The following is a 281,787-nucleotide window of genomic DNA, read 5'->3' on the forward strand; positions in this document are numbered from 1 at the left end:
TTTTGATCGAGATGCTAAAAGCATTGATGTCATTCCAGTTCCGGATTTTTAGCCTCCATTTTTGAGCCTCCCTTTTCCTCGGATACGAAACCCCTTCACCTCAAATCATTCTCCAACAGGACGCTTTAGGTCGCCTAACGTTCCCGTTTGACGTCACTTAACACTGAATTGTATGAAAGGGTTTCCCAGTCGGACATGTTTGGAAATATTCCACAAAAAAAACTCATTTATATCTTCACGCCCCACATCGACAGGATTTGATGGATGAAGTATTATTTCACTCAACGTGCTACTTTGGAAACCCCTGATCCAGACCAGACCCCCATCGGTCATGGGTGTATATGTCTGCGCTGTCGGGAGACTGGATTGTTTTGATCGTAACGCTGCGAGACTGATGCCTGCAGAAAACCGTGTTGTCATTTTTGTTATACTTTTTGAGTCATTGCACTCGCCAAAACATAAACATTGGTCAAAAACAGGCAGAACAGAAGGACTCCCCTCTCCTTGTTTTCGTCGGATAAAAGATGCAGAGCGTACGTCAACTTCAGAAAACCAAATGACCCGGCGAGAAAAAATCGGTTTCTGAAAACATCACCGCAATTCGTCAGAACAACTCAAGAAGACTAACGTGTTTTTTTGGCAATAGTTGAACTAACGCGTGCTTTTCTGTTAAGACTCAACACGTGAAAAAGGAACCGATGTGTCATGTTGACACAAAAATACCAGAGAAAGCATTTTATTGGCTAAATTATTCTCTGATTGGAAAGACGGCCCTTGGAAGGACCTTAAGATAGATTTCCTGAACCGCAATCTTGGGATCAGTTGTGGTTAATATCGACCATCGGACGAGATCTGTGATTGACAGGCGGCGCAGCCAATCAGAAGATCATTTTATCGCGTTTGCATCGACGATCCAGCGGGGATGACCGCGCAATGAAAGCACGTCGGGCAAAACCGGCGAGGTTCTGGAAAGGGGATCCTGGGAACGCCGTCTCAAATCTGCTTCTCGCTCTCGAGAACACGCGTGACAGGAAGCAACCCGGCTCTCGGATCATTTGAGAGTTTAATTCGGGTTTACGTGCTGGAATCCCAACGCGACGCGGCCCAATTCTTATCGAAAACCTTCCTGTCTTGGCAACTTGAGTTTCTTCCCTTGAAGACGCTTCACCCCCTCATCCGAACCCAGCTGAAGAAGCCGCAAATCCAAGTCCAGCACACACACACACACACTCTTGTGATGGTGACCCTCGCGGACACCGGAACCTGCAGAAGTGTGTGCAGAAACGCATGTTTTCTTTTTTGCAAGGACGTTGTTTTGCAGAAGTGTGTGCAGAAACACGTGTTGTTTTGCAAGGGCTCGTAGACGCCTCGGCCCATGTTGGGAGTTTGATCTTCACAAAAGTGGAATGTTGTGTCTCGGCCGAGGAGGAAGAAGAAGAGGAGGAAGAAGAAGAGAGAAAAAGAGGAGGTTTGTCTTCATCAACGCATGGCGGCTACAGTAGTCAGCTGTTGGAGGGGAAGAGAGAGAGAGAGAGAGAAAGAGAGAGAGAGAGAAGCAGGGAGGAGCTGGATTTGGTTCTGCTGGATGACTCACTCTGTCAACCCGAGACACACTCATTCACTCGCTTGCAAACACACACACACACACACACACACACATGCTCTCTCTCACACACACATACCGGTCGAGCAGCTGAAGAGGGCTTCCTTATCAAAGAGGCCGTTCATTCTCCACTGGAGGGCGAGAGGAAGGAAGGAGACACCGAAGGAGGCACCGGGACACGCCGGCGGAGGGGAGGCACCGCGGACCGGCGGGGGGAAAGAGACGGGATAGAGCCGCTGCAGCTGGAAGACACACACACACACACTCACACACACACACAGATGAGAAAATCCCGACCAGGACTGCACAGCATCACCCCCTGCCGCCGTCGGATTATACCCGTCCTAGTCTCGAATACGAGAATCACGTAAGAAACAAACCGTAAAGCCTTTTTTTCCTCCCCTCCCTTCATTTGTTTTGCTAATGCATGTATGCATGCATGTGTGTGTGTGTGTGTGTGTGTGTGTGTGTGTGTCCGGTGCTTCTGTCTTGGGCTTTTTTTTTTTAACGCTATCTCGGGGACCCCCCTCATTTCAACTCAAGGGGTGTCCTCACATCCCACACACACACACTCACACACACACACACACACACAGCTGGAGACAGTAGCCATTGCTAGCTAGCTAGCCGGGCTCATTTTTAAAGCACCGTCGTCCGTTCCCTCCCTCCCTCCCCCCCGCCAATTTGATAACGATTTTTTTATTTTGTTTCCTTTACCCCCCTCCTTTCTCCCCCCCGCGGGGATTCTCTTGTGGGTAAATACGATAAAATGAGAGCGCCTCGGCGGGCTTTTAAAAAAACCCGAACGGTACCCGGGGGTTGAAGGGAAATATCGATGTTTCCGAGCAGGGGGGTTAGCCGGTGCAGCAGCTAGCCGGAGCGGGACGGAGCAGCAGGCAGCCGGCCGGTGACAGACAGGCGGTGTGTGGCCACAAAAGTCAACTAGCACACACACACACACACGCACACACATATGTATACACAGTGGCGTGTTTGTTTGTTTTTTGCATTCCCTTTTTTTTATTTTACAGCTGGACCGACCCGCTGAAAGTGTTTGTGCCAGGCGGTCGTTAATCTGCACAACTGGTGCATCCTGTGTGTGTGTGTGTGTGTGTGTGTGTGTGTTGCTGCGGTTTGCATCCGTGTGTGTTAGAGGGATGGATGGAGGGATGGAGGGATGTCATTGTGAAGGAAAAGAAAAGAAAGACAGGTTGTGCTTTCAGTGCATTGCTGGCTTAGTTGCGGTGATATTCTGTCATGTTGCTGAATGACATTGACGTGTGCAACTTCTGCAGAAGATGCACAAATGGTCCTCTGTGACACATTTAAATGGTTTAAAACTTGCTTTTTATCATTAGAGGGTATTGCTGCTGCTACCCGGTCACTAATAATGGCAGTGATTTATCGTTCTCCTCTAGCACAGTCATACAACGCAGCGTTTCTTCCTGTCTTTATATGCAAAGAAAAGAGCTGCCTTGATATTGTGTGCAGCTTCATAAATGCTAACACACAAGCGAGATGTAAAAAGGTGACTTTTTATGATGTGACAGATGACGTGGCGTAGGACAGTAGATTTTAAAACTTTATTTGATCACATACACCCATATAACATCGGTGTTTGTTCAGGAATAACCCGTGGGTGATTCCGCCGGGTTGTTTGCTCCGCAAACAGCCCTTAACGTATTTGGTTTCGGTCGAGTTCGCAGCCTCCGAAAGTAATTGACGAATAGGTGCCGGGCGCCTCATCAAACTTGTTGCATCGGCTATTTGTCTTGTCCAAACCGCTCCTGTAAAAGTGTAGCTTTTACCGCGGTGTGTGTCTTTGCCTGTTTGTTTAAAATGACGCGGCGTCGCCCGCCGTCCCTACCTTCCGAAGCATGTTCTCTACTGACACTGAATAACTGCAACCAATATAGAACAATAAACAATTGCTGCTCTGGCTTATTGACAGCGCAGTGTAAAAGTGTCAGTGGTGATTATAGTGGCAAACATTGCCCTCCCTCCCTTCATGACAATCCCTCACCTGTGGCTTAAACCAGGACTGTGAAGCATTTTGATGAATAGAGGTGGAGTAAGAAGCTTAAAGGCTAACTGGGTTTTTTGCAGGTGTTTTATTATATTCTCTTTGTGTGTGTGTGTGTGTGTGTGTGTGCGCGTCGGGAGACATTTTTAATTGTTTATTTATTTTTTTGCGGTTTGTTAATTTTATTCATCTTTCATTCAAACTAATGAGCTGTTTTTCATGAAACTCAAACAAAATGCAATTAACTTTTGGGGCAGATCCATTATGAGCAAAAACAAACAGAGAGGACTTTGCAGCTACTTAGCAAAGCAAGGCTGGGCCCTTTTCACATGTAGAATGAAAAACACCCACACAAGGGTAACGTCTATAATGTGGAGGGATTCTTGTCTAGTGTATGATGATTTAAAGAAGCAATATTTATTTTGGTCTGGATTTATCTCTCAAGTAATGCTCATTTAACACATCTGAAACAGAAGCAGAGAACTTCTTATTCGACAGTCAGTCAGCTGTGATCATCATACCGTAGTATTATATCACTACTTTAATTCAAAGTTGCTGTATTAGATACTATTAATAACCTGGACAACACCCATCTTTGAGTGATAATTGAGTGCATTGAAATTAGATGCAAATGTTCACAACTGTTCCAAAGATGTTTTGCATTCTGAGGACTTTTTCCTGCAGCGGATGACACGCAGAGTAAACTCCAAGGCCGTGTTTACTTTCAACTCCTAACTTGGTTAAAGGCACACAAGAGGTGGCGGCAACTGTACGTTCGCAGTTTGTGCATCCTTAATACGCTTTGAAATCCATCGTACTCACGGAACTCAAAGTTCTTATCATCTTTTGTTTGCATTTCATTTCATCGCGTATTGCAATACGATCTCAAGTCTGATAGTGACTGCAGAAAAACTCCTTTCAATGTGACGCGAGATAAATCAAACTGCCCTTGACTGTGTGTTACGTTGGGTCTGAGGATGGTTGTATGAAAAGGGTTATTGTGGTAAACCGTTGCCAAGTAGTTTTACTGCATATTGTATAATTTCTAATAATGGCTTTGGTAATGCTGCATGAGGAATTTCTGAAAAATCATCATACACTTTGTTTTTTTGTTGTTTTTCCTGAATTTACTGATTTGATCATTTATATGTATCCGGTATATTTTTGACATTTTTTCCTTTTTTTTTTTTTTTTTTCCCCTCTTAACTTTGCATACATATTGTTAGCATCCCAATCGGCAATGTGAAAAGGAATTCAAGTTTGAGTTGCGTTTGTGACTCGCCGTACCAAATTGTGTGCGTGTTTGTTTATTTACCTCGGCCTTGACTGGCATCCAAAGGAAACGACAGCTGTAGCTGCAGTATTTGTGCTGTTTTTATTTTTTATTTTTTATAGCAAACTATTATTATCATCTTTTTTTCGCCTGCCAATGTTACACATCCCTCCTCAGGGACAACACCTTTCAGAGAGGGGTTTATAGTGTATTGATCCGTTGTTGCAGGAAGGTTTGGATCAGATTCAAACAACCTCTCAAGTACACGCAAAAACTGGAAAAGCTGGCAAAAACCATAACATTTGAAATGATAAAATATGTTTCTTTTATATGTGTGCAAATAGGAACGTGTAAAGTTCATCTTGATCATAATAATCAAAAGAATGTGTACCATCGATATGATTTCAGTCAGATGTCGTATCTGCGCTCTAAAAGTCTGGAGTGATTCTTTTCAAGGTTGCTTGACAGTATTTCCTCTTCCTAATTTAATGAGGAGAAAAATAATCCGGCACAGCATTTGAAGTGTTTGAAGGCTTTCGAAGCCGCCTGTGTGTTGATCGGGTTATGAAACGCTTCCGAGGCGCCGCCTGCTGCTGTCCAACAGCGCACCGGTGTGAAACCTCCTCCAGCCAGAGGTGCATGTAGGGACATCAATGCAAAATAAGAATAAGAATAAGAACAACTTTATTTATCCCGAAGGAAATTGTTGTGCCAGAGTTTCAAGTAGAACATAACAATAATAAATAATAGTAGGAAATGTAGTTGAATTTCCATTAACAGTGAAATGAAACGTTTTTTTTTTTGTTTCGTTTTTTGGCATCGTGTTGTAAAGCATTTCTTTCTATTGCAACACAATACATGTTTTTTTAATCAATCAAAATCCTCTTAATTTGTCACATGTGCAATTAAACATCGTCCGCAAAGTTAAAACACAAATATCTTTTTGCTTTTATTTTGAAATCAACACTCCAGTTGTTGGTCACTGTATTAACAATATAACAAAAGTACATTTTTCATCATTTCAGTGCTGTATTTTAAGTTGACATTCATTCAACTTTTTTTTTTTTTTTTCAATCAATCAAAATCATCTTAATTTGTCACATATGCAATTAAAAATCGTCCGCAAAGGTAAAACAAATATCTTTTTGCTTTTATTTTGAAATCAATGCTCCACTTGTTGGTCACTGTATTAACAATGTAACAAAAGTACATTTTTCATCATTTCAGTGCTGTTTTTAAGTTGACATTCATTCAACTTTTTTTTTTTTTTTCAATCAATCAAAATCATCTTAATTTGTCACATATGCAATTAAAAATCGTCCGCAAAGGTAAAACAAATATCTTTTTGCTTTTATTTTGAAATCAATGCTCCACTTGTTGGTCACTGTATTAACAATATAACAAAAGTACATTTCTCTTCATTTCAGTGCTGTATTTTAAATTGACATTTGTTCAGTTTGAATGACAGCCATCATAAAGGGAGACAGTAGATACAAAAACCTTAACATGAGCAACAAAAACCCTTGAAATGTGTTTGTAACTTAGGAGTCGGTCCCCGTTGAGCTAACAGTCTTGTACGGCGATCCTCCATTTATTTCCTTTTTTTTTTTTTTTTTACACGATAACCGGGCAGTCGGTGTCGTCTCCACGGCTCAGTTCCGTGTCCTGTCGACGTGGACGAGCTGCTTGTCAGTGTCCTTTCAGAGAAATCCCTGGCGTTGGAAGAGCAAACAGACAGCCGGGTGGGTCGATCGCTCGCCGGAAAACCCGGCCGGGTGCGGCGGCCGACAAGCCCTTTGTATCGTCGCCGTATGTTGATAGCGCGTTTCGTCTCTGCCGCCTATTTTTTTTTTGTTTTTTTTCAAAGCGCGATAAGCCCTAGCACTTGAGAGGCGCCGGCGCTGTGACGTATTTGATGTTTTCCTTTGGCAGAGGAGCTGCGTGACGTGCTATGTGGTCGCCCGGTCGTGCGGTTCCATCTCAGCTGCTGCCCTCCTGACTCTATAGCGGCGCTCAGACCTCAGCCAAAGAAGTTCTGAGTCAGGCAACTGTAATTTATGAAATTCTCCCCCCTCTTTCTTACTGTATGTCCTTTTTTGTCTCTGCAGGCGGAGCGAGACATGAGCTTCTCCCACTGATTATTGATGTTGAACTGGTGAGTCCTGCGTTTTATACCTCTGGATTGGTCTATCGGGGATCCGGTAGCGGTTATTGTCAAGCCAGGAATTTTGTTACGATAGCGTCCTCTTCTTTTTATTCACATTTTTGTTGCAGAGCATCTGGTCCTGGGTTACATATTCATCACTTTGCATAATATGCGGGTGAAACATATGGCCGGTGCTGCGTGTAGGTCTACCTGACGACTCTCGGCGGGTATGGTGATTTTCGGAAAAACGAAATCAAAAAGCAACCAACAAGAAGGTTCGGGGGAAACGACGCCGAGGATTAGAAAACCCGTTTACTTGGGATTTTTCTTTTTTTTGCGCGTGCCCGCATTGAGGCCCTGTCAGGTAACACGAAAGCCTTCACTTTCAAAGGCAGAGGCCCGAAAACGAAAGACGTTCTGTCCGTGATGATAAAACCGAGAGGTTTGATGTGTTTTTATCACCTGTCTGGTGTAAGACCACGTTCACCAGTTGGCCGCGGCACATCACTCATCGAGAAGCAACTCCCACACTGCCGGGGAGAAACCGTAAAGGGGGAATGGAGGCTGTTGTAGATGATGTAATGTGATGTAATGCGTAGCACGGCAGCCTGATTAATTGTCACGCGTCTTAATCTGCATTGTAATGAAGCGGCGGCATATATGGAATATTCGTGACGATTACCGTTTTTGCGTGACCGAAGCAATTACAATGGCTCTTGACATGGCTGCCGTTTTAACGTCACGACTCGCCAAAGGGAGCAACATGGCGGCACGTAAACGCTAGATCCGAATTAATGTCTCATCCGGCGAACAAACACGTATGCAGCCCCGTGATGTGTTTCTCTGAAAACGAAACAAAATTGAATTGGAGTTTTGCTATGTTTAATTTCCATTCTCCTGAAGTTCGGCGAAAAACGAAAACATTAATGTGGAAATAAAGAGAAGAAGAAAAAAAACAGTACACCATCGAGAACCTTAACAATGTTACAAGAATAAAAATGTGAGCTTAAACAAAGCAACGCTGCCGTAATCATGGATTGAGGATGTGGAATATTGAAAACAGTCAGTTGACTCTTCACCTACAAAGTGCAAAGCTTCCCAAATTTCAATCGGCATAATCAAACACATACTTCGCATCAACGGTGACGCGCAGACTCACGCGTGTGTGTGTGTGTGTGTGAGTGTGTGTTTAAAGACCGCGTTGAAGCCGACCTGTTTTGTACCGGAAAAGTTGTGCAGGCGCTAAAATCAAACCCAAACACAGCATAGCTAAAAATGTATCGATTGCAGTTGAAGGTAGTTTCTAAAAACACTAATGTCATTTTTATTCCTAAATTATAGAGCGGATCGCAGTGGCTAATACAGCGCAAACTCATGAAGACGCTTCGCAGCCGACATTTACCGAGGATTTTCACGAGCAAGTGATTGTTAAACAACGCGCACACTTTTATTCCCAATCATCGGAGAGGGACTCGGAGCGTTGGATCGGGTCCAGTCGGCTCCGGGCACAGAGTCAAACCTCTTCATGTCGGACCGTCAGTATATAAACTCGAGCCTTACTTACGAACCCGACTTTATTTTGATATCATGCGGGCCACTTGTGCGGGCAGCTTTTTAAAACAAAACATGAAAGTAGATCCGGTATACAGTGCGTCGCGCTTGCTTGCGACGCTGCTGAGCGGCTCGGTAGTTAAATAAAGCATTCCTCTCCGTTCTCAAGGCCGATGAAACACTCAACTCCGCAAAACTTCCCAAACAAAAGCCTCGTTGGCCTTCGGTGGCGCCGACGTCGAGATTAAAAAGTAGCGTAAATGCGTCGGTGATGAGGGAGCGGATCCTCGCTATCGCTATATGATTGTCGGGGTCAAAACTACTGTTTTCACCCGTTTACTTTTTGCGGCGCTCAATGTGACACCCCATGCTGTCCGAGGCGCAGCCGCCGCACCGAAAGATCGCGGTTAATTCAGCTTTAATTGCACGAGGGAGCCTAAAAATAAAAAAAACAAAACAAACAAATAAACAATCCGAGGATGAATTGCGATTCGGCCCGTTCGGTGACTCAGAGCGTGCTAAAGCTAACAGCCGGACAGAACGCAAAAGGGTTAAGCCTGCTTTCCCGTTTCTTTTTGTACTTTCAGGTTTTCCATTCCAGATAAGGCCTCCATTAGTCAGTATGACAGTGTGAAAGCTTCTCTAAGCTCAGGCTGGAGTCTTCAAATTGTAAAAAAAAAAAAAAAAAAGAAAAACAAGCAGCTATGTTGCTATAATAACTAGCTCAGCGACACACGGGTATCTAAAAATACATTACAGTAGAACGGGAAAGCTATTAGCCACCCTGCGCTCCACCAGTTCTTCCCTCCTTCCACCCTCAGATGCACGCGAGCAAAGTGCACATTCACTTCACCCGCGGCTCAGTCCACCGTGGGGATACGCGTGAACGCAATTTGCACTTCCAATTAAACTGTCGACCTTCGCTCCAGAATGCAAAGCTTGATTTTGCACCATCCTCTCCTGGATAGCTATTATTACCCATCCGGCCCAGTAGAAGAGGGGATACACACTGATGAGGAGACTCAGCAAAATAATGAGTGTGTTCATCACGCTGTCAGGAGCTGAGGTGGTAAATTATTAGAAGCCCGAGATAGATTGGTTGATTTTTATGTATTTTTTTGGGGGGGGTTTGGCTCATTTACAGTCATGGGGAGAGAGAGAGGGACAGAAAGATTGATAAATGACATCAATTCTGGTCTGAAATGATGAATCCATTAGTTGAAATTAATCTGCTAATCTTACATTAGTCACTTTTTCTTTTTTTTTTTAATCTTTTCACTTCCGAATGTCATTGTGATTAGAAATAAATAATCCATAAAGATACAGACTCTTTATCCAATGGTGTTTTTTTTTGAGGAAAAACGTTATATCACATGTCATAAAATGCCATTATAGCCTCTATCTTGAAATCTGAAGCATTTCAGATACACATCAAGCAATTATTTCATTATTTCTGACCTTTTTATTCATCATTTCTGTCAGTGAACAACAACAACAACAACAAATCAAGGATAAATGATTACTTTTGGATACTCCTTCTGTCGATTAATAGCAGTGTTTTGGGCTAAATCCAGGCATTTTCAGGCAGAATTTATCATCATCCCGCTAATATTGTAATATTCAGAGCTTTTGCAAATGACCCGAAATACACATCGGCACACGGGGAAGGTGACTGACTGGACCTCTGGAGCGTTTTATCTTTTGGAGTGGAGCGAGCTCGCTGGACGTGGAGGTGAATAGAAGAGCGAGGGAGCGGGGAGTCTTGAAAATGCAGCAGAATTCATTAGGATTAGCCTAAAGCGGGCTGCCAAGCCTCGAACGCAGCACCAACACATGACTCGCTGACCAGATCAGATGACTAGACAAACAGCAGGAATGTTGCCTCCTCAGTTTTGCTACAGCGCTGCTCTTGTCTGTCTGGGTGGGGGTGGGTGGGGGGAGTGTGATACAGAGAAGAAGGCTGTGTGTGTGTGTGTGTTTGTGTGTGTGTGTGTGTGTGTGTGCAAGTGTAAGTCAAGCGTGCGCCATAGCAACACCTTTATCCCGCCCGTCACTGTACAATGTAATAAGGCCGGATAATTATGTAATTTTTCACAGCTGAACCCACAATGTTGAAAAATGCAGAATCTGGAGCGCAGCGCAGTCGTCCCGATTTTTTATTATCGACTTGCGTAATGTAACAGCTGCGAGGGAACGCCGCAGATACCCCCAGAGTGGAACGGCATTAGGTATTTAATAGGGGCCTAATTTATATCTTTATTTGTTTCCCATATTGAAAGACAAAGTGGATTTTAATGGCTGTTTTTTGTCTTGACCGCTCATAAAGAAAAAGGGGGAGCCGGCAGAGTTCGGCCCGAGTATAAACACATATTTTTGACAAAAGAAAGACTCGTCTCGCACGGCTTTCCGACAGGCGTCGCATATTTGTCGAAAGCCCCCTGGACGTTTTTCATCAGCCACCTCTCGCATGTCATTTAAACAAACCTCCGGGCTTAGCGTATAAATCCATTAGATGGCTATCATAACAAACCGTGAAAGTAATGTAAAGTTTGGAGAAGTGTCAAAATCAAAGCACGTAATAAGTGGCGTGTTGTAAATGTTCCTTCGGCAAATGTCAGGAGAAATCTCTCTCGAATCGCACAGCCGCTGGGAAAGAGCCGTGCGTACGTGGGACATTCCCAAACCCAATTTTCTCAGTCTTTAAAATGCTTTCGACAGCTCTTTTGTGCTTAATAAGGCGGGTCATTTATCTAGTTGAAGTAGGCAAACTCTTTCTTTTCTTTTTTTTTTCTTCTCTTTCTAAAAATGCATCCGAGTTGCCAGAGGTTCAATTAACAAAGATGAAATTTGTGGGGGGGGGGGGGGGGGGGGGGAGTATGTCATGTTTTATCATGGAGCCAAACAACAAACTCAAAGAATTGTAGTTATTTGCACCCGCGGCTGAAAATTAGCAGCGCTTCTCAAACACACACACACTTCATTATCTCATTCTGTTGGCGATTGGGAATGCCCCAGGACTGCATGAAGCTAAAGGAAAAGGGAAAAAAAAAGAAAACACTTTTGTGCACAACTGAAATCTGCAGTCTATCTCAAACTAAAAGTCTCTTGGGGTCACACTATTAAAGTTAATTCATCTGTTGCCACACCAGCGGCGACTCTCAGAGGACTGTTGGATTTCCCTTTTGCAGACCGCCTGCGAGTTGGTGACCCTCGGACGCCGCGGTTGATCGCGGGTCGGTCATCCCATTTTTTTTTTTACTAAGCACTGAATGACAATGTCCAACTTGCATTTCTCATAAGAGTCATTATAAACTGAAAAGTCAGCGAAAAATGTACTACGCTTACTACTGCTACTACTACTAATGATCATCCGTTAACGGTGGCGCAGTAGTTAGCGCTTCCGCCTCACGGGAAGAAGATTCCTGGTTGCATTCCAGCACTTTATGGAGTTTCCGGGTTTCTCGAGTTTCCGGTTTCCTCCGAAGAGTCCGAAAACATGCAAAGGGTTTATTCGTCCCCTGAACTTTCCAGATGAATGAAAGAATGAACGGTTCTATGTCTCAATATGAGATTGACTGGTCCAGGGTGATCTTATTAATATTAGTATTTGTATTATCATGAAACTGATAATACATTTTCCCAAAAAGGGAGGAAAATGAGGGAAAGTAAGGCAAACATCGGTAACATTGGACATTAATTAGGTGAAACTAAATCCTCTAAATTTTTAGATTGGATTAGATCAGATTCAACTTTGTTGTCATGACACATGTAAGGATACAGAATAAAGAAATGCAGTTAGCATCTCATCACAAGTAAAAAAGCAAAAGTGTATATATACAGAATATGCCGTTTTTGCAGAGAAATGCAGTATTTACAGAATAAATGCAATTTTTATTTTATTTTTTCTAAACAAAAATAGTTAAAATATTACCCAAGTGACCACAAAGCGTTTGATTTTTCCCATATATTTATGATCCCACACTATAATGACGATTTACCATTTGATCAGTTGGGTCCTGCATTATTTCAATCAGGAGAATATAAGCCGGAGCCCGTTGTTAAATATAATCACGCAAATTGTCGCCTCGAGAGAGTTGCATCGTGAAGAAGAACTGCTTCACGGAGCCAAAATCTTGTTTCCGTCCCACCGGTTTCCATCATCACACCCCGTCAGCATCACTAAGACTAAAACTCACTTGTTTTTAGCGCAATGTAAACATATATTTCCCTACCATACATGCACGTCGGCAGGATAAGTCACACGTTATTTTTCCTCCTCTGAATGAGATCGACTTTGGATTTTGTGCAAAAACGTGATGTTAGGTAGAGAATCGCTTTTTTCCCACAGGTTGAGAGTTTACTTGTGGTATTTGGTGACGTCCCGTGTGACAGAGCGGCATGTGACCTGGTTCTCGCCTCCTCGGGGCTTTCAAGCATGAGGATCTAGTGTCTCCTCCGCAAGACTTTTAACATCGCAAATCGCTCATATTCGTGAAATATAATTTATCCCGCGGCTCAGCTGAATTCTTGCTGGTATGCTCACGCGTCCCGGTACGCCAGGCAATCATTTTCAAAGTAATACTTCATCAACTGGAGGTAATTCTTTATGTCTCGTAGTCCAACCTTGACTGTGTGACCGGAAGAAATGATCATTCGTTCATTATCTGGACTAGTGACCCCGCATGAGGTTGCGTGGCCACCGTCTCAGCCGACGCTTGGTGAGCGGTGGGATAAAAGTCATCGGGTTGCCAGTCACACGCCTGGATTACGAGGCAGAGCGCAGTCACACTCCAATTCACACTTCCAGACAGTCCAGTGAATCTAACTGGCCCAGGATGACAAAGTAACAACAACAAATGGTCATTCGTTGGCTTATAAAAAAAATAACCCCCAACACAAAGTGATACAGACTTTAAGAAAAAAAATCAGCGACCGTATTTTGCGGGCTATAAGCTGCACCGCAGTAAAAGGGGCAATATTAATTTCATACATAAAGCACACCGTGTTATAAAGTGCGGGATAAAACGATCAGTTTGGTCGAACGTCATTCATCTCATTCATCTCGCTTAGTTCCCTTGGAAACTCTTCTTTACTTCATCGACTTGCCTCCTCCACTTCCGTCCCATGGATTCATTAATGTTGAATTATTTGGCAGCTGCTCTATTCCACGGATAGCCTTGAGTTTGAATTCCGCTTTGGAACTTTGTCTTTAACAGGCGCCAATTTTGGTTGTCATCATACACACAAATGTAATAATACACTGAAGCACAGGACGTACCGCTATTACAAAAATTGGGAAAAGTACTATGTACTGTTTTCTGATTGGTTCATCGTCGCCGGCGATCGCTGACACCTGAAGTTAGTGTGAGGTTCGGACAATGACATAATGCGTTATCTAAATTTGTCAGACGTAACAGCCTGTATTCAACTTAGGAACGATTTTCATACAATGTCCCCGTGTCAGGTGGTCCGACAATCTTTGTTGCTTACCAAAGTTACATTTGAGAGCAGTGCGTCACATAAAATTGCATCAGGTGCACCGGATTATACAGCGCGCATCTGATTTTTGAGAAAATTTAAGGATTCTAAAGGCGCCTTATAGTGCGAAAAATACAATATGATGGTTAGACCTCTCCGAATCCAAAGTCCTCTCTGGAGTCCCTTCCAGAATCCCTATTGCATTCTTATAAATGCATGGTCATTATTTTGTATCCTGTAAGTCTTTTTTTTGTTTGGGTTTTTTTTTTTTTTTTTTTTCTTCTGTGCCCCATAAAATGTGAACCGACGCCTTTCTTCTATTATGAGACATGATAAATGGAGGCATTTCTCTCCAATCCAATCAGGCACAGAGTTAGTAAAAACCGCTGCTCCTGAAGTTAAATCTTTAGTTTTTCCCTTTCAAAACCATTGGAGGATCTCACTTTATCATACCTTTTCAAAACACCACTATTAGTTTTGGATAGATGCTTGTGCACAACTCATGTTTATCATATTTGTAATAACGTAAACAAATGCTGATGTTTAAAGTTCACCGGTCTGAACAGTGTGATGTGGAAACAAACTCAAAGATGTAAAACACAATATCTTTACACAACAATGGAATATTTTAATGTGATGCAACAGTAGGACTACTGTTGAATTATGTTTATATATGCATTTCTATGAAAGATATGTGCATATATAGCATGTATATATATGCTATATATGCACTTCTAGGAAAAATAAAGCCATATAGTAAAGAACTAGGCATTTTCAGTTCTGTAAACATTTATTCAGATTAGGAACCTTCTGTTCCTCCAAAAACCTTTTGTAAGTTACGGGATGAATAACTAAATCACATTTTTGAGTCGCTTCGTACGCAATTTCAAATATGGAGACTATTTGTGATGATGATGATGCAAAAAAAAATCAACATTTCTGATTTGAAATAAATAAAATCAAAGATATTGGGTCAATATTAGTAGCCTTAAAACGTACAGCCATATCGTAGATACTCAACGCTTTGCAGTCTACTTTCGATGTCACGAAAGTTCAAATGTTGGATTATTGGTTTTAGCTGAGATTGAATGGCTTCCTGTCATTAGTGGTAAATAACACGTCGCTGTGACAGTGGCTGGATCTGGTTCTCCATCACTCCTAATGTCATTCACTCATTAGCACACACTTCGGGGGGGAAGGGGAGATTCGTCGTCCGCGAGTGTGTGCGCGCTCGGAGACCCAGACCTAATTTTGTCCTCGCTAAAGACTCGTCCATCTTCCTCCGGAGCCTTTCTTCTCACTCACTCACTGAGTAGAAAAAGTCCTTCTCACCATTTATCCATGGCTGGATTTTATTTTATTCCGCAGCCCTCGGGGAGCCGACTTCTGACTGCATCAGACGGAAAGGGAAAATTGAGGAGTGAAAGTGTATGTGAAATGTTTTCCTGTGTGTGTGTGAGTGTGTGTGTGAGCGTGCTTCTCTCTTTTTGGTCTTTCTCACCACCTACATCATTCAGCGTCTCTCTGAGGAAGCCTCTCCTTTTGTATTCGCATTCCCAGTATCTCCGAGGTTCCTCCGTGCAGACGCTCACAAGTCTTTTCATTCATACTTTTCTCACCTGCCGTCTTCACGGACTGGTGAATTATTTGCATTTATCACAACAATTAAACGAAAGATGAAAACTTATTTCCATCCCTTCAAAGCCGGAAGTCAGTTGTCATTTTGTCGAGTTTGATTTCTTTGCAGAGAAGCCAAAAATGTTCATGCTACAACGCTATCGTGTCGTGGCTAAGCGCTTAAAATGTTGAAAACACTCCCACATAAAAATGGATTCATAAAAACAGAGTTTATAGTCCCATTCCTATTTTTGCAGTTGCATTTGAGATGCACGTTTGGAGTGTTTGTGACCAGCAGCATGAAATGATTCAAGTAATGAGAAACCCATAAAAGTATTTTTTTTCTTTTTTTCTTTTTAGCCAAGGGAGATTACAAAAGGCCGATCCCCACTTAATGTGACACCGCTGTTTGTGTTTTCAGATTCAGTCTCTCCTTATTATGGTCTTCGGATATTGGTCCGCAACAGATGCTCCAAATAATATCGCCCGGAATAGAGTGCAAGTCTACAATAACACCAAAGTAATAAAAGTCTGTTAGGGTCATCCTGAGCTATTTAAGGCTATGATAGCCGAGGGCCTAAAACTCCCAAAGCCATTTTCTTTTTATTTTCACAGAATCTGTATCTGCAATCAAAGGAGAGATGGGGGAATCAGGGGTCGTGTACTGTGGTCACTGGTTTCCGATGGATGGGACGGTTGATGAGTGTTGAGCGCAGGGAATCCAGTTAATTTGGAAGCTATGTTTCTGTCGGCGAGGGTCAGCTTGGCGGAATTGGGGTCGCGGTAGAGAAGGGTTCGATTGATGGTCTTGTGATATTTTTCTGGTGTCGGACGTCGTGTCGCAATTCCGTTTACGGTCCGGGGTGATGCCAACCATGACTGTAGATATTAAGATGTATCAAGATATACAGAAACCTCGATGTGACCGTAGATAAGTGAAAGTCATAGTAATGTCGGATTCAACGATGATTGAATTACTTGTTTTTTTTGCAAATATCATGTGCTCATAGTCTTCCAGGCTAATACCTTTCACTTTAGGTTAAACCTGGGATGTCGTTTGGGTTTTCCTCATGAAATAGCGCTTGGAAATGTACGTTGACGGCACTCATTTATCGCGGCAGTTTTAATTATACACAACCGACTCACCGTTCCAGCAATATTAACAAAGTTAAACCAGTCGTGCCGCCGCCTATCAATCTACATTCTATTACGTTACAGTCATTTAGCAGACGCTTTTATCCAAAGCGACTTACAAAATTTGCAATTCAATAACCGAAAATCCAAAGTACCAGTAGTCGTTATTCAGAAGTCAGCACTGCCAAATAACCTTCTCAAAACTATATACCGTAATTTCAGGACTATTGAGCGCACCTCAATATAAGCCGATCGCTATCTCGGGCTTCCTCGTGCGCACTAAAACCGTCAAAGTCGTCTTCTTCGGTGTCGGAGTTGAACAGACTCAGAATTTCCCCGTAATTTCATCGGTCCGATGCGACGAGGATAAATATTGTAGCGGCGTAAGGCTCGTTAGGCCCTCCCCCCCAAAAAAGTCCATATAGTAGCCGCATCGTTGTTTACGTGGAAAAAGTCGCGGCTTATCGTCCGGAAATTACGGTACATACATACATTTATTTCTTTGTTTTTTGGGGGGGGCTGAGTGCGATTAGTGGGGTAGTGCTTGGTGAAGAGATCACGGCGGTAGATGTGCAGCGACCCCGCTGTTCTGACCTTTTCCGGGAGTTCGTTCCACCACCGAGGAGCCGAGACCGACAAGAGCCGAGACCGGTTGGATCGGCAGCCGGGGGCTCGGAGCGATGGGGTGGACGGACGCCGAGAGGTGGCGGATCGGAGGGGACGGGACATGTGGCTCGACCATATCCCCAAGATACGACGGGGCGTCCCATTCGCCGCCCGGTAGGCGACCACCAGGGTCTTGTACTTGATGCGGGCGGCTAACGGGAGCCAGTGAAGGGACATAAGAAGGGGAATCTACCGCGTAGCTTATAATGTCCGTTTGGCGGTATCGTGTTAGGACAACCCTCCCCGGCGGTAGGTCTCACTGATTCAGGTCTCTGGTCACAGAATCAACTCTTTCCAGTCTGGTAACCCTGCGTCAACCCTCCCAGAACCCCTGCTGCCCTATGGGACACAGCTGCACGACAAGCAGAGGGAGGGGTTTTCTCAGAGTGCTTCTCCGGTCAGAGAGCCGGTGCTGTTTGATGTGCTTTCATCGAGACTCTCAGAAGAGCGATACGCCACAGGAACATAGTTGACGTCGGTGACAGAACTCGAGTGTCCTCTCAGAAGCCGGACAGGTGGTGTTCTTGGCACGGAGGCCGTGGCTCCCACGGTTAGCTCCGCGTCAGGCTGAGGTACCGGTCGACGTCCTGAAGTGGGAACATATGCCGCTCCTTCCTGATCCGATGCCTAGTTTTGTTTTTTTGTTTTTTTTCGGTTTCCGCCGAAAGTGTTTGTAAACCGGTCGAGATGACCTTTTCTAATTTCAGCCTGTATCTGAGGTTCTCCCGGGGGACGGTCAAACGGGATAGACAGGGAAAATAGAATCTACTCAAACAGCAGGATAAGGAAATCTAAAAACAAATCCGCATGTCCTGTAAGTCCTGGAGTTTTCCTCATTCGTGAGTCAAATAGCCTCAGGAAAGACCCTCTGATGAACCGCTTTAACAATTCAAAGCCTTTTCTATACTTCCTCCCATGAGAGGATTAACTGGAAAAGACATTATGTAGCTTAAATCTCACAGGGCTCTACACTTGTTTCAAGAAGTGACATTTTAATATTTTACTGCAGAGCGCAGGTAAGAAAAGAAGTAAAACAAGAACGCTGGGCTGAAACTGGAGGTAAAACCGATGACGGTTTCCTTCTTGCTCATGTACTTTCAAATCGATGTGGAAATAAAATAAATGTCAATTATTTCTCTCCGTACTTGCTTTCGGCTATATTTGATAGGCATCACAATTTAAATCATAGGTTCTGATAGTCTCTGCACATCAGTTCCAGAAGCCTGAAATGAAAAGCGTCGGCCGAACACGGACCAAAATAGGGCAACCATTAGATCTAATAAAACGGATTCCCATATGAGATTGTAAAGTTGTAAAACTCTTTGTATCACTCACATATTCCAGAAAAAATTGTGATTTTTGCGTTTCAGAAATGTTGCCTTAAGTGACTCGGGACATATTTCTACAGCTCATTAGACGATTATAAAATGGTGGCTTGAGTCTGACTGTTGATTTCATGCTACATTGTTCCCTCGATGGTGAGACACAATGCTTGGAAGTAATTAAACGTGCCCGTCTTTCATTTTCCATGACAACAAGCTTATCATAACAGCTCATCTAATGAACCGTGAAGCTGCAGCTGAGTAGAAGTCATCATGCTTAAAATTTACCATACTTTCAATCCAAGCTCCGCAAAACGGAAATTGATTTTTTTTTTTTTTTTTTTTGCATTCCTGCTGATAACGGATTTAAATATGTAAATGTAATGTAAACATCAGTCTCCAAAATCCCATATTAATCTGGTCTTGTGAGTAAAAGCCTTTTTTTTTTTTTTAGAGATGGTTATCATGTCAAAAAAAATATGGACCCCACTTCCACCGGTTGTCTTTTCCGCGATCACTTTCTCGAGATTGCGCGCCGGTCATGTTAAATCCGTTCAAATGAAATAATTTAATCAGCAGACTTGAAGATCCCAATGTGAGTCATCGTCCGTGTACAAGGAGTTAAGTTGTTTGGAAGATATCATCGCCGAAAGCCTTTCTGACTTCCTGTCCTTTAACAAGTCAGACATCCACAAACACATGGCTGCTCTGACTCTTTGAAGGAGTTTCCCTAGAGGGCATCCTGCAGACTCCGACCAGGAGGATCGTAATAGCGGATGTCGGGGGCCAGCGGTCAGCAGTTATTTAACCACGTCTCATCGTTTTTTAGGCCCTCGTGCCGCTAGGAGCAGGAACCTCGGATCGTCGGTACAATTTATGAACGGTATTACGACGGCGCACGGAAACCCGATCTGGCCGTCCTGCTTTACGAGGAATTTTATGAAGAACCAGTTCTCTGACCTTTGCTGTGATGAGGAGGCCGAGGGAACGGGATTGCCGGCAGATCAACAGGCGTCGCCGCACGAGCGCAAACCTACAGTAAAACCAATTCCCTTCTTTGGGTTGATGTTTCTCACCTTCAACTCCAGACATTTAATATTCTCTTTACTTACAAAACTATCGGGACACGTGTCGACTTATCGACTTATTATCGACTTATCGATGGCGGATTTATCCATCTGCAGGATTCTGGATCGTGTCTTTGGAAACATTTTTACCAGAATTTTATCCCGAATCCCATGAGTGAGATCGTGCAGTGATGGACAAAAGCGTCTCCTTTGGAATTCATCTCAAGGAGTAGTTGAGATCGGGGTTTCTTGGGGGTCAGTCAAGGTCTTCTACTCAGAACTGCCCCTGTGAATGATCCGAAAAGCATAAACTGTTACCATAAATTTGCAAATAGCCTCGGTGTTCTTTAATATCGAGATTTCCTTTCCCTGGAACCGTGGGGCCGAACCCAACTTCCGAAGTCCAACGGCGAGCCTACAACCCGCCTCCATAAACCTGACCGCTCTTCATGCGTCCGCTAGTCCGTCACACTGCTAAACGCAGAAGCGTGGCTTAGTTTATTGGCTTGCGTGCAGCCGTTCTGCCAATAACACCTAATCCGTAAAGCTATGGGTTGCTATTTCGGTGGTGAGGAAGTTTTAAACGATACAGTCATTGAGACAAAAGAACATTGGCAAATGCGCGGAGAAGAAATATCTCAAACTCCGTGTTTTTGACCTCACTGGTCGTCCGTTTCGACCCTTTTTTTTTTTTTTTTTTCACCGCCGTCGCCGTGTACAGTCTCTATCTGTTCCCAGGAAAACACAGTAACCCGAGTTTGTGTGTGCAGGTGTGTTATTTTTAGACGAGGCTATTTCAGGCAACGTGGATAATGTCACTTCCCCTGCCATATCCCATCTTGTGTCACCTGAGGGAGTGTGAGCGCTCCAGCTCGCGCACGTGTGTTCATAGCGCCGGTCTTTTAATCAGCACCCCTGTGCTATTCCCCTGTAGATCCATCTTTGGTTGAGTGATGTTGTCAGAGCCGCCTCGGCTTACGGAGACGAAATCCACATACGGGCAGGGGTGAGATTACCAGCCTCTCACCTGTTGCCTTAATCAGAATTATTACAGCACTACTGGATGTAGCTTAGAATAGCAACCTCCCAAAATACCCACGCGCACACACTCGACATATGTATGCACGTAACATACACAACCAGGGAGAAAGAGCTTGGATCTTTTGTCCGACATTGTGTATTCAGCACTGGACTATAATAGCGACGATGCTGACTGGTAGATTCCATGTTACTTTAGCGATCAAATCGTTCGTGCGGTTTTCAACAGGCTGTCGAAGAGGTTCGAAAGTAGAGTTTTGTCATACGTGGCTCCTCGGCATGAGAACAAGCGATGAGGCGATTCTTGCATCATGGAAAACCCCATGAGGACGGAGAGAAAAGGCAAAACATCCCAGGAAGGCCTGCGATATTTCAAAAATGATTAACTTGCAGGAAACGACTTGAAAATAAACTTTTAAACTAGGTTAAAATAATATTTAAAAAAACAAAAAGGGACCTGATATCAGTCTAAAAGGACCTCGAAATGGACCTTCTGGAATACGCTATAAAAATGACCTCAAAAATAACAAGAAGTCATCGGAAAATTTGGAATATTTTCGGATTTTTTCATAATTTTTTTATTCATCAACTAAAAATCAACAAGAAATTTCATTCGAATCAGTTTAGTAGCCCACTCTTCTCATGGACCTTATTCAGGATTTATGTTTTCGCTCAATGCTTCATGAAGGGTTTTATAAAAAACTGAATTGGTTATAAAAGTATTTGCGTGTCACGGTGTCTTAGCTTCGACAACATACACAACTTTGCTTTGCTTCTCATTGAAAAAGATTATTTTGTCGTGCGAGTAGCGTTGGCACTATACTTGAAAACATCTTCACATGAACACGGCTGCTTAAAGAATGGTGTCAGATCCTCCTATCAGCATTCGCTTTCTATCCACAGCCGAAAATATCAAAACCAACCGGCTTTTTTTCCAAGCGCTGCACAGGCACGAGAACTGCAATCTTAATTTGTCGCTTAATTTCAAATAACCGTCATGGAAAGACGTCACGTCGGGTAGCCGAGCGCTTTTTTTTTTTTTTTTTATATCACAGAGATCCGACCAGACTCCCATGAAGTTCGTAATCCACCGACAATCTAATCTAACCATCAAATCATATCGGATTTGAACGTGTAGCAGGAGAACACGCCTTCGGGGACTCCTCGACACATGCACGTGCAGATAAAATTAAAGTGGCATTTTCGAGCGATTCTGACGTACAATTTCCACCTCCCCTCTACCCGACAAAATATTTTAGAGGAACATAAATAAATGGTTCCTGCTTGTTTCCTTGCTTCCTTTTTTGGCAGAGCTTTCCTCCGAAGAGGCCCGTTAACAGCTCTTGGTCAGCGAGGCCACTCGACATGTATAACGTTTGATCCGCATAGGCTGCCGCTGTCAGAGGAGACGGGAGGAAGGGCGAGGGGATGGACGGCCACGAGGAAATAGACGCATCTGAGCCGGATGGCCTCCGTTTGAGGATTTTTGGATTTGTCACCATGGAAACACAGTGCCCCGCGATCATGCATCTCCTATTCAGCTAATTTATAATCCTCCAAATTTGTTTCGAATATCCCAAGTATTGACTTTTATTCAAAAGGCATTTTTCTAACCCTAAAAATACGACGAGGCGGACGAATAAAGGTGCTCCAGTCGGTAAAACACACGGTCAGACGTGGATTCGCGGAGTCGTAATTGTCAATTATTCTCAGTCTTGTCCGGTTCACTGGCAAAGACACACCCAGGAAATGTCCACACAGGGAAACACAGTCACCACAGCGCTTGTGTGGCTGACAATGTGACAAACATGTTAAAAATAAACTGTGAAGTAGTTGCATTGCTATACTGTGTTTGGTGGGATATATTTGGAAATAGGTTGCTATTTTTACACGTTTCGCGCTGGTCAAAATGCACCACAAAATTGTTGCAATAACAACGCAAATGTCAGTCATTATGTCAGTGTTAACTTTATCCAATGTCTGTGCCAGTTTATTTTAACATGGTAAACTGCCTTTATTATGATTTGTGTTCGTTTCAGGAAAGGAGTAAAATTATCATCAGTGTTTCAGAAGATGCAGTGTTTCAACATCGCTTCGTTGATTTAGTTGCGACGAGACAGGAAATGAGAAAAAAACCTGATCGTTCATTGTTTAGAGGCTTAAGAATCAGCCTTTTTTAAAAAAGTTTTCCTCAGTCTGGTCTTCATTTCAGATTACCCAGAGGCGTTAACAAAAAACAAAGCACTCGTCCTGAACCTCTGACATTTTCCAAACTTATGACAACCCATCAGCGTAGCAGAAGAAAACCATCAAAATGTGGAATTGTCCAAAAAAAAAAAAAAAAAAAAAGACAGGCTAGATATTACCGAATGTGAGAAACTCAGCACATAGTTTTCCCAGGCAGGACATTAAAATATATATTTGTTCATCATTTAAAGTCAATTAACAGCTTTCACCTTCAAGAAACAGGTAAAAACTGTTCTCTTTCAGGATTTTTTACTGCGCTGATGCCCCAGATCAGGTTAGGCAGCAAGTTAGGCTATGCAGTGTGTGTGTGTACGTTTGTGTATGTCTTTGTCAAAAAAAAAACAAAACTCACTAACCCAAGCTTACTGTTCTGTATATTATTTGCAAGTGTATTTGCAGTCCCTATGTCCTCTATTGTAAGTCGCTTTGGATAAAAGCGTCTGCCAAAATGCAATGTAAAGTAATGCAATGTAAAAACAGCTCAGGTGATTGAATTGACAGCTAAATTATGTTTACAAAAGTACCTCCATGTTGTGTGTCCTCCTGTGACGCCGCGAGCTCATCTTCCCATTAAGCCCTCTCCTCATGGCGGATCTTATTGTGATTGGCGTGGATTTTGCAGCCCAGTGTCCCCGGCCTCCCCTGAATGGGAGGACAGCCAGACGGATTTACAGAGTTAAAAAGAAACTCCAGCTTGCCTGACGTGTCTGGCTGCCCGACTGAAAACCCGTCACTCATTCACATCAGAAAAAAAAAAAAAAACATGTCGGCGGTTTCATGAGGAGAACTGTAATTAGCTCGTCTCCTTTGCGCAAAGTCATTTTGGCGTCATAATTACTGATTTAATTGTCGCACTCTTAAAACATCCCATCAGCAGATACACCAGGCATTGTCATGACTTATGACAATGCAAACAGTATCGGTCGTCAATGCTGACATTTTTAATTTTTCTTTTGTTTGTTTTTTTTTTTTTGTGTGTTTTTTGCCACCTAAATGAAAAGTAAATATTTAATGACCGTTCAAGGGAGGTTTCGCGTCCTAATTCAGCGTAGTTGTTTTGCACTGTGCATTGCATGCGCTCCTCATACCAACGAACCACAGTTTCTGTGCTTGTTTTGTTGCGCATTTGCGTGCAGGAACAAAATAAATAGTCACAAATGACATTTTTTATGACGCTTCCGAAAGTCAACGTTAATTACATCACATTGCATTACATTTGGCAGACGCTTTTATCCAAAGCGACTTACAACAGAGGACATAAGGACTGCAAATAACACTTGCAAATACAAGATGCACAGGAAATATACAGAACAGTAAGCTTGGGTTAGTTGTTTTTTTTTTTTTTTTTTGACAAAGACGTACACAGACACACACACACACACACTGCAAACGCACTGTTAATAAACGGGGATTATCCCGGATATAACTACAATCGATGTGACCTGCAAGCTTACATGCAGAGTTTTTGCAGCCCAAGGTGTGTATAGACAAAGCATTACCGCTGCAGCGTCTGTCCTTATTCTGCTAAAAAGCAAGATGGCGTCATGTTGATGAGCTGCGGAGAGACACGAGCGGAAGTGCAGCCGGAGAATTCATCTACGGCCGGAACCGCGATGCACGAGACGCTCCGTCCCCACCCTCGCCTCGCTTCCCGCCGCTCGTGTCTCTCGCCATATCTCTCGCTATACGTACATTTACATGGAAACCTCGCGGCGGAATCGTTTATCTCCGGTGACACGCCGACAGCTCGGCTGCTACGGCGGAGCAGATGCGGAGGTGGTTCAATTGGTCTTAATTTGCCGTCTCACTTCCACCGCACTTACGCTGATGAAGGCAGCCTTTCTTAAGGGAACCGGGGTTCTATTAAAAGCTTATTTAGCAGAAGCCAGAGGAATGATTAAAATTAGGCACAAGCCGAAATAAGAGGAAGAGCACGGGAGGGGATGTGCTTGTGCGGAGCGTGTTTTTGCCTTTTTTATGTCTTCCCTGAAGCAACAGCCAGCGTCTGTAATATTACTGTACAAGTTAAAGCTGAATAATGAAATCAGCGGCGGGATCGCACTCGGGAATTATTACCATTTTTTTTTTTCTTTTTAACACCCCCGTCAATTTTTGTCTCTTTCTCTTTCACAGAGTGGCCAGGTGCTTCAGTGTTTTCCCTCCCCTCACTTTTCTGTCCCTCTGTTCCTCACCTGGTAAGAACACTCACATTCATTCGCTCACCCACATATACGGCACAGAGGCTCTCGCCGTTTTTCCGATCCGTTACATAACCGCCGGCTCGGTGGCGTTGAATTGCGTCGTTTCAAAAGAACGGAGCGTTGATTTTTTTATTTTTTTTTGTTGTTGTTGTTAGTGTGCAGAGAATGTATGGCACTGTAACACAGGCATGGAGGAAGACAGTGTAGGATGCGATGCGGGGGACGACAACAACATGGCAGGGATGTATGATATCAACGCGACCTTAATTCGAGCGCATTTCAATCCGGTCGTAGAAAATCCGACAGGCGCGGAAAGCAATCTTAGGCAATCAGTCGATACCCGTGCTTTTTCAGACATCAAACGGAGGGATGTAACGGGGAAGGAATTCTGCACGGAAAAAAAAAAATATTCGGACTAATTTCGCAGCCAGAACAAACAAACTGGGTAATGGAGCGGCCGCTTCGTGTACGCGGATGAATTAGAAATGAGACGAGGGAGACATAAAAAGCCAAACAAAAGTAAAGCGTTATCTTACAAAGGTGCTGAACAGTTTGGCTGAGAATTCCCTTTCTCTTTGTCCCCTTGTTCACCTGAAATGTTTTACTTTAATTCAGAACTTGAACCCTTGACTCCCTTTTGGGCTGGAAAACACTTGAAACACTTGACCTGGAAGATTTCAATAAGCATATAAGGAATTTTGTTTACCTTTTGCTGTTTTTTGGTTTTTTTTTTTTTTTTTAATGCCCTTCAAACTAGTCTAAATGAATCGACGTTTGATTTCAAGTGCGATGGACTTGCAGTTACATTATTCAAGTGTTCCCTTTATTTTTTCAAGCAGTATATTTAACACAACTTACTGATAGCAATGTTGTTGTTCCTCTTCAGATTTTGGCCAATCCTCCAAGTACATATCTCCTAAGGAAGAACTGTTTGTTTGGTTTATCGGAGGGGAAGCTTTTGGAAATTAAATTGAATTTGGGAGCGAGCGGGGGGGGTCACTGAGAGAGGCAGACTCTTCAGGTTGCCAGGCTACTGGCCGCCATCAACTTAAAACTGATGTCGGTGCTAAGACGCCCAAATAAGGCAATCTTGAATCTCCGAAGAATCCACTCAACTTGACACTGAATATTCGGCGGTGACGAGGGAGTCAGATTTGGACTCGGAAAACGTCACAAAGTGTCCCGACTCCGGATATAGAGACTCTGCCGTTACGCCGTCAATTTCACAACGAGTCCGTTTGCGCTCCTGCCGTGTCGTTCCGCTAACCTCGTACGACACCACTTAGAAAAAGAAAAGCGCTGGCTGTGCGGTGCCTTCGTTTCAAAAGGTAGAGTTTGGTTTTCGCCACGCGGCGGTTGTTTATTTGCGTCACATTTGGATGTGAAATCGCTCTGACAAGACGATAACAGCCGACACACACCTGTTGACAGCAGACCTTAATGAATACTACGTCGCGGTGAATCTGACTACGGGAGCTCGCTAATATTGGTTACAGGAAGCCGCGTCCAGTATTCATGATGTTCTCATGCAAAATTGAGAGAATAGCTCAAATTTTCCATGTTAAAATGGAAGGACCTGAGGCACAACAGAAGCCAGCTCTCATGTGTAGTTCCCATCTGCCTGTTATTGCCAATTACAGGAATTGTTTACTACCGTCGAGGGACTTGGTAGGTCTGTTCTGTGTGTGTGTGTGTGTGTGTGTGTGTGTGTGTGTGTGCGCGCGTGCACGCCCACACGCATGCACGTGCACATGTGCCAGGTACCGCTCTTGTTGTCGGCGCGGGGACGTCCGCCTTCCCTTTCGGTAAATGCTAAATGCGCCGCGTTGCTAATGGGATTTTCCAGTCTGCAGACACTTCCCAAAACACACTCCTTCTCGGAGGTCGCCTCGCCAGATGGAGTTGATAGAGAGTTTCTCAAGCTGAAATTGGGCTTTCCGAAATAATGTCGCAGCCAAACAAAACAAGTGAGCAAAAGTAATCGGACGATTGTGTTGAATATGTTTAAACATAATTAATGTCAAAGTAGTTGTCGAGTCAGCGAAGCAGCTTCCTTTTTGCGAATGAAACCGTCGTCGCGCCGCTTTCCACGCAGTTAATATCAATTCATGGATGCAGAATTCTTGTTGAGCCGCATTTTGTAACAACGGTGCATTATGTAATAACAATTCTAAAGCATAGTGTATTTGTTTGTTAATTGAACTTATTTTACTTTAAAGTATTTGTAAAAGCTAGTCCTATTATTAGCATCACTGTATTAGCCTAGTCGCAGTACTTAGCAATTACTATCAGTACACTATTCAAAGGGTGCATAAGCAGAGAATATTCTATAAATTCCATGTTATTAGATTTCCTAGAGAATAAAAAAGTTGCAAATGTATTTTGTAATAATCTTCTCAAAATGTAATCACTTATTACATAATGCGTCAAAATGTGTTACAAAATGCGTTGGGCAGTTTATTACAAAATGCGGCCTTATTACAAAATGAAATGAAAAAGTTATTACATTTTGGACGTTTATTACAAAATGCACTGTTATTACAAAATAAGGCTCTTGAGGAGCGTTTTTTTCTTTCATGGGGTTTTATTTTAGAGCAACTATAAGAAGTCTGTAGAAAAGTTTGCCTCTGCCAGGGTGCAGGAGCATGACAAGAGCAGTGATGCACCAGAGCCTTCTGAATGAGAGGGAGAAAATGCATTTTTCTCCAAAGCTTCTTGCCTGATGTACATCATTTCCTCAGACTTGCAATAAGGCAGAGGTGTGTCAAGTTATAATGATGATCTAAAGTGGTCAGGGTAAAAGTGCTACTGGTAAAATGCATGAAAATACCCGGAAGACTGTCGGTCGTCCTCGAAAGCTTTCCAGGACGAGTAAATGATCTCAACTTGTAGAGCCCTGGAGAGCGGACTGCGTTCGGCCATTCGCGACCGATGGCGCCGGCCTGCAAAGCGCTCACCGGGCCATCGGGAGCAACCCGGGGTTCGGCGTCTTGCCGGAGGACGCGCTTTAATTAAAAGGCGAACGAGTAATTGATTAAACGTTACGCATCCGTTATATTAACTGGGAGGATTTCAGAGCGGAGACGACGCACGGTCGATAAAGACGGCTGTATTTACCGCCGTGTGTTTGCAGGGCTTTTCGCAGGGAGGTTCTCCTTTGAGATATGAGCTGTTTGGAAAGGCCCGAGGGGACGTTCGGCCCGGCTCGGCCAGCGAGTCCCTCTGTTAGTCTAAATACGCGCTGGGATTACATTCTGAGGCTGAAATGTTCCTGTTTGCGTGTGTGTGTGCATCTGTGTGACGCCGCCGCAGCCAGGCGAGCTAAAGGCTATTACTGGCCAACGGGGTTGCTATGGCGACCAGCGGTGTCTGCGAGGAGCAACATCTGCGGAGTGTTTGCTCTGTCCCTCGCTCTGCAAAGGAGGAACTCGAACTTTTTTTTTTTTTTTTTTTCCCGGGGGGGGGAAGCCGGCGCGAAATGTCTTTCCTCACCGGTGCTTTCAAACAGCACGGCCTCCGAGCGTGTCATTTATTGGCTAATAATTCAGTCGTATTTCCTCGGTTATGCTTTTCGGCGGGCCTTCAGTCAGCAGGCGTCCAGGGAGTCTGCTCGCTACTGGAAACTTGACATTCTGGGGAGGCATTTAACCCTTGACCCCTTGATACTCCATCCCTCCATAGTTCTCCTCTCTATATGGACATGTTCTATTTCAACAGCTCCTTTCTCCTGGCTGCCTTATCTGACGCTCAGCAAGGCACACATTTTCTTTTTAAAGGTACTTATTTGGTCAGTGGAAGAATTCTCTCATTTATGAACAACCCCTGCTTCACCGCCACCCCCTCACACACACACACACACACACTATCATCCCCGAGCACTATTCTCAAGCATGTGTTTATTGTGCTCCTTTCATTCAGGATTTTTCCCTCATTTACCATTTTAGTCCGGCGTCTTCGACGCAAAGGATTTCACATAATTTAGCAGACAGGGGATGGACAGTCTGTGTTCAGTGGAGATTGCGCCGTGCCGTTTCCATTTTTGAAGCGGTATTTTTTTCGTGAGACGTCATCACTTCTAGCGTGCAAGACGACATGATTCGGGCGGAAAGGAGAGTGAAAACACACCGCACGAGTTTAGCGGTGAAAAAACGGAATCCCTCGCAAATAAAATTTTATACCAGGCGGTGCACATCCATCAAACTTTGTGGTTCCGTGCGTGCATGTGTGTGCTTTGTATTTTTGACCATTTTTGGGCAAAGGCCCAGAAGATCCATCCAAAGGGTATGTGTAGTCGGGCAAACTCAACCTCCGACCCCCTAATCTGGTCTAAATGAGACTGTTTCTCTCCCTCGATTTATATCTCTCTCTCTGCTTCTGTCTCCTCCTCTGACACACACACACACACACACACACTCAATGCAATGCTGCCCAGAGTTGGTGATGTAACGTAGTAATTTTGGGATAATTTGGTATTTTCGCTCTGCAGGCATCTCTTTGCAAAGGCCAGTTACCTAACTTCTTTGTCACCTCCAAGTGAAACATCAATCCATTTGTGCCAAGATTAGACTAAGCTTGGAGTTAGATTACAGTTATGTTGTCGTTCATGCCGTGTCCTCATATGCCTGCAGAGAGATTATAACGTGGTAGTCAAAAAGCCATCTGGGCATCGTCATTGTTCACTCAATTCTGGTCCAACAAATCATTGAATAGAATGCAAACATGGCTATAATGAATAGACAGACATTAGCCTTATATCTGTGTGCTAACAGACGTGCCTTTAGCGCTCGCTCCTGAGCAACGGGCCTGACCAAAGTTGACATGAAATAAAAATAGCTCAATTTCCTTCAGAGAATATAATATGTTTTTTTTTTTAAATCCATCGATTCCATTTTGACATCTTTCTGAACGCCACGGGAGGACTTTCCTACCTGAGGCTATCAGACTTTTTAATTCCTCTCCCTTCAGCCGTAGGGAATCTTAAAATCATAAAACCTTAAAAAAAAAAAAAAAAAAAAAAAACCTCTCCCACTTACTGTAAATAGTAATAATTAAATTGTAATAACTTATCATAACTGTGAAATATTTCATTACAGCTACATGTACGATATTTTTTCATACTCTTGTGCACTCCTTATCTTTCACTTGTTACTTAATGACACTTTATAGTTTATTTTTATTTCTTATTCTCCCTTTTTCTCTCATTTTTTACTGTTTATACAATTTTTCTATTATTATTATATATTATCAATATTATTTATTATTGTTATATTTTTCTTGTAACTCTGGCACAACAATTTTCTTCAGGATAAATAAAGTTTATTCTTATTCTTATTCTAAAAGAATAAATATATGACACGGGTCATATATTACGCCAAATCATTTCGTAATATGTTATTGAAAGTTTAAATCTGTTCTCATCACAAATCTAATAACCACTCTGGACTTAAATTACCTCAACTAATTGATTTTTTTTTTTAAACATTGGGATACGGCCGCGACGAAATATAAGACTTGTATCTGCTTGAAATCCAATTATACCGTCTCCTCCCGGCTTATTGATAAGCGGAAATGAAGTTTCACATTCAAGTTTAAGTCACGATGAATATTTTTTTCAAATAATAGCGGCAAGAATGGAGGGTTTATGTCGTTTCGTGACGCTCCCTTAACACCGCATTGAATCCTTTTAAGTGATCCATGTTCTTTGTGAAATGCATGGCTGTCCAGATCCGCCAAGGTATAACAATATAGAAAAAATAGGTTATGTGCATATTGTTAAATCTCCCAGAGGATGTTCTATTTATCATCATTTTTGTGATTCGGCGAAATCGAGTCGCTCGATCGCCGCCGACCTTCCATTTTCCATCTAAGTAGGAAATACATGCTTAGCTAAACCGCGTCCAGCCCCCGAATGTGAACACAACATTAAGTAGTTGATTTGTGATAATGCACGGGCCTGACCCTTCTCCCTCATTACATTCTGGGAGCTCCCAAACTAAATGCCTTTTTAAACAGACGGACATGCCAGCCCATTACACATGCACACACACATTTTAAACCGCTGATTGTCGGTAACCCCTTACCCAGCCTTCACCTCTCCCCTCCCCTCTCTCTCCCAGTGACAGGACTCAGTGTTCTCATCACCCCCGGGTCAACGGGCTCCCTAAAACACACACATCCGCGCAAGTTAATATCCCCCATTTGGCAAAGGCTCACAGCCATCATTTATTGGGTGGACGCTCCATCCATTAGACCATGTGTTAAATTCTTTGTGTAACTCAATTTGGCAGGAGGCAGGATATGGACGGCTATATATAGAGCTCGTTTGAGCGTGTCTTTGCACGTGCACGTCCCAGAAACAGATACTAAAAGTTAGGGAGACTCTACTTTGCTTCAGTATGTTTCATGGGGTTTTTTTTTTCCTGTTGTTGCATCTGATAACTTTTTTTTTTTTTTTTTTTTTTTGGAGGGGAGTTCGTATTTGCACACGTGTCCTGCTGAGCTACTGTTTGGCATCATAGTAAGTGTCTGTGACTGAGAGACGGGATGTTTCCATCGTGTTCTCGAGGTAATTATGTAACCTGGTACCAATGAGTTAGCGAGCAGGATGATCCTCAACTATAAAAGGCAAAGAAGAGGGAAGGAGAGGGTCATTTGGCTTGGAAAAAGACATTCTTCCCTTAAATAGCATATTATGTCCCCAGTCATCGTCACAGGGACTCAGATTTATTAATATTATTATTATTTCTGTACGAACGGCATGAGATAAGCACGCCTATTATTTGTTTTCTTTTCCCCGACAGCCATTGTTCTCATTTCTATGTCACTGCTTTTATTGTTTAGAGTCGATGATCGATGAAGACCGCACAGCTTTTCCATGTGTAGAACCGCCGCTGTCGAAAATGAATCATCAGTGTGTAAAGCGCGGCAGCCGATCTGTTTTCCGCGGGACGTAACTGTGGCCTTAGACTTGCAGACGCCTGCAGGAGGTCACGAGGCGATGAGGCCTTTAGGACAACGGCACACGTAATATGCTCTCCTCCCTCCGACGGCTCCTGGAAAGCTCGTCCCTGGAAACCAGGAAGAGAATCTGTGACACGAGAGTAGCCCAGGCGGCGCCGAGCACCCGGAGTCCAGCGCCGAGGCCCAGCCGGTCCCCGGCGTCCGTGTGATTCGTCGGCCTTCGGAACACCTGACGCTTCGGTGCCGATTTTAGTCTCGGACTCTTGAGTTCTGCCCAACAGTGTACCGAGCCAAGTCGACGGGTCTCCTCCATTAATGTAAACTTCCTGCTTCCTTTTCCCCAATCGCTTGACGGTCGCCACCCAAAAGTCATTTTCTAGGACTCTCCAAACTCATGTACTGATGTTTTGCTTCTTGGTCCACCATTCTAGCCACCCAGCACTTGTCAGTGTTTCCAGAAGACCTCTGGACCGCATGTGCTTCAAAGGCCTCCGACACTGCGAGCGTTCACTGCAGTTGGTGGCCAGAACGAGCACTAATGACCTTCCAACCACAGCTGCAGGAAGTTGTTTCCACAATCCAGCCCCTTAACGTGGATAATTCAGTTTCCCCGGCCTTGGCCTCCCCCAGAATGCAGGACAAATTCCTTTCCAGATATGAACTGAAGACCTTGCGGATCCTCCACAAAACATTTCCAGCTCACCTGGATCGATGATTTGGGTTCTCCAGATCTTCCCCGCCACTTGATCCAATCTTTTCACCCGAGTGAAGTACTCCGTTACCGTGTACGGTGCACTTGTCAACAACCTTGTGCTCCAACGTGCAAATCCATGCTTAGCACAGACATGCCCGAGCAGCTCAACACTCGGGTTTACTTTAGGGAGTCGCTCCCATCCAAACTTTCTCGATCATCACCGACATGATCATTCAAGTTTGAGTCGTACCGCTCCTCCCGACGCGCCGACTCCGGCTCCATCCCCAAAAGAGAGTTATTTTTCATGCACCCACCCACGGCTGGTTGCCGTGACCTCTGACCTCCGTCTGCCATTCAGAATGAATCATTCCCGGTCGGCGAATCCACAGGATTTCGGTAGAAAACACAAACACGGGTAAGCTTATGAACTTTAATATTTCTATCTTAACAAAGAACCGTGACATTGGCGGTTGTTACAGAAAGTGACCTTTCCGCGTCTTCATCACAAGGTTTTTTTAAATCTGTGAAAACAGTTTTTTTTCCCCCCGCACACTCCCCTCGCAGGCACGCTGTCTTTGATAAAAAATTTGATGTATTTCCTGTCAGATATTCTTTGGGCTAAGAGGGCTAAGTGGCTTGGAGAAAACACACACTGAAAGAAACGAGAAACATAGCCAAGACAAATACACATACTTGAAAAAAAAATATATATCCACACGCACACTGCTTTTGGGAGGGCCACATAATCACTCACCGGCCCGATAGCCGACTCGGGAGTCCAATCGTGGATAAACCGAAAACCCCGCACGATAAATTCCAGAGACTTTCGTGATGCGATAGGATTCGCCGTCGCACTTTCAGACGACTCAATGTTTACTCAGCCCCGCGGCGCTCTGCGCTCATGATACACCGGGAGAAAATGTTTTTTTCAAGCCGGCGTTGTTGCGAAATCGAGGCCTTCTGATCGCCCACCACGCATTTTTACGTCACCGCGCTGCGTAACGGCTAAATCATATAAAAAGAGAAGCCGCTGCTAGAAATATTGATCTGCATGTTTATCACCCAGAGAATTTCTCCTATGGGGATCAATAAAGTATTATCTTATCTTATCTAACAGTGGCATAATCGGTGCTATAAACCACTATAGCCTGTGCCGAGACCTCCTATTTAATTACAGATTACCGGTTTCTTGTGTAAACAGCCACGCTCTTTATGGTGTGACTTCTAGGTGTGTGTTTGCAAAATATGGACGAAGACAAATCCCGTTGTAGCTGCTCCCGATCCCGCTTTATTAGTTTACGACCTTGTCTGAACATCACCTCCGGGCAAAATCGGGTCGCACTTTTCTTTCAGGACGGTGGAGTTCGTAGATTCCTTTTTACCGTCCGGGTTGAGTAAAATTTCCCGAATTATCATCGTCCGCTGGATCTGCCCCACCGGTTCTTCATTTAAATCCGGTATTTAATCTCCCGCGGGGCGGTTGATACCTCGAGAGTGGTGTCGGGGCAACCGTATGGGTGAAAAGACTCATTAACACCTTGATGAGCCATATGGGTCACTCTCCCAGCCGGGCATCAATGAAGCGTTGGGTCGAGCAGGGGCGTGAACGGATGTCGTCTCGGGTCGCCACGCCTTCGTGCGAATCTGTTGGGTCACACGAGTCCAAACCTAGATGGGCGTTTTACTGCCTGGAGTGTGACCTCAGAGCACAACGCTACGGGGCGTCAAAGAGTGACGGTGCTCTGGTATTAATAACGATACCGCCTGTGGACGCCTTCTTTTCCTAACATTGCACTAATTTCGCTTTTTTTCGTCTGTCGTTTTTTCGAATGTTATCGGTGATCTGACATATTTTCGTGTGCGTGTTCCAGACATTTTCATGCGGCGTTCTAGTCGTGGCAAAATGTGACGCGCTGTATTTCCAGGACTTGAATTGAGTGCATATTAAAAAAAAACAAAATAGAAATATGTGTTTCTCTTGCAAACCTTGTGGCCTTCCTTCCAGAGCTTACTTTCACCTGAGGTTCTCCATTTTAGGCACAGAAATGACAAGTCTGTCGACTAGTATTTTTGCAGTGGAGTTGATCTGCGTCAACATCCACCCGTCACCGAGCGAGCAGCACCAGATTACCGTACGAATTAAATGAAATGGTACGCATCAGGCCTTTTACGGTTAATGCAAGGCATCCGTTACTTTTTACTTTCATTTTCACAAGCGTTTCCTCTTTGTATGTCTTGCGTTCCTATCTTACGCTCACTCTCACTAGCAGCCATGTCTGCTTGTTTGGTAGCTCTTAATTTTAATTGTAATGTAAAACTAGCCGGTGTTTGATTCTAAGGGATCAGGGGATCAATGATTGTCGGCAAAACATATTTATTATGTATTTATATTGAACGGTTTGTTATGGAGAATCCCAATTGCAGGCCAAATCAGTTCTGGTGTGCGAGCCTCACCTCCATCCCGGTGTCACCTCACATGAACTACGATACCTTAAACTACTTAAACTACAGTTATGGTTGCAGGTTGGAGATTGGGATTGGGATTATTGTCTGAGCCCTTTTTTATCCAATTGATCTCCAGGACCTCAGACTGGTTTGTCTTGGCGTAATCGTATCTCCTCTTGATTTATTTACCAAATGAGTGAGGATACAAGATTTGGTTCAAAATAGAGCACTTAAAGTTTTGTTTCATTTAGGTTTAATTTCATTCTGACAATGCCGGAGTTGTCTGATGGACAAAAACAAAATCTTTTTTATCCCTCGGTGGCAGTGGATTTTGTTTTTTTGTTTTTTTTTTTCTGATTAGACGATGGCAAAAGTCAATACAAGTGAGTTTATAGAGTGTGTGTCCTAAGATGGCTTCAGCCTTGAGGACCGCTCTGACCTTAAAAGTACCAGAGGATGATGGATGGAATTGTTGTTGGAAGGGCAAATTAAGGAATATAGGGGGTCCGGTCAGGCAACTTTTGTTCCTCCTCATTCTTTTCGGAAGCTCCGAAGAGAAATGATGTCGATGTTGACGAAAAGCCATACGCTTTCAGTATCTTGCTTTGCAGCCGCACTCACAAGAGTGCATCTCGTGCGCTGGTTTCGCTTGTTCGTAGCTTTGTGGGTGACGAGTGACGAGAGCCATGAAGCCACAAAAGCCCTGAAACGAGGCAAAAATAAAATGCCAGATTTAAATGGTGTTAATTATGTTATTTCATGAAGATTTTCACTGATTTCTTTCAAATTCGTAGGTCATTTTTTGCATATTTTTGGTTAACTTTTTACCAGTTTACACAGGGACGTTTTCAAAATAAACGTAGAAACCGATGAACAATTGGTCACTGTGAATGAAATGAATTTATGGATATTTATTTTTGTAGCAGCTAGTTTTTGCCCAGCCATTTTGTCAAGTGACAGTAGAAGAATCAGGTGGTTTGCGCACGTGTTATTGTGTAGAATATCATGGTTCATCACCGTAATCTGAAAATGAAGCCACATGACCACCAAGCTAATCAAGATGCCATACTATATTTTTTTCTCCATTATTTTCTTGGACACGCTGCTTTTTTCACGGACACAGTCGCCGTTTTGCAGAAGCATCACAGCCACAGTTAATTTCATTTACAATATGCGGATTCCCTTTTAGTCTTGTAAACATTTTTTTTTTTTTTTTTTTATCGGCAAAGCTTCTTTTGCCCTGGGAAACTTGAACCTGACCGTGCCGAAGGTCTAGTTTGTTAAGTCGGGCGGTGTCAAATGCCATTTAGCACAGATTTGGGATAAATGCAAACATGCATCCTCTGGCTTAGAAGGTATTTTGAGAGTTTACCCTTTTACAGCAGTCAAATCCTAATGGGTTTTTAGTTTTGAACAGACAGTTCCCGCTTCATGCGCGTTGAGTCCCCAATTATCCATGTTATTTTGTACACAGATAAATCTTGACTGACAAGTGGGTTTAACGACTCCAATGATCTTTTCGGTAGCACACATTGGCTTTCCCTCAAATTTCAAGAGATTTAATGAACTTTATCGTAAGTGAAAATGATTGCAAATGGGCAAAGCTCTTAAAACCATCTGTTAACCTAAATCACCTCTTTATAAGTGAATAAGATTTAACATCTGCTCACAATTACACTTGATACTTTTCACCTTCCCATTAATTCCTTGGAAACAGCTGGCGGCGGCATATTTTTGCCGAAAACGAAAACTTCTTTTCCCGAATTTCAGGCGATAATGGAAAAGCAGATTAATGAAACTTGCGTCGGAATAACAATTGATATGAATGTGGTATGAGCAAGTCAGTGTTGGGGAAAAAAAAAAAGGCTTTTGTTATGTTTTTATTGCCTGACAGTCAATAACGGAAGAGGGTTCTGAGAATAAAAATTGTCAAAGGAACAGCGCTAATGGTGGCGGCGCTGTATTCTCTGCATGGTCGTGCAATTTAATTTACCGCGGCGACGGTAGCCTGTTTTGCGGAGTTCAAGATGGCAAATTTGTATAATACCTCACATGCAATCAAAGCACTTTTAAGGAAAGTGGAAATGCTTTTTCCTTCATCAGAATCAGAAAAGGGGGGCAACTGGGGGACAACACAGGGTAGCGGTTTCAAATTCTGAACGCCGAGAAATTTATGGGTGGAAGATGTGGGACTGATCCTGAGGAATCATACCTATCCCAGGATTGGAACCGGAGTGTGGTAAATCTAATCTCAAAGAATCTAATGCTCGGAGGTCCGTTGTTACGCTCAGCGACTGACCTCGTGACGTGCAGGATGTACAATATTGTTCATAAACACCAGGTTCAGAGATTATTTTGTACTTACCGTGGAATGCAAACCGCATCGCTCCATCCCATATCCAAGATTTACATCTTAGATATTGTCAAGTGATGACATGATCTTTACATAACATTGTCTTTCTCTCTGACACTAACCAGCTATTTGAAGTTGAGTTTGACACAGAGAATTTTTTTTTTTTTCATTTTATAAAGCTATAAACAGGTGAATGATATTAAAAAGCCTGACAGATTCAATCCATTCATGCGGTAGATATGATTTTTTTTTTTTCAGCAAAGGTTAGCACAGTGTTGTCTGAGGGTTGCAGGTCTCCAACCAATCTGGAATTAAAAAAAATGCTAAAAATATACGTTTATCATTCATAAAGTGGAGTTAAAACTGCAAACCTTAGTTTCGTAGTTCTTACTTCCTATCCGTGGATGTGGTATCAGCCACCTCGGCTTGGCCTCCATGCGTTCGCTCGTGTCCGCTGGACTGCGTCCCCAGCCGACCCTTACGCTGCCGGATGACTGATGTAACTGTAGCCTAATTTTAGTTTATGAGGTGCGGGACCGCTGGGTGTTGCCCTCGGTGCCAGTGCAGATGAGAAGGCTGGGAACAGCGTTCCTCACGAGGCCCTTATCTATCGTAATTATCTCATTGTCAGGGGTTGGACAGGGAACTCGGACCTTCCTCGCCTTTTTTTTTTTTTTTTTTTTTCACTCTTCCCTCAGTTCCTCATGTGCACAACACACACCTATATGTCCGCGAGCTCGGAGACCTGACGTGACACGCTGGCGTGGCCTCACAGAACCTTAGAGTGACGATCTGCAATTGGACAGATTTCATCCCGTGGAGGACAATGTTATCTAACGCATTCTGTTGAGAGTGGCGAGATCTAGGCTAACATCAGACAGGCACAACCCAATTAGTCCAAATTAGATATGTGATTTTTTTTTTTTCCTCTATTTAAATCATTTTAAGTCACATTAGTGAATCTGTACCCTGCCTATCATATATGTTTTAGCATAATTGTCCAAACATATATGACTTAATACCACAATTAAGAATGGAGACAAAGTGTGATGGTGCCCAATTTTAAGAATAAGGGGGATATGCAGATTTGAGGCAACTATAGAGGGATAAAGTTGATGTGCCATACAATGAAGTTATGGGAAAGAGTAGTAGAAACTAGCCTGAGAGCAGAAGTCCGCATTTGTGAACAGCAGAATGGCTTCATGCCTACAAAGAGCACTATAGATACATTATTTGCTTTGAGAATGATAACAGAAAAGTACAGAGAAGGCCAGAGGGAGCTGCATTGTGTTTTTGTAGACCTAGAAAAAGTATATGACAGGGTGCCAAGAGAGGAGCTCTGGTATTGTATGAGGAAATCTGGAGTGGCAGAGAAGTATGTTGAACTGGTGCAGGACATGTATGCTAGCTGTAAGACACTGGTAAGGTGTGCTGCAAGGGTAACCGAGAGGTTCAAGGTGGAGATGGGACTTCATCAGGGATCAGTTTTGAGCCCCTTCTTGTCTGCAATGGTGATGGACAGGCTGACAGATGAGGTTAGACAGGAATATCCATGGACCATGATGTTTGCGAATGACATTGTGATCTATAGTGAGAGCAGAGAACTGGTTGAGGAAAATCTAGAGAGGTGGAGGTATGCTCTGGAAAGGAGAGGAATGAAAGGTAGTGGCAGCAAGACATAGTATATGTGTGTGAATGAGAGGAACTTGGGTGGAACGGTGAGGCTCCTGGGAGTGGAGATCAAGAAGCTGGAGGATTTCAGGTACTTGGGGTCAACAGTCCAGAGCAACGGAGAGGATGGACAAGAGGTGAAAGGACGGGTTCAAGCAGGTTGGAATGGTTGGAGAAAAGTGTCAGGGGTACTATGTGACCCAAGACTATCGGCCAGAATAAAAGGAAAGGTGTACAAGACAGTGGTGAGACCAGCAATGATGTATGGACTAGAAACTGTCACAATGACCAAAAGACAGAGCTAGAGGTTGCAGAGATGGAGATGTTGAGGTTCTCTTTGGGAGTGACCAGGATGGATAGGATCAGGAATGAGTCCATCAGAGGAACAGCACATGCTAGATGTTTTGGAGAGAAGGTCAGAGAAGCCAGACTGAGATGGTTGGGTCATGTACAGAGGAGGGATAGTGGAGATATTGGTAGACCAACGCTGGAATTGGAGCTGCCAGGCAAGAGGTCTCGAGGAAGAGCGAAGAGAAGTTTTATGGACGTAGTGAGAGAAGATATAAAGGTAGTTGGTGTGAGAGAGGAGGATACAGAGACTGGGGTTAGATGGAAAAGGTTGATTTGCTGAGGCGACCCCTGAGGGGAAAGGCCCAAAGGAAGAGAAGAATGTGTCACTGGGGTGCAGGACATGTATGACCGAGACAAAGTGATGACTGAGAATGTTTGGACTTGAAAGTTGACTCGCTGTGGTGACCCCTGAAGGCAAAAACCAAAAGAAGAAGAAGTGCATATCTATACAAACCAAACCAAAACTGCCAGAGTTGGTTGTGATGCCTTGTGAAAAATTAGCTTTGCTCTTCCGGAGGTCAAATTATGGTGAGGAGTCCCACCAGTAGGAACCCTGATCTTGATATCTCCTTCCCTTCCTCCACATGCACCCAAATCTTTTTCAGCTATCACTTTGGTTTTGTGAGATCTGCCATAGATATGTATAATTTACAATAATGAATAAGATATTGCCAATTGTTTTCCAGTCAACGCATTTTTACCGTCACACAAAATATATTATTCCAGCCAGCCGAAGGTTCAGTCCAAGCTATCGACAGCAGCTTGGCATGTAGGTTACCATTGTCCCTCCGTCTCATTGGATATTTATGTCTCCATATGATTCCATGGTTGGACACTACAGTTGGTTCAAGACTGAGCACAATTATATTGGCTGTTTTTGGATCCATCCATCCATCCATCCATCCATCCATCCATCCATCCATCCATCCATCCATCCATCCATCCATCCATCCATCCATCCATCCATCCATCCATCCATCCATCCATCCATCCAAGTAGCATGTCCATTCATAATTCTTTTTTGAATTTTCCTATTTTTGAAGCTTCTGAGATGGTTCACTCAGACCGGAACGAAATGTAACAAGATGAACCCAAGGATCCGATGTTTATTTAGAGCAAAAACGTTTAAGAGTTGGCAAAGAGAAAAAAATGTTGGTCCAAAACACATCCGCTTTTCCTTCCATTTATATTCAAGAGTCAACAGGAAATAGACACAAAAAAAAATAAAATGATAGTGTCTTTATATTTGATAAACATTTCGCATCAGTTTCACCACAGCCCTGCAGACATGTCTCGAAAACTGCATTTGTCATGCCAAAGGGGGGCTGCAGGCAGGAGTGTCTCCGGTCTCTGTTGATGTTGTTGCCGATCCGTATTCTGTGCATCAAAAGCAGAGATCCCCCACCTCCAGCACCTCACCCCCTTCCCCTCTCCAGCCAGCCTCTGTCACACACAGCTGTTTCACTCATCCATCTCTCCCCTGCCCACCACAGCTCTGTTTTATGTCTTTGCCTCTCCTGTCACTTTCTCTTCATCTCTCATCTCTTTCCCCGTCCTCTTGCCCAAAACCTCCCACCTCTCACCCACTTCATATATAGTTCCTCTCCGCCTTCATTCACTCTCTCGGCCCATTCGCGTTCCCAGCGCCTCTCTCTCGTCCCTTGCAAACATTTTATCCCCATTTCTTTCCATTTGGGGTTTTCGGACGTCCTCCGGGCTTCGCCTCCTCGCCGTCGGCATCCAGTTTCCCGTTGTTTATCCCCGGTGGAAAACGAGTGGTTTGTGCATGAAATGCGGGACTTCATTGTCTCCGCTATATGCAGGGTGTGTGTGTGCACTCAAAGACAAATGAACAAGATTCAAAGCGTTTATTTTCACATGTACGGTGGAGAAACATGTTTCCCTGCACGGTCCGCAGTGCATTGGGAAGAGTGTAAACATTATTCTAAATATTATTGTAGATATGAATATGTACAGTGCACAGTAAGACGGTGTGCAACTCACAAAGTGCAGGTGTAAGGATGAGTGCACTATAAGTGGGCAGTTGACTTTACGTATGCAAGAAGATACTGCAGATGAATAGCCACTCCGATTTAAGTGACTGACATCCCTATGCAATTTTTCTGCAGTCTTTTTGTGTCCAGACAGTATGAGTTATCTTAGAATTTTTTTTTCCATAAAACTTGGTAGTTTCAATTCTCTTAAATGGTCAAAAAGTACTGGGTAAACAGTTTACAATGTCAAAGTAAGTTAAAAAAAAAAAAAAAAAAAAATGATAAAATTTGAAGCAGTCATACGTAAAAATGGAAGGTCAATATTTTTCCATAAAACTAAATTGTTCAAATTCGCTTAATAACTTTAAATGGTAGAAAAATACAGAGTAAACCGTTTACAATGTCAAAACAAGTAAAAAAAAAAAAAAAAGGATAAAATTTGAAGCAATCATACTCGAAATCGATCATTTTAGAAAGTCAATATTTTTTCAATAAACTAAATAGTTCTGATTCGCTTAATAACTTTAAATGGTAGAAAAATACAGAGTAAACAGTTTACAATGTCAAAAAAAGTTAAAAAAAAAATAAAAAAGGATAAAATTTGAAGCAATCATACGTAAAAATGGAAGGTCAATGTTTTTCCATAAAACTAAATTGTTCAAATTCGCTTAATAACCTTAAATGGTAGAAAAATACAGAGTTAACAGTTTACAATGTCAAAACAAGTAAAAAAAAAAAAAAATTGATAAAATTTGAAGCAATCATACGTAAAAATGGAAGGTCAATATTTTTCCATAAAACTAAATAGTTCAAATTCGCTTAATAACCTTAAATGGTAGAAAAATACAGAGTAAACAGTTTAAAATGTCAAAAAAAGTAAAAAAAAAAAAAAAAAGGATAAAATTTGAAGCAATCATACTCGAAATCAACAATTTTAGAAGGTCAATATTTTTCCATAAATTAAATAGTTCTAATTCGCTTAATAACCTTAAATGGTAGAAAAATATGGAGTAAACAGCTTACAATGTCTAATCAAGTAAAATAAAAAAGGACTCCAATATGTTGGAGTGTATTTGTATATTATTAGTGCAATGACAAGAAAAAGGCTATTAACAATGGAGACCAGACAAGCTTAAGGTTTGTTTTTGAAGGAAAGCCATGCCGTAACTTCCTCAAGTGGCTTTTGGAAAAGAAATGAAGCCGGACAGAAAGAGGTCTGACAAAACACGGGACGACTGTCTGGACGTCCACGGCTGCGAGCTCAGTGTGGCAGGACAGAAGCTTCGCACAGCAGAACGCTGTCCGAGAAAGCAGATCAGCCAGAAAGATCAGAACGGGATGAGTTGTCGGTCTTTACAGATTGGGCCTTAATGAAATGACATAAATAAAAAGGGTCTCGGACGTCGGGGGAAAGAGAAAAGTTCCCCGCCGTATTACGTTAGATTATTATCGTGATCGAAGGCGAGATGTTTATGAAAGTTTCCTTCATCAAAATTAAATCACATTTCGGTGTTGCAGCGATGACATCAGTGGCTACGGTCCTCAAAATCACTGCATGGACGCCCATTTTGGTGCAGAAGCAGAGAAAAAGCGCCATAAGTCGATCATAAACTTGAACGCTTGCCGCGGGCGTAGGCTTCTGCTTTGATTTTGCGAGTCGTAAAAGTGCAAGTTTCAGTAGATTTCCATGAAGTCGAATCAAATAACTGCTTCTATTTTGAAGGCACAATCTCCGATTAACCATTTCCAGGGTCACCTTTTGCGCCTCAATAGGTCACATCAGTAAAATCCATACTCTTTAAACAATAAACAAACAGTATAAAGAGTCGCGGTCAACATGGAAGTGAAAGAGCCTGTTGGATGCGTTTTTTTTTGACTAAATTCACCCTTTTCTCCGAAATACAAACATCTCGCTTCTCCAGCCGTGATCGGTCCTGACTGAACTTCGCGACCGCTGATTAGCAGCGGTTGTGTTCTGCGTCTGATGCTGTGCGAAGCGATCAACTCTCCACACACACACACATCGTGTTCAAACAAACACACCTAGCAACACACAGACAGGCGGAGGTGGGTTTAGCAGTTTTTGCAACAGCGCGGCAAAAGGAAATAACCTTTCGGGTCGAAAATTGCAGGCATCGCTTCCCGCTGGTGTTTTTGCCGCCGCGGCCGTTAGCGAGGATGGCTCTCCACCAGGAGTAGCCGCTTCATTCACGGCATTTTTAAAGTCCGGTTAGTGTCGTACATTTTTCGATCCAAGTCAAAGTCAGCTTTACTGTCAATTTCTCGGCACGTGCTGGACAATCCCAGGGTGACGTGAAATAAACAAAACACGCTGTTGGAAAAAAAAACAGTAAAATAACACATCCTAGATCTGAATGAATGAAATATTCTTATGAAATGCTTTGTTCTTTACATCGTTGAATGTGCCGACGACAAAATCACACCGAAATAATCAATGGAAATCAAATGTATGAACCCACGGAGGTCTGGATTTGAATTGGGAAAACTCACCACTGGCTGATCCAACTTTGATTTAATGTCCTTAAAACAAGTTTTGATAAAACACCACTTAAAGCCAGAAGCTCCATTTTAGAACAAGCCGGAAGAAGTGAGGTCCACTAGCCTGTTTGTTAGCATGCACGGCATAAAAGTAATTCATCCGGTTCTAGCTAGCCTATATAGCTTAAAGTGGAGTGCCATTGATGTTATTATTACTATTATATAATGATCTGAACTGAAGCCCCTTGGTTTTTGACTAATACTGGACCGATGGAATACGATTTATGTTACGTTCTGTTTTGCTGATGGTGTCGTGCAGCGTTGTGTGCGCTCTAACATACAAACTATCACATCACATTTTTAGAAATGGCTTCTTTGAGTTATTTCTGTTAACCCTGCTTCGTTGATTATTCGTGCATATTCTTTTTTTGTCTTCTGCCTTTCTATTTAGACTTATATTCATTTTTTTTTTTTTTTTTTTGACATTATAACTGTTACGGTGCTGTGACAAAGGAATTTGTTGCTTCCTAAGTGGACACTTTGATTTCACACAGGTGTGATTCACTTGGACTTACACTGTGTTTAATGTTCCCTTTATTTTTTTGTGCAGTATAAGATAAGAAGAGATAAGATCAACTTTATCAATCCCCATAGGGGAAATTCCTTTGTCACAGCAGCGTAACAGTTATCATGTGAAAACATAAAAAGAATATAAATATAAATAGAGAGACAGGAGAGAGCAAGACATCCAGGATTAAATAGACAGCAGGGAGAACAACAACAACATCGGGAATAATATTGACCCCGCCAGTCCCAGCGCCGTCACATAATAGCATTAATAAATTAACAGTAAAATGCAGTTACATTAAACTATGAGGTATGCAAACAAAAAAACAGTTTCTCCCCATCCGCAGCCTGTCTCATAAATAATAATGCCCCGGTACCCCAGACACCCAAATAATGCACCACCTTGCACCGCTTTGCACAATTTGCCTTTTTGCACAACCAACCGCCGAAGCAACTTCCTCGTACTTGCAAAATTGTATGGCGAATAAATCTGATTCTGATGAAGTATAACGTGCATGCAGATACAAACTAAAGACAGCATGAGAGAGTAGCAGGAAAGATTGTTTTTTTTTTTTTTTTTTTTTGTAGTTTAATGCAAAGGTGAGTAAGCGCTACCATAATGGTGCAATAGCAGCATGATGGTGTTCTTTGTGACAGAGCAAAAGAATAAGTGGTAATGTTTTGATATATTATCAGAGTCCAGTAGAGAGTAGGGGAGATTTCTCCAATCTCAGCGATTAAAAGTCTCATAAATGCACCGAGTTGGATAAAAGACAGCAGGAAAGCTATTCTTCCCTTTCAAAATCGTCGGCAGATGATTGCATTTCGGCATTGTCGAGTGTTTGTTTGTCCCTCGCCCTTGCTGTGGACCGTATTTTCCGCCGAACGACGCGATGATGGAATACTTCCGACTATCCCCCCCCCTCGCTTGAATGGATGTTTCCGCGTGCGGGGCGAAGTGAACGAGATCCTCAACGTCGAAACCCTGAAACGGATAAAATTCGATTTCATTGTCGGGCATCTTACAGCCCATTGAGTCACTCGGCCCGGCTCTGGCTCTCCGTCTCTCTCGCCGAGTAGCTGCACATTTCAAACCAAAGCACATCGAATCAGATGAGAAGGAGCGCCGCCGCTTTGCACAAATGCACCATGCAAATATTGCCACAATTACCGGATGGTGGGTTGATGTTTGCCGGCGTTTTAAACGTCAGCTAAGCCAAACACTCTTAGCTTGCCTGAAGGTGAAGCCGTTTTTTTTTTTTTTTTTTTTTTTGTTTGTTTGTTTGTTTTTTTCCCCCCCCGTGAGCAGTTGGAGTGCGTGATAAGATTTTTCAGACCTCATTTAAAATGTTTGAATGCTAAAAGACATTCAGTGGAAATTTATTTCTTTTGGACGTGTTTTATAATCCCCCACCCCAATCCAGCCCGGTAGCGTAAAAAGAATATTTTTCTTTTTTTTTTTTTCCTCTGGATGCCTGGTTGCGGTTTCTATCCTGCTGAATTTATCATCTATTTCTTACAGCGTTCTTATTTACTCTCTGCGGAAGTGTTGCGTCATCCTCTTAACGTTGTCTTTTCTCTCTATTTCATGCGTCTCAGGTCCGTGAGCAGCCATGACGAAGTCCTACGAATTCAACTGGCAGAAGCACCTTCCCGAGTTCATGCAGGAAGGCACCTCCTTCGACAGGTTTGATGAGGTAAAGCGTCTTTTTTTTTTTTTCTTCTGTTACGCCTTAACATCTAACCATCATTAGTCGCATCAAAAATTATGCCATAATCGATCCCACGATCAGAAAACATTTTAAATTATACGACTGTTGATAATCTAGTTGGCACTGGCAGACTATTTGCCTCGCCCTATTATCATCCTTCACCTTAATGGCCTTCCCCTAGTCAGTCATTAGCCTGGAAACACACACACACACACACACAGTGGAGAAGAGATGTCTCCTTTATAACCTGATACGTCATTGTTGAAGTCAGAATGTTAGCTGTGGACAGGCCACATTGATCTGGCTCATTAAGAAGCTTCAGAGCGGAGCCTGCTTGTCTGCAGCGCGACCCCCGAGGAGCCCAAGCAGCCCGAGATCGCGTTCTTCATTTTCCCCCGTCGTTGAATTACAGGCCCGATGTAGGGCTGACAGCTATAATAGAAATCAGTAGATGATGTGGGGGCCGTTCTGCAGAGACGGATACGCACGGATTTTAGCGAAACCAGGGACGGATGCGGGGACTGCGCTTTATCGAACGGCTGCGAATTAAATCATTTTAACCGTTCATCAGGCGGGGGAAAGCAAAGACGGCTAAAACATTCAAGCTCATCACCTGGTGTGCAAATTGCAGTTTCACTTATCCTATGCAGGTCAAATTCATTTCTACCGTCATAAAATTCATTAATTAATGGATGTACGTAACTAAATTGTCACTAAGCTCCGTGTGTGTGCGTGCGTGCGCGCGCGTGTGTGTGACCTTGTAGATATGCTACTCGCTCTTTGCCCATGTTTTCTCTGACTTTCTTAATCAGGACACTAAGCTGGGGCACTTGCACAGAAAAAGTGTGTCACAAACTCACCAACACACACACACATAAACATGCACAGCACTCATACAGTGCATACATTCACTCAGATGTGCATCAGGAAATCCCCTCCGTCCTCGCCGCATACATTGGCCCGGCGCTGGGGGATTCCTCTCGGGTTTAGACCGAACCTTGAAAAAGCATGGGGAAAAAGCGTCATTAAATCTCAGCCATGTCGAAGCGAGCGGTGTAAAGTGGGCCGGCCGGCCGGCTCATTTCCAATGTCCTCAGTGTGTTGCTGCTGTGAATATGAGCCAGACATATGGAGGACACTTCAACATCTTACCAGAATGGTAAATGTGCAGACACTCTGGGAAAGTAGCTCAAGCGCCGGCTGGAAATACACCAGTGCCGCTCTTTCGCATTAACAATTTTTTTTTTTTTTTTGGAATCTAGCGTCATATCTCCGTGTTTTCTTTTTCGTGCTCTCAAGGGATTTCACTGGCAATCTGCCGGATCACCATCGTCACCTGGCGAGTCTTTGCGGTGCGAAGATAAGAGCTGTCTCAGATTTCAGTACTGTCCTTGGTAAAAAAAACAAACAAAATCGACCATTCTTTTTAGATATTCAGTCAATTAGTTTGTGTCATAAATGTCTAAAACAGGGTTGATGAAACTGAAACTCAACATTGCACTATCAAGACGGTCTTCTGTTTAGCCTTTATTTTTGACCGTTGGCTTCAAAATGATAGAACTCTATACACTACTGCTGCAAAGTATTATATATAAGAACCTTTATTTGTCCAGAAGTCAAGTATAGCACCTGGAATTGTGAGAAAAACTGTTTTTTTCCATCAAGTCTCTCCCCCTGAGGATGTGTGTTAGAATATTTTAAGTCAGCAAGAAAAATTAATAACGCATAAAACAAGTGTGACACATAATTGTACATCCCCAGACTGTGATTATTCCGTGAAACACATGTCGAGTATTTTATGCCATGAGTTCCACGATGGCAATGAAAATGCATTAAAAGATTAATATCCTGCACACGATCCTCGCTTGTGAGGAGAGAAGGCCAATTTTATAAAATCTGCAAAAATCAGAAACAATTCTGTAAAATTCTACAAAAAAAGGGACCATTTAACCCCATCTTTTCTCCGGGTTGTTTTGCAAATTTGTAATAGTTTTTTTTTTACCTTAAATCACATAATATTTGTACATATTTTGGGTTCATCTCAGATGCTTTTTTTATCACGTTTTTGTCATTTATTTTTGATGTTTTGCTCATTTTTTTTTTCTTATCGTTTGTGTCCAGTTCTTCAGTTCTTTTTGATCACGTGCAGTGATTCTTGACACCGATTCAAGGTGAAAAAAAAAAACGTCTTCCCAGAATACTAGCAGACAGACCAGTTACCACCCAGAGTACTCAGATAAAATACTCAGATGTGTATTTTGTATTCTTTTTGACCTTGCACCATTATTTCGTCTCTTTTCCTTGCATGAGGTTTTCTTTGTAACACTTTATAGGTCAATAATAACATCACACCTTTGCCGATCTTCCATACTCACGGTGTGTGTCTATGTGTGTGTGTGTGTGTGTGTGTGTAAGTGTGGACAAGAGTGAATAACTAGCTCTGTTTTCTGGGAAATAGAGAGCCTGCAGGGGACATCTGCGTCGATTAAAATGGCGTATGCCAATTCCACCCACAGACATACACATGCTCTTTGTTAGTCTCACACACACACACACACACATGCACACAAACACATACCCACACGCAACAAACACGGGCGAAAACACAAAAACAGCAGGGATTTTTCTCCACAATGCGTTCTCTTCTGATTGAACCCCCGTGGGGTGACAGATGGCGGAGACAGGTAGTGCGAGTTCAAGTGCGCTTTCGGGGATGTGCTCGGGTTTTCAGCGCAGTTTCCCCTTTTCTTCACCGTCATGATATTGTTTTTCTACACGTAGCATGCTATTAGCATTGTCCTTTCTCCTAAATCTGACCCCGAGACAGAATTTATTTTACATCCTCCTCTAGACAACAGAATCAAGATTAGCGCCTTTTTTTTAGCACGATGCCGCATCGTTGGCTTTTCTTTACTTTTCCTTTTTTTAGAAAAAAATCCCCAGCGATCCGGTAACGTCCGAGCGATGCCTTTTATTGGAGGGAAAACGAGTTTCCTCTCTTTAAGAAGACCAGAGGCAGGAAGGTCAGAGGTCAAACAGATTATCAGCGGTCGGTTTTGCGTTTAGCCAAAGGGCTTCCCCTGTGTCTGTGTGAGTGTTTCAGTCATTGTCTCGCTGATCAGAAATCAATCACGCTGATGTTTGGTTTCCATCTGCCCCAAACGGCCTCATATCGACAGGAACTTGATGGAAGCAGAGAAATAACAGGCCAGAGGACAGGAAACGCATTTTCTGTGAGGCTGTTTCTCCCTGACTTAACTGAGTCAGAGGTTTTGGACATTTTCTCCCGCTTGTTAAATTTACTGCCTGAGAAATCGCCTTCCCCTTGTCTCGATTTTTGTCGTTTTGAAATACTCCTTTTTGTCCCGCTCTTCTGATCTTTATCGACTCGAGCAGCTCGAATAGAGATCAGCAAGAACCCAAGAAGTCATTTATGGAAATGTGAAATGCATCCCAGTTGTGAACTATATTATAATTGAACTGAACTGAACTGTATGAAGCAAATAACAAAAAAAAAAAAATTGTGTTTTCCGTAAAAGAAAAAAAAATTTAAAACATTCACGCATTGCTCTCCTGTAAACCGCTTCTTAAAGAAATATTAAATATATAACGGATCAATATAACTGTGACGTATAATTCACTCTGCTGGATTCATTAATACATTTACAAATTTAACAACAACTACTGGAAGCAAAATTTTCATTTATTGTGCATTGTCCTGGAGAGCTTTTATTCCAGTCCAATCTGGACATGAAATGAATTTGCTGTCCCAAAATAAGGATTTTTCCCAAATTAAATTTGTTAAATTTCATTTTTTCCATGAAACAATTTCAAGCTATTTATTTCGTAATTCAGGAAAAGATTCAAGCGATCCGAAGAGCCGGAGGGACGTGCTCTGCAGCACTGTTTGCGTTCTTCTGTGTGCGTGTGTGTGCGTGTGTGTGTGTGTGTGTGTGTGAGTGTGCGTGCATGCTGCTCAGAAGATCACTTAACTACATGTAAACAAAGGAGTGCTCAGAGCGTGTTGGTTAAAATTGCCTTAAATGAGCTCTAATTAAAATTGGTTTCTGCAGACGGGCACAGAAACCAGTCATTTATTAGTGAGAACGCAATCAAACGCTCGTCCCTCTGAGGTCGCACAAGAAAGTCTCTCAAAAAAAAAAAAAATAGCTTGAAATGATTAGAATTAGAATGAACTCATCCAGTGAGAGTGTGTCTAATATTAATACAGTTAGAATTAAATTCGATATAGATATTTGTTTGCATTGTGCGCGAGACACGAGGAAAACACGTGAATATTTCCAGGATTAGCGATAGAGTAACGACCGGCAAAGAATGTTTTAAATCACATTTCGTGGACGAGCCGTTAAACGCCAGGCCCTACCTGTCATTCCGAGGCGAGGAAAGGCTCGCTACACACTCGCTACACACTCGCTACACACTCGCCGGCTGACTCACAGCAACAGAAATGTAAGAAATGTGCCTCTCATTAAAATATGTCAGTGTTGATTTTAGTGGCAAGGAGTTGTGCTACCATTCCGACAACAGTTATGTTGTCGCTTTGGTATTTAGACTCAAATTGGTCAACACAAAGATAGCTGTAAACACACACAGACACACACCGAGGGACAGTAACCCAGACGCTGGAGGAACAATGTACCCATGTTGAGCCGCTGCTTGGCCGCAAACGGTTTTCTTTTGCGCGGAAAAACATTTGGAGCTCCGGGTGATTCGTCTCGGAGCGAGGACACGCCGAAGAACAAGCCGTTTCACGGCGTAATGCTTGTCCGACGTACGTTTTTCAACATTCGGCGCTGTTTCTTTTCTCGGATTTGGCTTTACCACCTGAGCCGGAGCCGATGTCAGACCTGCCTTCTCTTTCAAACTTAGCCTTCGACAGCATTATCACCCCATTCTGAAAAGATATGATTGTCCCTTCGGCCTTTATGGTGGCTTTTAGATGACAAAAATAGCAAGCCAGCTTATTCCTATTTGCAACTGTGCATTTCTGGCAGCATAATCCTGATAAATATGAAAGAAAAGTATATGTGTGTGTGTCTGTGTGTGTGTGTGTGTGTGTCACTGTTCGCTGTTACTAATATTAGAGTTAAAGTGACCGGGCAGCTATCTTCAATTCCATTCTTTCCATTAATTTTTCCAAGATGTGTATTAAAATGATAAATAAAACACACACACACACACACACACACACTTTACCAAAGTGAATTGTCAGTTAGTCAGTGAAGTCAAAACCTGTTTGGATATCCTCAGATGACTAATGTTTGTAGATCTGCTGTTACGACACCCCTGTTGAACCGAAGACACGGTTTGCACACACACTCGGGAACAAAGTCACGCATACACACCTGCACGCACGCGCACACACACACACACACACACACACAAATCTGTGTTTGCATTCGAACACTTCACCGCCGTCACATTCATCTCACTTCCTGTTTGCTGCAGTCATAGGTGTCATAGGTATATATTTTTTAAATGAATGAGTGCAGCATCTGTTAACATGGTCCTGTAAACACCCGCTGCATTGAGCCGCCTCCATGTCAAATACAATGTGATGCGTGAACCTCGGTCATTTATACAAAATGTTTCTCCCTTTCCCACCAGGATCCTTATATCTTTGAACCAAACTGTCAGATGAAGGTGGATGAGTATGGCTTCTTCATCACCTGGAAAACCGAGGGAAAGGTACGATCTTTTGCACCTCATTATGAGGAAAACCAACCGGTGGCTCATGGCTTTGGGAGGAAGGAAGCTTATCCAAAGTCGTTTGGAGACATTTTATTCTTTTTTATAGTTTTTTTGTTTGATAAAACACCACTTAAAGCTGGAAATGAAGTCACTAGCCTGTTTGTTAGCATGCACGGTATAAAAATGTCATTGATCCGTTTCTAGCTAAACTATATAGCTTAAAGTGGAGTGCTATTGATATTATTATTATATTATATAATAATCTGAAGTGAAGCCCCTTGGTTTTGGACTAATACTGGAATACGGTTTACGTTACGTTCTCTGTTTTGGCTGATGGTGTGGTGCAGCGTTGTGTGCGCACTAACATACAAACTATCTTATCACATTTTTAAAAATGGCTTCTTCGGGTTAATTCTATTAATCCTGCTTCGTGGATTATTCATGCATTTCTTTTTGTCGTCTTCCTTTCTATTCTAAATTAATAATTCACTTTTTTTTTTTCTTTTTTTTTTTTGACATTATAACTGTTACAATGCTGTAACAAAGGAATTTCCCTCATGGGGATCAATATTATTTATCTTAATTATGCCTCCAGAAGCTGGTGACTGACTTGACGTCATTGTCGGTGAAAAAACGTGTAAAGTTGATCTTCCTCACAAACAAACGTGCAATCTGATCTCCAAACAGCAAACAATGAGGACTATGTCTTTCCAAACATCCAAGAAAACACATCTCGCCCAATTGTTTTGTTTACCTTAGTCGGCGTGCAACGCGGAACGTTTCGACCGTGAAATGCAATCCACCAGGAAGAGAAAAATATTAATAATACAAGTGGTTCTGGCAGTTTTGACTGCATCTGTAAAATAATTCATTTCAAGGGAACATGCAAATGGGCCGCGTGCAGCTTGTGGTGGAAACGCGGCGCCCGGCATCCTGAAAAGTCCACTCTGCTTATTGGTTCCTACTTGACGAACGCTTAATTGAGAGCCCAGAGAAATGGCCCAGATTGCTGGAAATACTTTTAATTCGCCTAAAACGTTGCCATTGTCCTTCGAGATATTTGCTCTCTGTCTTTCCTGTGAGATCATTTTCCTGCCACCTCATGGAACGAAAGGAGCTCCCATCCGAGACGCGACAACTTCCTCGTCATTTTATCCATCACGGATACCGTTAAAACGCGCAAACCCTTATTTAAATATCGCCTTCTCTCCCATGTTTGCACTTTTTCTCCTCGGTTTATCGACTGGAAAACACTCGCTGACCAAACATGCAATCTGTGGAGCCGCACACAAAATAGTCGCCTTCGTAAATGCACTCATTAGCGCTTTGTTGAATCAAAATCTAAGATAAGATAGATTTATTATTCCCACAATGGACACGTCCTTAATGAATATCCTTGTATTTTCTTGCAACTATGGGCGTTGAATTGTGTTCCCAGTGGAGTGCAAAGGCTTTTTAACAGTCAGACTTTGTTTGCAAAGAGTAAAACTATGCATTCACCTAAGCACCTAAAGCGATCAGCCGGATGTAAGATCGATTAGATTGTTTGACCGCGAGGCTAAAAGTGCTACGCTTGAAGCGGCGCCAAGTTTATGCTCACATTTAGGTGGTAATGACCAACAGTTGATAAGCGTTTGTAACAGCAGAATCAAAATGATGACACACCGTATTCACACGTCTTCCCATCTATTTCTTTTCTATTCATCCCCCCTCTCCTCCCTTTCCTTTTTCTTTTCTTTCTTTCGTTACGTCTCTCTTGCAGGAAGGCCAAGTTCTCGAGTGTTCGCTCATCAACAGTATTCGGGTCGGTTCCGTCCCAAAGGTGAGACAATTTCCTCACTTCCGCTGTCGTGCGCGTCATTCTAGCTTTATAAACAAAGGACACACAGCACACGCATAGTTTTACTGTCTATATCACGTGTTAAACTAACGGCCCGCGGGCCAAATGCGGCCGCCACGTCATTTTCTCTGGCCTTAAAAGGTCCGATTGTGTTAAAAATACAGAAGTCAAACGCGTGCATTGACCAGATGCACTATTAGATCGCAGTGAATCCACATTAATGCCGTTGTCAACAAGTGGAATTGAATGAATAAATGATCTCCAAATGTCCAGAGAGAGAAAGGCTGACGCAGATGGGAAGGCAAATACATGTTTGTGCTTCTAGGAGAAAAAATGGTATCTCTTTTGTGTTATGAGGCAGTGTTGGTTGTCAAAGAGTAGCGGAGCTCAGTACGCTAAAGTTAGCCTTCCAGAAAAATAATAAATTGTCCAAGAATTAAAAGCCAAACTCCGATGGCAGCAGAATGTGTTGACGAAAGCCGCATCCAAGCGACTAACAAAAATATATATATATTTTTTTACATCTATGCAAATGCATATTTAACATTTTAGGTTTGAATGAGTGATTTAACATTAAGGAGTAGTTCCATGTATTTGACATTACATTTAGTTACATTTATACTGTCCCTCACTGAAAATGAGTTTGACACCCCTTGTCTATATAAGGTTCTTTTTGTTAACCTTGGTAAATTCATTTCCAAAGTCTTTTTAGAAAATCTAGAATAAATGCACGCAGGATAAAATCAATGCATGAAAGAAAAACAATAATTATATCCGGTAAATATTAAAAGAATACATATAAGTAGTTTAAAATCTACGGCACAATAAAGCACATTTCGAATTTTAAATATTTCCCACATTTCTTACTCGTCTGGAAACACACACCTTGTTCAGTGGTCACACTAGATTTCCCACCCTTAGGTGAGCATTGTGATACATTTTGATATCAAGGGGGAAAAAAGAAGAACCAGCGTCTGAATATTATGATTTTTGAGCACAGAAGATTAACCTGGGGCTCTTTAACAACACACCATGAAATATTGAGCTCATCCATATTAGTAGAACCCTGGCGAGGCCTCACCGAAGGCTGAATGTGAAACAAATTTGTTTTCTTTAACCAGTTTGTGCTATTTTACGGGAGATAACGCCGCAATAAGAAGTGCAAGGGTTCAGTGACATGCCTTTTTCTGTACAATTACTATATAAAAACAGCAGTGCGTGCATATCATTCAGTTTTGTTTTGTTTGTTTTTTTTTAAGCCTACCAACTCATTTATTTTCTGAATTTTGAGCCATGCACACATCTACGCATACACACACACACACATACACACACTCACGTAGAGTTTCTGTATATTAAATATTGATTTGTGCAGTTAAGCCTTGACAGTGATATATTATATTGTAGTTCCGGGCATCACACGGACCAGTTGAATTCTAAAAGCTGTTATAGGAAAATCCGTATGGATTCATGACTCTAATTAGGATGCAGAGCTGTCAAGACACTAAAAGTCCAAAAACCCTGACGGAAAACACTGGTGTGTAACCGTGTAACCGGTGTGTAACCGCACACGGCCGTCACCCGGTCGCATTAGCGTCGCCGACAGCAGCGAGCCGTGTTTTCGTTTGATCCTCCGCGTGCGCACGTGTACATGCGCGGGGGCACGTACGCAGATGCAGCCTCCCGATAGCAGCGCCGTGTGTTTGTTGAAACGCCGTTCGCTCTTCTGCAAGCGGCAGCCTCGGAACAGCCGACGGGAGGGCTTTTCCTCAGAGGCTAACGCGGTTACACAAGCCCCCGGAGCCGCTTCCCGTAATGCAATGAGCGAGGAAAGATGAACGGCGCCGGCCCGCTGCCGGCCGCCGCTTTAAAACAACACGGGCCGGTTGCCGTTAATCCAATCCCACCACGAAAATACATTACCGTCTTCCATGGCGACGGTACGAGCGCAGCGAAACCTGATTGAAAGGGGCGAAGGGGGAGGAGTCGCGCTGACAGTGAGAGAATGTTACCGTAGATCATCTGTTTTTCCAGAGGTGAGGTTGGAAAAAGTAAGAAATTAGCACAAGTACGTTCGAGTGGATCAGAAACGGGAAAACTTGATTTGTCCCCGAGGGGCAATAGAAGCACAGGGGGGAGCAGCAGCAAAGTTGTGAACATGTCAAGAGTAAAGTTTAAAAAGAAAAAAGAGAGTAATATATGAATATATATATGTAGACAGAGAGAGAGAGAGAGAAAAATTACTTTTGCACTATTGTGCAATATTGTGCAAATTCTCCGTACCAAATCGCTCTGCATTTATACAATAAATAAGCATTGGAGTGCATTTTAAAAAAAACATACTTTTTCATTTTTTGTTTTCAAAGTAGTCACATTTAATCCAGGTTGCTTTAAGAATGAATTTTCCTCAATTACCACGAACCGAACCAAACCTCAAACCTTGTGCTCATAAGCAGATTTCTCCCTAAATAAAAAATAAGATATTTTCCACATAATACACCGCAAAAAATGATAATAATTGCATGATTGTTGTCTGTGCACAGTCAAGGATCAAATTGAGATGAGATGAGATGAGAACAACTTTATTTATCCCAAAGGAAATTGTTGTGCCAGAGTTTCAAGTTGTGTCTGTGTTTTCTTTTCATTAATAATCCAGTTGTTACTGGAGTTTAGTCATGCGTAGAACAGTCCTTGTCAACACCTGAAGTAGTTGAGGGAGCGTAAATATTACACGTTGCATATAATGCTTAAAAAATGGCTCAACTTGTGTCTTTAAAAGGATATTTACCTCTAATTATTAGCACTTTGCAAGAAATGTAGGTTTCCGGAGCACCTTGAACACTTTCTCTGCACGTCCTGTATTTGTCTTTGTCTCGGTCACCTTTCTAAAGCCCCCTCGCTGCCTCGCTGTCTCTCTTCCATCCCCAGGACCCCAAGATCTTATCGTCGTTCGAGGCGATCGGAAAGACAGAGTCAGACTTGGACGGCTGCGTCATTTGCATCTGCAGCGGCACAGACCTGGTCAACCTCAACTTCATGTTCATGGTGGCGGAGAGCCCGGACGTAGCCAGGGTAAACCATGCCCGTTTGGATTTCTGACCGCCTTTCACCATGACTCGCCGCGGATTTTAAGGCGCCAACATCCGAGACGACGGGGGGTTTATTCCAAATAGCGCCGCCGTGGATCCCGTCTCCGTCCTCGCCGCTCACTTGACTCTGCATTTGTGTTCTCCCACAGCGATGCGACCAAATATGTCTCTTAAAAGACAATAATACAACCACCTCAGCCCCGACAGGAGGTCGGGGTATTTAGAGGCGTGCCTGTGGTGATAAGGCCCGAGAGCAAAGCCGGGGGTAAAATGCATCCGTTATCTAACATTTCCAGCGTTTATCGGCGCTTCGGCTACGCGGCCACGGCAAATAGTCCGTCCAGATGCGGCGAACACTGGCAGGCGAACAGCTCGGCCGCCATCCAAAGGCAGATTCGGCTTCGGTTAACTCGAATAGATAGAACATTGTTCCATCTCATCTCTGTCTTCCCTCCTGTTACTGCTGTTTGTTTGTTTGTTTGTTTGTTTTTTTTATTCCGACTTTTAAGCTTCATTTCCTCTGTCTGCCTTCATATTTCTGGCGTCTTATTCTTCTCCCCCTTTTGGCCGCTCCCTTAGGGTGTTGCCACAGCGACACCAAGCATCTTCATGTCAGGAACCATGAGAAGATAAGTCAGTCCAGGCACATTTTAACAGGATGCATGAAGATGTTTTTTTTTCCCAGCCCTGTTTTGTTTGTTTTTTTAAATCATGCAGATTCATTGTCCTGGAAAATACTGACAGTTGCAGAAAGGTTTCATTGTTTTTGGCAAAGGGTTGAATCGTGAGCGACTTTGTGCACGTACAGTGATTTATTTTGGTCGCCGTTATGATCGGGAAAATAATAATAATACATTTTATTTAATGGCACCTTACTCGAATCTCAAAGACATAATACAGACTTATAAAAAAATACAAATAATGATAAAAATAAAAATACATTTACTTTAAACAAGAAACCAGAAGGAGAATTTTGATTAAATGCCCAGTTGATCCGTCTGTGTGTGTGTGTGTGTGTGTGTTTATGACTCACAAGTACAGATTAAACTGTAGGCATCTATCATTTAAAATATGCAATACTTATGAATTTTCATGAATTATTTACATTTGTGAATTTTGTTCAAGAAGCACATGATGCTATTGAGAATAACCCAGCGTCAATCCTGGCTTAACATTAAAACCTAGATTTATTTATGTTGATACAACCCGAACTCCCTCCTTGAGTTTGAGGTTATAGGAAACTTTTTTGCAAAGAAGTGAAGGTCAAAGTGATTGGCGGGCCAGACAACCCAAGGGCTTTGATAAGAAAAATAAATGTTATCTTCTAACGTACAACATCGAGACGAAAATACCTGCAAAAATAGTTTTGACCCAACCAAATAAGAGCTCCATGCCCGGCAGCTGGGCGGAGAATTCGTCTTGCGCAACAGTTTTTCGGCAAACCGAGCCGACGAGACCCGCACAGAGGATTGCGGCACATTTTAAATAGAAGATAAGATAAACTGCATTGATCCCCATAGGGGGGGAATCCTTTGTCACAGCAGAGTAGCAGTTAGAATGTCAAAAAATGAAATAAATATGAATACAAATAGAGATACAGAAGACAGCAAGACACACAGGAATAAATAGACTGCAGCAATAACAACATAAAGGAACAATATATAACGACAACAGCGATGACAAGGATAAAATAAACAAAAATCGTCGGGATGCGGATAAGAAAGACAGCAGTGAGATGTTCCAATATGTCCGTTTTGACACCGACATCCCAGAAAGTCAGTGTCAAACCAACACGAAGCCGACGTGTTTGGTGCCGGGACAGATTTGTTAGCCGGCGCTGATCTTTCCCACCAGCAGGTGTTTTAGCCGCGCGGGAGACGTGACGGTCGGAACGCAAAACACACCAGACACACACACACAGATCCAGGTTCACATCCCCCGCCATCGGGGTAAAACACACCCATGTTTGCTATTCCTGGTCTCCTACTTCACTTCTCGCTCTCTCTTGCTCAAACGCACACACACACACACACACACACACACACCATGCCAACCATCACCACCTCCCAGCATGCAGATGGCCCAGAGTAGCAGACCTCAGGACATGACAGAGTTATTTACATCACCACACACACACACTCAGAGGTCCCTCTTGTCGAAACATGTAATCCCTGCTGCTTTGGTTCGTATGGAGCTTAATGTTCTAATCGTAAAGATGTGATTATGTCGTGGAATTGGAAGAGAAACGACATGATTGGAGGACGGGGGCTCCAAAATATTTGGATTATTGACTCCTCCCGCTCTTTGTTTACTGTTATTGCTTGTGGCCTTGCAGTCGTGTTGTGTTCTGTGTGTGTGTGTGTGTGTGTGTGTGTGTTCCTGATCTTTTTGTCAAGGCCCATGTGTGAGAATTAAGAGGCAATTAATTTACCCAATGTTTATTTCCCCAAAGGCACGGGCTTCTAAACACAGCGCGCACATCAGATACCATCCCTGCCGCGTACATGTTGAGTTTCTGCTGGCCGGCGTTTCCGAGGCTGGAAATCCTCCCTAAATATTTGTGCTTGTTTGTTTGCAGAAATGGATCGAGGGTCTGCGGTCAGTGATTCACAATTTTAAAGCCAACAACGTCTGTCCAATGACTTGCCTGAAGAAGCAGTGAGTGCTAAGCCACGCGGCTAAATTCAGTTTACTTTTTTTTTTTTCTATAAAAATCCATACCGTGACCGTTATCCGCCGGTCACATCTGTGTATTTGCATTTCCGTGTCTCATTTAGTTGGATGAGAATGTGCTTCCTGACCAACGTTAATGGGAAGATTCCTGTGAGAGGGTGAGAGTCGGCCGACGGGATGTTCCGCCGGAAAGCGTATGAAGCTTCACGTTACGATTCACCTTTCTCTCATTCTGTGCCTCTCCTTCTCCGATCCGCAGTATCACGCGAACATTCGCATCAGGGAAGACCGAGAAGGGAATTTTTCAGGCTCTGAAGGATCTGGGCCTTCCGAGCGGAAAGGTCAGCTATCACTTTATACGGTGGTGCTCAGGTGCATCTTCGCAATGACTTCCCTTTTTAGATTTGGATTTCCAGCCCCCGCGCTGAACCTTTGCCGGGCTGTCTCCACAGAACGATGAAATCGAACCTTCCGATTTCACTTTTGACATTTTCTACGCGCTCACGCAGAAGATCTGCCCTCGCACAGACATAGAGGAGCTTTTCAAGAACATGTGAGTCTCCCGCCGTCGCGCTTTTTCGCTAATCGTCGCGACGGTCGCTGATCCAGTGGCGTCCGACGTAACGATATAGCACTTTTAAACCTCCCAACGATAACAGCTCACCAATTATGTACCTGACTCGTACTCCCTGCCTGAATGGCTCACCGTTAGCGGGATCCTCCTAGTTTCTGCATCTTGTTGGGGAAAGAAAAAAAAAGAAAACATAATCAGGAGCGCCGCTCCTGTGCTTGCTGCACTAACTCTGTCTGGACAGCCTAACCTGCTTCTACAGTTCAACTTTAATTATCCCCTGCCTAACGGCAGAATTAAAAAGGAAGGGAGAAAAAAAAAAAAAAAAAAGTGTTAACCAGAGCGATGATCACCATGTTGTTACTTAAAGTGTTACATTTAAGTATGATCCCTTTCTAGACAGCTGTTCTGCTTTCTAATTTTAACTGACTGCCTGTGTGGATGACTGTGAGGGTGTCTATTTTAAGACGCATAACAACTTGTTTTTTTTTTGTTTTTTTTTTTCTAATTAATTCCTTTGCAGCAATGGGAGCAAAACTGATTATTTAACTGTAGACCAGTTAGTCAGCTTTCTGAATGAAGTAAGCTCTTTATCATTCATTAACTTCTCTGTGTATTTGGCTTGCTCGTGTCTCCCTCCGCAGCTCCTCACCCCAATACCCGCCCTCCCCTTTTCCCCCTTTTCCCCGCTCCGGGTAGAAGTTGCCCTCCAGCCCGGCCCGAGCACGAGCGAAACCCTCGTTAAAACTCCATTAAGGAGACACGCTCAAAATATTTAACTTCCAGTCGACCCCGCAAGGGCAACTTCATCCGAGTCCCCCGGTCTGCATGGCGCCCTCATCCTGCACACCCTCCCTACTACGGCTTGCCTTTCCGTGTCTAATTGTTGTTGCCATGGCTACAGGAGGGTAGAAGTTTCCATCCTGTCGCTTCTCGCCCGGCTCGTCTCGTTGCCCGCCGTGTGTGTGTGTGTGTGTGTGTGTGTGTGTGTTTTGTCGCCACGCCCTCCCCGTGTGGCTGAACACCCGCTCGGTTTCCCCTTCGCTTTGCGCGTTCGCATACGTGTTGGGCTTTTGGCCGCGTCGATCGACACCGGGAGCGGGGCGGTGGAGGTGCCGGCGTCTCGAAACAGTTATAAGTAGAATGTCCTCCAACGCCTTCAACACCTGTGGCTTCTGTTCTCGCTATTAGGCAAATGTCTGTAGTGTAACTCACCCCGGACGGTGTAATTTTCCATTTCACACAGTCTCCGATGTAGGGAAAGCACCCATATTCCAGACACTTCCACAGTTTTGCAGCACTTCGCTCATTAAATCCCCGTATCGAACCTTTTTGTCCTGCGTCGCATTACATTGGCCTGCGTGTTGAGTGTCACGGCTTGACTTGTTTTGTTGGTTTTTTTTTTCCCGTCCACCGGTGATCCTTGTCGTTCAAACAGTAAGTGTGTGGATGACGTCCTTGCCTGTGTGTGCGTTGCTCCTCAGAACCAGCGCGACCCCAGGTTAAACGAGATCCTCTTCCCGTTCTACGACCCCAAGAGAGCCACGCAGATCATCGACAAGTACGAGCGGGACGACGAGCTGAAAAAGAAAGGTAAAGACGGCGGCGGCATTTTTGAGGATGTGCTGCCACCTTCCTGAGGGACTCTGAAGCTGCAGAGCGTAACGACATTGCTGGAAATCCCTCGGGATAATTCATCTTAAACATCCAGCGCCAGAAGTTTCGGTGTCGCAGCGACGCCATGCTTTCATTCAGTAATTATTTAAGCTTAAACCGCATATGAAGACGATCGATCGGATGTTTGAAAATGCAATTTGTGACTCGCTCCCAGTAATAGGTCATAAAAACCCGTGCATATACCTCTAATGGGCTCTTTAATGTCATTACACGAGTCTATAAACAAGGCGGCACTTAAATGATCCGATAAACGTACCGTCCGACGAGTGAATTTATGATTCTCACCCTTCTGAAAAATGAAGGAACTTTATGGGTCGGTTTTAATGAAAATGTTTTATTAAAACTGCTTTAATGGTCAGGGCGCAGGGCGGCAGAGGGCCTCAAACTTTATTTCCCCTCCGTTTTTTCTCGGGGAATCCCGCGTCATGGCCCCTCCAGCGTCGGTCGTCCTCCCAGCGCCGGGAACTCGTTTCCATAGCTCGTATCCGTCGACCTGTTCTTTCGGTGGAAGCGGGGGAGGCCGGGGAGCGTCGAGCGACCGGTAAATTCAACCGAGAGGCGAAGCGCCTTCTTTACCGTGACGGAGCGATGAGCTCGAAGAGCCCGAGACGGCCTCGGATTCGATAGGCGGCGGGTCTCAATTGCTTGGGAGAGGCGGAGAGCCGATCCTGAGGTCGCACTTTCAACTTGCAAAATACATATTTTATTGCCTATCTGTATATTTTATATATATTGTCTATTTTATACAGTTTTATATTTGTATTGTCCAGGACTACAGATGGAAATTAGCTATGAGCTATAATCTGGTCCAAACATCTCTGCCTCTGTGCTTAATGTATTTGTACACTGTCCTAATAAACTTTTAAACAAACAAATGACGACCAAGATCTGGCACCGATGGTGCAGGAACAGAACAGCCCGTATCGGGGGGGGATCTGGTACCCCGAGATCCCAAAACCTCCCTCCACAGCGGGGGGACCCAGTCCCTCCCCGAAACTACAACAACTCCCACAAACTCCCGGTTTCATGTCATTTTTTTTTTTTTGTTTTAAACCAAGTGATAAATGATTCGGTCGGGACTTTAACTTCCGACTTTTCTCGTCTTCTCTCCAAGGCCGGATGTCCAGCGATGGCTTCTGCAGGTACCTGATGTCTGACGAAAACGCTCCCGTGTTCCTGGACCGGCTGGAGCTGTACCAGGACATGGACCAGCCGCTGGCCCACTACTTCATCAGCTCCTCCCATAACACGTACCTGACGGGGAGACAGTTTGGAGGAAAGTCCTCCGTGGAGATGTACCGGCAGGTCCTGCTCTCCGGCTGCAGGTAAATCCGACTTTTGCGAGGACGGACGGACGCGTTGAAGCGAGGGCGCGCATGATGTGGAAACGTAAACGCCGTGACGTTTCAGATGCGTGGAGCTGGACTGCTGGGACGGGAAAGGAGAAGACCAGGAACCCATTATCACTCACGGCAAGGCCATGTGCACCGACATCCTGTTCAAGGTGGTCACTCGCGCTAGTTCTCGTTTTGGGCGTCGCGATACATGACTGCCCCCCTGTGTTGAAACACCGGTATTATCTCTTTCCTTCCTCTTGCATCTTATTTTTCTGCTCTCAACAGGACGTCATCCAAGCGATCAAGGAGACGGCGTTCGTTACGTCAGACTACCCCGTTATTTTGTCCTTTGAAAACCATTGCAGGTACGGCGGGTCTGCAGGCAGACACTGAAGGCTTTCATTGAGAAATAAATAGTCGTATTCAACACGATAGCATTCAATATTCAAACCTGCATTCCAGGGTAGAAAGGTGTGCTAATAGAATTGATAGATAGGATGTGCATATGAAGGATGTAGATACAAATAAACAAAGACTTTGCAAGATATATGCGAAAGAATCCAAAGATATCGAAAAAAAAATGAAAGAAATGCTAACTAACTAAGATGTGTGGGAATGTGTGTTTGTGTGTGTGTGTGTGTGTGTGTGTGTGTGTGTCTATATTCACACGCACATATATATACATAAATATATATATATATATATTTTTATATATAATATATATATACATGTAATATATAAATATAATGTGTACATATATATGAATATATATATATACATATATATATTGTATGTATACGTGTTATATGTATATACATGTATATGTTTATGAAAAATATGTATTCATATATATATATATGAATATTGCACAGATGAGAGTAGTAAATAGACAAGAGTTAATAAAGTGCGTGCCCCTCCCCCCAGAAAGAACACACAATCTTGCATAATTTCCATTCTAAGATAAAAATTAAATCTTAGATTTTAATTATCACTATTAATTTAAGTCATGATAATGGTTTTATTTTATTTAACCGTGTGGAAGTTCTTTCTTTTTAGACAAATGACATGATGTGATGGTGCTCGAACCTGAGAAGCCTAAAGCTCTCCTGCGTTCTCGATTAGACCAACTCATTCGGTCCAATGTTGCAATACATTTTTGCGATAGAATCAGCATATTTGTATACTTACATGTACACGGGTTTGTATTATCACGCTCTTGGTTGAGTAACTTGTATTTGTCTGTTGTGAACATGATAATGTTATAGTTCTGCAGCTGGCGACCTGACCGTGTGTGTGTTTCTGCCTGTATTTACCAGTAAACCGCAACAGTACAAGATGGCCAAATATTGTGAGGAGATCTTTGGTGATTTCCTCCTCAAACAGCCCCTGGAGAATTTTCCGGTGAATACTCCCATTCAGTCTTTTCCGTAGTTTGATTAAATCTGTGATTTTATTTAAAAAAAAAAAAAAAAATGACATTATTTTCCGACAGATTGAATCCGGGCGGGCGTTGCCGTCGCCGAACGACCTCAAACGCAAAATCCTCATCAAAAATAAACGCTTGAAACCGGAAGTGGAACAGAGTATGATGGCAACTTAGTTCATTGTTTTTTAATTCTCTCAGCGCGTTCCTGCTTCTGTCGCGTACGAAATGTTTTACTCTCTGACGTCGGTGTGTCAAACAGAGCAGCTGGAGGCCTTCAAGAAACACATGGAGGCAGGAGAGACCAACACGCCCGCCATCATCATGGGGGAGGAGAACGAAGACGAAGCGGAGAATGGTCAGTGTGAACCCTAGAGCCGCGTCCTTTTACCTCTTTCACACTTTCATTCACATCAAAATAACAGCAAAGGAAAGCAAGTGAGATGCTTTTAGGGCTCTGCAGTCAGAAATGTTGCTTTTCCTGGAATAATATTCTTGAAATTCTGCAGCCGTCGCACCGTCCAAAATGAGATCTGCACTGTGTTGGTTCGGGGACAGACTGCACCGAGTCACCGGGACGGCTGTTGAAAATGAATTTCTGTGTGTGTGTGTGTGTGTGTGTGTGTGTGTGTGTGACAATAGGAGAGAAGGAGCCCGAAGACAAGGATGTGAATTCGGAGGCCCCCAGCAGCGTTTCAGAGCCGACCAGCGAGAAGGAGGCCAACAGCGTGTCCGAGAACAACGCCGTCAGCTCCAGGAAAGACTACAATCGGAGCAGCAGCATCAAGAAGGTGCGCTCGCTGGACATTTTAAGAAATTCTGGAATTTTTTTTTTTTTTTTCCCCTTATAACTTCTCTCAATTTAAAGTTGGGGTTTATGCAGAACTGTGAACTCTAGAATCAACAACCAGACCATCATGCGTGTTGAATATATACACGCTTTCTAACTGAAGCAGAAGCTATGCAACCACCAGGCAAAGGAAAAACATGATATTATGTCATTCTGATTTATTTCATTTGATGTAAAAGAAAGAAAAGCAACATTGTACACAATTTGAGAAAGACTTAGTTATTTATTTTAGTTTATTTCCCCCAGATATCAAAAAAAAATCACATTTACACAGGTCAAGGGAAATTAGTATTTCCATTTTAATACTAATATATCAAAAATGTAAATATTGTTTTGTAATATTTGAGTTTCTGGGAGAGAAAGTTTAATCGCTCTGCTGGTTTCTGCTTCCAGCCGACCGAAGACGAAGCGACAGAGATCTCTGAAGCCACCGAGGCGACGGACGCCACGGATATCTCCGAGGCTTCTGACCAAGACAATAACAAAAAGGCAAGAACACACACCCTTTTTCCTCCCTGCCATTTCCCTCACACACACACACACACACACATGAAGGCCCACACATACATGCACACAAAACCATCATTGAAATATCGTTGTGAATAGAAAACACACATCAGATATTAAACATAAATAAAGCGTGTCTCCAGTGCAATTATCGGAAGAATACCTTTATTTTCCGATGATTTTAAACCTAAAAGAATTCATTTATCGAATGAATCAGCGCCGCATTGATTTGTCTGGATGATGTTGATGTACTCGATCGCTAATTCCTGCCACTCGGGTTTCCGCGCGTCGAGCCCCAAGCGCCCAAATTTGAGTTTGTGTTTTCGCCGTCCTGTTCAGGGTGCGGAGGAGGCGGAAGACTTGGAAGAAGCTCTCATAGCGCAGTACACCTACGTCGGAGCCACCACCAACATCCACCCGTACCTGTCGGCCATGGTCAACTACGCGCAGCCCGTCAAATTCCAGAGTTTCGATTTGGCCGAAGGTGAGAGTTTCCGCTCACGCCGGCGTGTTAAATTTGGATGGTGGAAGGTGAAATGCGTGCTTTCCTCTCATTTTCTGCACGGCTTGTCTTCCAGAAAGGAACATCCACCACAACATGTCTTCTTTCAACGAGTCGGTCGGCCTGGGCTACCTGAAGACCAACGCCATAGAGTTCGTCAAGTATCCTTCCTGGTGTTCTCTGAAAGCGACGTGCGGACTTATTAGAGAGAGGAAATGTCAACGAAAAGCAAGCATCTTGTTGACATTCGTTTTGCAAACTGACATTATAAAGCAGGAGTTCATATTTTGTCTTTGCGAGCGTCTAAAACGTTTGGCACACATATTTTTCACTCAGGAGAATAAGTTGGACGCGATCGAGGTCACCTAAATAAGAGCCGAACGGGTCAGAGCTGATGTTTTGCAGCCATATCTGTTTCCGCCCGGCTGTCGGAAAAGAACGGCGGGCCTCGAGAGGTTAGCGCGGGTTCTATCACTTGGCCTGACACGCACATACTTTTTGCCTCTCCATCCAACGGGGACGGCTTGACCCGAGCTGTTCACGCTAAAAATAGTCCTGCAGCGCACGTCCAGGCGCGTGCGGCGGGACACACGTGCTCTCCGTCTTCGTTTTGCATTTTCCTGAGTATCGACGCAGCTACAACAAGCGTCAGATGAGCCGAATCTACCCCAAAGGGGGACGAGTGGATTCCAGTAATTACATGCCTCAGATCTTCTGGAACGCCGGCTGCCAGATGGTCTCGCTCAACTTCCAGACCCCAGGTACCGCAGCGGTTCACGCCCCGACCTTTGACCCCATGCCCCGCCATACAAGCGCCGCATATTTAGTATGCGTTTTAGGAGGGTAAACTATAATCTGCAGCCAAATCCCTGTCGGTTTGTTCGAACCGTTCGAGATCCGACAGATAGACGTGGAAAGAACCGCCGTTGCCGTGGCGATAACGCCGTCGAGGTACTTCGATTCACGGCTTCAGTAGATCTGTCCGCCTTCCGTCACGCTCATCAATACTCGTATCGTCGCCCAGTTATTTTTTTCAGGTTTTTCAGAATTGGCAGAGTTGATTTAGGCAACAAAAAAAAAAAGAAAATCTTTTGTCACAATTATTTTAAGAGGGTGGCGATATTGATATTTCATATTTTCATCTCAGTCTGAACACGAAAAAACATGAAGTTAAAAACATTTTCAAACTGTTCAAAATAATACAGCCTCTACCCTCAAACAATGAATTTTATATCTTTATTAACATGTGGGATGTGACAATCCTGGGGGATTAATGTTTTTTTTTTTTTTTTTTCTTTTGATTTCTTATCAGAAACTGTGCACTTTCATAAGTACGTGCACTGTTGTTACCCGCACTGGCAGCATATCACTAGTGATAAGATAGAAATCAAAACTGATATTACAAAAGTAAAGCCGGGCGACCCGAAAGCAAACAAAGCAAGCGGAGTTTGCAAAAACACCGACATAAAAAATTGCACACATTTGTTCAGGTGTGCACAACAACACACACACATGCATGTAGCCACACACACACACATACTTGGAGAGCAACGCCTGTTGGAAAGCAGCTGTTGCCCCATGGCCGGAGGCGACGGGGCGCGAGCATATGGCCTGTGCAGAGATGGACATGTGCAGGGCCGGAGGGGGGGGTTCCCACAAGAGCTCCTGCTCCCGGCCTCCGTGATGGAGAGATGTGATGAAGGAGAACGAGAGACGGATAAAAAATAATAAAAGAGGTTGTTTTGGAAAAGGTTTAAAGCCTCGTCGTTGTTTTTGTCTGGCTCTTTCAGATCTGGCCATGCAGCTGAACCAGGGAAAGTTTGAGTACAACGGCTCCTGCGGGTGAGAAGGAACACCTCCTCGCTCACGTTCTTAACTTATTCCGTCCGTCCCCTCTCTGGCCCTCTCAGAAGCTCATCAATTAAAGCTTGTCACATCTCATTAGTGGTTGCCAGCGGCGACCGTCGCCGCCGTCTGCCCGGAGAGCCCGTAAGTGCTTTGGAAAAGCCGGCTCGTCTTTGCGGGGCTCGGAGGCCGGCTGCAGTCATCCGTCTCGTCCTCCCTCAGGACAGAGGCTTTACCGCTAATGCTGGAAATCTCATTCGTGGGGGAGATCAGGGCTTTTGCCAGATATCCGTTATTACGAATATCACTGTGATAACCCACCTCCCTGACACGCACGCCAACACACAGCGTCTCTTCGAATCCTCCCGGGCTGGATCTTTGACAGATCCTGAGCAAGCGCTAACTGAAATGTATTATTGCAAATGGAACGCCGGTCACCTGATCTTATAGGCACGTTGCTGTTACAACATGTGCATTTTCTACATATTCATATACACTGCTCAAAAAAATAAAGGGAACACTTAAAAAACACATCCGAGATCTAAATGAATGAAATATTCTTATGTAATACTTTGCTCTTTACACAGTTGAATGTGCTGACGACAAAATCACACAAAAATGATCAATGGAAATGTATCAACCCATGGAGGTCTGGATTAGGAATCACACTGAAAATTAAAGTGTAAAAACAAACTCCAGGCTGATCCAACTTTGATGTAATGTCCTTAAAACAAGTCAAAATGAATCTGTGTTGCTTCCTGAGTGGACACTATGATTTCACAGAAGTGTGATTGACTTGGAGTTACATTGTGTTGCTCAAGTGTTCCCTCTATTTTTTTGAGCAGCATATATACATGTGTGTGTGTGTGTGTGTGTGTTAGGTATCTGCAAAAGCCCGATTTCATGCGACGGTCAGACCGGATGTTTGACCCGTTTTCAGAAACCCCAGTGGACGGCGTCATCGCTGCGACGTGCAGCGTGCAGGTCAGAAAGCGTATCCGTCTCAAAACACGGACAAGTATTAAGAATTAATTCCTGTTTGTAGGAATTCGCTTTTCACAGAATTGATTGTCTGAAGTCCCTTCACTTTTTAAGGACCCCAAATGAATTTTAGTAAGCAGTAATAGTTAATGTTCTCCATTTTAGCCTCTGTGACAGTCTCAGTATTTGCTCATTTAGAAACCGTTTATTCCGCAATATTCGCAAATTTTATTTACCGCGCCTTGTTAAATGCGGCGCTGTAGACGCACAGGAAGAAGCAGAGGAAAAAAATGCAATAAAAGTCGGTCAAGAATCTAAATATTGTAATGCCAGCAGCTTATTTTTCCAGATCCTTTCCAGAATTTTAGTGGTTAAAAGGAGAAACAAATGCTTGACGTTGCCTCTTACCTCCTATGTAAAGAGCTCATTTTCTAGGTTCATCTCATGTCTTCGCAGAATTTTCCCCAAAACCGCATTCATCCCAAAATACAACGGCACTCTGGTTAAAAAAAAAAAAATCAGTAATGAGATGTGTTTTTCTGAATAATCCCCCTTCCCGCGTCCCTCCAGGTGTTCTCGGGTCAGTTCCTGTCCGACAAGAAGATCGGCACGTACGTTGAAGTGGACATGTACGGCCTCCCCACGGACACCATCCGCAAGGAGTTCCGCACACGCATGGTGATGAACAACGGGCTGAACCCCGCTTACAACGAGGAACCCTTCGTCTTCAGGAAGGTAATGACACGGGTGTGTGTGTGTGTGTGTGTGTGTGTGTGGAGGGAAGGAAAAGAAGTGCTAAAGGAAACAAGAAGTGTAACAAGAAACAAGGCTCTGGAAAATAAATACGACATCATTTGATGGAAAATACTGGAAAATATGAGAAACATGTTGGTAAATGTTGTAAAAATGATGGCGTTTCCTGAAAGAGTAACTCTTGATGAGGATCCTGTTCGCCTAAAGACGTTACTGATAGTTTCTGGACATCTCTTATTTTACTGTTTTATTTGAAATATTTATCTCTTTAAAATGGAAACATATAAGCAATTGTATTTTTAAAAACACTTCCATAACCAATCATGCAATATTATTCCTTGGGATTTGAGCAAGAAATGACCTGTAATTTCTTAGAAATAACAATAGAGGTTTTTTTAAATGTTTGCAAAAAAAAAAAAATAGAAATATGCTGGATCAGCAAGAAATAACTCCACAAGTAAATCGGCATGAAATTCAATGTCTTTGCAAATCTGCAAGACATTATCTTAAAATAATCAGCTGGAAAATAAAAATAAATTAGAAAATGTTTTTAAAATGATCAGAAAATTTCAATTTCAAGAACCACTGACACAAAAAAAAAAAAAAAAAAATACACGAAAAATAAGCGAGTGAACGATGAGCGGCTCTTTTGTGCAACCAGATGGCGGTCAGTAGCGGAATCAGCACTGAACCCCGTAAGAGACATAAACAATCGCTACGGTCAGACTTGCCGGACTGTTCCGGAAGGGAAGATCCGGCAAAGCGAGAGGAAGAATGGCTGAACAGACGGGGTCTAGAGGGCGGAGAGGGAGGGAGGTGTGTAATAGTGCTGCTCTCAGCAGAATGAGAAGTCTCTCAGCCATGACTGTGACTCCGACTCCCGAACACACACCATCAATCACAGCTTCCCGCAGTGGTGCTCACACACACACACACACACACACACACACACACACACACACAGTCCTATCAAAGAGGGGCATCACAAGTAAAGCTGCTGGCGAGATTCCTTTATCACATCAACACACACACACACCTCGGCATACACAGACATGTATGCCCCCAAATAACACACCTTTCGTATCTACGCCAATGTCAAAATGACTCAGTGTGAACTACCACTTTCACACACACACACACACACACGATGTGCGCCTCCACCTATTCATCTCCAGTGAGTATTCTGCCTCCTTATCTCTTTACCTTCCTCTTCGTCGAGGCATAAATCATCCTCCTCTCTTGGTTCACTTATCTCCAACCGCAAGGCCAGTTAAGGCTCTTGCTCCCTCTCTTGCTTTTTTTTTTTTTTTTTGCCTCTCCAAGGGGACGTACACATAAATTCATTCAAGGGGCATTAACACACACACACACACACACACACACACACTGATATTCCGCAGTCCCTAGTTGCATACTCACTGTGGAGATGGCCTTGTCAGTAGTTAGATATGCGGTATGTTGCTCCGCTATCGTGCCGCTTCCCCTCCCCGTTCCGTCCCCAGATAGCGTCCCCTGCAGTTTAATTTTTGACCTTCCTCTTTATTGACGCTGCGTTCGGTTCGGCTTTAACAAGGCCGCAGCCACACTTTGGAACAATTTGTCATTTTCACCCCTTTTTTTTTTTTTGTCTTTCTCCACATCTTCCACGGGAGTGACGCTCTCCTTCTAATTGTGGCTTTTTTGCTTCGCCGTTCGTCCTCACACTGAGTGCGCGTCCTTCGGTCCTGCCGCTTTTTCAGACATTTTCAGACATCTCGTGTTTCTAATCACCCCTCCCTCCCAGGTGATCCTCCCGGACCTGGCGGTTCTGCGCATCGCCGTCTATGACGACAACAACAAGCTGATTGGCCAGCGGATCCTGCCTCTGGACGGCCTGCAGGCCGGCTACCGTCACATTTCGCTGAGGAACGAGGGCAACAAGCCCCTCTCGCTGCCCACCATCTTCTGCCAAATCATCCTCAAGACTTACGTACCCGACGGTTTCGGAGGTGAGGGGAAAACAGAAGCGTACGCTCTCAAAAAAAAGAAAATTTTACGGCGCTCCATTTGTTCCCAGCTGGTATAAAAAGTGATGTGTTCAGCCTTTAGGGAGAGGAGGGAAGAAAATCACGCCGACTCCTTCTCCTTCTCGCCCTTCGCCTCGGGTCGGTTTGAACATCCAAAGTAATGATTTGGTGCAAATGGTGATGACAGTGAGTCTGCTGTCACAGAGCGCTTTAAACAGGCAGTGGAATATAAATGAGGACGTTCGGCGGCGTTATTAAATAAAGCCAAGGGGCTCCTGACGAAAAGCCGTGATTGCGGCCGTTAGCCGCCTTGGCGATGATGGCCTCATCTCTGCCGCACCAACACGGTCTGATGTCGCGACTCGAGTCGAAAAACACAAGCTCTCAGTCACAAAAAAGGTTATTTTAATTCATTTTTTTAGAAGTTTTATTCTTTTTTAAAAAAAAAAAAAAAAAGACTCGCACAGTCGGTTTGTTATTTGTTGTGTTTGGTAAGGGAGGATGATTTTATTCAAGCCACAGACGTCATTCTTCTCTCAGAGGAAACGGTTTTACAGAGCGACCGTCCGAAAGACCCGTCTAATAATAATTTATCCTTTATTAATACCTCGTGGGGGGAATTAATTCTCTGCGATGAACCCATCACGGATGAACCGCGAGCGGTCCGTCGGCGCCGGGGGAGCACTTGCTGCTCAACAACACTTAGAGGAACGTTCGCCCTAAAAACCAACCGCATATCAATGAAACCTTCACAAAAACGCACTCAGTGAATCCAATTGCGTGTCGCAGCGATTGTGGACGCCTTATCGGATCCGAAGAAATTCCTGACCATCGCGGAGAAGAGAGCTGACCAGATGAAGGCCCTCGGGATCGATACGGTAGGGCGCCGCCCGCTGTGCGCCGAGGCCAGGCTCTCGGCGAGCGCTACATCCTTCTGTTTGTGTCGGTAGAACGACATCGCCGACGTTCCCAGCGGAAGCTCCAAGAACGACAAGAAGGGAAAGGGCAAAGGAGACACGGTGAAGGCCAGCGTGACGCCCCAGTCCAGCTCCGACATGGGCCAGACCTCCAACTCCGCCCAGAATAACACGGCAGAAACAAAGAAAGGTGCGTGCTGACCCGCTTTCGGCGGCGTCAAATATGAAAAAAAAAGGCGGATTTTGACTTGTCGCGTCTGCCCTTTCAGATTCTGCGTTGGTGCCCAACGTCAGCATCGATGACTTAAAACAAATGAAGGTGGGTAACCGATGTCTTTTTTTTTTTTTTTTTTTTTCTCCTAGGAAGTGTGGAAATATTATTAACGCAGCATTTATGCAGCAAAAATTGTGCTTGTGTCACAAATCACAGAAAAATGACATTGTATTATAACAACTAAAGGCTTACAGGGAACAAAAGTGACCTGCAAACCAGCGAGAAATCTGAGAAAAAATTACATTTAATCATTTATGATCGAGGGGCACATTCCTGTAAATATTTCAGACAAAAGGCTTTTGTTATTTTCAAACAATTTACCAAGTTTTATGTTTTTATGATCCCTTTTCTCTATAGCTCAAACTATGCATTAGTTATTTTACAGATTATTTCAACATGTGATTAGTGAAAAAGTAATATATATTATTGACACTTTAAATAGCAGTAATTAAATAAGTGACGATGACACAACATTTGACCCAGGCTCATTTGAAAATCACAGTTACTATAGCAACTGATAACTTTTATTTTCCTCCGAAACCACAAAGTTCAGAAGCTATATTTCATCCTCATCCGATCAGAAAACTCCCCGCTGTTTCACGGCCATTCGAAAGTGGCCTCTCAGCCATGAACGGTGCAAAATAATCCCCCGTGTCTCTCTTTCCCTCTGCAGACGTACCTTAAATTGATAAAAAAGCAACAGAAGGAGGTCAACGCTTTAAAGAAGAAACACTCCAAGGTGGGTGATTGTGTTTGTCGGTTAGTCCTTGAAGCTCAGAGCGACAGAAATAGACCTTTCATCTTCCACTCGTCCCTTTTTGTCGCTGTTTTTTCCCTGCGCACAAACACAAAACAGCCATCAATGCGCTGTAAGACATTAGACTCGCTAAGATCGACCGCAGCTCTGCAAAGAGAAAGCGGTGTTTCCACTAAACAAGGCGACCCCGGAAGAGAGAATATGTTTTTTATTTAGCAAACGCATCATTTAGACCAGACTTGAGGTGGTCCCGGCCCGGCCCGGCCCGCGTGAGGTCAAACACAACATAAACCAAAAATAACATTTATTCTCTTAATGTTATTCAAGTGTGTTGCTTCAATTTTGAAATGAGTCATTTTTTTGTTTTTGTTTTTTTTCCGTTATGACGCACGCATGTACATCAATGATTGATGCAAGCCAGTTAAACCCCTTGAAATATTAGCTATTCTAAAAAATAGTTGATGCCGAACGCTGCGTCTTCATCGAGACATGGACGGCTAAATGTTTATTTACAGAAGCCAAAGGTAAAGCGGTGGGGAAGGATTTTAATTTGAATCGTCTCTACGTCACCAAACATGATGGAGGATGCAAATACTTGTCTGATGAAGATAGTCCGATATTTTGCTCTTAAAACCAACAAGGGTATTTTTATAAAGCGTTGCAAACCAAGAAATGCAGCTTTCAAGGCAACTTCCGCCGTATTCCACAAAATCGTCAGAAAAAGTAAGCCGTTTTCGGACAGACAGTTTAGTCAATAGCGTTTGTTGAACTCTGCGGCAGTAATATGCTATCCGAGAACACTAACAGAAAGCGCTTTTTGCATAAAATTGATCAATTTCATATCTTTAGCATACTGATAAACACCTTTTTAGTGTTTGTAAAGGTCAACACGTTGGACCATTTTTTATAATGATGGAAAACAAGAAGAATAAATTTTCATTTCTCTTCTTGTTCCCTGTCAGTTAAGCAGTTCAGATTCCCCTCTGAAAGGTGTCGGTCACGTTGCCGAATGTAGAAATAAGATGATAAAATGATAAAATGTTTGTTGTCCTATAAAGAAAAACAACTTCATTGAACATTTTGTAGAAATTCCTATAATTACAATTCAATTAAGTTACACAATTACACTTGCAGTCACTCAAATCAAATTCACTCAAAGCAAATTCATTGTAGTTGTAAAATTACTTGGCGAATAAAGCAATTCTGATTCTGATAAAAAAAGAAAAAAATTACAAAATACATTTGGGATTATAAAAAAAAGTCCCAGAGAGGGACAAAAAGGCTCAAGATTTAAAGATTTAAAGCTGTTAATTAAACTGTCACATTTATCATGTTTTTTTTCCACAAACAAACACACACATACAGGACTGTCTCAGAAAATTAGAATATTGTAAAAAAGTTCTTTATCTGTAATGCAATTAAAAAACCAAAAGTTACTTTTTTCGTAATATTCTGATATTTTGAGATAGGATTTTTGAGTTTTCTTAAGATGTAAGCCATAATCAGCAATATAAAAAATAATTAAAGGCTTGCAATATTTCAGTTAATTTGGATTAATCCAGAATGTATAACATTTTTGTTTTTGCAATTGCATTACAGAAGATAAAGAACTTTATCACAATATTCTAATTTTCTGAGACAGTCCTGCATATATACATATATATATATATATATATATGTATGTGTGTGTATGTATATATTTATAAATATATATCAATGGATATATACGTATGTATTTATATGTGCATGTGTGTGTATATACATGTATGTATGCATATATATATACATGTATGCATGTGTATATATTTGTTGTTGCTGCCGCGAGTGTCTGTTTATTCGTGGCTGTCTTGCTGTCTTCTGTCTCTATATTTATATTTATTTTACTTTATTTTTTGATATATATATATATATATGTATATATATATATATGTCGTCTGTCACACCAACTACCTTCATATCCTATATGTATGTTTACATATATATATATATGTATATATACGTATATATATAATTTCATTGTGCTGCTTGTGTGTCCCCTCCTGCAGGTGGGTTATAAGCTTTTATTCATCACTATTCAGTTTTATATTCAACTGAGTTATTTATTTTCCTTCGCTTTCTGTGTTGGAGTGTGTGTGTGTGTGTGTCTGGGAGAAAGATGCCAATCCCTCAGCAGATCAGAAACTATTGGCAGGACGACGATCACATTTCAAATTTAATTTTTAAGAGGATCTGTCCGACGTTCCTGTAAAGAATAATCTCTGGACTGAGAGTTGAAAGAATTCTGTGGCGCGGCGGCGCATCAGCCGCCGAACATCGTCGATCAGCACGTGCCACATGAGTTTTAAATCCTTAAATCCAAACCTATCTGTCATTTCCCCTTTCCTGGATGTGACGCGCCGTGAGTTTTACCCGCTCGCCACCAACGCCGCTCCGAGATTAGCTGACGTGGAAATGATGGGGATTTGGACCCGACGTGATGCGCAAACACGCCGGTGAAAAAGGAGCCGGTGTCAGACAAAGAGTAGGAATGTACATGTGAGGGTTTTTATTGGACACCGAAAACTTCACATCAAGTGTTTTCTTATTTTCCACAAATACAGATACCGCTGAATAATGACATGAAATGAGAACAACTTTATTTATCCCGAAGGAAATTGTTGTGCCAGAGTTTCAAGCGAAAACATAACAGTAATAGATAATAGTAGGAAGGAGGGAGAATAAGAAATACAATGAAATATAAATTGTCAAGATTAAGGCTATCAAGTGTTTTAAGGTGCTAAGTACAAAGATTTGAAGATTCCCTGCGGCTGAGGGAAGAGGAATTAAAAAATAGCACCCCATTTTATTTTTCTTGACGTGGAAATGCAAGAACAATCCCCAATAAATACATCATATCTGTTGGAATTATTTTATATTTTATTTATATTTATTCATTTATATTTATTCCCTTTTTAATTCACGACACATCATATCCTTCCTTATATCATGTCTGTTTTCCACGCTTACGTCAATTGCATTGTAATTGCCATTAATAATTAATTCGAGCTGCAGCCTCATCCAAGTTGTCCGATGTTTCCCTTTTTTGTTATCATTTGAAAAACAGTTAAAAATCACATGGATTAGCACTTTCTATCTCAAAGCGTTGTTATTATTATTTTTTTTTTTTTTTTATGTTTGATTTTCAGCTTTAAATCCTCCACGGTTCACATGCCCGTCTGACCTCTCGTGCTCCTCCTTTGTGTTTTGAAAAGGATCAGAACGTGATGCAGAAAGCCCACTGCACTCAGGTGGACAAGATGGTGTCTCTTCACGACAAGGAGAAGACCACCGTGGAGAAGCTGCTCGAGAAGGCCATCAAGAAACGAGGGTAAATATGGATGAAAGTTTTTATTCCTGTATTAAAAATTTCAATGTCAAGGTCACAAACTGGTCATAAAAGTAGCATTAGGATGGTGATGATTTTTACTTTTACATTTTACAAAAATCCTTAAACATGTATTCCTCCTTTCTGGATTTGAAAGATAAGTATCAAACAAATGAATAAAAAAACTTTTTGAATTTTGCCGTTTCATTCAAGTTTGCTCATAAACGTGCTATTATTCAAAATTTTATGTATTTATAGAACTCTATAACCAAATAGTAAATTGACCGAATGCACAAAGTTCTTTTTAGGACTTTTTCAACTGTAATATGTAAATAAATGCCTACAGCAGAGGTCTCAATTGCAGCCCTAGGATGAATATTTTGTGGCCCCGTGCATGAAATCAAATCTTTGTTGTAATCCGGACCGCGCGTTTTTCTCACATGCATCTGGGGGTTTTATACCGTGGGTTTAAAAAAAAAAAACATTCAAGGAAAAAATTAAAAAGTAACCTTGCGATGTATTTTTTGTGTTCAACATTTGAAAACAAAATGATTTTTTTGATGAAAAAAACGCCTAGTGACATTGTTAAAATGATCTTATTTCTATAAAAAACACAAAAACGGTAGCAAAAAAAGGGGCAACATTAAAAAGATTGTAAACGTTATACTAACGTTATGCTAACAAGCAAATTTCTTATAAATTCTAGTGGCAAATTTTCCCTCAGTGATAAGATTTTCTCTTTTAACTCAACACATCTTATAGGGTGTAATTTCATCCATTCTTTTTCAGTATCCATTTTTAATATTAATTCGTGCTGTATTTTTTTAGAGGAACAGTTCATTACATATAAAGATCTTTATAATTTACCTGTTTACTTCCTTCACACTGAAATAAAGGAAAAATTTGGACTTAGTTTTACTTCGAGGTAATGATTTTATTGGTCAGGACCCCTTGGCATCAAATTAGGGTGTATGTGGCCCCTGGACCAAAATGAGTTTGACATCCCTGACCTGCAGGATAATAATGATATATTTTATTATACAGACTTTATTTGCTGTTAACGTATGTTTTGTTTTGTTTTTTTTTTTCAAACAGGGAAAACAACTGCCAGGAGCTGAAGAAGGAAACGGAGGACAAGATCCAAACACTCATCGCCGATCACAAAGCCAGAGTAAGATTCCTCCGGCGTCCTCATCTCCTCCACAGGCACACAATTTCCTCATTTGTGGACTGATTGTGGCGTGTGTGTGTGTGTGTGTGTGTGTGTGTGTGTGTGTGTGTGTGTGTGTGTGTGTATAGGTAAAGGACATCACGGCGCAGCACACTAAAGAGTGGTCGGAGCTGATCAGCAGTCACAGCAGCGAGGAGCAGGAGATGAAGGACAGCCACGTCACACAGCAGTGCGAACACCTGAAGAAACTTCTGGCTACCGTTCAGGAGCAGCAGACTCTGCAGCTCAAACTCATACATGAACGGTAGGAGACACACACACACACACACACACACACACACACACACACACACACATACATACATACACTCGCATTAGATGCATGTGCACCTTTTTTTTTTTCAAATATCATAGAATCCACTTTCTTTGTTTATAATCACATGTTAGCATAGCAATGCTAATGCTTTCAGATGCATCTGGATCATTTGACTTTGTGACCCTAATCTAGCCTCCAAATATGTGATATTGTATATATTGTGATATGGAAATGAACGGCCTCCGGTTTCAAGAAATTTGTTGTACATGAGTAAAAGTGCTCGGGCCTGAGGTGCATCCACTCCGATTTGACGGCGCTTGTCTCGCACAAACATGTCATTGTTTCCAGACAAAGCAAAGAGATGCGAGCGAATCAGGCCAAGATGTCCATGGAAAACAGCAAAGCCATCAGCCAGGACAAATCCATCAAGAACAAGGCAGAGAGAGAGAGGTGGGTCACACACACACACACACACATGTATTTGCCTACATGCTGTCAGCAGCTTGTATCATCGTACTTTCAACCTGGAGAGTCTTAAACGGAGTTATTGGTGACACGAGTTGTACTTTTTTTGAAGTAGCCTATCCTCTTCAATGGCAGTAAGCTAGATGTTTGCTGCTAAATAATACACAAACGGTATAGAAACAGTGAGGTGCAGTCAGGGGAGGCAGCAGAGGCCGTGCCTCACTTGCTAATCTTGGAAAGAAAAAATGTAATATGAAAAAGAAATGTAATGGTTATATTTATCTGTGATTTGCACCTTAAGATATTTTTCATTTAACTTCACCAGCTTTAGATTGTTTTTGAATGAAAATCGCTGGATTTTCACATTTCCTGTTCAAATACTGGGGGGAGACGTGAGGTGAGGTGAGGCTGAGACTGTTGAGCCTCAACGTAGATTGAGTAAGGACGGCTGACTGCTAGCATCCTTAGCACTAACACCGTATTGCTGTCTCTCTGTAAATGTTTATACACTTTTGCTATATGAACTACATTTCCATTGTACGGTGTTTTTTGTCAAAAACTGTATGTGTGTTACTTGTTTCTTGTGCTGAGTGAACATAAAGTGGCTGCGAAGAGCCGCAAAGTGAGGCACGCAGTCCTCCTGCCTCATGGTAGGGGGCGCTTGTGATTCCAGGGATTCTCGATATGAGATTGTAAACATCACCTGTTAAGTGCTGCCAATCAAATGGTGAAGAAGCTACTCTGTGGGGTTCGTATGATTGTAAATCTGATTGTGATGAAGTCACATGAACCTCGCCGTACGTCATCGTATAGAAACGTGCTATAGTGCTACAGCTAACGTGCTAAGCTCCGTTCAGGGATACGATGCCGAAGCGAATATTGCAAAGAAGGTAAATGATTTGAGGATGTGCCTCGTTACCTAGCAACAGTGAGAGCCTGACGGACGTTTGCTGAAAATTAGGCTCTTAGTTCATTCCGTCTAAAAATCACACGCGGCGCTAATCGTTAAGTAGCCTGTCGTCGTCGTCCCGCTGTGACGCCGGGATGGAGACACTGACACACCCCTACGCTTGTGTTCTGCCAGGAGAGTGCGAGAGTTAAACAGCAGCAACACCAAGAAGTTCCTGGACGAGAGGAAGAGGGTGGGTTGGTCGACAAAATATTGCTTCCAATGTATTGATCAGATCCTCCATATGGACGGAATGATACAGTGTTTATGCAGTGTGAGACAAATACTTGATGGATCAGGATTGTACATGAAATGCATATCTGGGATTGAGATTAATAATCATGGTTATTGCAAGATTTTTTTATAATAATAATAATTGTTTTATAATAAGTTAAATTCATATTTATTAAATTCGTATTTAATGTATAATAATGAATGCACAGATCCCCTCCCCTTTTTTACTAATACAACTGAGCCATTTTGCAGAAAAATGTAATCAGAGGAGCTTAAATAGAAAATTACTAATCAACTGTCAGTGTGGTTTTATAATGTATCAGTAAAGCAGGACAGCAGATCGAATCAATCGATCGATATTTGTCGGATACATTTGTCAAATGATAATGATGTGCGGCGCGGCCCCTGCAGCTGGCCATGAAGCACCAGAAGGAGATGGAGCAGCTGGAGAAGAACCAAAGAGAGCAGCTGGAGAAACTGGAGAAGTTCAACGAGCAGGTAGGATTCGGGCTGAGGCTTCGCCGCCGGAGAAGCAGGGTTTCTGTCGGGGCGGTGAAATGTGGAGGGTCGTATTAATGCTCAGATTGGACGGCTGTTTCTTTATTTTTTCTTTGGAGGAATTATTTGATAATTTCTAGATATATTTTGGCTGAAATTTGGCAATATCTGGCCAATTTTCTTTTTTTTTCTTCTTGTAATTGATCACAGATTGTGATGTGAATGTAATTCTGGTTATCTGGTCATTTATTTTTATTTTTTTTAATTAGAATATTGATTTTTAAATTCCCCCACCAACAACTGACTTTGCTGATGGACCCCAATAAAAAACAAAAAACGCCAAGATAATTCACCGGACACTGATGCGTGTCTGGTGCAAAATAAATGGATTAAAATGTTCCATGATGAAGAACATCCACTGCGATTATCGGTATATTATAATAAAATAAAATAAATGTTTTTGCCTCCCTAGTTGGAGACGACAGTTTAAATTTTAAATTACTTTTTATTTTAGTTTTGAATAAAAGCGGCAGATAAATTGTGTCCAATATGAGTTTTCCCTCACATTTTAATGTTTTTTTTTTTTTCAAATCCCAGAGTGCTATTTTTCTTGATTATTGGACTCGGAGTTGTCACGCCTCCATCTCTGTGTTTTACTTTGACATCTGTCTGAGTCTGTGCATGTCTAACATGTATATGCACATTATTCATTTTGTTTTGTTTTTTTTTATATGATTTGCTTCTCCTGGCGCAGCTTTTGAAATCACACCATGCAAACAAACAGGTTCCAGGTAGGAAACTCCATCTCACTGTGTTTCTGCTGCCTCACTCTCCTCCCTCCATCTCTTTGTTCTCCTCCACCTCGGTTTCCTCCCGAGCCTCTTCGTATCCTCCACGTGGGTCCGACGTCGCAAACGCCGGCTGCGTCGAACGCTCTCCGATTAGATCACTTCGGAAAGCGTGAGAATCCGAAATAGGAACGCGATTCGTTTTCCGTTGTTCCGTCGCCGTGAGTCACGTATAGTTTGTTGTGACTCACCGGCTATTACCGAAAGGAGAAAATCATCCTGCGCCGCCTCCACTGGCGCCCCTGGAGGCGGCCTGTGGGTTTCGGGGTCCCCCCCCCCCCCGAACCCCCTCCTCGTCCGCACGTCGTCGCGAACCTTCTGAAAGCAGAAGAGCGCCGGCGCTGTCGCTCTCCCAACGTGCTCGGCTGGAATCCTCCACCCTCGCCGCTTTGCATAAACCCTCGCCGACGACGGGCGTCTCCGTCTGAACGAGCGACTTTTCGCTAACGTTTCAGGTTACCATGGCAACTGAGATCACCACACGTTCCGTCTCTCTCTCTCTCTCTCACACACACACACACACACAAAATCCCCCAGGAATGACTAAGCAGTGGATTTACTAAAACTGCATTTTCATCAGGTTGAGTATTTAGAGGGCGTGCACGCCGTGCACCGCCACGTACATACAAACTGTGGTGATTTGATGCAGAAGTGAGGGCCTTTAGCGTGTCGCTACCATGACGACCTGTTTGTGTCTCACGTCCGTCCGTCCGTCCGTCCGTCCGTCCGTCCCTCCCGTGTCTCGTCATCGAACTAAACCAGCTGCTTGTTTTGCACAGCCTGCTTTCAGCCGCCTCACCGGCGTCTGTGTTTGTGTGTGTGTGTGTGTGTCGAAAAAGGCCAAGGACATGCAGCAGATGGCGAAACTGGAGGAGGAGATGGACCGCAGACCTGCAACGCTGGTGTGAGCGACTGAGAGCCGCGGCGCCGACACACACACGGAAACACACATATGCAGGTGCAGAAACACCAACATCCACCCACCCCAACCCCAAACCCCGCGACTAAACCCTGAGTGATGAACACTCGTGCAAACACACAAAGTAGCCCCGCCCACTTTTGAGTTTCGCATTAGTCTGCACACACACACACACACACACACGCTCGCCACTTGTATCCGACTGAGCCTCCGGTGCTTATTACTGTTTGACAGGGTTTAACCACTCTTCCCGGGGAAAACGCTCCTGCGATACAAAGAGGGCAGAGTTTGATGTATCCCCACATCCTGCTGAGTCCACACACACACACACACACACACACACACACACACATGCACGCACACATAGTAGATATCAGTTCCTTCTTACGCGCGTTTGGTTATTCAAAACAATACGACACAAAGGGTACCTGATGCGCAGGACGGCCGGGCGTCGGCGTGGCTGCGGGGAGAAGATTTTCTGTCAAACCTGAAGTCCTTTCAGCACAAAGGAGTAAAGTTTGTGAACACACTGAACACGCCGCACATTCCCGTCTCGAGCACTTTGTATGTGACTGGCCTTCAGTACTTTGTGGAACATGTAGCAGTGCACTACTGTAGGTTTTTTTTTTTTTCTGTATTTCAGTAAGAATGTATTTCTCGAGGAATATTCACTGTACGGAGGAGCGGCCCACCCGCCGTCACGTGACCCCGCTCGCCACGCAAAGATGCGCTTCTGACGTTTTCGCCATCGGAAAGTGTTTCGTGTCTTTTCCGGAGACGCGAGGATGCCGGGAAGAGACGGACGCTCGTGTCCGTGGGTCGACGGGAGTTTTGGAGATGAGATCCTTTTCCGCTGTTTCCATTCGAGTCGGAGCTGCAAACCAGCGCCATGTTCAGAAATTATAACTCAAATAAATGTGTATTAAATTAGAATACTAAATAAATTAAATAAATAAAAAATAAATTAAAATCTACTTTTAGTCAAAGAAAGGTCTTAAAGTTTAGTCTTTTTTTTTTTCCTGCAGATTTTTTTAAAGAATTTTTCCATGATTTTTGGAAAAAAAAATGATCAAAAGCAGCAGGAAAACAATATTCGAAATTGGTAAACAGTGAAAAAAAAATGCTAAATAAGGAATGCAAGAAGAATTTTCCCGTTTATTTTGGAAAAAAAGAAATCAAAAGCGACAGGAAAAAATATCCAAAATTAGTAAACAATAAAAAAAATTGCTAAATAAGGAATGTAACAAGAATTTTTCCATTAATTTTGGAAATAAGGGATCAAACACAGCACGATATAAATCTTCAAAATTAGAAAACAAACATAAAAAATGCTAAATAAGAAATGTAAGAAGAATGTTTCCATGATTTTGGAAAAAAAGTGATCAAAAGCAGCGGGAAAAAAATCTTCAATATTAGAAAACAAGAAAAAAAATGCTAAATAAGAAATTTAAGAAGAATGTTTAGATGATTTGGGGAAAAAAAATGATCAAAAGCAGCAAGAAAAATTTGAAAAAAAAGATAACCAAGAAAAACATTTATCTTTTTTTATCGATCCATGTCTGGGTATGAATCAATAAAATTATGAAGTATCTATCATAGATTTCACAGCCCTACTTGAGGTTTGGAAAGTTTTTAAATTGTCTTTTGCTTGATGTTTAAAACAGCAAAACTCCTTCAAGCCCCTTTTAAAGCTGAATATTGTTGCACAGCGAGAAAACACAATAAAAGTCTGCGGTGACTTCCAATATCCTGACGCACAGACGAGACATTGGCAGCTTATTCAGGACAAATACAGATAAATAAGTAACAGTGAATAAATAATATCAAATATTTTGATGGAATATATATAATATTGTAAATCTTCTGCTTCACGCACATCCTAGAAAGGCTCGTATTTTCCCAGATATTCTTCGACAGTTCCGTCATAAATACATTTACACAATGGATGACGTTTATGTTTTTGCCTTGAAAATGTCAAAACTTGACTAAAAAGTTTATATCAATAGAAACTTCATGAGGAAAAGTTGTGAACAAATAAGGCTTATTTTAGTGTCAGATCCACTCTTGGATCGATCAATTTATGATGATGTCATCACAGGCTTCGTCCAATCAGATTTACGTTTTTTTTTGTTTTTTTATTTGTGCATCAATTTACCCTTTTGTTTTCTCAAAATTCACAAATACATTCAAACGTTCAAAGTAGGAATGTAAAGTTTCATCAAATCAGGTTTAATTTTTCTTTGAATTTATGAATCAATTTATCCTTGTGTTTTCTCAAAATTCACAAATACATTCAAAAAGTTGAAAAAAGGAATTTAAAGTATCATCCAATCAGGTTTATTTATTTTATTTTATTTTTTTATTTATGCATGAATTTTCCCTTGTGTTTTCTCAAAATTCACAAATACATTCAAACGTTCAAAGTAGGAATGTAAAGTTTCATCAAGTCAGGTTTAATTTTTTTTTTTTATAATTTATGAATCAATTTGTCCCTGTGTTTTCTCAAAATGCACAAATACATTCAAACGTTCAAAGTAGGAATGTAAAGTTTCATCAAGTCAGGTTTAATTTTTTTTTTTTATAATTTATGAATAAATTTGTCCCTGTGTTTTCTCAAAATGCACAAATACATTCAAAAAGTTGAAAGTAGGAATGTAAAGTTCCACCCAATCAGGTTTAGTTGTTTTTTTTTGTTTGTTTGTTTTAATTCATGCATCAGTTTATCCTTTTGTCTTCTCAAAATTCCCAAATGCATTTAAAAATATTTAAAATTGTTAAGGTAAAGTACAGCGCAGTGATCTAAGAGGCGAAATCAGTAAAGGCACCTCCCTACAAATTGCGATCCACTGCAAAGTGCTTAGAAAGTGCACGGTGTGAAAGCGCTCGATAAGTAAAGATCATTTAAACATAAATAAAACCCAAAATCCCAATTAGGGTCAGAAATGGGTCTCGACCGAAGGGGTTTTGCGGTGAAACCGAGCCAAAGACTGGAAAAACGCCGCCTCTTTGCGCAGAATGTCTAATTTTTCACCAGAACTTTGGTTCCGACGGCAGCGGAAGCCTCGTCGCCGCGGTTCCTCGCTCCTGTCAGACTTCACCGTTGGGCTTTCCTCTCTCGGCATCTTCACCACCGCGTCCTAGCGACCTCGCTTATTTCTAGTCGTCGCCGCGTCAGAACGGCGTAGAAACGAGGCCGCCGATCGGACGGTGGAAAAACCCCGTGGCTCTTGCAGGACTTGTACTACTAAAGTTTGACCCCAAAAAAAAACAAAAAAACACTATTAATGAAATTTCTAAAAAGTAATCCGGGGGCGAAAGCGGCTCGGGCCCTCTTCCAGACGTTTTGTCCTGCTGTAACACTTGGAGGGTCGGACGGGAAGTTCTTGTAAATACTGGAATGTATTCAGTTGAATTTACTTTTTTGACCGGTCGTGTTCAAATGGTTGTGGTTCAAGGGCTCTGTGACGAAGCGGGTTTCGATGGACGTTCGGGGTGGAAGGATGAGGGGACGGGGGGGCCACATTTAATCCACCTTTTGGGTTTTTCCACTATTTTTTTTTTTTTTTTTTTTAATCCTGTTCGACCTCCCCCTTCACCCCCCCACCACCACCACATATCTAGTGCAGAGATAAACAAGTAAAAGTGCTTTTGAATTTTAATTCCATCGCTTTCAAAATGTGCCACACAGTGTCTGTTAGGATGTTTGAATTATTTTATGAACGATAAATGCCAAATTAAGGGGTTATTTATATGAAGATATATAAATAAATGAATATATATATATATATATATATTATATATATTAGATATAACGTGTAGTTTAAGATTATTATGTTTGTTAGAGGCTTTTTTGCACTAGTTGAATGTTTCTGTTGTGTGACTTCATGTAACCTCCGCCTCTCTAGTTTGTCAGAGATCAGATTATTTTTGCAGAGCAGCGTCGCGGACAGGAGTTCCTCCGTTTCTACTGTGTTTCCTCTTTGTTTTCTATTTTGAGTCGTAGCTCGTCGACGAAAAACCATTCTGTGCGTGTTTCTTTTTTTTTTTTTTTTTTTTGTATTTATATTGTATTGTTGAACTTAAATAGCAATGAAAATACTGTTGTTATTCAGCTCCTTTAATACTGTTTTATAGTCCGTGTACCAATAAATCCAGGTGTAAAATGGGAAACGAAGCTCGTCTTGTGTTTTTTTTTTTTGTTTGTTTGTTTTTTTGAATTATTACAGTTATTACTTCAGAAACGTAAAGCTTCAAAATCAGAAAAAAATATGGATCACTTGATGAGATTCAGGTTGTTTCCCAAAAGGCGGGTAGAGTCGGCTGAAGATTCCAGCGTGTCCTGGACGAGTTTCCAGTTGTGAAAATGTGGATCTGAAGAATTAATCACATCCCCACTCATTTTTCCTGTTCTCGTAAAATAGATAAAAACGTCACAACCCGCAGCCCGTAGTCCATTAGCTCCTAACAACTATATACCTCTTTTTTTTCTCTTGTTTCACTCATGTAATATCTGTTAAAAAAAATACAACTACAAAAAAAGAACATTGAAAACAAAGAACATTGTCAGAAAAATAAATTTCCTCTGAAAGGTTTTTAGATAGCTGAAAATATTATTAAAATGAATAAAGTTTAACGCGTTCAAAAAAATAAAAAAAAGTCTTGTCATTAATTTTGCCAATAATGGCAAAAAGTTTAAATATATATTCTTACTTTAAAATACTCATCCAGGTCTTTGGGTCAGGATGAAATGAGAAGTCGTAACCCTAACATTCAAACATAAAAAATTATTTTTAAAAAATTAATGTTGTACGGCTGTGATTCAGCGTGTGTGTCTGTCAGTGTCAGGGTGTGTGTGTTTTGGGAGGGGGCAGCGGGGTCCACAGCCCAGTGACCCGCTGCGGGGTAGGCGGGAAAAAACAAGTGCAAATGAAGAGATGATCCGGAGAGAAAAGGCGCCCGCTGCTCTTCATTGTCATTTAAAGTGAAATATTTCCATTAGAAAGAGGATGGAGGAGAGGTAGTGATGCTGCGGTTGCCTGGCAACCGTTTGCCCAGTCTATAAAACAAGTGATGGGAGTTTGCTCGTGTCAGAGGCGGGAGCCCCGAGAACCCCCGCAGCGCACGAACACGACTTTTTGTTTAAATTTCCTTTTAAAAGTATAACTTGTGGTTTGAAAGATGCTCAAAGTGAGAGCCGAGGAGGGTTCGGGCGCCCGCTTCCTCCTGCAGGCCATGTCCCAGGACAAGGCGCACCTGGCGCGCTTCGTGCTGGACGCGCTGGACGGCCAGATCGTGGACGCGCAGGCGGACGGTTCGCGGACCCCGCTCATCTGTTCCGTGCGGCTTCCGGATGCGGGGAGCCGCCGCAAGTTCACGGAGATGCTGCTGCGGCGCGGAGCAAACGTCAACCTGCGGGACGCCGAGGGCCGCACGGCGCTCAGCCACGCCTGTGAGCGCGGATATCTGGACGCCGTGGAGGTCCTGGTGCGCAATAACGCGGATCCGGAGGTGGCGGACGCGTGGGGGAACAGCGCGTTGATGTACGCGGCCGTGGCGGGACACTCGCCCGTCGTGGAGTTCCTGGTGCGAGCGTTCAAGCGGCTGGGGCTCCGCGTGGACCGGCAGAACGACGCGGGTAACTCCGCCGTGGAAGTGGCCAGGTTCCTGGGGCACGCCGAGTGTTTCTGCGCGCTGACCGGAGGCCCCCGGAGGAGGGGCTCCGCCGCGGGGAGGGGGGCCTCCCCAGAGAGGGGCGCCGGGGAGTCGGGGGACGTCGAGCAGCGAGTCGGGCGACTGGCGGACCACCTGGAGCGGGTCACAACGCGGGAGCCCCGGGAGCCCCGGGGGCCCCGGGGGCCCCGGTGGCCCCTCCGGCTCCCCTCCATGGACTCCATCGAGGAGTTCGACCGGGAGCCGGAGCCGCTCCCCTGCAAGGTGAAACCCCCGCTGCGAGCCGGCCGCCTCCCCCCTCTGGGCCCCGGTTCCGAGCCCCCGAAGCCGGCCTTGTTCTCCCCGCGGCCCCGCAGGAGCCCCCCCGCACCCTCCGCCCTCCGCGTCCTCCTCACCCCGCACCTCGGCGGGAGGCGAGACGCCGATCGCACGTCGGAGAGCTCCCGGTTGTCCGCCCTGGTGGCGGGCAGGTGCCCCGGGAACTTGTACCGGAAGCGGTGCAGTTTACCGTGCGGCGTCCCCGGAGCTCCAGCCGGAGCCCCGAGGCGCCGCGGGGCTTCCCCCTCTGCCGCGGAGCCGCCGCCGCTCGCCTCCACCGCCGCCCTGTCGGCGTTCGGCAACCGGCTCCTGCGCCGGTTCACGTCCCCGGAGATCAAGAAGGGGGCGGAGCGGGACGAGGCGACCCCGCGGCGGATCCCGCGCTCCGAGACTTTCCCGCAGAGCCCGCAGCACCCGGCGGTGGGCGGCAAGCCGAGCGTGGAAAGCATCAGCTCCGTCCGCTGCGAATTCGACCTCCACCAGCGGCGGCCCCGCTCCTGAGCCCCGCACCGCCGGACCTCCCCTCCGCGGGAGCTCTGGGGGAACCCCGCGCCGCAGCTCCGTCCCAGTCCGACGGCTTCACATCGTCTCGCCGTCACGGAAGTGACGTCGTGCATCCGGATGACCGGACTCCTAAAAACTACATCTCGTACCTGCGTCACTTCCGTGCGTAATTACCAGCGCCTGCAGGGGCCACCGAAGCCACTGCAGCTCCGAAGACGGGCGGGTGTGTGTGTGTGTGTGTGTGTGTGTGTGTGTGTGTGTGTGTGTGTGTGTGTGTGAGTGACCCCACCCCCGCCCCCACCCACATATTTGCACACACACACACATCGCTGATTTTACGCATGACTTCATCGTACACATATCATTTGACACCCATGGAGTTTTAGTGCGGTGTGTGATTTTATGGCCACAAACACACTCATACACACACACACACACACACACACACACACACACACACACATACACAAACACACACAACTTGTTCGAGCATTTTATGACCAGGTTATGAGTAAATTGAGGGTTTCATACTGAAATCGTATTTTTGCATCTCCACCCTGCGAGCCTGCAAGTGCGGAGTTGTGTGTGTGAGTGTGTGTAAAGGGTGGAGAGGAGAGGAGTGTGTGTGTGTGGAGGGGGGGGGGGGAGTCGGTGTTTTGCTCTCAGACATTCATCGTTTCATTGTGAGCCGCGGGCGCCGCCGGAGGGACACCGGGAGATGTAGCGTCTGTGCTGGGGAGGAATGTGAGGAAGAGGAGGAGGCGAAGGAGGCTTGCAGTGAGAAGGAAGAAGAAGAAGGAGAAGAAGAAGAGGAGAAAAACAGAACCGGAGCGGAGGGCGGGTCGCCTCAGTGCCTCAGACCGACTGAACTCCGCCGAACTGTGGTCCGCGGTGCGGCGCCGCTCCGGTTCTCACGGATTCACGTCTTTGCTGCATTCACGGCGCTCAGGAGCGTGACTCCTGGACGCGCACCTCCCTCCCTCCCTCCCTCCCTCCCTCTCTCTCTCTCTCTCTCTCTCTCTCTCTCTCTCTTTCTCTCTTCCTCCCTCCCTCCTTTCTCCGTGGGTTCGGCACAAGCTGCCGCTCGGTTCGTGCACGGCGGCGGGACGCGGACCATCATGAAGGGACGAAGCGGTTTCAGCACCGCGGAGAGCGCCTGGCTCCTGCTGCTCGGTAAGCGTGTGTGCTCGCATAGGTGCGTGTACGTGCATGTGTGTGTGTGTGTGTGTGTGTACGTGCACGGGACGACGACGACGACGTGTGACTACTTGAATGAGTGTGCGTGCACGCGCGCGCACGTGTGTCCAGTTGTCGTGACTCTCCGCTGCGGCGTGTTTTACGCGCCCTCCTCCCTACCTGGAGCCGTTCGAACAGTTGCGAGTTATCGGTGGATTATCGACTGATTATCGGCTGATTATCGACGGATTATCGCTGTTCTGAATCTGCTGGATTCACCCCCTCCCCCCTTCCTTCCCTCCCAGCATCCAATCGATCGATCATACCGGTTGGATGGAGCCGGTCCACGCGCGGGTCCGAGCATCACGCCGCAATTTCTGCTGAATCTGCATAATGTGTGTGTGTGTGTGTGTGTGTGTGTGTGTGTGTGTGCGTGCGTGCGTGTGCGCGCCCACTAACCCCCACCCCCCACACACACCTCTTACCCCTCCCACGGCAGGTGTGCTGGCGCTCCCCGTGGCCGCGGCGGAGCAGGAAGGGGAGAACCTGTCCGGCCTCTCCGGCAGCCCGGATAGAGCCATCTTCGCCGTGCGCGAAAACGGCACGACGTGCCTCATGGTGGAGTTTGCGGTGAAGTTCCTCGTGCCCTACGACGTGCTCGCACTCAACGGGATAGACGTAAGGGATCTCCACACGTCCACACCTCCACCCACTTCCACCGACTTCCACCCACTTCCACACGGCATCCTCACAGAGACGCTGCTTGGAGCTAGAACTTTGCAGCTCCTTCGTGCGTAAAAAACGTGTTGACGCATGTTGTCGTTCATCCATTCATCCTTTTATTCGTTCATGGATTCATCCTTTCATTCATTCTTCACGCGGGGTTGCCAATCTTTTAGAAATAAAATAAATATTCACAATTTAAACCGCAATTGGAACTGCTGGAGCTGAAAGAACGCATGGGATTTTTTGGCACCGTTTGTGCGTAAAAGTGAACGCGACGGTTCCTCTCTCTCTCTGTATGTGTGTGTGTGTGTGTGTGTGTGTGTGTGTGTGTGTGCATGTGTGTGTGTGTGTGTTGCAGCTGATCACCGAGCAAGCCTCCTTCACGCTACCACGCGGCGCGGAGATCGAGGGCAAATGCGGAAATGCCGAGTCTGAGATCCACATCTCGTGGAAGAATCACGCGTACACGCTGCGCATCTTCTTCTCCAAGGTGAGGAAACCGGAAGTCACAGTTTTTTAGTTGTTGTTTGTTTGATTTTAATCAAAGACGCGCCCCGTTTTTTTTTTTTGGTTTAAACACTCGGATTCATGTTCAGCAATACTCGATTACTCCGGTAGTTTAGTTACTAACCCCCTTAACGTGTTCAGGAGCTCCGCGAGAAAGGCGCAGAGGTTTGGAAGATCAGCAGGGTGCAGTTCGTCTACGACACCGCGGAAACCTCGCACTTCATCAACGCCTACAACCGTGAGTCCGTTACCGGAAACGGGACGTTACATTGAGCCCGGGGTCCTTTTCGCTTCCGGGGATTCGCTTTGTTTTTGGACCTTTTTTTGCGACCGCTGGATTTGAAAATTCAAAAAAAAAGGTTTTCTTTTTCATGACTCATTTTTTTCTATCAGAATATAACAGTGTGCATGTTGCGTAGATTCACAAGGGTCTAAATGTATTTCATCAGTTATAATATCATCAAGTATTTTTGATTTTTTTTCATATTTCCCTGGTTAAAGCACTTGCACCAAAGAAGCACCGTGCAGATATAGTAAAAATTTATTTTATTATAAATGATTTCTTATGTATGTATATACGTACCTAATAACTATAATAACATATATTTTAAATGTTTTTTACATCATTCATCTTTTTTATTATTTAAGGAATTTATTTTTATTCTGTAAAACTTCAGCTATCATGTACATTAGAAGCTAAAGAGTACAAAGAAGTCACACACTGTGCGCGTTGTCAAGGTTTTTTTTACTAAATATCCTCATTTATTTGATATATTTTATGAGATACATTTTTCAAATCCCAAAGGAAATTGTTGTGTTCCAAAATTGAAAGGCGAAGACTGATATTGCACTTAATAGCGAATAAAAAAAAATCAAATAAAAAATGCATAATATAAATATTATATATATGTGTATATAAAAGATATATTACATTGCTATTAAACTATCTTTTTTTTTTGTGAAAATTCAATTTCAAAAAATATATTTTCACATCTTCACAGTACATAGAATCTGTAAAAAAATGTATTTTCAAGTCTTCACAATACAGAGAATCTGTATAAAAATGGTTCCCCTATGAACTGGCGGCCCCCCCCTTCCCTCCCCAGCTGGAAAGCACACAGCCAGCACCCACCGCCTCTCGGCCCTGGTCACCCCGGCCGGGCGCTCCTTCGTGTGCAGCGCCCAGCAGACCCTCACCCTCATCTCCAGCGACCACCAGAAGGGCGTCACCGTCTCCATGTACGACATCCAGATCCAGCCCTTCGACATGACCTCCGACTTCGTGTTCAGCGAACGTAAGACACCTCCTTTCTTCACGTGTGTTGTCTGTGTGTGTGTGTGTGTGAGGGTTGACGTCTCGGCCCCTGAAGGGTGAGAGGATGAGGATATCCTCAGGGCTTGTGTTTGTGTGTGTGTGTGTGTGTGGGAGGGGGTGACGTTTCCCTTCTCTGACTCACACCAAGTTGCAGCCCTCTGGGGCTCTTGCTGCAGTGTGAGGACGAAGGGCTGCAGGGAGGTTAAAAGAAGGAAAAGAAAAGGGGGGTGCAAAAGGGGGATGGAGGGACGGAGGGACGGAGGGATGGAGAGATGGAGGGATGGAGGGACGGAGGGATGGAGGGATGGAGGGACGGAAGGATGGAGAGATGGGGGGTCATTAGGACTTTACGAGGGAACTGTATATTCCTGCCTTGGTGCAGCTTTTATAGACACACTCATTGTACCTGCTGTCCTCTGGAGTCGATCACCTTGGAAGAATCATTTGCTCTGAGCTGCTGTAAACTAGGCTGCGTTCTGCTTCACTGGCTGCCTCCTGCTGTGTGTGTGTGTGTGTGTGTGTGTGTGTGTTGTGTGTGTGTGTGTGTGTGTTGCTGTTGTTGTGTTATTACTGATGTTACTGCTGCCCACGGGGAGAATCACCAAACATAAACACAATGTGGACCCGGTGGTCACTTTTCCCTTAAAGGGACTTCAAAAGTTACCTGAAAAGACGTGTGTGTGTGTTTGTGTGTGTGTGAGTGTGTGAATACAAGGACAAAAGGAAGAATCTCTTTATGGAAAAAAAAAAGATTGAATGAATCAATCACTATTTCCATAATGGTCTTTTATACAAATGACTTGTGACACAAAGTGTTTTGTACAGGAAAGAAAAGATACTGCAGTAAAACAAAACATTCTCCTGCGCACGCACACATGCACACACGCACACACATACACACACAGACACACACACACACTCACACACACATGCACCCACGCATGTTCACCTGCAGCTATGAAAGTGAATAAAACGCAGTTACAAGTAAAGAAACACCAGAGGTGGTAAAGTCGATGATTTGGTGAATAAATTAAAATTAGACAATAAATGAAACTGAAAATATATAGCACTTAAAACAACAACGCTCGGCTGACGGTTTTATACATTAACATTTGCAGTACAAAAACAACCAAAGACCAATTATTGTAAAATATTTTTACCTTGTTTTACGTTTATTCAGTCATTTACATTTTGTGTTTGCACTCCGACTTGTCTTCCTATTTGTGGTCTTTACATGTTGACAAGACTCCTCTCGTTATATTAACAAATAAAAATCAAGATCAAATATCAATTAAAATGTATTTAACTACAAAAAATAGGTAGATAAAAGATAAATCAGTATGTTTAAATTTCACCATTTGTCTTATTTATAGTTAACAGTTAACAATTGTTTAGCTTTGTGAAAATGGAGAAATTGTCCATTACTGTGTAAATTAATCTTGGACTATTATTCATCCCCCTGACATAAAATATCATTCTTCGTTTTAAAAAATGTAATTATTTTCATCATTCTCTACTTCTTTATTCATCCGCTCGCGGCATTCTTGGCTGCTATGCAGTCTATCACATTGAGTTCCCTTTAATGACTAACATCCAAAAATGCCAGCAAACATAATTAAAATCTAAAATAAGTTGTGCGCCTGCATGTTTGTGTTTGCGTACCTCACTAATTTGAAAATCAAAATATCTCATTTCAAAATGACTTTTTAAGACATGCAGTTGTTGATGTGAAGTCACAGACAAATGAATAAAATCTATTGGTAAAACTAACGCTGCTGAAAGCCTCTGTAAACGGACGTGTTGTTGTTTTTCTCCTTGCCTGCGTCTCCGCCGGTCGCAGCCTACAAGTGCATCATGGACCAGCGGGAGCGCCTGGAGGAAACCCTCCCCCTGGTCCTGGGCCTCATCTTGGGCCTCATCATCATCATCACGGTCACCGTCTACCACTTCCACCTGAAGCTGTCGACCCCTCAGCCCCAGCTTCCCAGAGACCGCTCCATGTACAAGAACATGTAGTCGGCGCCGCGGCGGCTCCCTCCGTTCTCTCCAAAGCCAACCGGACGTCCCGGGTTCAACACCGCCGAGGGACCCGCCGACCCCTGACCCCAGACGGAGCCCCAAAACGGAAGCGCGTGGGACTTTTAAACAGCAAAAACAAAAGTGGGACTGACAAGGAGGGGCCTCCGCCTGGATGTAGTTGAAGGGTAAACCCGCCAAAACCCCGCCGTTCAAACAACGTAAATCCACGATTCAATGAAAAGAGCGTAAACGGTCACCTTTGACGTGCGATTCTGATTTTATAACTGTTCGTCGTGTAACATTAACGTGATTCGGTTTATCCCGTCGATCATCCAAACATCTCGGAAACTGCCTGAGCTTCTGCTGTCCTTTTTGTCCTTTTCTCTTAAAAAAGAAAAAAAAAAACAATCAAAAGGAAAAAAAAAAAAAAAAAAAAACTGCTGCTAAATAAGTTCAACTGTCAATTCGGTATTTCCCAAACGTCATCCCTCGGTCATGTTTGTATGCAGCCATTGTGACAGTGTTTTGTGTGTGCGTGTGTGGGGGTTGTGTGTGTGTGTGTGTGTGCGTGTGCGTGTGTGTGTGTGTGTGCACGCGTGTGGTGCCGTTGCATTCAGTGTCATGATTTGCTTTAACTCCACCTTTTCTCCACACCAATGAACGGAACATATCAGAGAAGAAATAAAACAAAAGAGGAAGAAACAGAAAACCTGACAACAAGCTGGTACCACATTGTGCGTGATTTGTCAGAATGCCATATGAGAGTGTTTGTGGAAGAGTTTATGAAACTGAAGAATACGTGTAAAATATTTTCAAAAACAAAAGTCTATGCATAAACTTCTCCTGAAACAACAGTTTTCCTCTGTTTTTTCAAAATCATTTTCTGGAGTCTCTTCAATCTTACATAATTAGTTCCGTTGTAATCTATTACTTGACGTAGTAAAGGTTGGGACTGCTGGGCAGGAGGTTTAGAGGAAGAGCAGAGAGAGAGGGATGGATGGATGGATGGATGGATGGATGGATGGATGGATGGAAAGAGGAAATGAAATCGAGAGAAGAGGAAGCAGATAAGAGGGTTTGAGGGAGGCAACTGATTGGCTGTCATGACCACTGACGGGAGCATTTGAATTTGCAAAAACAAAATCACAAAAATATTTGACATATTCAATGACAAAAAAATTCATAATATATATATATATCATTTTTTCATCATAATTATTCGAAAATCACTGTGAGATGCAGAACTATCTTCACAAAAATGTGAGGATTAGAAGATTAGAATGAAAAGAAAGGTGAGAAAAAAAATTCCAATAGAATTAAAATTGAAAAAAAAAGACAACAAACAAATGGATTTGCATTTAAAAAAAAATTCAACAACAAAAAAAAAATTGAACATTATGAAATTTAGGATTTGAATTTGGGCAAAAAAAATTATTTCAAATTAGCAAACAAATTATTAATCCATTAATTAATTTTAATTATTTAGCAGATTTTTTTTAGATAAAAAAAAAAAATCTTCAAACTGAATTTAATCAAATCAATTGCGTCCATATGTGCAAAGAGTAATCGGAAATAATCTAGCATGATGTGGCGTCCGTCCTCACCTGAGTCAGGAAAACCCTTTGCTGAGCTGTTTGGCTGCTGGAGCTCATCTGCACCTTTGACAGTCTGGAAGAGAAAAGTTATAATGTGTATTTAACCTTGAGAATATCAGTGGGTTTTCATATGATTTTAATTTTTTGGATTTTCCAAAGATTTTTTAAAAATTTCAATTTCATTCTATTTTAACCTTGAGACTATTAGAAGGTTTTCCCATGATTTTCATACATTGCCTAATCCCATTTTCTTTTTTTTTCAAAATTCAAGATTTTCTAACAGAAGATTTCCATCCAAAGCAAATAGCTTTTTTTTTACTGATTTAAAATAAACTGAGCCAATTAATAATTATTGAATTAATTGCAATATTTCGCTCTTGTATCTTAAAAATACAGTGTTACAAATATTTCTAATATAAAAGATAAACTTGAGACATTTGTTGTGATTTGGTGCTGTATAAATAAAATTATATTTAATTAAACAGATTAATTTTTAACAGCTCTTAAAAACACTTCTAGAAATCAGCTCATTGATTTTGCACATGTCCTTGTGATTTGATACAAATTTTAAACATTTGATACAGCTCACATACAAATGTACATAAGTGCTAAATTCAATACAATATGATAAATTTCAATCAGATTTCAACAATGACAAAGTCGCTAAATGACAGAACATAAAAGGGACCCACTATCAATTATTTCCAATGAACTGATATACTATACAAAAAAAAATAACAATGATAATGAAAAATAATATTTTTGAAAAATAACAAATGATAAATACATATGTATGAAGTTATGATATAGAAAAGGCCTTCAATCGGGCGGCGCCATTTTGACAACTTGCTGACGTCAGACATTGTAACCAATCAGCAAAGTGAAACGTATTTCAGGTATTTACCTTACAAACTTTATAAGATTACAAATAATTGGCGAAACTAACGTACGAAATCTTACCGTTAAAAAACTAAAAATAAAAATAACTCACAGGAGAGAAAACGCAAAACCTGATACTTAATCCCCGGGGCCCGGAAATGTCGTCACGTCACAACAGTTCCACTTCCGGTATCGAAGTCAGAAGACACTTCCGCCTCTACGGTGGCCCGGAAGGTCAAAAATCAATAGCAGATATCATTACTGTACATCCAAATGCAGACTTTCAGGACTGAATTATAAAACAAAAACGGCATAATTTTTTTTTCTTTGGTTTTTGTGTGTGTATCTTCAGTGTATGAAAACACTGCATAGCCCTCATATTAATTTAAGAAGTCAAGTTGGTCTGAGAAAGTTTTTCTAATAGAGGTTCTGACATGCTTTTGCCTCCAACCTTTACGCAGATAAACATGAATTAAATGTAACCTCTTGCCAGTCCAACAAATACACAAGTGAAATTGTTCAGGTGGCATTTATTCACATAAACTAATTTTTTTTATTTTTTTTTTACTTCAATTGAAGCAGCACTGACGGATTCCATGGCCCTTACGTCGGAAACAAGTTGTGTCATTTGTCAAACTTGTTAGCAAAAGACGCCTTCTACGCGCGTGTTTCCGCATCCGGATGCGTATCATTCATTCGGAGTTATGTTTCTGTCCACCTGCTGGCTGTAAGTCCATTTTTCACCCTCCATCAACCGGCCTTTTTGCTATCGATCGAGTCTTGAGCGGCTAAAGAGCCCGAGATCTCAGGCTCACATTTACTTCATCTCTCTCACCAGGAGCTGTCATTTGTCTAAAGTAAATAAGCAAAAAATAAATTAATTAAATTAAAAAATAATAATAATAAATAAAAATAAATTGAACAAAAAAATTCAATAATATAAAGGTATATGGGAATACAAAGAAAATTTTCAAATCTGGATAAAGATATGAATAAAAAAAAAAAAACTGAAATTGAAATCACAGAAAATCTCCATCTTATTTGGTTTTCTTTAACACCCACAGTGCAGAAGCTTATTAAGTTCACACGAATCACCTGGATATTTTCGCTGTAAAGGTGTAACTAATGTGACAAAGGTGTGAGTTTTAATAGATTGAGATTTCCTGTGCTTTAAGAAGCCTCTCGTGCAGTGATTGTTTGTATATTAGAGATCGAATGCAGAGCTATACAGTGCCGTTGTCACCTTGCGGCCCCGACGTCCCACTGGTGCTTGAACTTTTATTTACCGGGATTGTCGGCGGAGGTGTCTCTCCCCTCAGATAGAAGCTCCATCGTCTGCCCGAGTGAAATCAATATCCCATTATGGTGTTTCAGAGGCAAATGGCTCAGAGGGAAGAAAGAGAAATAACCTCATATATTATGGCGGCAGCGATCCATGGATGTGTCGCGGCACTCGTCTGCTCGGAGGTGAGGGTAGGATGAGGAAATGGGAACAGTTGATTTCAGAGAGTATGGAAGACCAAAACACAAAACTGTTGATGACTCCTCCAGTAATCGGACAATGTGCTGTTATTAAAATAAATCTCGACTTAATATGAAGGAGAAGAGCCCGACTGACTGATCAGCTGGCCAATCAGGTGGCCTGACATTCATCTTTCGGGTATATCAGCACCGGCGTGTTGTTTATATAGTTATATTGTCCCAGCTGGGTGCCAGCGCTGTTTACTGTTCAGATTTGGTTGAATTTAGGCCGTAACGGCAATTCTATCAAATGCAACAAATTCGACATTAAATTGTTTTTAATTGGCATGTCAAGTCTTCCAGATATTTAAAACATTTAACACATCCAAATTTTGTGGAGGGTCGGGTTAACGTGTCGTGTTTCAGTGGCTATTTTCTGTCTTTCCGCTGCTGTATCCAATTCTTTCTATGGTTAACCCGACCTTTGTGAAGCTGGTTGTTTCAGGGTATCGTGTGTTGAAATGAATCCTGCGATGAAATATCCGTGTCACTTGAGAAACACTGGATGAATACGTTTTTTTTTTTTTTTAATGATGTCGTCTTATTTATCGATATTGGAGTTTAAGCATCGATACCGGCTCCTCTTGTCTACTATCAGTCGGGCTCTAAATCAGAAACTGCCGAGGGGCAGTGAAGGAAAAATCCATGCAACACATCTCAATGTTTTTATGGGTGTTTTCTTTTTTAATTGAAACCAGCTTCACTGATAACAAACATGCAATATCACTGTACAAGCCAACACCACAGATAAGTGTTACTCATTCAAGTCCCGACACATTGTCAAGGATTAGCCAACACTTACACACTCGCACACACACACACACACACACACACACACACACTTTCAGATGTTGTACAGAGATAAACACACGCTACCCCTTTTTTGCACGCTAACAAACGCAGCCACACACACACACACACACGCGCACACACACACACACACACACACACACACACACGCGCGCGCACACACACACACACGGTCGTATTTACATATCACAGTGAATGATGGGTAGAAAGGGTGCGGGGAGGAGGATTACACTGTTCTCCCGAGCAGAGATGAGAATGGCAGCACAGTTCCAGTGATGTGTAAGTGTGATGTGGGAAAAAGGAGTGAGATGATTGTGAGGATGTGAGTAGAAAAAAAAAAAAAAAAAATTCTCAGCGGCCTAAAATCCGCGTAATGGGTCCTGGATGGATCCCCATAGGACTTGTAATATAAAAGAAAAGAAAGAAAAAGAAAAAAAATCATACTCCACGCAAATCTGTGCTACATATAAATGCATGGTGTAATTACAGTATCATAAATACAGGGTTTCGTCGTTTCATAAATAGGTTTCGGGGTATTGCTTGGATGATAGAAACAAACTAATAACACTGTCTGCCAATTCACTCCTCAATTTCAAAAAAGAAAACAAAAAAAAAAACAAATGAAAACAAAATAAAAAGGCCACACTACCAAAGAATAAAGTCCAATAAATAAATAAATACTTTAAAACGTCATACAAAATTCCAGCATTACCCTTTTTTTCCAACAATTAATGGAAGTTCTGCCTACAAATGTAAGATAATAAATATATTTAGGATTTTGTTAAGTAACAGTTCGATTTAGGTTGGGGGTTATTTGGGATATCTCGTATCTTTTTAAGCAAAAAACTGGATTATAAACAGTAGGAAAGATCTCTGCAGAAACTCTATTTAATACTGCTCATATCACAATGGTTACGACACAATAAAATACTGCAAATTATCAAAACTGTACAGAAAAACTTACAGGTTTCTCCAAAATACATTTTCACTGTTAGCGTGTGAAAAGAGAGCTAGAAGAGAGCTTTTGTCCGTTTGTCCGGACCGGAGCGCCAGCTCCTTCCCCCCCACACCGCCGCCGCCGCCGCCGCCGCCGCCGCCACCTCTCCACCTCCATGGCTACTACGACTCTACATCCGCTGCTGGATATCTACTGGCGGTTACTGTTTCTTCCTCGGGCTGAGTCCTTGTACTCCTCTTCATCGTTTTCAAAACAGCGGAAGATTTTTTTTTTCCTTCTTTTGTCTGTTGCTTGTGTTTAAAAAAAAATGTAGTATTTGCTAATCTACGTCACGGTAACAGGTGTGAGAATTAGTGTCGGGTGGTCTTGGGGGGGGTTCGGGGTTTGGCTAGATGACGGCAGCGCCACCGCAGAAATGTGTGTATGCGGTTTTTTTTGTTTTTTTTTTTTGGTGTAGAAAGGGTCAGCGGTGGCGATAGTGTCTCATGAGAGGGACGATGCAGGAAGGGGGTCCCGAAAGCTTGAGGAAGGGGTGCTGGAGGAGCTCCTGGGCCGTGGCTCTCTGAGACGGTTCCCTCACCAGCATCATGTCCAGGAAGGAGCGCAGCACCGACGACACCTGGGGGACACAACACTCACTTTGACCATGTCGTTACTGAGGTGCAGGAAAATGTATCGTTGACAAGGTTAGCCATTAAAATGGTTGTTCCTGTGTTTGCTTCAGCTTCAGCTTTAGGCTGGATAACATTCACGCACACATTCACATTCCAATGGCGGCGGAGTAACCGTGCAAGGCGCTAATGCGACCATCTGGAGCAACCGTTGGCGTCCAGTGTCTTGCCCGAGGAGACGGGATTGAACCGATAACCACTCGATTGGAAGAGCACCAGCAAAGCCATCAATGACTTTGCACGTATTGAGGGATTTAAAAGTCTTCAAACTTTGCACACATCATGACTTACAGATGTTGCTAATGATAATGGGTGTATATATATATATATATATATATATACACACACACACACACACACACACACATATACATATGTATATACATATACATACATATATTTTTTTTTTATTTATTTATTTATATATTTCATGACAAAATGTTTAAAGACTAAATATTAAATATTTTGTCACAAATACATATATATTTTGTTATTCATATATATATATATATATATATATATACACACACACATATATATATACATATGTACATACATACACATATTTTTTGGACATATATATATGTATATTTTTTTTACTTATATGTACATTTAGATATCTTTTTAATATATATATATATATATATATATATTTGTGACAAAATATTTATATACTTCAAAAAATAAAAGGACACATTTGGGTCTTTTGATACCCATCTTTAATTTCTGTAACTTCCTTGTTTTGCTGTGAATTTCATATAATATTCAATCAGCCACAAGAAAAAATAGTTGTATGAAAAAGATTTCTGCATACAATTAATGTCTATCTATAGTTGCAATGACTTTTCAAAATAAATTAAAAAAAAACATGTCTTTTAATTCCAAAATATTTCAAAAACATTTTTCTGTTCAATTTTGTTTATGACCCTTTTTTTTAATTTTTTTACATATTTTGTTAATTTAAATAATTCATATATTTCTCTTGTTTTTTTCCAAGGCATATGGACTTTTCTGCTGCAAAGGCGACTGGAATATTAACCTCAACTGGAACACTGCTAAATTATGTGAGATATTGACAGAAACAGAGAATGACATCATTTTTTTGCCATATAAAAGTGTTTAAAGCAGAGATACAAATTTGCCTCCTCATGCATCTTTGTTGAATTCCCCAAACGGTCTGCGGATGACCGTCCCCTTAAACGGCGGCATCCTTACCTTGTGCGACTCTTTTAGCCGCGGGGGAAGGTTGTCTCGTATCCTCCTCATGGCCTGCAGAGGAGGCTCATTAAAGTAAGGGGGCTCGCCGTCCACCATCTCAATCACCATGATGCCTAGAGACCAGATGTCCACCTGGACACACGGCGAGCATTCAGCCAGGGTCAGCACAGCAAATTCCTGCAGGCTATTTTGTACTTGTGTGTCTGTGTGTGTGTGTGTGTGTGTGTGTGTTTCTTACCTCCGTCCCATAAGGTAGTCTAGAGATGACCTCTGGAGCCATCCAATACGGCGTGCCCACAAGTGACTTCCTCTTGGGCACCTCTTTGGAAACTTGTGCGCAAAAGCCAAAGTCGGACAGTTTGATCTGCAAAAGCACACATGTTGACTTCAGCGCCGCCACGCAGATTGTGCGCTTGTGTCGGAGGAGCCCTGACCCGTCACAACGAAGAGCTTTCATAGGAGGCTCCAATCTGTATTAGCGCTTCATTATCCTTCAATTAATCACATCTTATTGGCTCGTCAGGAGGCAGCGGGTTGATATAATTACAGGGGTGCGGCAGGTAATTGATAATAAGTTACTGGCTGTTGACAAGTGGCAAGGCTGGCTTCAGCGGAGAAGGTCAGTCGGTGTGTGTGTGTGTGTGTGTGTGTGTGTGTGTGGTGAGAGAGGCGGAGAGGAAAATATACACAATCAAAGTGATTGATAGAAGTTGTTTGATTAGGTTAAATATGCATTTCCCAGATATGGTGGTGCACTGCGCTTCCAAATTTCTAGCCACTTACAGCCGAGTTAGGGATCTCTTGGATCAAGGACAGCAGGTTTTAGCAAAACATACTATTATTTGATCAACCAGATTTTTATTTTTAAATGAATCCATCAATTGTTGGATTGGTGGCATAACAAAAATTCAAATAAATGGCCTCCTGTTTCCTAAGGAAATAACATACTTAAAATACCATGTTCTGTCTTGGCTCGAGGCAGTTCAGTGTCAGTGAACAGGGAGTCCCAAAACTTGTATGACTTTTCTGGTCCAATTTTTGGTCTTTTTTTTTTTTTTTTTTTTTTTTTTTTTTAAATCGGTTGATTTTTCCAGATGTGTGAAAAAACGTGGGTATTTTTAATGACATTTCAAAGGATGTTGTAAGTCCTTAAAATTTGGAGATAACATAAAAATTCTCCTATGTAGCATTTTTTTAGGGGCTTGTTTCTCTGGTAGAGGAATCCTGCCAAAAAATGGCATCCAAAGAAAAAACAAAACACGAATCCAAACATGAGCGATTGACTGATGCATTATTAACTGCTGCAGCTCTAATTTTGGAAAATAAAGTCCGGCAGAAGACGGTCTCTTACCCTGCCGTCACTGGTCAGCAGAATGGAGTCGCTCTTGATGTCACGGTGGATGACGCCCTGAGTGTGTAGGTACGACAGAGCCCTCAGCACCGACAGGCACACCGTGGCGATCTGCTCCTCGTTCATCCTGCCGGAGACACGTGGCCGTCGACCATGAATGCGGACGTTTGTCTGACACGAAAAAACGCGCTTTTTCGAAAAACTCCCCTTCTTGTTAAATGAAGTACAAAGAGTGCAAAACTAAAAACAAAAACTCCACATTCTCTCCCGTTTCTGCAAGGAGAGTCTCTGCAATTAGCTTAACAATGAAAAGACAATCATTCCTGTTTCAGATCATTAACTTGGAAAATAATAATGCTTGCCTCCCACATGACTGGATAAACTCATCAATCCAGTACAGATGCTCCCCTAAATTTCATTCCACAAAGTTGCATAATCACTTTGCTTCTCTTATCGTAGAAAATAAATTCCAGAGATTATAAGTGTTTTCTCATTTCAGTAAAAGAGTCACCGCGCTGAACTAGAACTAATCAGGTCGGGGAAAATGTTTTACATCTCAAATCCCTGCTTTCAAGTTTCCAGTTGCCTGGCAACAGATGCGTGATAGATAGTCAACAGATTGCAGCTTTTAGGGGGGTTTCCCCCCAAAGCCCTGAAAACTGCAGTAATCAAACCAAAATGTTCATCTAGATGCTTTAGTGCTAAACAACTGCAGGCCCCATTCAAACCTATTCCCGTTTTGGGGGGAGAACGGCGCCTTTCACGTCGCTGCGGCAATTTTTTTTTTCAATTTTTTCAAATATTTGAATGCAAATAAAGCACTCAGAAATAGCCAGCTATGAGTGCGGGTTTGGCCGCCGACGTGGTCCGGAGTTGGTCTCGGTTCCTCCCTTCCCTTCCTTTAGCATCACTCAGTAGTGACAGATCAAGACATCTCTTGGAATCCTGAAATATTTCCTAGCTGAATATCACATATGCAGACGACACACTAATATACATTACCAAACTACTCCAGGGTTATTTCACACTTTATTATTCCTGAATTCTTCCGCAGAGGTCACATCATGTCAAAAAGATACCATTCTTGTTCCCTTTAATCATGAAAAGTGTCAGAGACAAGATACCGTAGCACGATGGAGAGGAAACCTCTGCAAACGCATATCTGAAGCGGGACGGTAACTTCAGCTAAACTCACGCGGACGAGGTTGTAACACGATTTGAAAAAAGGCTGGGCGGAAAACTCCGTGTCTCGCAGGACTGCAGTATCTCATTAAATCTAAATTCAATTGCTTATCCACAAATCACTGGACAGTTCAGAATCCAAAAGACATTAGAGATGTGTTGACCCTGTATTAACCTTGTAGACCGCACCTGACGTGTTCCAGACTCCTAAAATTATACCTGCGCACGCTGAAGCTTCAACGCTGCAATAAGGTGACGAGAGAAGCGAAGACCTGAACGGACGAAGCGACCTTCAGCCTGGGCGAACTGACATTTTTAACCATTTGTTTACTTTTAAGGAATTAAAAAGAGCCATTCCATGTTGGCTGACCATTTCTGGAATGAGCAAATAAATGACAATAAATAAAACAAAAAGCATTCAATGTATAGAGGTCAATGGGCTAGTCGCGGTTGTTTTTTTTTTTTTTTTGTTGTTTTTTTTTAAGGCAGTAGCTGTAATGACTCTAGTAATAACCTATCTATTTATTGGATAGAAACAAGGTTAAAGTGCCGTCATACAAAAAGAACGGACGGTCTGACACAACTGAGACGGAGCAGAATTCAGTTTGAAAATATCTCCTGCAGATCAGGTGGGGTCCCATATGGAGATACTGGGCAATGCAGTGCGTCTCACTGAGCTCACACACAAACTTAAAGCTCCACTGAGCATTAACATCTAGACCCAGCTGGCCATGTTGCGATGTATGTGTGTGTGTGTGTGTGTGTGTGTGTGTTAGCTGCAGTCACATTTGACACATGGTCAGAAATAGTCATGCTTATTTGCGAATTAAAACCCATATTTTTGAGGCAAATGTGCGCTTTTTAAATACATCCTGTTCGGGCAGAACGGAACACACAGATGCATGAATCGCGCACATCACCTCGCACACACATCGGGTCACTCAAACGCATTTCGGCAGATTTTACAGTCGCACATGCATGCGTCTACAATGACAAGAGACAAATGAGCATTCTGCTGGGAGGGGGAGAGAAAAAAAAAGAAAAAGAGACAATCTCAAAGTGGACAGGATGGATGTGTGTGCATGAAACAACTCAGCTCCTGCTGCCCCTTCTTGTCCACAAATCTGTTTCTTGCACACACACACACACACACACACACACACACACGGAGAAAAACATTTCGCTTACATTTGTGGATTCAACACAATTTAATGAAATTTCAAATCATTGCGTAGCTCAGATAATAGCATCTTGTTCATCTCATTCTGTATACGTGTGTCATATCCATGTCATTCAGTATATACATATATTATAAAGTTTATTCTATATAAACTCTATAAGTATATAATGATGAGGAACGCTCTTGGCTGCGGTTTTATAGTTTACAGTGGTTTTATAGTTGTAAATGATAAAATCACAGTGAAACGCGGCTCATTAACACACTCTCACCTGTAATTAAAATGTAAGCATGATTGAAACACTTCAGAAGTGGGAACGCCCATACGACCACAACTGCTCATTTGGGATGGGCGTGTGTGTGCATGCGTGCGAAAATGTGTGTGTGTGTGCTCGTACGTATGTGTGTGTGTGTGTTGCCTGCAAGCCAGTGAGTTGATGAGGCTTTCACAACCCAAGGCAGGCAGAAGCTATTTCTACAACAAAAGGTTTAGCAGAAATAGCACACAGCTATTACCTGAACAAATACAGCTGAAACCGGCCAGGAAAATTGTCGTATTGTTATTATCTTCGTGGATTCACGCATGTGCGCGCGCACACACACACACACACAGATTAAGGCAGGATCCCCTGCCTTAATTTTTCGAGGAGGGGATCGGAGTATGAACGGACAGGAAATAACTTGAAAATTAAAAAAACAAAAAACAAAAACAATGAATAAAAAACTGACCGAAAACAATTCTTGGAATGACAAAAAAGCAGTCGTCTAAATGATTGAAAGCCTCGTCAGATTCTTTGAGTTTCACGACGCTTTTACAGTTAAATCGGGTGTTCAATATCTGAAATAATGATATAATACACTGTTTAGACACGAGATTGGATTTTATTCAAGAAAGCCGAGGCAGGTGTGTGTTGGGATGAAATGGAGGAAAATAATGAGTGCTAAAGCGAGAACGTGTGCCCTCGGTGTCCTGAGATTTCCATTTGTACTTCCAAATGCACTCATGCACAAACTGAAATACTAACACACACACACACACACACACATGCAGGAAAACATCTGTGTGGGAGACAGTTGAAAATACTTCACGGCAGCAGCGGTGCTCAGCCTCACCGAAGCATGTTATTAGTATCCGACACCGCGTAGCGCTAATGCTGACACTCTATGGAAATGACTGTAATTAAACACCAAGCACAAAGTAAGCTTAAAACAATGAGGCGGCAGCCTTGAAACGCAACTCGGCGACAGAGAGGCAATTAGGAAAAGTTGCGAGAAAGCCGTCTGAGTCGGGATTGGACAACAGCCCGACCATCTGATCGTCTCGCGAAACAATCCCTCTTTAATTTTCAAAGGGGGGAGTTTTTGAATTTTTGAGGAAAACCCATTATGTGATTATTATTTTTTCTCCTCTTTTAATAGTATATCAATTTTTTTCCTTCTTGAATTTGACTGAACTTCAGTTTGTTCATATGTGTTTAGCAGCATTTAGGGTAATTTTTTTTTTTTTTTTTTTTACTGGACTTTTTATGGGTTTTTTTTTTTTTTTTTTGTTTGCTTTTGCGCTTCATTGTAAGTTCACCAGCACAAGGTTAGGTTCCAGCACGGGTCGTGTGACGGAGCTGCAGACTGCACTACTGCTGCATTACAAAAGAAACTATGATGCTCTGCATGCAAAGCTCAGTGTGAGCTTCAACTATAAAATTAACTTGGCTATGCAGAACTATATAGTAGGGGAAATGTCAAATAAAAAATACCAGCTCTTATACACATGAAAGCACACGGATCAAAACAAAGCATATCAAATAGAAATATACAAATATATATACATTTGTCACTCGCCATATCGCGGTTCACATTTCGCAGCCTCACTGTCGGATTCAAAATCCGCGACATAAAATCCAACGGTATAGAGAAAAATCTGAAATATAAAACTATAAAAATCGTCAAAACCCAGATTTTGAATCCGCAATAAAATTTTATATTGCGTTTTTTTTTTTTTTTTTTGCTATATCACAGGTTTTCGGGGAATACTCATATTTTTTTTATGGTAAAATATACATTGCAAATATGTATATATAATGTATGTATGTATATATAATGTATGTATAATAAATGCAGCGACCATGTGGTTCAGTATTCCGGACTCTGATTGGCTCAGCGACCGGAACGTCATTCTCTGCATCTCCTGCGTACAGCATGCATTCAACATCTCTCCTCGCCCGTTTGACATCGATGTGCGCTCAGAAAGCTTTAAAATATATATAAATACAATAATATAAAAATATGGCAGCTACTTCACAGATTTTAATTTTTCGCATCAGGTTCTGCAATAAATGAGGGACTAAAATATTCCCAGAAATTAATCTTTCCTATTCTAATAATCTGTTTGATGCATCAGCTGTGATTATTCCTCCAAAAATAATCATAAACAGATTTTTTTAAATGATTATTTACGCATACGTACATACATACATAAACACACACACGTATAATACAATCATTATTGTATTAAAGGTGTTTTCCTTTCCTCAAGGGAGGCGATGGGTTACCTGGTGTGTGTCACGATGTCCGTCAGAGCTCCGCCCTCCAGGAACTCCATCACCACCCACAGCTCGTCGCCCACCAGGTAGCTGTTGTACATGTCGACCACGTTCTCGTGATGATAGTCCCTCATGATCACCACCTGCGGCGAAGAAGCACCGGGAAAGGACGAGAGGGGGATCCGGCAAAGATAATGAATGAATGAACGCGTGAAAAGTTTCCACATGCTTCTGTATCTGTGAAGACGTTGTCCGTATGTTACAAAGGCAATTTAATATTCTCAACCATTTATTTACTGTGCTCTTGTCTTGTATGGAAATGTTCTGGATTCTTAACTGTAAAGGGATTATGTTCAGAAATTAATAGGATTACATGTAACAAATTAGCTGGAAAATGAACGAACACCCACCGCCTCATATCTGAATTCCCTCTACACGTGTGAGAACATATGTGCAGTAACACACACACACACACATGCACAAACACACACACGAACTGAGAATTGAAGAAGCCTCTCGGCCGGGAGGTGAAACGTCGTTGCCACCATGAGGTTTGATAACTGACGGTGAGAACGGGAGGGAAGAACCTTCACGCCTTCAGCCTGGGTTTCGGCACATTTATCAATCAATTTTTCCAAAATAAATACAACTATGTACAAGTTGCAAACATGTAGCGGCGCAAGAAGTGAAGGAAACTGCTTGGATGCTTTCAGACCCCGGTATATATAATAAATAATATATAATATATTATATATTATATATTATATATTATATATTATATATTATATATTATATATTATATATTATATATAATATATTATATATCTTTTGGCAGATGGATTTTTTGGGCTTTTCAATCAATCCGACGTCTGCACGTGGAAAAAAAATCAGACTTTTTAATTCCTCCTCCTTCAGCCGCAAGGAATCATCAAATCTTTGTACTTAAAGACCTTGAACACTTTATAGCCTTGACTTTGACACTTTATAGTTTTATTTGTATTTCTTATTCCCCCACCTTTTTTTTTTTACTGTTTATACAATTTCCTACTGTTATTTGTGATTGTTATGTTTTACTTGAAACTCTGGCACAACAAAGTCCTTCGGGATAAATAAAGTTATTCTTATTCCTATGAGATAAAGTTTTGCAACATCAGCAAGGCGCTTCATGGTTCAATCTTTAATGATATTACTGCTTAAATTGAGGAAAAAATTCAGTTTTATTTTACAATAATTATTTATAATTAATAGGATTTTTAAAGATCAGATAAAGGTTTTTTTCTGGAGTACAGACGGATTCGGCTGCATTGTTTTTGACCTAAAAATCACAACATTCACTTCCAATGTTTCCATATTCTGTGTACCTGCATCATGTTATTTCTGTGAAGCGGCCTTACAGTTTGCTTTTTTTTTTTTGCTCTCTCACTCTGATAACAGCTCCAGTTTGTGCAGTCTGCAGCTGCACAGCGTTTCACACCTCATTAAAAAGCAGCTCCCTCCTCTGCTGTTTCCTGAGGTCCATTTTCTTCACCGCCACCTGCTTTCCGCTGTGTTTCTCGCTGGCGATGCACACGATTCCCGTGGAGCCCTCGCCTATCTTGATAAAGCTGTCCAGGTATTCCCGCGGGTCGCCTGATGGAATACACAGATTACGATCGATGGCGCACGCGACGGCGGAAAATTGAAACGAATCTGAAATGTAAGATATTCCGCTGTAATTTCATTTCTGCATTTTTTTTTTACCTGGATTGACCACCAGTTGAAGGGCAGCCCTGAACTGCTCATGGGAAACCCTGGAGGGCTGCGTGTCTGAGCTGGAGCCCCAGGAAGGAGGAGGGTAAGCCCCCGGGGGGATGTACGGCGACGAAGGCTGGGAGTACGCCCCCTACAGGGAGAGCACAAACACGCTCCGGGTGACTACATATCAACAAATGCTATTTCATTTAAAATTGGGGTCGTGTTGGTTTCACATCCAAAAGATATTCCTCTGATAAATAAGTGTCGCTACATCTGATTTAAAGAAAATAAAACAAACCATTTAAGTTCATCATAAAAATAATTAAATATGACTTTAAATTAAATAAAATCAAATTTAATAAAAGCAAATCAATGAAAGTAAAATGAAAAAATAAAAATAGAATGAAATTGTAAAAAATAAAAATGAAAAAATGAAAATAAGATAAATTAAATAAAATGATACTTCATAAAATAAAATTTAAATGAAATGAGACAATATTGCAAAAAATGAAATTGGACAAAATGAAATAAAATAAGTTAAATTGAATAAAATTGAACTTAATAAAATAAAAATGAATTGAATTTAAATAAAATGAAATGAAATAAAATTGTGAAAAATGAAATTGTAAGAATTAAAAATAAAATGATGGAATGAGTTAAATCAAATAAAATTAAACTTCATAAAACAAAATTGAATTTAAATAAAATGAAATATAAAATAGTGAAAAAAAAAGAAAAATAAAGATAAAATATAATTGTAAAAAACGAAATAAAAAAAATAAATAAAATACACACATCAAATAACATTGAAATTAATAAAATAAAATGAAATTCAATTTAAATAAAATTGATAAAATAAATTGTAAAAATGAAATTGGAAAAAAGAAAAAAGAAATATAAGTGGAGAAAAGGAAATTGAAAAAAATAAAATAAACAAAAAATAAAAAGAAATGAAATAAAATAAAATAAAATGAAATGAACGAGGGTGTACCTGCGGGGTATAAGGTGGGCTGGGCTGGGAGGGGGGATGGTGGTAGGGCGAAGGTTTGTAGTGATGAAATACAGGCGGGTAGGGCAGGTGCATCGGGGGGTAGCCAGGCGGCTTGGCGTGGTTCTGAGGTAGCTTAAGAGGTCCTCGGGGGTAGGTGTCGCCGCTCGTGACCTGGGGGCTGCCATCCCGTGATGGACGCTCATAGTCAGCCGGCTGGAAGACAAGAGGGAAAAGAACGGTTGTAAGATAGCGCTACATCAACATGTGATTAAGTGGGTTTCTTTAAAAAAAAAAAAAAAAAAACGAGAAAAAAAAAAAACATTTACATGTTTTACCACACATTCTGTTCCTGCTTGTCACCTGCAATACGGCTGCTCTAATTCCAGGTATGTCTGCCGGTACATTAGCCCCCGACAGGTCTAATGGAGGACATTTAGTCCAAAGGACAGGAGCCATATTTTTTCATTACATCCTCACACTGCTCCTCAACCACTCCATTCATCAACAATATGCGCGAGGAGCCTCCAAATCTGGGACGCACCTCTTCCTTAAGATCGCACAAAATCTCCTTAAAAGGAGTAATGGTGCTGGCACACGTAGTAAGTAGGGTGTGTAGACACACACACACACACACACACACACAAAGCTTCAAGATGTATAAATACCTTGCTCCTATGACTCAGCTCTGACTCATAAAATGCCACCTGCGCACACACACACACACACACACTCACACACACGGACCTTGAGGAGCCTCAGAGCTTTAGAATCATCCACTGCATTGGATATATTCTCTCCTGACGTGATTTTCATTTTTCAGTTTCCCTTCATCGTATCATTTCAGTCGCTGGATCTGGATTTACGTTGGTATGCAAAGCAACAAAAGCTAATTCATTCAACAGGAAACGGGTGAAAATGCCTTGACGTTGATTCATAACTGACGTGAGCAGTAGCCTCTGGTCAGCATTAAAAATACATTATTTTCAGACGCCAGTTTTCCAGTTTTAATTGTATTAAAATACTTGTATGGAGATATTAAATGTGCAGAACAAATAAAGGTCATCCTGAGAAGGGTGAGCTGTAATTACCTTTAATTTGACATCAATGTTTGACAAGACCTCTGAATTTAGGTGAACACTCACTTAAAATCCTGTCATATTTTAAGTGAATACATTTCTGACACAGCAACATTTAGCTAAAAATTGATGCTACACACTATTGTTAATATTTAGGTAATCCTTGAATGACTCAATATAAAGTCTTGAATTTTATTTCATATAATCTAACTACACCAAGACATGCATTATTGCATTTTTTTTTTTCAAATTTGACAACTCTTTTTTTCTTTGCTTTTACATTTCAAAATGTTACTTTAGAAATTGCCTGTTAGTTTGAAATGAACTTAGCAATTACCAAAAAACTTGACCTAAAAACTAAGAAATTGTGTAAAAATGAACGCGGGCAAGAAAGTGTCACAAAATGAGGAAATAAACGAGTTAAAAATGTGCACGTACGTTCATGAAACACATAAAAAAATCCTAGATTACGTACCAAACGTGAGATTTATTGCCAGATATTTATCTTACTGTTGCAGCCCTATAGGACAATGTTGCTGGATGGACTGTGGTGTCAGTGGATCAAGCTGCTTCCGCTCTGCAGAAGCTGAATTAAATTGACTTTGCCACACGTCCTGACAATGCTCTTCCAACATAAATCCACCGTCTCTCTCTTTTTTTATTTGTTTCTTCGTTCCCCGACACACACACACACACACACATGCACACACACACTCCAGGCAGGAGGAACCCTGATGTTGGGATGGTGTATAATTATATGATGTGAACTCTTTTAATCAATCACTCTCCAGCAGGTAGGTGTGTGAGTGTGTGTGTGTGTGTGTGTACATGTGTGTGTGTTAACTGCTGCACGGGACAGCCCAGTCCTGCGCCCCCCTATCATTGGCCGGTGCCGTTGGCTGGCTGTCAGCCAAGGGTCTCCTGATCCATGTTGGTTAAACGCACATTAATCTGAGTTTGGCAGGGTAATCAACAACCTAACTCAACTGTGAAATTGAATTCCGCGGTGGAACATCGTTCGGCCAGTTTTATGCTAAGGCTGCAGAAAGGGAAAGTGCCGCAACATCAATTTGTCACCGAGAGCTGCGGTACTGAGCTCGCACAAAACAGAGGGAAGGGAAGAGACGGAGGGAGGGTTGGAGGGGGTTGTGTCGTGTCGATCCATGCATGTGTGTGTGTGTGTGTGTGTGGCCAAGTCTCCATACTGTCTACTATTCCCCCCAGCTTCCCAAAACAGCAAGGAAATCCAGAGATTTCAGTGGTGTGTGTGGGCTGAACGGAGGGAGGGTGAAGAAAAGGCAGAGAATGAGCGAGGAGAGGGGCGGGTGGCGTTTGTTACAAGGTCCATGAGCTGAGAAGAATAGTGATTCTTAAGCTGCCGGATGACTCCTTGTTCGTTTTTCTTTCCATCGCTGCAAATCAGAGAGAAAATTAGGTTGCGTTGACTCCCCCCCCGCCCCCCCCCCCGGCCTGCACTCCACTACGATCTATATTCATTTTAAAATCTGACTTCATAACAAAGAGGAGCGATCAAAGATTACTCTGACAAGTTATATTTTCGGAGGGGGGTGATGTACCTCATTAAGCACAACTACTAAGAGAGCGGGAATAATAAATATAAATAAGAAAACGACCTTCTCCCGCATCGCTTCCAATCCTGCCTCTCATGCGTTCTGTTTTTTTTTTTTTTTTTTTGTATAAGCAGCTATTTACCGAAGCATGCAGGTTAAATGGTTTTTCATCAAGGCACCCTGGGATCTACATCAGCAAACCGGCGTTTTTCTCTCGGCCGTGCGTGGAGGGTGGACGTGCACGGGGAGGGGGGGTCGTGATGGCGCCGCACAACGGACCCAATGAGCCGCGCGGAGCTTTGCGGAACGATGTAAAGAAACGAAGAAAGCCTTCCAGATGGACCGAGCGCTCTCTGCGAAACCCCCGTTCCTCCCGTGTCTTTTTTTAAATAAATGCAAAAGCTATTAATTTACAATATTTTATAAATGACTTTAAATGAAATAAAATCAAACTTAATAAAATAAAATCAGTGAAAATAAAATGAAATACAATAAAATTGAAAAAAAATAAAAATATAATGAAATTTTAAAAAATTAAATTGAAAAAATAAAAATGAAATGAGATAAATTAAATAAAATTAAATTTCAAACCCCCGTTCCTCCGGTGTCTCCCCGCTATTCCACGGCCAAATCCAATATGTTCTTTCGCAGGGAATGTTAATTTATTTGACCAAAAAATAACAGTGACGTGCAGGGAAAGAGGATGCGCAGAAAGCGAAGGAATCCCAGACTTTAGCATTCAGTGGTAATGATCCAAATACATCAAAAAAATGATCGTAACTTTTAAATGATCAATGTTCATTGGATGAATGAAGTATTCGCGCCATAGCAAATTTTTTTTTCAACTAAATGCAAAAGCTATTAATTTACAATATTTTATAAATGACTTTAAATGAAATCAAATCAAACTTAATAAAATCAAATCAGTGAAAATAAATTGAAATACAATAAAATTGAAAAAAAAAAAAAAAAATATTATGAAATTTTAAAAAATAAAAATGGAAAAATAAAAATAAAATGAGATAAATTAAATAAAATAAAATTTCAAACCCCCGTTCCTCCCGTGTCTCCCCGCTATTCCACGGCCAAATCCAATATGTTCTTTCGCAGGGAATGTTAATTTATTTGAGCAAAAAAATAACAGTGACGTGCAGGGAAAGAGGATGCGCAGAAAGTGAATGAGTCCCAGACTTTAGCGTTCAGTGGTAATGATCCAAATACATTGAAAAAATGATCATAACTTTTAAATGATCAACGTTTCATCGGATGAATTAAGTATTCGCGTCATTGCATATTTTTTCAAATAAATGCAAAAGCTATTAATTTACAGTATTTTATAAATGGCTAACCCGAGATCAAATTGTATTTCCCGTTACAGGCCCTCTCCTCACCCTCGCCCGCCGATTATTCGCTGATTTTCGCTCAACGTCTTCTTAACCCGGGTGTCATTTCTTATGTATTTCTGTTTTTTTTCGCCCCCTTTTTCTCTGCGTTTTGCACGACGGCCTCCGGTTCGATTGAGTTTTGGGACTTTCGTCTTCTACCCGTCTACCCGAGGCTGCCTCTCAGCTCTTTCTCTATTCCGAGCCTTCCTCTCGGTCTCTGCAGCTCTGTATTTCAGGACTGTCTGGCCGAATTAATTGATCCATGTGCCGGGGCTACCGAGGAGAGCTAATTCTGTATGTGCAGCACCTGCCTTCCTCGGAGAGTAGATTAATAGCTGACACTTCAATTTGGCAGGGAGACGAAACAAAACAAAAATACAAATTGAAAATGAAAGAGAACTTGAATTAAAAACGACGCAAGATATAAACATGAGAAAAAGCTCGCAGGTGGATGAGAGGCACGGCCGGAATAAAAATGGCGTGATTTTCTCTGGGATATTTCCACGGGATTGTCGATGGCGGATACGTTTCTCCACGGCAACACTGGAAATCTGACTGGTCAAAATAGACGATAAAAGATCGTATCTCTGTTTTTGACGTGTGAATGGTCGTATGTCTGGATGTGAATATAAAATGAATGAATGAGTGAATATTTAAAAAAAATTATATTTAAAAAATATTTAAAAAAAAGTAACTAATCAGGGTTTTTTCATATTCTTCTTCAGGTATTTAACATTTCTTATATGGTGAAATAAAAACACTGTGGTGCTACATGGCGTTTTATGCTAGTAATAATAGTCAATTTCAACACATCATTTTGTGTTGTTTGCAATCAACCGTTGGAAGAAAGCAATATTTTTTGTGGTGGTTTTTAAATGCTGACATTTTTATAATATATCTATTCTGTCACTTCCGATCACAGAAGCTCCATTGAAACTGGTTTCACCACCTCTTTACTGCTCAATGCTAGTCGTTATGAGGATTTAATCGTGTTTTTTCATGTTCTCCAAGCCAGTAAAAATTTAAAATATTTTCAAATTTCACAAAGACATGGAAAACTTCAGTCTTAAAACATTTAACATTTTTTCTTTTTCTTTTCTTTTACAAAAATACTTTTGTGCTATATAGCATTTATTGCTCTCTATAAGTGGGTCAATTTCTAAATCACTGTAAATTCCTGCATATAAGCCGCAACTTTTTTCAAACGCTTTGAGAACTGCGGCTTTTACAACGACGCGGCTAACTTACGGATTTTTATCCGTTAATAAGGCAGCTTCCTTCCGTCAACGCCGTCACAGTGGACAAATGAAACTTTCGGCAAACCCACTCGCATTCACGGTAATTCTTAAAGATCGGCCATTTTGTGCTTTTTGCACAAACACCATCATGGAAAAGACACACGGAATTACATTTAATGTGGCTTTTCAAGTCTAAAGCGATCAGTCTGGCTGTCGAAGACGGAAATAGAGCTGCCGCACATTGGTTTAGCATCTGTTCTGAAAGTCAGCATTTCTGTTATGTACCTGTAGTTGCAGATGTTAGCGCCATTTCTTCAATTAGAAGTTTTCCAAAAAATCTTTCCTGGAACATCTTGCTGCGTTAATATTTCATGTTTCAACTGGGACACCTGCGGCCTTTTAGACAAGGGTGGCTTATATATGTACATATATTTTCTTTTCAAAATTAGTAGGTGCGGCCTATATACTGGTGCGCTCTATAATCCGGAATTTGTATCGTTTGATGTTTTCTTTGCAATCAGCCATAGGAGGAAATCAATATTTATCCCGCTAGGTTTTAAATGCTAACATGTAAATAAAATACCCATTTTGTCACTTCCAAGCACAAGGGCTCTGTTGAAACTCTACCATCTCTTTACCGCTCAATGCTAATTTGTATAAGGATGCAACATTTTTATGTTTGCAAAGTGACTAATTGTGTTTTTTCATATTCTTCTTCAGCCCCAGTGTGTGCTCATTTAGCCGTGGGGTTCCGACATGCGCGGGATCATGTTTGAGCGAACTGCGATCGCTCATCGTTGTATCAAGGTGTGGAAAAATAAAAACATCTTTAAATGTCACGAGGACATGGAAATCTTCAGTCGTAAGGCATTTAACATATTTTCTCTTTCTTTTCTTTTGGCCAAAACACCTAAATGCCATACAGCATTTATTGCTCTCTATAAGTCAATTTCAATATATATCGTTTTTTATTGCTGTTAGCTATCTACCATTGGAGGAAAGCGATATTTATTCCGGTACGTTTAAAATGCTATCATGTCAATATAATACCGATTCTGTCACTTCCGAGCACAAGGGCTCCATTGAAACTAGTTTCACCTTCTCTTTACCGCTCAATGCTAATCCGTATAAGGATGCAACACTTGTATACTTTGTGATGCAGTTACCTTGCCTAGGGTCTGTGAGTTGGCGAGGCTCTCCGAGAGGCGAGGGTAGGTGTAGGAGCTGTACGGGTGGCCTTGCGTGGGATTCTTGAAGGCCCCGCTGGCAGCATAGGGGATATTCGGCTCTTGCAGCCCGGAGCCGGAGCGTGACCTCTGCCTTATGGCCGGCGTGGGGCTGGTCTGCGTCACGTACGAACTTTTGGGTCGCTTTTCGTAGTCGTCCCGCAGGCCGCCGTAGCTCCACTCGCTGTCCGGGTAGGTGATCTGCTCGCTGTGCAACGAGGCGCGAGACGGCGTGCCCACCGAAGTGTCCCGGTAGTCCTGGCTCGATGAGCCGCCCACAGACGCCCGGTAGTAGCCGCTGGAGCCGACCCCGCTGCCCACCGTGGAGGCCACCTCGTCGGCCGAACGCCCCTTGCTCTCCAGGAAGGTGTGGTAGTCGGGGGGAAGCTTGCCGTAGTCTGATTTCTGAGGCATGGCGTCGGGGTAGAAGTGGCTGCGTATGGGGTGCGAGTGGCCGTTCTGCTTGGTGAATCGATAGTGCCTCCCGACGGCCCAGTCCCCGTCGATGGAGAAGCTGGGCTTGCCAGGCTCCAGAGAGAAGTCCCTGCCGGAGGTGTCTAGGTCACAGGAGTAGCGGGAGTAGTAGTGGCTGAATCCGTTCTCCTCGGGGGCGTTGGGGTGACCGCCGCCCAGAGGTTTGGAGCCGCTTCCGGCCTGGTGGGGTCCCGGCGGACTCTCTTTACGCAGGGAATTAGAGCGAGTCACCGAGATGTTGTCGAACTCCTCCAGCAAGCCGTTGATGGATGCATCTTTGGGCGGCCGGTTCCCTCGAACGATGGTCTACAAGAGGAACGAAGCACATTTACTCTCATCACATTGCAAAATTAATCGGACCAAAAAAAAAAAAAAAAAACAGGAAGGAAAATTCATTTTCAGATCCACCATTCTGATTGAAAATGAATGACCGGATCGAGGAAGAAGTATGCATCGGGGGGAAACTTTAATTCATGAGTACCAGAGCCACGTAGCGAGTATGCAATCAATCATCACTTGCAACCACTGAATACAGGAAGTTGTCACTCGGGAGGGACGGCAAGCATGAGTCCTCACAACCGTTACTTGTTGTGAGTCGGGATGCAGGGACTAATTGCTCGGGGATAAATGAAGGGATAGCTCGGATGCTAAAAGGAAACCAGTGGTGGATTGAAGAAGCTAATTTCTGCCCCATTTCCCTCGCAAAGGATTAGCTTCATTTTCAGTGGGCTGATCAGGATACATTAATAGTCATGACGTTCGCTTTTTTTTTTTTTTTTAAAACACACGAGTTGCAACCGCTTGCACACACAAACGTGGAAAGAAGGGGGGGGGGGGGGTTGCAAACACACATGCTCACATCTGCTTCAAAGGAAGGGAAGCTTAAACATCAGGGGTGCTGCTTATCCCCTCCTACCTCGTGTTAAGCCCTTTACACGCCTGTGTCGTGAGTCACAGGGAATTGGTGCTACAGCTGTACTCATTGAACTACACTTGCATTTGAACGGATGAACGTCCACATTTTTTTTTTTTTTTGCCCTTGTTGCTTCCGTACAGTTAAAATCACGAGGTAAACAGTTCTTATCTACCTGTGTCGCCACAGACTGGACGTTACGTGGGAAACGGCTTTGGAGCGCAGAGAATCTGCTGCATGATTGCAGAGCGCTGAGAGGAGGGTGAACATTTGAATTTCAAACTCTTGCATAATCTATCCACGAGTGTTTTGCGATTATCCAACAAAACCGCTGAAATGTGCACTGGGGTCCCGCTGTCTTGCAATAAGCATCTTATTCAAGACCATTTGAACGTTTATAGGGAATATATTGTCATTCGCGGTTTCGTCCAGTTCCGACAATAAAACCCTGTGTTTCATTCCATGTCCCCTTCCTTCACCATCCTAGGTTCAAATCATGATATTATATACCTAATGATCTTGTGTATTTTCCTCTGGCTGCGCTCTTAAGAGTTACAAAAAATAACCACCGACCGCGTCGGTAATCACCCTAGTAGGTTTTACAAGCCTAAGGCACCCCATTCTCTAGACATATTAAAAATCGTATCCCAAAGAATATCACCACACGAAGGATTTACTAACGAAAGTGCCGTCGTAGAGCAGATACACGCTGCCCTGAATAAAACTAGCTAAATTAGCCGTCGCTGTGCGTGCCTGTTCTGCAGCGGGGGGGATTTTGATTCCCACTGGGGAAGCCATTTCTAGAAAAGTGCTGCGTGCACGCATTGTGGTGTGAGAACATGTGGGGCTCACTTTCTATGGGGCAATTTACAGTGAAAACACTTGACACAACACTTAGCATGCTTTACCTTCAATGTGTGTGTGTGTGTGTGTGTGTGTGTGTGTGTGCGCACTGCAGTGTTGTAAATTCCAAAAAATGTGCATTGCCAAGCTTAAATATGGATTACCATACATCCTAAGTCGATTGAGTTATGACCGCCAGAATCCTCTAGTTGACCCAAAAAAGATTTATTGAGTTTTTGTCTGACAACTGGCACAAAATCTAAATAATAAAATTCATCTTGAGAAAAAAAAAAAGAAAAAAGACCTGTTTTTGATTACATTGGTTGATTTAATAATGAAAATTTCTTTGTAGTCATCAGAAAAAAAAAGAAGTTAAAATTTAGAATTTTGCTTTGCGACTTATTTTAATAGGATAAATGAAAAATAAAGGAAATTCCTGCCATCTCTCTGTGACTACATCTAATGAATGAACAGGTGAACTAGCAGAGGGTTAAATAACAAAATTCCCGTCGTGAAAATGAGCAAGACTCGACTTAAAGCTTGCTTTTTCCTCCCTCGGGCTTCTGATTTAATGTTCCCACTCAATTGTCTTCTCGCTTGTGAAGGTGTGTGCCGAACCTTAGCCGGGGTTGACAGCGCCGCATCAGCCGGTCGCCAGACGCGCTTTGACAGGCTGTCACGAAACTGTCATTCTTGTCTCCGATGTCGTTTTGCTCGTGTCACATGTGCTGAAGCCCACTGAGAAAAGCCGCGATGTGCTGACATGGAGCTACATCTATATTTATTTACTTTTCTACCTGCTACGCTGTCGCAGCACCCTCCCCCACCCGCTCATCTCAAGTCATCCGATAGGGCGATGCAGAAGAGCTGCATTTAAATCCCACTTTTGATGCTCATCCCGGTTTTGATGGCAAGCATTTGGGTAAGCGCTCTGTCACGACCACGCCAGAGGCTCGATTGTTCGCCGAAAACACGTGTTTCTGGAAAGAGTCCAGCTTTGTGATCTGTCTTGTGGATTTTTGAAACCGGCATTTGTCTGCCCCTCCTGTCACCAGCGACAGGGCAGAGCAAATATATATATACACACATATATATATATATATATGTGTGTATGATAATAGTTCAGGCTGGAAGTGCAAAGCAAAAAAAAAAAATCAAAAATTATTAGAAAATACTTTTAAATGTATTTAGTAAAATGAATCAAGAAGTAAAGATGAGTATATATTTAAATTTTGTTTTTAATTAAATTATATATTATATTTATATAAATTATATATATATATATTTTTTTTTTTTTAATTATTAAATAGATATATTAATTACAAAAGGTCAAAAAGATAGCGTAGTAGCCCAGAAGACCCTTATGAGAGGACCATTTCTTGTTGGTCTCTTTAGGGAATAAAACACATTTTCATCTATCTATGTCTCAGGCCAAAATACTTTTTAATGCCGGATTTATGAGTCAGCGTTAATACTCCGACTGGATTTGAAAGTGTCGTAAATGTAAACAAGTGTAATATTTTCAATAGCTAGCTGCATAGCATCATATAAGCCAAGACCATTTACATTTGATACTTTCTTTTGTTAATCATGGCTATTATATATGTATACAAATACATAGTGTTGAAAGTTAGTGATTAAAAAGCATGTTGTGTTTTGGACTTTCCATGACGACCTGGAAGCGTGACTATAATTCTTATTTTCCGCTCGCATATAATCATTTGTGATTGCACTCTACAGCTGAAGAAAACAAAAAAAAAAGAAATCACTTTGCACGAGCGTCCGCTCTTTGGACGCCGTGTCTTTCTTCTAGTTTGTGATTTTCGTGTGCCTGCCCTCTCCTTCTTTAGATCCCAGCCGCTCCCCGCAGTTTGGAGCGCTATAGACTGTGCGGTGCCGTGAACTGGAACCCAAGGTGAAATGGCCTATAAAAGCAGTGAGTTAAGTCTCGCCGAGCGGCTGCGGCTGCACGACGGATGGCCTTTCAAACGGGGCGGCGAGTGGAAATCTATCACGCCTTGGACAGATGTTGTAGTACGTACACCAGGCGTGGCCTGACAAAAAGAAATTCACAGCTCACGCGGCCGAGTCTTAAGGATGAAGCCGTATTTCCACGCGTTCGACGCAAACGCCCCGACTCTCGTTGCCGAGTCGGATGGCGTCGGGTGCTAATTCGATTGCGGCGCGGAGAGTCGCAAATCTATTACAGCATCGTCATCTCCGGCTGTTTCGTAATCGGCGCGACCGCGTTGAGGAGCGTGACAGGTATCGGAGGCGAGGTGGTGGTGGTGGTGGTGGTGGTGGGGGGAGTCCGAGAAAACGACAAGGTTAATCGCGTGCCGAATCGCTGTCAAAAGGCATCACGCTTGAAAATCTTTCCATTAATTTGAATAATGGGGCTAATGCCGCGGGGGGTCCGTAGCCCGCTCCTCCCTCCGTCCTTTACAGCGCCGCGAGCCGATGCACGGGTCGTGTTTGGCGGCGGCCCTGACAGCGGCCATATTTCATTGGCGTGCAGCACTGGCCTGTCCTTAAGTGATAAGCTGTAATAGATCTACTGTCTCTACTCGCTACGGCCTGTTCAAGGTAAGTGCGGGAGGGGAGAGGGAAAGAAAAGTTGGGAAGAGAGAAAAAGAAATGTGTGGAGGAAAACTAGCTACTGGAAAAAAAAAAAAAAAAAGGGAAATTTAACTGCAGCTGTGAAGGAAGAGGGGAAAGAAGGATTGACAAGGGGTAAGAAGGGGGGGAGGCGGCGCTGTAGAAAGGGAGCCATGAAAAATGAGGCTCATTGAGAGATAAGGGGGGATTAACCTTGCTGGTAATGAAGGAAAGGAAGGATGGAGGGAGAAGGAGAGGGAAGTATAATTAATGAGCTTGCCCTTCCCGTGACTCCTCGCTAGAACCCCGGTTTGGAGGCTGCGCTTCGCCGGTTGGAAGCGTCCCGGGACACGGAGAGGGAGGCGCTGCTCGCCGGCCGCCTTCCGTGTCGCATTTGAAAAACGGCGTTTCCGACGAGCGGTTCTCCGGAAGACGCGACGGCGAGCGTTCGGTATTGACCCGATGAAAGCTTAATGGCGGCCTACACTTGTAAAAGACTTACAGGACGGCGGCGTATCAGTCGAGGGCCGGCTCTCGTATCATCGCCGCAGGTTCCGCGACCGTCTCACATTATGTTTATAGCCCGGTGATTAATTCCCTAGTAATGCCCTCGTGACTCTGAGAGGACCCGGACAGCGCCGAGCGGAAAGTGCTGCTACGTGCTCGCAGAACCTCGACATAAAAACACAAGGGTGCAGATTATGCGCTCCTCTTCCAGGCGGCGAAGCGTTGCCTAAGAGAGTCTTGCTCCGACAGCATGTAATCAATATTAATACGTCGATAGCCGCTCGCGTCTTTGTCTCCCGGCCGGGTTTGACGGTCCGACGTTTTTGTTTCGTCTCATCTTTCAAAACGCACGTTCCAATGTAGGGTTCGTCCGCCATTTCTGAATTTCACGCAGGTACCGAGCTGAGCTTCCCGGTCGTTCTGGATCCCGCCTCAATTCTGGGAAACCTCGTGCATGGATTGAAGACGCCAAAATGTCCGTGGGTGCAAAAAATGTTAACAGCCTTCAGCAACCCTACGAGAAGTGCACAATAATACCTATAAATTCATATAAAAGCATTTACGTAAACATACGGTGCCTATAGAAATTGGTTACATAAGTTCTATAAGATGGAAATTTTGATTTTACTTTGAAGAAAATTTTCATTTTGACCATTTGTGGCTAATGGGGAAAAGTGTTGCCAGTTTATTATATTTTTCACCGCCATAATGATGGGGCGTTGCAGCAGGGACCCCCAGATATATATTTATAGAGATATTAATATACAGGACCGTCTCTGAAAATTAGAATATTGTGATCAAGTTCTTTATCTTCTGTAATGCAATTACAAAAACAAAAAATGTCAAACATTCTGGATTCATTACAAATCAACTGAAATATTGCAAACCTTTTCTTATTTTAATATTGCTGATTATTGCTTACATCTTAAGAAAACTCAAAAATCCTATTTCAAAATATTAGAATATCATGAAAAAGTAATTTTTGTTTTTTCAATGGCATTAGAGAAGATGAAGATAAAGAACTTTATCACAATATTCTTATTTCCTGAGGTTAAAAAAAAAAAAAAAATATATATATAGATGTATGAATTTGTATTTCATAATCTGGGTGCTAAGTAGAGATTTACCTTTTTATTTTGTGTTCAGTACTGAGCTACTCAAATAATACGCAGGTTATTTCAGGCACAGTGACTCTGGCGGCCGTGAAACTGGCGTTTATAAAAATACCTTGCCGACTGAGACCAACGGCAATATCGACACCGTCTGTCAACTGCTTGGTAGCAGAATTTGTCCGTTTATCCATTTGAGACAACGTGTTGGGATTCATATGAATGATGATTTAAAGACATTTGAATTTAGGGAGAGGTCTGAATATAAACTGTATGAAAAATACAAGTATGAAAAAATGTAAAATCAACCAAAAATTGCGCAACACCCTGCAGGAGTGTAAAACTCATTTTCAACGAGAGCCGCATCATCATAAAGGTTGATGTCATGTAACGGTAACAGTAGAAATGAAACCAAATGTAATGTCAAATAAATCTAACTACTCCTAAATGTTAAATAACTGGATGTCTTACTTGTTCGTTCGGCTTTTGTCAACAGATTCTGCTGCCAATGTGTTGTTTTTCTGTAAGGCTAACATTAGCATACTTAGCTCGTCTACTCTATAACACATACCGCCTTTTCTCCTTGAAGCACAAACATGTATCTGCCTTCCCACCTTTCATGAAACAGCCTTCCATCTGCGTCAACTTTTTTCTCCTTGGACATTTCGGGATCATTTATATTTCTCGATTCCACTTGTTGAAAATGGCATTGATACGGATACACTGCAAGCTAACGGCGGGATGCCATCACTTGGGTAACATGATCGGAAATGTGGTTTAAGGCCAACGCACGTGTTTGACTTCTTTATTTTAAGACAATCAGACCTTTTAAGATGTTATCGCGGGCCACAGAAAATGATGTGGCGGGCCACATTTGGCCCGCGGGCCTTGCGTTTCACACGTGATCACCGGGTTGCGAACATCTTAAAGAGCATATCCACTCATCTGCAAAATCTTAAATCTAAAATTTACACTTCCCTGAATATAAAGAAAGAAAATAATAAGACATTAAAAAAAAAAATTAAAAAAAAAAGAAAAAATGTCTAAAATCATCTGGAAAAAAGATGACCCAAAGAAAGCCAGAAATGTTTCCAACAATTAATTACTTACAGAGAAATAAATTCCCTATTAATGACCCTGAAATTAATAATTGATGTAGTACCACTGAGTCACTGCACTGATGGTGACATGAATCCAAACCAGTTTCAGTTTTTTTCGGGTCATTTACCGTGATGCTGTAACGACGCATGCTTTTTGATTTAACCGACAAAGTTCAAGTGCCTGTTTCGTACAGAGGAGTGCGCGCACGACAATTGTGCACAACATGCACTGCAACAGAAGCAGATGTGGAACTCCCCCCCTCCGTGGGTCATTAGTCACACATGGGAACTAATCACCTACTGAAACCCCACTCTCCGCACTTCTCTCCGTAGCCCGCACACACACACACACACACACACACACACACATACACACACACACACACACACACACACACACAGAGCAGAGAACATCGCCTACTCAACACACCCACTCCGAACTCTCAGTCCTGCCAGTACAAAACCCGCACAAATGGGATTTTTGACAGGGGAATGCGAGCGTGCTGTGCTTGTTCTCCCGAAGTACACAAAGAGACGGCGTGTCTAATTACGACAACAATATTTATCATCTCTCATCCGCAACCCCATCCCCCCCCACCCCTGTTTTCTCTCTTCTTATTTTTCCATATTGTTTTCCCCGCGCACCATCTCCGCCCCGACTAGCTATCACGACTCGTGCTGCAGAAAACACGCCGGACGGCGCACACTTGTGGTACCGCTGCTCCTGGAGCGCCGTATCCTCCCGCACCAGTCAACCATTTCTGAACAGGAGCTTATTTGAGATAATATCGGTGCTCTTGCATCAACAGATAAAGCCCAAACCTGAGCCGCAGCGCTGATTAATGAATAATTAAATAGAGCAACCACTCCAGATGCTACGCGAACAAACAGTCGGGATTATTGATCGCTGGCAAGATTAATAAAGGCAATCGTATCATTACTGATCGGTACTGATGCGATGCTGTACGACAAGAAGTCGGGGGGGAAAAAAACATCGTGCATCACCGGTAACAGCGAGGATTTGCAGAGATAATCCCGGCGGAGTCGGGTAAATGCGGAGATGCGAGTGCTTATCGTCTGGCTCTCTCTGCTGGAGGATGGGGTGCCAGCGACGAAACCAAGAGGAGCTCTAGAGTAAAAAGGTGCACGGCTAATTCATTTACAAAAGGACTATGACCAACATAATATAGCTGTAATTATTATGAAATAGAGAAAAAGTTCAACAAAACAGCAAGAAAAAAAAAAAAAATCAACAAGCAAAGTAATTACAATTAAAAAAAAAAAAAAAAAGAAATTTGCTAAAAATGAACTGCAAATTGCTTAAAATGGGCAGCAGACTGAAAATGAAGTCGGAGAGCTTTATGAAAATGTGATTTACGATTAAAAGGTGGTGAAGCACATTAAATGTTGATAAAGTTTCCCCTCTGACTGCTGTATGTTGCTCGGAGTCGGGGTTTCAGCAAGATGTTGCCATTTTCCCCGTCAATATCCTTTTTTTTACAAATGTTTGTTGAGCGTCGCTGTTGGCTGAGACTCATCCCTCAGCGCCCCTTCCACCACTCCGTGTTACACCGATCGTGTTTGAACGCCTTTATGATTTGTTGACTTGTTTACCTCGGCTTCTTGTCAGCGTCACGAAGAGCGCGGTGGCAGCGCCCTCTACAGGACGGACACGCAACACAGAAATGACTGAAAATGCCGATAATATTACAATGCTGGAGCATCTGGGGGGAATCATCAAAAGAATAATATAATCAATAAATCATAAACAATCAAAAATAATATTTAGATCAGCTTGGTAACTTAGTCTAAATTTATATCATATAGTTTAATGTTTACTGTTCAGAAATTGTCAATAAAGCTGACAGACTTTGGCTTTGACTCATTTCAAGTGAATGGCCTATTATATAATTCACTACCAGCCGCTTTAAAAAAAAAAAAAAAAAAAGCTCCAGTCTGATTTGATATTTTTTCGTGTCTATTCGAGTCACAGATGTCAAACCAGGTTTTTTTTTCTTTACGTGGAATTTAGTGACTCGAGCAGAGCGCGGGCGTTTTCAGCGGATTTACGAACAGACATGAAGATGAGCGTTACCCATCACTGCCCTCACATGAAAACAAAAAAAAATATTAAAATAAGGACATAATCGATTGTTTTTATGCTGTTGTTGACTGAAGACAAGCTGATTACCGATTCAACTGTGTTTTTTTTTGTACAATCAACCATGTTGAGTAACAAGAAGCCAGTAACTCTGTTAGATAATCCCTAATCATTTGAGTGAACGTCAACATGAGAAGACATGAAACTTAATGGAACAGGTAGATGAATGAAACTTTGATTATGTGACAAAAAACTAAACATTTTTATAAATATTAAATATCAATTTTAAATATTAATACTGTTCTCCTTTTTAGTGATTATGGCATTACAAATCTCACAACTTCAGAATTTGCTCCAGTGTTAAATATGACATAAAAAGTGTACTTCTCTGTTTAGTTTTAGACTTATTTCTGGTTACGGTTGTAACAAGGCATAAATGTGATTTATTACTCTTGTTACAATCGGGACACTTATCTATGTTGCCCTGTCTTCACTATATTCTGTTCTGTCAGGGATCTAAATGAGAAATAGTGAGCAATATAATTCCAACTCCTTTGTTTGTCCAATGCATGTGAAAGGAATTGACAATAAAAGCCGCTTTGACTCGAAATAGGGTTCAAATGGTAAAATTGGCATATTTTTAGTGTATAACTTCCTAACAGTTTTGAATACTTCCAAACATAAACTCTAAACATCACGATGTCAGTAATTTTACTCATAAAACAATAGTATGTATCAGAGTTTTTATGCGTATAAAAAGTTCATCGTTTCTTTTCTTACGCTCTGCTGGCCTCTGCTGGACAAACTCGGAATTTCACTTCTAAACCAGCACATTTCCAAATGATGCAAATGTTCATTTGACAGAGGGGACAAACTACAGTCAGGCCTCCGATAATGAGCCTCGCCGAGACTCATCCGAGATTCCTGCGAATAATTAGAGTGACTAATCCACGACCTCCCGTCGCCGTCCGCCGTGACCCGGGATCTGAGCGGGCTGACGGGTTGACCCACCTGTGTTACTTAGATGAGGATTTCACACAACGGTCTCGCCGCGTTCTTGACACATTATTAGCAGAACCGTAGTTGAGGTCTTATCAAACACGACCAGGATTAGCGAAGGAGTTTTTTTTTTTTTTTTTTAATATATCCATGATTAATAGGCTGTGAGCTGACCCGTTTCCTTGGGCCATCCAGAAGCCTGTTAGTTGCGCTGGCTATTACTCCGGGTTTAATAGAATAGGTGGATAATTATAATAATATACTGACTGGAAATCATTCTGATAAAGCTGGACAACTCTCCTCCGGGGCAGCCGACAAATATTCAAAATTAAAAGCAATTTTAAAAAATGACGCATGCAGATATTGCAACTTGTGGGTAAACTTTTGGTTTCATGAGTAAGATCAACTATTTAATAAAAACTGTTTCCAAAAATATCCCGAAAGCACAAACAATAAACCAGCCAGAATATTTCAGCTCTTTCACTTCACCTGTTCTTTCAAAAAGTTTCTATGTACATCAGTTACCGTTCAGGAAAAACAAAAAATAGTAATAACGAGTGTCGAACTGAGCTGAATGCACTGCATGACCGACGAAATGAAATGTAGGTCAAACAGAACCAGCAAAAATCACATGTGCAATCACGTTTATCCACTTCCTCCACAATGACAACGTCTGACCAAGACAACAACGGCAGAGACGCGTCTTGGCAAAGGATATTTTTCACAATTAATTTGGACGTTATGGTTGAAAGACCATTTGTCCCGCTTTGCAGTCATTAATTTAAATTAAAATACAATGACAACGTCTCTGGATTATGAGCCCATCACGGCTTGGCGGCGCGACTCAAGGACGGTATATTTCGGAAAGCGCGTTTCAGGGATCAGAATAAGTACATTTTAGCTTGAAAGATGTCTTTCGAAGAAAACTGGTCATGACTGACGAGGACGGCTTTGTGTTTTGCAGAAGACAAACATCTGTCCGTCCACCAGTCGGTCGACCTCGCACTTCTGCTGCAGATGCAGTTGGATTCCGTTTTTGGCCGAATGTGAAAAGTACAATCAAGTTCATTTCTGTTTATAAAATACTGTTTTTTTTAAGAGTTTTAAATGTTGCGTAGGCAGAGCAAGAAGATGATTTTCAGGGCACCGACTCCTCGATGCCTCGCAATCCTGCAAATCACCGAGCCAGCCGCACCCCCCTCCACACACACCTTACTGAGTGTAATTAATATTTATTATATAAATTCAGAGCGATTTGGTAATAGCAATCTGCACAAGTTTGTGAAGCAATTTATTTTTATTTATATATATATGATTCTCTTTTTTTCCTCATCTTTTTTTTTTTTAATTTTCATTTATTCCATTTATTCAATTTTTTTTTAAATTTACTCTTAATGTTCATTGCCCCTCAGGGACAAATAAATCAGCGGTGCGGCCTCAGACCCAAACACCTCAACGTGCTCTTTTGCCTCAGTTGGGAAGGGAGTCTGAGCTCCGAGCTCTAGGATACACGAGTCACACAGGACGGATCCAGATTAGTGGTGAAATACAGATACACAACTGGATCAAATCCGCTATGGATGCCCGAAGCCTGGACAACCTGTATCGGGAAAGAGCATCGAAAAACAACCCTCATCTTCTAAAACACGGGTCTCAGAATCGCGGCCCGAGGGCCATTTGCGGCCCTCAGAGCAATATTTTGTGGCCCCCTGCATGAAATCAAATCTTTTCTCACATGCATCTGGGGGTTTTATACGGTGGACTTAAAAAATTAAAAAATAGGCAAGGAAAAAATGGAAAAAGTAACCTTGCAATGTATTTTTTGCTTCAAAATTTGAAAACAAAATTATTTTTTGATGAAAAAAACATCTAGTGACATTATTTAAACGATCTTTTCTTATTTCTATAAAAAAAAACACAAAAATGAAACCAAAAAAAAAAAAAACGAAAAAAAAACGGGCGTCATTAAAAAGATTGATTTAAGAATATTTTCTCTTTTATTCAACAATATTTTTAGGGTGTAATTTCATCCATTCTTTTTTTAATATTAATTTGTCATGTTTTTGTTTTAGAGGAACAGTTCAGCACATATAAAGATTTTTTTAATTTACCTGTTTACCCCCTTTACACTGAAACAAAGGAAAAATTTGGACTTCGAGTTACTTCTAGGTAATGATTTTACTGGTCCGACCCCCGTGATATCAAATTAGGCCGTATGTGGTCCCCGGACCAAAATGAGTTTGACCCCCCTGTTCTAAACAGATCTCAAGAAACATTTGCACGCCTGCTCCACGCAACCGGCGCCTCCTCTTTCCAGTAAACTGAGCGAGCGGCCGCCGTCTCAGAAACTTTCAGCTCCCAGGGCGGAGAGGAGCGAGACGGGGGGGTCAATTGGACGTCCCTCAATTGCATTCATGTCCGCTCTGAGACGGACAAACAGGCAGCTGCCAGCTCCAGATAAACGGCACGGCGGCGCTCATTAATCTCAGCCTCATCGGCCGGTTATAGATCCTCCAACAAACTGCTGGCCCAGATCCTCATTCAACCATCACACTTTGCTCTTTTTCCCACTCATTAGACCTTCTCCCTCTGCTGTTCCTCCCCTAATTATCATTCATCACAACTTGGTTTTATCCCCGGGCGTGTCTCACACACACACACACACATACGCGCATGAACATGATGCTATGATGCTGTATCTCACAAGGTCACATCAAAAAGTACACAGCAGGGGTTAAATGTGAACAGTAGGCGGGTGATGGGGAGGGAACACGGGCGAACACACAATTGTTGTTGGAATTGATTAACAGTGGATAAAGATTCTGCCGAAAATGTTTTGCTTTTTATTGATTAAAACCAGATTTGCTTTGTGCGATTTTAGCGGGCGAACGATCTGTCGATCGGGGTCCGAACTGCACGAAGCACAAATAAAAATAAAATGGCTGATGGAGGTATGGTTGCCATGGCCACTGCATGGGTTTGATGTGAAACCGAAGCGGGGCTGAAGGGAAAATCAGACACGTGAGGCATTTTAGTCACGAAGCCGCAAAAGCCTTTTCTCTCACTTTGAATGCAGCTCCCTTCGCAGATGACAGAGTAAGACGTGAGCGCACAAGTAAACACAACTCGCAGCTGAACTCGTGACAAAAATGCGCTCGTGCTGTTTTATACTGCCTTTGTACGATATGTAAATGAAATGATCATGTTATTATTATTATTATGGTTCTGTGCTGCCGCCACAGAGGATGCAGGAGATGGATGGAGGTGGACGAGGGGAGTTGTAGTTTCCTCTCTGACCACATGAGGACTCTGCAGGTCCGGGCATCAAACACGACCACTCCAGAATTAAAATTAAAAAAGCGCAAATCAAACTGAAGACTTTTTGTCTTTTTGTTTTTTCTTTAGGGGCGGCTCGCTAAAAGTGACATTAACAAAACGGCAAAAAGAGACTTGCTCGTACTCGCCGGGCAAGACGCGAAGAATTAATGTGTTCAAGACGATTAGGATTTTGGAGTCACCCTGCAGTTTCTCATCAAGAAACTGGAAGCCCCGTCCAATCCTTTTAAAAATCTGCACTTTTCTTTAAAGCACTAGACATCTCCACCAACAACTTCCCCGCAGCAGCCGTCTCCCTATTTAAAATTCATAGCATAAATGTCCTTCCAACAAAAATCCCACACTCAAGACACTGAAGGATGTTTGTTAGCCAGGACGTTCTGAGCTGCCCTGGCAGCGTGGCGTGTGTGTTGCTGAAAGCCAAAATCCCCCCCCAAACCCACCCGCTGACTGACTGCAGCTCCGAAGCCTCAGCGAGAGGTGATTTGCGGAATGTGACTGTGAATGGCAGCAATGAGAGAAGACAAAGTGAGGAAGCAGGGGAGGAGGAGGAGGAAGGAATGAGAGAGGTCTAAATCAATGCCATCCACTTCAGCTCTGTGCCAGGAAAGACAGATGCTCTCTCTATCTGTGTGTGTGTGTGTGTGTGTGTGTGTGTGTGTGTGTGTGTGTGTGTGTGTGTGTGTGTGTGTGAGGGGCATGCATGGTCATGTAAGCCCATGCCTGCATGCACGCACATCAATCAAGTTGTTTTCTTTCAAATCTATTTCCGCTTTGACCAATTCTGCATCGATGAAAGATAGAAACGTCTTTTTGCGGCCGTTTCTGCTCGAAATCTTAAGCCGAAGCGAACCGAGGGGTGAAGTCAAACTTGTCGGGCGGATCCGTTTTTGAAGACGATTCTGTTCTCCGTTGAGTCTCGAGGGTCGTGTTACAGTTTTCCAAAATGAAAGACGGGTAGGAGCATCTCCGTGCATCGATCGCATCGCGCGAACGATGATGAATCAAAACAGAGATCTCCCTTACAGCTGCCTGTAGGGGTTTGTTTTGTCCGCACAAAGAACACGGTCAACTGGAGACAATGTCGGAGGTATTTAGCGTCCAACACCTTGAAGACAGCTGTTGGGAAAAATCCAGACCGGCTCCGGCGGAGTTCAACGGGTTCGACCAAACATGGGCGATGTTCGGTCGACGCTTCCCGAGATTAGCCGTGAAACGTCGCATCGGCGCTCGGGAAACACGCGGGTTTCCATTTCTGAATGACCGGGTGACCCCGTTTCATCCGAAAAACTATCCCCCTTAACTCCGTCTCCATATGTTACATGCGGCGCGGCAACCAAAATAACCGCCACGCAGCTTTTACGAGCGCCGACCTGCTCTCGCTCGGGAAACATGAGAGAACAACCTTGGCTCTGCACGGCTATAATTAATGGAATGTCAGAGCCCAATCCTAGAAATGCAATAAAAATAGAAACGTGCTTTAAACATAGCCCAATGCGTGACCCTCCGAACACCTGGCGAGCAGAGAGACGCCGGATAAACGCTACCTCAGAACCACCTGCAACGGTTGAAGCGTAGCGCGTGTGCGTTCGTGCTGGCAGAGAGAAGCGACAAATGTTGCACGGACAAATCTGCAAAGCCAGCATACCAGCATGCAGCCCTGGCGCACCCAAACAAAAAAAAAAAAAAAAAAGCCCACCTGAAAGTGTTTAGGACTCGTCTGCGCCCGGGGTTTGAGCGCCTCCTGCTCGGTCCTCAGCATCCGCCTCCCGAGCTCCCTAGGCCCTTCGCTAGCGCAGCTCTCGGGGTCGGTCCGGACCCCTGTCGCGCTTTGACCCCCGGCCATCGGTCCGCCCCGCCTGCATCCGGGCCGAACCGACGATCGGGTTTCCTCCCTCGTCACCTTCCGGAGCGCCGCGTGACACTTTTCAGTAACGCCGAACCGGCCGACGCTCCTCCGGAGCCGTTATTGTTGCCCTTACAGGAAGTGCAATCTCCTCGGCTTCACTGGATCCGACGCGCGACACAAACAAACCTAATGCGAGTGTACAGGTTTTACGAGGAGCAGAACACTTACAAACGGTCGAACCAGAAAAAGAATTCTTTCAACTGATAAGTCATTTCAACCGAGCTAAGGGCAGATTATTTATTGTCGATTTTTAGCGGCGCATTTCAGTGGCAATTAATAGATGCTCATTTAAAGGGTATTCAAGGGATTTGTACTTTTTTTTTTTTTTTTTTTTCCTTCGCTGGAGTTCACAAACATTCTCACAGATGTTTTCCGCAGTGTTTTCTGCAGGGGTTAGCACGTCTGCCTCATAACAATGAGGGTTCCCTGGTCGATTCTGACTGTTCTCCGCGAGTCTGCTCGGGTTTTCTCCGCTTTTCTTTCCCCGCTATAAAATCATGCATTCTTGAAAGACCCGCCGGGACCCTGAGTGCAGGATAAGCGGTGGAAAAGATGGTCATTTGAGTTCGATTCATTTTGCAGCATCACTCAGCATTTTCCTAATCCTGGTGTGATCAACTGATAAATTAGCATTTATTTGCAAGATTTCCAGTGAATATTAATTCAAAGAAAAAGTTGCCGCCTTCCCCCGCTCTAAACTCTTCTAAATCCTCTTTATGGCTGCAACCTTGCTTAGAACTCGGCCAATGTTCAGATATGTTGAGAATGAACACATTTAAAATGTAACTGCAATGCTGCCATTTCTAAAAATGAATGTTCCCACCGATGGCCAAAAACACTTAAAAGTTGTTGCGTAACATTCACTGGCATTTTTCCTTATTTCTCCCTCCAGTGTGATGTAAGGTCGAGCTATTTGGAGTGCAGCTATAATGGCTTTGACAAGCACAGAAAATGTTTAGCTACCTAAAATATCAGCTGAGCTCCGTCCACCTACACCGCCAACAGCATGCAGAGCGAGGAGTTCACCCACTGACTCGGGAGGCATTTTGGGAAATGCAAGAATAAAAAAAGAAACAAACTTGAGGGAAAGGATGTATATAAGAACACGGATTATAACACCGTCCTTATTTACCTTTTAAACTCTGCAATTTTTATGTGTGTTATCTAACTATGTTGTTTTTTAATCTAGCAACAAAGACATGAATGTTGACTAAACTAAGAGAAAATTCATACAACTGATAAGAAGTAAATATATAAGAACATTGAATTGAATAGTTTGCAATGACGAATAAGTTCAAGGACTGAGTAAACTTTGATTAATCCGGGAAACTTTACTAGGAATAACAGACTCCGTCACAATCCTGCAGGTAAGTGCAGACAACTTACCTAAGCGGTGCTAAAAAAGACTGATTTTCATTTATTGGTGGCATCTTACCGTGAATGATCTCAGAGGTAAAGTCTTAGGTAGAAGTTTCATAAACCTCAGCAGCATTCGCGCTATCTTTAACCCGTCTGGCGTCGGCGACCACCAGTTGCTCTCTGTCTGCGTGAAGCTCCTCACCCGGCAGCCTCCTCCTGCAGGCTCTGCCCCGCCGGTCAATGCACACAAATGTAATCAAACTTTGTTTTAGAAGTTTGATTCCATTTCTGTCATATCCCAGAGTAACCGCTAACAGGGAAACACGTTTCACACATTAAATATCTGTTTTAACGGTCTTTCTAGTACAGGGTGGGCAATTATTTTGGCTGGCGGGCCACATTTTTTAATTTAATCTTTATGCACAGGCCAACTAGGTATTAAGTAAATTGAAGAAAATGAAAATTGCAATTTAAATATTATGGCATTTTATTTCAACTTTAAAATCATTCGTGATCATATAAATGTGCCGACATTATTTCGTATGTAATCATCCGCACAAAATTAAACGAAAGGAAAAAAAATCAGGAGTTTCTAAATTCAATATTGATTGAAAATACCGCATAAAAAAGTGAAACGGGACGTAAAATGCCCGGGTCTGTTCTCGTAGAACCCAAAGTCTAATCTGACAACAACAGCCACTTAAAACCTGATTTATTGCTCTAACATATTATCTTGGTATTCACATTTCACCCCCCGCCCCAATTCAGCCATATCGCCTCTTTGAATATACTTATATTGCTTTATTTACAAAACAAAGCCAACAATCCAGGCAATTGCAAATCCTCAAAATACTGACCGCACTAATCAATATTCATTCATAATCTATACTCGCCAGTTGCCGGTCGATCAAAAACAACCAGAAACGTCTGGGCATTTTAGGGTCTCCAATGATCCTCCTCGTGTTCCTGGACTGAGGGGGGAAATACAGGAGAACGAGGGGAGAACACGGAGAAACCGAGACAGAAAATTCAATTCAATTCAATCACCTTATTTATCCCCAAGGGCTCATTAAATTCACTGAGAGAAGCAGGATAAAAACATAAGCTAAAACACTTAGCATAAATATAGCTATACACACCCACACATGTATACGACACCCTATTCATTGGATTTTTTTTTTTCTTTTTTTAGAACTGCCAGTAAACAGCTCTTTAAATCATTACCTTCGCATTATTCTCAACATCAACCCCGAACCGTTGGTTTGTCCTCATTTGCAAGATGGAACGCACAAAGTGCGAGGATGAAACGAAGCGCCACGGTGGTGCGAGCACTTAAAATAGACAACGCCAGGTTGAATTAAAAGGCGCTCTTGTGATTTCATTTGAATAAACAGACGGCGTTCTGCCGAATTTGACGCCGAAACTAAAAGACATTAACATATCGGGAGATTCCATTCGGATTCTCCGCGGGGTCTGGTTTTTATTTGAAGGACAAAGGGGTATTAGAAGGACATATGACCCATATAAGAGTCAGTTCTAATCTATGTGTAATCATTTGATTCAGGAATCATGACGGTATTTTATAAAAAACCTTGCCAGGAACTTCATTTCAAGCAATCATTTCTTCGGACGGAGCATTTTTAATTGCATTCACAGAAAACATGCATTGCTCAGTTCTCATGAACTAAATTTTTGATTTCTGTCTCTCTTAGCAGTCCAGTGACACCGGGATCGGTGAATTTAAGCGTCATCCAATATATACAATAAGCGTTATCTCAACTGCTTGAGCAGTTCAGAGTCGGAAGAAAAAAGGGCCCCTGACAAAATGTCAAAAGACGCTAGAATCTGTGAATGCGCCCTTTAAAAATCTGGCAGATTCAGGAAGGGTTAAACGACAAAAAACAAAAAATGCTCATAGATGTATCGACATTTTTCACCGAAAAATATCGTTATTGATATCAGTACACTGGGAAGATGATTCTATTATCATTGCTATCGGCCGCTATCAGCGCGACGACACCTTGCACCGTTAAATATTGCCGCTTTGATTCAATGCATTGCAGCGCCGTTGGGCAGCGGGGATCCGGCAGCGAGAAGAATGCGCCGTCACGAGAAATCTTCGCTCGTTTACAAGAAACCGGACATCTAATATCGGCCTCCGCCTCGGAAACATGAGCAAATTGAAACGGGAAGATCGAATTAGCGGGCCCATATGCATCCACGGGCACGTGGGACGGAGAGGAGCCTTGAACGTAAACAGGCACGCACACACACACCAACCGTCGCGGTAAATTACTTCCATACGAGTCGCAATTTGGGGGTGTGAGAGTCAAGGTGCAACATGAGCCGGCCGTTAATAACGGCGGCGGCCGCGCCCCTCCGAGCGCTGATGAACGCACCGCGTTAACACGCGTAATCTGGGATCACGTAAAAAAAAAAAAAACACAATGTCAACATGAGAACATGTCCGAGGACGCATTTTCAAATAAGACATGTTTAGTGCTGCTTGGGCACGGCGTTAGCTTGCGCTTCTGGATTAGCATGCGTGCTGCAGGCTGGTACAGGAGAAAGAAGGAAGGGAGAACGGAGATGAGAACCAAAGCTTAAAGCAATACTAATGCTCGGCTGAGATGAGCAGTTTGACAACAAGGCTACCAGGCTTGTGAATAAACGATGAGCGCAGGAGCCAGAGGGCATAGATAGCAGCTATTTCAGCACGATGACCGGGCCGACCCCTTTTACCGCGGACACTCACACACACTCACACACACACATTCCAGCTTGCACAAATCGGACAGGCACGCAAGCAAATGTTAACCTTACTCTGTCCCTGCTTCTGTTTGTTTGGTTGGACAGCGGTGGAAGTTTGCCAGACTGGGGACAGCTTTGCCCATACCCACCTGGTAAACACACACACACACACACACACACATACACACACTAAGTAGAGAGAGCTGTGGGAGTCTGCCATGAAGAAGAACCCTGATGTCAATCAAACGTCATACCAACCAGAGGACAGGGATATCAGGCCACAAGTGAGACCCTATAAATAAAGTATGTCCACCTTGGAAATGAGGGTGACACACACACACACACACACTGGTGAGGAATCCCTAGACAATCCATGATACAATATTACACACGTTTTCAAAGCATGTTAGAATTTCATTGCATCAGATTTTTAATTGCCTTTTTTAGGTGGGCAGCAAATGACATCCCTAAAGACAACACCGTTCCCAACTTTGTCTGATCAGATGAAAAGTCATCGGTTTCATTTCCTCCCTGCAGTATTTCTCGATTAGAATTAACATTTAAATAAGATATTAAAATGTATATGGATATATCTAATGTAGTTTTAAGCAGATATTTCCACTTGGACTCTTGTTTCTTGTGCCACTATGGTCATTTTAATAACATGGTTTTGTGATTCTTCCTTGCCCTCTAACAGGCCTGGGACACCATCAAACACACCAGTGTGTCTCAGACACAAACACTCCTGAGGGGAAAGGCTTCATATCCACTGTCACAATAACAAATATCGTGACTTTCCTAAAACGGAAGACCAACAAACTGTCACAGCTTTGGCAAAGTGTGTGTTTAGCGGCACGAAGGCACCGCTTCGGACTGAGGAGACCCAGACTCTCAATATCAGCAGCTCGCGCTGGATTTATTCAGTGTTTGAAAGACCTTAGACTTCAGGTGCTTTATCCCCCCAAGAGGGAGGATAACGACTGATCAACGACCGGGCGTGAATTAACACCGAGGAGTTGCACAAATGTCCTCCAACCATCTTAGCTACTGCAAAATACTATCTGACAAGCAGGAGCTTTGAATGCACCTGGTACCTGATGAGGATGTTGGATAATCAGCATCGTCCATTGGCCTCTTCTAAACATGCGGGTTAAAATGGGCTTTTTTTAAGTTTATTAGCATTTTTTGGGGCAACTTTTATTGCCACCCTTACTGGAAACCTTTCCAAATGGCATTCTACAGCATCACGAACAAAGGAAAGTTCAGATAGGCTAAAGCAGGGGTGTTCATTACGTCAAGGTCGCAAAGGTTATACTGGTAGATCACATAAAAAAAAAAAAAATCGTCAACCTATCGTCCATCCCGTCACATGACTGATATACAGGGCAGCCAGTCAGATGACATCTGATTTTTTTCGGACACTGAGGTCACTGCAGGTGCACAAACAACGGCGCGAGGTGCATCAAAACTAACAAGCTAGTCAGCAAGTTACCTCCAATTTTTAGCCCTCTGTTTTTTCTCTTAAACTTAAGAAGGTTATAAAATGAGTGGGGGACCTGGAACAATTAAGAAGACAAAAACGTATAACTTTCATACGGAACGGGAGGAGGACTTTTTTTTCATGATGACATTTTCAAAGTGCGTACGCCTCATCTGCCCGTCAACCATCGCAATACCAAAGAAGATAATGTGCAGCGGCATTTTCGGACCGTTTGAGGAAAAACACGACACGGACGTCCCGCCGAAAAGCGAGCTGAGAAAGAGAAAGGTGAAAGAACTAAAATCCCAGTCGTCCGGACAGCAGTCACTTTTCACACAACAAACTTCAAAAGCGGAAGGCGCGACCGAAACATCGTTCCGGGTGAGTCACGAAATCGTTATCAATAAGGCCGGCCGTCAGCGGCTACTGTCCGGACTACGATTCAATTCACTGCAAGTCATTAGAGTGAACGTGGGTAATGACCAAAAAATGTTCATCATTATTTTGTGTTGTACAATATTAGCTCATGTGGTTATGCAAGGTACGTCAACATACATTGTACGCATAAAGAATGGTTTGTATTTTTCTTGTGGGGGGGATCATTTTGACTTGGTCATTTTATAAGTAGCTTGCATGCTGTAAAAGTGTGAGCACCCCTGGGCTAAAGGGTTAGCGCTCTACATGGTAGCGGCAACGATCGTCATGGAAACATGCACCTCATCATCACCACCGTTATTATCATTATCAACCCCGCTCGGGTTCGAGGGGAACACGGGAACATGCCGATACAGCTCATCTAGCCTTTTTTTTTTTTTTTTCCTCTCCAGGGAAGCTCATGCGAATGAAACGAAAGGCGAGCGGAAATGAGGTCTAAGAAAAGGCTCGGCGGAGCGATGGAGTTATGTCATGTGCTTCGTCGTGTTCCCGCCGATACGCCACCTCCGCCCGAATGCGCGGCGGCATGGCGGCTGAGGAGAGATGTAGTTACAATACGGCGGGCTGGGATCGTGTGAGTGTAGCCACAAAAAGAAAATAAGGGAGGGTTAGAAGAGGGGGTTAACAGAAGGGAAGAGGAAGTCATACTTTGGACAACGGCGTTTCAGATGACCGGGCTTTCTTGGGAGATATCTGTGAAGAGAGCAAGAGAATTATTTTTCTTGTTCCCCCCTCTTCAGAGATATCTCCTGTGGCATATTGCTGTTCTTTGTTGGGAGGAATTTGGGGGACGTCTCGCCAGCAGTGACCGTGTCGGTTCAACGTTTAGCATGTGCAACTGTGATTTGGCCCGTTAGCTTATGAAGATATGATCAAACCGTGTGTGTCCATCCTAATAAATAAATTTAATTTCACGTTTTATTCAAATGCTTGTGGACCCTTAGCCCGTGGAGTTTTTCTCGTAGTTCCCCCAGAAACACTCGTTTTGTTTTTTGAAAGTCAACATTTGCGAAAAATTCAGATTGAATTTTCAAGCGTTCTGTTGCTAACTTTGGAAATCTTATGCTAATTCGAAAAAGAAAAACAATTGCTGGAGGTTTTTTTTTTTTTTTTTTTTTTAATCGGATGACAGATGATATCAGATAGATATCAGATAGATATATGTTTACCGCTCAGTCCGCAGCAGTACCCGAACACACACCTCGTTTGTCAGCCGACACACCCGTGGGTGCAGAGGTACGGTATTTAAACATCTTGCGAGCTGGGTGTGAAAACGACAACTGCGACGATCTGGGAATGAGGAAGTAAGAATTTACTGCTCGGATAGGAGTTTTGGTCACACAAGCTGCACGGTGAAGCGCATGCGCACTGGGAGAAAAGTAAAGATGCCGTCTTCCAAGCCGGGGACCTGCGAAGAGGCCTGATACAAAGTACAGTATGCAAGAACAGGCCCAACTACAACCCAAAGAAACTTGCACACGGTATCGCAGCGCTTATTTATCAAATATTAGGGTCTGCAGTCCAAGTACGGCTGCTTGATCTTTGTTTTGTTTTTTTTCCTGATTTGAAAAGAAAACTGTCAGCGGGATACGTAACAAAGAACCAATGAACAACAACACATCAGAGGAGACACTCAGAAGGTTCAGAAAGGGGGGGGGACACATTTACAGTCACAGGGGAGGAAGGGAAGAAGAATTAGCACAGTGGAGAAAAAAAAAAAAGAAAGATCCCTCTGCAATATGAATGGGAAATTGAGTGAAATTAAAATGGAAAATCTCGAACCAGCAGGAAAAAAACACATACTCCTGATCTACTATGCACTTACCGTCTTTGCCTCTTTGAATACTGCGGCTTAAACAACGATGCGGTTAATTTACAGATTATTTTTGGAGTTGACGCGCTTCATGCCGCCAAAACATTTAGCCTCGTCACTCGTGACCCACGAAATGATCGGGAAATTCTGAGGCCGTTCGATTCCGACGCCGCGGAAGACGATTTTAATGGTTTTAGCGATCAGCTGGAGTAGGACAAAGCGGGGATAGAATGGATGGATGGACTTTTTCATTATGTAACTTATTATCAATCTTTTTCATCTGCCTGTGTTAAAAAAAGGATTTTCTAGCACATATTTGTGGATGTTACGGTTATGTATTTTATTCAAACTTTAACAATGAGGACACCTGCGGCTTATAGACAAGTGTGGCCTATTTATGTAAAAAATATATGTATTTGTTTACTTTTAGCCGATGCCGCTTCTATTCAGGCGCGCTCAATAGTCCGGAAAACACACTAGTGTTGGATTTGAATTCCATGCGCTCAGGTAGATCTGAGACCGATCTGTTTCTTTTGTTTTTTTTGAATAAATATCTCAATTGTATGGTGTATTTTTGATTTGTTAACACACCAGGGTAGTCCTCTGTATGGATTTTCCCGCTGGGGCTCATGAAGGCAAGGATTCACAACCCATTCAAACAATACACTCAATGCGCCCTTAAAGCAACATATTATTAGATTTTAATGGAACGGACGAGTTCATGTTATCGAACATACGTCAGACAAAAATGTTGAACCGCAAAAGAGGAAACGGTTTAAAAAACGAGAAAGTGGCGAACTTTTTATTTTTAATGCGGGGCAGGAATCCCTCTATAAACGGGATAGAACTGGTTGCAGATGGAGAAAGTGAGGACCGCAGAGAATTCCACATCAGAATGAGAAAAAAAAAAAAAAAACGACTTGAAGTGAGTGACAGGCGGGGAAAACAGCCCAGGGTTACTGTTTTCATACTACCTTCATCGGCGCCAGCTGAATGGGGGTGATGTACGAGGGGTCCACCATGGGCTTGGGGCGGTTTGCCGTGTCGGCCAGGAGGCTCTGCCATTGCTGCGGCAGGCCGGTGAACTTTTGCTCCCGCGGGTCGAAACCCGTGTGGACCCGGTGCTCAAAGTTTGAGGGAGCTGAGATCTCTAGCCGTTTCTTCTTCTTCCCAAACATGCTGGATAACCCTGACAAACCTGGAGAAAAAAAAAAAAACAAAAAAACAAAACTGAGATTTATACTGGGCTTACAAAGATCATGCAAAATCCGTTAAGCGACTTTTCGGTCTATGTAATAAATGTTAACATTCCTCTGATTACGGTTGGTATTGGCGAGGACCTCAGAATATGTGTCACCATCAGTAGATGACCATTAGATTTTTAATTTAAAATGAGTTCATGACGTAAGAATTTAATTGCGTGAAAAAAAGAGCAATGAGTTCGCGAATATCACCGATAAATGATCTAAAATAAATAAATACATCAGCAAAACAATCATGTGTGCGTCAAGCAGATGGAAACCCTGCGATTCTCTGTTAAAATTATTTTTTGACAGTGGGACCCTTAAAAATACGAGAGCCTCCGGTCATTCAATTTTGCAATTTTAGCGCAAACTAAGAGGTTTTTCAAAAATGCAAAAAGCTCCAAATGTCTGCCTGGATGCTGGTATGACAAATAAAGCTGTACGCGACGACACAGATGGAAATAGCTCAGGTTTTCGGGGAAAAGCCTTAAAAGACCCCTGAAAACAGCCCTTCGGTCAACCGATGAGCAGCCAATTATGAGAAAAACAACGAAGCACAAACAATGTATCTTTCTGGTCTGCCAAACAAACCTCATGTGACTGCTGAATTGAGCGATCACTTGGCTGTAACGGGCAGTTTTAAAGGAATGTTTACTGTGGCGTTCAGCCGCGTGACCTAATGCTGCGGGATAAACACAAGGCAAGAACAACCACAAATGTCCAGGCAAGCTGAAGAAAAAAAAAAAAAAAACAAACAACAAAAAAAAAAAAAAAAAAAGAAGTGTCTACATCGATTATGTAAGACAAACGGCGGAAAAGACTGCACGCAGATGCACTGGAGCAAGTAAAAAAGGAAGAAAAATGATGTCAAGTTGAGATAGAAGGGGTTTATTCAGGCTAGTTTGATAGAGATTTACATGAAGTGTGTGTGTGTGTGTGAGGAGCATCGCACAACTGCGCCGGCTCGGGTGGATTTATGGCGTCCGGTCATCAGAACAAAATGTCATGGCGGTCGGCGCGGCGGTGAAAGGGATCTACTGTGTCGCTCCTTTCCTAGGAGGCATTGTTCTCGGCGGAAAACAAAGACGTGCTTTTTCCTCCCGATTCCATTAGTCATTTTTCGCTTTCCAATTCTGTTATGGCTTTTGCACAGATAATGTTTGCAGACGGCGGCGCTCGTCGCGCATGCGCAAGAGCGGGAACCCCCTCGCCCCCCACCAAAGGTGCATCAGTAACAGGCCCACGCGCCGCTCCATGATCTGGATTTGAATATGTATTCATTCTACGGTTTGCTGAAGCTTGAAATTCTCACTTGGGTTGGACAGGAGTGACTGATAGTTTACAGTTCGGAGACAAAGCAAAGACGAGAATGGCTTTGCGAAAGCTGGGTTTGGGATATCTGGAGAGAAATGATGACGTTCCGGCTGAAAGGACAAGCCTCCTTTTCTTACACTGAATACTGACGCTAGCGGTAGAGACGTTTTTTTAGAAAATACCCGACATGAGCTAGCAAGCCTAGATCGGGTGAACTTACTGAAATACCCCTCGAATCTAACAAAAAAAAAAAAAATCAAGTTTAACTGTAATGCATAGCTGTCTTTTAAATTTAAGGCAGAAAATCTTATAAGTACGACTTCTTAGGTGTTTGGTAGTAATGATGCAGACGCCGGTGAGATTTGCAGTTTTTGAATTGTGAAGTTCAGTCCACTGAAAGACATAGTGACCTTACAAAGATCATGTAAAATCCACTTTTTTGGTCCATGTAACAAATGTAAACCTTCCTCTGATTACAGTTGATATTTGCAAAGATCTCAAAATATGTATTATGACCGCAGATGACAATTAGATTTTTTATTCAATGAACAATCCGTCCCTGAAAATGAGTTCATGACATAAAATTGGCACGACATTGCCAGAAAAAAAAAAAAAATTAGCATTGATTTACACATAATTCAAAAGGTCTTGAAATCAGCAATAAATGATCTATCTTTTTTTTTTTAATTGTTTTTAAATCTGCAAAATAATTCCCTTAAAAATCGGTCTCTCCAGGAATAGAGGATTTGTTCAATCGAAGTGCCACAGTTAGCTCTCATTTATCTGACATAATTTAGGGTGTCCAACAAACCTCCGACATGTCTCTGGACAGTAATTATTATTTTATAAATGGAGACATGGGCGCATTGGAAAAGCTAGTAATTTAAATGATATTACAAGGGTTGCTCGCTAAAAGGGGTCACTTTACTTTGCATTTCCTCAACTAACGCAGTGACAGATGTTGGTATTTGACCGTTTGTGGAGGTGAATTCAAACAGAAAGATAAAAAAGATAAAAATGTGACCAAAGGAGGATAGAAACCGTTTCCTTCGCTCCGTCTCTAGAGAACCAGACAAACACAATTAGAGGTCACGAACAGGAAAGACGGCGAGCTGGGCGCGGAGACGAGAGGCCACCGGAGGGGACGCTCGGTCAGGAGGTTACGTGGCGGCGGAGAAATAAGCGAACGGGGCAAACAAGGCGACGGGTGTGAAAAGAAAAGTGGCGGAGGAAGACGGAAGCCGGGGAGGCTTAAGGCTTTTGTGATGCATATATTATCACACAATGGCAACACAACAGATTACCATGCAGCTTGTTGCTGCCTTGGGTAAGCGCAGCGCTGGATCAAGGAGGTGTTAAGTCAGAGACAGAACTGCGTCTCATAGGCTTACAATACTCTGTATTGCAGCCAGCGTACGCCTCGGTTTATTCCGTAACTGTTAGCATTGTGGGTAAAAAGAAGGGTTTGTTTTTTAAAACTCCTGCCTGAGGGGCCATAAAAGGTGCAGGTTAAAAAGATGCCAACTTTTCTGCTACTCTGAAAAATCGACTAGAGGAAATGATGTGTGAAAGCAGCGGAAGCTATGAATGTGAAACATTCATGATACACCTGTGGATGTGCATATTATTCCCTTGAATACGTTAGCTTGTCATCTGCCGAACTGCGAACACACACACTTACACATGCAAACTCTGAGACAATTTATCAAGATGGTCTAGGATCAAATATTCTGTCTCGGTGATATTTCCAAAGCCCGACTCGCCGATTTCGGGGTGATATGTGTGAGCTGGTGTGTGTATACAGACAAAACATGAGGGAGAGAGCCACGTAAACAAAAAGGAGATAGTAGTGCTTAACTATACAGCTTTGCATGTTTTTGGTTAGTTGGAAAGCAGAATGACTGCGCGAGCATGTAGAACGAGAGGCGTAATTTTTTTGATTAAATTAAAAATTAAAAAAAAACTTTGTAGAACAATAAATAGTCCTTTCTGGAAAGGTATTTTCCTTGAATACCAGAAACAAACAAAACAAGTAATTCCACATCGTGCTCGCTCTGCACCTTTCATTTTTTCGCTGAGCTGCAGATCATGTGTTACGCAACACGGCGAGCACGTGAGCTAAACCCTTTCCATTTTTGGCCCGCGTCCACTTCAACCTCTACGCACACACTGAAAGTTTTTGACCCTAATTCTATTCTTGGAGCTTGTGAACAAAGTAAACGGCCTCACACCGTTTATACCGCTGAGTAATTTCATCCTCGGGATGCGGCGATTGAAGACAAAGGCAGAGGTTGAAGCCGACGACGACGGCGTCTGCGGAACAAACGAGGAGGCGTCCGGAGGCTCCGGGGTGAAGAACGGTGACTGAACGGGGTCTCGGCTTTTCACTGAATCAGCTTTTTGAATCATCGGCTGACACTAATGCGGCGGCAGAGCCCGGGGTTGCCATAGAGCGGTAAACAAACAAAAACAATGTCAGAATGTTGTAAACAAGGAAGAAGACATTCAAAGTGATCACTGGAGTCTCTGCGTTACGAAACACGCTCTATATGAGAGCGGCATAATATAGATATTATGATATTAATACAACACGGCCTTACTGTCACATTTAAAATAAAGAGATAGATTAATATTCTATGTGAATCATGATACCGTTTCTTCTATGACAAAAGAAAATATTTGAAAGGACAAGTTCAAATGACCAGTTTTTTGTTGAAACGCTAACACGGATTCATGAAAGTTATCCCCGGATGAATTTATTTATGTTGAATTTTTCAGTATTAATCTCATTTTTCACACTGTAAATCAGGGGTGTCAAACTCATTTTGGTCCGGGTCCCACAATTATTAATTTAATTAGTAATTTAATGTCGACCAGTAAAATCATTACCAAGTCCAAATTTTTCCTTTATCTTAGTGTAAAGGGGGTAAACAGGTAAATTATAAAAATCTTCATATGAACTGTTCCTCTAAAAAATACATGATGAATTGATATTAAAAATGAATGTTAAAAAAGAATTGATGAAATTTCACTCGAAAAATCATGTAGAGTTAAAAGAGAAAATCTTGTCACCGTGGGAAAATTTGTCACTAGAATTTATTAGAAAATTGATTGTTAGCGTGTATAAGAGGAGGTATTATGTTTACAAGGTTACTCTGGTTATTAAATCAATCTTTTTAATTTTCCCCCTTTTTTTTTGTTATTGTTTTTGTAATTTCTATAGAAATAAGAAATAGAAATATGTTTTTTCATCAAAAAATAATTTTGTTTGTCAAATTTGGAGCCAACATGCATTGCAAAGTTACTTTTTCATTTTTTCCTTGCCCTTTTTTTTTTTTTTTTTTTTGAAACCCACTGTATAAAACCCCCGGATGCATGTGAGAAAAAAGGTGACTTGATTTCATCTAGAGAGCCACAAAATATTCCTCCGAGGGCCGCAATTGGCCCGCGGGCTGCGAGTCTGAGACCCTTGATGTCGAAGAATACATGGTAACATATGGATATGCATATTGTTCCATATCTCGATATTTGTGAATCTGCAGATGTGAGAATGTGTCAGCTCTGCAGAGGTGCCACAAACCAGCCTTCTTTCAAACGGCCAGCAGGAGGCGTCTACAGCATCTTTAAAAACACCAAAGGTTGCACAGAAACCCCGTGACCTTCCTTTTGGTCGTTCCGGGTCTGTCATCGCCGTTGCGCGATTTTGATTTTGTCGATCAGGGTCTCATTTAAAATTCAAATGAAATAACCTTCAAATACAGCACCCTCCGTTCGAGAGACGCCGGTCAGAATCCTCCCCGCGTGTCGCGTTCTCCCCGGAAACGGTCGGAGGAGCCGGACGAGCACTGACTCCGCGGCCTGCGAAGCCACGAGAGAAGACGGAAGACCCCTGACCTAGATGTCACGTCTTGGGAATGAGATTATTAACGGCTAGTGGGGGCTTAAATTGTCTAGGCCAAGCTCAACCGCTGAGAGGCACAACAACACGCGCACGTCGATGCCACCGAGTGCGCGTCGAACAGCAGATGGACGAAGCGTATTCATGCACTTTTGCGGCTGAAACGCAGTCCGGACGGACCGCCGGCGCTCGCCTCTGCCCTCCCGCTAACGCTACAACCGACTCGGACCGGGACGCTCTGAGTGGAAGCCCGTGGAGATCGTCTCCATGGAGAGGGACTACTTACTGCACGGCTCCTCCCGGACGCCACATAAGCACCTCTCGGGAGGTAATTTATGGGCAGACTGTAAAACACTTTATGAAGCTTCACGCTTAATGCCCGGAAGGTTATTCCGGAAAAGAGTAACAATGTCACCGTCGTGAGAAATTGCGGCGGATAATAAACGGTGGAGATTATAAAACATGTAGCGGCGCGGGAGCGAAGTGAGCGGCGTGTGTGTGTGGAACAGCAGGGCTATCGACTCATTAACTGCGACTCTACAACTGTATTGTTGTAAAACTTGAATTTAAAGTTCCCGTCCTGATGTTGGCGATGGAGGGAAATTAACTCTTACAAATACACGCGTCGCAATTAACATTTTGCTATGTCGCTAACTTGAAAAAGAGAGGTTTAATGACGTTTTTAACAAAAAAAAAAAACAAATAAAGGATTTAAGATAAATCTTTTTTTCGAGTCATATTTATATTTTTCTGATACGCTCCCTGTCATTTCGGTCCAGGAATGTGCTCTTTCGGGTTGCATTTAGCGTAATTTCTTACAGTCGTGTAATTGTGCGAGCTCATGTTGTTTTGTATACAATGTCGTACATATGTTTTTTATGAAAATATTTGTTATACCGTGCATTCATTCAATTAATATTTAATTTATAGTCCAAAGCTGCAGCGTCGCGGCGGAGGTACGAGCGGTGGCACACAGTGGACTCGGCCCCTGACTTACGGCCAGTCAGAGCATTTATAATTGATTTATTTACCCATTCGTGCACGTGCATGCATGCATGCATGCACACACAAACACACACTCTGACACGCATGCAAAACCAGCTCATCAGGAACTATTAAGGGTTCAGGAGATTTTCCACATCGGCTGGCTCTAAATATCAATTTAAAAGACGCACTGTGATGATACAAATGGGGGCCAAAGGGTTTGTCGGTACAGATACTGAAATAAAATAAACACAGCATCCGTGTCAATATTCAAAAACACAATTTACTCAATTTTATAATGAAAAGATCATTTCTGATCTCTCATTTCCGGGAGCTTTACTCTCCGCGACAAGTAGACGCTGTAGTTTTTATCGGGGTACTTACGTGCTCCTTAATGCATGTATGGAGGGGATCTTTTAGACGCATGGGAATTATATATTTGGATATTCCTGTCACATGCTTTGTATTTTCACAATACGGGTTACATAAGCCAGTGCGCACAAACCATGGGCTTTACATCCTCACACAGACGCTCAACCAGACACACATCGGTATGCGAGAACACCCTGGGTCTTTGTGCATTTTCAATATTAGCTATCCGTCATGCTATATGCCGATCAAAGATTGTGATCACAGTTCGGCACAAATGTTAAGAATGCAGTTTATATAATAGTCAATTTTTCCTTTTGTAAAATCACTTAATTTGTTTAAAAGAATGATGTGGGAAAAGAGAGAAACAAATCCATGACCTAGAAGCGAGCAAAAAAAAAAAGAGAAAAAAAAATGAAATATATATTGTTTGATCATCAAGAAATGATTTGAAATAGTAGCAAAAAGAAAAGTAAAACACAGAATTAAATGATCTGAAAATACCTGCTGGAAATCATCTTAACATAATAAAGGTAAAGGTGAACTGACACGAGGTTCTCATGCTGCTGGAGAGACACAATTGTGTTTAGCTCCTGACATTGTGATCTTTCGACACGTCGTGATACGACTCGGAAAAAAAATACTCAACTGAAGACCGCACAGTCAATCGTCTTTCCATATCATCCAGCTCCGTCACTAATATATGTATATAAATCAACAGTTTATATATATATATATATATGTGTATATTCTGAAAGCTAACCTGGACAGTCGCTGCTCATTCAAGTAAACACTTTCACACAAACCACATTCAAAGGGACGAGTTGTCCTGAGGCTGAGATCCTGATTCCCAGGCTGACTTGTCTCCAAACCATATGTCACCATCTGAGTCTCCACAGGCATTTCCTCTTTTGTACGAAAACACCTCGACACACGCACTTTCACTGGATCTTCTCCCAGCTTACAGCAAAATAGGGACTGGGTGTGTGTGTGTGTGTGTGTGTGTCGCCTCCCCCATGCTAATGTTTTGCTCCCCAAGTGCATAGTAATGCTGTGAAGTTGCACTGATTGCAGCATGAATTCTGCAACCCTTAAGATTGTGATTTACAAGCGCGAGTTTGTATTGAGATGCAGAGCGTTCACTCGTGCGCAAATAAGCCAATACGTTTCATACATAATTTAATAAGCGACGGGGAAAAGGACACAAGTACCCTCCGATAAACAAGTGAGAGGATGGGCCGTGCTCTCTCCTCTATTTGCTGCTGCAGGAAAGAGGAGGAATTTGTAATTTCATAAGAAAAAAAAAAAAAAAAAAAAAGGTCAAATGAGTCAAAGACGAAAACACGCGGCACAATATTTGGCTCATTGCGCTCCTTGGTTCTTTAAATTCTCCCACGTGTTTGTTTCGGGACACGGGGTGACATTCGTTTCCTACATCCTTATCAAAAGGCTATCGGCGTTCTCGTAATTCCGTCATGTCGTGCCTTCCGGTATTTCTCGCATTTTGTTTTTCCTCTCAAGACCTCGCTGCTTCAGATGATTTAATAGGACTTTAAGAGCGTGTTTACACAGACCTACATTTCACTCTCTATTCCCTTTAGATGTGTTTGTAGAGAAATAAACAGCTTCGGCTGATGATCTGGAAAAAGGCCTCCGCGCACTGTTTACTGCACGCGGGGAGGTTTGCATCATCATCACCGCTCACTCAAAACAAAATTAAAGGATGATGAGCGAGGGATTTAACGGCTCGCAAAACGAAAGTGTCTCGTCTTGGACTCCTGGGACGGCAGCTCTTACCTGGCAGAGGATGAGCGGTGTCTTTTAACCGATCAAAGTTCCCCGGTTGAGCCATGGCCAAGCATCGGATCCGGCTGAACGACAGCACGTGTGATGTATCCGTTATTCGCCTGATTTTTTTTTTTTTTTTCCCCTCCGATGAAACAGATAGCAGTTAGTCCCCCGTGTCAGATCATCACAGCGGGACTACGCGGCTCGGATTCCCCCCGAGGAGCGACGCGTCAATGAAGAAAGCGAGTCGACGATTCGGGTCAGATCTGGAACCCTCTGCAGCCCCCCAGCAGGCTTCTATTGAAGCCGGCTCGCTACCGCGGTGACTCTCGCCGCTCTCATTACTCCCAATGCGAGATGCACGGGGCGCCGAATACTGCCTACGCCAGCAGCTACGACCAAGGCACGGCCAGACAGCTTAAGCCCGGACCCGTCCCATTTCACTCTCATTGTTTGTCTAACTCGGTTTGACCGGCCTCGTCCCACACCGAGCACCCTCTGACCTTCGCTGTCCTCCTCCCGCTCGTGCGCGACCGCGAGTGTCCTCTGTGCTCCGACGGCCCGGAGGATGGCGTTCGCGTCTCCTAGCAAGCCAGCGCAAACACAAACGTTGGCGCCGGCGTGTGTAGATATCAACTCTGGTGTCAAGTGCTACGCCACCAGGCGCCCTATCACTGCCTCTTTCACAGAGAAGAAGACAGATAGCTTGATGGAGGAGATAAGATAGAGGAAAAAAAAAAAAAAAAAAGAGGGGAGAGAAAGAAACAGCTGGAGCGGTCGGCGCCTGCGACGGGGCCTGGCTATTTGCCGACTGCCACGGGGACATCCGACGATGGCGGCCGCGGACCGGGCCGGCGCTCGCATCTGCAGCGCTGGGCTGTCAGGTTGACATTGCACAGTGTTTTCTTTTCACAGCGCGCATGAGAGAGACTCATGGGTGCACGAGGAATCGTACAGTACACCTCTGCAGCGGCCGCCGGCCAAAGTGAAATAGACTTCTTTTGAAGGAAAGGAAAGTACAGTTCTTGCAGGGAGTTTGTGTGTGTCGGTGTGACGCATGTTAGGCATCCAAGGTCAGGAAATATTTGCTCTACATACAGAGTTGGGAATATATGAGTGAAGAAACGAGGTCCTCACTTAACGACGGAGTTACGCTCCGAGGTGTCCGGCGTTTTTGCCGTTAAGCGAAACACCGTTTCTACCGTTTGCATACGAATCGGTCATTTGTACTGTTCTATTTTACCTTTCCTTTTCCTACAATATTTATATTTGCATGAATATAGCCAGCTCTGTGTTCAATACTTACTCACTCACAACACTGCTGCCAGGGCATCCCGCGCGTATTTTAATCGTATCGCTAGGCCATCGACGTTATCCGGAAACATCGCACCTGTATTTACAAAACTACATCCGACAAACATAATGATGCACATTATTTAAAATCCACTGGGTAATAAGAGGTAAGCTTTGAAAAAGAATGGAAAAAAAAAATCTAGGTTTAATTCATGAGAGAGACGCTAGACGCTTCGAAACCGAAATGTTAATGCAGTAACTGCGGCCTCCGTTTAATTGCAACCATTTGCGGGATGTGTGACATTCTTGACTGAGGTCACGACTGGGAGGCCCGCGTTCCGATAAAACTACTCGACGGAGGGAGGAGAAAACAATCTTTGATGGTTAAAAAAGCTGCACGACGGACACGCCCCTCAGCATGTACGGCGGATATAAATAAACACGCCACCTTCAAGGGTCTCACCGGGCTCTCTGCCGAGTTTTCCCTTTCCCCGCTGTAAAAGCAAACTTGTGCAGAGGAGTAATGGAAGCGCTCTGGAGGTGGGGAGCTGCCGTAGCAGCTGCCGCGTAAACAGAGCCGGTTCGGCTACGTCGAGGGCCCCGTTCTTTAAAAGCGACAAAACGGCGACATCGACTCGAGGGGCGGCGAGATCATCCGATGCCAACGAGATGAATGATTACTCGCGAGATGAACGATAACTCCCTTTCTGTGTGTGTTTTCGGGCGAAAAATCACGGGCCGCGGCGGCAATGATTAGCAACAACGCAGTCCCTCTGAAGATGGGGAATTTGTGAAAGAGAGATATCTACTCTCTCACTGATCTTTCACTGCTGAGGCGGGGAAACAGCTGAGGCTGGTGCTATCTCCACATGTGGGAAGAAAACGGATGAGTACAGCTGGGAAGGGTGACTCTGGGAGGTACTAAGAGATCAGGAGAGCTATCTAAATGAGATCTCTGCAGTCCTGACGACACTGTATGTGAAAAACGCGCTCTGTGTGTGTGTGTGTGTGTGTGTGTGTGTGTGTGTGCAGAGCTGTGTTTTTCCAGGTCCGAAATGTCAATAGGTGATATAAAAGCTAAAGTGTTTTTCTTATTCTCTTTTGCGATTTGGATTTTGCAGGAAATCTCCTTAGGTGCGAGCGCCCCATCGAAAACAATTGCTAATGCAAAAAAAATGAAATCTTCAAAAGAGTCGGTGACGGGGTTTCATCTACTTTTCACCGCTATTAGAATCAGAGCTCCACACCGCCGAGCCAAGAGTATCCCATCAACCCCCGAAGGCAGCGAGCCCGAGCGCCAACAGATTAGGAAAGCCCAAAGATCCCGTGCCTACCATGATTTGGCCTTTGCCAATTCCGAAACCACCAGACGCAAGAGCACAGGACAAGAGGAAGACAACACACTGTTAAACCCTAAGTTGCCGGTTTTCAGCAAACAGGAAACCCTACAACAACCTGAGGCAAAGACTGGTGTACCCCAAGGACAAAACATAAGATTGAAAATGTCACTTGCACTGAGAATTGTGATGAATTCTACATTGGGGACTCAACAACTTTGGCACAAATTTATGGTCCGACACAGGAGAGGCACCACTTCAGGACAGAGCAGGTCCACCTACACCTGGAGGACGAGGGTCGTTCCTTTGACGACAGCAATGTCCAAATTCTGGCCAGAAGAGCCAAAGAAGCCATCTTTGTCAAACGGAAAAAACGAACCTTACAGCAGTTTACAACGTCGTACTGGGATCAATACCAAGGCGGGTGAGCACATGGATCGGGACCTTCTGCACCCTCCAAACAACCCGGAAAGAACCGTCATCGGTACCTTCCACATGAGCCTCGGTCCATGTGGTCAAACAGGTTTCACTGCTTTGTTTCACTTTCTGAGAAGTTTGGCTTCACCTTTACCGATTCCAATCCAGGTTAATCCCCAAAAGTTGTACCTTTGTCCCTACCGAAGTTTCTGCTGATCAACTGCTGATCAACTGTACCATTAGCATTAAACGCTACCATAACCGAGATTCCGAAACTCAGCGCAGGCCGATAGAACTGAAAACGGCTCGAGGAGGACGGGTGAAACGTCTTCCGGTGGAGAAATTCAAGTCCAGAAGATTTTGACAAACATCAGAGGTGTGCCGAGGTTCCCGTTTGTCTCTGCCGTGCCCCATAAATCCCGCACCCCAAGATGGCTCTTGCTCACATGGTCCCTTCCTGTACAGGATGAGCACTGGAGGGTGTGAATAAAAAAGAAGAAATATGGAGATCTTCCGTAGGGCATGATGTCACGAAATCGAAAAGCAGATACACACAAATAGTCATTTTATTCAGTTTTTTTTCCGGAGAAGCTTCACTTATCTGATCTTTGACACATAATTTCAGTATTTAGACTGGACCAATAATGACCTAATATATTTATGTATTTGTTTTACTTCTTGTTGGAAATCAGGTAATGGGTTTTCTTGTGAACTGCTTTTTATTTTACAGGTTATTTCTCCCTAATCCAAGTGGAAGTTTTTTTTAATGAATTTATTGATTATAATTGAAAAATAAAATTCCTTGATTGTTTTCTTTTAATATTGTGACTTTGAAAAGAATGCTTTATTTTCAAATGAAATGTAAAAAGTGAAAACAAATTTGTAAATAAATAAAACTGTGATATAACAATAATAACAATAATAATAATAATAAATTCCCATTAAATTTTCAGAAAATGAATAGGATTCAAAAAACATATGAAAGAGGTCCAATAAATACTTTATTTACTATTACCAAAAATGAAGCTTCACATGTTTTAAGCTTTAAGCTTTGAGCTTTTTTTCTTTTAAAATGCATTATGCACGAAATGCACTCTCCTGAAAGTATTTGACAGAACCATAGCAAGCAGACAAAGTTTAGGAGACATTAAAAAAAGTAAAATAAATGAAAGCAAATTGCACAACTCATAGAAAGAAATATACTGAAATGTACCTGTTAATATATTACATGATTCTCAACTAAATAAGAGCATAAAGCACCACATCCCTGTCACCTGTTGTGATGCTGATGATCTGCAGTTTTAAGACCAAAATAATGTGCAGCATTCACATGCACATTAGCACAAAAAAAAGTTACAATTGGGAAAAAAAAAGAAAAATTGTTTGCGGTATCAACACTGTCAAGCCTGCGAGAAGACGGCAACCGCCATGTGGGATTAGCTTTAATGCTGCAGGACAAACATCTGTTCAAACAGCCATTCGCGCAGCATCGACACCCGTTGCCAAACAGGCGCCTCTTCCTTTTCAAAACTCTTTCCATAGACTTGCCGTTACAATGAGCAGCAGTCAAGGCTTTAAAAAGAGTGACTGGCAAACCCTGCTTGGCACTCCGTGACAGATTTCTTTTTTGAACCCTGGAGTCACGGTCTGATCTGTGTATCTGTGCGCCTTTTGGCCTCATCGTGAGCTATCGGTGCCAAATAAGCCACAGAGTTAATGGAACAACTTCTATGATATGAATCGTGTGATTTATAACAATGATGCATTGATACGCCGAGGGCCACATCTACGTCTGTTAGGGGGCGCCGGACGAAACCAGGCACGCGACCGGACGAATGAACCGAACCCGCAGCTGGTGGCGTCGACCGCAGGTCACCACCTCCTAACCAGAAGATTTAATGCTCGCAGCGGAACAGAATCAATTATTCACAGACCCAATTAAAGGTAAAAATGAAACGAAAAGCTGACATCTAAAGGAAAATGAAGTGCCCGGCTATCATGAAATACAGTATATATACACTGCTCAAAAAAATAAAGGGAACACTTAAAAAACACATCCTAGATCTAAATGAATGAAATATTCTTATGAAATACTTTGCTCTTTACACCGTTGAATGTGCTGACAACAAAATCACACAAAAATGATCAATGGAAATCAATTGTATCAACCCATGGAGGTCTGGATTAGGAATCACACTCAAAATGAAAGTGTAAAAACAAACTCCAATCTGTGTTGCTTCCTGAGTGGACACTATGATTTCACAGAAGTGTGATTGACTTGGAGTTACATTGTGTTGTTCAAGTGTTCCCTTTATTTTTTTGAGCAGTATATATATATATATATATATATATTCATCTATGTCACGCTACATCACGTGAAATAAAATCCACAGCAGTAGAACTTGACTATTACGGTTTTGTTTTTCTTGAACTGATAGTGAAAGGAATAGTTGTAAGTTGAGCCACATGTAAGAGCTCCAATGATGTCCACGACAGCGCATCCCGTCTGGACTCCTATCCCTTCATCAATGCATGATAACAACCTCACGTCTTCTTGATCCATTTCAGCGGTCTTGCAAGACGCCCATTTTTCACAATAAATATTAACGCTATTATTGTATCATGTCATCTAGAGCCATGAAACCGTTAGCGCTACTGTTGCTGTTTGTTATGAGGTCATTTGCGCCGGTCCGCCCGCCCATCTCTATCCTACTCTTGCTTTCTATCTCTTTCTCCTTCCCTCTCTCTTTCTAGCCCGAGCGATCGAGGCAGAAGGGCGCCCACGTTGAGCCGGGATCAGTCCGAAGTTCCGGCCCGGTAGAAGCCAGCGTTCCTTCCTTCTCCACTTTTGCCAAGTGCTTGTTCACGGTGGTAAATGTCAGGTTCATAAATCATTTTAAAGGCTCCGGACCTGCTCTCCGTGTAAAGCGTCATCAGACGACGGTGTTCTGATTTGGTGCCATATAAATAAAATCTGACTTGACTAATGCGAACGTCAGCTGTTGCCATCACATAAATCAAAGAGGCGGCTCTCGGACGTCCTCACGCTGACGTCACAACACGGCATTCGACACTCACACAAGGTTCCTTTCCAGCCCGCTGGGAAGATACATACAACAAATTGATGGGGTATTTAAAATGTAAAATACTCATCTACGTGCACCGTGACGCGGGGTTATCTGTCAGGCCGAAAACAATTTATTCACTCATTCAACAGGCTCCGGAATATTTTTTTTAAAGCTGAAAAATTCAAGAAGGGGCGCACCACACGACCGAAAGCATCTTTACCGTTGAAAACCAAGTACTTCCTGTGGTGGGTTTTTCTGGCCTAAAAGCACTCTGCTCTCTGCGAGCCTCCTTCTTTCCAACCCATTATCCACACAATCATGTTAAACCTCCGACTTAATCGTTTATTATTGATAGCTCTGCGAGGGGCCTCCGCTCGCGCTGCTGTCCAATGAAAAACGGTTACAACTGAGATGTAAAAAAGGATGCAGGTTAAAGTTTCTTTGGAGCAGCAGCGAAGAACCGCCGCCGTATTTATGTGTGTGACGTACGGCGTTTTAGCGGAGAAACCGCCGGGTTTGCGCTTCGAGGCAAACCGATGGAGGATGACCCGGCAGGTTTCCTGCACGTTAGCGCGAGCGTGCTGTTTAAACTAGCCGCGGCGAAGGGGAGGAGACGATATCAAAAAGAAGATCGACATTATTTCCCCGAGAACAAATTAGGCTTTGAAAATTGATTAGCATAAATTCTCCTCATTCATCCGCAAGTTGACAGCTTTCCTGTATAATCGGGACGGCGTCGGACTCGCGGGCGGCGCGACGGGTGAAGCAGGGGTCGTGCGTCCGTAAACGCCGTGGCGAGGCCTGCTGTTTATGAGCCAGATAACACGGCTCTGACAGAGTATCAATCCCCTGCGTTTCAGTCAAGGACGCTGAGCAAAATGTCAGCTTTGACAGATGATGCGCGCCGGGATTTTCGCCGTGACGCTGCGGAGCCCTATCCAGTTTACGCCGCGGCTTTTGAGCCGCGTCTAGTACGGCCATTAATCCTAAGGAAGCCACACATGCAGCGCCGGGGTGACCTCCTTTTAGAGAGTAAAAGGTCATGTGATCATGCACTTATGGACAGAAAGGCAAAGACAAAGAACGTGAGCAAACAGGGGGGAACGATAAGGAGCCGCTTGGCTGACAAGGAGGTCAATCAGAAGATCTTTCTATTGAACTGCTGCAGTGACATATTAAACGAAAAATACCCATCACTTAAAGTATAATCAAATCTGTCATTTTAACCTTACAATAGAAGAAGAAAACCAGAAGGTACCACCTAGTAATTCTTAGGAGTTCCATTAGAACTCAAAGAAAAGGAGTTCTGCAGTTTTAAGCGCTCTTGTTTTACCCTTTTATCCTCAACTAATGCAGAATGCAGTTTTGGTTGCTGTCAGCGAGTGTGAAATAAACTGAATGAAATCCACATGCCAACTATATAATTTGTGATCAATCGCATTCTATACAAATTTAAGATGTTGTAATATTACAACAAATCCCCATATCAATTTCATGTCCCCACATCGAAATGAAAAAAAAAGCATCTTTTCTATGATTTGATCATTATTGTTTATCAATTACACATGAATTAAGGAAATCTTAATTTGGGTTGATTTTTGTGAGCCGATATAAATATACAGATCCTTTATAGTGGCTATTTGTAACCTCATATCGAATGCATACTTTGTAATGTCTGCATTGATTTACAAATAATCATTGTGAAACCTGTGAGTTACCGTACCGGCTGCCGGTAATAAAAAGGAAAACAACAATTCCAACAAACAATAGCCTCCGTGTAAGGTGATTTTTGTAAAACACGATCAGGGTCTAAAGAAAAAAATCAAAACCATAATGGTAAAATGAGTGAAGGTGACAGACAGTTCATGTGTCTCTTTGGCTTTTCAGTCCAGGTTATTTATGTCAGAGAAACAACACACTGCACAATGGGGGCAGTTATCTTAACAGCGCAGGCCGGCGTGACTCACAACGCCACCATTAGCCCGCGCGTTGTAGAGGAAAGATAAGTCCGAGCAACACACGCGGAAGCGATACTTAATAAAACATTGATCAGACCACAAGAGCATCCATCTCTCAGCCTTCCATTCACTCTGCATGCCGGTTAAATCCCCACACTGCCAGCGCTTCCACCCCACTTCTCTTAGCAGCGAATGGTAAATGGAGGCTTATACCTGCTGACCTACATTAGCAGTGTCTTGAGCAGCGGAGGTTGTGGTAATCCTGTTGAGTCTATCAGTAATGCCGGCTAGACAACCGGAGATCAGGCGCAAATACGTGCGATAGCAGGTAGAAAGTCCTGGACGGGAGGAGGCACGATAGCCGAGAAGTGTGATTTTCTCAGGGACGCAAATTCAGGTGCAAACAGCGAGCGCCTACCGACACCGACTGACTTCATTAGATTCGTTTCTGTGTTGTTTTCAAATTCACTGGTTTTTATTTTTGATATATTTGCATTGTAAAAGCCACTTCCAGGCGGCGTGAATTTTGCTGCTGTGGTAACAAAACACTGTCGCTGTTGTTTACCCTGTGATGTCAGAGTCACCCCACTGGCTTGGGTTCACGGCGAGATAAAGCCGGTTTGATTTCGGAGCGCAGAGGAGCCGCTCCGACACTCCTGACGGATAAAAGCACAATGAATCCTTCACACGGCGGCTTTGCCGGAGTGAGGAAGTCCAACGCTGACAAAGTTCCCTTTAAAAAGAAAATAAAATCAGACGCATAGGTTCTAGAATGTGTGCACGTTGGAGAATATTTTCATTTTACGCGACGTCATATTTGTACTGCATTATACTTAAAATAGGGATGCGGATTTTACACAGTGAGACATTTTTTTTCTCAAGGATTTGAATATTTGGTCAATCTGATACTGATTACTGATACCACCGAGGAGCTCCACTGAACGCCACAGGAGGTCTTTCCTACCTGAGGCTATCACACTTTTTAATTCCTCTCCCTTCAGCCGAAGGAAATCTAAAAATCTTAAACCATAAAAGAAAAAAAAAAAAAATCTCACCCACTTACTGTAAATCGTAATACTTTATCTGTATATATATTCATAACTGTGCAATATTTCATTTCACAACAGCTACATGTGCTAATTTTTTCATACTCTTGTTCACTCCTTATCTTTTTCCTGGTACTTTAGACCTTAAGACACTTTATAGCCTTGACTTGTTACTTAGACACTTTATAGTTTTATTTGTATTTCTTATTCTCCCCCCCCCCCTTTTTTTTTTTTACTGTTTATACAATTTTCTACTATTATTTATTATTTTTATGTTTTACTTGAAACTGGCACAACACTTTCGTTCGGGATAAATAAAATTGTTCTTATTCTTATTCTTATTCTTATTCTTAATCCCTGCAGCCACACGTGTTGAATTAAGCTTCGCTATATTTACCCTTTGCAATTTTGAAGATAAGATATGTCTTTCAGAGAGATCAGAGGCCTCAGTTTGTGGAGGACAATATTCCCCGTAGACCTTATCTGCAGTCCAAACAATTTCATAGTTGCGCTGACCGATAATAAGCCGTTGAGCGAAGACGAACATAAAAGAGGACGTTTTGGTCGAGAAAAAAAAAAAAAAAAAAAAGGAGAAGCCAGGTACAAAAGCCCTCAGTACGATGTGTGGCTTCTTTCATCGGCGGGAGGAAAACCCACTGCTCACTTAACTGACGTCTTTGAAATATTCCTTTTCATTTTGACCGCCTTCCTTGTCTCGACAAGGCTCTTTTTGTCCTCGAATTTCTAGGAAGGTGGTTTCTGCTGGTGTGGGCGCTCCGATGTGAGCGGACAGGCCGACACATTATAGCGTGACACAAAGTCGCGTCATGGGACGGGGGTACGAAAAAAGAGGGGTGTATTTATAAGGCGTTACCGATCGAGAAGGATGTCATTTTAAGTGAGCGAACTCGCGGGACATTGTTGACCTGAAAAAAAGACGGGGATCATGCTAGAAAAGAAAATCATGCAAGCTGTCTGGGTTGGCATATCCTGAATCTATACACTTTAAATGTAAATAGCGAAGCACAAAGTCAATCAAGCGTCTCTTGAAGGATCTCTCTTTGTTTCAGCGGAAGTCTTAATTAGGTTTTTCCTCCTCCGCACAATGTACAGCAGCACGGCGCCGTCATAGCCAACTGTTTTCACCACATAGGATTTTTCACCGGTCCTCTGATTGCAGTGTCTCTTGGGCAACGCTAAATATAGCCAGTTTTCCCTCTTCGGCCGAACGTCTTTTGAGCTAATGTGGCCTGCTAGGCAATGGTTTCGGGTGTGGAGGGATGAGATGCATCAAGTGGAGATGTTCTCATCAGCGGATGTCAGCTGAGCTGCGTTTCAGGCTCAGCCGCAGACTCATACCAGTCCACATGACTTCACACACTGATGCTCAATGATAACGTGTCGGGATTAGGGTCACAGTGTGTCGATACGTGAAAATGAGTGTGTGTGTGTGTGTGTCTCAGTCTCCGGGGCCGAGGATCTGTGGAAAAACCACAGCTATGCACACACACACACACACACTCATGCACACACACACAGTATATATAGCTACAGATTCTAGGCAGCGAGAGCTACGTGACCAGACTCAGGTTCTCTGCATGGGGTGAAACCGAGCCCATTACTTTATCTACTTTTCTCGATGATATGTATTGTCCCAGAAATAATTGCTGTATCATTATCATTTTGCTGTCCTTTCATGACCGCTTTTCATCAATTTGGAGCAGTTAACATGGCAACACATAAGATGTCGGGACTATGACGCATTACACCTGCACCATTTGCACGACATTTTTCCCTAGCATAACAAGGGCTACGGCAAACTGCGGCCCGCGGGCCAGATCCGGCCCGCTGGTCTTTTTAATCCGGCCCTCCAAAGATCGGTACAGAATTCATACTTGATGTGAATGATTGAATGATCGGATCAATGAATGTTGGACCTCAAACGGGAGATTATTCCATTTTTTGGAGCTACTTGAGAATTTTCCTGAGCTGAATGAAACAGATTGGCTTTGTGATTTAGCCAGATGATTTTCAACCAGTGTGGCGCGGCTCACTGGTGTGCCCTGAGAAATCGTTGAGTGTCACGTCACGTAGAGGACGTAGAGGTCAATGTTAGCGTTAGTGCTGCGTGACACGCGACAGTGGCAGTTTGGGATCACAGCAAGATGAGCAAGTGACAATACAGTGATCCCTCGCTATAACACAGTTTACTTTTCACGGTTTCGCTACCTCACGGATTTGCATCGTGCAATGTGGTCTGCATTATGATTGGCTAAAAAGTCACTCCGCTTCTTCTCTACCTGTGCGTGCAGTTTGATATGTACACGTACGTAAAACAGCTCGCCAAATTAACATTACGTACGTGCAAATTCTCTCGCAATTTGGAGTTTCTCTAAAAATCCATAATGTTGACAAAACGCTCTGGAGCGACAAAAGCACCTGCGGCAGGAAGATGCTATCTATCGCAGATAAAGTTAAACTTCTGGACATGCTAAGGGAAGGTAAAAGCTATGTGGCTGTAGGTCGGCATTATGGAATCAATTAATCTTCTGTTCGTTCCATAAGGAAGGAAGAATAAAACATAAGGAAGACAGCAGCAATAAGTTTTGCAGCAGCGATAAGGTCGCGGTGGGCGGTGCTTATCTATAAAATTATTATTTGACAGTACAGTGCAGAACTTATTTGTTGAAAAAAACGTTTCTAAAGTACAGTACTTTTGTTTGAGAAACAAATGATTGAGCCTGTAAAATGGTTTGTTCTTTCTTTTCAATGTATAATAGAGTATTTAATTGTGTAATAATTGTAAAAAAAACAAAAGGTTTCTACTTCCCTGATTTTGCCTATCACGGGTTCTTTTTGGAACGTAACCCCCGCGACAAGGGTAAAACAAGGGTAAACTGTACAGCTAAAGCTATCTCTTATTCGGATTCACTTTCACCTGGGCTGCGACGGCACCTATTCCGCTGTGCTTGGTGTGTGGCGAGAAGCTATCCAATAGCGCCACGGTGCCAAGCAAGCTTAAACGCCTCTGTTCAAAACAAGCCAATGGACTATTTTGTACGCGTTTGTACAAACAATGAGAAACAGGCGTTTTTTTGGAGAAAAACCACAGAGGTAAACAAGAGAGCCCTCAAAGCTAGCTACCTTGTTGCTGAACTCATCGCTAAATCCAAAAAGTCCCACACTGTGGCAGAAACATGAATACTGCCAGCTTGTAAAGCTTGAGCAAGAGCTTTGCGTGTGTTTTTCTACCACCACTGCCAGGATATCCATTGTGTGTTCATCGAAACAGCCCCAGCTTGCACACTAAGTGCGCATAAATACATTAAAAACTATATTATTAACTATATGTATTAAATGAACTGTGTTAAGAGTGCCATTTTGTGTCATTTTGGTTGGTGGTGTGCCCCAGGATTTTGTAAATGTAAAAAATGTGCCGGGGCTCAAAAAACGTTGAAAATAGCCTTTACTGTGAACACACTGACAAACATGAATGAGCTAGACATGAAGCTACAAGGGAAAAACTAGTTCGTCCATGAAATGTGAGCAAACGCCAGAGCCTCAAAACCAAGCTAGTTTTATTTTCAAAGCAAATGTCAGACGGGTCTGATATGTACCATTTACAAATGCGTTTTTTTTTTTTTTTTTGTATATGTATCGTATCTTGTGGTGACTCGGCCCGTATGTCAAATTTTAAATAGCCCACCCCTGGGCTATGCTCAAATACTAGGATTATCAGTGATATTATTACTGGTCTTTTTTATCAATGACATGTTTTTGTTTAGAATTTAAATTGTGATTTTTGTGACAGGCATTGTTCAGACAGACGTCATCTCAAACAATTCTTTAACATCAAATCAATGCCAAGAAGCTCAGAGGCTTTATTATTGTATTACGAGAGCACACAGTGCATTAGGTGCTGGAGATGGAGATACTGGGGAAGAAATACCGGCGCCCGACAGTCTGCCTTCCGAAAAAAATTGAAATATTTAAAGAGATGTTGATATCAAGCCATCAAAATCTCCCACAAATGATCAGCGATTCACAGATTGATTAACTTGGGATTGGTTGGGCTTTTGAGGCCCCGCAGCCAGGACTCGCGTCCAGCAAAAGAGCGTCATGCTAAGATATCTTAACCGCGGGCGAGCTTTCATAACTTGAAATAATCCACCAAGAATGTGGACTGACTAACTTCATCAAGCTCCAAGATCCTGCTGAACACACCGAAGCGGTCTAGGTTGGTGGTCTCCGACCCCCTGTCCCGGGACCGGTAGCGGTCCGCGGATCATTTGGTACCGGTCCAGAAAGGAAATCTTTCTTGGTACTAATTAAATTTTTTTCATTAGACCTTTCAGATCTTATTTTGAAAAACAACTGCTTCCACCTTCACCTTACTGCTATACTTAACATTGTAATAAAGTGTAACGTCTTCAGATGAACATTGTCAACTGACAAAAGTTTTTATTATTTGAACCTCCGTGCCTCTGAGAAACTTTTCATGCATAAATCGGTCCCTGGTACAAAAAAGGTTGGGAACCGCTGGTCTAGATCTTCTATATGTTCTTCTAATCCATTTATATTACAGAAATTGACAGTTCTGCACGTAAATAACTGGCGCTGGGGCATTGTTTCATCCACGCGTTTCATTTGGTCCGAGTTAAAGCGGTGCCGCACAGAAACAAGGTCTCTGGTTCGATTCCAACTGGGGCTTTTCCCGTGCTGAGTTTGCATGTTCTCTGTGTGCACGAGGTGGGTGCATTCACATTCACACCAACTCTCCGTTGGTGTAAACCGGGGAGTACGTCTTTCTGTGTCCCCTTTCAAAATCTGTTCACAGAAAAAATGATCGCGCCGTCGCCACTGAGTTTTATGACGGTTTAAACGACGAAGGTTTCGGTCACGGGGTGCGGACGGTTTATTTTTCTTTTAGAAACCCGGCACAACACTAGCAGAAAAAGGGACGGATGAAAAAATGCATTCTTATCTGTAATAATCACTGTATTGTTGATCCGCTACCAGAGAAGGGAAGATATTAGCTAAGCCAGCCTAATGACCATGTGGACGATCTAGAAATAAAAAGCTCTTGTCATCTAAGAGCGTGAAAGAAAAATAAAAACGAAAGAAAAACAATCAGAGCTTTCCGATAAAGATTCATCCGATTCCCCCTGCAACTGTTTATGAACTCGTGACGGCTCTTAGGTCCATTTCCTCCTACTCAACAGGCACACACACACACACACACACACACACACACACACACACACACACACACACACACACACACACACACACACACACACACACACACACACACACACACACACGTATACACGAGGATCAACTGGAGTGAGCAGAGAAAGCAGCAGCCATCATTACCTTGTCTGCTTGTAAAACCACGAGGGTTGGAGCAATCATCACCCTTAGACATGGCGTTTCCTATTACTCAGTGTGCACACACTCACACACACACACTCGTGCATGGTCCATTTCTGCAGATGGATAAATTACAGGGCGGAAATGCAGAGTGGCACCGCTGTCCTAAAGAGAAGTAAGGAAGAAACTCAGCTCGAGGGGCAGCGGGGTGACGGGAGAAAACAAAGGCAAATAATTCATAATGCATGCTCGCAGGCTGCAGAACTGCACAATCAGGAGAGGTGCCTTTTTCCTGGAGCTTTGCAAAAACGACGAGGCAGCCGCTTACAGGGCCGAGAGATGCGAAGGACCCAGTTTTTGGGAGGTCGTGCTATTTTTAAGCTACACCATGTAAACGCCATGTAAATAACGGGTACATTTACGATTATAATTTGTCCAATTTGACCAAACGACGGCAGAGGAAACGCAAGACTGTCTGTAACTTGTACTTGTAACTCAAAAATCTAGTAAGACAGTATCCTTCTTTGTGCTGCCTGTTTTTTTTACAGAGCATTTTAATATCTGTTACATCATTTTACTGAAGTCAATGCCTGTATTGAAGTCCAAGGAGAACACTGAAACTTAAGACCGACGGACGAGTGCGTTTTTACGCATCTGAAAATATAATAAGCATTACAGTCAGTCAGCCGAAGAACTTGGAAATCACCAGGGTGCAAACAGCAGTGACGGAGGCGGAGCTTGGTATTGGAAAAAATCGTCAACCACTTACACCGTTTCCATCTTCGGTCGATAATTGACTCCACGGTGACTGATTTCTACGGGAAGCGGGATCCAATTTTCCCAGAGCGATCACTGGAGATTCATTTACATCCGTGAATGTCATGTCAATTTAAGACGACGGTGATGCGGTGAAGTGACAAAAAGAAGAGGGGAAAAAAAAAATTCTCATTTTTAAGAATGTCATTCAAACCAATGTTCAGATTTAAAAGTAATATTCACACGTTTAATCGGTTTAAAAGCCACGGTGGCTGTGTTGGTAACCACTGATAGCTCTCCTCTTCAGTTCTACCACACAATTTCCTGAGAGCTTTTGACCTCCTGCGTGGAAAAAATCAAATAAAACTTTGCACCGACTGGGAGTTCCTATTCAGAAACCGAGGTTTGGCTATCAGACCTCCGCTTCGTCGGTCGACGCCAGCTAACCACCGCTGTGGCCTTGTCAAAAACAGAAAGAGCAAAGCTCTGGCCGGCGATGCATCTTGGCAAATCTTTAGCCCACCTTCCAAGCACTTTGGAAGGTGCCGTAGCGGATTATCACTCCACCCCAAAATAAGCAGATGTTATGGGAAGGGTTTGAGGTACAAAGTGTAGATATCTGAAAAAAATCTTTTCCAAAAGTTTTCAAATGTCTTGGAAAAGACATATACAGTACAGGTCATCCCGTACCGTAAATGGTGACTGCGTCATGAATACAATATATCATCCGGCCCAGGTCTCTGTTACTTGTATGCTCCACCTTTGGGGAGTTAAATCCAAACCCAAAAAATATGTGAAGCCCATTTATATTTCAGCAGCATGTGACTTCCTCCCCCTTCTCCTCTTCTTCCTGTTAGTCATCACTGACTTAAAGAGTTGTCTCACTTTTTTTTTTTCCCCTTCAATTTTTTTAAATACACAGGGGTTTTTTTATGAGACTTGTGACTGGCTTAATTAGAGAGCTATATGCTGGCAGCGCTGTGAGCGCTGCACAACCAGAACCCTGCAAGGCTTCTGAGAGGGAGGAAAAAAAAAAAAAACAAAACAGTCAGGCGCACAACAAACCCCCATGGAGTACATACAGCTAACAAGTCTATAAAGTGCACATTTAGTCTCTTCTTACGCTAAATAGATGGCTACATTTAACCCTTGCGCGAACTAGCAAGTCAATTGAACATTGAGGGTGAATGATTCTTGGAGTACGTACAATATAGCTGTCCCATTACAAATGAAACTGCAAACATGTTGTTCATTTTTACCAGAAATAAGCGTATAAAGGACGGTTTGAGGTGGATATTCGATGAATAACTTCGTAAGCATTGTGCAGACAGAGCCATATAGCATACAGTTTTAGGACACTAGGGCCAGCATTAGATGCAGCTGCTCCTGTGACAAGTTAAACAGCATTAACATGCCATCCACATCGGTGTGCATCTTTTTTTTCTTTTCTTTTTTTTTTTTTATATCAAGCTAAGTCGTCGCATCCCTCCTTTGTTGCAATTTCCTGCAGTTTCATGCCCGGGCATCAAAGAGAGCACAGCTGTGTCAGCTGGATGAATGCTTTAATCTATTCAGCCGGTACATCTGCGTGCTCTGTCTTACGCTACGTCATTACCCCCCCCCATGATTGTGTGTGTGTGTGTGTGTGTGTGTGTGTGTGTGTGTGTGTGTGTGTGTGTGTGTGCACGGCTGGTGAGGCTATGCGAGTATTCATGTGAGCGCATACGCATTCAGTCACGTTCGCAGCTCGTGCACAGTATGTTTGAGTCGGTGCGCACATGTGTCATGCAAGAAACAATTTCAAAAAATGAAAACACACACACACAAACACACACATAAAAAGTGACATGGAAGCATAATGAGACTTTTTTTATGCCTGAAGTCGTCTTGCTTCTTGGCTGAAGGCCATGTTAAGACATCACATCAAAGATGCTAATCTATGTGATGGTCAAGTTTCCGAGCGGTGCTAAATTTAGGCCAAATCACTGCCTTTGACTGCTGAGGAATGAGACACAACAGTCTTCATACAGGCAGAAAGAAGAGGATCCTTTAAAAGAACAACAGCCACTGGTGTTTCCACTATTTAAACACTGTTTTTTCTATCAATCCGGGCCGTTCGTGTGGCTGCGAGGCTTCGTCGGCTAACATGTGAGCGTATTTACCAGCTAAAAAACACCGCAGGTGACACAGGCGGCAACACGAAATGAAAGAAATTAATAAAACCCATTTTCATCGGGCCACGAACCCAGCCTGAACACGGGACGGATACTCTCGGCTCATACGTTTTGTATTATTAGCTGAACAACAGGCTGCCTTGAGTCCTCTCGTTGCAATTAAATTGATTTTACTCATCTGGCCACAACAACCGGTGGTCAATGGCGAAACGCCGCTGTCCAAGCTGAGCTCGATGGCCGCGATTGACTACGAGCCTAAACAGAAGGGCTTGATCGAACGATGAATGCTTATTTTCATAGCAAGCCTCATTAACCGGCCAATTACTTTTAACCAAAGAGATTAAGGTGACCTCTTTGTGGGATTTTTTTAAGATGTGCACTATGTGCATTGGAATTACAGGTAACCCTAGTTTATACAAGCAATCAATTGAATTGTTCTCTTGCTAGTAAAGAAATGACGTTTGTTATGATAATGCATAGTGTACTTAATAAAAAATAGAGGTGTTCTGTGCAACACGTACAATGAAACTGCCAAAACGACTCTATTTTTACAAATCTACTTGAAACGGCAAGTTTTTGCTTCCAGCAACGCTTGACAGGGTGATATATAATCCCTGACCTCCATGAATGAGCCATTCATAGCAATAAAATCATATTATCCTTGCATACAAACCAATATTGATAGTGATCTTTATAATACACTGAAAAAGCTGACATCATTTGGGGGGAAGTCCTCCTTTTTTATTTTCTTCCTAATTTTCAGTTGTGTTGAAATGATAAGTAAAAATATAACTAAATATATAAATATAAAATTAATTAATATATACCTATATATATACACATGAATAAATAGAATAAAAATAAATAAATTAAATAAATAAATTATATTAAATAATCGTTATATATCCGAATACTAATGGAAACGATTCATTCGGTGGCGAACCTCACGGGTCGTTTGCTACGACACAGCGGCGGTCGAGTCTCAAAAGAAGCGCCGAGCATTTAGCAGGAGTTGAGCTGCATTCCCAAGATTGGTTCAGAGACAAGCTTTGACTGACAGGTCCACTGAGGCAGCACTAAGCTCTGACTGACAGACTCTCTACATTATAGTTTTCTACAAAGACCTCTGCTTTGAGTTCAAGGCGTCAGCAAACCTGATGCAGGCAGCGGTCTTATAACTCTGTGCAGGAGGAATCTTTACTTAGAATTTGGACGGTAGAGTGTGTCAACCGTTGCGAAAGTCATTTTACAAAAAGGTTTGGGTTCCCCCCTCCCCCCCAAAAGGGGAAAATCCCAAATATCCCTATGCACAGAGGCCTGAATTACTGCTGCAAACAGAGAAGAACAGATGGGATAAAATAAAACAACAGGTCTTAAACAGAATTGTTTAAATGTATCAAAAGAAGAAGAAGAAAACGCCACACATTTCTTAATTCAAAGTGTGCAGGATGTCGGCGTCAACGCCTCCCATTGAGGATATGCTTTAGAAATACAAGTAATTAAGGATCTTCTTCTATTCATGAAGGCCTGCTCTCAATATATAGGGCTATTCTTTGCACCGTGGGCTTTTTAAAGACATTATCACCCTCTCACTTTTAATCACACTTTATCACTGGGAATCAAAAAATAAGTCTAACAGAGCCGCCATGAAGTTACTTACTTTACAGCTTCGGCTGTCATTTCAGTCTGCAAACCAAAAGGCGGCCTGCTATGGCTTTCTGAAACCACTAATCGGGTATTTCGAGAAATGAAAAATAACATCGAGGCACAAATGTAGAGACATATTGTATCGGTAATATGTGATGAACGGAAGCTTGACGGATACAGCGGCGGTAACCAAGGAGGGCTGAACTTGTACATGAAGGTCTAAAGGTCAGACGGAGGGTTGCAGAAAGCTGGAGTACATGAATATAAGGTCTGAGCGACTGTTGCATGATTGCCCGCATTTAGTTCCCAGATGGCGTGTACCACGTGGATGGTGCAGAGGCTACAATGATGTAAACCACAGTGTGATACAAGTCTGCATCTCCAGCCTCTACGTTTCCTTTGAAGCCTCCCCAGGTGGCTGTGGGTGCTGGGGGTTGATAATGAATCAAGCTGAGCCATAATGAATGTCCTTATTCAAGTCTGCTTTGATGAAATTCCACCTGACTGATATAAAATCACAGAACAAAGCAGCCGGAGCTTTCTTGCAACTGTTACGAAAGATACGGTGGCTGGCATCGGGATGAGGAGCGACTTTAGGGATTCAGTCGGGATGTTTTACACTTGTGAAGCCGCTCCTTGCATCCTTTTTCCTTTGTATACATCCACTATAAATGCACAAATGTTTAAGGTCAACACTGGATTGTTTGTTGTCTCGCCCGTAAAGCTCTGCGTTCATCTGTATATCTATATGCATGATAGCTTTTGTGGCTGACGCAATGACAATGTCTCCACTACAGTCGATTCAAATGTTTCAGCCAAAGAATCCAAATCAGCTATCTGTACTTGCGGCAACAGCTTGGGCCTAATGTCAGCATCTTCACATGTTCATTTTTGCACAGGTATTGAATTGACCAGCGGTGCTTCACCGTGTCTCAGTGAAGCATGCTAAGTTACCCAAGCTACGTAGCTCCAATAGCTATGCTGCACAACCAGATTTTTCTCCAGAGCGCTTATTATAAATTAGCTGTGAGGTTAATTATCATCTAAGTTACAGTTTTCGGAGGCAGGTGATTACATAAACAAAACAGGATTACACCCACCAGATCATAAAACCATCTGCTGTAGACCAGCTGAACCTCAACGGACCTTCTAATGTTTACCTGGTCTATTGTTGTCAGATAAATCATAACTACCATAATTACCGGACTATAAGCTGCTACTTTTTCCCCACATGCTTTGACCTCTGCGGCTTAAACAACAATACGGCTAATTTATGGATCTTTTTTGGCTTCATGACGCAAAAACATTTAGCCACATCGTCACATCGGACCGATGAATTGACCGTGAAATTCTGAGGCTGTTCATTTCCGACACTGAAGAAGACAACTTTAAAGGTTTTAGTGCGCAGGACTTTATTTTTTGTCATCATAACTGTTACGTTGCTGTGACAAAGCAATTTCCCTTATGGGGATCGATAAATTTTATCTTATCATGGGAGGAAGATGTTTCCTTGTGTTATTTATTGATCTTTTACATCATCTGTGCTACAAGCACTATTTGGAAAAAAGTATTTCCAGAATGTATTTGTGGATGCTACCAGTATGTATTTAATTAAAAGTATAACAAGTGTTTCTGTGTAAGTATCTCATGTACTAAGTGGACACCTGCGGCTTATAGACAAGTGTGGCCTTTTTATGTACACATATACCGTAATTTCCGTACTACTGAGCGCACCTCAATATAAGCCGCACCGGCTAGCCGATCGCTATCTTGGGCTTCCTTCTCGCTATAAACCGTCAAAGTCGTCTTCGTCGGAGTCGCGGTTGAACAGTCTCAGAATTTCCCCGTCATTTCATCGGTCTGCTGTGACGAGGATAAATGTTTTAGCGGCGTGACGTTGGTTAACCCCCCTCCAAAAAAACCCCATAAATTAGCCACATTGTTGTTTAAGCCGTAGTGTTCAAAGCGTGTGAAAAAAGTGGCGTCTTCCCAGAATTTGATTATTTTTAGCCGCTGCAGCTTATATTCAGATGCGTTCAATAGTCTGGAAATTATAATACAACCCCCATGACATCTGTGAAAACTAACAAACAAATCTAACTATCAATCAGGTGCAACAATGTGACGCTTGTTTGTCCCCTTGACCTTGGACTTCTTTTCAAGGAAGCACAAGATGCCATGGCAGAAATAATATTCTATTCTAGATAAAAAAAACAATACAAAATTGAAAAATTTAAAGGCTGATTCTGTCATTTTTTTTACCACTGCATCGTGTGGTCTTAGAGAAACCTCTAGGAAAGGTGACCCTAAATGCAGGAAAAAGTAGTAGATAATGGATGGATTGTTTGGATCAAGTAATCCATCAGCAACTTAAATTAGAAAAAAAAAAAAAAGACTCATAAGGACAGCAGCAATAATGGTGATGAGACTAAGAACAATTTGCTATTATAGAAGGCTATCAGAAATCCACGGTTTTAAAGCAAACAATTTTGTAGGTTGCTCAATTCACCTGAGTTCTAGCAACCATCTTTTGTTTACGACAATGGTTGTGCCGGGGCCCGTCTTCGCGAGCCAGCGGGTTACGGAATAAATGTGTGGAGGGTCCGGACAGCTCTGCGCGGGGAAATGAAATTTCAGTCGGCGGATCGGTCTGGATGCCAGGTTTTTGGTGAGCAGCACGATTTGGTGCTGCAGGAGAGACGATTTACACACTTTGGGAAAATCTGGAGCCCATTTAGAAGCCTTTGATATTCGGGACAGGTAAGTAAAACCGCCAGCTGAAACAAAAGATGCAAGTAATTATAGAAAAGAGCTCTCACAGACAAAGCATGCAGCACACTGTGCAGAGGAGCGGCCTCGGTTGTGAGGCGTGTTTGCGATAACTTACTTTTAACCTGACATCTAACACACCGGTAAAAGTTTTAAGCCGCTGTGACAATCATGCGCATCTGAGGATTACATTTAAAGAGTTTAACTACAAGAAAAGTCAATTGGGTCAGAATTGAGTTGCGCATTAGGGATGAAATGAGTCAGGTCCTAGACTGAAGCTTTTGGGAGGTGTCAGACTACTTGACAAGATATTCCAGCAACACTGACTGGAGCGGCTTTAATTCCGATTCATATTTCTCTCCCGTGAAGCTGTTTAATGCAAGATCGGGTTTTTTTTTAACCGGATGACTGTAAATTCATTGCGCCGTTTCAGATAATTTAAACTCAAATGAGTGCTAAAACCACAGTTCAGCAGGCGTGGGAGGGTGCAGACACAGCAATAGGCTTTCAACGACAGTCCTTTCCAAACAGGTGTCGCTTTAATGGCGATTAAACCGGAATTAGGCTCCCACTGGTTGCTGTACGTGTTTACTCGTCTTTCGTGCCGTGGGTTTGTCTCGCTCTCACATGCGTAAACACCTGCAACACGCCGAATACGATGGAAGGTTACGTTAGATCTGGCCGGGCTTCTGCCGATGAGCGACTGGAACTCTATTTTGGTATAGTGGCCGTCAGGGTGAAAGTGAAGCCGGTGAGCAAAGGTTTAATTTAGCCGTATGGCTGCGAACGTGCCTGTCGAGAGGTAGTCAGTACATGCTCTTACTGTGCATTCACACATCACTCTTGCTGTCCGCCCACCGAGCGCCGTTAATAAAGCGCAAGTGAAGAGAATTTTAAATCCTGCGCTATGCAACTCTCGGCTCCGTACGCCTGCACATCACACTTTTATCCGGGCTCCATCGGCGTGCTACATTTTTATCACGGTCCAAATAATAAGATGATCCTGTGATTTCGCCGCATCAGCGAGAGACTTCAAAAGGAGCTGTTGTAACGTTTTCTGGTAAATTGATTTTTTTGAACTTAAAAGGAACGTTGACACTCAATGAAAATGCTCGACTCTGACCATTTCTACAGTTGTACCTCACAGACACACACATCTACTGACACACATCCAGACACAAACACACTGACAGAAAAATAGTGCAACTTCCTCAGCCTGGAGGGTCATTGACAGAGCTGCAAGGGGCAGTGCAGGGTTGGGCAGCAGCATAGGCAGATGTAACACTCAGTAGCTCGGGGCCAACGCCGGGTATTCAAGCTTCACTGGGTCTCTTCAGCAGCGCTCTCTGATGCCCCAGACACACACACACACACACACACACACACACACACACACACAGAGCATCGCAAAACCCGTCAGGCCTTTACAACCCTTTCGGACAACGGAAAGATCTGGGAAAGAAGTAGATCAGACCCATCGCGTGCAGATATACGCAAGTTGGAATTGAGAAAAAGGATCAGGAAAGGGACGATTCCAAGCAGGGATCTGGCCGACAGAATTATACCAAGATTGGTTACCTGGATAAAATGCTTGGAAAAATATTGATATTCATTCAGGTTAAGATATCATACTTCTGTAAAGAGTCCTTCATGCCTAATTTACTGATTCAGGAAATTCAGCAGCAATGTGTATAAAACACAGCGGGATATAGTTCAGTCCAGTCAGTGTTTTCTTCGCCACCAGCCATCTGAGATTCCCCTGGACTTATAGTTCCGAGGGGGATTAGCTTAGCTTTAAGAATTACAAATGGCTGTTGGACCAACAACGGTTGTTGATTTAGATTTACACGGTCCAGCGGTGACGTCACCACCTCTGCACACAGCAGATACACTGATGCCATTACAAAGGCCGGATGCAATATCTGTATCGATGTGTTACTCTGGATAAGGTCAAGAAAAAAAAAAAAGAAAAAAAAAAGATATGTGGAATCGAGCGCTGATACATTTTAGTAGTATTGTAAGTTATTTGGTAGCGGAGTAAGCGCAAGCCACGGGCACTATTAGTCCCATTGCAAATAAACACCATACCTCAATTATTTTTGCTGGCGGGCCATATTTCTTATTTCATTTTTTATCATGTAAATTTAAGAAAATTAAAATTGCAATTTTAAACATTTAAATTTTTTGGCATTTTATTTCAACTTTAAAATCATTAATGGTCATATAAATGTACCAAAATTATTTCATATGTAATCATCCCTACAAAATTAAACAAAATGAAAAAAATAAGGAGTTTTTGAATTCAATTTGAATTGAAAAAAGTAATTGAAATATTCAAAGAAAAGAGTTTGGCGACAAATTTACAGAATCCTCTCGACCCACTCCAGTGCTTAACTGAAGGAGCCATCTGAATTTAACTAAAATCAGTATCTTACAAATATGGATGCCATACTATTCCATTCCAGAGTGAATTCCAAATAAATCAATGGATAAATAAACCAAAACACATTGCTCTTGAATGGCCAAACAGTCCCGATAGGACCATGTATTGTTTGACAAACAGGATAACTGAGGTAAAATTGACTTTTAGCTGTTCAAGCACCAGACTAGACTAATATAGCGAGCCTAAGGATGCCTCCACCCTTACGATTTCAAATTCGGTTCGTACAAGGTCAAGTGACGCACGCGGCGGACAACAACGCTCCAGAATGCCGCGGGGCAAAACGACTCTCAACTTATTTAAATGTCACTCGACAAGCCTTGGATGCAGAGGTAGGCCGGCAAAAGATATGTTAAAAGCTGCCGAAGCGAAGCACATTGTAAGCACGAGTATCTGCAAAGTGTGGTTTTAATGCAGACTCCATTAACATTAAGGTATTTTAGATAAATGTCACTCACGAGACAAATTATTGTAAACTGTGATGTTTTTCAAGAAAAATATCTCCTTAATAAAGTGCCATGTTTTGATTGTAGTTCTTGAGGTTTGGGAACACTCCATTTTTTCCACACATTTTGGCCGGTTGACTGCAAAAAGTCTCCAAATGAATTGACAGTATTTCTATTTAGTCTTTGAGAGACATGTCGTCACATCTTCGTGGCTTATTGCCGTCAACTCTGTCATTTTCTCTGTTTCATGCATCCCCTTTTCTCTCAAGCTCAGGCACGCTCGTTTTGCTAGTGACATGCCGAGTCATGCAGAAAACTCAAGGGAAGCTTTTTATTTTTTCTGAAATAAGGGGGGAAAAAAAAAAAAGAAAAAAGCAAAAGGCAATAACCTTGGACAAAAGTGCTGACATCTTAAGATGACTATGGCATTCAGAGTGCCCGCTAAGTTACAGCGGAATTAAATCAAATGGACACTCTGGGGACGGACAGGTTATCGCCTCCTGTATAATTTACGACAGTAAGATCATACTTTTGTTTGATGGTTCATTTTTCATCCAAGGTCCAGGAACGCGACCGGAGATCGGACCATCGCTATACGTATCGCCTTATAATGTTTCTGTGAAACGCTTTACAAACCGTGAGCCTTGCAAACGACCCACCGAGGAAAAGGGACCGAGAAAGTTACGATGACAATTCGGGCCCGATGAAGGCGACGTATGTTTTTTATTGCGATAATGCAAAATACTTAATGTAAATGAATGGCATCTGGTGCTTTGCTTATAGTGATCTGTTGCACCTGTTTCGTTTTAGGGAAGTCAACCATGTAAAAGTAGGTTATATTGCTATTTATTTCCTGTTGGATTTTATTGGTACAAGCTATGGCTCAGCGAGTATGGAGGGGGGAAAAAAAAAATCCATTCCATCCAGAAGCCCCCTAGGTAGGTATGGATCACATATCGTTTAATCCATGTATGTTTGTCATATGGGTCGTTCAATGTGATGCACAACGTGATAAAGCAATTCCATTTTCACACTTTACATGAAACAACACAACTGTCATAAACAGCTGGGGCATCCTTCAAATTAATGTTAAATTTCATTTTTTATTAAATACCATATATTTTTTAAAATATATGGTATTTCTGGCTGACTGAGATGGCCAATCAGTAAACTGACAGTTAGGTTAAATATCTAAACTATGACGAGCTTCCCAAATATTTGCATGAAATAGCAAGAAATTATTTGGGAAAATTAGCTCAAAAACAGATTCAAAATAGGCAACATTTAAAACATCTTAACATCAGTAGAAGTAGAGGCGTGTGTTTTCAAGGAAATACTCATCAGTCATTCATTAATTTTCTACGGCTCAGTCGGGGGGCTGAGCGCGTCAGCTGTGATCGGGCGGGAGGCGGGTTTCCCCCCAGACCAGGTCACCAGTCCATCACAACCATTCACTCTGTCATTAACACCTCATTTAGAGACATATAATCATTCGCTGCCCTCATTCGCACGCCTGGACAATTGAGGGTCTCCAATAAACCTCCTGTAAGGGCACCCTGACGGAATCCAACCGGGGACTTTTTTTGCGGTGAAACAAAAGCGCAAACGGTGACACGAATAAGGCCACGCAAGAACCAAAGCCGGAGAGAAAAATCTAAGAATGGACCGAAAAAACAGACGATTGTGAGCCGACTCTTTGCTATTCTGTGCACTTTAGATCTGCCTACCGTTCCCTTTCTTTTTCATCCTTCAGCCTTACCCTACAATTCAACTCTGTTTGACCCAATACTTCGCTCATCTGTATTTTCCCTCCATCCTCGCCTGGTGTCAAAGCAACCCCAACCCGAATCCTGCAGCTTATCTCCAACCCCCTCTCCTCTCCCCAGGTCACCTGTCTTGCTACAACCGTCTCCATGTCACCGCTTGTATTGTTTCTTTTCTCGTCTTTCCTGCCTCCGCCCCCCACCCCAATCGACCTCCCCCTCTTTCCATCTCATCTGTTATTTTTCCCTTTGTCTATCATCTTAATTCTGGTGCTTTTTTCCGCAAGTTCCCTCACTCTGCTGCTCTGTGATTAGTGGCATCGAGCGGCACAAGTCTGTCAGACACTCAATTAAAAATGTCCAGTGTCTTTGGAAACGCTTCCATAAATAGACGGATGAATCAGAAACATGAATTTAAGATTAATTCTTTTTTTTTATTTCTACCCTTGGATGTGAAATAATAATTCACCGCAAAGACCAAGATGGAGCTCGCATTAAGTACAACTGCTTCTTAACATACCCGAGTGCAACACCTCCACCCACTTCACTCCTCCACCAGTCTGCCTTCCCATTGTGTTCTTAATACCTCCAAAATCAGAGCTGGGATACATATCGATATATTAGTGTGTATATATAAATTAACTGTCATATCGCTGTCTGTTTTGGTTTTAATATCTGAAATTATTGAAAAATCCCCCTGGTAACATCCTGACCCGGATAATTATGTATAAAATCTTGCAAATTATCCACCCCTCCAAGCGTATCTACTTCATTATTTAAAAAAGTAATAATAAAAAGTAGTGGTAAAATGTCTTACAAATAAACATGTTGGCAGGAAATTAAAGTTGAGGAAAATAATTAACACGAAATTACCTGACAAAAATAAGCAGCAAAAAAATAGTGGGAAATAGCCATAAATAAACGCTGAAAGAAGATACTTTAAACAAAAATTCATCATGAATTTCAAATGAATTATTTGAAATTGAAACAATTGAGAATTTGATTATTCACACTTTAATTTGGGGGGAAATATGTGAGATTTAAGATTCCAAATATCAATGTTTCATAATTAAAATGAAACTGAATTTTTACCAGCATTTAAATAAGAGTGGTCTTAAAGTACTGGGGATGAGCTCGCGAAATGAATTCGGTTTCTGGGCTGATCAATATTACAAGCAATTATCAGCTTGAGCCTTCATATATCATAATATACAGTATATATTCACATTTGAGGGCTTTTAAAATGTAACGCATAATGTTAGAAATACCCAAAGTCAGTACAGTCGCATGTTACATCGAGGTTTAAAAGCCAACTCGGAGGTTGAGGAGGTGGATGACATAATATCAGTGTGCAAAGCAGACAACTACTGGATTACTTCCTCCCGTCTGTGACTCTCTTACGTAATTTGCGTCAGAAAAGACGGCCTCCTTCGTGCGGACGAACGATCGGATCTGTAGGGACCGAAATAGTTTGTCGTGTGTTCATTATCGTTTTTTTTCATCGCGTATCAAGAAACATCGGCGTGTGTTTGCGCAAGGTTGAGAGCGAGGAGGAAAAATTTGAAGCGAACGTGCTTGTTGGATTGTGATAACTTCAAAGGTTATTATTATTATTCTTATTATTATTATTACTGCAGGCAGAAAGCCCTGCTCCGGCATCTCCCAAGCTTTGATCATTATGTAAAGCTGTTGTGCTCGGTGCTACTGATGAATACGTTGCCAAGTGGATAACCAGGGAGTGTGCGGGCAAGAGTTGACTCAGGTTCTCCTGATTCAAAAAATAACACGCGTGCGATCAATCTGTGAAGGACGTGGAGGGGTGGGAAAAAAAAAAAAAAAAAAAAAGAAGTTGGATCTGACCTTCACATCATTTGGAAGGGAGAGGGTCGGGTCGGAGAGATTGGCTGCCGGGTGCGAGGAGATTTCATTTGCGATTGACCGCCAAGGGGCTTTACTTTGACCTACAAGGTACATATAAAGATCATGCCGCAGCCATTATCATGTGATTCCGGGACAAAGCGTGGAGCCGTCGCTCGTGGAGGTTTGGCATTTGGGGAAACACACAACGATGTGGAGTCATGCGCGGCGGTGTGCGGAGTGACGTTTGTTGGTAAACAGTATGTGGGCCTTTTGTCCTATTTTGAAGTCTTTACGAATCTCAAGCGAGAAGTAGTAACCGGAGGCTCAACGGTCCTCAGCTAACCTCTCGCAGGAAATTGGTGTTGTCCAAAACCGGTGTTTTTGCGCTGGCGGGGAATAAACGCACACTTTCAAACTTTATGTCACACATATTAATCGAACAGAAACACGAGTAGCGGGAGCTAATGATACTATTGGCCGCTACGACCCTTTGACACAGATACGTCTGTTCAGCGTATCGGCTTGCCGATATGTGAATAGGCTCTTTGTTTTTCTTTCTTTTTTTTTACCTTTATTTATCATCGCTCACGGCTTGTTTATCGATCACTCTGTAGTCTATTCTATAAATAACACTTTTGGTTATTTATTGTTTTGTAGCTGTCACATGTTCTCATCGTGGATTCATCCATATCATAGTATATGACTTGATTATTCATCGGCTTGTTCTAAATGTAAAACCGATATCATAAACGTCTCTGATAATTGCAATCAAACGTGGCATCGGCATCAGAGAGAACGCAAGTCCTCGCGCCGATCAAATACCACGTAATTTATTATTCCTAAAACAGAACGCTGCAGCTCCCCACTTAGCCCTTTCGTGTCTGACTAATGTTACATACGAGAAATCAATTCTGTTTCAACTGCGCAGGAAAGCATGCCCCGCTGCCGTTAGCGACGACAGTTTTAGAGCAGCGGCAACAGCGACCTTAACCAAGATCCTCCAGGACACAACTCCAGACGGGCAGATCGGGGAAAACGACGGCAATGTCACAATATTTACCACCAATAAACGGCTATGTGTGCGGTGAATGAGGCTGTTACTTTACGCTGTGAATGAAGCGAAACAAAATTCAGTGACCCGATCCTCTGTCTGTATTTTTTTTTTCATGTTTTACAAAGGGCAACCTGGACAAGGTCATGCAGCACAGGAAAAAAAAAAAAATCATTATCATTTATAGGGGGAAAATATCAGCGCGTGTTTTATTGGAGGGACTGAAAAACATGCAGAAACTAATAAATTCAAGTCAATTTTGGCTTTAATTGTTAGGATACGATAAATTGGTGATAAATATTCTTAAAATCACTAAATGATTGTTGTTTTTCTCTGAGGGCCGCAACAAAAAAAGGAAAAAAATCTTTTATATCTAGGGGACATGATTAGATGTCAGGGAGCACATTTTACCTTTCACAAATAAACCAATATCGGTCATATTATTCACCATTGTGCACCTTTGACTGACTTGCACCATGTTTGGAAAGCATGTTTCTATCCGGTGGCACCGTTAACTGCCAAGGTCCGGGTCCAAATATAGCCCCGATGACAGCTCTGCATGTTTTCCTGCAAGGTGTTTATATCTCCCATTAACTGAACGTTGCTCTTGGGTCGATTGCGAGCTCGGGAAGGGGGAACCCCGGCGCAGGAGGCCCAGCCACCACTTTTAATTTTCGTCTACACATTCCTAATCCGAAAGCCACGTTGAACTTGAAAACAAGCCATCTGTTCCTCACCCTTACCTGGCCTACATTACAGCGGGCTCACTAAGACCCGAGCACGGCCGGTGCAAAAGAAATGTCAACATGGCTGTCGCGATAAAAAGGATAAATTTAAAAAAGGTACAAGCCGGGGGGTGAACGCTGACAAACAGACATAAAACAAGAGCCTGTTAAAGCTATGCGGGTCAATACAGACATGATGCTAGATCATCCACTGTGGATGCAACGCAGATTCTGCCACCCACCATCCACAGTGAGTCCCTTGCAATGACAGCATTGAATGGAGGGGTGTGAAACACACACAGTCCCCACAATCTGTATTTGCAACATGCAAAGGTGTGATGCCCACCCGGTTCAATACCAAGGACAGCGGCCGACGCACGAAGCGCCTGACAGCCATGACAACACATGCTCTGCAAAAAAAAAAAAAAAAATGACAGATGTATTCTCTGCACGGATGCACCGCGAAGCAACCCTGCAAATAAAAAAAAAAAACGTCCGGAATGACAAAGCTGTTTCACAGCCCCTCGGACGAAGAGGCTGAGACGCCAAACTACCACCTTTTTGGGAAGCATTTCGCCTTTAAAGAGCGGTAGATCCCCCCCTCCTTCCAACCCAACCCCCTGCTTCCCTCTTGCAAGGAGCAGCAGCAGCAGCAACCAAATGTCAGCAAAAAACATAAATGGAAAAAAAAACGCATCGTCAAAACGCATTCGTCGACTGACAGCCTCGACGCTTACCTGCGTGTTTCGGGGTCGACGAGCTCACATGTCCCGGCGTTTATTTTTATTTTTTTTTTCGCCTGTTTCCGCGCTGTTTGCTTCATCCGCGGTGGGCACCGTTACGTGCCTGCCAGCGCCATGTTATCATCGGTGAGTGGAGGAGTGCGCGGTCCTTGCGCGCTACATCCGGGCTGTTGCAGGGGAAGAGCGAATGAGCGCGGCGGAGAGGGCGGAGAGCCGCCGGACGCGCAGATCCACAGCACCTGAGTGGCGGCACACTGCCATAGAAGGGGGAAAAAAAAAAAAGAAATAAATACAAATGTTTTAAAGGAAACTCATTTTCACCCATATATGTATGTATGCACTGCTCAAAAATACAAAGGGAACACTAAAATAACACATCCTAGATGTGGGTGGATGAAATATTCTTGGTAATATTTTGTTCTTTACATCTTTACAGTAAAGTCACAACAAAATGATCAGTGGAAAATAAAATGTATGAAACTATAGAGGTTTGGATTTGGAGTTACACTCAAAATGAAAGTGCAGATCCATTTTCAATTTAATGTCCTTAAAACAAGTCAGAATGAATCAGTGCTGCTTTCTAAGTGGACGCTTTGATTTCAAACAAGTGTGATTGACTTGGAGGTACATTGTGTTGTTTCAGTGTTCCCTTTACTTTTTTGAGCAGTACATATCTTCTGCTCAAAAAAAAAAAATTTTAAAAAAATATATGTGTGTATGTGTGTTTGTATCAGCGCCTTCTTAAAATACTAGCTTAAGTCATTTTTTATTCGCTCAGAAAACAGCCATATGTTGGATCAGGGGTAGATGGTAGATGTAGGTGAAAAAAACCTTTTTTTTGTCAAAATTGACAAAAAGGAAAGTGAATATATATATACATACACGATAACATAATATACATATGAATGCAATTTTTTGTCGTCTTTAATTGTTGTTTTTCCAGTCCAGAGTGATTTATGGCAAAGATTGTGACGCTATTTCAACCTTAGCACACATTATGGTGCAGGATGTATTCGTAATGATGCCATAGATATTGTTTTAAAATGTAAAATCTGTAATTCGACAGTACAGTGACCGACGGTTTCAGAATCTACATGCATCATCATGCTACAATTAGCATGATATGCTTGCCAATGATGGCACGTAAAATGCTAACATGTCGCAGGTTTTAATCGGGGCAATCGTTGGTGTTCTGGCTGAAAGTCACTCAGACATTATTGTTACCGTTCAAGCGGTGGTGCGAACAGTTTCTGGGATTCGAAAGGGGGGAAGCTAAACTGTGCACAGTTTTTAACAGCCAGCAGAGGGCTACTTCACATGCTTTGAAGATAAGCTAGCTAATGTTAGCTGCTAATTAATTGCAATTCCATGCAATAAAGCCTCTGCATGGGTGTGTCGTTGCAAAGGAGCCGAAACTCTGGGTTTACCAGTTGATCTATGTTCCTCCCTCGCGAGCTGTGGTAGGCGACCGAAAGGACGAGATCACGGATGCAAGCGTCCGAAACCAGATTCCTCCGCAGGGTTTCCGGCCTCTCCTTTGACATCGGGGGAGACGGCTCCGCATCCAGCGGAGCCAGAAGTAGTTGCCTTGGGCTATCGGACAACTCCCTGGGCACATCCAGAAGCCCCCTGGGAAGACCCGGGACACACTGGAGGGACTATGTCTCTTGGCCGGCCTGGGATTTGGGGGATTCCCCCAGTAGAGCTGCACAATGGGGCCGGGGATAGAAATATCTGGGCCGCCGCTCCTGCAACCCCCAGCCCTGGATAGGCGGCAGAAGATGGATGGAGGATATAAAAATACAATAAACTTGCATTTTTCTCAAAGGGAAAGACCTTTCCAGACATTTAACAGTTCGAAAAGGACGAACCGCCGTCGCCTCGCTCCGGCTGCAGCCTCGTCCAGACAGGTCAAGCCCAAACTTCTGAACTATGGCGAGTGTTTCCCGTGGAGTTGGAGGCGACCCAAGGCAGTGACGTCATGTGGCTCCTCTCTGTCACACGGAAGAGCTGCTGAGCTAAAGGGAATGTCAGATGTTTTGCGGTTACTTAACCATAAACCACATTACATGGTGCAGTAGAAAATGCCACGGGCCCACCGAAGTCATTAGGGATTCATGGACTTCGCAATTCAATTTGACAAATAGCCGCTTAGATATTTTTGCAAAAAACGCACAGAAGCGCCACACAAAAAGAGTCAATTTCAAAATCGTGAGGATTAGCTTTTCAGTAACAGTCATTAAAAACTCCTCGAAGAAACGTCACAAAAATTTTGTTGTCTTTCATCATCGAAGTGAGGAATGACATTAAAAAGGCAAAAACAAACATTTCGATGCTACAAAAGTAAATCACTCGTGCATCGTTGTGCATCTCCCATTGCAGCCACGTGCGATTTGTAACACAGGGTTCTTCCTGAGACCGAAAGGTAAACGGATACGTGACGACACAAGTCCTGCAGAACAATCAGACAGCAGCTTCCTCGTGTTCCTCACCCTTGCCGAACGTCACCGCCGGCTTGCAAAGATACATCACCGGGTAAATGTGTACAAAATAGTGAAACATGAGCATTTTCCGGGAAAAATAAATATATTAAATAATATGAAATGGGATAATAAATGAATGTTAAATTCAAACAGCCATAGGATAACATTACTTCATTTTCTTATTTTGTCATTACATTTTCAAAAGTTGCTATTACATCCAAAACACTTGGAAATGTGACGCTATATTAGTCATTGCAAAATTATTGTTGCATTTTTGTTCATTTTCTCACAGCTTAATCTTTTTAAGTAGTTCTTCGACTAAAAATCTCGAAATAAATGTTACCTGAAAGCTTTGCGATTTTAATCTTTGCGAAGCTGCTTTTGAATTAATGATCCCTGTGAAGTACATCCTTTCAACCTCATCACTCCTCGTGATCTCCAAACTAACCTGAAACTGTTTCATGGAAATTGATGACATTTTTGAGTGATAATGTAAAGCAATAAAAGGTTGATTGGGAAAATACACACTTCGCACAAGGACACACACTCGCACCTGGGTCTTCCGTCCAAGCAAAATACCACCGTTTGATATTTTCCATGCTCAGATGATTTGCCCTTTCGGGACGATACCATCCCAACCTGCGCCGTCTCTCACCGCCCGTAAATCCCTCTGGGAAATGTGAGCCTAGATTCTAAGAAGTGGGAAGACCCTTTAAGTCGAAACAATTCTGAGCTGTGCTGCACTTACTGTGGGTTTTATGTTCAGCCGCATCTATCCCTTTCATTTCACCACATTAGAGGGGTTGACTTTTTTTTTTTTTTTTTGTGAGTGGACACTCAAATGTAGTGCAAGCAGGTGCACTGTTAGGCTTTTTACCTCTAGGTGAAATGAAGCAGGCCGATATGCACATAAAAGCTCTGAAGTGACGCTCGAGAGAAAATGTATCCCGATAAGCATCACATGGTCACCTTCTTTAAAGCTGGCTGTAAAATGTTAGAGATATGCAATAGCTTGATGTGGCATCAGTTAAGATATTTAGGCGCAAAAGTAATCGCTGGCCAATTGCAGCTGACCCACATAGGCGAGGAGTGCGAATCCAAATTAAGGATCATGTAGCTCTGAGTGAGAACACAAACAGGAGCATCAAATGGACCTTAAAGCAGTTGGCTTTTTTACTTTCACATAAATTATTTAGCTCAATCTGAAAATCGGCTTTGAATATAAAAAAAAAAAAGGTTCTGAATGTCACAAAAACATGGGTCAATGAAAAAAAATTAAATGTTTTTAATTAAAAAAAATAAAATTATAAAAAAAAAAAAAAAAAAAGGAAAAAAAAAATCAGGAAAATAACAAGAAATCTCAAAATATAATTGAACACTCATTCATTTATTCATCCAACGTTATTCAACACACTCAGAGTCACCTGGAGCCTATACCTGCTGTCATCGGCCGAGTGGCGAGGGTTCCCAGTCGATCACAAGGACACATATAGAGACAATAACCACTCATTATGGCGGCTGGGAAATCCGGGGTCTCCAATGAATGCACGTTTTTGGACTGCGGGGAGAAACCGGAGAACCCGGAAGAATCCTACGCAGACACTGGGGAGAACATGCGGACTTCACAAAGTGACTTGAACCAGGGACAATGCGCCATCATTCCTGACTGAAGTGAGAATGTTAGGGGAAAGAAATACAAATGCTTGTGAGAATTACTTGAGCGTCAAATCGCTGATGCTACGACTGTCAACTTCTGATGAAGACCATCTTCAGAAACCGCTTCTCACCTCAGGTAGGGAGGACAACCTGCCATATGACTTCTTTGACACCCCCATCTAGTGGCAGAAGGGGGGAGCACAGAGGTTACTAGAGTGCACTTTGGTGTGACAGCTGGTTATTATCTGATTAAATAATATCATTATGTAATATTCGATCTCATTGAGGGCCGGCAGGACATTTATTTTAAACATACACATGCATACATACATTTAAACATTTACCAATATAAAGACATTTCAGTGCCTGCAAAATTGTAGTGCTGTACCCATGGCAACTGCAGCAAATATATATATATCTTTTTTTTTTTTTAATCATTTCCTTCGCTCTTACTCCTACTTACACTCTATCAGTAGCAGTATCTTTCTTTGTTATTTAAAAGGCACAACAGCCCCTTTTCCCCACATCCAAACAAGTTAGGAGGGACAACATTTCACCTCGAGTTGTATTTTTCACTCTTCGGTTTACCTTATAGTTGTTTTGGCCTTCTAGGTATTTTACCTTCAGCGCTGAAGAGGAGGGAATGGAGCTAAGGAGGTTACAGCTTATGAGTGTTGAAACAAGGCCTAAAGCTTATCAGAGGCTAATGCCATCGCCGTCACATTGGAAAACCCTGCGCCTGCCAGAACGCTCTCTTCTGCCTAACAGCAGCATGCCTCACAGTTGCCTCCTTTTTTTCTCCCCCCCACAGCTCCCTCATTGGCTGAAATTACAAAATGAGATCTTCTAGAAGTGACATCACCGCTCCTGCTCCCATAGACAGCATATGTCATGACCACATGGTAATCATCTACTCAAATGAAGTACTCTGAAATCCTCTCTTATTCAAATTGAGCTATCTTTGTAGCTCACTCATTCAGTTTTGTTTTTTTTCTATGCCTCACTAACAGGTTGGGGTTGAGTGCAGGAAACCAAACGCTGTTGGTTTCAGCACATGACAGAACAACCAGGAGACAAAACCAAATGTTCGGGAGTGTTCACCGGGGAGAAATCGCATTTGACAATATGCAGCCCAAGCAAAACAAACCCCCCCAGAGAACAAACGGGAAGCTTCGTGTCCCAATGCAGCTCACTTCACTTGAAACGCTGCTTTGTTCATTTGCCTCTCTGTAAATGTTTAAAGTTTCCTACCCTTATTACTAAAATTTGCAAAACCAAGAGTGTTTGATTCTCTGACGATGGGATTCTTGAGTATTTTAAGTTATAATGGAGAAATTGACTTGGGAGGTTGAAAGGTGTTTGTATGAGTGGACAATAATTGCAAATGTATGTAAGTGTGCAGAGATAAGCTGCCATAACACTGACTACATATATTTCAGTATTTTGAAACCTTTCGCCATTACGTTTGTTTGTTTGTTTGTTTGTTTGTTTTTTCCTGTAATTTGCATCGCATTAAATCTATTTGTTTTGTATTTAAATTACATGTCATTATTTTGTTTCCTGATATTGTTTGTTTTGTTTTTGACCCTTCGACAAGGTAAAAAAAAAACCCTATCTGTGTTTCCCTAGACCAGCGGCCCTCCGAACAATATTTTGTGTCCCCCTGCCTGAAATCAAATCTTTGTGTTAGTGCAGCCCGTGTGTTTTTTCTCACATGCATCTGGGGGTTTTATACATTGAGTTTAAAAAATAAAAAAAAAAACAGGCAAGGCAAAAATGAAAAAGTAACTTTGCAATGTATTTTTTCCTCTAAATTGGAAAACATAATGACTTTGTGATGAAAAAACTTTTCTTTTCTTATTTCTATAAAAAAAAACCCAAACAATGGCAAAAAAAAAGGCAAAATCAAAAAGATTGATTTAATAACCAGAATAGCCTTGTAAACATTATACTTCCTCTTATACATGCTACCAATTAATTTTCTAATAAACTCTAGTGGCAAATTTTCCCAGTGACAAGATTTTCTCTTTCAACTCTTCAATATTTTCAGAGAGTAATTTCATCAATTCTTTTTTAATATTCATTTTTAATATTGATTCATCATGTATTTTTTTAGAGGAACAGTTCATTACATATAAAGATTTTTATAATATATCTCTTTACCTCCTTTACACTAAAACAACAGAAAAACTTGGACTTAGTGTTACTTCTAGGTGATTATTTTACTGGTCCGGCCCCATTGACATCAAATTAGGCCGTATGTGGCCCCCGGACCAAAATGAATTGACACCCCTGACCTAGACCTTTTCAGGAGGTTGTAAAATGTGACCGGTTGCCTTCTATGGGGATACAAACATCTCCTGCGCTCTCAAGTAGATGGTGCAGGAACTGCTTTTCCCCAGGGGAGACCTTTTCAGTCCAACACGTTGCTTGTTTTAGCCGCTGGGAGGCAGCAGTGGGAGCTAAAGGCTAGTTGGCTGATAATTACCTCTGCAGAAGGGGTGATGTTTGCTGTGCCTCTGTCAACAGGATCTGCTCGGCCTATTTTCACCAAACCTAGACAGGAAAAACAAAATAAAGAAGCCTTTAATATAATAAAACAGCATACTTTCGACTGGCATCTTGTTGTGTCCTGTTCAAGCTTATTTGACTTTGTCACCTCAAGCCTTGCAGTTTTATTCACGTGTACGTTTGTATCTTCATTAGTGCAGCTTTACTTTCTACAAAGAAAATGTGATGTTGAAAATAAATGTAAAATCACAGTAAACAAATGAAATTCAACACAGATCAGTGTGACCACACACACACACACACACACACACACACACACACACATAAGCTCTCCAAAGTGACCACACCCTTCTGAGGCTGCAGGATTCTCTCATACACTCATGAACTATTCATGACGTGTGTTTGCACGCGTGTCTCCGTCTTGATTTTTCTCGGCCCATATCAAAAGTGATACACCCACTGTACGTTTTTTAATGTTATAGATAATTATAGCCCTGCAGACGTCTGCGGAACGTAATCCCATTACAGGAAACAGCCACATCTCGAGAGATTAGCGCAGCTTTTCTTTTCTGTCTTTTATGACACAGCGTTTATAACATTCACCACATACTTCATGGGTTTTCAAAACTGGTCTGCAAGGGTGAAGAGCTGAACTCTTTTTTGGCGGGAGGGTGATTTATAAAATAGTAAGTTTTATGTACGACGATGGACACACACTTGTGTGACTGTAGGCAGAGGACAGATTTTGTTACCATCAGATTATACTCAAGTTGCGTTTTAGAAAAAAAAAACCCTGACGTAGACTAGAACAGAACATTAATAATATATATATATGTGTGTGTGTGTGTGTGTGTGTGTGTGTGTGTGTGTATGTACAGTATATGTTAACCTCATATGAATGTTTGACTGAGACACAAAGGGTGCGGATGTAACTAGTTTTAGGATTTACAACCACTAGAATGTGTCCAAAATAACAAAACATGAATGTTTATAAAGTCTGTTTCATTAGAAAGTTACTCACATGCAACTGAGTAATGTCCAAGATGCCACCACTGTGTGAGTGTGTGTGTGTGTGAGTGTTAAGCCAGGCTAAGATATACAACAACAACACACAATGAACAAACCCACCCGTAGCTGCGTGAACTGTGCATAACTGCTAATAACAGCATTAACACGGCCAGACGGAATGACAATCCCGAGCGACTGGGCACCGAAACACAGTCTGAAAATTTTGTCTTTTTTATTTTAAGTCGTGAAAAATGCCATCCCTCTCTCTCTCTCTCTCTCTCTCTCTCTCTCTCGGCAAGGGTCTAAACCCAGAAGACCAACCGTAAGGTCTACACATCATTTGTTTAGAGCAGTAATGTGGTTCAGTTTTGGAGCGGCGCTAAGGACCCTTATCTCCCTTCTCCTGCTTCTGCTCGGATGGTGCTCAGCTCAGGCCGAGCAGCAGTAAGTCTTATCTGCAGGAGCACAGGCATTAGTATTTGACAGTTAACTTCGTATAAAACTAAACCCTGTATAAACCGTAAAAAAAGAGGCACCTTGGCTGCACAGAACACTGCAATAATCTTGCATATCTAATCTGTGCAGCTCAGGACCGGAGGACCTTCGGGTCTGGGTGTCACCCAGCAAAAGTGGTCCTAATGATCCAACGTCTGATGGTGCCTGTTTCTGGTCAAAGGTGAGATGATTGCAGGTTTGTGGAGGATAAAAAAAACAAAAAACAAAAAATAGGGTCTAAACCCCGCAGTCCACAATGAGCTAAATCACAACTTCCTGTTTTACCAGCCCCGTGATTGGTTCACTCGAAAGAAATCAAAAAAAATATTACAAACCGCCTGCATCCCCTGATTTTCCACTTTTGGAGCCAGAGGTTACACGTGTATTGTTTCTTTTCAAATAAAGAATGGCCACTGGTTTCAATCACGTCTGCTAAACGATGTTTTGCAGACAATGCTTTGCAGGAAAGTCAGGAAAAAGAAAGTAAAAATGAAGAATATGGTATGAAACTTTGCTAAATTATCATTTTTGCCAAATGATCGTTGTGTAAAGAATATTATAATTGTCAATACGTACAGAATTAATCAGGTTCTATTTCCTCACAGTGTGAGCTGCGTTTGTGTGGGAGAATGACAACAGGTTCAGCTTGACAGACGTGGGCCTGTATTTTGACGGCCGCTGTCTTCGTCATGGCAACCAGCACACAGCGGACAATGCGTAAACGATGCTCTTCGAACGCTAATAGAGTTGAACAGAGGCGACCCAGTCAGACAAACATCGGGAACGGAATTCCCGGAGGATTACTCTTCCGCATTCTGAGAGGTTCTGCAGTTTCTGGCATTTCTGAGCTGAGATTACGCTCTAATCTAATAGCGGCGAGAGAACAGCCAGTGTAATTGTGCAAATGCACATCGGAGTGTTATTTGTTATGAAGTCGCCTCTGAGATTTATTGGATGATTTTATGGAGATTTATTCTACTGAACTTCCCCCTGACATTTTCTCATACTCGATTGTAATTTATGACATATTTGTGCCTCGTTTGAGACTGATGTTGCCATAAATATTACCTATGAAAGCAACAGCTATATCATCATGGACATCAATCTTTATATAAGTACAGGGGCGTGTGTGTGTGTGTGTGTGTGTATGGATGGATAGATATGTATTTTATAAAACATAACGTATCAATATAAATGTTAAGACACTGCTCTGAACCGGCTTCATAGTTTCATCTGGAGCTGGTGGTCCAAAGTTTTACGGAAACAGAAGAAAGAAATATAGAAGTTACGGATGTGAGACGCAGCTCACTCGTAAAATAATGTAAAATAAAATAAAATAAAATAAAATAAAATGCAATAAACTCAAAACTCTTTCAATTGGTCTGTTGATGAATTTCCAGACCCGGGCTCAAAGTCTTTGTTTTGCATTTCTGCCTGTTACAGTTCTTTCAAGGTGGCTTTTTTTTTTATTATTATTTTTAATCTTATTTTTACACTTTCACTGTTTAACGCCTTACCTTGCTTCATTTATTGAGTAACAGTAAGTAGGTATTTTTTTATTAACTTCAACCATTATATATTTCTTATTTTCCATTTCAGTGTATTTTTAGTCCTGTTAGCATCTATTTGTATATTTTTTCATATATATATATATATATATGTATGGAGACTTGGAAGTTGGATATCTGACACACTTAGGATTTATAAAACTGCTGGAATGGGAAGTAAATTATGTGGCTTTCAGTATGATCTGAATTTTTGAAAATCCTGACAGGTTTTGGGGTTTAGTCTAGGAGAATATAACAAAAAAAGAAGACATCTTGTTCTCTTCTCTCTCTCATTAAACATGAATGTCAATCACAAAACCCACTATAAGGGAGGATTTAAAAGGAAAAAAAGAAATAGTGGATTTTTTTCAGCGACTGGAAAAAAAATACATATTCCAAGTTCAAGCATGAATACTTTTGAGGACTACTTACTCAAAATATGCTGATTTTTAGGTTTGGAATCTAATAAAATAGAAGTAAAATGTTCTTAAATAGTTATTCTAAATTCCCTCAGGAGTCGTCCAAAGAAAAACGCCCGACTCAAGATGCATGAAAATGTCCACAATCCCAGAATCGGGTAAATAAACCTGAGTCAGAACGTGTGACTTGTGAATATCTGGACAGACAAGAGACCCCTGGATCTCATTGTGGAGATTCCCGCGGTAAACACGGCGCCGTGAAGTAACCATGTCAACACAAAAAGGGAAACCTCCAAGAACGGTCACGTACAGTTGACGGGTAAAAAATGCCACTTTGGAGTCTCCATCAATCACCACCTTGACGTCCTTTAATTTGAACCAAAACATAAATCACATACTGTCTTAATATGAGCAAAAAGATGGAAAATTATCCGTGTTTGTGTTGCGTTTCCACCGTAAACATGCTACTCGTGAATGCGTTATAACAAGTGAAGATGTTCCATTGTCTCCGAGCGAGGAGTGGCCTCGTGCTGAGGGGTTCTGCACTATAAAAGCCTGCTTCTCCGGGTCCGAGAAATTCACCTAAATATCCCACACAAGCCTGTTCCTGTTTGCTACGCCGGACCAAAGACAAGAGAGGAGGTAACTTTCATATTTTGATTCTATTCCAGGGGGCCGATACGAAAGAATGTGTATTTCCCTCTAGCGGTGTGAGATGGTCGCAGTGCAGAGACGAAACAATTTCACATTAAATATCAGAACGTCATCAGGGGTTTTTCGACTGGGAGGGCCATAAAAGCCAAATATTTCTAAATATATTTCAATGAGAGCCATATAGTATTTTTAATGTATAATAAATTAAATTCATTTTACTTTCAATGCGACCTCTGGTGCCGCATGGATTTGTTCAAAGTGCCGCTTTATATTTGACTGTTTCATCGATGCAATTTTATCATTGCATATTAGACATACTGCAGATCCAAATGCAAATTCCTTTGTCCGCGCAGCCTGGAATGCACGGTAATCATTTTCTTTTTTTTCTTTTCACCATATTTTCCGTTCCAAGGATAAACTAGTCGGCTATCTGATAAAATTGATTTCTTCACCTTTACAATGACCCGGACGAGCTTGGAAGCCATCGGTTCCCGACCCGACCGACGGGTGACCCGTGAAATTTATCTTCAAATCTAATGTCTGTTTACTTTAAAATGACACCGTATTATGAAGAAATATCACAAGTATTTTAAAATCAGTTCCAAACTGTTTTTTTTTTTTCAACTCAAAATTGTCTGGGAGCCATATGCCGTCACCGGAAAAGCCATAGGTTCCCAACCGCTGGGCTAGGGTCTCAAAAGCATCAAAATATTGTTATACTTATTTTGTTACTTATATTGTTATACTTTATTGCAAGTAGTAAAGGTAGCATGTATATATATATATCCAAAAATTTAGAAAAAAAATATATATTTTATATATATATATTTATATTTTTTTTTATAAAAAAGTATTTCTTTTTTCGATTAAAATGAATTAAATTTAGAAAAAAAAATGTATGCATATATATATACACACACACACAAATTTAGAAGAAAAAAAAATATATATATACAAATTTAGAAGAAAAAAATAAAAACTGTATATATATATATATATATATATATATATATATATATACACACACATATATATTTTTTTTTTCTAAATTTAATTCATTTTCCTTATCATTGCAGACATGCAAGAGGTTCATTGGAAACCCTGAGCTGTCATGTGAATCTCTATGGAGGTTCTCAGTCATCTTAAGTTAATTCTTGTCAAACTCCTCTTCTCATAGCAACCGGACTTGATATCCTTCCCTGGGAGACGCTTCACCTCTCATCTGAGAGGCTTTCCAACTGAAGAATGAGAGGTGCAACGTCTTCATAGGGAGGAAAACCAAGTCCACTTGCTACGAGAAGAAGATTTTGACAAGAGAGTGAATGCTTGTGTGTCTCTATTGAACTTATAAGTGAACGAGTGAGAAGGACGAGTAAACATCAAGACGGGTTCACCTGAATGATTATCCAAATGATCTGTGGTCACAACGTTCGTGTTTTATTTCGAGCCAAAGACCGAGTCGATGAAGTGACTCGGAGGCCGCGTCAATGAGCCATTGTGTTCCTGATTGACTCCGGATGATTTTTTGGCCCATCACTCAATTCAATTACCTCGTCCCACGCCGTCCAATCAGCGCTTGCTGACTTGGACAGTCCTCCAAGCGTTTGCTTACGTCTGGAAGTCTTCACAATCTACGGGGCCCTCTGGTGGTCACTGAGGGCAACTGTTTGTTTTTTTTTTCAAACCAAAGTTTGACAGCAGCGCTGCTCGACATAAATAATCTCTATAAGTCAGCTTTTTTCATACAAACATGGATAGAATATATTATTCTTATATAATTAAACAGGAGGCGTCTTGAAAAACGCAGAGAAAACAGCTGCAAAAAAAGAAATGTTACAGCTAATCACTGAAATATGTAAGCCCTTTAAAGTTCCTACAGCAACATGTATGGATCAATTTACCAAAAAGTAAACTGATGTATTGTGAAATAAAGTGGTATTTAAAGAGTTAAAGGATAAAAACAGGTTTTCGGGAGGCGTGTATTTGTCTCTCAGAGTGGACATGCATTGTTGGCAGGAGGAATACAAATGCATTTTTCATCTGTTTTGAGGTGAATCTCTGAGATGATCAAAATACATTTCATTAATGTGTGTTAAATTGTATAGAAGTGTACTTAAACACTTTAATGTTATTAGCTGATTTGAGGAAAATAAAGTATGCTCCTTGTTACTAATGCATTTTTTTTTTTTTTTAATTATACAGCAAGATAAAGAGAATAGCGACACGGAAACAATGCTGAGGGGGAACTACTTATTTATTTGAAGTTCAACTGTTAAAAATTAAAATAAATGAAACATCACTGAGGAAAACAGCCATGTCACGCTTGGGGATTTGAATAAAAATGTGAAAACCTATAAGCTTTGTTCCAGCGGCCATCACAGTGCATTAGATGCTTCGCATCAATATTTATATATTTGGTTTATAACAAAAATACCTACTTACTGTTGCTCATACATGAAGCAAAGTAAGAAGTGTTTCTTCAGTTTGTCCCGGACTGTCTTATGATAAATTCCGCTTGTGTGTTGTGACAGGCAGCATGGATGTAAGTACCTCATCACACTCTCAGATCGCCGCACTGGTAAGAAACTCAACTCGTTACAATTTTCAATCTGAATAAAAAAAAAACATGTGAATGTTTTGTTTGGTGCTTGGTGAAGTTGGTGTCCTCCATCCTGTCAACCCTCTCTCTCCCTCGCATCTCCATTCTCGCTCCTGACCCTAATCTCTCTCTCCCCGCCCCCTCCCCTGCTCCCCCCCAGCATTCTGACCCTTTGTGTGGTGGCTGCCCCCCCCCAGGTTCTGCCCCACAGACTAACGCTGTTTGGCCCGCCCTGCCGTCCGGAACCGGGTTCCCCGCGTGGCCGGGACAACCCGCCCAGCCGGCGCCGTGCTGGACCGGTCAGCCGAACACCCCCTGCTGGCCCGGGACTCAACCCGCCCCGGTGTCATTCCCACCCCCGATGACAGTTCCGGCGCCGACCCAAGCCATACCGGTATCCCCCGTCCCGACCACGAGCGTGGCCCCGGCTCCGGCTCCCGCCCCGGCCGTGGCCCCGGCTCCGATTCCAACTCAGGGCCAGGGCTGTCAGCCCTGCTGGCCGGGCCCCCAGTACCAGCCCCCTCAGCAACCCACCCCGGTTCAAACTCAGGTACCTGTTCAGGTGCCGGCCGCGTCGCCTCTCCCGGCTCCCGCTCCGGTTCCAGCTCCCGCCACCAGCCTCCACCCCCATCTGCCGGGCTGGCCCGCTCACCCCGGCTGGCCGTACAACCCCGGACAGTCGGGGTGGCCCGGACAGCATCCGGCTTATGCGCCTCCTCACTGGCTCCCGCCAACATCTGGACCGCTGGTGAGTAAAACAAAAGAAATTTGGAGTTTTATAATGCACAATCTCCACACGCAGTCAAAGCTCGATGGATGGCTGTGGAAAAAAAAAATATATATATATAGAAAGTCATCTGCTCTTCTCTTAGAGTGTCCCTTACAACTTGAATCTGGCCCGAGGGGTGTACGACAAGATGATGATGACCATTGTGGGTCAAATCAAACCCGATGCTAAAATGTAAGCTCATTCAGACTTCTAGATTATTTCTCAGAAGGTAAGAGATTATTTAGATTTTAACCAGAAGGTGAAAGAGAAACACGGCATCCAGAACACAGAAAATACTCTCCAAAGACAAAAACGCCTTGGTTTCCCGCAGGTTCACGGTGAACTTTCTAAGAGGCAACGACATCGCCTTTCACATCAACCCTCGCTTCAACGAAGCAGGCAAACAGGCGCTGGTCCGGAACCACAAAGTGGGTGAACGCTGGGGCCCCGAGGAGAGGGACATCAAGGGGCCCTTCCCCTTCGCCCTTGGGAGCCCTTTCGAGGTGAGAAACGGAGACGGGAATCTGAATATGCCGCAGAAAAAAAAATGCAGATTGCTTAAAGATGCTCTGAGCAGCATGTTTTGGCATCGCTTTTCTTTGCTAGCGCGTCGTTCAAAAGCACTAAAAAGTGCAAAGCGCGGCTCCGCGGATTTTAACCCAAACTAACGCTTTGTACAAAGCATGAGATAAAGGAATATTTAAATATCATGATGTGTAAAATTCAACGCACACAGTGCCCTTAACTGACCTTTCCATGGTGAATGTCAGGCTAACGTTTGGCTGAAAAGATGGAAAGGGTTGGAAAGACGTTTTGGCAAGAAGGTCCTAGAAATTGGAAGTGCTGTCCTGCAGGGAGACTCCTGGAGGTCAGTAGGATCTCCTGTTGCTCATTTACCTCACTAACAAGCTACAAAAGTCATTACAAGGCTTATCATCCAAAATGAATGCTCTAAAATAACACGCTTTTCATGCCCGACTCTTTCCCCGCCTGCGTTTTTCAAATTTAAAGACTATATGTCCTGTTTAAAAGATTTTTTGAGGGCAATGTCAAAAGACAAAATATAATTATAGACAGTAAAATGTTGTTGATGCTAGCTTTTTAAGCTAGCATTTCCTTAAAACTTGGCTTTTTGTCCTTTTCACATCAAGGATATTGTCTTATTTGGTCAACCAGTTGTCTGAGGATTTGTAAAAACCGGCTTCACAACAAAAAAATATATATATTTCTTCGTAAAAAATGCCCTCATTTTATAAAAGATCTTGTTGGGGAAAGTGTTGATAAGTCCAGGGTGTTCACTCATTAACCACGTTGCTGTGGCTTTTTTGATAAAAATGGACAAATTACATAAATGTCATAGGTGAACACAATCGTCACTTGAATTTTTTTTGAATATTTAAGCCAATAGAATTGTGTTTGGCTTTTTTTTTTGTTTTGAAATTATATTCTTTTTTTACAGTTTTAAATACTGAAACTGCGCTCGGGACCGCATCTGGCCTCCGTATTATCTTTTTCCAGAATGTTCTGATTTGCAAGGACGTACTTATCTTGGAATCACAGAACTTTAGCGTCACGGCCAGAAGTTGTTGATGTTCCGCAGTATTTTGTTTTTAAATCCAATAAAAATACCGGTGTGTCACACCTTTCCTCGGCTGACTAATTCCGGGTAAACCTGACCCACAGAGCCCCCCTTCTTAATACAACGGGACTGCAGTGGCAAGATTTAAATCATCCACCAACAACCTTAAAACGTTAAAACCTGCACGATCTAGAACAAATCTTTAAAAACACGTTTGCATTTTTTTTTGCAAGATCCACAGTTACAGCGTGGATTTCAATCCAGAGACCACGTACACGCCATATTTTCCACATGAGGGGTAGAAGTTTTACGATAAACGATTTTTCTCGCCGGTCCGTGAACGCCTCTTCACGGAGGGGAGGGGGAGGGGCTGCAAGTGTGAGCTGCAGAGGGCCGGATATGACGTCACCCCGCACCCGCATTCTGAGGGGCTCCGGGGCCAACCCGCTGAAACGGACGGTGCACGATAAACCGTTTAAATATGCGGTTGTGGTGTTTTCCCCCTTCCAGATGAAGATCCTGTGCACTCACGAAACGTTCAGGGTGGCGGTGAATAACATCCCCATGTTTGAGTTCCGGCACCGCGTCCGAGAACTCAACCGGATTGACAGAATCAACATCCTGCACGACGTCGTCCTCTCCTACGTCAACGTGGAGACGCTTCCGTGAGAGGTGCAAACATTTGCAAGTGCACGAATCAATAAGAAGGAAACCGCTTGCGAGATATGCACAAATGCACATAAACACGCGGGCTGACATCCACACACACACACACTTCAAATTATGACCCTCCACTGTGCAGGAATATCACCTCACAACATTTAAGTCAGTGTGTGTGATCTATTAATAATAAGAGCTGAGCTCAATCTAATTCCTCTGCCATTTTGCTTGAAAAAATATATATATACACACTAACTTATAGACATGAAGCTTGGTTTCAATTTTTTTTATTAAACTGCTAATGCAAAATAATGGTGTCGACAATTTATGGCTCTGCAACACGTGGTTTGGTTGGTTGTGACATGAATTAAAATGAAGAGGAATGAATATAATGTTTGAGTTTTATTCTTTTATTTGGTTAGAGGGTCAGCGGCAGCAACGCATGCACACACACACACACACACACACACACACACACACACACACACACACACACACACACACACACACACACACACACACACACACACACACATCTCTTTGGGGCAGATAGAAAAGTCACAGTTGAAAATTAACTGAATGAAAACATTGATTCATTGATTAATTTATTCATTGTGTGCAGCATCAGGCCTGCACACAGGGGGCCCCAAGCTAAGTCTGGCTGTCAGTGGGTAAGAGGGGGTGTCACTGGACCGCCTGCCAGACCATTAAAATATGAGCAAACCACATTTTGCACATAAAACAATGAAATTCAACATTTTAAGAGGTTTTAACCGTCCGGAATTTGGGGGATTGGCACAAAATAAACCTGGCTTTGTTTCATTGTCTGATACTCTCGCTCTTAAACGCAGTTGCCAACCTAAATTTCGCCGTCAGGTGTCTCTGGCTGGAGTTTGCCGTGACGCAAAGTGGCCGAAATGAAAAGTTGCAAAGATATTTATAGTCCATCCATGGATTATTCATCAGGGTCTCTCCCTGAGCTCCCCTCCGGCGTTGCCGTTAATGTCCAATTTACACAAGAAACATTCCACAATCACTTATATTTTCTCCTCACCCGTTGGACTTCTGGTCAAAGTGGCCGCAATTTCTTGACGTCGTTATGCCCCGAAAGACATTCACATTTGAAGGACACTTTTCCATTCGATGCTGGCCAGGAGGGGAGTTGTAATATGAACCCCAGAAATAATACTGTGAAAATAATCTTACTGATTATTGGTATAAGCAGGGGGTATGATAAATGAATCCTGTGACCCGGAGCCTGCCGGTAACATATCCTGTTCGCAGACAAAGATTGTTGATCATTTTTTACGGGAACCAGTGTATTTATGCAATATCTGTGTCGTATTTGTTCTTCAGTGGATGCATATAGGCTGCGGTTCAAAGATGGATCCGGTTAACATCTCCCAACGTGCATTCTGTAGCCTTTCATATGCAGTTAAATAAGAAAAAAAAATAAAAAGAAGACATCTAAAACTCGAATAAATATTTTTTACAAGAAAAAAAATGATTAGGTACATTCTTCTTCATAAGTGGGACTTTCACAATCCAAGTTCATCGTTATTTGTTTTTAAATAACTGTCATTATGCGTCAGCCCGCTTCTCTGATTCCAACCACTAGGGGGCTCCAGTGAGCGGACTCAGCCAACTACATCATTATTTCACGCATTCTGATTTATTCTGCATAGAAAAACTACTCCAGAGTAGAAAAAATAAGGCAATCTGATTCGCTCTTCACTCTTCACTACATACTCCTCCCCTTTCCTTCACGTATAAATCACTTTCTCGTAATCATTTCCTATTTTTGCAAACGTACGAATGTGTGATTCGCGGCGCTCGTACGTCCTACAGGATGTGCAAAGATGCAAACGCCACACATCAGTCCATCTCCTCGGGCCTTGTCCAGTTGGTGTCCAGTTTCCTCTCAACCGACTTCACCAGGAGTTCGGCGTACTGCTCCAGCAGAGCCAGGGCTTTATCTCCCTCACCTTTGACCTCTCGGTCCCCTCGGGGCTCCTCACCCTGTAAAGCGGAATGAGGCAAGGAGTCCAGGTCTGCCTTGGCGGCGTGCAGCGCCTCAGACAAGATGTTCTTCATCTCCTTTCCGTCCTCAGTGGACTCCGGGCCGCAGTGCAACATCTGCTTTAAAAAAAAAAAAAAAAAAAAAAAAAAAAAACAGTTATAGCTGCTAGCACTCTTTGCGCTACCTGCTCATGTTTTTATCTTTTTTAATTTGTTTTTTTTTTCTCTTTTAATTAAACTTTTTTCTATGTTTGTCCACCGAGCATTGCTACAACACGGTACATTCCTCATGTATGAAAACTCCTCGGGAACTAAAGAATTTCAGATTTTTAAGAAGAAAAAGGTCATCGGATCCGATTGTCATTGAAATCTAATTCATTTATTTATCATTTTTAGCATCTATCCTGCACTCGGGGCGAGAAGCAGGGTTCATCCTGGACTCAATCACATATAGAGAATTACGACCACTCACACGTCAAAATACCACTCGCTCCCTCATTCATGTCTGAGCAATTTAGTGAACATCGATAACGCACGCCGCCTCAGGCGAGCCCACAACATCCTAAATTCATCCCACCCCGGCCAACACTTACTCCAAGTGCCATCAAGAAGGTGGTTTAGGACAAAAAAACAGATTGAAAAACAGTTTTTACCCCAGAGCGGTCTTCACGATAAATGCGGTACAACCCTGGCAATAAACCCTCGCAATAAACCCTTTTTTTTTTTTACTTTTTTCTCTCTACATAATTATCTATTTATTCTTGTATTTGTTATTTATATTTTTTATATATTTTTTTTTATATTGTTGGTTTTTTTTTTCTGTTTATATCTCCAACCCAGAGATGCTGCTACTGTCGTATTGTTGTGTTGTGTCCTGCTTTTTAACGCTGTTTTATTTTTTGTCTGTTTTGATTCCACTGAACCTTGGAGCAGCAATTTCTAAATTTTATTACACTCTGTGTATTGAAAATTAAAGTCTCGAATCCTTGAACCCCCTGCATGTTTTTGGACTGCGGGAGGAAACTGAGAAGCCGGAGGGATCCATTCAGGCACGAGGAGAACACGATGACGCCGCGCAGAATCGAATCGGGAACCTTCTCGCTGTGAGGCAGAAGCGCTAACCGCTGCGCGATGCTAAATCTGCTTTATTCAAAGTCAAATTCAGCTTTATTGTGAGGACGTGGCATGAGATTGACAAAATAATAAGAGTGCGTATGAACAGTGACGTGCAAAATAAACGAACAATAAACACCAAACCTTAAAGTGCATGCAGATACTTTTTAGAAGCACTTTAAGTGGGGAAAACTCTGCAAGACTGCATCGGGTCATTCGACTACAGGCCCCTCCTGTTCATCACCAACCTTCTTCCCCTCGAAATCCAACATTCAATTCCACCTCTCTCACTGACCGCAACGCCGAAAAAAAAAAACTAAATTTACTCAAATTAAACGATAACAAAAACTCAGGAACACCCGATTATTTCCCCATTTCAAATCATGACCAAAAACGTCAAAGATGCCTATTCCACCTGGTGCCAGCTGCTGTCACTTTTAGTTATTTATGTACACGTGTGTGTGTGTGTGTGTGTGTGTGTGTATATAAAGTATATATACATATACCGGTCCCTTAAGATACAAATTTAATTTGTTCAGCAAGTGGGTATGTTGATTTTTTTTTTGTATCTTTAATAGATTTTCCCCATTTAAAATAACAGAAAATGAATCAATTCCATCCAACCAACCTACCCCCCCCGACCCTAAAAACTCAAGAAATAAATATAGAAAAATCTTGAAAAAGAAGGATATTAATAATGGAAGGGACATCAAAAAGAAAAATCATGAAGATGTAGCAGCGTATACAAGTAGTAGGAGGTGGTTTGGCGCACCACGCACACGCTTTTGTATTTCAAGGATAAGTTGCTGGAATCGCTTTGTATCTTAAAAAAAATCACATTTAAAGTAGAAGGTAACTTAAGGGGCCACTGTGTATATATACATATACAGGACTGTCTCAAAAAATTAGAATATTGTGATAAAGTTCTTTATCTTCTGTAATGCAATTAAAAAAACAAAAATTACTTTTTCATGATATTCTAATATTTTGAGATAAAATTTTTGAGTCTTCTTAAGATGTAAGCCATAATCAGCAATATTAAAATAATAAAAGGCTTGCATTATTTCAGTTGATTTGTAATAAATCCAGAATGGATGACATTTTTGCTTTTGTAATTGCATTACAGAAGAACTTTATCACAATATTCTAATTTTCTGAGACAGTCCTGTATATATATATATATATATATATATATGTATGTATGTATGCATGTATGTATAGATAGATAGATAGATAGATAGATATTTTTATTTATATTCATATATATATATATTTATATATACACATATATGTATATATACTCTCTATATACTCTCTCTCTCTATATATATATATATATATATTATAGTATTTTTGTTATATATATTATGTTTTCATACATGATCATATTTATATATATGTATATATATATTCATATTTTGATATTATATTTTATATTTTTATATTTTATTATATATATAATAAATATATTTATATATATATGTATGTATGTATTCATGCATGTGTGTATGGATGAGTATAAATGTATGTACATATGTTTTTTTATTGTTTTATTTTTACTTGTCTCTGGCTCTTTATTGTGTGTCTATGTTTTTGTCCGTACAGTATCCTTGAGTCTTTAATAAGGCACCTCAAATAAAATATATCATTATTATGTAAATGTAAAATGTATCATTATTATTCAAACTAAAGAAGACCACACACACACACACACACACACACACAAACACTGACCGTAGAATAGAGCATGATAGTCCTCCGCAAACTGTGCTGGAGTTCAGTAACAGTCTGCCTGCAAGTTTCCACGGTGACGGAGTGATCTGCACAGAGGGGAATGGAGAGAATGAACCCTCTGAGGTTTGCGTTGTAAAAGGATGTGCGTGCACAGGAGGGCAGAGGCCCACAAACCCAGATGTTTATCGTGAAAAGTGTGCGAGCGAGCAGTTGAGAAACAGAGACAAAAAAAAGAGAAAAGTAGCGTGAAGGAAGAAGAAACTATAAAACGGGCGCGAGGAGGCGGCCGAACGCAGCCGAGGAGAGGCATCCTCGCAGGGCTGTGAAAAATGATTTCACAGTTCACAACCTGCAGCAAAACACAGCCGGAGCCATAAAACACGGACAGGATATCACTTAATGGCGCCCGTGTTTTCAAATGAAAATAAATCTGTTGCCTTTGTGAGGCGCTTAGCATCCGCACGGCAGCGGGCGAAGAAGCGTGGAAAACAGGATGAAGGAGATATTTCAGGAGGCACCTCGGCGTCTCGACTCTTCGCTTCATTTTTCCGAGCGACGTGAGGGGAGCGACCTGCGGCGCGACTCACTTAACTGGGAACTCTCGGGCGTCTTTGGCTTCCGACTACGGGAGGTTTCATTACAGATTATCATCCTCGTTCTGCTCGGATGTGATGCGCCCGGGCACAAGCGGAACACTCGCTGCGATGATGGGGAAGCATCATCGCAGCGAGTGATGATAAATGAAAAGCAGGTGCAGATTTGCAATTTATGAGGCCCCAGGGCACGCAAAGCCCCCCCCTCTTGTCCCCCAACCAATTTTTTTGCTTTCTGAAATATAGTCGGTTTCCTTTATGCTAACTTATGCTAAGATCATTCCCTTGAGAGCTTTGATTGGTGCAAAACTTCAATTAGGAAAATTTCAGGAGCAGAAAACAAAAAGGATATTTTTAAAAGACTTGCATCCAACACGGCGTGTTCATAGTGTCCAAGTCGTATGAAGTTTCAGTTCCACGACTACACGGTATTAAACACTGTTAAATTTGCAGGAAATGATGAGAAAAAAAAAAAAAAAAGCAAAGCATTTCTTATGTGCTGGATTAAAAGCAGATCTGGGCATTTTTTGGCCCACTTTGCCCATTTTGCCCGCCAAACTATTTTCTTTGAATATTTTAATTCATAAAATTATATATTTTTAAACTATTTAAAGTATTTTCAATCATTATTGAATTTAGAAACTGCTTATTTTTTCCTTTTGTTTAATTTTGTATGGATGATTACATACAAAATACATTTATATGATCATGAATGATTTTAAAGATTAAATAAAATGCCAAAAAAAATAGAATTTTTCATTTTGTTCAATTTACATGATACCTAGTCGGCCCGCGCATAAAAAATTAAATAAGAAATGTGGCCCGCCGGTCAAAATAATCAAAGGTCAAAGGTTAGACATTTTGCAATGTCCACTGTTTTCACCGTGATGCTCCAGAGATTCGTTTCAAAAAAAAAAAAAAAAAACGGGGCCCTGAGGATAATCCCCGGCTGTATGGAATTAAAATGCTTCCAGGAACTCACCAGGGTGATCCTGGCACAGGCAGCAGGAGATCCGCCACAGAGGCGGAGGGGCAGGAGACGGACAGGCCGGCTGACAGACGGGGTGGACGTCGAAAGGCGAGAAGTGCGACGAGACAGAATGATGGCGAAGAGGAGGAGGAGGAGGAGGAGGAGGAGGAGGCGTGACCAACAGGTTAGTAAAGGGAATCGGGGAGGTGAGACCTGGCTGGGTGCGGGTGTCGCTCGCCGCCTGAGCCTGCTCAGACGCCGCCGGCCGCTCCTCCGTCACGGCCACCTGTCCTGCATCCTTGGAGCTGCAGGGAAAGACACACCCTGCGCTCAGCGACAGTGCAAATACTGTCACACTGGATTGAATTGAACTATTTTTTCCATGTGCAAACTAGTCATGTTACAGTTATAACCTTATAGGTCGTACAACAATATATACATATAAGTCGGTGGATTCTTTTTTCTGTATAATGTTGTTTCTATTTCCTGACTTTCTTTTTCTCCATGCTTCAATAAAAAGAGTGGAGGGTAAAAACAAAAATGCACTTCTTAACTGTGTGTGAAATACAGCTAAAAATCCATCTATCTACATATCAATAAATAGTCATATGTACATGTGATATGTGTGTGTGTGTGTTTGTATAGTTATACACACAAGTGCAGATAGATCGATAGATGGATAGATAGATAGATAGATAGATAGATAGATAGATAGATAGATAGATAGATAGATAGATAGATAGATAGATAGATAGATAGATAGATAGATGTTTTTTTCACATACAAATCTCCTTTTTTTTGTGTTTATATTATTGTGTTTTTTGTGTATATACAAATATATACATACACACACAGTCACGATTGATGAATTTCCCTTTGGTGGGATCAAAAAATCAGTCTATATATATAAATATATACAGTATGCGCGTGTGTGTGTGTGTGTGTGTGTGTGTGTGCGTGCATACATGTATATATGCATATGTGTATACACATAAACACACATACACACACAGACACATACATATATATATACATATATATATATATATATATATATATACATATACATATAAAAAAATAGACAGAACGCTCTGTTATGGTCTGTCATATATGTGGTTCTTTACAGTGTTATTTCTGGTCGAGCCCGGGGGTTGGCAACCTTTACCACTCAAAGAGCCATTTGGAGCCGTTTCCCCACTGTAAAGAAAACACCGGGAGCCACAAAACCCTTCTGAAATTTAAAATGAATGAACACGGCATATAACATTATTTTTTTCCTTTATGCAATGCATAAACAAAATATGTGTTGCAACAACTGCAGAGAAAATGAAATGACATTTCTGCGTGCAACCAAACATTTTGACGTGGGGTTGAAGGTTACTTTTAAGCAAAATATTTCATATCTTTTTGAGTCCTTCTTGCGTTTATGAAAAAAAACAAACTTAAATGATCCACCGGTAGCAAAACAATAATGGCGTCCTCTCTCTGTGTGCTGTCCCTTCACTGGCGAGTGCAGAAATAGCGACATATTTTTCAACACGTTTTATAAGATCACCATCATTTTAAAATCAAAATGAAATTCATAGAATTGAAATAAATTTGAAATTGCATTTTAAAAATGAAGAAACTAAAATAAAAATACATTTTAATTACATATTTGTTCATTATTTTCAAAAGCCACAGGGAGCTGCATCAGATGAATCAAAGAGCGGCGGGATGCGAATATGTATCATCCATCCATAAGCACAAATAATATCTATCTATACATATACGTGTGTGTGTGTGTGTGTGTGTGTGTTTGTGTGTGTGTGTACAGGACTATCTCAGAAAATTTGAATATTGTGATAAAGTTCTTTATCTTCTTTAATGCAATTAAAAAAACAAAAATTACTTTTTCATTATATTCTAATATTTTGAGATTGTATTTTTGAGTTTTCTCAAGATGTAAGCCATAATCAGCTACATTAAAATAATAAAAGGCTTGCAATATTTCAGTTAATTTGTAATGAATCCAAAATGTATGACGTTTTTGTTTTTGTAATTGCATTACAGAAGATAAAGAACTTTATCACAATATTCAAATTTTCTGAGACAGTCCTGTATATATACCCATCCTAACACTTATGCTGTGTTTTTTTTAATTTTTTTTATATATATTCTGACCAGAGAAAACCATCCCTCTCCTTGATTTAATAAAAGATCATTAAAATTAAAATCATTGCGAGGAGTTGACGGATAGATGCTGTCAAAACGTACCTCTCGGAAAACGACAACCTCTTCCTGGCCGGGAACGAGGCCGTCGGTGGGAATGGATCCAGATTAAGTGAGAGATGTCTCCCCAGATCTGAGGACGTAAACACAAAGTGACACACATGTTAGCTCCGTACAGTAGCCGTAGCGTCCCTAGCCGCGGCGCGGGGCGAGGCGCGCTGTCTGACCTTGTTTGCTCCTCGCCGCGGACGAGACGTCGCACGCGGGGTCGAGGGCGGGAGTCGAGGCCCTCCAGGCGCTCGGCGAGGAATTGGGTTTTACCTCCAGGCAGAGGCTGCGGCGCGGGCTGAGAGGCTGCTTGGGGAGGGGGATGCGAGAGGGAGGGGGGACGGCGTGGACGAAGGAGGAGGTCGGCGAAAGCGCGGCGCCGGGGGGGTGAGCGGGGGAGGGAGGCGATAGCGGGAACGTCGGGGGGGAGGGGAGAGACGCCATCGGAGAGGAGGAGCGCAAAGGCGGCTCCGTCTCCGCGTCCACCGACGCTTCCCTGCCTTTGGGGAAGGAAGGCGACGAGCCCGTTTGGATGTCTTCGCCCAGCGAGGAGGAGCGGCTACTTTTGGCCATGGAGCTGGCGGTCGGGTTCATGTAGGAATGCTGCGGCTTGAGTTTGGGGCTTTCCCAGGACAGGGGGGACGCGGGGGACGGCGGGGAGCCTGAGGACGGAGAGGAGACGTGGAATGAAAGTTTGGGAGCGACACCATGCAGGGAAAGTTGCTGAGGCCTCTCGCGCGGCTCGGGACGATCGGCGCCGGGAACAGCTGTAGAGCGGGAATTATGAAAATGAAGCAATTAATGACTTGATAAATTCAACACAGTGCGACAAATTGTTATTAAAATAAAAATCATTTCTCTCCATAAAAGAAAATATGACACGTAGTCTCAAAGATAAAATGCATTAATCTCTCATGTAATAGAATCTGGTAATTGAGGACGGGAATATTTAAATTTTTCAAGGCTAAATTTACATCTGGTTTTCACAGACAGAAATGGCCTCTTGCAGAAATGTGTTTTTTTGGCATAATTGCTAAAATTAGATGACTAGAATATGCAGTTTTTCTATTCCGTGAAAGCAGTTTAAGCCTGATAGGTGCGTGAAATGTAAATGAAGCGCTGACAAGGAAATATCGGAAAATCCGCGGAGAAGGTCGGGACGGAGCGGGACGTACGGTCCGAGGCCAGGTTCTGGTCCGAGTGGGACTTCTGCAAACATCTGCTTCTGTCCAGCGCCAGCGTGGATTTGGCCGGAGGGTTGGACATCCTCCAAAGGCTGGATGCAGAGATCTTCTTCTTCTGGGGTCTCAGGGTCGGCGTGCAGTCTCTGTCTGCGACACCTGCTTCCGCCCTGCTGAGAAGCAACATCGCAGCTTTGAGTCGCCTCATACCGATCTTCACGAGTCGCCACACCTTCTCCATCTGACCCTGTTCTCTGTATGCTCTTCTCTCACACCGACTAACTTCAAATCCTCTCTCACTACGTCCATAAATCTTCTCCTTGGTCTTCCTCTAGAACTCCAACCCGAGCATCCGTCTACCAATATATTCACTATCCCGACCCAACCATCTCAGTCCGGCTTCTCTGACCTTCTCTCCAAAACATCTAACATGTGCCGTCCTCCTGATGGATTCCCGATCCTATCCATCCTTGTCACTCCCAAAGAGAACCTCAACATCTTCACCTCTGCTACCGGCAGCTCTGCAACCTCTCTTTTCCTCCTCCCGCTGTCTCTAAACTTTACAAAATCTAAATCCTCAACCTTCTCTATCTCCACTCCCTGTAGCCCTCCTGTTCCACATGGGTTCCTCTCATTCACATACATTTATTCTGATGTATTCTGTCTTGCTGCAACTAACCATCATTCCTCTCCTTTCCAAAGCATACCTCCACCTCTTTAGATTTCCCTCTACCAGCTCCCTGCTTGCGCTACTTATCACAATGTCATCTGCAAACATCACGGTCCAAAGAGATTCCCGTCTAACCTCATATTTCAGCCTGTCCATCACCACTGCGAATAAGAAGGTGCTCAGAGCTGATCCCTGATGCCGTCCCATCTCCACATTGAACTTCTCTGTCACACACACAGCAAGCCTCACAATTATCCCACAGATGGCATACATGTCCTGCACCAGTTTGACATACTTTTCTGTCACTTCAGACTTGCTCATACAGTATCATAGTTCCTCTCTTGGCACCCTCTTGTATGCTTTTCCTAGGCCTACAGTGGCATAATCCAGCTTCCTCTGACCTTCTCTATACGTCTCTATCAGCCACCTAGCACTGACATGTAGTTATGTAAAGGCGCAAAACTCCGACATTCATTTCCTAACACTGAAATATGAAACTTATTTTAAAACTGGTATCGTGTAGAATACGAATATGCAACCCCTGTGATTATTCACTTCCTTGAAAATGTAAATGGTGTATTAACCATCAACACCTCTTTTTTTCATTTTATTAATATGTAGACCAGCATGGCTTAGCGTGTACATGTTCTCCGTAAAGCAGCGGTTGAGGGGATTCTTCTTCTTCGGCTGACCTCCTTTTTCCGCACAATCTTTAATACTGACCTCCAGAGATTAAAAACAAAGATGGGAAATAAATCCCATCAGTGGTGCAAAACTACTGTGTCATAGACGTCTTTTAAAGGCAGGGGAAGGGTTATCCTGGGCATCATTCAACACAGAGCTGGAGGATGGAGGAGGAAGAGGTGATGAAAAGTCTATTAGTTGTGACATCGTTTACGGTTTAAAGATTTTGGATACACAGGACTCATTCACTGTCATTCACTGACTGTCTATACCACTGTGATGATTGAATATTATTATTATTAATAATAATCTTCTTCTTCTTCTTCTCCTTTACCCTTCAGGGGTCGCCACAGCTGATCAACCTTCTCCAGTTAACCCTATTCTCTATAGCCTCCGCTCTCACACCAACAACCTTCATATCCTCTCTCACTATGTCCATAAATCTTCTCTTTGGTCTTCCTGGTGACCTCCAATTCCAGCATCCGTCTACCAATATATTCACAATCCCTCCTCTGCACATGACCCAACCATCTCAGTCTGGCTTCTCTGACCTTCTCTCCAAAACATCTAACATGTGCCGTCCCTCTGATAGACTCATTCCTGATCCTGTCCATCCTGGTCACTCCCGAAGAGAATCTCAACATCCTCATCTCTGCAACCTCCAGCCCTGCCTCCTGTCTTTTGGTCATTGAAACAGTTCCTAGTCCATAAAGCATCTCTGGTCTCACCACTGTTTTGTCCACCTTTCCTGACACTTATCGCCACCCATTCCACCCAGGTTCCTCTCATTCACACACATATACCCTGTCTTGCTGCGACTAATTTTCATTCCTCTCCTTTCCAGCGCATACCTCCCCCTTCCAGATTTTCCTCAACCTGTACTCTGCTCTGGCTACAGATCACAATGTCATCTGCAAACATCATGGTCCATGGAGATTCCTGTCTAACCTCATCTGTCAGCCTGTCCATCACCACTGTAAACAAGAAGGGACTCAGATCTGATCCCTGATGGAGTTCCACCTCCACCTTGAACTTCTCTGTTACCTCTACAGCACACTGCACCATTGTCTCACAGCTAGCATACATGTCCTGCACCAGTCTAACATACTTCTCTGCTAATAATAATAATAATAATAATAATGTTGGTCTCTCTACATGGCCCTGGGATTGACTGGTGACCTCTTGCACCTCTGAGTGCAGGATAAGCGGTATAGATAATAGATTTATTGATTAATCAATCAATTAATTAGTTATTATTACTAATAACAATCATACTAATTGTGAGAGAAGAGGATTCAGAGAATAGGATTGGTTGTATTAATAATAGTAATTATTGCTGCAAAGAACATTCAAGATGGACTTTGTTTTGTTTTGAACTCAATAACAAAAAATGTGGAAAGTTATGAAGATATGATTCATCCAGTCCCACACCTACATCAGGATGCTTTGTGGACTTCAGCTCGGCCTTCAACACCGTCCTCCTGGACAGGTTGGCCCTGTAGCCCCGCAACCTGGGTCTGCCTGCCTCCCTGTGTTTATGGATCTACAACTTCCTCACCAACCGGCCTCAGGCGGTGAGTTTAGGGAACTAATATCAGACAACGATGAGACCCACGACAGAGAAGAGATCCCGCATCTCACTCAGTGGTGCTCTAACAATAACCTCATCCTCAACACAAGCAAGACCAATCTCAGAGACCCAACACCTCCTTGCACTAAACTGCACTTTAAACTCAGTCATATTCACATCACCCTTCATGCCATCCTGCTGCTAGATGTATGTACCATGCCCTTCTGGACTGCACTGTGCACTTTGTGCATAACTTGTGTATTTATTATCCTGTACGTACTCCAAGCCGGGAGCTCTCGCTGCCAAATTTCACATTTAAAAATCTTGAAAAGGCATCCAGTTTCTGCCAAATTATATCCGAATGCCTTATCATACATCCAACACATTTCCTGTTTGAAATTATCATTTTTATCACTCGACTCGTAGCTTCCTCCTAAACGTCATCCTCCTCTTTCCTTTCCCGTCCAGATGCCGTTTCGGCGTAAAGATTTTCGGACCCGGCTTCCGGGAGCCTGAAGGCGTCACGACGGAGAGCGCGGGGGCTTGATGCGGATCCGGCTCAGGTTACACAGACGCTGGGGGAGGAAGGGAGGAAGCGCCGCTCTGCCGCTTAGACGCCGCTGACCTTCAGACCCGTGCGTTTGGGCTGAAAACACTGCATCACGCTCCCGTGAAGAAGCCAAGCATCAGTTGATGGATGCCATCGTTTTCTCCCGCGTCCTTGGGACTTTCCAGCTTCCGCTGCAGTAAATGAGTCTAATCTATTTGCACCAGGACAATTATTCTAGGTGATATTTTTAATTCAATTAAGAGTCAAGGTCCCCTCCGCCTTTTGTTTACCCCTATGAATTATTAATCTCTGCTAAAACGCTAACCCCGAAAAATGCGCACACGTGTATAATCAACTGCGCGTTCTTTGTATTTGTCGTCCGGGTAACCATAAACCTCCCAGGTCTCTCTCTTACTTTGCCCCCGGCTCGGACGCAGGGTTCGCGTCCTCCATTTTGACCCCGCCGCCGTCTTTCATCAGGGGCCGGACTTTTGACACCGGGGGTTTGGGAGAGCAGCTGCCTTGCTCCTTCACCACCGCTTTGTTAAACAGAGGCACTGACCTACACGGGGGAGAAAGATATTACAGGAGTTACATGAGGGAATAAACCCCGACTATTCGCTGCAGTTTTTGGTATTTTATTTTCTCCCCTCTGTGGGCAGTTTTTACTCCCAAACCGACGTTACCCTATCAGTTAGTTATGGAACGCTCGGTTAGCACGCAGGTATCCTGGCTTGCTTGTTGTGAAACTGAGCTCCGCCCGAGCACGCAATCTGACACCGATGAAACACTCGCTACGGTAACTACGAGCCATCGCTTACTCTCATCAGCGCTGAAATTTGAAAACGGCGAGACGTCACCGGATGTAAACCGCGATTCAACCACGTACAGCACGTCGGATAATGAAAACATTTAATAAGACTCAATTTTCAGTCGATAAATAGGGGGGTTTATCAGTCGGCGCGTTATCTTCCCAGCGGCGCATCCAGGAATGCAAATAGAAATAGCATAGCGAACGTGCACGAGGGAGGCCGATCTTGTTCAGCCGACCGAACCCCCCCCCCCGAGCTGACTATGTCATTTATACCGACGCCTTGGCTGGATCGGTAGGGCGCGCAGATGGTTTAGCAGAGTAGTGATTTCGTGCCCACACGGGTTGGTAATTACAGCCGGGAGTACACACTGGCCTGGAATGGTCAACAGTACCTGTTATTATGTCCTCTGGCCAGGAAGCGTGAAGACATACTGAGCCTCGGGACTCTGCTCTGCTCGGCTGCGAACGGACGCAGAGTGTTAGGAAGATGGGAAAATAGCAGGAAAACACCGATTCTACTCGATTCTCCTCTCGCAGGTGTACGCATTTGTGGGTGACGTGGGTCCGACATGGTTTCGCGGCATCAACGTACAGAAATCTTTGAAACCCGCCTTTGCCTCGCCTTCTCTTTCCCTAGAAACATAAATTATTCACTCATTCATTCATTATCTATACCGCCTACCCTCCACTCAGGGCTGTGGGTCGGAGTCGCCGGGGATGAGGTGGGGTTCCCCCTGGACTGACTGCCAGTCCATCACAGGGCCACATATGGAGACCAGCACCATAAAAAGACATTATTTATTATTATAGTGTATCATTGTGATTCTCATGATGCGTATTAACATTATTATTATTATTATGTTTGTTTTTGCAGTGATTATTATTTTGTGATTATATTTATCATTATTGTATTATTATGATTGCTATGTTTATTATTATAATTAAATATATGATTATTACTATTATCCATCCATCCATTGTCATATAGACATTTTTGTTATTATTATTATTATTATCATTATTGAAATTAATATTATTGTTATTATTATCCATCCATCCATCCATTGTCATATAGACATTTTTTGTTCTTCTTATTATCATTATTATTTTCCATCCATTGTCATGTAGACATTTTTTGTTCTTCTTATTATCATTATTATTTTCCATCCATTGTCATGTAGACATTTTTGTTATCATTATTATAATTATTATTATTATTATTGTTGTTGTTTTTGTATTTGTTATGATGATGATGATTATTATTATTATTGTTATCATCCATCCATTGTCATATAGACATTTTTGTTGTTATTATTATTATTATTTTTATTATTTTTGATATTATTGTTATTATTATCCATCCATCCATTGTCATATAGACATTTTTGTTCTTCTACTTCTTCTTATTATTACCATCCATCCATTGTCATATAAACATTTTTGTTATTGTTATTATTATTTTTGTTGTTGTTGTTGTTGTAGTTGTTATGATGATGATGATTATTATTATTACTAATATCCATCCATCCATTGTCATATAGACATGTTTTTTTGTTATTATTATTATTATATTGTCATCCATCCATTGTCATACAGACATTTTTGTTGATATTATTATTATTATTATTATTATCATTATTATTATTATTATTATCACTGTTGTTGTTGTAGTTGTTATGATGATGATGATTATTATTATTATGACTGTCATCCTGCATCTTGACTGCACGACGAGCGGTGCAGATTGTCGGTGAATGAAGGAATCACAGGGTCACATGAAGAGACATACAAGCATTCAATCTCATCCACACGTCAAGGCAATTTATGGTCTGAACCTCCTGCGTGGCTTTTGGTCTGTGGGAGGAAACAGGAGGAAACCCACGCAGACACAGGGAGAATGTGAAATATTTTCATTTGCAAGATTTTAATGGCCTGAAGCTGTAATAAGATATGGCATCAGTTTATTGATGGACTAAAATGAAATAACTTCATAGCATAACCCATTGGAGGGTCTTTTAACATTTATCTCACTGGTACTGTCTGGTACTGTCCTCCCAAAATCCCCCGGTTTGTTGCATGAAGCTGAATTATTATTTGATGTATGAATGCCGGTTGTGCACGTCAGCGGGAAGGTCTGCATCCCACCCTGCTCTGAAGGCCGCACTGAGTTCTTCAACATCTCGACCCGTCAAACGACGGCTTTTAGTCATTCTGACGTTTTTATAATCGACACCGACAACGGAAGTTGAATGCAAAAACATTCATTTATAGATTCACATGTGTGTGTGTGTGTGTGTGAGTTAATGCTCTCCTACCAGCGCCGCTGCAGCTGTATGCCAGCGCCTCAAAGTTCTGCTTGAGGAAATCTTCTCTGCTGCAGTCATGGGCGGCGGCGGCGGCGTCCGACACCGTCTTGAGAGCCTCAGCCACGCTCATCACCTCTGCCCTCTGCTCCTCGCCTTCCCCGCCCTCGTTCTCCTCGGCCGAGCTGTCCTGACCTACGGACTCGGCGTCTGCAAAATCTGCAAAGCGGGAAAAATAAAAAACTCACCGAGGCGCCACATGGTCACGGCTCTGAACACTGACACTGAGGCTAACGTGAGCTTATCATTGGGCGCGTTTGCAGCCAGACTGAAATCCTAGAAAGTGTTGAGGGGATGTTTTTTTTTAAAATTGACACACCCAAGGAGGACATTAATCATTTGAAACACCCAAAAAAAAAAAAAAACAGGACAAAAGAGAAATACTGAATTATGGCAAGCGGGCACTTTGATATCTGTTTAATATTCCGCTGTCGCTCCGCCGTTTCATTCAAGCCTTTTCTACGGCGCCAACTGAAAAACACAGCATTTGGGAGGAGGAGGAGGTGGAAGTGGAGGAGGGTACGTGAGATTTCAGACGATGCGTGCAGCCCAGACCGGAGAGAGAGGTGTTCGCTCCCGCTATTTTTCCTCTGATCCTCTTACCGACGGCGGTTAAGTGAGAAATACGTGCGCCGTTTGCAGATTTCACGAGGATTCAGCGTCGCCTCCCCGTTTGAGACCTCACCGTCCAGGACGCGATCGGGGCTGGATCCCCTGCTGTCGTAGCCCAGGGAGCAGGCGCTGTCCGGGCTGTGGCTGTCCTGGCCGGCCAACCCGTGCCCTCGGTTGCCGTAGTGCAGCTCCTTCACCATGTAATCACTGACACATAGAAAGTCGGGGACAATGACCGATGAAGTGCAAAGAATGTTTTTATTTTTTTATTTTTGGTCCCATTTGTGCAGGATTGCAACCCCGTGCAGCGGGCAGTGACCCACCTGCCTTCGCCGCCCTCCTTTGTCTCGAGGTAAAGCGCCGCCGCCTCGTTTGTCTTGGTGCCCTTGGATATGTGAGAGGACAGCCAGTCGGAGTGCTGCCAGGGCCGACGCCGTTTGGTTTTCTCCTCGAACTGCTGCTGCAAAAAAGGACGGCGGGTTCAGCGGCGAAAGAGAGAGAGAGAGAGAGAGACGGAGCAGGTGGAAGGCAGATCTCTGAGCTTTGGTTTTTAATCGCCATGCGAACATTTTTTGCGTGTTGCAAATCACAGAAAAAAAGGCAGCAAATGGAGGGAAAACACCAATGGAAAAATGAACGGTAAAATTCTTTAAAAAAAAGATACGATAAAATGGAAATTTCAAATTCACGAAGCAATCAAAATTCAGAAAAAAAAAAAAAAAAAAACAGTAGCCACCCACCTGATTAAAGAAAGACATGACCAACAAAAAAAACATGATATATCAAAATCCCGACCAAAAATACTTAATTGATCCCAGAGGAAATTGTATAATAATAAAATAGCATCATAATCTAATGTAATGTTATGTAATATAACATAAGATAATCTAGGATATAAAGTTAATTGGTGTAAGAAAGGAAGGTTAGATCCCCTGAAGGGAAAACTGAAAGAAAAAGAAGAATAATAAAATAAAATAAAATAAAATATTATATAATAAAATAAAATAAAATGAAATAAAATAAAATAAAATAAAAATGATCTCATATCATATAATATCATATAATATAATATATACAATTTAAAAAAAAAAATCTGAAAAAGGAGAAAAAAAAACAAAAACCCTGTTTATAATCAGCAGAAATTGAAAAAAAATTACTTTTGGAGGAGCCCACAGATCCAACAGGAGCAAATCAGTACGCACCACAGGCTCGTGCAGGCTGGACGCGCTCCCTCTCTCTCCGTCCTGAGGAGGGCAGCCGGGAGGCTTTTTGTGCGTGAGGGTCTCAAGCTGCCTCAGATCCAGCATGGATTTCACCATCATCTCCAGGGAGCCCATGCGACGCGACCAGCGTCTCCGCGGACGCCTGCCGGGGTCGGGCGTAGCGACGGCGGGCTGGAGGGAAAAGAGCGGGAAGACGACAAGGAGGTGGAATGACCCTTGACCTCGGTTCAAAAGGATGTTACAATGAAAAATACCAGGCAACACTTCTGGGAATTACGTCTGGCGAGCGGAGACAATGTCCGCTTTATCCCCCCCCCGGCTTCAGAGCGGATTTCACATCGCTTTTTTATCACTTTCGAGGCTCAGCGGGGAAAATCGCCCGACGCGTCCCGCCGTTTCATCTTTAGGCGGAATCAAACCTGCGATCCTCAAGCCGCTTGAGTGAAAGCGGACGGGGAACGATTTAATATTTCAAGGGCGACCTTGAACCGATGCAACCTTTTTAAGGGGAATTTATTGGTACGGAATTTGCACAGATGTCCTTTTGCCAATCTTTTCAGAACGGAGTGCGCGTTAACAACAGGAGGTCCTTGGAGAGGTCACTTTATTTCCTTTCATTTTTTGAAATATCATTATACATCCCAGATGACGGTATTTTCTCATTAAATATACTGCTCAAAAAAATAAAGGGAACACTTGAACAACACAATGTAACTCCAAGTCAATCACACTTGTGTGAAATCATAGTGTCCACTCAGGAAGCAACACAGATTCATTTTGACTTGTTTTAGGGACATTACATCAAAGTTGGATCAGCCTGGAGTTTGTTTTTACACTTTCATTTTGAGTGTGATTCCTAATCCAGACCTCCATGGGTTGATACAATAGATTTCCATTGATCATTTTTGTGTGATTTTGTTGTCAGCACATTCAACGGTGTAAAGAGCAAAGTATTTCATAAGAATATTTCATTCATTTAGATCTAGGATGTGTTTTTTAAGTGTTCCCTTTATTTTTTTGAGCAGTGTAGAATCACTTACTTTTGGCGGTTCCCACTGTCCTTCATCTGAGCCTCCTGTTTGACAGACAGGAAAAATTAGCGGCGTGAAAATCGGCGTTTGTTTATTCATATATTTCCTGGATCGCGGTCAAAATCGTTTCGTAAAAATCCCGTGAAAAGCGAGCGTACCGGTGTCTTCTTCCCCTTGGCTGCTGTCCGAGGAAGCATTGGTTGAGTTGTCTTCTGGGTCATTGGAGTCTTCATTTTCCGCTCCGTCTTCCTCGTCTTCCTCCTCCTCCTCCTCCTCCTCACGCTCGCGATCGCTGTCGGACGACAGGCCGGTGGTCAGAGCGGGGGCGCTGCACACCTCTCGCCTGCGGACGGGAAAGCCACGCTTTTACGGTCGCCGAAATCGTGGCGGGGGGGACGAACGAGGGCGACGGAGACGCCGCGCCGCGTCACCTGAGAGCGGAGGTCTTGCGAGGCGGCGTGTTCGGGTTCTGTCTGAGCTGGCAGAGCCTCTCTCTCATGCTGATCGTCAGTTCCGGCGCCAGCCGCCACACGAAGATACAGCTAGGAGATAAAAGCGTTCGGGCATTAAAAATGCAGCGTTTCATCTCGGCTTGACCGTGGAGGAATCTGTCGGTAAACACTTTTTTTCCTCAGCCGCGCGAAGAGGCTGGAAACGGTTTTCATTCTGGTGGCGGTCCCTTCCGTTTTCGTCTTTCTCTGCATATCGGAGTTGTAGACGCCTGCTCACGTCGGGCTGTTTGTGGTATTAGTGGATTTTAAAAAGACAGATGTCAACAAGGAGATCCCTGATTGGCTTCCCACAGGGAGGGGACTTTCTCCATGTTCTCCCCCAGATCTGCATTGGGTTCCTTCGGATTCTCCATGTTCACCAAATAGTCCAAAAACATGCAAGCGGTTCATCTTAGACACTAAATTTTCCACTAAATTGAGAGGGTGAACGGTTGCAAGTCGCTATATGATGTGTGAATGAACGGGAAACTGGTCGTATGTCTCTTGTCTGTTTTCTACAAACGTGTCCAAGAACCAAAATGCAGGTTCAGCGGTTCAGATTCAACACGATCTCGAAAGATGAGGTTAAGTTTCGATATAAATAGGGATGTTGGGCCACACACGACGTTCAAGGCTCGTCAAATAAATACGCAAATGAAGGAGAAGCTTCTATTTTCAGCCGCAGCTTCAGTCCAGGAATACAATTTCTCATTTAAAATGGAAAGACATGGAAAATACAAACTCTGCTTTTCTTTAAGTTAGCTTTAGATGTACACTGTGTGCACGATTATCATTAGGCAAGTGATTATTTTGCGATGATCATCATTTTAGCCATACTATCCAACTCCAAACTGTAGAAACTTGAGTGCTTATTGCTTTACAAAAATTATAAAAACTCTCGTCAGAGGGATAGTCAACAGGGTCGCACGAAACATGTCAAGAAGAATGACGAAAGTTACCCGCCAAAGATTTGAGAGGAATCAAACGTGAAGCGAGCAGGAAGCCATTATCCTCCAGTTCCACATTGCAACCTTCCTGGAGTGTCAAGAAGTACGAGGCGTTCGGTCGTCAGAGACGCGGCTGAGGTAGGAAAGGCCGAAACCCGACCGCCGATGAACAAGACGGGAGTTGAAACGTCAAGAATGAGCCAAGAAATGGCGATCAGACACCAGCAAGGTGCAGGTGTGGTACTGTTACGGGCAGGTAGTATTAAAAACGAGCTAGTTGGACCTTTTCGGGTTGAAAATGGACTCACTTCCGATTTTCAGAAGAAGCTTTCTTCAAGCAGTAGTTCAGGAAAAAGTCTGCATCTTTCAAGACGACTTTTTATGGAAGACAACGCTTCATTACGTGCATCAAAGTATTCCACCGGCGTGGCTTCAAGACCAGTAAAGGTCTTAAAGATGAAAAACTAATGACATGGTCCCCCTCTTTTTTTTTTTTTTTTTTTTTTTTCAGAAATGTTTATGTGTAAAAGTTGAGTGTGTTTATTATTCTCACTTTAACGGGTGAAAATAAACAAGAGGACAAGGGAAAATCTTTGTTTTTCATTAAGTTGAATAATAAGTCTGCACACGAATACTTGAGTAAAAATGTTGCACCTATAGATATTCAACTTAAACGTTCAGGTTTTACGGGTTTGTTAACATTTTGGATTGACAACAAAAGGATTCCTCAAAAATACAACTTGCCGAATAATTGGTAATTTGCCGAATAATTTGGTACGTTACGCTAAGGGAACCTTCAGCGTTGGTCAGGCCGTCGACGCATTGGGAGTGAGAACGGCTTCTCAGATTATGAATGACTGATGGAACAAAGGAACATAACTGAATTATAAATTTTCCAAACCGTGGACAAAGATTCAAACTTAACCCGCATCGTTTCGGTAGTTTTCTTGCGCCGAAGTCCAATGACAACAGTAACCTCCAGCAGCATTCCTCATCGCTCAGTTATTCTTTGCTGCACTCAAAGTCTGATCAAACTGCATTGAAATACTTGGCCTCCTCCTCAACCTTAATTCTAACTCGCCTCTCGGTTGTTTTTCATGGCTGACGTAAGTCTGCCTCAACTTCGTAAAAACCGCAGTGACCTCTTCGGCGCACATTTGCCTTTTTCCGAGACCGCGGGTTTTTGAAGAAAAAAAACTGTGTACCAAACTCAAAAGGCCTCGGCCGTCGTAGAACCGGAGCAGCTTTAAGAACCAACCTGTCGCCAGACGCAGAAATCAGATGCTTGCAGTCGTTGGTGAATTTCATCCCCGTCACTATTTCTGTGAATGAAATTCGGCGAGGCGGTTAAACCGTGTTTCTTAATACTCGATGAGTCGAACACATGAAATACGAATTCGTGCTACCAGAGTGTCCAAACATGGTGGCGACACACTCCCCGGTGTAGAAGTCAACGACGCTGATGCTTTTATCCGAGCAGCTAGTTGCCACGTAGCGACCAGAGGGGTCTATTTGTATCTGACCGAGGAAAAAACACACAGCGGCTCTTTAGTTTATAAATTGCATTACGGAATACGTAGCGTGCGAGAATACGAGAGGAAATCTTTACCCGAAGAAGACTGCCGTCTTCACTCGGCGATCCTTTGTAGAGTTTCTTTTGCTTGCCGCTGTTTATGTTGAAGATCCTGCGGGGGAAAGGAGAAAGACGCGACGTCACGGTGAGCGAAAAGTTATCTCCTTTTCTTTTTTTTCTTTTTTTTTTTTGAGAATCGAAGGGATGAACGGCCACCTGATGCAACGGTCCTGGCAGCCGACGGCGGCGAACTTGCAGGCGGGGTCCACGCCCATGTCGTACAGCGTGGTCTTTCTCACCGTGTGGTGAGAACGCCTGAACTTCGTCCCGCTGCCGGTCTGCAGAACCAACACCGGGGACAAAGCTCAACCATCGCTTTCTCTTAAAATACGCATCTTCGGCAAATAGTTAAAACACATGCGACGAAAATGACACGGCTCTGTTCGTCTGCATACATTTAGTCCACAGGGGCGGGTTAACAGACGCTAGAAGACATTTTTAAAAATAACTACATATTCAACATCACAATTCCAGCTCACAGCTCATTCTTTGGTCATCATTAGAGTTAATGAGCCACTTTGGGAATGGGTTGCTTAAACAGAAACAACAACAAAAAAAATGTGCTGACTGTTCCAACTAACCCTCATTTCTGCAGAGCGGACACTTTCATGCTTTGATTTCAGGTATTTAACGGGGTGTCTCGTGCAAAAAAAGAAATATTAAACCGAAGCGTGATCCATGGCTTCTCATCGGTGGCTCGATGTTAGGAAAACAAAGAGCGGCCCCGGAATCTATAAATGTTCCTGCGCCCTGAGACCCATCTAGTGATATGGATTACCTGAGAGTGAAATAGCTTAAAAAGATTGGGCAGTTTTTGCAAACAATGTGGCGACTATGAGCCCGGCTATTAAAACCATTTGTCTCGAAACACGTTCTTCTTTTCCTCCGCCTGCTCCCTTCAGGGGTGGCCACAGCCAATCATCTTCCTCCATCGAACCCTCTCCTTCACACCCTGTTCTTTCACATCAACTACCTCCTTCAGGTCATTTCACTATCATCCTCCTCACTTGCAGAGAGTGAGGAGTGCTTCCTGTCTTGACAAGACCACCTGGCCGGTCTCACCGCCGTCTCTTCCACCTTTCCTTTCACTCTGGCAGATACTCTTTTATTCCACCTGACATATTTCTCCCCCCGTCCCAGTGTGTTTGCATTTCTTCACCTCTCTCCACGCTCTCCGCTGCTCTGGACTGTCGACCCTAGGTTCTTAAAATCCTCCACGGTTTTCATCTCAATTCCTTGTAGCCTCGCCAGGATTCCTTCCATTCACACTTCCGCAAACCGTCATTTCTCTCCTCTTCAGGTCATGCCTCCACCTCTCTAGATTCCCCTCCACTTGTTCCCTGCTCCTGCTACTGATGATAATAATGTCATCTGCAAACATCATTGTCCACGGAGACTCCCGTCTAACCTCATATTTCAGCCTGTCCATCATCATAGCAAACAGGGAGGGGCTCAGAGCTGCTCCCTGATGTTGTCCTACCTCCGCCTTGAACGTCTCTGTCACACATACAGCACACCTCCCCATTGTCTCACAGAAGGCATACATGTCCTGCACCAGTTTAGCATACTTTTCTGTCACTTCGGACTCACACGATACCATAGTTCCTCTCTTGGCACCCTGTCATGTGGTTTTTCTAGGTCTACAAGGGCACAATCCAGCTTCCTCTGACCTTCTCTATACGTCTCTATCAGCCACCGAGCACCGACATGTAGGTTATATAAAGGTGCAAAACTCCGACATTCATTTCCTAACACTGACATAAAACTTATTTTAAAACCGGTACTGTGTAGTTTTGCTGAGTAGCACAGAGGGTGCAGATCTGGAATGAATATGTAACACCTCTGATTATTCACTTCCGTGAAAATGTAAATGGTGTATTGGCAAGGTTCATCCTAACACCTCTTTTGTCATATGGCATACATGTCCTGCCCCAGTCTAACACACTTTTCTGTCCTTCCAGATTACCACACGCAATACCATAGTTTCTCTCTGCGCCTCGGCACAAATGTTTTAAGATAAACTTAGACACATAAGCAGTAAGTCGATCCACAGGTTTTGTCAACAAAAATGTATTTTGTGGTTTTTGGACAGTCGGTGTGCCAACAAACCAGCATCAATTTTGTGAATTTGTAGTCCGAGCTGTGACTATGTTTAAGTATTAATGACACATGAGGATTATGCAGCAGATTTTATAAGATTTCATTTCTACAGGAAAAAACGTAACTATTTTCAGCAGTGAATTAGTTAGTTGTGGTTTTGATTGCATGACGCAAATACAGAGCAGATCGTGATTGCAAATATACCTTCAAAGGAAATAATACGGTGTTCCTTCATTTAAACTTTGGAACAAAGTTGAACCCCAGAAATCCCCTTTGCACACCATTATCCTTCATTTTGTGTTCTAGGACAAATGATCACCGACAGCATACGACGGTGGTTTAAGTTTTGCGCGGAGCGGATAACGAGTGCACGATAAATAAATGGATTCCGCGCAGAAGTTTTGCCCAAGACTAACAAGCCATTGTTTATTGTGCTCGCAAAACTTAATGCTCTGACCCACAGCGGCGGCCTGAATTGAGACCAAAGTTTAACAAGATGTAACCTGGAGGACTGGCCGACTGACCCAAAAGCAACAATGTCCTCTCACATTTAGTCATATAACTCGAGCGCTAGCGCCGTGTACTACGTGTTGTTTAACTGTTTACACAAGCTGAAGCTGAAGAGGTACCGTTGTGCTGCAGAGGGTCTTTCATTAGTGAAATAATAAGCACAAGACTTCCAGTCAAAAGCAGTGATGCAGTGATGCAGCGAGGAAACTGACCCCAGATTTCCTCCCCGATGGTGAGAAATGAAAATTGGTCTCCGCATGTTTCATCATCGAGTCCAGGAGTCGGCAACCTTTACCACACCAAGAGCCATTTGGACCCGTTTGCCCACGGTAAAGAAAACACCTGGAGCCACGCAACCCTTTTGAAATTTAAAATTAATTAAAACAGCTTTTTTTTTTTTTTTTTGCCTTTATGCTGTGCATAAACAATATATGTGTTTGTTTGTTTTTTTATTAAGACACACAACCCTTTTGAAATTTGAAATGAATTAAAACAGCATTTTTTTTGCCTTTATGCTATGCATAAACAATATATGTGTTTTTTTTTTTTTATTAAAACACACAACCCTTTTGAAATTTAAAATGAATTAAAACAGCATTATTTTGCCTTTATGCTATGCATAAACAATATATGTGGTTTTTTTTTTTATTAAAACACACAACCCTTTTGAAATTTAAAATTAATTAAAACAGCATTTTTTTTTGGCCTTTATGCTATGCATAAACAATATATGTTTTTTGTCTTTTTTTTATGAAAAAAAATAAATATTTTTTCAAATCAATGGACAACTGCTGTGAAAACGAAATTACATTTCCGCACTCAACTAAACATTTTGAACTCCGAATTAAGACGTCGGGTTGGAGGTTACTTTTAAGCAAAATACTCAATGTCTATTTGAATCCTACTTTTATTTATAAAAGAAAAAGCTTAACTCGAATTATCCATCGGCAGCAAATCAAATACGCCGTCCTCTCTCTGCATGCTGTCATCCTTTTACTAGCGACAAAAACACGTTTTACTTGGAAGATCATTCTTGAAATAAACAAACAAAAACTATAACAATTTGAATGAAATAATAATTCCAATATAAATACATAGATGACGCTAACCGTCTTGTAGACCCAACAGCTCATGCTCTCCTCACCCCATTAACAAAAGCTAGGGCGTCGATATTTTAGCAGTAATTTTCTTTCAACGGCTGCTAGGTTTCCCACCGGTCATCAGCTAAAGGCTAACGGGAAGGAGCAAACAACATGCAGATAATATGTAATATGCAGATAGATGTGCCAAGGAATCACGTGTAAAGGTACGTACCGTGTGAGCCGTGTGGAAATAGATGCTCTTGTCGGCCCCACAGCTGACCAACCTCACCTTGCTGTCGTTGACTGAAACAGGAGAGGGAGAAATCATAGGGGTGTTTGTTTGAGATCCAAATACGGTGAACGTCAACACCGATTGCCGAGGAAAATGTTCACTGAACCGGTTGAACATAAACTTGACCGGTTGAGCTTGATTCGGCCGCGTTAAGGCGTCCCAAGAACCTTTGAGATGGAACGGACCCCACCATCATTGCTCCATTGACGAAGGCCACAGCGCAGTGCACGTGTCGTGCCACTCGCGAAATCTGGCGATTATACGTCGGACGGTAAATTGCCGTTTTAAACCGCTCTCCGCCCCGCTCAGTATCAACACGTCGGGCGTTGCTTGGCGGGAAACGTCACCTTCGTAACCAACATTTGCAGTCGGGGAACCACTTGATTCTTGGCTACAAGCGGGGAAAGTAAGTTCGGGAATTGTTGTCGTGGCAACTGGACTTTTTCCTCTTGAAGACATTACACATCCCGTCCGAGAAGCTTCTTCGGTTATACTAGACCGCCCGAACCAGACATATCGGAAACTCCCCGCGGTCTAGTAGTTGGAAAGGGCAAGGACTCGGAGTTCGAGAGCCCGATGATACTACTTGGCCGATACAGTGAGAGGATTTCCAAACATTTTCTCACTCAAGGTTTTTGGTTTTCTTCGAGAATGATACGGCAGCAGATTGAAAAAAAAAAGGGGTGGGTGGGGGAAGCAAACAAAAGCCCCACCTGAATACGAATGGTACGGGTGTTGTCACCTAAGCGAGAGTCGCGACGAAACAATTAAAACAGGGCCTTTGTGTGGGATGAAAATGTGGATTAGGAGGAGATTAGCTGTCAGGCGTTGAAATTTTCTGGAGTGGCTCACCAGCGAATCGGACGGCTGTTATGGATGAAGAGTGCTCATCCAGTGTCTGCACCAGATTGTAGTCGTCTTCGGCGTCCAAGACGTGGATGAGACGGTCCCTGCTCGCCGTGGCCAGCAGCTTCAGACCTGACAGGAAGAAGACGGCACATTGAGCGAATACTCGTCAAGATTAGCGTTATTATATCGTCATTAGCGGCGTCCTGACCCGTTTCCGGTTTGCTGTACTCCAGACAGAGGATCTCCGCGTCGTGGGCTTCCACTTTCAGAATCTCCTCCATTGTGCTGAGGTCGTGGACTCTGTGCAGAGTTCGTGTTTTCTATTTAAGGCGGATCCCAATTTTGGATAGAAAAATCGACGCGGTGTCCCGTTTCGTCCTACCTCAGCATCCCGGTACGATCTCCGGACGCCAGGTGCTTTCCGTCCGGGCTGACACAGATGGCCCGGAGGCCCGTCCTAAATTCTGCCGTCTGTCCGTCCCCCGGTTTGTCTGCGTTTACGTGAGTCAAAGCGTCTTGATCCTGCAAAGCGGCGACGTTTCCGTCGACGTAGATCATCTTCAGGAGATCCTGCAAGGCACGGATGAGGAGATTCCCGGCCCGTTTTAGAAATACCGGCGGTTCCATCTGCAAGGACCTGAGGACGTCTCCTCTTTGGAGCCCAACTCACACTGCTGAGGATGTTGCGAGGCTGAATGTGAGTCCAGTCTTCCACGTGCCACAGCCTGACCGTGTTGTCCACCGAGCAACTGAGGAACGTATGGGACGAGGCGGCGGCGGCGCCCGTCTCCCCGGGGACGTCCGGAAACATCTGGAGAAGGATCCCGTCAACAAGAGGGTCGGGGAGAACGCGCAGAAAATGCATTCGAATGAAATCATATGAGCACAGAACGATGCTAATATTACGTGAAATCTTATTAAAGTTCATTCCTTCGATCGCATCTACGGACAAACTGGTGTTCGGCGAGCAAACGGTATATTTTAGGACCGTGGAAAGCAGTCGTGGAGCCTAATTTTTTGTACTTTTGTACTGTAGGTCTTAGAGGAATGCTATTTCATTGTTCTGTACGCGTGAACATATTGCAGAATTGACGACAAAGTTGACTTGAGCCTGTTGTGATCGAGTAGACGTCACTTAACTGACGTACAAGGCAGCCAGTCTGACCTTTTCTGACACATGGGTCACCGCGCATGCACATGCGATGGTGATAAGCGCCGTAAAACTCTAGCAAGAAATCTAGTTTATAATCATTTTATTTTTTCCTTTATTAACCCGCGAAGGGAAAATTCGTTCTCTGAAATTAACCCATCATAGATGAGCCAAGAGCAGCTGGCTGCCGTCGACCAGCGCGGGAGATAGCAGTTAGGGGCTCAGCATCTCGCTCAAACTTAAGAAAGTGTATTAAAATGAGTGGGACCAAGAAGCCAAAAACAACAACTTCCATAGGGAGTGGGAGGAGGACTTTTTTTTCTTTTTTTACTATGACATTTTCAAAGTGCGTTTGCCTCATATGCTCGTCTTCTTCTTCTTCTTCTTTTTCTTTCGGCTTTTCCCTTCAGGTGTCACCACCGCGAGTCAACTTTCTCCATCTAACCCAATTCTCTGTATCCTCCTCTCTCACACCAACTACCTTCATATCTTTTCTCACTACGTCCATAAATCTTCTCTTTGGTCTTCCTCCAGACCTCTTGCCTGGCAGCTCCAATTCCAGCATCCGTCTACCAATATATTCACTATCCCTCCTCTGTCCATGACCCAACCATCTCAGTCTGGCTTCTCTGACCTTCTCTCCAAAACATCTAACATGTGCTGTTCCTCTGATAGACTCATTCCTGATCCTCTCCATCCTGGTCACTCCCAAAAAGAACCTCAACATCTTCATCTCTGCAACCTCTAGTTCTGCCTGCTGTCTTTTGGTCATTGGAACAGTTTCTAGTCCAAACATCATCGCTGGTCTCACCGCTGTCTTGTACACCTTTACTTTTATTCTGGCTGATAGTCTTCTATCTCTTCGTACCCCTGACACTTTTCTCCACCCATTCCAACCTGCTTGGACCCGTCTCTTCACCTCTTTTCCGCACTCTCCGTTGCTCTGGACTCTGTTGACCCTAAGTACCTGAAATCCTCCAGCTTCTTGATCTCCACTCCCTGTAGCCTCACCGTTCCACCCGAGTTCCTCTCATTCACACACATACATTCCGTCTTCCTCTCCTTTCCAGAGCATACCTCCCCCTTCCAGATTTTCCTCTACCTGTTGTCTGCTCTCACTACAGATCGCAATGTCATCTGCAAACATCATGGTCCATGGGGATTCCTGTCTCACCTCATCTGTCAGCCTGTCCATCACCACTGCAAACAAGAAGGGGCTCAGAGCTGATCCCTGATGGAGTCCCACCTCCACCTTGAACTTCTCTGTTACCCCTACAGCACACCGTACCAGTGTCTCGCAGCTAGCATACATGTCCTCATATGCTAGTCTACTATCGCTATACCGAAGAAGGGAAATGTGGAACGCTATTTTCGGACTGAGGCTGGCTATCATTCAGTGCAAGTCATCGGTTGTATTGTGCATCTCATGCAAGGTACGCCAACATATATTGTCCATATAAATACATGTATTGCATTTTATAGTGGGTAGACCATTTTGACTTGGATAGTTTATAAGTAGCTCGCATGAAAAAGTGTGCGCCTCCCTGCTAGAGGGGCGACGAAGCTCTGCGCCACCCCGCCGAGCAGCAGGAACATCTTCTAACATCAAGACCGAGACGGATGTGAGTCACGGTCGCTTCTGAGCTCCGTCCCCGGCCCGTGTTTACCTCCAGGTCCCAGACGCAAGCGGCATGGAAGAGGGCGGAGTGAACCTTCGCCACGCGGTTCACGTCGCTCACGTCCCACACGTAGAGACTGTGGTCGTCGTACACGCAGCCGACGCGGCGGCCGACGGGGTCGTAGGTCACGGCGACGGAGGCCGGGTAGCGGACGTCGGATCCGGACGCGAACGGGAGGCTGACGGGAGCCAAACAGGCGATGTTATTTCACTGAATGAATTCGTCCGATTAAGGAAAAACGTCGGGTCATGCAAATCAACTAAAAACATAAAGTTGAAATGATAAAACCTGGAATAAAAGGAGAATAAACTTGAGGTAAATATGAAAATGTCGACTGAGTTCTTACAGTCCATTTTTTGGCGCGATTCTCATCCCGAATTAGATCTTTCCACGTTAATCTTGCAACTTAACATGTGACTTTAACCTTTAGAATGGATTTATCACTCTATGACTGACGCCCCGGCTTTTACGTGACAGCAGCCGTAAATATTTACACGGCGTTTACGCCAAACGCGAGGGAGACTCAGTCGAGGACAGGAAGGATTTGCAATTAAGAGCGTTTAATTCTTCAAAATGGAGCGACGCCAAGGACAGGCTGTTACTCGCTCACCTGGCCTGGGCGACGGACGAGACGTCGGCGCCGAGGGGATGAGGCCGGGGCAGCGTGCAGACGAAGCGCAGGTCGAGCGGGTCGAAGGTACGAACCGTCCCGTCGGCGCAGCCGCAGAAGATCAGGTCCTCGGACAGAGACAAGGAGTGGGCGGCGCCGGTCTGAAACGTAAGACGGGAGGCGGCGGGAACGTCACCGAGGCTTTGCGGGTACGGAGGATAAACCGAAAGATTCAATTAATATAAGCGGCAAATGTGCTTTACACCGCGCTGGTGTTGTATTGATAAAAGTGTCTGAGAGAACATGAAAAAAGCAGCCTTTCCCAACAGGACATTAGAAATAACACCCTGAATGAATGTTTGGTTGTGCAGAGGTAATTCAGGGGGGTTAAGACCTACTTACATAACGCCGACATCCACAATTTCGTACCGGAAATGCTTTTTTCCTGTAACGCGGCGGATGAAAAAGATTACAAATAAGTAACAGGAGGAAAAGTTCACCCATCCGTCCACTTTGTCCAGCTGAACGCTGCCTTGGTCTTCCTCCTGCGCACTAAAACCATTAAAATCATCTTCTATAGTGTCGGAATCGAACAGCCTCGGAATTTTACGGTCGTTCCATCGGTCCGATGAGACGAGGCTAAATGTTTTGGCCGCGTGAAGCTTGTTAGCCCCAAAAAATCCATAAATTAGCCGCAGCGTTCAAAGCAAATTACTGTACCCTGACGTAATATCATACAGGATATTTGCTCGTAAAGTAGTAAATAATACCACATTGCTGAGACCAATATTTGCTTTCAGTTTCTGTATTATTTGTATCAATCATTTCCACACGTGATGCAGGAAATCCCACGATCGGACTAGAAATAGCAGGTGAAAATGGAAACGTCTAATAATCCGACCGAAACCTGTGAGAAGCTGTAATCTGACACAAGAACAGCTTTTTCCTCCACAATCCAGCGCTCTGCTAACACACCGCGTCACACACTAACAACCACATCTGCAGCCGATCATCACTTCCTCAGCACAGATCACATCGCGAGCGCTCCTTTTAGCACCTCGGGTCAGCGAACTCCCCGCATCCATAGCGACAAACGGCGAGGCGTGCAAACGCGGGCCGTTCGGTACCGCCGGTAAAGATGTTTGTCGTTAAATATATGTTATTTTCATTAGTCTTATTTCGTTTCGAAAAAGTCAAATGTAACTGGAGAGCTTATTTGGAAAGGAGACCAAAAAAAAAAAAAAAAGAGCTGCATTTAAAAGAAAATACAGAGAGTCTTGCTTAAACCGCCGGTTCTTGGCAACGGGTGATTCCTGCGCTCGGCTGGCTGACCAAACCCACAAAACTACTTTAACCGTGCGTCAAAAAAAACTTGAACATAGAGAACAAAAGCAATAACCGAGGGCCGAATCACGATTACGGATTAGTTTTGACGTGAGGAGCGAAATTTCGAAGTGTCGGCGTCTACCAACGACCCCCAGACGCGACTGTCTAGATGCGGGGAGAAAATCATCTTTTAATTGTTATTAAAAGTGCATTTTTTAAGGTGTAGTTGGTACATTAGCGGTTCGCTGTAAAGAAAAAAACAAACTATGCATTAACGCACAGGTGAATTCATATTTCTTGCATCTCGATGTGGAATATTACTGACCGCTACTTTATTATCGTGTCGGGAATCTTTTGTACACGTCTGTGTTTACCTTAACTACCATAAGCCAAATTCCTCTTAGGCGGTAAATATGCCACTGGGAGGAATTTGAGGTTCCGCGTCTCAGGAGGATGTCCCCCCGATCTGAGGCCCGCCATTATTTTCTTATTATTTTGAAATAAAAGTCAAATGTAACCGGAGAGCGTCTTTGACAAGGAAGAAAGAAACAAAAAAAAGAGCAAATTTGCTGCATTTAAAAGAAAATACCGACAGTCCCGCTTAAACCGTTCGGCGAGCCGGTCCAGCCAAAACTACTTCAACCGTGCGTCAAAAAAAAACGTGAACATGAAGAACAAAAGGCGTTATTGATTGATTATTGATATCAAACCCTAGACGGGACTGTCTGGTTGCAAGGAAACAAGTTCAGGGCTTCATCTCATCTCCCGCTGATTATTGTGAGAACATCAACATGTAATTGTTATTCATTCATATTTCACGTATCTCCTTGACCACTATACTTACATAAAATATTACTGAGTTACACTTTATTATTGTGACATGACTGGTGTTCTTTTGCACATCTGTGTTTACCTTATCTACCATAAACCAAATTCCTCTTGGTCGGTAAATAGGCCATCGGGGTTTTTCATAAGCCGTCATTAATGTGTTTTTTGTTTTTTTTTGGGAGGGGGCGTCGCTCACCTGCAGGTCCACCCACTTGTCCAGCATCCTCTTGCTGTTGAATTCGCACAGGAGCCCCGAGGAGGTGATGCAGAAGGTGGAGTCTGACTTGGCGCCCCGTCCGCAGGCCACGTCGCAGTAGAAGTTGTTCCTCAGTTCTCCCAGCAGCCCCGAGCGTCCCAGCAGAGGCAGCGGAGTGTCGGTCTGCAGAGGGGAGGGGATTAACAGATTGCGCCTAGCGCTCGGTGACACTCGCATATGGTGCCGTTCTTAAAATAAGAACGTGCTGATGAGAGGGGGGGGGAAAGCAGCTTAAAAAGCCAAACGAAAAGACCCGTTTTCCCGGCGCATCCGTTCGGATGAAACGGACGCGTCGTCTGGTTAGAAGGTCAAAGGTCAAGGTCACCGTGACCTCGGTAAACTCTCATTAAGAAAATATGACATGTGACATCTTTTGGGACTGCCCTAAACTGATGAAATTCTGTGAAGAGGTAAAAAAACAAATAAGTGAGATTTTAAAATTAAACAAACCAATTGATCCACAGCAATTTATTATGGGTGCAGCATCAACAAGCGACCTAAGGAAAAAACAGGTGTTTACGCTTAGAGTTCTTCTATTAATTGCACATAAAATGATCCCAGTAAACTGGCTCAAACCCCACCCACCCACCCTGGACCAGCGGCGTCAGAGACTTAAGGATGTAAACTGCATGGAACGCATAACAGCAAACTTACGACTTCAGACAGACCTATATCTTGACAAATGGGCACCCATTAAAAAATATTTGGAGAGTTGACGATATTATCTCTATTTGACTGAGTTAGATGTTTTTTTTGTGTTTGTGGTTTTTTGATTTTTTTTTCTCTTTTTTTTTTTTTTTTTAGTTTTATTTTATTTTTCACTTGCTATTGAGGAAATAAGTGACCTATAAAGATTATTGTATAATGTATATCTTGTTATGAGGTTTTTGTTAAGGAACCTGTTCTAGTAAATGGTCAAAAAAAAAAAGGAAGAAACTATGAAAGCGACTGAACGGCGAAGCTACTGCACAGCAAAAAGGAGACATTGGAAATATCATAACAGATCGCATTTGTTTTCACCTTGTTGACCTTGCACTGATCCAGGTACCAGAATTTGACGTGTCGGTTGCCCACGGTTACAAAGTAGGAGCTGTCCTCTGAGAAAGATACGCCCGTCACCTTACTGGACACCTTGTTGGCGGCCACCACCATGTCTTTCTGCAGGATTAGAGTTTCCAAACAAAATGAAAAGACCGTTAAAAAAATGTGAAAAGTCAAACCGCACCTTTTGCAATAACAATCTTATTTAATTCACATATTTTTTATTCCCAAAAGAATACATATCTAAAGGTGCCAGATTGGGTCCTGAAAACACATACCGTATTTTTCGCACTATAAGGCATTCTTAGAATCCTTAAATTTCCAGCCCAAAAATCAGCCGTGTGCCTTTCAATCCAGTATGAATGTATGAATTCTTGTTGTGCTTCCAGACCGTCGAACTAATTCAACGTGGCACACTGCGCTCAAAAATCTGTCAAACGGTTTTAGCGCGACTTTGGTAAGCTCGATTGATTGTCGGACCGTCACCGCCTGACACGGGGACGTTGTATTAAAATGGATCCTTGTTTAAATATGGGTTGCAACGTCGGACAACGTTAGATAACTAATTATGTCGTGCTGGGGTATGACGTTGTTCCAACCTCACTGACTTCAGGTGTCCGCAAGCGCCGGCGACGATACACCAATCAAAGAACAGTGCAGTTTTTGTAATAGCGTTACATCCTGTGCGTCAACATAATATTATTGTACATTTGTGTGTATGAGGACCCCCAAAAATGGCACCTCTTAAGTGGCACGCTAACGAAGCAGAATTCAAACTCAAGGCTATCCGTGGAATAGAGCGGCTGCCAAAGTATTCAACATTAATGAATCAATGGGCCGGATGTGGAGGAAGCAAGCAGATAAAGTAAAGAAGACCAAACAGAGTTTCCAAAGCGAGAAAAATGAGATGAATAAAGTTCGATTAAACTGACTGTTTTGTTTCGCTTAATGTACCGTATGTTTTATCATGCGCCTTAAAATGCAAAAAAAAAACAAAATGCAAAAAAGTCTGCAAATGCTTAATGTTTTCAATAAATATCGTATAACAGGCTGGTTGTATAACAGGTTAAAAGTGCTGCGATTAAATAGATGTATATATCGCAGATCATGTGAACGTCCTAACTTGTTACGAAGTTCGTTTTTTTTTTTTTCATTCCCAAACGTGCAGGTTGAAAAGAGAAAAAGCGACAGAAAACGTCGCGCAAACTGAGCGTTGGGGCCGAGTTCTCGGAGATGCACATACTTTCCACGCCCAAACGTTGACCATCATGTCATGCTGGTTCCCCACGCTGACAATGTACTTGCTGTTGGGGGAGAAAGCCACGCAGGAAACGCCATATTTGTGCTTCTGCAGCTCCGCCACTTGTCTCCGTTCCGCCACGTCCCACAGCCTCACAGCTGGTAGGTGGCCGCTCTGTGGAGACGAGGGGTGGGCGGGTCAAACAACAGCGCCACAGTTCGGCCCGTCGAATGAAAGCACGCCATTCTTTCGGCCGCGCTGCACGCCGCAGTCGCCCGGCGCTCCGCTCCGCCAATCCAGATTATCCTCCCCGACCTCTGACCTCTGCTCACCGCGCGGTTGCCCGTCCTCTAACCCGTGCGCATTCCCGACTCAACAAGATCAAAATCTATTTCCGCCGCGTCTTATTTCGGCGGCGAATACTCAAGGTCAGAGTTAACGGGCGGCGCGAAGGTAGCGGGAAAGGACGTTCGGCTGTGTTGAATGCGAAGGCGGACGAGACATAAAAAGATAAAAGTGTGTGTGTGTGTTATGTAAATCAGCCCCTGTAATGAATGAATAAGTGTGTGTGTGTGTGTGTGTGGGCGCGTGTGACAGCGGGAGTTTTTTCTTATCTTTCGAGGAGGCGCAACAGAGGAGCAGCAGTGATTTAAATTTGATCACAGGGACGAGTTAAATAAAGAAGCATTGTGCCGGTCGCCGACAACGATATAATGATATCATTCGGCGGCGAGGAATGAATTTTAAAGGAATTCTTTTAGGGTAATGCGAAGATACAAGAGCGAGCGAGCGAGGGGGGGGGTTCTTTTTTTTTCCCCAACGTCAGGGTAAACGAATTTTCAATTTCTTCCGAAACGAAACGCGGTGAATTGCATTTTCGTCTGATATGTGACTTAAACAACGCTTGCGTGTCATTTAATTGTGCATTACGGGACATTATTATGACACTAAATTCCCCTTTCTGGTTTTGCTATCAATATTAGTGTAATTTATGGGTGATATTGGTCATTATTATGATATTCGTTGATTTTAGTTACACTTTCTATTCCGGCGCTGTGTTGTTCCAGCACGCCGTCACGACGGGATGGATGGGAAGATTAATTTGTTATTGATTTATTGCGATGTAGATAATCGCAAATGCAATAGATTACGGTGCTCTGATCACTTAGAGAGGAGGTATAAATGGAAAGAGACTTGGCGTAGCCGTTCCCTTGGACTTTGCTTTCTGCCGTCATGGTTACGGCGTCGCTCTCATCCACTTACCCAACAGAAGTCTTTAATCGGCTTTGATTGGCCGGGGGAAGATTAAGACAATGTGTTGTGTCGAGGCGAACGCGCTGCGGCCGCGGCGGCATAATCGACCGGGTTTTAAACTCATCCACGGGCCCGTTTTAATGGGCTGTAAACAAAAGAGATATAAACAATCGCAACTAACAAGCGGGCTTAAATTCTCCCGGGAGTTTATCCAGAAAACACGCTGGAAAATGGCCGCCGCGCTCATATGAAATCCCATAACAATTTTTTTTTAAATGAACACGGTAAAGACGGCGCGGCAGGAAGTCCCAGGAAACGAGTCGATCGCAAACAAACGACGAAAGCAGAGGAGAGGAAGCGGACTCACCTCTCCGGTGACGAGGTATTTTCCATCCGGGGAGAAGGACAGAGCCGTGATGGTCTTCCTGCAGTGATGAAGAAACTCCCTGTGATTCCCATCCGGGGCCAGACGGCGGTCAGACGGAGTAAAACTCACCTCGAGGTGTTGATGAGGTGCTGCTGTCTGTTCTTTTTGGGGTTCAATAGAACGACCACACATCTACGCAAGGGGGGAAAAAAAATATCTCATCAGCGTCTCCAGCCTTGTTTATCATGACATGCGTGATTGTTGACGGAGAGGGTGAATGTTTGGGTGTCTCTATGTGACCCCAAGAGCAGGAGAAGCTGCATGGATCATGTTCATGATCATCAAGTATGAAAAATATCCATGTCTGAGCCTGGATTATCTCCATGTTCTCCATGTTCTCCTGCCTGGCAACCGTATCCGAAGACCTCCCCGTTCCAAGCGACGCAAACGCCAGGGATTTTAACACTTTTACTGAATCGCAACCTTCTGCATGCTCTCCAAACAGATCCAAACCACGCCTTTGTTAAACAGTGGAAGATGAAAAAGTAGGGAGTGTGCAACTGCATAGATGAAATATCCATTATTTTAGCTCTTGTGGCAAATGGAAATAAATACTTGCACATTTGTGCTGGTACATTACCTCCATCATTAGACATTCGCTCATCACAAAAACAAAGGATTTCTGGTTAAATTTAGATCTGGAATCTAAACGGGTGTCTTAACTTAGCGGCGCTATAAATATATGCGCAGGCTAATCAGCTCCAGACTCCCGGCCAGCAGGGGGCGGCGTCTCGGACGGCGAGGACACCTGACGGGGAACGAAAGGTCCGAGTAGGTGCCTCAGAACAACAGACGCCTCGTACTTGCCGCCGCGGTCCTCGGCGGGAACTTAAACAGGTCGAACGATTAAACCTCCTGATCAGGAGAGATCAGCCGAATTAGTCCTCTACATATTTGTCGTTACCACGGTAAAGCTGTGTTATGTCAGAGTTTTAGTGTGTACCAGGTCAGCGGCTCCCTTACATGGATTTCATCATTTTGCTGAACATTGGCTTTCTATCAATTCTAATTTCATTCATTCATCATTTATATTGTTTATCCTGCACTCAGGGGTGCCGGAGGCTCTCCCAGCTGTCGTTGGGCGAGAGGTGGGGGTTCACATATACAGACGTTCGACCATTCGCCCTCTCATTCATGCATCTTAAAGACATGCAACCATTGACTGGTGACATGCAGTCAAGGGAGGCAGGAGAAGCTGTGCCTCACTTGGAAAATGTAAAATGAAAAAAAAAAATTTCAATGGTTATATTTATCAGCGATTTGCACTAGGAAGATATTTCTCAGTTAACAACATCAGTTTTTGATTCAAAATCACTATTTCATATTTACTGTTCCAATACTGAAAAGGGATGAGCGGTGAGGCAGCGGACTGTCAAGCCTCAACTGTTAACGGACTATTAGTGCTCTGCACTAACACTGTATTACTGTCTCTATATGTCGCTATTAAATGTTTAAACACTTTTGCAATACGATCTACCGGAAATCCCGGACGAAAGAGCTCACCTATATTTAAGCCGCAAGAACTAATTTTCAAAATAAAAAAGACATTGTACATAAATAACCCACGCTTGTCTATAAGCTGCAGGCATCCCAGTTAAAAGATTAGATATCAACGCAGACAGATGTTGCAGGAAAGGTTTTTTCGAAAACTTTTAATTGAATAAATGGTGCTACATCTACAACCACCAGTATATAACACAAATGCTTTTTTCTCCAGAACGGATGCCGAATTATGTACAGCAGCTCTATTTCCTTCTTCAACAGCCAGACTGATCACTTTCAACTTAAAAAGCTGCATCAAACGCATTTCTGTGCGTCTTTTTAATGATGGAGGTGTGTGCAAAACGCACAAAATGGCGACCTGGAGAACTATCGTAAATGCGAGTGGGTTTGCCGTCCACGGTGACCGGTAAAAAATTTCGTTCTTTAAGGTGTTGGTTGAAGGAAGCTACTGTAATTACCATAAAAAAAATCCATAAATTATCCGCATTGCTGTAAAAGTCGCAGCGTGAAAAAAGTAGCGACTTATATGCCGGAAGTTACTGTACATTTCCAATGTACGGTATTTTTTGTCAACAAACGTATGTGTGTTACTAGTTTCTTGTGCCGTGTGATTATAAAACAGCTGCAAGGGGCCACTAAGTGAGGCACACAGTCCTCCTGCCTCACCAGCCATGAACCACTGCCATTCACTCACGCATTAACAAATCTAGACATACGGCCGATCAGTCTCTCAGTCATGCATTTGCACAATTAAAAACCTGCAAGGAACCTCCTGCATGTTTTTGTAGGAAACCCAACGCAGACTCGGGGAGAACATGGAGGCTCCAATCGAAAAAGCGTAGAAGAGCTAACCATTGCAACAACGTGCCGCCGCAAAAAAAAAAAAAAAAAATTGATAGGAAAACAGAGAAAATTTGATGCATTTCTAATCGGGTCTGCATCCTGGTCTCGTTCCAGAACATCAGACGGAAACGAGCTCCTGTGACAGGAAGCTCCGCTCCTGGTCTCCCAGCTGTCGTCCAGACGGCAGGTGGATCCAGCTAAGACGTCCACCTGGCCCGTCTGCAGAGGAGGCCTCATTGACACGCAACGCTGTGGCTATAATAGTCCTTTTCATTTCCTCGGCGGCCATTGACCTCCTTGGCATTAATATGGCTTTGTCCAAAGATTCGAGAGCGACACAAAAGAGGCTTAGTGCCGCGTTTCTGCCGCGGTCTCGTGGGAACCGGCACGCCTGATTTTAAATTCCGCTTCGGCGTGATGATGCAGCGGTTTCAGCGGCGCCCTCGCCCCCCGATCCCCCCCCCCCCCCCCCCCCCCCTTCCGTGTCATTTCATCCGACCGCGAGCCGTGTTAACGCACCGTTTCCCGACACGCTGAGACGAAGGTTCGTCACGTCGCCGCGTCTGTCAAAGGAATTCTCCCTGCGGATCAGATCACAGGGAGAGCTGTGGGAGATCGTCTCCTCCGAGATGACGGAGTTTAAACGCGCGCGGATTCGCTTCGCGTCTGCGAGCGGCGGATTTGATGAGGGATCGTGGGGTGCCGGCGGGTCAAAGGTCAGACGGCGATTTTCATCTCACCCTGCGGGATACGCCACGAGTCCGGATTTGGGGTTGCAGGCCAGGCCGCTGTTTCCTAAGGCGGTGATGCCCAGAACCTTCTCCAGCGTCACCTGTGGAGAAACAGAGCGGCGGAAACGCCTCAAGAAAGGGGTCGCTTTGCATGGGTTCATCATTAAAAAGGAAAAATGCTCACGGCTCCTGCGAAGCGCCGCAGTTCCCACATGAAACCAGCTTTCTGGTAAAAGTAATAGAACAATTTCCAGAGGAAGAAGCTGTTCGACAAATGAACGTAATATCTGTCTCGGCATCAGATGAGCCGTACCCTTAATGGAGAGTTTTTGATGAACTTCTGGTTGAACTTGGAAGGAAGCTGTCATTGGGCGAGAGGCGGGGTTCAACCTCGCTTGCCAGCCAATCACAGAGTCTCGTGTTAGAGACACGCAACCATTCAACCTCTCATTCACATGTTATGTAGAGAGAAAAAACATCTATTATCTACAATCATTCACCTGGCATATATTGACATACAACCATTCTGTCCTTCATTTTCACGTCATGTGCGATGTACGACATTCACCCTCTCATTTAAAGGTTATATAGAAATACAACAATTCATATTTTTCATTCAAATGCCACATCATTCACCCTCTCATTCATAGGTAAGAGACATGCAATCATTTACCCTGTGATTTATGAACAGACATACAACTATTCACACTCTCTTTTATAAAAATCATACCATCATTCACACATCGTAGCGACCAAGTCGGTCACGTTCTCATTCGTTTGTTCGATAGAGACGAAAAAAAATGAGCCCCTTAATTCACCTGTCATATATTGATATACAATCATTGTGTCCTTCATTCACATCATGTTAGATGTATGACATTCGCCCTCTCATTCATACGTTATATAGATATAACCATTCACCCTCTCATTAAAAGGTTATATAGATGTACAATAATTCACCCTCTCATTCAAAGGTTATATAGACATACAACTGTTGTCGTACGTCTTGTTGTATTGTTGACTCTTGTAACGGTCACGCTGCCGTGATTAAAGAATTCCTCCAATGCGGATCAAAAAGTTTATCTTAACTATTCATGCTTTCATTCATACATTAAATAGACATACAACCATTCATCCTCTCATTTGTATATCATATATAGACAGAAAAACCTTGACTCTATTTGTCTCTATGAAAGGATGAGAATGAAAGGATGGTTTGGCGTCCGATGGTTTGCCCACCGGAAACGGGCTCCAGCAGGTTTGCCGGTGAATGGATGAAAAGTTGCATTCTATAGTTTATTCTTGCACAGAAATCCTCAAGAAAGAAGACACTTTTTTTTCCCCACTCATAAAAATACTCAAAAAGTAGGACTAAATCCACCAAGCAATTACTCAGAAAGTATCTCAAAAATGTCTCAATACATATTTGTAACTTTTTGTAACACACACTTGCCTATATTTACTATATATATATTAAAAAAACAAGTTTTCATGATAGTTTCTGCGCATGTGCATGTGCTAAATAATCCCGATTTTGCAACGACTCGGGTTCAGGCTCAGACAAACCCGACGTGCAGCCACTTGCCTTGGAGGCGAGTTTCTCCCCGCGGTTCCCCGGGTGTCTGCCGGAGGGAGACCGCAGCAGCTTCCGGATCCGCCCGGTGATGGTGAATCCGTCGCCGGGCATCGTCCCTTCCCCCCCGGTGATCCTTCCCTTCACCCAACCGGACGGTGCGTCTGCAACCTGGACGTGCGGCCGTTAATCTCCGGCGGGGTTTGCGGGCTGTCGGTCCTCCTCCTCCTCCTCCAGGACGGCGCCGCCTCCTTCCCTCTCCCTCCGGTGCAGGGCGGGAGCAGCTGTTCGCTCCTGCAGGACGTTTGAAGGCTTGATCACATCAGTGGCCGCTTGAAGATCCGAGATTTAACGGGATTACAGTGACTGCAGGGGGGGGGGGGACTTTTTGTCTCTCGCTGTCGTGTTTATTTAGGGTTAATCACATCCTCCGGCTGTTTATTCACTTAATCACTTTATAAATGGGGCTATGAGTTGGGAACAGTCGGCTGACCTCACAAAAAAAAAAAGGAAGTCAATAACAACATGTCAGAATTACTACACTTGTATTACTGTGTTATTACTATGTTGGGTTTTTACATTTGAACTCTCAAGATGGCACAGCCAGCCTAGTTCTCCAAACATTAAAACAGGGTTGGGCAAACCACGGCCCGCGGGCCACATGCCGCCCGTTGGTCTTTTTAATCCGGCCCACCAAAGATCGGTGCAGATTTCATACTTGATGTGAATGATTGAATGATGGGATCAATGAATGTTGGAGCTCAAAATTTCATTTTTGGAGATACTTGAGAATTTTCCTGAGCTGATTGACACAGATCGGCTTTGTGATTTAGCCTTTACTGTGAACAAAGTGACACACACGTATGAGCTGGACGTGAAGTTATAGGGAAAAAACGGTTTGTGCATGAAATGCAAGCGAACGTCAGAGCGGACAGACGATTATGATATGTACCGTAAACAAATGCGTTTTTTTTTTAATATGTATCGTATCTTGTGCTGACCCGGCCCGTCTGTCAAATTTAAAAAGTCAAAAGTTTGCCCACCTCTGCACTAAAAGGTTGTGTGTTTGCTTTCAATAAAAGTTGGGCTTTACGATCAACATTTCAGACTGTTATTTAAGTGTTACTACCCCCCTTTTCTGACAATTTCTGCAAATACAAACAGCAGTACTTTGCATTTGCATGGAAAATAAATGCAAGGGTATCAAAGAGAAACACAGTAAATGTCTTTCGTCTCACACTTGTTATCCACTGTTCTTATACAGGTGTGAAAATCTTCCACTAAAAAATTCAAAAGGATCTAGATTCACCCCGTGGTGTAAACAATTGGGAACGTGCACGGTCACGCGCAGAGTTAGGGTGTAAAAACCGTCGAGCTCGGCGTGTGTGACAAGTTGATGTCGTTATCTTGGGGGAGAATACGCATTTAAGAGATTTTCTATCCATTTAAATATATGCTTTCAAACACTTGATAGCATTCCGCTATCAGGCACCCGCCCGTGGTGCAGGGCGCACGACGGGCCCTCGGGGAGCAACTCGGGGGTTTCGGGTCCCAAAGAGAAGCCGGAAATCGAACCGGCGACCTTCTGCCTGAGCCAGGGAGAAGTAAAAAATGTAACATTATAAGGATTCCTTACATTGTGCTTGTCGGGGCGTCATTTAGCAGAGCGGCGCGGGTGGGAATCCCTCCTTTTGCACACATCTGTGGAATAATTTAAAAGCACGTGTTGAAAGAGTCGAACGGCGGCGGACCTCGATGCAGACAAAAACCACTCCAACCAAGGGTCCGAGCTCAATGAGGACTCGTTTATCGTACGGCCGCGGCGTAAAATTGAAAATCCGATCTGGGAAACGTGGATTATACCAAAAGACTCTGGATGGAAACTGGCATTATAAAGGCATGTTGATTTTATTCATTTTCAAGGCCGCGCGAAGGTTTCCCACAACCTGACGCTGAAAACACACTTAAATTCCACAAACAATTACAGAGGGTCTTTTCAGATACAGTAGTTCTTACTGTCGATGGGTTGGGACGTCTTTTAAAATCGTTTAAGTTGCCTCAAAATAACGGGGTTCCTACCAAACACCAAAGTCTCCCCAATTTGTATTCAGAGTTGGAGAAGACTTGGCCGGCCTAAATAGGCATCCAGGTAGCAGAATATCGGGTAAGAATATGAAAGCACTTCTGGTTTATATTTTATTAAATAGCATCAGGTTCCAGAATAAACAATTTCATCTCACATCGTAATGTTGACTTTTTCAGAGTGGGTTTCTTTTGAAGAAAAACGAACAAACAAAAACAAAAAAAAAAAAAAACAGGATATAAAAAATGTAATTTCCTGATCAAGGCCAAAAAAAATGGCCTTTCTTCGTGTGATGTGAATTGATCCGTCGAATTTCCTACCTACGCATAAAAAATGAGGAGCAGCATCGAGTATTTCACCGTGTCTCCGGTCACTTTTTTTTTTTCCCCCTCTCGCATTCAGGCACGTTTGGTGACTCGGAATAAAACCACGTGAAACTGCCGCTCCGTCCGAAAAAGCGTCTCCAGGGCGATCTGAGCGGTGGACGACTGCTGCGGTTGAGTTCTGGTCTACGGCAGAGCTAGAGAGGGATGATAAAACTTCGATTTGTGTCTCAATTCCATTATTCATCATAGAAATAACAGCTTTTGTTTTGTAACTGTTGACATTAAATTGTTTTTAAAAATGAATGACGAGGTTTTCTCCCTGAACTCACGGGATGCGGCATCGACTTCCCTTTCCAGTCTCCTCCAGAGTCAAAAGAACAAAACAAACACACCCCATCAGCTCACAAACCAGGACAGCAATCCTCCAGAGGACACCTGCGCTGTTTGGCATATCGTTAAACCGTTAAGCCGCGCGCAGACGCTTGGCGCCGCAGACGAGCCGTGCCGTCCGGCTCACCTGGTCGATGACTTTTATCGCGAATGAACGGCTGTCGGCGGCGCGTCTTTACTCGCCGCTCCTTCGGTCCACCTGGGCTTAAGACTACGTGGTGGACTCTCCCGCCGGCGCTTCGCCTGCAAAGGTGGGTCTCGGCGCGAGACTGTCCAGAGGTACGACGCGTGAAGCCGGTCCGGTCAGTCCAGTTCAGGCTCCAGTTCCTTCTCTAAGTCTATCCAGGACCGTTTCTTGGCACTGGGGAAGTCCTTCCCTAGAGCGCCTCGAGTTAACGGCCGCGAAGAACCGGCGCTCGTCGCGGGGCTTTTCTTCGACTCGATCTCGGGGGAGCAGAAGTCGGCGGTGTCGTCCGAATAAAGAGCTTTACCCTTCTTAGCCGCCGCGGCCCGGCGGCTGCTCAGAGGCCTCCCTCTGCTACGTTTCGAGGGCACGGGGGTGTCACCGCCGCTTCTCGTGTTGTGCGCAACTTGTTTCTCGACCCCTTCCGAAGTCCTCCTTTCACCCGCGGCGCCGCCGCGGCCGGTCCGAGCTGCGGGCGGCGTCACGGCGCTGTTGTCCTCTGTCAATTTCCCGTTACCGTCCTGGGCGACGGGGCTGGGCGGGTGCTTCCGAGGCCTTCCTCTGCCACGGCAGGCCCTGGGAGGGGAGCTAGAAGGCTGCGGCGCGGGTTGAAAACACAACTTAGCAAAAAGGTTTCGGTTTGGATCGGCAGCGGGGTCGCCTTCCGCGCTTTTAGGACTCCGCGTGGGAACCGGCTTTTCGGGGGAGGGAAGGGGGGGACTCGCGCCCGGATGCTTTGCTTCACATTTGGAGGACTGCTCCCCCGGAGGGCGGCTGCTCTTTGACTCGACAGGGCCTTCAGAGGAATCTCCCTCCTGGGCCTTGGACGACCCCCCCTGGGAGGACCGCGCGCCAGGTTGGACCTTCTGCGATTCTTTGTCCTGCTTGGCATTCATGACCATTAGCGTGTATACGCCGTTACCGGCTGTGAAAAGACAAAAACATAAAAGTTACAACTGACCGCGACGCGATCTTTCAGTGAGTGCAAGAGCGGAAGATTTGAGCGGTCGCCAGACAACAACTTACACGGCTTCAGAGACGAGGGAAGGATGAGCCGGCCGGTCTTGGAGCGGATCAAGGGGAAGGAAATGGGCAGCGGGAGCTGAGCGGGGGACGTCGGGCTCTTTGGTGCCGAGGATGCCGTCGACAGCTTGTCCTGGTCTGCCGGTGCTTGGGGCGCATCGGGGGGCGTCTGGGAATCGGGGGGCGTCTGGGAATCGGGCGCGTTGACCTCAGAGGGCTCCTCCGGCTGGCTCTCGGCAACTGACTGACTCCGACCGAGATTAGCCGAGGCGGGTGATTCGTCCGGTTGTTGATCCACCTGCACGGGAGGTACCGTGACGTCCGCCCGGGCCGAAGGTGACCCGGGCTGAGCTGGACTTGGAGTGCGGAGGACGGGGTCAGCGGCGGACTGGGCCGGGGGGGCGTCAGCAGTGGCTTCAAGAAGCACGGGGTTGGCTGACGGGCACGGGGGTTTATTTAAAGTCGCCTCACTGATGTTGGAGTCGTCCGCATCGGGTTGAGGAACATCAGTCGCCTTGGCCGGTTGTCTGTCCACCTTAGGCTGAAGCAGGAGGGTAAAGCCGGTCAACTGGCCCGGAGATTTGTCGACGTTTGACTGAGCTCCGAGGGTATTGATGAGGAACTGGGTTTGAGGTCTTTCAACAGTGCTTGGAGGCAAGAGGGCGTTGGTGCTGTGCTGGGGAGGAACCCTCGACGGGTTGGGCTGAAGAAGGGTTATGGGTTTCAAGTTCTTCGAAGCTTGCACGTGTAAAACGCGTTTGAACGACCCAGAGCTGATCTCCATGCGTACCAGGGAGGAGGACTCGGGGTCGGAATTGTTAGTCGCAGCCTGCAGAATGGTCCCTTTGGACTGGAGGAGATGGGTAAAGAGGGGACTTAAGCTCTGAGTCACTTCTTTAACCTTTTGCGGCCCGCAAGTCTTCACCAGCTTTTCTTTAATCCGCTCCTCTGACTTCCCTAAAATAAAATTGAAAAAAATGGGGCATTTCAACAGTAAGAAAGAGCAGGTTTGGGTTTACCATCATGTGTGTTAGCTCAGAACCGCCACACACCTTTTCACGTTATACTTCTACGACACGTGGTGCGGCGTGTAGGTGCATGAACGCCAACCAGGTCCATTACAGACATCGTAAAAGAATCCTGCCGGTTTCTTTTCTATCGGCATGATTTGACGTTGCTCACGCGTGGGCGGCCTCTCAGTCGCGCGGCGGAGGAGAGCAACCGAAGCCGCTGCCTCCAGCCCTTTCCAGAAGTCTGTAATGAGTAAGCTTTGAAAGCTTCGCGGCTGACGAACCGGACGGTTTTGTCCAGTCGAAACATCGGGAAAGGACCCCGTCGAAAAACGCATGCGCCGGGGAAAAAGCTGTCAGGGCCGCTCTTTGTCATCGTTACGTGATACGCTATCCATTTCTGGAATATATCTAATGGCAGAGCGGTATCCAAGCTCGCTCCTGGTCAGCCCCGGCCCTCGTTACATGTAAAACTGACGCTGATTGGCCAACAAATGGACAACGCTTGCGTCTCGAAAACTCCCGCTGTCCTCACAAATCTATTTTGTCATTGCTTTGGTAACAAGTTCAGCAGAGGAGATGCTTCAAATAATATTTTGCCTCAAAAGACATTAGTGTTGGATTATTTAACGAACACCTGCGAGCCAGTGAGGAGAGCACTCATCTGCACGGTGATATTTGGATTTTAGTAAATACTCCTCAATGTGAAAAGGGGATTTAATAGACGGTCCTTCTTTCAGTATTAAGATACCAGTCAATTTTTTTTCCTCTCCGTTGGACAGAACATGGCACAATGCAGTAACGTCTTTCCAAATCATACCTACCAGTCAAAAGAGACAAAGACTTCATGTAGACAGACTGCTTCTGAATCAGCGCCCTCTTCTCCTCCTCCAGGCGCTTAGAGGCTCCGTTCAGTCTCTGGACTTCCTGTATGGCCTACAAACGCAACATGATAGGTAAGACACAAAGCAGGCGAGGGCGCAAATACGAAAATAGGACTTTTCCCATGTGATCATTTATCAAAAACGTGCCTTTCTTTGCAACAATTAAGCATCTGAAGAATCAATGAATAACTGAGCTCTATTTATTATTTGGCAGTCGGCAATGTGTATCTGACCGTTCTGAGAAGATGCAGCCGTGAAGCCTTCAAGTCGCTCTTGAGCAGCTTCTGGAGTTTTTCGAAAAGGAGCCGCTGTTCACTGCGTCGTTGTCGCTCTACCATTGTGTGGTGGTGGCTTTGCCTCTTTCTCTCCCGAGCCATTCGATCCTTGAGTGGACAGTTTGAGAGGAACGTGAGCGTTAAGAGATGCTATTCTCTGAGAAGTATGACGGCAGGAGACTCCAAAATGCTGTTATGTTCACACATTTTGTCCAAAACATTCACACTGTGCAGAGTTAAAGGACTCACATGGGCGGTGAGCTCAGATGTTGATCCGTGGCTGGATTTTCTGAAAAGGGGAACAAAAATGAGGAAAGCCGATCGCCACTCCGTACATGAAACGTCCCCGACGGCAGCGGCTTGCGCAAATGTTCACGCGGACGATCCGATCAAGAGCAAAAAGAACAGTGTCTTACAGTGAGTGTGGGGGCGCCTTACTGGCTGCCTCCTTCAGCTCGGCGATGGCTTCTCCTTGTTTCACGTCTACAGTTTCAATATCCACCAAATCTTCCTGCAGGAAGTCATTCAGGAAGAGAGTAGCGTGAAAGGCTAGCCTTTAGGCTACGAAACCAATCCAATTTGTGTCGACGAGTACACGTGATCGGCTAAAATGCGGAGAACTCTTACGCACTTACATCATAGTCGGAGGAATCGGAGCTTTCGTCTTCTGAAACGATAACCAGGTCCGACTGGGCTTCCCTGGCTGACACTGGATTATCGACGACATCGCTCTCGCAGAGTGAGACGGTCTCTTTACACGTCAGCTGAGAGACGGCCTCCGATGAGCCGCTACTTGATGGATCCGTAGCTCCTGCGCTGACGCCCGAAGCCGGCGTGCTAGCAAGTGGTTCTGCAGCTAATTTGTGCGAAGTGAGCGTAGGACCCGGTCGCGGCGGGGCCTCGGCGGCGCCGGCGCGCTCCGCGGCTCGCGTTTTTGCCGGCGCTCCGTCAGTGCGAGGCTGAGGGAGCTGGATGAGGGTAAAGCCCCCTGGTAGGCTAACTCCGGGAAGCTTCTGACCTCCCTTGTTCTGGTTGGATGGAGGGCAGATCCTGAATGAGAACGTTCCTTTCTGTGACAAGAAGCTGGGGGTTTTCAGTGACGGGGACACAGTGAGAGAGACGGGCGAGGATGAAGAGCTTCGCTGGAGGATGTCTGAGTTGTGCTGGCTTTGTGGAAATGTCAGCAGGGGGTTGATGGCTGAGGAGCTTTGTGAGTGAGGCTCAGGGATGGAGGGTTTTTTCCTGGAGTCTGGCAGTGATAAATAGACTGAGGAGACAGAAGCAACATAGGGTCGAGAGCTGAGATGAAGACTTCATCATCCAACATAAGGAAACACATTCGCAGGAGTCACAACTTCTCTTCACTCTTTAATTTTTCTACAAATATTTAACGACAGTCGGCATCTTTTGTGTCAACACCCAAAACTGACATATTGAGAGAATAAGGGTTTTGGGGCGTGACAAGTAAATGTAAGCAAATATGTGAGTCCGTGGAAAGTGACAGAGTTTAAAGTTTGTATTTCGGTGATAGTTAGGGCTGGATGTGGAATACCAGTTCATCCATGGCACAGAATAGCTTCGATATCACCGACTATAAAAACAAATGGTGCGTTTTTCCAAACTGCCAAACACGAGGGCCAGAAGAAATAAAACTTCCCGACAGAAACACTGAGAGCGTTGGTCCGTTTCTGCAAAATTCATCAAAAGGTTGACACGGGGTGGTCAGAATGCAATAAATGCCCAAGGAACATAAGTTGGGCCTCGTTTGAGCGTGTACGAATCTTCCGAGATTACCCAGGACGCAGCCCGGCGGTTGAAAACCCCCGAGTGGCGCATGTGCATGCAACGGAGCGTTAGGAAAAATAAAATGATCCGCACGGAATCCTTGGATCCTCACGTTTTGTTGCGTTTGTTTGGAGAAAACGGAGCAGAGATTAAATCTGAAGGTTCTCACTTTGATTTTGACTTCAGATTTATCTATAGATCTATTCAACTGATGGGAGGCCCTTGTCTGATGTACTGATCCAGAGCGGAAAACTGACTCACCTGGTGGTTTCATCGCGTTTATGTCAGATGTCGCGACAGAAGTGTCGGGTTTGTGTGTGGTATCTGTTCTCTTAGAGATTTGATGGGAACTGTTACGAAAACCTGGCAGTCTGCCTGTGAGAAAAGCTGCAAGGCGGTTGGCCGGATGAAGGCAGCCCACGCCTCCCAGCAACAGTCTGGCCTGATTGTAGCACTTATCGTTTACCTGTTCAAGTGAGAAGAAACATATATTACAGGACTTTTATTTCGTCGAAGGCGGGACTGAAAGACCGGCAGATGGATATCTTTAATATTCAAGTAAATTCAAAAATAATTAATGTGGTGGGGGTAAAAATGTACATTTATAAAAATGTACATTTATGAGCAGCAGTTCAATGCCACTGTTTTCCACAATTAATTGCTAATTATCTGATATATATTTCTTATCCATTTCTCATTTTTGAACTTCTCGGTAATACCTGGATCTGTTTTAAAATGCGTCGGGGTAATTTTTCAGTTATTTGGGGTGAAATGCAATTCTATGTGCGGATGTGATTTAGCGCCAATGACGATAAGCAAACTGGTCAGGAGATTTTAGCTCATTACTTTTAGGTCAAGTCATATCTACGCAGACTGTTCCCGGCTTTCCAATGCTGTATATGTAGAAACTTTTTTCCCGGAGCCTGACCTTTATCAGTCCTGACGCCTGGCAGCCGACAGGTTTAGTCCTGGCAATCAATTTGCCAGCAGGTATTACTCCGCTATAAAAGGGTGTGACACCGAACTGGAACCTTGGCTCTTCATTATTCTCCTCCTCCATGTCCGCAGGAGGGTTGGGACTCTTTTCCCTCTCGCTTTCATCAGAGGAGTCCTCTTCATCGCTGGGTTTTTCCGATTTAGCGATGTGTACCTGGAAAGAAGTGTAGCAGAATAACGTCACAATATGTTACGTTTGTATATGTAGATGTTTACAATAATGGCGGCCACATTAAAACAGTCATCGAGATAGACTTACCCTGTAGGTGACAGTAGAGCCGCTGGGCTTCTGCATGAAGATCTTAGTGACCGGGCGAATGGAGTACGGTCCCACACGAAACCAACTGGACAATCTGTTTTGACTCATGCGGTAACATAAAGCTTTGAGGACCATTTTGCGATCCTTGTGCCACATGCACGCTGACTGGATCTCGATTCGCTTCTTGGCGTGCACTTTATTTATTGCAGCCGTCTTTCCTGTTGAGCACAGAAGGCACAGTTAGCCCAAAGTGGCAAATGTAATTGAGTGACCTTGTAAGTGTTGCGCTCTAATATATATATATACACACTCACACACACACACACACACACACACACACACACACACACACACACACACACACACACACACACACACACACACACACACACACACACACACACACACACACACACACACACACACACACACACACACACACACACACACACACACACACACACACACACACACACACACACACAAAAAGGTAACTGCATTTGATATAGGAGCTCAAAGATCCTCTAATGATGCAGGCTTTTGCCTTGCAACTGAATTATATTTGTGACACGTATTTGCTCTATGGATCCGTTAATGACTAACATATTTGGTGTTCAATTCAAAAGTCATTAGATTTTTTTGGGGTATCTATTCAAAACCATACATGAATCAAGCAATTTTTAGGTTAATGGGTTAATGCTTCAGGTTAATGCTGTGAGGTGGAGGCCCTAATCACCACGCTGCCATTGCTCTTAAAATATATTCCAAAACTGGAGATTTCAAATTTCACATAGATGTCTGGTCTACATTGGATCTCAGATTAATCTGGGGAAAAAGGTCTTGATTTTTGCTGAAATGTGTTACCCAGCTACTGTGAAATACTATGAAATGGCAATTAATCGCCATTAAAAAAATTTAAAAAAAAAAAGGAAATTTCTTAGATGGAACAAATATACTAGCGTATGTTGCAAAAACAAAAGGAAATTGATAGTGGGGCAAAAAGCTGACAACATACTGTCCAAGCCTTTTACATGACTACAGTCCATAAACAGATACATTGATAAAGGCTACTGGTCATTGGCCAAAATTAAATCCCATTGTACTTCTGAGGGAAAATTGTTCTGACATTAATAATGTCCAAAAACCTGCAGTTAGAACTAAGTGTACGTAGCAAAGCTGAAAATGTCTTTTGGCAGTATCCGCGTTCCACAACTGTCTTCCGAGGTTGTCCGGAGCAGCTAAACAGAACACCGCTCCATGTAACCGGCGGATATCGTGAGTACGAAATAGCTGCTCTTCTTCTCACCTGATTTCTCTTCATCCACGTCTCTGACGTCCGCTTTGGGCGGGTCGTCGGTGCTCTTCTTTGCGGTGGTGACGGGCTTCGACACTTCAGGGACCTTGGGCTCTAAAGTGATTTCTGGCGGTGGGGCGCTGTTGAACTCTCTAACTCGTGCACAGGTCATCAAGCTCTCCAGGTATCTGTACACCGGATCCTTGTCCTCTTCTCGAATCTGGAATAATAACACATATATATTATTTTGTTTTGTGTGTCTGCCATTCAAATCACTCATCTCTAAAACTGGAACAACGGTAAAACCACGATGAATACGAAGCTTTTTCCATTAATGCTTACGTCACATGCAGAAAGTAGGAAAAACAAAACCCAACTGAACCAAAGCAGAATAAATGTATCATGGATATGCCAGAGAAATAACCCCAGTCATAGGCGCCCTCAGCAGACCTTTGTCCTGTTGCTGTTCTGACGGTTAGGGCCTCTTTCAGAAAGACAAAGCCCCCCCATATCGAACTGAGGAGTCATTCAAACGCCAATAAAAAGGCTTTTCAGATCCAAGCTTGGTAGAACACTGATGAGAATTGGAGGTGTTTTTCTTTTGGGGTTTTCCAATAGTAAAATAACAAGATCTTTTAGAGATAATTTAAGATTTCAATTTTCTTCAATTTTTTTTCTTTAAATAGAGATCAATTCTATTCATACAGCATTTTTGTTACACTTAATGAATGAATCAACACTTTGAATATAAACACACACACACACACACACACACACAGATTGCCCAGCCCCATGTTCCTCCCCACACTAGGATTCCTCAGACTTGGAATCTAAGACACGTGGCAGCTGGTGGCTCAGTGGCACCTTTTTACATACAAACAAGCAGAAACGCTCAAAGCAAAAGCCAAAGGAGAGAATGTTCATGTCACTTACCACTGCATGTGTAGTGTTGCGTTTTAGGGCCTTCACGGAGGGGATACACTGAGTTTTGGGTGCAGAGAGCGGCTCAGTGTCCACATCTTTTTCATCCCGTATCCACAGTTTCTTGGAATGGGTGCTGAGGTGTGTCTGGGCTTCCTGGTCCAGATTGGTGAACGCTAGGAAGAAATGAAAACATGTCATTTAAACTAACACAGGGTTTGTGACCAGTCCGCAATCAATAAATAAAATAATTAGATGTATAAAATTAAATTAAACAAATTAAATAAAAAAAAATAAAAATGTAAAATAAAACAAATAAAATAAAAAAAAACACAAATCAAACTTTGCTTGTTATTTTTCTGTCTTGTAACAAGATTAGACCAAAACCACCTGGCCTATTTCATTGAATAGGTGGGTGATAGGGCATGCAATAATTAACACCAAACCGGGGTAGACCTGCAAATTAATTTCCCAGGGAATTTATGGCCCATGACGGAGGCCTGTGTCCTGAACACTTCATTTCTAGATAAAAATATAGTCCACATACAAAATGAAATTGTTGGACCAATTACCAACTGTATAGTAAATCAAACCTTACGTAGCAAGAATACAATACAGAACCACCGGAGTGTTGAGCTTTGTCTAAGTGTTTTCATATGCTAACTAGCGCATGGTATTACTGGATATCAGAAAAAAAGGGCTGAACTGAACCGACCAATTCAACATCAGAAATGTTGCCAGTGATTGCCTTTCAGAATAAATAGCAAACACATTTACTAGTGCGAGAGAAAAACGACAGAAAAATCTTACAGAAAAAGGACTTGACCGGTTGCTCGTTCTCCTGCAGGGTCAGCTGCTTGATGATCTTGCGCTTCAAGCAATTACAGCTAAACATGCACTCGGGCAGTCGGCAGTGGAGAAGTTGCCTCCTTGTGGTGTTGAGACTGGAGCACACGCAGCCCAGTCTGCAGAACTCCTGGCCACATTCAGGTCCTTGACTATTTGAGTTTGTGTACTGGGGTACTTTCAGAGTTTCAGTGTACAGCATCTGCTCACAAGCGAAGGACATAGCAGCATGTTAAAACCACATCCCATTTTTAAAATGCATTTACTTCTTCCTGCGAGCGTGGGTGTGCTGTCAATCATCTGTCTGGTATTAATTGATTAGTATTATGTTGCCACCGATGACGAAGCCAGACATCGGTCCAAACAAAAATCCTTATAAAGACACATTCAGAATACATTTGATCAATGTCATATCTCACACCTCCTTTGTCAGGATTACAGACAGAGCCGTGGACAGCCTCTCTGCTGTGAGCTGGGTTCTAGTCATGCCCTGGTTGAGGGCTAAAACTTCCATCTCTAGCAGTTTCAGCTGGAACTTTGAGAGCCCTGACGGCCTGTGTGCCGTGGCTTGGTTGTGCCCGGGAGCCACCGAAGCCCTCTGAGTGGCCTCTGGGTGGTATATCACTAATCTGGAGAGACAAGAAAAATATCCAAAAAAGTGCTTTTCTGTTCAGTCGAAACAAACACACAAAAAACAAGTTGCACTGGTTTATTTTAAAAGCAACGCGAAAATGTTAAAGCTGAAGGTTTGGTTTGGTATCCAGGTGACGGCAAAACGATCTACAGCCACAGGGTGACAAATTAGCTGTCGAGGTCTGATGGACGGGACATTTGAATAATGAAGAACATGCTTTAATAGTAGGATAAACTCCATAAAATGAATTAGGAAAGATGCTACATTATGAAGGTTTTTCATTTTCAACTGCCATGACAAGGAGACGGAGAAGCACCTGGCTGATAAACTGCTGCTTCGGCCCTTGAATTTATGAGACAACGCTTAAAACACAACGGTCATGCTCGTGTTAATCGAATTGCACTGGATTGATTTACCAGAGTACGGAATAAATTAGCAAATTTAATCAGAGCCAACATCCCTTGTCATATTAATAATTAATTTAACTTTTTTTTTTATTTATTTTTTTTTTTTTATTTAAAATGACCAGGGAACATCACCCGCCAGCAATTTCAAAAAAAAAAGTGAAACGAAAAATGTAAGGTCCTTGGCATTAATTTAACTGTTAAAAGTTGCTTACCTCTCTAAAGAAGAGCAGTTACTACTGGAAGCGGACGCAGCAGCATTTTCGCCAGTTCCTGGCGTTTGTGGCGGAGAGGGGGACGGGCTCCTGGACTCCTGGACGGGCTGAACAGGTGTCATGGGCTTGACCAAAGCGGAATATAGGAGGGGTTTGTGGGAAAGCGGACAAGGCCTGTTGCTCCTCGCCGGGAGTTTGGACGCCGCGAGCCGATGCTTCAGCGCGCTGTCCAGGGTTTTGACGTAGCTGGAGCTTTTCGCGGGCAGCTGATACGCGACGGAGCTCTCGGGGTTTGTAGAGAAGGCAGCGGCACGCTCGGTGATTTGCTGAGCTTCGCTCTCCAAGTATTCATCCAGCATGTTGCTGCAGAAGGCAGATAAGTTCTTTTGTGTTCCTTTTAAGGGGGGGAACAAAAAATAATATTCAATCAAACTTCCAGTTCAGTTGGATAACTTGATAATTAGAATTATCACCCGTTGATAAACAGATACAGCAACTGAGGGGTTGTGAGGTCTCACCATCACACTTAGGTGGAGAGGTTACTTTGCTCCCGACAAACTTGTTTTTCCATCCCTTTATTTTTGTGACGTCGCTGGTCTTTCCAGTCCGGGAGATAAAAGACAACTGCTCATCTGGAAAGGAGAAAAATGCATCAGCTTTCAGTTTTTACAGTTACAATAATGACTATCAATTTCTTTCTGCAGTGCTTTCCATCAAAGTGCTGTAGGACATGATGAAATAAAAAAATAAAATAAAAGTCATTGTCAATACCACCTATCATGTTGTATGACCCGTGTTTACCATGTTTTGTCGAAACGATAATAACAACACATCCATTTCACAGAGCTGAGCAGCATCACTGGGCTTTTCTTCGCTATGAGCAATGCTGCTCTTTACACACTGACATTGGTTAAGTACTGGTTGGGGCTGCTTTTGAAAATAAGCAGCATTTATGAAAATGATACTAACTTCACAATTATCTACTCTGTGGAAAATAGTGAGGAAATACAAAAGATCTGAAAATATCAATCCATATTAGCACAAAAGGAGAGGGAAACGGGAGCATTGTGAAAAATCATCCTAATTCTCTCCCTGTTACGGAGGTCAACTCGAGTTTATTCCAAGGACACAAACGGTTCATTTAAGACAGCTATTCAAAATCACACTGATTACATGAACAAGCATGATTCCACAGAAGATCTTTTGAGGAACTCCAGAAAATCATGTTCTGACTCTTGTCATCGGTGTGATATGTTCTGTCAAAGGCTAACTCACTTCCACCATCACTGGAAGGTGGATCCTCGCTTTGTTCTGGTAGTTTTGGGGGCGGAAGCGGCAGATGGATCCCCAGATAAAGCAAGTCGATGGACATGGCAGGGTCTAAGGAGCTCAGCTTCAAACCCACTAAGATCGTGACACAAACAAAGAGAGAAAAATCAATATCGTTTCAGTTCCCCACTAAACGCGTCACTTATTTGGCCGCTTCAGATTTTCAACTCACCCTCCTGCAGAACAGGGTGGATAACCTGCTTGTGTTTGAACACTTTCAGGTCTTTTAGCAAGATGGCCTCCAAGTGGATTAGCTTCTCCTCATCGGCGACTGGAGTCTGCTTCTCTGACATACCGGTGGCTTCCAGAGATTGTGTAGACACTGCATTCATGACTTATGCAACCAGGGGAGAGAGGGGACCAACCGTTCAAATCAGTTCTTCGTTGCAGTCAAAAATGATGATGCATTAATCGCACGGAACTCAAAAATGGTCGCTTTACCTTTTTCTTCTACAGGTGTCAGCGCTGGCGGGGATATCTGTGATTCTGCAGGTTTATTTGCAAGTTGGTCCTTGACATGAATCTCAAGGGCTTCCTTCAACACAAAATACAAAGTAGAAATTATGTATTTTGAACATTGTAAACTGCACCAAAACAGTACATATGACACCGCACATAGAATGTGCATTCAACCCAGCATTGTTTCCCTGAGGCTTACGCCTCTTACAAATTATTTGCGATGAACAAGCCAGGTATTTGGTGCTATGCTAACAATAACAGCAGCATGATGAGGTTGAAATATTCCAGCTTAAGGTAAAAAAAGCACTAGGACATGAAGCGTAAAGACTGACTATTACGTCACTCAACAAAAAGACAATCCCTTCTATCAGATTCTTCATGTAAACAGGAAGAAGATGGAGCCTGGTAGCTTCCATTTTCTGTACGAGCAGGATTAACCAATTACGTTCCAGTGGACGACTCGTTACGTACAAGTAAAACTTAAATGCAAGTGAGAGGGGAATTCGCCGAGTTGCTGAGGAGATTTTCGACAATCTCCCGTCCCACCTCTTATCGCCAACTCTACTTTCTCAACTCTCAAATTGAAAGTTGAACACTGATGAAGAAGGAAGTGGAGCCACAGAAAATTTATCAGTTGCCTGCACAGGATGGCAAGTGATACAGCGTTTCTTCTGAGAGAATAATTACTGTTGTCGTGACAGCTGATGAGTTCCACTAAAACTAATCAACACAAACTGCCGGGGTGTCTGTCCAAATATGAGCAAAAACACAGCTCGCTCATGTTGCATACCTTGAGCCAAATAAAAACATCCACACAGAAAAAAATTGCAGCTGCACCTCTACACAATAAAACACAACCTTCTCGAATATGCTCTGATGTGCGCTCAAAGGCGCAAATAAACAAAACGCCAAATCTGCGCTACCGCACATTAGCGGCCAACATAAGCATGCCATTCCCCCTGTGTGATGGCTTTCGGTCTAGTGGACGTGACATCAATGTGATCAATGTTTGCGTTATCCTGCGGAACGTATTAAGCCAGAGTGCTGCGCCAAAGACACATTTCTCTGGTATAAAAGGGCATGTATTGAATAATCATCGCAGAAATTAGGAGTCCTACCTTCGTGGTGAACGACACAAACAGCAGACCTTCAACGTGGTCCAGCTCCGGCTGCACAGCGGCCGTCACGGCCGGCCGGCCGGTGGTGGTCGACAGTCTACGAGCCACGGCGGGGGAGGTAGCCACAGGTTTCCACTTCTTTCCCTGGGGGTTCCCCCAGCGTCTATTGATCCTCTTCTTTTTCTTGCGGTGGCCGGGTGATGAGTTGTGCTTAGAGGCCGAGGACCTGGGAGTCACACACCTTGCTTCAGAGGGTTCAGAGATGCATTGCTTCTTATTAGGGCTGATAGCGCTTTCACGGCTGTCTTCCTTGGGTTCCTCGAGGGGCCGCTTTTGGACAAGTACAAGCTCACCCAGAGCGTGGCCTCGTGCATACCGGGCAAACGTAACATCCTTGCTCGTGGGGCTGAACATGATGGGCTTCAGGACCAGTCTCGTCCATTGGTCATCGGCGGGGGGAGCGGACGCGTTCTGTGGGCTTGAACTGTAAAATGGCAAAGATTGGTTTAATGTTTGAAAAAAAATGTGCATTTTAAAATCCTGGTCCATGATGACTTCATTATGGGGACATATTGGTATTTTTAATGACACAAAGTTCCGAGCGCATGGCACTCTTTAATACATATTACACATCTAGCAAAAACTGGAGTCTTGTCATTGACAAATACTTGTGCTTTCATCAGTTCATAGTATTGTTAGTAAAAAGAGAAAGAAACCCGAGGCCAAATAGCACGGGAATAAAAATACGCCACATATCAGTGTAACTACAGAATGTCATTGTGTATTGAAGGAAATACAAAACATACCAAATGTTCACGTCTTCTTTTCTGGTTCCATTCTGTTTGGAATCGTTCGACCCAGGAAGTGGAGTCACGGTCTTCAAACACTGCGTTTCCGTGTTGATTCGCTGAAGGCGGGAGTTGTTCCCGTCCTCCTTAAAGCCCCTCGCGAACGGATTGTGATTGATTTTCAGCTGGGTGATCCGAAAATTCTGATAAGTTGTCACAGCCATGAATTCGGTTTGTGGAAAGGTAAACGTCATGCTTTCTGGCCAAATAGTGTAAGGCCGACTGGGTGAGCACACGTCCTCATCCGGGACAGGAATTATATGAAGCCTGGGAATGTACCGATGCATCGACTGCAGGATTATAAAACCCTCCTGGTCCTGGGGGTAGTTGGTCAGTTTGAGTTTATAAAAGGACAACAGTCCATCCATCCATTCGGATCCTCGACAGGGCGACATGTGATGAGCAAATGCTCGGATCAGACCCTTGCCCTGGATTTCTCCCGGTGACGTGACCTCCCATTTCTGAGAGCTCCATCTGTATTTATACGGGTCAGACGGAACTATGGACAGAACCAGATTGTATTTCTGGTCAGGTTCTAGACCAGTCAAGCAATACCGACAGTATGGGAACATCCGGCGCCCCTGTTTGGTGAGAATCATCTCCGTTCCACAGCTGTTAAACTCCTTCCACACCCTGTCGTTCTCCAGAGTGACAGTGACACCTTTGAAGGTCAGCGCAGAGGGAAAGTCCTTCTTCGGGTCCGGATTTCCGAACGCGGAGGCGGCCTGCGCCACGGGCGTCGACAGGGATTCCGATATGCTGACGATGGCCATCCCTGTGCACGTTATGGAGTTCGAAGCCAACGTTTTCTGTGAGGTAGTTGTGCTGGTTTTGACGATCCTCTCGGGAGGAGTGCGAGGCGGCGTGACGGCTGGCTTGGCCGGACTCGCTTCGGCGGGTGAGGAGAGGGTCGTGCCGCAGTCGCTACTTGCCACAGAGATGGCCTTGTTCTCCATCGTCGCCTCACCACTGAAACTCGTTCCCACTGCGGGAGGAAAGGGAGGCACCGAGACGGGGATAATAGTGGGGACGGATGGGAGGACATCTGTCAATCTCCCCTCCGTGTCCTTTAATGCGTGTTGGTCCTTCGCGGACGTTATTTCAGACAGTGTGGCAGGCATCACGTACGGCCGCGCTCATCCGATGTCGTCTGACACCTGTCCGGAAAAATTAAATGAGATGGAGAATAAAGTTAGTATAGCACGGCTCTGGAGTTTTAAATGCTGTACTAGGATCATTGTCAGCGCATCGGCAGGAACTTTTTCGTCCAAGTTTGGATATGACCAAAGGGAGACAATGACAGTAATCCAAGAGTCAAAAAAACATCAATGAATGTTTCTTTCTTTCTTTTAGACAGTCGTCCAAGCTTCTGCAGGGCAGACACCACAAATCACCACGGAAATAGCACTTCATCTGCTGACAAACATGGTTGAACACCAATATGGAAGGGTCTCAGGCTGTGATATGTGTCACTGCACCAAGAGCTCGTGGGCTCCATTTCATGAAGAATAATCTGCATGATTCATAGATAAGCTCTGTGCATTTGTGTCCATCAGGGATTCCAATAAAATCATATCGCTGCGGGGAATTTTTTGACTGCACCCTCAGAAAAATAAATAAGCTACGAATGGAGAAGTCATACTTTATTTAGAAACCTTGGGCCATGTGTGATCTTTCCATGAACCGAGGGTGATTTGTTTTACCGGGATGAGAGCGTAAAACATTTATACAGTGTATCTGACATGAAACAACACATGGGCAATTGGGAGAATTTAGGGAAAATATTTTAAATGCGGTGCCTCTGTACTGGTACAACCAGTGATCGGATACTGACGGTTTATTTGTAAACAAATTTTTGGGGTCCCCTGCAAATCAGCGGACAAATATCAGACAAAGCTAAATGGGCGAGCGTCATCTTATTTACCAATGACAATCGACAGGACGGATTTCAAACATATAAGTTATGTGCCGCGTAGCCGCTTTGGATGATGGCGGGGAGCGAGCTGATTGCCAGCGCAAACTCTCCAGCTGCTATTTCAGTTTGGGGGACGGCAGAGGCTATAACATATAACTCACACCGCATGCCTCCTTCTGATGTATGAACAGTTAAGACACACTAACTTCAAGTTATTCTCCAATCACGCAGTAATTTCACATTGAGTAGTCCGTATTATACTTGGGATCGGAGCTACACAATGCTCCACAACTCTGACATTGCATGATGTTTTTTTTTTCTGTGAAATGCAGCGTGTATTGCCATTTTATAAACAGCAAGATATTTTATCAGACATCTAGAGTTTTGTTATCCGCATTATGTATGTCAATAAAATAGTCTCCATGTTCTTGTGCAGGTATTCTGTCACCAAACAAAGCAGATCTCCTCAGCTCACCCCAATGCCACACCCTCTGAAAATTAGTTTGGACTTCTCCTCCGGGTTCATTTCGTAACTGTGCCTTTAACAAACAGTCAAAACAGGTCGCTCACTTTCAGGGATGGGTGAAACGAGTGAGGCCACTAATTCAACGATCTGAAGGTCAGTCCTACACCTGAACAAGTTGAGAATGCATCCTATTTGGTAGACTCAAGAATCCTTACAATCGAACAAAAACATGTGACCTCCGTTAGACTGGTCTCGTAGGCTAATATTAACAGACGCCGTGGTCATTGAAAACATGGACCCTGTAAATTTCCCTTTCGAGTCAAGCTGCGAAAAAGCTCGACACTGCTCAATTTCGCAACTTGATCTCATCTCTAATATGATTCATTGTGCAGCCCTACCTGGCCCTTATTGAGTGGTATCGTGTTTGGGCTCCATGTGGCATGTAATGTGAACAGCTGTGGCTTGTAAAAATACAATCTAGAATGGAAAAACACCAGTTCTGGTATATAAACATATATCTACACACACACACGCACACAAAAACAAGTGCATCACAAGTCTAGATTACTATGTTTTGGAGAAAGATGTAAATACTACAAATGAAGTGCATGTCAAAATATCCCCACGGATGCTAAGTGGACAGCCTACTTACATCATATACCGCATGCTTAAAAGAGTCTGTTAACCTAAGAGAGCGCCCCTTGTGACATCACCGTTATTTTTCGCAGAAAAGGACAAACAAGTGGGAAAATAAACATCTTCAACAATCGAGAGCGTTTTCATGGTAAAAACGCAGGCTGGAAATGTACAAAAGAGGCCGCGATGAGACTCTGCGGACGTCGGAAGCGACAACTTAACCAAGGCCCTGGAAGAGAATGGACAATAACAGTGCCGATAAAAGGGCGACATTGCCAGCCCTCGCTACCTCAGCAGAGCGACAAACATCATCAAGGACAATTCCCACCCCGGCAACCACCTGTTTGAGCTGCTGCCCTACGGCCGGCGCTACAAAACACATAAACAGACTGACAGCTTTTTTCTCCCCAAAGCCATTGCCGCACTCAAAACAAACCACAAAGAAATCCGCACACAGCCCGACCACACCACACACCTCCAGACTCTTTTCCCCAACATCGATCAAGAGCGATAACCCGCAGCGTATTATGTTTTTTTATTTCTATCTACATGCCTAGTCGAGCATTTAGTCGACAAATGCGATTTACCTCCACTCTGAACGTTTACAAAAATATTACCACTTGCGCGTCTCACTTTATTGCACCGCTTTTATTTATTATTCATGATTATACTGTGTCACATATTGTTGCATTTCACTTCACCTTTTGTTGTTGTTTCCTAATGCAATGGCAATAAAAAGCTACTCTATTCTAAGAGGGGAATAAGGTGAACTGAACTTAGAAGGACCCACTTCAGACAATATGAGGACACAATCTATGCAAGCCAACCGCTGTAGCCCCCGAAAACACCAGTCATCACTGAAGACAGTGAGCCTAGTGACCATTCTGCCTTTGCAAATCCAGTCAAAAACACAAAAAAAACGATGTTTCCCACGTGGAATTAAAACGAGAACTAAATGCCAATTTCACATATGGACGTGTCTTTCGTGCATGGCGAATGTATCATTTCTCTGGCTGGCCTGGGAAGAAGTGGACTTTGTCCACGGGGCTCCGGTGTGACCGGCCAATGGGCTGCCTGGCGGCTGCCGGCCGGGGACATGGCTGCGGCGGCCGGATGGGCCTGGAGGAGGAGGAGGGAGGAGGAGGAGACGCTCTGGAGACGAGACAGTTGCTGAAGTCGCTCCTACCTGAGCGTCGCTAATTCAGTCGTGGTCGTCGTCGTCGTCGTCGTCGACGGGAAGCCCGGAAAGGTGTCCGGTAGTGTCCGCCCTCCCCTCACATGTAGATGCGGGGCTTTACGTGAAGGTGTTACCCGGGCGAACGGCTTCACAAGCGGCGTTGTGACCGCGGAGCAGCCCGTTCAAAAAAAAAAAAAAAAATTCAATAAAAAAAAAAAATAAAGAACTGCCCTCTCCAGCTTTCTCTCTCCGGTTCAACCACGAGGCGACGATACGAGCAAGTTATTTGACAACACCTCGGGAGAACCGGGCGGGGGGGAAGGAGGCCGCCAAGTTGGAAAAGTTGCCGGTTTCATTTAACGTCTCTCACCTCGCGGTGTCGGGCCGCGGCGCCTCCGGTGGCGACGGCGACATTCGAGGCGAAAAAATAAAAATAAAAAATAAAAGTCCCCAATTGTTGCGCGTCCGTTGGAAGCGAGGAAAAGGGAGAAGGAGGAGGAGGAAGAGGAGGGGGACCCACGACGGATCCCTCGAAGAGGAACACGAACTGGCAAATGGAGGCCGACGGCCACGCCAGTGTTCTCGCGTCGTCCGACCCCTTAGCGTGCACGCTCGGGGAGCCAAGGCGCATGCACAGATATCACCCTCTTCAATGGCGCGTGATTCCCGACGACAACGGGAGGAATATTATTATTATTTATTATTATCATTATTATCATTATCATGAACGTGTTTTGCCTTCTCTCGCTGTTTGAAAAAAAAAAAAAAAAAAAAAAACAATCCGCGTGCCGGCGTGAAAAGAGAAACTCTCGCTAAGTTTGTTTCGTGACAAAACTGAAAGCGAAGAATGATAAAAAATTAACTTTAACTGGTTTAGTTTTCCTCGTATATTCCCGTTACTTCTACCTTTTTGGTTACATTTCCACAGCGGAGGAGAAACACGCTGTGTGTTTTCTCTCCTCTTCCCCCCGTGTCTCCCTCGGACACACACACATACACACACACACACATATCCGTGCCTCTCAGTTGTGACGTCACATGTTCGCCATGGCGGTTGAGCTCCAGTAGCCAATGAGCGCGCTCCTTCCTCAACATTTTTAGCGGCCAGTTCTTTCACAATGGTGTCCATGGTGAATTTCAATCGTTACGCCACTATCAACGAGAGGAAGGGGCGGAGGGGAGGGGGATAAAAGTTTTTTTTTTTTTTTAAGGTAAAGAATAAAAAAATACGCGGTGTTGTGTTTATTTCTGTTAATCTACTGGGGCTTCAAAATAACCCCGACGACATGGATAAAACACTCTTTCTACTGCGGTCCGTGTTAGTTACCGCAGCTAGAACAGCGACTGCGGTTGTTTCTGATAAAATGGCGGCGCGACCGCTTAGTAAAACATGCCAGAACATTTTTAAGGAATATAACGTTTTGAAGCCGTTGTGGAAAAATGTAGACACGACTCAAAACATACCCTTCCCCTGATTGTTTTTTTTCTCCTCCGTCGGTCAACGGTTGGCCTCGTATAAGCACGACGGACACGACTAGCTAGTCGCCATGTTGCAGTCAATGGCATTTTCGAAAAGATACACATCCAAGTGCAGTAGAAGATGGACCAAACTGTTTAAATAGTTTTGAGCTTCGCTTCAGTATCTCCATTTTTTCTGGAAGTGTAATTTTCAGAAGTTTTCGGCTTTAAATGACATGTGAGGGACTCCTTCCACATTGCAGGTTTGTATATGTGGCCGAAGCTAGCTTAACTCCACGGGTTCCCACACGTCCCGCAAATCTAACTCCTGTCATGAAATACACTTTAAATTAAAAATAAAACGGCAACATTTTCTCATACATGAACAACTGATTGTTTGATTCATGCTAATATTAGATAATATGAGCTGAAATCTTTGGATTTTCATGAAAGGACACCTGTTAAATGTTTATTTTTTGATGGACGCCTATCAGTCAATTTACTGATGTTTGTTTTTATCCTTACATTTTTATCCATTCCTTTTAATGATACAATAGTTTGATGCAAAAATTCACAATAGATACATTTTCAGAATTAGACAAGAGCAGCAAGAACATTATAATTGTTATATTTGCATGCCCTGTTCTTTAAGACAAAGTAGCAGATGGCTTGTCATTTTCAGTTATCTGTAACTGCGATGACATAAAACTAAAATAACCCATTGTAAGACATGATCGTAAATTTATATTTTTTTCTTTCCTTTAATATAAAAGAGTAATTAATATAGGAGTAATGACACACTAGTTTTGTGGGGCAGGATCCCTTAAATAGCTTGATTTTCTATGAAAATGTCTGATGGAAGTATCTAGAAATGACCCCATACATGTCTCTACCAATGGGAGCGTCAGAATAATATGGTGATAAAATGGCATTTATAATGCATCAGTCGTAGGGAACAAACCACTATGTTGGGTTTTAGCATCCAAACACCAGTTTTCATCCTTTGGTTTTTCTGGAGAGCAATTCACACATGGTAATAATGCAAGCACAGAAGATGTATCACCTACGAGGTGTTACATCCAGGTTTTTTTTAGACAGAATTATCCACCGCTGGAATGTTTAGATGCTACCGGTCTTCTTCTTTTTCTTCTTTCCCTTCAGGGGTCGCCACAGCGAATCCACCATCTCCATCTAACCCTATTCTCTGTATGCTCCTCTCTCACACCAACTAACCCTAACCCTAAATCTTCTCCTTGGTCTTTCTCTAGATCTCCAATTCCAGCATCCGTCTTCCAATATATTCTCTATCTGTCCTCTGTCCATGACCCAACCATCTCAGTCTGGTTTCTCTGACCTTCTCTCCAAAACATCTAACATGTGCCGTCCCTCTGATGTACTCCTTCCTGATCCTGTCCATCCTTATCACCCCCAAAGAGAACCTCAACACACTTGATATTTTAAGATTGCACAGGGTTTTTTTTTTTAAGGTTGGATTTGTGTGGAAACTCTAAAACTATGCGGTTGAAACCGACTCAACTGGTTGACCGTTTGGTCCTATTTGCCGTTTCGAGGTTGGTACTGTTGTTCTCTTCTTTCGGTATGGTTACTTTAACAGGTTGCAAAACTGAAGAGAGCCATTGAGTGTTGTGTCTGTTCCATGGAAGGTCAATACATTTCTATCCAAAACTAAAAGTATTGGCTTATTAAAGCCTTTAAAAATATTTACAAAAGTGTTTATGGTCTTTTCAAGTCTTTCTTAATCTAGGCTGGTGTAAACACCCTGCACCCCCACTCAGTGTATTGTTGTCTGAATTGGCCAATTTTGCTGCAATGTTCTGTATCCAGTGAATCATTGTGGTTTCTTTACAAAAAAAACCTTGGACTCTGTGAATTTTCCTCTGAAAATCTTTTTTCCCCTAACGATATATGGGATTTTATTTTCTGTATGTATACATTGCTTTTTCCTCTTTCTTTCACACTTCCATATGGAGCAGATATATTCTTAAATGATAACCTAACTGAGTTTAAAGCTGAAAGCTCTTAATGTGAAGTCAAATATAATATAGTTTTGAGTGCAGCACATTTTTGAAATACTGCGCTTTGAACAGATATTTTACCTTGTGTCAATGTAAAGACATTTTCTTTCATAAATTGACCTTTCCCAGTTGGCTGCAGCCAATTACAGCAGCGACAACAGAATTGTTTAGTCAAGAAAGACAGAAAATTTAATTTCATGAAGCCAGTATTCAATTTGAAGAAGGTGAAGAGAACCCGTCCAGTGTTTTGTATTTCTTATTTCCTCTGGACTGAAATGTATCATTTTGTCCTAAAAACCAAGACATCTAAAAGAGGCAGGAACATTTCTGTACCATCATCTCCCCATTATTAAACAGATTAAGCGCTGCAATTTTATGACGATCAAAAGTAACTGCAGCTGTTGTGCAAATGGCCCAATTAGCGCGTTTTAATCACAAGTATTTATTACCTCGTTAATATTTCAGTTGCATTTCAATGTTGTCCCACCAGAGATCCTGTTTGCGCAACATTCTGTTGAATCATCTGTATTATGACCTCCTTTTTTGCAAATGTCAATTTACTTTCGGAGACACATCAGGAGGTGAAAATCGGGTCAATGTTAAAACACAACTTTCAGCCGACGTCCGACTCCAAAATCGGACTTTGAATTTAAGTTGTGTGGGTGTTAATGTTCAGATGCTTGGAAAAGATCTATTATTTCATACCTAAATGTTATGCAGACATCTTGCTGACATTGTACAGTTCTACAGGTGTTTATAGATGCACCGCCATTTGTATAAATGTACAGATGTACAGTTTATTTGACAGTTGTATCATTTATTTATAGATGTTTGGCTCTTCGGATGCTTATGCTTGCCCATCCTCCTCCTCCTCCTCCTCCTTCTCCTTCTTCTTCTTCTACCTTTTCTTTTCCTTTCGGCTTTTCACCTCAACGGTCGCCACAGAGAATCAACCTCTTCAATCTAACCCTATTCTCTGCATCTTTTTCTGTCACATCAACTAACTTCATGTCCTCTTTCACTCCTTCCATTAATCTTCTCTCCTGTGAACCTTCTCTTATGTGCATGACTAAACCAGCTGAGCCTGGCCTCTTTGACCTTATCTCCAAAATATCTAACATGTGCTGTCCCTCTGATGGACTCCTTCCTGCGTGTGTCTGCGATTGACTTTGTTTTTTTTTTTTTTTTTTGTTTTGCATTTTTGAAAAGATACAAAGATGTCAGCAGATGAACAATTTATTTATCATTTGCGACATTTGACACGCAGAAAACGCAGCGTGGACTCGAAAAATCGGGGGGGGGGGGGGGGGGGGGCACAGACGTTGATTACAGTGCAAACAATGATTGGCTTCTGTGAGTTGTCAAGGGATTGTCAAACGAAAATAACCACAAAAAGCCACAGCCGTTAATCATCAAAACAACACGTATGGGGAGAAATAAAGGACTGCTATGAGGCGGTAGAATTATAGGTTAGCGGTGATTTTGGCAGGATTAAATGAAAGGTCCAAATTAAGATGTCAACACAGAGAAAAACGATGACCGTGTCACCGCAGCCGCGTCGTCGTCAATTTATCAGACATCCTTGTGCCTCACCGATTTATTAGATTTGCAATTTATTCTTCTCTTTGAAATATAACTATCAATGTCTTTTAAAAATGTATCCGGTCTATATTACACCAGGACACGTGACTTGATCTCTGGTGATATTTTAGTGTTATACCCCTACAATCATAAACTTTAAATGCTGCGAAAACAATTTGGGGCTCATATAACTGTCTCAAACTGTAAAAGGCCTTTTGCGTCTCCCAATTTAAGCAGACGGTCTTTCACGTTTTGAAATATTCATTTAATAAATGAGTTATATTGTGTTTGCTATTTAATTATCCAAAGTCGGGTCAGGGGGCAGCAGCCGGAGCAGCCGGACATCGTCCAGCTCTTCTGGGGGACCCCGAGGCGTTCCCAGGTCAGCTTAGAGACTTAGTCTCTCCAGGGTATCCTGGGTCTTCCCCCAGATGGACATGCCAGAATACCTCCCCCCGGAGGCCTCCAGGAAGCATCCCGACCAGATGCCCGAGCCGCCTCATCTGACTCCTCTATGCGGAGGAGCGACTCGACTCCGAGCTCCTCCCGGATGACCGAACTTCTCCTAGGGAGAGTCCCGCCACCCTTTGAAGAAAACTCGTTTCAGCTACTTGTTCACGTTCTTCCGGTCACTACCCACAGCTCGTGAGGGTGGGAACGTAGATCAACCGGTAAATTGAGAGCTTCGCCTTCCGGCGAAGTTCCCTCTTCACCACAATGGACCGATATAGAGTCCACATCACTGCAGACGCCGCACCGATCCGCCTGTTGATCTCCCGCTCCTTCCCTCACTTTTGAACAAGACCCCGAGATACTTGAACTGCTCCACTTGGGGGAGGACCTCTTCCCCGGCAGTACCTCTTCCCACCCGTTTCCGGTTGAGCACCTCGGTCTCGGATTTGGAGGTGCCGATCCTCATCTTGGCCGCTTCGCAATCGGCTGCGAACCGCTCCGCTGGCATTACATTACATTACATTCCAGTCATTTGGCAGACGCTTTTAACCAAAGCGACTTACAGTGGAGATGCCGGGGATTGAACCCAGGACCTCATACATGCGCTCTTCACGACAGGCCATCACGGTCTGATGAAGCCAAGGGAATCACATCATCTGCAAAAAGCAGAGACTTGATCCGGTGGCCACCAAACCGGATCCCCCGGATGCCCCGGCTGCACCAAGGAATTCTGGCCATAAAAGCTATGAACAAAGGGCGTTGGAGTCAAGCTCTCACCGGAAACGGGTCCGACTTACAACCGGCAACGCGGAACAAGCTCCGACAACAATCACACAGGGACCGAACAGCCCGTATAACGGGGTTCGGCACCCCTTACGCCACACAGGATTACCCGCGGGAATGCCTTCTCCAGATCCACAAAACACACGTAGACCGGTTGGGCAAACTCCCATGGCTCCTCAAGGACCCTGCAGATGATATGGGTGCTGACCTTGGGTGACTCTTCCACGGGCATAATAACCCCGACAACATAGCTCCCAGGATCACTTGGACGCGCAAACCTCACCGTCTCAGTAAGGCGGCAGCTCAGGATTTCATTATCATCATCACTTAATGATTATCTCAAATTTATTTTCTGAATGAATCAGCTACCAGACAGGTTTCTTTTCTTTCTTTACTCACATTATTCTAGATATGTACAGTATTCTGTGTGTACTCCTGAAGCATAATATATTTTCTGTATGACTATTTTATTCATTTTTTCTGTCACCTCATTGACAGTTGTTTTACCAATCAATTAATTTATTGTTTGCTCGTTTCTGTTATTTTTGATTTTCCTAATTGTATGTACTTTGTTCGTATGTTTCACTTCTACAACATTTTTTGGTTGAGCTGAGTTGTTTAATTTTGATTCATTTTTCTGTCCATTCCATACTGTCTCGAAATTTATTATAAGCAAAAGGCCTCTCATTTTTCTTTATTTTTCTATTAAGAAGGGAAAAAAATGCTTGTATATCTGGTGATAAAGACTGCATAAATGTTATAAACCAAGCTAGTGAAATGCCGAACCCCAAACGGTTTTATGTGGTTGAATTAGCAATTAATGTCAGGTATATAACAAATTAAGCAGACAGTGCACTTGACATTTGGCTTAATATCAAGCATTCGTCACATTCAATGAAATAACCTCAAATAAAAGCATCACAATAAGACTCAGGAGCCGATATGATAGAATGTGACTTAGCGTTCTTTTCTGGCGGATGTCTTTATTGACGTCAGAACCTTATCTCTTAGCTCACTCACATCATCATCAGTGCTTTTATTGACATTATGATCATTTTCATCCTCACTTGCAGTAACAGTTGAGTCAACAGCCTCCGCCTGCTATTTGCATTTGCAATTATTTTCTTTCTGCACCTTCAGGGGAGCGTCCAGGGCCAGTAGAACGTTAACATTTTCCACATTTTCACCTCAAATTATTGAAATGAAGAGACAAGTCAGCTGACCAAGCATGGTTAAAGAATGTATGACCCCCCCCCCCGGCACAAAAAATACATTATCTATTTAAAAGTTATATCATATACTGTATTATCTGGAAACCGGAAAGACATAGCTGGGAATGATCTGATATATTTAGCCGAACCAAAAAGAAAAAGAAAACATGGAACAAACTTTTTCAAAATGGTGAATTATTTGAAATTACGCAGCCAGCGCTCCCGGTTTTCCAAAGATACGCTCAGTCAATATATCTGTATTAGTTGGAAAACGAAAAAAAAGGACAGTATGAGGTCACAGCTGGTGGGCTCTCGAGGCCCCAAGAGGTCGGACGCTTCCGGGCACTTGTGCAATCTGCGCCTGCAGTCAGCATCTCCGTCTCTTACAAGAAAAACATTTTTATTTTTTATTTTTTTATAGAATTTATTTGGAGGATGACTTTTTTTTTTGTTTGTTTTCAGAATGTACTTGCTCTCACCTTGCTGCTGCTCCGTAAAATGAAAGTAATCTGGAAGAAAAATGCTTTTTTCTGAAAAAAAAAAAAAAAAAAAAAAGACATTTTCTTTTTCTGGGAGGAAAAATGCTTCCCCTGGAAATTAGCTTCAATAAAAGGTACAAATAAGCATCAAATTACCTAACATTTTTCTTTGCTTTGAGTCATTTTGACGAATATTTTTCATTGAAATGCTTCTGGAGGGACGAGATTTCTTGTGTAAACTGAGCCTGTAGCTTAAGAAACCTCAATTTATGAAAATACTGAATCAAAAAAAAAAAAAAAATACAAAAATCAGCGTTGAATGATCACGGGCTACTTCTTCACGATCCGGTTTGAGATATTAGAACGAGAGCCGTCCCGTTCAGATGCAAATCTGACACTTTCCGGCTTTGAATTACCTTTTCATGATGTTCCTGAGGGAAAACAGATTATTGCCGATCCCGTACACGTATGGACTGATGGATGTGTAGGAGGTTGATATAAAGAACTCCATTTCCACCCAAAAATCATCATCCGTGGGTTTGGAAATCAGCTGGAAGGCCAGATAGAGGGTCCAGTCGACCTGGAACAACATCATGGCGGCCAGGACTCCCATCGTACTTCTCTTGAGCCTCAGACGTCTTCCCTTTCTGCCAAAATGGTCGAGCCCACTGATGCTTTTCACCGGAGTTACCGACCCGCGGCTCAACAGCGCCTTGATAATGAGGCAGCTGCTCACCGTCACGAAGCTGAGGGGCAGCAGATTACAAATCACGACGAAGAGGTACTTGTACACGCGGTTGACGACGGGGCAGTAATCTTCACCGCACAGGAAAAAGTCCGGGGGGCAGCTGTCGCTTGTGAAGTTTCCTGCCGGTCTTTGCAGGTTTATAAAAAACAAAGGGACGCTTAACAGTACAGAGATCATCACACAGATCCCGCTCACCATCCAGGCCGCCCGGTTGCTGTCCAGGTAGTGGGGAAGGTTGACCCTCTTGTTGGTGTCTCTCAGCTTCTGGTAGCGGAAAACGCTGATGAGGACGGTGAAGAGGATGCTTGAAATTTCTCCCAACGCCGTCAAGAACTTGAGCGTGTGACACATCCACGAGCTGGAGATGGTACCGGAGGTCTGGATGATGATTATGTCGTAGATGTTCACGATGATGATTTCCTCCACGTTGGCCGTCGCCAGTCCGAGAAGAAACAGCTCGAAGGATTTGACCGGTGACAGCTTGGCCTGGATGATGGTAAAGATGAGATATACGTTACCCGCGAATCCTATGCAGGATATGAAGACTCGAATGCCCAAAAACTTTAAAAACATATCGTCCATGACGGTTACGGCGGCTCGTACCGTCGGAGACTACGTGCCGTTTGCGCCGAAGGAACGTGGAAGTGAAACAGGACGCGTCTGGTCGGCGTCCTTACATCGGCGCATCGGGGATCGGGTTCTCAAAGGTGGCGTTCATCTGGATCGGTGATTGGCTCATTATGAAGACAGAAAAACAAGATGAAGCAGCTGAAGACTGGGAGTCATTAAATTTTTACCTCTGAGCTTTTGAGAGCTCCATCTTGAGACCGGGACCGTGTTTAGTTCAAAGATGTGACGTGATTTTTTTTTTCCACCGTGTGTCACCGACATGTGCAACTCGACCAAGAACAATTTCACACGTATTTAGAATTCTTTCCCGCGTGGTTTTGTCCGCCTATCGTCAATTAACATGACTTGTGATACCGTGACATGGAACGCCTAACAATGCGAACCCTCCAGATATACGTACGTGACAAGTTGGCAAAATGGTTTCACTTTAGAGAGCCATTCATGCACTGTAACTCACCTTATATGTCTCGGTTATGTTCAATAATTCAGCAGCAGTTGCAGCCGAGGCTTGAACTTTTATCGAGTTCACTGTGTCTCAGAACATCAATTTTGACGTTTTTTTTTTTTTTTTTCTCGCGGCGAGAAAATCGGAACAACCGAGTCTGACTGATGATGCACCGAAAGCCAAGATCACCGGGGCAATCTAATGTGATGAGATTTTGGATGAACACACACGCGTTAACTAGCTCTCACACCGTGAGGGTGGGCTTCTGACTTTGCTTTTGTATGCACGTTCGTGTGTGTGTGTGTGTGTGTGTGTGTTTGTCTGAGTGTGTGTTGGACAAACATCGAAAATAAACAACGGAGACTCCTGAACCCCGTTGTTGACAGAAGGCCAGTTCATGTTCCAGCTTGTTTCTTTTCCTCTGTTGGTGCACCATCTAGTTAGCAAACCTTGCCAAGCCCTGCATCCTGATTCAGCTTAATTGTGAATCCCAGTGTGTACGGACTCTGATTTTTGTGTGTGTGTGTTATGTAAATGTTGATGTACTCCCGGGCATCTTGGGAAACCAAAGTCCTTATTCACTACCCGGTAATTATACCTGATTGAAACGAATTTTTTGTTTTTAAGAGTAATTAACCTACTAAACTAGTTCTTCAGCTGGAAGCCAGTATATTGTGTTTGTGGCTGTTAAGCAGTGTTGTTTGACTCCGATCATGAACTTTTATTGGAAAATATTCAAATTCATATCTTCATTGTAAATTCATTGACGGGCGAGAATCCGAATATTGCAATTGATTTACACTGTAAGCTGATTCTGTGGCAGCTCTTAAAAATAACCGGGAACGGCGCAGTTGGTCGTCAATGCCTCCGGCTGGTCGTTTATCACCTCCTGCGCGGCGTGGTTCTTTAAGTCAGTGAAACAAAAACAGCCTTTGAGTTATGGTGAAAGTTTGGATCAGGAAAGAAGAGAGACAAGCTCTGCTCCCTTGCTCAAAAGTTGCAAACATATATATTACCACTTCATTTCCCTCAATACGTTGTAATATTTTCAAAAGATGGCGTCGCTGCACGCCGGGCCAAAGTTTGCCCGATACAATTCCAGAAATAAGTCGAGCCCCGCCTTTTTTTACAGTGCGATGATAATGGTTGAAGCCAGATGTCTCTCCTGTGCTGACACACTGCAATAACAGCACGGAGGGACGCCTGGCGCTGCAGGATGAGGCGGGCAAACAGTGAAAATGAGCATTCATCAAGGGTTTCCCTATTGCACCTATAAAACCAGCATCTAACCCTCACTCTTTAGACTGGTTTCGGAGAATTAGCGGCAACGTCGTACTATTTGTTCTATCGTGAGCAGCTGCGCTTTTAATTCCTCTATTTTGATCGAGGCAATTCATCCGCAGGAGTGTACACAGCTTTGAATATTTGCTCACCAAGACTTAATAGCGTCCTGCCGCCGCGAGAAAGAAACAAGATAAACAGCCTTTAGTAATGGAAGAGTTATGTACGGCACCAGGGCCGGTGCCATTGGGGTGTGATGATGTATTAATTTTTAAATCTCTTATTTCCAGACAGTCACAGTGGAGAGATGCAAAGTTTGATGTGTTCCCGCATTCATCTAAGTCAGTTTCTTGTATATAGATGAAGCTCTCACAATACAAAGCACCTTTTCGTTGCCGATTCCTTCCCAACGTGGCATTTACGTTTGTGTCTCGTTCGAGGAAGGATGGTTTCCCACATAGATGTGATGTTTTCATCAGCCACAAATTTTTCGTGTAGCCATTGACGGAGCAGAAGGGAAGGCATTCTTGTATGTGCTAAGCTAAGCTAAACTATGCTAAGCTATGCTAAGCTACGCTAAGCTAAGCTAGGCTAAGCTAAGGAGATTCCTTCCCAACGTGGCGTTTACGTTTGTGTCTCGTTCGAGGAAGGATGGTTTCCCACTTAGATGTGATGTTTTCATCAGTCACAAATTTTTCATGTAGCCATTGACGGAGCAGAAGGGAAGCCATTCTTGTAGGTGCTAAGCTAAGCTAAGCTAAGCTAAGGAGATTCCTTTCCAACGTGGCGTTTATGTTTGTGTCTCGTTCAAGGAAGGATGGTTTCCCACATAGATGTGATGTTTTCATCAGCCACAAATTTTTCATGCAGCCATTGACGAAGCAGAAGGGAAGCCAGTCTTGTAGGTGCTAAGCTAAGCTTAGCTAAGCTAAGCTAAGGAGATTCCTTTCCAACGTGGCATTTACGTTTGTGTCTCGTTTGAGGAAGGATGGTTTCCCACATAGATGTGATGTTTTCATCAGCCACAAATTTTTCGTGTAGCCATTGACGGAACAGAAGGGAAGGCATTCTTGTAGGTGCTAAGCTAAGCTAAGCTAAGCTAAGGAGATTCCTTTCCAACGTGGCGTTTACGTTTGTGTCTCGTTCAAGGAAGGATGGTTTCCCACATAGATGTGATGTTTTCATCAGCCACAAATTTTTCATGCAGCCATTGACGAAGCAGAAGGGAAGCCAGTCTTGTAGGTGCTAAGCTAAGCTTAGCTAAGCTAAGCTAAGGAGATTCCTTTCCAACGTGGCATTTACGTTTGTGTCTCGTTTGAGGAAGGATGGTTTCCCACATAGATGTGATGTTTTCATCAGCCACAAATTTTTCGTGTAGCCATTGACGGAGCAGAAAGGAAGGCATTCTTGTAGGTGCTAAGCTAAGCTAAGCTATGCTAAGCTACACTAAGCTAAAATTAGCTAGGCTAGGCTAAGGAGATTCCTTCCCAACGTGGCGTTTAGGTTTGTGTCTCGTTCGAGGAAGGATGGTTTCCCACATAGATGTTTTCATTAGCCACAAATTTTTCATGTGGCCATTGACAGAGCAGAAGGGAAGCCATTCTTGCAGGCGTTAAGCTAAGCTAAGCTAAGCTAATCTAATCAAAGCTAAGCTAAGCTAAGCTTTGAATGAGTTTCTATTTTTGTGCGTTTTTTTTCTCCATGATGCACAAGTTTAAACTGTTTGTGTTAAAATGGTGGATGGAACCCTGCTTAGCTTTACTTCACCGGATTGTGTTGGGAAATGTTAGGGCTAGAATTAGATTAAGACGGGTTAATGTCGTCTCAGGACAAACCAGAAGTCTCACTTTCCCATAATCGCATGCAGCAAAGCTGGAATTTCCCCGATGATGAACTCTCGGCAACGGGGGTTTCGGAAAATCCCGGCCCTCTTTCACCTTTTTCCATTTTTTGCAAAGAGATATATATGTTAAAATCATTAAAATATTCAGATAATATAAGTATTTTAAAAATAATTCTACCTTTGATGAATGTTTGAGCTTCAGCGGGAAGAGATTGATGCTAGTTTCTCCGGGTACTTCGGTTCAAGGAGTGAATCCATTCGAAAGATTTAGACTGGAGTCAATGGAGGGCCCATAAATAATTTATAATAGCAGCACTCAAACACTGATAAATAACCTTTTAGTGGGGGAAGAGGCGTCGTATATCCAGCAGTTACAGTTTTCAAATGAAAATGATTTGCATATTCCTAAATGTATGATCTGTATAAAAAGGTTGGTCATATTTTTGATGCTCAAATCATACCAGACATAAGTCACAAGTACAGAGAAAAAGGGGGAAATATGCCTGAAAGCAGATCTGGGGGGGATCTTTTGATTTCTTTCACTTATGGGCCATAAACAGAGGCGTTATTATCTAGTAGACCGGTTTAATTGACATCTTCCTTTGCCTCGATTTGTCTCGATAATCGACGTGCGACCTCACATTTTAGCCTTAACGGAGGTCAAACAAGCCTGTGTATATTTTGCATGACAAATGACAGCGGTTGATAATAGGTTACTTACTGGAGATCGGTTTACGAGGCTTCACGTGCAACATGATTTTAATGAAGAAAAGCATCTGAATGTGACCGTAATGGATGTTTTGTATTTGTTCCTGACCAGGGAGACGCTCTACTGCATCCATGGCCATACGAGCGACCTGTCGGATAAATTAATTCCCCAGATTTGGCTGGATTTCGACATGTTTATTTTACGGTGTATCAAAATGAAACGTGTTTCTCAATCATTTTGACCTTCGCTTAAAAAAACAAAAAAGTTTGTCCATGGATTTTTCCTTTATGGGTGTGAAACCAAAAAACGGGGTGTGTGGTTCATTTGGAAATTCCTCAAGGATCTCGCGGCGTGTAAAGACGCCTGTCTTGCATTTGCGGTCTCGGTTCTCCGCCGCTCACGTCCTGCTAATTCACAACGGCGGGTCAATGTTAATGATGTGAAAATTGTTGCCTTTTTTTTTTTTTTTTTTTTTTTTACTGATACAATCAAATTTGCAAACTCTACTAAGGGGATGATAGATTTTGGAGAGAAAAAAAATAACAACACGAAAAAAAAAAAAAAAAAAACACTCAAAACCCATTTAAGGGTTTAACAGGAAGTACCGAGGCGGCCATGTGGTTTCAATAACGTCACCTTCGGTTGGGACAAACAAGTGCCGGCCTCAGCACGCGTCTGAATTGCATTGCCCCGAAGCAGGCTAGTCTTTGCCAGCTGTGGGAATCCGGGTCTGTGATTCGATCAGTTACAGAATGTTGAAATAAAAAAAAAAAAAAAGAAGAAGTTACGCCTGGTTTCACGCTGGTCCCGAGGAAGACGTGTCGTTCGGTACCCATCGACCCGACCCTTCTCTCAGCCGAGCTTCTCTCAGAGCACAAGAAACAAGGAATGAGCAATTTTCGTGAGCCGTTTGACTTGTTTCTTTTTTCGTGTAGACTAAGCTGAGCCCCTCTTTACATTACATTACATTCCGGTCATTTAGCAGACGCTTTTATCCAAAACGACTTACAAAAAATGCAATTCCGTCACCGAAGATCCGAAGCACCGGTAGTCGGAAGTCAGGCCACTCAACCAAATAGCCATCTCAGAACCATATACATACATTCATTCCATCCTTTTTTTTTTTTTTATTTTGGCGGGGGGGTTGGGGGCTAAGTGCGATTAGCGGGGTAGCGCTTGGTGAAGAGGTATGTTTTCAGCTCACGGTGAAAGATGTGCATCGACCCCGCTGTTCTGACCTTCTTCGGGAGTTTGTTCCATCACCGAGGAGCTGAGACCGAGAAGAGCCGAGACCGGTTGGATCGGCAGCCGGGGGCTCTGAGTGACGGAGTGGACGGTCGCCTAGAGGTGGCAAATCGGAGGGGACGGTTAGGGACATGTGGCTTGTTTGTTTGTTTGTTTGTTTGTTTCGAAGTTTATTAGGACAGTGTACAAATACATTAAGCACAGAGGCAGAGATGTTTGTACCAGATTATAGCTCATAGCTAATTTCCATCTGTAGTCCTGGACAATACCAGATACTTGACCATAACTGGAGATAAGTCAGGGCCGTCCCATTCGCCGCCCCGTAGGCGAGCACCAGGGACTTCATCTTGATGCGAGCGGCTACCGGGAGCCAGTGTTGGCAAATAAGGGGAGTTTTGTTGGTGCTGGTGTTGTTGCTGCTTTCTGAATAAGCTCCAGAGGCCTGATGGTCACCGCCAGGGCACCGGCAAGGAGGGAGTTGCAGTAGTCCAAACAAGAGATAACTAGAGATGAGTATCTGCGCCTCCGTGAGGAATCTGCGGATCTTCCTGATGTTGTAGCGGAGGAATCTACAGGAACGTGCAACCACTGCGACGTTCGCTGTGAATGACAGTTGGCTGTCCAGGACGGCACCCGGGTTTCTCTCAGTTGGGGTCGGCCTTACCAAGGTGTTGTGGATGGTGACGGCCAGAAAGAGCAGCTCGGTCTTGTCTGGGTGGGACTTCATATCCCACGAGGAGTGTTTTTAGAAGCGGGACGATTTGTCTGCCCAAACTTGCTCATTCGTTTCCCTTACCTTTATCTTGACTTTGACGCATATTTCTGCAATCCGGCTCCCGGTGAGATCACAGTGTGGGCGAGGACTTGGTCGCGGACATGTTTTGCATCTTTCCTTCCAACAATAACCCCAGAAATGAATAAGGCGGTTGTGTTTGTGCCCCTGGATTCGCTCCTTCCAAAGATATTTCCAGAGTCTTAACGCGCGCCATCCTTTGTAGTATCTCTATGAAAAAGGCACGCCGGATTACATTGGAGGTTTTGCTTCTCTGCCTGGCAGATTAGCCATTAGCCCTTCTTTGTCCGGGCTTATTGTCAACGTGTCCCTGAACGTGTCACGGGTCAAAGGTCAGGCCGGGCAGCCGATAGAGGGATTGGTCCATGACAGGTTGCGGAAAAAGAAGCAAATTTTTGTCCTGCGGGTTATAATGTGCTTGCCGAGCTCTGGTTTGGACACATCTATTGAGGATGGCGGAAGTCACCGTTCTCTATGTCCGGAGTGGGCATTCATGTTTGAGAAATGGATAAGGCAGTCGGATTCGGTCAGCTGGTTTGTTTTCGCCGTTGTTTCTTAAATCATTTAAAAATAGTAAGATGATTCCGGTTTCGGTTTTTTAGCTATAATCTACAGCTCATGTTAAGCTGGTCAGGGTTAAAAAAAATGTTCCTGGATGAATAGATTCTTACCCTGCTGCTTATCCTACACCATCTCCATGGAGTGATGCGATCAAGCGCCTGTCATGCGCTTATTTTGGGAAAGTGCCCAGGTGTCTTACTTCTTGCCACACCAAACCGCTCCAAGCTGCAGGGATGTGGCGGAAATGTGATCTGACGCTTCTCGGTGGAATCACGAGCACCGACTTGAACGGCCATCATCGGCTTCGTCGCGGCCGTCAGAGACAGGATACGTTGCACAATAGCGGATAAAGTTCCATATTTTCGGCACTATAAGGCACCTAAAAACACTTAATCTTCTCAAAAACCGACAGTGCGCCTTATAATGCGGCGCGCCTTATATGTGGATCAATACTGAGCCGCAGGAGGTCTCGCTATTACAGGAAGCGGCCGCCAACTCCATTTTCTCCCGTGGAAGAGGTAGCATGCGGTGTATGCTGGGATATATGACTGCGCGAAGCGTGCATTTTGATTTCCCGCGTCGCCGATGTAGCAGCGGTAAGAACGGTAAAGGGGAATTCCAGTCCCACACCACTTGTGTGTGTATAAAAACCCCAAAATGGCTCCTTTCAAGAAACACGCTTACGACGCTTAGTTTAAACTGAAAGTGATCGGTCACGTGGTAGAACACGGGAATAGAGCAGCGGCCAGAGAGTTCAACATCGATGAATCAATGGTGCAGAAGTGCAGGAAGCAACAAGATGACCCGCGCCAAGTAAAGAAGACTAAACAGAATTTCCGAGGAAAGAAAGCGAGATGGCTACAGTTGGAGGACAAACTCAAACAGTGGGTTGTTGAACAGAGAGCAGCAACTCGAAGCGTCTCTACAGTCACTATTCCAATGACGGCAACAGCGCTAGCTAGCGACGTGAACATCAATGGATTTAGAGGCGGTCCTTCTTGGTGCTTTCGTTTTATGAAACGCTTTGAACTGCTACAAATGGAGTTGGAAATACATTGTTTGGACGGAGGCGGCGCAAATACCGGTAAGAGCTACCGGTACGTACGGTACCGTATCGTGAATGCGCTAACTTGTTTTGAGAGTGAACAAAGTTGTCAGACGGGTGGTTTTTATTCTATTCAAAAAGTTTGACTGACTTACTGTTTTGCTGATATTCACTTTAGCGCAGCTCCGTTTAGTGGATACATAAGTCAACTCCGGCCACTACTGTAGCTTCTATTCTATGTGCCTTATAATGTGGTGCGCCTTATATATTAATTTTATATTAATTATTTTTAAAAATAGGCCATTTATTGAAGGTGCGCCTTATAATCCAGTGCGCCTTATAGTAAGGAAAATACTGTAAGAGGTCCCGTTTCATGCACAAACTTTCATTGGGTTTGCACTGACATTTGAGTACAAGTATATAGATAGATGGACAATCACTTCAGATTCTGTTTCCCAAACTTACGTCGGTTGCGGACCTGCTTACGTGACCGAAACGAACGGGTACCACCGCTGACGATGTTACTAGCTCTGCTCTGTCGCTGTCTTGGACAGCATAGATCTACTGCTGACTTCTGAGGAGTCAGTTCCTGAATTCATGTCATTTTCTACCCTGACACCCCTGTTACATTTGGAAAAGTCGTACAGAAGCGGAGAAATAAAAGAACGACGACGAGGAACGGCCAAGAGACTGTACATCCTGTACGAATGCCCTGAGGAGAATTTGCATTTAAAGTGACAGATGCAGAAAACAGCTCGTCCAGAAAAGGACAGGAGGTGTGAGGAAGGCTTCTGTGTCGAGTCTCCACGTTCCCCCCGTGTCGGGATTGGTTTTCCTCCCGGCTCGCAATCCTAAAACATGCAAATGATTCGCCGGAGACCCCGAAATGTCCAGGCGCCAATGAATGAGAGCGTCCTACAGAGCAGGAGGTACAGATAACGGACTTAAAAATGACTGAAACATGTTTCTTAAAACTGAATATCGCATGTCCGCTGAAGTCTCCGCCGGGTCATTTGGACTATTCTTATATTTTATTCTGTGCAACCTGGTGTATTTTTTTGTTTTCTTTGAATGTTAACTATCATATTGCAGTCGGTTATTCGGCATCACGTGTTGACTGTTTCCAGTTGTGACTTCAGGCCGAGGAGCTTTATTGTTTCTCTTGTTAGCAGGAAGGTTGTTGTTGAATGACGACTGTTGGCTTCCAAATTATTCAAAAAAAACAACCTGTTGTTGGCCAACCAAGTAAGGTCTGTTATTTCACCTTTCTGACAAGAGAATAGGCTCTTTATCGCTTTTAAGTTCTTGCAAAGTGGACGGAGCAAGAATGAAACAGGTTTTGTCCAAAAACCAGAACCAAACATCATCTCTGACGGCTTACACAACCCACCAATGTGTGTATTCTCCAGCAGACGCCGAAACGTCCATGCTTTTTGGGGTGGTTCTGTCCGTTGGACCCCAAACAGGAATAACCTGAGGAGTTCGGGGTTGAGCTAACTGTCGTCGGCCAACCGAGGAAGTGTTAATATTTCAGCTTTCTGTTCTTGCAAAGTGGATGGAGCAGGGAAGAAAACCCAGAAACATATATCTTTTCATACGTGACTGCTTGTGTGTCTTCTCCATCAGACCCCAAACCCTCGGTGCATTTCGGAATCAGAAGTCATTTTGCAACGACGAGGAATTTGCTTTAGTGACAGGAATTAAATAAGTGTTATTCGCAGTGCTTGTGTCCTCTATTGTAAGTCGCTTTGGATAAAAGCGTCTGCCAAATGTAATGTAATGTAATGTAAAAGTGACAAATAATGTCAAGTTGTGCAAAGCGGGTGCATTAGATGAGGTTTACGAGTTATTTAAGAGGCAGGCTGTTTCATAAGGTTAAGAACAACTTTATTTATCTCGAAGGAAATTGTTGTGCCAGTTAAAAGAAAAACATAGCAATAATAAATAATAGTAGAAAATTGTATTAACAGTAAAAAAAGTTAAAAAAAAAGGTGGTGGAGAATAAGATATACAAATAAACTATAAAGTGTCTTAAGTAACAAGCGAAGACTATAAAGTGTCTGAAGGTCTGAAAGGTACAAGAGTATGAAAAAATATAGTATATGTAGCTGTTATGAAATGAAATATAGCAGAGTTATGAACATGCGCTCTTCCTCTTCGGACACCAAACAGAAAACTTTTAAGGGTTGAACTTGCAACCTTTTTTTTTTTTTTTTTTTTGCAGGTGCATCCACGCCAGG

At 43.1% G+C, this 281,787-nt stretch overlaps 7 protein-coding genes and 1 long non-coding RNA gene across 23 annotated transcripts; 3 read left to right on the plus strand and 5 right to left on the minus strand.

The window, feature by feature from the left end:
* Positions 1–1,638: 1,638 nt before the first annotated feature.
* On the plus strand, positions 1,639–83,222 carry plcb4b (phospholipase C, beta 4b). Of its 5 annotated transcripts, XM_086166993.1 has the most exons (40): positions 1,639–1,970; positions 7,008–7,054; positions 25,299–25,360; positions 46,500–46,597; positions 52,241–52,321; positions 54,087–54,146; positions 57,093–57,236; positions 59,832–59,911; positions 60,031–60,084; positions 60,186–60,267; positions 60,379–60,479; positions 61,021–61,078; positions 61,982–62,090; positions 63,289–63,499; positions 63,585–63,678; positions 63,797–63,876; positions 64,828–64,912; positions 65,004–65,094; positions 65,197–65,292; positions 65,577–65,725; positions 66,178–66,273; positions 66,631–66,775; positions 66,870–66,954; positions 67,430–67,554; positions 68,584–68,635; positions 69,520–69,622; positions 70,190–70,354; positions 72,156–72,360; positions 73,168–73,256; positions 73,329–73,485; positions 73,565–73,614; positions 74,243–74,308; positions 77,578–77,693; positions 78,786–78,861; positions 78,990–79,165; positions 79,526–79,627; positions 80,727–80,784; positions 81,237–81,323; positions 82,078–82,114; positions 83,011–83,222. In XM_086166993.1, the coding sequence occupies exons 4-40, from the start codon at positions 46,514–46,516 to the stop codon at positions 83,085–83,087; spliced, it is 3,726 nt and encodes a 1,241-aa protein (XP_086023119.1). In that variant the 5' UTR covers positions 1,639–1,970; positions 7,008–7,054; positions 25,299–25,360; positions 46,500–46,513; the 3' UTR covers positions 83,088–83,222. The 5 variants fall into 5 exon arrangements, with proteins under 5 accessions (XP_086023119.1, XP_086023115.1, XP_086023117.1 ...); XM_086166989.1 differs by lacking the exon at positions 83,011–83,222 and having other exon boundaries at positions 82,078–82,375; XM_086166991.1 differs by lacking the exons at positions 25,299–25,360; positions 83,011–83,222 and having other exon boundaries at positions 1,642–1,970; positions 82,078–82,375.
* A 7,390-nt stretch (positions 83,223–90,612) lies between these two features.
* lamp5 (lysosome associated membrane protein 5) lies at positions 90,613–96,176 on the plus strand. The gene is made up of 6 exons (XM_086166999.1): positions 90,613–90,755; positions 91,258–91,436; positions 91,843–91,974; positions 92,133–92,229; positions 93,098–93,286; positions 95,147–96,176. The coding sequence occupies exons 1-6, from the start codon at positions 90,701–90,703 to the stop codon at positions 95,320–95,322; spliced, it is 828 nt and encodes a 275-aa protein (XP_086023125.1). The 5' UTR covers positions 90,613–90,700; the 3' UTR covers positions 95,323–96,176.
* Positions 96,177–97,362: 1,186 nt separating this feature from the next.
* pak5 (p21 protein (Cdc42/Rac)-activated kinase 5) lies at positions 97,363–182,781 on the minus strand. 4 transcript variants are annotated; one of them, XM_086166997.1, is made up of 12 exons: positions 182,633–182,781; positions 143,150–143,373; positions 141,011–141,055; positions 118,389–119,228; positions 111,953–112,165; positions 110,968–111,109; positions 110,702–110,856; positions 109,237–109,370; positions 104,329–104,455; positions 103,216–103,341; positions 102,975–103,109; positions 97,363–101,707 (listed from the first exon to the last, which is right to left on the minus strand). In XM_086166997.1, the coding sequence occupies exons 2-12, from the start codon at positions 143,351–143,353 to the stop codon at positions 101,552–101,554; spliced, it is 2,277 nt and encodes a 758-aa protein (XP_086023123.1). In that variant the 5' UTR covers positions 143,354–143,373; positions 182,633–182,781; the 3' UTR covers positions 97,363–101,551. The 4 variants fall into 4 exon arrangements, with proteins under 4 accessions (XP_086023123.1, XP_086023121.1, XP_086023124.1 ...); XM_086166995.1 differs by lacking the exon at positions 182,633–182,781 and adding an exon at positions 151,782–151,879; XM_086166998.1 differs by lacking the exon at positions 141,011–141,055 and having other exon boundaries at positions 182,633–182,780.
* A 1,312-nt stretch (positions 182,782–184,093) lies between these two features.
* Positions 184,094–189,327, minus strand: LOC147222574 (uncharacterized). The gene is made up of 5 exons (XR_015107686.1): positions 189,266–189,327; positions 186,909–186,956; positions 186,559–186,787; positions 184,510–184,656; positions 184,094–184,401 (listed from the first exon to the last, which is right to left on the minus strand). It is a non-coding gene; the product is annotated as an uncharacterized LOC147222574 (long non-coding RNA).
* A 4,020-nt stretch (positions 189,328–193,347) lies between these two features.
* Positions 193,348–199,397, plus strand: LOC147222575 (uncharacterized). 3 transcript variants are annotated; one of them, XM_086166712.1, is made up of 7 exons: positions 193,348–193,399; positions 195,943–195,989; positions 196,171–196,645; positions 196,691–196,758; positions 196,883–196,971; positions 197,111–197,282; positions 198,869–199,397. In XM_086166712.1, the coding sequence occupies exons 2-7, from the start codon at positions 195,948–195,950 to the stop codon at positions 199,025–199,027; spliced, it is 1,005 nt and encodes a 334-aa protein (XP_086022838.1). In that variant the 5' UTR covers positions 193,348–193,399; positions 195,943–195,947; the 3' UTR covers positions 199,028–199,397. The 3 variants fall into 3 exon arrangements, with proteins under 3 accessions (XP_086022838.1, XP_086022839.1, XP_086022837.1); XM_086166713.1 differs by adding an exon at positions 197,550–197,647 and having other exon boundaries at positions 196,171–196,758; positions 198,869–199,003; XM_086166711.1 differs by having other exon boundaries at positions 196,171–196,758; positions 198,869–199,395.
* A 143-nt stretch (positions 199,398–199,540) lies between these two features.
* On the minus strand, positions 199,541–240,965 carry LOC147222576 (mitogen-activated protein kinase-binding protein 1-like). Of its 6 annotated transcripts, none has more exons than XM_086166708.1 (33): positions 240,782–240,965; positions 239,206–239,297; positions 236,189–236,251; positions 236,060–236,117; positions 234,442–234,612; positions 233,178–233,315; positions 232,098–232,280; positions 229,748–229,908; positions 229,126–229,315; positions 226,979–227,119; positions 226,691–226,878; positions 226,517–226,608; positions 226,312–226,437; positions 225,400–225,470; positions 221,632–221,753; positions 221,452–221,527; positions 221,249–221,360; positions 221,101–221,164; positions 218,836–218,946; positions 218,563–218,696; positions 218,414–218,448; positions 217,353–217,544; positions 216,474–216,610; positions 216,224–216,357; positions 215,491–215,697; positions 213,568–213,634; positions 212,777–212,923; positions 208,882–209,060; positions 207,886–208,473; positions 207,704–207,791; positions 205,460–205,752; positions 203,885–203,970; positions 199,541–201,154 (listed from the first exon to the last, which is right to left on the minus strand). In XM_086166708.1, the coding sequence occupies exons 1-33, from the start codon at positions 240,881–240,883 to the stop codon at positions 200,894–200,896; spliced, it is 4,809 nt and encodes a 1,602-aa protein (XP_086022834.1). In that variant the 5' UTR covers positions 240,884–240,965; the 3' UTR covers positions 199,541–200,893. The 6 variants fall into 6 exon arrangements, with proteins under 6 accessions (XP_086022834.1, XP_086022832.1, XP_086022833.1 ...); XM_086166706.1 differs by having other exon boundaries at positions 216,474–216,607; positions 218,563–218,747; XM_086166707.1 differs by having other exon boundaries at positions 208,882–209,057; positions 218,563–218,747.
* Positions 240,966–242,410: 1,445 nt separating this feature from the next.
* mgab (MAX dimerization protein MGA b) lies at positions 242,411–263,028 on the minus strand. 2 transcript variants are annotated; one of them, XR_015107665.1, is made up of 23 exons: positions 262,256–263,028; positions 258,011–259,209; positions 257,205–257,688; positions 256,069–256,162; positions 255,800–255,961; positions 255,574–255,702; positions 254,817–254,930; positions 254,299–254,692; positions 253,467–253,674; positions 253,010–253,247; positions 252,212–252,375; positions 251,291–251,498; positions 249,985–250,202; positions 249,658–249,879; positions 248,991–249,195; positions 247,580–248,211; positions 247,361–247,455; positions 247,194–247,233; positions 246,903–247,052; positions 246,610–246,721; positions 244,779–245,732; positions 243,696–244,677; positions 242,411–242,470 (listed from the first exon to the last, which is right to left on the minus strand). XR_015107665.1 is itself a non-coding variant. In XM_086166704.1 (22 exons), exons 2-22 carry the CDS (start codon positions 259,171–259,173, stop codon positions 243,872–243,874), a joined length of 6,792 nt encoding a protein of 2,263 aa, XP_086022830.1. In that variant the 5' UTR covers positions 259,174–259,209; positions 262,256–263,028; the 3' UTR covers positions 242,659–243,871. The 2 variants fall into 2 exon arrangements, 1 of the variants encoding a protein (XP_086022830.1); XM_086166704.1 differs by lacking the exon at positions 242,411–242,470 and having other exon boundaries at positions 242,659–244,677.
* A 7,291-nt stretch (positions 263,029–270,319) lies between these two features.
* Positions 270,320–271,577, minus strand: ora6 (olfactory receptor class A related 6). The gene has a single exon (XM_086166714.1). The coding sequence runs from the start codon at positions 271,575–271,577 to the stop codon at positions 270,660–270,662; it is 918 nt and encodes a 305-aa protein (XP_086022840.1). The 3' UTR covers positions 270,320–270,659.
* Positions 271,578–281,787: the final 10,210 nt, after the last annotated feature.

Source organism: Fistularia commersonii, chromosome 20 (genome assembly GCF_037954325.1).
Source record: "Fistularia commersonii isolate RoL2024-O1a breed Wild chromosome 20, RoL_Fcom_v1.0, whole genome shotgun sequence".
Classification (NCBI taxonomy): Eukaryota; Metazoa; Chordata; class Actinopteri; order Syngnathiformes; family Fistulariidae; genus Fistularia; species Fistularia commersonii.

Coding starts and splice junctions, on each gene's coding strand:
- plcb4b (XM_086166989.1), top strand. CDS start 46,514: ATGACGAAGTCCTACGAATTCAACTGGCAGAAGCACCTTCCCGAGTTC. Junction 54,147..57,092: donor GGGTCGGTTCCGTCCCAAAG/GTGAGACAATTT, acceptor TTCCATCCCCAG/GACCCCAAGATCTTATCGTC. Junction 70,355..72,155: donor AACCCTTCGTCTTCAGGAAG/GTAATGACACGG, acceptor CCTCCCTCCCAG/GTGATCCTCCCGGACCTGGC.
- lamp5 (XM_086166999.1), top strand. CDS start 90,701: ATGAAGGGACGAAGCGGTTTCAGCACCGCGGAGAGCGCCTGGCTCCTG. Junction 91,975..92,132: donor TGCGCATCTTCTTCTCCAAG/GTGAGGAAACCG, acceptor TAACGTGTTCAG/GAGCTCCGCGAGAAAGGCGC. Junction 93,287..95,146: donor CGACTTCGTGTTCAGCGAAC/GTAAGACACCTC, acceptor CGCCGGTCGCAG/CCTACAAGTGCATCATGGAC.
- pak5 (XM_086166995.1), bottom strand. CDS start 151,836: ATGGCTCAACCGGGGAACTTTGATCGGTTAAAAGACACCGCTCATCCT. Junction 141,056..143,149: donor TTCAGCTGGCGCCGATGAAG/GTAGTATGAAAA, acceptor CTCTCTTCACAG/ATATCTCCCAAGAAAGCCCG. Junction 109,371..110,701: donor GGGAGCTGCTTTTTAATGAG/GTGTGAAACGCT, acceptor TCTTCGCCGCAG/GTGGTGATCATGAGGGACTA.
- LOC147222575 (XM_086166711.1), top strand. CDS start 195,948: ATGGATGTAAGTACCTCATCACACTCTCAGATCGCCGCACTG. Junction 195,990..196,170: donor ACTCTCAGATCGCCGCACTG/GTAAGAAACTCA, acceptor GCTCCCCCCCAG/CATTCTGACCCTTTGTGTGG. Junction 197,283..198,868: donor CCCTTGGGAGCCCTTTCGAG/GTGAGAAACGGA, acceptor TCCCCCTTCCAG/ATGAAGATCCTGTGCACTCA.
- LOC147222576 (XM_086166705.1), bottom strand. CDS start 240,883: ATGCCCGGCGACGGATTCACCATCACCGGGCGGATCCGGAAGCTGCTG. Junction 232,281..233,177: donor ATCAGTGCAAGGTCAACAAG/GTGAAAACAAAT, acceptor TCCCCTCTGCAG/ACCGACACTCCGCTGCCTCT. Junction 221,754..225,399: donor ATTTCCACACGGCTCACACG/GTACGTACCTTT, acceptor TTGGTTCTGCAG/ACCGGCAGCGGGACGAAGTT.
- mgab (XM_086166704.1), bottom strand. CDS start 259,173: ATGCCTGCCACACTGTCTGAAATAACGTCCGCGAAGGACCAACACGCA. Junction 257,689..258,010: donor AAAGAAGACGTGAACATTTG/GTATGTTTTGTA, acceptor GCCATTTTACAG/TTCAAGCCCACAGAACGCGT. Junction 245,733..246,609: donor GTCTTTGTCTCTTTTGACTG/GTAGGTATGATT, acceptor ATTTTATTTTAG/GGAAGTCAGAGGAGCGGATT.
- ora6 (XM_086166714.1), bottom strand. CDS start 271,577: ATGGACGATATGTTTTTAAAGTTTTTGGGCATTCGAGTCTTCATATCC.